General features: G+C 39.9%; 1 protein-coding gene and 2 long non-coding RNA genes across 10 annotated transcripts; 1 reads left to right on the plus strand and 2 right to left on the minus strand.

The window, feature by feature from the left end:
* IGF1 (insulin like growth factor 1) lies at positions 75,008-222,234 on the plus strand. 8 transcript variants are annotated; one of them, XM_005664197.3, is made up of 5 exons: positions 89,378-89,707; positions 94,244-94,400; positions 143,756-143,937; positions 145,630-145,681; positions 160,795-164,624. In XM_005664197.3, the coding sequence occupies exons 1-5, from the start codon at positions 89,645-89,647 to the stop codon at positions 160,818-160,820; spliced, it is 480 nt and encodes a 159-aa protein (XP_005664254.1). In that variant the 5' UTR covers positions 89,378-89,644; the 3' UTR covers positions 160,821-164,624.
* LOC110260785 lies at positions 110,871-122,199 on the minus strand. Its single transcript, XR_002344193.1, has 2 exons — positions 119,391-122,199; positions 110,871-114,403 (listed from the first exon to the last, which is right to left on the minus strand). It is a non-coding gene; the product is annotated as an uncharacterized LOC110260785 (long non-coding RNA).
* Positions 192,761-203,492, minus strand: LOC110260784. The gene is made up of 3 exons (XR_002344192.1): positions 201,331-203,492; positions 200,460-200,613; positions 192,761-197,149 (listed from the first exon to the last, which is right to left on the minus strand). It is a non-coding gene; the product is annotated as an uncharacterized LOC110260784 (long non-coding RNA).

The following is a 288,358-nucleotide window of genomic DNA, read 5'->3' on the forward strand; positions in this document are numbered from 1 at the left end:
GGTCAATTAATCTTTGACAAGGGAGGCAAGAACATCAAATGGGAAAAGGAAAGTCTATTCAGCAAGCATTGCTGGGAAACCTGGACAGCTGCATGCAAAGCAATGAAACTAGAACACACCCTCACACCATGCACAAAAATAAACTCCAAATGGCTGAAAGACTTAAATATACGACAGGACACCATCAAACTCCTAGAAGAAAACATAGGCAAAACACTCTCTGACATCAACATCATGAATATTTTCTCAGGTCAGTCTCCCAAAGCAATAGAAACTAGAGCAAAAATAAACCCATGGGACCTCATCAAACTGAAAAGCTTTTGCACAGCAAAGGAAACCCAAAAGAAAACAAAAAGACAACTTACAGAATGGGAGAAAATAGTTTCAAATGATGCAACTGACAAGGGCTTAATCTCTAGAATATACAAGCAACTTATACAACTCAACAGCAAAAAAACCAATCAATCAATGGAAAAATGGGCAAAAGACCTGAATAGACATTTCTCCAAGGAAGATATACAGATGGCCAACAAACACATGAAAAAATGCTCAACATCGCTGATTATAAGAGAAATGCAAATCAAAACTACCATGAGATACCACCTCACACCAGTCAGAATGGCCATCATTCATAAATCCACAAATAACAAGTGCTGGAGGGGCTGTGGAGAAAAGGGAACCCTCCTGCACTGCTGGTGGGAATGTAAACTGGTACAGCCACTATGGAGAACAGTTTGGAGATACCTTAGAAATCTATACATAGAACTTCCATATGACCCTGCAATCCCACTCTTGGGCATCTATCCGGACAAAGCTCTACTTAAAAGAGACACATGCACCCGCATGTTCATTGCAGCACTATTCACAATAGCCAGGACATGGAAACAATCCAAATGTCCATCGACAGAGGATTGGATTCGGAAGATGTGGTATATATACACGATGGAATACTACTCAGCCATAAAAAAGGATGACATCATGCCATTTGCAGCAACATGGATGGAACTAGAGAATCTCATACTGAGTGAAATGAGCCAGAAAGACAAAGACAAATACCATATGACATCACTTATAACTGGAATCTAATATCCAGCACAAATGAACATCTCCTCAGAAAAGAAAATCAATCATGGACTTGGAGAAGAGACTTGTGGTTGCCTGATGGGAGGGGGAGGGAGTGGGAGGGATTGGGAGCTTGGGCTTATCAGTCACAACGTAGAATAGATTTACAAGGAGATCCCGCTGAATAGCATTGAGAACTATGTCTAGATACTCATGTTGCAACAGAAGAAATGGTGGGGGAAAAACTGTAATTGTAATGTATACATGTAAGGATAACCTGACCCCCTTGCTGTACAGTGGGAAAATAAAATTAAAAAAAAAAAAAAAAAAAAAAAAAAAAAAAAAAAACATGAACGGAGTAACTCATAGGGTTGCCAAGAGGATTAAATGAGATATCTGTGAAGCCATTAGCACTATGCCTGGACCACAGTAAACCTTCCATAAATGGTACCTACATCCGTGAGCATCAACATTTCCAAAGAGGAAAAACAAGACAACATCTCCTTACGGCCAAGACTGGAGGATGCTGACTGTTTCTAGATGCAAAAAGAATTTGCTTCCATTACATGGAGAGTAACTTTCACACAAGGAAAAGGCGGCAAAAGTGAATCATTCATTCCACAAATATGCCAACTATGTGCCAGGCACTGGGGAATTCAAAGATGAACAAGAGAGAAATGGTCCCTGCCCTCCAGAAAATAACAGCCTAGAGGGCATGCAGACACAAAGCAGGCAATTACAGCGAGAGGTCTGGCCGGGGTTCTGTCTCTCTCACAGTGCCCTGGTGTTTTTCTCCACGCCAGCCCCACCAGAAACCACACCGGCCCGGGCTCACATGCCACCTCCTGCCAATCCAGAAAAAGGACTTCAGATCTTTGCCTCAGGCCTTCCTGGGCCGTAAGAGCTTCATAAGATGAGCAAACAACTTCCTCCCAATGACTGAGCCTTAGAACTTGACCGGTCCTAGGCTGCTGCTGTAAACTGAATTGTGTCCCCTCAAAATTCACATGTTGAAGTCACAACCCTCAGGACCTTAGAATGTGACTGTATTTGAAGATGGGGACTTTACACATATGGTCAAGTTAAAATGAGGCCCTAAGGCGGCCCCTAATCCAATCTGACTTATGCCCTTATAAGAAGAGGAAATTTGGAGACCAAAAAAAAAGAAAGAAAGAAACACCAGGGATGCAGGCACAAAAGGCCACGTGAGGACACAGCAAGAGAGTGGCTGTCTTCAGGCGCAGGAGAGTGGCCTCAGGAGAAACCAAACCTGCCAATACCTTGATAGCAAACATCCAGCCTTGAGAACTATGAGAAAATAAATGCCGAGTGTTTAAGCCACCCCATCCATGCCACTTTGTTATGGCAACCCTAACAAAGGAATAAAGTTGCTTTCCTAGATGAAGGAAGGGAGGCAGGAGAGAACAGGAACCTTTGTGCCCCAAGAAGGACAGAAGGGTATTGAGTAAATGACAAAGTGTTGATGCTGATTTCAAAAGCACACCATGTCCAGTGAGACGGGCTGTCTCTCTAAAAAGGTTTGCTTAATAAAGATAACACCCAACATCGCTTTTACCCACCCAAGCACCTGCTCACACATTATCTCAACTGTCAATTCAATGGGGCCAGTGAGCCCAACCGGGAGACTGCAACAGAACAGTGCCAAGCGTATAATACTCATGGCTTATATTTTCTTGAGTACATACTATGGGACAGCCCCTGCGCTAAGCACTGGGTTTTAACAAATTTAATCTTGACCACAACCTATGCTTTAGTTTCTTAGGGCTGCTATAAATAAATCACCACAAACTGGGTGACTCAAAGCAACAGACATTTATTCTTTCACTGTTCTAAAGTCCAGAGACTTGCCTATAGGCTGGAAATCCAAAATTAAGGTGTCAGTACAGCCACACTCCTGAAATCTGTAAGGGGGAATCCTTCCTTGCCTCTTCGTGGTTGCTGGCAATCCCGGTCCACTGGGCTTGCAGCTCCATCCCACAATTTCTGCCTCTACTGTCACTTGGTGCCCGCCCTCCCCCACCATGTGTTTATTTTCTTCTAAGGACACCAGTCACAGGATTAAGGCCCACTTTATTCCATCACGACCTCATCTTAATTCAACCAGTTACATCAGCAAAGACCCTACTTACAAATAAGACGATATTCTGAGGTTCTGGGTGAACATGAATATGGGGGGACACTACTCAAGCCAGTAGGAAAAGGTCCTTGTTATTATAGCAACTTAAGAGATGAGGAGACCTGGGTGCCGAGAGAAAGTAACTTTCCAGTTTGCCCAGATAATCAATGGCAGAGCCGGGATCCAGCTCTAAAGCCCATGTTCTTAACTGCAACACTCTGCTGCTTATCAAAAAAAATCTTTTCCAAATGAATGAATAAACTAGTCATAGTCAACCCCCAGGACGCTCCACTATGCGCCCTAAGTTCACTCCCCCTCATCCCTTTGTGAGGCCACTGCCTCAGCCTCACAATATCCCTGTTCTACTTTCTCAAGGCCACGTGACCACCAGAGGTGTCTTCAAACCCAGATCTGATCATCTTACTACTATTCTTAAAAACTCAAATTCCTAACTTAGCACAGCAGCCAACAGCCTTTGCCCTTTGGATGGAAAGCTCCACGTAGACAGGGATTGCACCCATTGTTGCTGCCCACTGCATCCTGCACAACAAACACGGATCCCTAGGAGCTAGCAGGCCCTCAAAAGTCATTGTTAAGTGAATGGAGAAATGAATGAATGAGTGAATGAATGATCTGGGCCAACCTACATTTCCAGTCTCAGCTCCGGACGCACCCAAGGCTTTTGCCAATGCTGTGCTCTCTCCAGGTGCGCTGTCACCATCCTTCGGGGCACAGCTCAAACCTCCCCTCCCCTTTAGGTGCATTTAGACCACACACAAACACACACACACACAGCGCAGCACACACATAAGTTGCTTTCACTCACAAGGGTACCACGGAACTTCGTGATGTCACCGATGATGTGAAATATTAGGTTTCTCCCTCAGTCCCCTCTTGAGAGGTCCTTGGGGCCTGGGCCTGTGTCTTCGGTTTTACAGGCTTACTAGAGAGTGGATACTCGGTAAATATTCACTGGATAAACGACTGAGTGAACAATCGAATGTCAGTGTGCCCCTAAGCACAGTAATTACTTCTATTTTGACTAGGGCTTGACTGCATATACAGAATCCAGTTCCCAAATGATGAGGCAACGTCGTGGCTTTCCAAATTACCCAAGCACAGATGTCACACCGCTAAGAGAAGCCTGAGTTTAAAGACAGACATTCTAGGGTCCAACTATCACAATGCCGTGCAGGCCCCCACCACTTCCTGAAATCCTATGTATCTGTGAGGTGGGTGAGTGAAGGGAAGAGATAAAGAAACTGACAGTGTGATTCCAGCCCTGAGGACTGCTTTTACTTAACTGGTATATAGCTTTAGAGCTTTGCTGTTTTTTGTTTTTTTTTAATCACATCTGGAGACCATTTCAAAGTTAATAAGCCCATTACTCACTTGCCACTTAACCTAATTCCGGAGACAGTGTGGCACAGAGATTGAGAGCATGGGTTTTGGATTCAGTGGAACCAAACATGCTCTAGTCACCCCTTCTGTAATGTTTCTGTGAGCAGGGAGATGCACAGATGTTCCTCCTCCTCTTCCCCTATTTTCATCATCTCCTGCACAGCAAGGCTCTCTAAAGAGATGCTAAGATAGAGTCATACACACGCCCCACTTCTCTTTACATTCTCTCGAGAACCCTAGTCAGGCTCTGTCCCCTCACAGTGAGGTCTCCCCACCAAGTTCAACCACATCCTCCCTGTCATCACCTCTGTCCTCACCTTCTCTGACCTTTCCGCACTGGTCCCCACCAAAGGACCACCTCCCTCCGTCTGAAGGGCCCCTCTCCCCTCTGAGCTACCGTTAACCCCGCTTTCTCCCAGGCTGTCCCTCTGACCTCAAAATCCTGGCCGTCCCAGGACGCAGGCCAAGCTTTCTTTGCCGGCCTGTCTCTCTAACACCGGGTCTTGTCCAGGGGTCTTAGTGCCATGTGTACGCTGATGACTCCGCCGGTCCTGGCCTTGTCTCTGTACTTGTCACTCATCTACCTCACAGTTCTCCGGCCAGAGAGTTAGTGTAGAGCTAAGACCCAGAACCCCTAGAGCCAGAGGGCCCGAGTTTGACTCCTTACTTGGCCCTCTTTTGGATTCAGAACATCGAGAATTTATAGAACTGGTTTCTTCATCTATGAAACATGGATAATGCCTCATTGGACTCTTTCGAAGGTTAAATCTTCTATCTTGAAGGAATGTGTACCAGTTCCAAGAACACCGCTGGCACTCATTGAGAGACAGCAATCAATGTCCCCAGTAGTGGCACCAGGAGCATCTTCTTTTAGAAATCAAAGAGGCACCTTAGAGTTATTGTCCCTAAAACAGAACCCTGGAGCCTCCTACTAAAACTCATTTCTAGGAGTTCCCTGGTGGCCTCGTGGTTAAGGATTCAGCATGGTCCCTGCTGTGGTGGGGGTTCAATCCCTGGCCCAGGAACTTCCACATGTCGTGGGCACAGCACCCCAAAAACCTCATTTCTATTCCCATCGTCTCACATCACTATCATATTAAGTTATCTTATTTTCTTTCTCTAACTTATTTCTATCTGAAATTTCTTTATATCTTCAACTGTTCATTCTGGCCCACCTCTGGCAAGGATTTAAATGTCACGGGGGCAGGGCCATGACTGTCTTGTTCACTGCTGTAACTCTATCACTTCGAAGGCTGACTCATATTAACACATAGTAGGTACTCAATACCCAGCTGCCAGATAAATGGATGGACAAATGAGTGACTGAACAATCTGACTTGGATTTGGCACCTATACCCAGCAGGCACTAGTTACAGAACATGAGGAGAATATTTAACTTTCATGAGCCTTGGTTTGTTCACTTGTTAAATGGGATAGCAAGGCTTCCTTATAGGGTTACTATGAAAGTTATCTGCAGCAACATGGATGGAACTAGAGACTCTCATCCTGAGTGAAGTCAGTCAGAAAGAGAAAGACAAATACCATATGATATCACTGATATCTGGAATCTAATATGTGGCACAAAGGAACCTTCCCACAGAAAAGAAAATCATGGACATGGAGAATGGACTTGTGGTTGCCAAAGGGGAGGGGGAGGGGGAGGGAGTGGGATGGATTGGGAGCCTGGGGTTAACAGATGCAGACTATTGCCTTTGGAATGGATCAGCAATGAGATCCTGCTGTGTAGCACTGGGAACTATGTCTAGTCACTTATGATGGAGCATGAGAATGTGAGAAAAAAGATTGTTTACTTGTATGCGTAACTGGATCACCTTTCTGTACAAGAGAAAACTGACAGAACAGTGTAAACCAGCTATAATGAAAAAAAATAAATATTAAAAAAATTAACCATAAGTAAATAAATAAATGCACTTAACACACTTAGCACAGTGCCTGGCCCAGAGCAAGGCTTCATGATGTGGTAATTAAAAAAAATGAAAATAAGGATTGCTGCGAACCACAGAATAGTCTTTAAGAGGAATTGGCATCTAAGGCGTGTAATTTAAGATACTGCCAGAAAATTTAAAGTGTGATGTACAGAATCACAGACTTATAGAACTGTAAGGAAACTCCAAGAAGAAACCTTTTAAGCTACTTCATCTAATAGATGTACAAACACATGCCTGGAAAACTAGAAGATTTGTCCAAGATTACAGACATAAACACAGAACTAGAACCCAAGACTCCCAACTCCAAGTTCATTAAACATGGCACATTCTCTACCTTTGCCCAATTACTCTGATTTGATAATTAATCTACATGCATATATCTCATACATGAACTTCAGGTTGAACTGCTTTTCATGAAAGGATATACTGTAACTCTGGAAAAGACAGATAATGTGAACATATACATACCCATTACGTTTCTCTCCATCATTTCTTCATTCCTTCCTTGACCATCTACTGTATGTTCAGTTTTGTGCTTGATGTGGAAGAAAACAAGTGGGAGACACAGTGCCAACGTTCAAAGAGTTTTGTGCACAAACCAGTGGGGAGGACATTGTCTCATGTTGGTTTCTCAACAAATACAGTTGGTTACCCAACAAACAGGTGTTGAGCGCCTACTCTGGGCCAGACACTCTGCCAGATTCTGGAAATGCAGTTGGTGAGTCAGAGTGAGTCTAGGTGACTGTAGCAAAGAGGACCAAAATAACTCAGTGGATTGAAGAAGGCTGAAGTGAATTCCTTTCTCTTGTAACAATGTGAGGTAAGGTTCAGGATGCTGGACTGTTCTGCTCCACTTGGTCAGCTGGAGACTCAAATTTCTTCCCTCCTCTTTGCCATCCTTTGAAGCTTTGCCATCCATCTCTGCATGGTGGACATTGGGTCACAGTGGCAAGAACAGGAAGGAGAGAGAAAAGTGATATCCATCATTGATGCCTGCATTCTATTTGTAGAAACTTAACCAGGTGATAACTGGTTGACAGAGGCAGCTGGGCAACCACGTGCCTGGCTGTAATCCTATCTCCGTGGAAAAGACAAGAGCTGGCTTGGGAAGAGAGCAAGTTGTCTTGGCCTCAGTGTCAAAGCCTTCACAGTATCCCACCACACATGCTCACAATCTAGGAGACAAAAAATAATCACATCCTTATGAACGACAGGAAACAACATGCAGAAAAAGTATACCGAAGGGGGCACTGATGCGATCAAGTCCAGAACATTCTGGAAGCAGGAACAGCCTGCAGAAATATCTGGCGGCAGATGGGAAGGGACAGTTTAGAAATTCAGACTCTGGAGCCAGACTTCTAGGTTTGAGTCCAGCTCTAGAACTTACTAGCTGTGTAATCTTCAATGAGTTATTTAATTACTTGTACCTTCGTTTCCTCACTTATAAAATAATAATGTTATTATTATCACATGATAGTAAATATTATCATCATCATTACTAGTATATCATAGGTCTCTCTCTCTCTTTTTTTTTTGTCTTTTTGGGACCGAACCCTCAGCATATGGAGATTCCCAGGCTAGGGGTCAAATTGGAGCTGCAGTCGCCGGTCCACGCCACAGCCACAGGAACACCAGGTCTGAGCCATGTCTGCAACCCATCCCATAGCTCACCACAATGCCAGATCCTTAACCCAATGAACAAGGCCAGGTATCGAACCTGCATCCTCATGGATGCTAGTTGGGTTCGCTAACTGCTGTGCCACGATGGGAACTCCTCATAGGTCTGTTTGTTATGAGGATTAATTTTAAGTGCTGTGGTATAGGCACCTACTAAATACAGTCAACATTACCTACAGGTTTGGGGAAACAGGCATCAGGAGTCTCGAAGTTTAGCAAGTAGTAATCTCGGTGAGTTACCTAGCGGTGGTCATTTAAGATTTTCTAGGCAAAAGCATAGGCATTTATGCTACGCCAAGTAATTCAAGAGTTTCTTTGTTTCTATCTTTCAGGGCCTGTGAAAAAGCCCAAGCTTTACAAAGTGTGCCCAAAACATCAGATGAAGAGAAATGTCTAATTATTAAATTTTTGAGCTGCTGCCAAGACATAAATAATGTTATTTGCACTCTATACATGCATAAGGGAAGTAGCAGGTAAGGGCCTGTTCAGGTAAGGGCCTTAACCTATGCACTCAGGTGGATATTCCTAGTCCCTTGATGCCTGTTTCTTCGTGTTTTAAAAATCAACTAGTCTCAGGAATTCCTCGGTGGATTTCTGGTTAAGGATTTGGTATTATCATTTGTTGGGCAAAAAAACCAAAAAAACAAAAAACAAAAAAAACCAAAACTAGTCTCAATTTTACACTAGTCTCATTACACTGTGCATTTGGGGTATCCACCCATGGTCATTTTGGGGTCTCCCCTCAAATGACCCTAGGTGGGTACCACAGTCTTAAGGAGCACCCTGAAAGGAGGAAGCCCCTTTATTCGACAGTCACTGTGGAGATAGGTCAGTTCTGACTGCGTTTCCTCTGTTCAGATGGTGCCCTCAGGTCACTGGCTCAGGACTGCCTCTGGAGAGCTCAGTGTGTGCTCTTGACCCTCCTTGGCTTATGTCCCCTCTGAGATCAGGCCACCTCCTTGGAGCACTGCCAGGAAGCGATGGAGAGGGAAGGGTACTCCCGCCTTCCTCCCGTCTGAGAATTATTATTTTTATTAGTCTGGAAGAATCTCCCCCTTCAACGTTTCCTCGGGGCCATCTCCTCTCTCCACAAACCTCTAGACTAGAATCCTAGAAAACTTCCCAAGGGCATGAAATTTTGAAAACAAAAGCCAGAAAACGTAGCTGTTGGCATTCTCTTGTTCCCTGCCACACACCTGCCTGAAATCTGGAAGCAAGATCCCACAGCCTGCTTCACTGGGGCCAGCAAAGAAACTCCAGAAGAAAGCAAAAGATTACCTTGCTCCAAAGACACCAGGGTTTCTCTCCAACCGAGAGCCACTTCCACCAGAACCTTCTATCAGAGGTGATCCTTTTCCTCTCTGCCCCAAGGCACCAGGACAAAGTGTTAAGACTCCAGCAGCAGCGGGCCAACACCGGAAAACACAAGAAGCTGGCGTGTGGCGCTTGTGCACGTGTGCGCGCATGCGTGTGCGTGCGTAGGGCTGCTTGTGCGCGAGTGAGCCTGCGTGTGGACGTGCGTGCATGCGTGCGTGCGTGTAGGTGTGAGCGTGTGCGAACTGCGAGCGTGCGTACGCGAACTGCGAGCGTGCGTACGTAGGCGTGTGTTTAATTTGCCTTAGTTTGTTCCTAGTAACAGGTGAAATTAAGTGGTAACTTGCCCAAGTTGTCAATGATTCAAATTCTGGAGTTTGGAGTTACCGTGGTGACTCAGTGGTTAGCGAATCCGACTAGGAACCATGAGGTTGCGGGTTAGATCACTGGCCTTACTCAGTGGGTTAAGGATCCGGCGTTGCTGATAACTGTCGTGTAGGTTGCAGATGCGGCTCGGATCCCGCGTTGCTGTGGCTCTGGCCTAGGCTGGCGGCTACAGCTCCTATTAGACCCCTAGCCTGGGAACCTCCATATGCTGCGGGAGCGGCCCAAGAAATGGCAAAAAGACCAAAAAAAAAAAAAAAAAAAGAACTCAAAAAATACTAAACCTGTATTCCCAAAAGGCCACAGGAGCTGAGCAGTGGCGCCCCTTTCATATGAAGCACATATCCTCTGGTTCCCCACAGAACACACCACCATCCTGATACATCCTAATAACGGCCTCATTTTTTATCTCTAGCGTTCAGAAGAAAATAACTGTTATGGGTGCATGTTCCATGTAAAGAAATTAAAAATAGACAGGAAAGCATCTTAGCCTTTAAATATAACCAGGCATCTGGGGTTTTGTTTGTTTGTTAAACTCAGCAACCCTACATAAGAAGCCATTAGAAAACAAATCTGTCTCACTCCTTTTCTTTACCTGCTGCCCACTTTCTGCTGCATTTATACAGGGAAAGGGATAGAAAAGCCCAGAAGAATCAGGGACTGTCTGAGACTATTTGGTAGTGTGCTGGAGAAAAAAAAAAACTTCCTTAAATGTAGATGGTGAAGGTTCTGTTTCAAACCTGGACATGGACATTGAACAAGTACAGATGAGGAGAAGGACCCTTCTTTTCAACAGAACTTGGCTCTAGAGAGAATAGGTTTTACATGAAAACATCAGAAACCATAAGAATATCAGACCCCATATCAGGATCAGCGGAAAGTGGACAACTAAAGGAAAAATACACCTGGACTGGACCAGAACAGAGACAATTCTCTAGAAACACCTGGTCAAGGGCTTTTAGCCAATTCTTAGTGAGAAGCAATTATAATTAATATCTGCAGTATGGTGTCCATGGTCACATATGATTAGGTTTCTCATTATATAAACTAGACACAGTCCTTACAAGAACATAGTAATTTATTATCCATTAAATCTGAATGAAAGAAACACTTTATAGGGACTGTTTTAGATAGATTTGGGGGCTGGGTGGAGCTGGGTTCGACTTGAATACTCCAGTTAAGACTTCCGTTCACAGGGTGATTTATATTTGGGAAATGGCTTTCCTAACCAAAGGCTGAATAAGAAGTTGCTTTCTGTCTTGCAGTGTGGAATGGGAATGGAAGATAAGAGGGACAGCCTCCCTGCCATCCTGTGACCTACCATTGATTGGGCAGAGGACATATGAATAAATTGCTGCAGCAGCGTGGTGAATCTGTGATAGATGCAGGTGTGGCTGCTCCAGGGAAAGGAAATCTGTCCAGATTTGAGATACGCCTGGAAGACATTCTTTAACACGTAATGCCTGAGCTGAATCTTTAAGAATAAATGGAAGGTCATCCCATGAGAAAAGTGGAAAAATGCATTCTAGGCAGGGAGGTCATTTCCAACAAACCCAGAGGCCAGGAGAGCCCTGATGTTGCCTAGAAGGCAATTGACTAATTGCCAAGCAAGGAGAGGTGAGAGATGAGACTGGAGAACAGGTAAGAGCAGGTCATTAGGACCTTATGTGGTCATGCTCAGAAGCTCAGATTTTCTTCTGAATCACTAGGAAGCCACTGAAGCATTTTAAGTAGAAGCGACAGGGTCCGATGTGATTTTTTATGTCGACTGTAAGGAAAGAGCAAACAGAGTAACTGCAGGAAGACTACTTACAAAATTATTGCAAAGGTCAAGGTGATGGTTTACCAGCGCTTGAGCTACAGCAGTGGGAGAGAAAGGGAAGGAGTGAGTGGATTTAATACATTATTCAGAGATAAAACCAATACAATGTGGCAATTGATTGAGTTGGGGATTATGAGTAGTCTTGGATGAGCTCAGGAAGCCAAGGGTGACTTCCAGCTTGGGTGACTCGGTGATGCCAACTAAAATAGGGAATTCCAGAGAGGGAAGAAGATTAATTTGGCCTTGGACATGCCAAGTTTTAGATGCCTGTGGAATATCCAGATGGAGATAATACAGGAAGTGGTGCTGTTTGTAAGTCCCAGGCACTCTTATTTCTAAAAGCCCCATCCCACATCATAGCAAATATATTAAAATTTACCCACATCATACATTAGATCTGACTCTTGCAATAAAAATGTGAGAGAATTTTTATAATTTTGATTTTTTGAAATTATTTGCAACTCAATTTTTGACGAGTTACAATTTTTTAGTTGTTTACAAATGAACTCTTTAAAGAAATACTTTTGGGAGTTCCCGTCGTGGCGCAGTGGTTAACGAATCCGACTAGGAACCATGAGGTTGCGGGTTCGGTCCCTGCCCTTGCTCAGTGGCTTAACGATCTGGCATTGCCGTGAGCTGTGGTGTAGGTTGCAGACGCGGCTCGGATCCCGCGTTGCTGTGGCTCTGGTGTAGGCCGGTGGCTACAGCTCCGATTGGACCCCTAGCCTGGGAACCTCCATATGCCGCAGGAGCGGCCCAAGACATAGCGAAAAGACAAAAAGACAAAAAAAAAAAAAAAAGAAAAAAAGAAATTGTAATGAAATTGACATAATGTTATGTTTTAAATAGCACATTAACTTAGCTTTTGTAGAGTTGTTTTCATATTTTGGAATTAATTGTTCATTTATTTAGGTCTCATAGGAGTAGTAGGCCCTTGAAAAGCTTGTAGACTATAGCGCCAAGCCCATCACACCTGATATAAAACTACCTTGTGGGCAGACAACTGAACATACAGATTTGCTGCTCAAGAAAGAGAGAGGCTTGGAGTTCCCGTCGTGGCGCAGTGGTTAGCGAATCCGACTAGGAACCATGAGGTTGCAGGTTCGGTCCCTGCCCTTGCTCAGTGGGTTAACGATCCGGCGTTGCCGTGAGCTGTGGTGTAGGTTGCAGACGCGGCTCGGATCCCGCGTTGCTGTGGCTCTGGCATAGGCCGGTGGCTACAGCTCCGGTTCAACCCCTAGCCTGGGAACCTCCATATGCCGTGGGAGCGGCCCAAGAAATAGCAACAACAACAAAAAAAGACAAAAAAAAAAAAAAAAAAAAAGACAAGAAAGAGAGAGGCTTATGAGGCAAAAAATAGTTAAGTTCTAGATAAAACCATAAGAGTGAATTTAATTCGCCCAAGAAAACATAGATTGAGAAAAGAACTACTGTAAAGAATACCAATATCTTAAAGAAGGTCAGAGAAACAGGGATTTTACAAAGGAGATGGTGAAAATGGTGAGAGAAGAAGAAAGAGAGTGAGACCAGAGAACCAAGAGAGCATTGAATATCAGAGAGATCGCAGCTGATCACTGAAGTAGCACCAAGTGAAGACGAGTGGTCCACGCAATAATAAAAGGGCTGAAGGTGTCTAGGAACATTGGGCTAATGGTGGTAGCTGCTATGAGGAGGCCTTCGTAGATTGTAGAGAAAACATCTCCAGGGACAGACAGTGGTAAAAACTGAGAGTTGGGGGTTGAGGAATGAACAGCAGATGAGAAAGTAGAAGTGATGAATGTTGAAATTGGATAAGACTGGATAAAGAAAGCCTAAAAGTTAGAGTGAGACATCACTTATATTGAGGTCATTGATCTTTGTTTAGAATAGAAAAGTTTTGAGTGTTCGTCTGAGCCAAGGAGCAATCTCCAAGACAGGAGAAGATATCAAAGTTAATAGAGAAAGATGAAATTGTAACAATGGCCCAGAAGAAAGGGGTGGAATGGAGCAAGAGCCCAAGGCCAGTATCTCCCTGGCTTGGGCAAAAGGATGTCTTGTCTTTTTGGGGACAATTGTTTGGACTTCAGCATATGCTCATTTGTACCATTATTTCTCAATTTCTGAATGTGTTCTGTCCCCCCATGGGACCATGAAGCCCAGAAAAGGACTATCTCTTAACCTAGCCCTTTATGTCACATGTAGTAGTAGAAAAGAGGCCTTAGTAGGGTTAAAGGACCTTCAAGATCATGTAGACAGTTTTTTTTTTTTAATCTTTTTTTTTTTTTGAAGAAGAAGAAATTTCAAAAAATATACATTGTCTTCTAAGAACATAATAGTGAAAGAGATTTTCCCAATTCCAGGAGCAAGAGTCTCTCTTTCCAGTAATTCACATAATTAGAAGAGGAAAAGAAAAGGAGAAAAAAAATGGAGGGTATATAACCTGAAAGAACTGGACTCTCCCTTCCTAGTCAGTGACATATCAATCATCTGTGAGTTTATCCAAAACTTGTTCGATGCTGTTTATTACAGTCATTCATTCAACAAATGTGTGCAGGCTTGGCATTGGTGCTCTAGGCTTCTATGGGGAGTGATGGATTCTGAGTGAATACAACTCGATACATAAGGCTGTCACCTTCCTTCCAACTTCGAAGGGTGCCTCACTGCTCAACAGTTCTAGAATTTGATGCGCAGTTCTCTGCTGACCCTTTCCCAAGCATTTCCTCTCCACCACGAAGCAGATACAAATACAGCTCGCTTTGAAGAGTCTCGGGTTGGCTCTGGGATGGGAGTGGGTTTGGATTGGTTGTATGGCGTGAGCTACAGAAGATGAGAAATGAGCACACTGATGTGATCCCATATTAGTCAGGAAAATTCTAAGAAACTGTTCCCAAAGAGAAGTGGTAAGAGGATTTTTTCTCCTCTATTAGACTTACATAACTCGTAAAATAACAGGCTGCCATTTTAGAATCGTTGGTGTTGGCATGCTGTTGTGAAAATTACATGAAACTATTCTTTTTAGAAAATATTACTTCAGGTTTTAGGTTAAAGCTTGATGCCAAACACAGATGAGTGGTTGGTTTACACAATTATCGCCTTTTTCTTAGAAGTAAGGGCAAAACCTCAAAACATGCCACAGCAGAAGAGCTATTTCTGTCACTGGCTAACAATTGAAGGACATCCATAAACCTTTGGAAATTAATATCCCCCAGGAAAATCTATTTGACGAAAGTCACAAGGAAGTTATTAACTAGAGTTAAGTCACTGACAAGAGATATTATTAATGATCTCATCAAAATTTCAAGTGCATTTAACTATCACATTGCAAGCCTGATTATTGACGACTCAGTGAATATTAAACTATTTTACAGTAGTTACTTGGCTAGAGATCAAATGAAAAAAGATGAAAAGCTTAAGTTCTAGGTAATTCCATAATTCTTTAGGCTTCACACAATTAAAAAGTTAAAGCCATTAGCCTTTCTGTCTCCTTCTCCCCTAAATCTACCAATTGCTCAGATAGTTGGTTTCTTTTCATTGTTAATTGTTCCTTGTTTCTCTTCCAGATGCTGACGCAGGCAGGACCAAAGTCAGAAAAATCCTCCAAGCCTTGGTTTTCCAAAAGCAGTTCAGGAAGCACAGTTTGTTTTCAGATTGGAAGAGACACTTTCAAGTGCACTGGGTCTTTAATCGCCATCCCTCAAGGAAGTTTTCCACGGGGGAAAGAGGCTTTCTCCTTCCCACTCAGTTCTCTCTCTCTCTGAGGTCATGACCCAACTCTCAGGTTGGCATTAGGTTAAACTCCATGCTGAGCCTTTGTTAACATCCTCCAATAAGTGCTAGAGCTTGATCGAGCACTGACGTGGGGTACCTAGATATAGTGTTTACAGACACAGACGGACTGGGTCAGTTTGTTGTACAGCAGAAATTGACACACCGTTGTAAACCAATTATATGCTAATGAAAAAATTTTTTAAATGAATGTAGTGTTTAAGCAAATAACAAACCCCTTTTCTAATTTCTTAAGTTGATCTGATTACCTAAGACAGTTTTGTCCTCACTTCAGAACCCCTAGTTCCACAAATATTTACTGAGTTTCTATTATTCATGTAGCACTGTGCTAGCAGCTGTAGAGCAAAGATTAATGTGAGATGGTTCCTAGCATTCAAGGAGATCCAGAAATAAAAACAAGCCATTCAGTGCTGTGATAAGAGGTATGCCAAAAAATCTAGGATGCAGAGAAGAGTGGCAGCCTAGCCCAATGAAGGGCAGTGCAAGGAAGGCCCCCTGAAGGTGGTGATGCCCGCTCTGAACTTTGAAGAATGCATAGAATTTTTTTTTTTTTTTTGCTTTTTTTAGGGTTGGACCTGTGGCATATGGAGGTTCCCAGGCTAATCGGAGCTGCAGCTACCAGTCTACACCCCAGCCACAGTAAGGTGGGATCCGAGCTACATCTGCAATCTATACCACAGCTCATGGCAACTCCTGATCCTTAATGCACTGAGCAAGGCCAGGGATTAAACCCGCATCCTCATGGATACTAGCTGGATTCGTTACTGATGAGCCACAATGGGAACTCCAAGAATGGGAAGAATTAAGGAGGAAGGAAACTTGCATTTGTTAGTGTCTGCAATGAACAGGTGCTCTACACATGGTTTTCCACGAAATCCTTCCAACAACCCTAGGGAAACATTATGATGTTCTCCTGTTTGTAGATGAGGAAACTGAGGCTGAAAGAGAGTATATAACTTAGTCAACTTGCAAGCAGCAGATGTGGGATTCCAAGCCTATGCTCAAAACGACTGAGAAACATATGTTGTGATGTGACTTTTCTGTGACCCTCAATTTCCCGGCTAAATCTCATCACACTAAATGCCCAGTGAGATCAGTGGTCTTCTTGTGAAGACTAGTGAAGAAGCAGCTTCTGTAAGCAGAAGACCAAGCAAAAGGGGTCCCAACAGATAAACTGTAATTCCCAAAGAGAGAGCCAAGAAGCAGACTGTGGTGGGTTTACAGAGGTGTGTGTTTTGATCCATCACAATGTTTTCTTGCTATAATGGTCATTGTTTTTAATCTGAATGAATTTGACAACATTGTAAAATTCAGCAGATCTCAGTTTTCAAAATTCAGACTTTCAGCATTTCTTGAAAACAGGTAAACGATGTGCCAACTCTGGATCCACATTTCCAGATTTGGCTAAGTTTTCCCTGTTAGATGAGACACACACTCTCCAATTTGCCACAGTCTCCACCACTCCCTTTTTCCCTGTTTAACTGAGTGAGCCTAACAATTTCCTTTGGTTACATTATTTATCTGGCTGTATAAGGCTGTCAAGTTGGTGACCCCTGCTGTAAAGCTAAGAAGCTATCACAGATCTCTTGGTGGTGGCAGTTGGGGCTGCAGGTAATTTCTTCTTAAAGACAAGGGTTGCACAGTTATGCCTTTATCTTCAGCTAGGGAAGGAGGTAAAGAACTGTCAATTGTTCGTTGTTAAGTATATAATTTAAATATATTGCATCTTCTCTTCTCACAAAAACCCTAGTAGGTAAATATCACAATTATCTAGCTTTTACAAGCAAAGAAATGAAGACTCAAAAAAAAAAAATTAAGCAACTTGGCCAAATCCAGTCTTCTGTAGATGAAAATTAGGATGTGAATCTGAGATGAGACCCCAAGGATTCCACTCCTTGCTCTGCCTTAGCCCTTCTCTGCACTGTAAGATCCACCATGTCTTTTGTGTTCTCCCACACTGCCCCCAACTAATTGCCCAGTTGGTAGACAGCGGTGATCTTTATTGAGGCAGCTGGTGGCAAGCTGTGCAGAATGCTCTGGCCATGTGAGTCCTTTTGGCTCTGAGCCAACTGGCATGGTATTGGAGAGTTGACAAGCCTTGGCACCTTCTTCAAGGGCTCTGTCCTTTTAGTCTATGACCCATGCCTCCATGTCACGTTTTTCCATGACATATCCTAGATTTGGAATCATGGTGGGGCAGAGGGAGGCTGAAGGGCTTAAATGAGCTTGGGGAGGTACAGCCAGAGGGACCAGCCTTTGAAAGTCATGTAGCTTTGAGATCAATAACTGAGGAATAATGGTTGGGCAATATGGACGAAAGAAAAAAGGAAGCAGAGAGAGAAGGGAACGAATACCTGATAAAAACAGAGACAGCGTAAAGAAGAGAGAGAAGCAGAAAATTTTTAAAAAGGCGGGGGGTGGGGGGGAGAAAACCAAGTATGTAGGAATCACTGAGGGAAACAATCACCCCCACAAAGAACACAAAACCTTCTACTGGAGAGATGAGAAAGGGAGAGCTTCTCCCTCGGTCTCAGACCATCTCTCCCCACAGCTTCACATCTCCACACAGGGCATCATAAACCCCCTCCTCACCTCATATACTGTTCCCAGCTTCCATCCTCTTTACAGCTTAGGACGGAGAAAGCTTCTCCTCTCTGGCCCTTTATCACAATAAACAAGCTTGAATTTTTAAAAAGAAACTTTACTAAGAACTAAGGGAAGACAGAAAGAAATATACTAAAACATGGCAAATGGTGAAATACACCACTATAATGGTCTAAGCTTAAAACAGATAAATACGATCTGCAAGTTGCTTGATCCAACCTGAGTTCTCTCTTTCTTTCATTCAAACAATATTTACTGAGTACTTATGATGTACCAAGTCTTTTTCTAGGTGCTGGATATAAACCAGGGGGCAAGACAGGAAAGTCTGTGCCCAGACTCCTCTCTCCTGTCATCTTTTATGCTTGTCTTGGTCTGTTTTGTTTTTCCTTTTTAGGGCTACATATGTGGCATAGGGAAGTTCCCAGGCTAGGGGTCGAATTGGAGCCGTAGCTGTTGGCCTACACCACAGCCACAGGAACACCCCATCCAAGCTGCATCTGTGACCTACACTGCAGCTTGTGGAGACACCTGATCCTTAACCCAATGAGCGAGGCCAGGGATCAAACTCACATCCTCACGAATACTAATTGAAATCTTAATGCTTCGGGCCACAATGGGAACTCCTCTCCTCTCATCTTTTAGTCACTGTATCTCCTTCTGCCTGTGCCAGCTTAGAATATTTTGTTTCCAAGTGACTGAAGCCCCTTTAAGCCAGCTCTAAGCAAAATTGGAAATTTATTGGCTCATATAACTAATATGTTGGCTTCAGGTATGGGTAGAACCAGCATTCCAATGATTTTCTTAAGAAGTTTTCCCCCTCTCTCTCTCTTTTTCAGTTCTGGACACCTCTTATTGGCTTCATTTTCAGATGGGCATTCTTCATATGGTGACAAGTTGTTTGCTGGCAGCTCTAAGCCTACTATGTCCTTGCAGTGCCTATTACCAAGAAAAACAGGAAGCATCTTTATTAATAATGGTGCTGAGAGTCCAGTGGAGACCTCTGATTAGCCTGGCTTGGGTTTGTGTCACCATCCCTGAATGAATGAAATCAGTTTCAGTCCCACATTGTCCTACCTTAAATAAACAGTGACAGTCACAAACATGAAGCCACAACAACCAGTGCACAACAGGTATCTTCCTCTACTCCCTTCTCTTCTCAATTAATTAGGATCTAAGAATCAGAACTTTTGAGTACCACAAATCAAAAGGAGAGGGAGTATTCCTAAGTAAGAGTGGGTTGAAGGACATATCCCGTGAAGGACAGGGTCACTGCCCAGCTCCAATCGCAGTTGATGTTAATGTGTCATCTTCATCCCTGCATCTCCTAAAGAGCACAACAGGGTAATCTGCCTACATCAGGAAATCCAGATACACTGTCTGAGCTGCAATATCTCCTGAATGCAGGAGAGAGGGGAGGAAAAGATGACAGGAGGAGAGAAGAGGAAGGCAGTAGGAAGAAGTGGGGAAAGGAGAAAGAAAGACAAGGAAGGAGAAAGGGAGTAAGGGAGACCAACACAGGGCTTCAGAGCCCCATACCCTGAAGTCAAACATCTCAGTGTTCAAATCCCACACTGCCATTGTCTTGACAACATGGACAAGACAGGAAATATTCTGAGTCTTTCTTGGTTTCATCATAGCATAATGAGCACAGCACTTCCTTCACCGGGACACTTACAAAAATTAAGTGCAGTGATGGTCAGTTCCCGGTACAAGACATTCATTTAATAGTAAATTCTAACATCATCCTTCTTTTATCCAGTGTTACTGTTGGGGGTGGGGTTACAGGAAGGAGCAAAGTCAGGCTTGTTAGGGCCTCAGATGCCTCTCAGAGGCCATGAACAGTTCTCTGAAGAGGCTCGAAATGTGTTCTGGAAAAAAAAAAAATCTGCAACCAAAAAACTCAGACCATTTCTAGAACCTAGTCCAAACCAAACCTTCCTGAAGGTCATAACGTGTTCTGAGGTTTCATTCCACTATTTTTCACTTATACGGTCCTCAGCCCTGCCAGGGCTGAGCTGGGATTTGAGCTCAGTACAGCCAAATACCACAAGGGGAAAAAAGTCCAAGCCCTTTGCCCTGAATGTATTTCCAGCCCAAGAGAGAACTGAAAGCCCTGGGCAGACCTGGGCAACCAGCGACCCCAGCAGCCACCCCATCAGAGTAGCTTCAGAGCATCACTCTGCACAGGTGCTGACTGCAGCCCCCAGCTTCCTCTGGTACCCCCAGGGCCACAGATGCAGAAAGGGCTCACAGCGGTCCTTCAGCTCTGGCTATCCAACCACAGGCTTGGTGAGAAAGGAGAGCTGCCAAAGTGGGATAACTCGACTGATTTTTCCAGAAAGTCTCTTCTCTCCAGCAAGGCCAATGTAGAACACAGTCACAGAGCTGATCTGTGCCCACTTTCTTTACGGAAAAGAAATCTTCGGTACTCAGTACAAACTGTATGCTCCCAAATTCACTTCCTGCAAAAGTAAATGAATGGAAGATGAGTTGTGATGGTTCCATGTAAGAAACTGGGTAGGACAACTGCTTAGAGAGTAGATGGGAAGGAGAGGAGAGAGAATGAATGAGGGAGGGAAGGACGAGAGAAAGGGAGAGAGAAAGAGAAGGGAACAATCTGTTGGGGTGCAACAGAGGACCCTGGGCTGTCTTACACCTGTGCTCTCCAGCGACACCTGGGGATTTTATTGGAAACAGGAAGAATACCTGGAGGAAGAATGGGTTCTAGGAAACAGCCTTTCTGCACTTAAGGTGACAGGAAGGAAAGATGAGCTGAGAGATAGGAATTTCCTACTAAGATGGGTAATAGCCATCAATTAGGGCAATATTTAAATCACTGATAAAATTGTGTGAGTAAAGTGAGAGAGTGACAGAGGGGAGAGAGAAAGAGCATTTTTTGAGGTAGAGAGGGAATGGAAAACTCCTTATATATTATGTAAGCACTATAACTTAGTGGTTTAAGAGTTAGAAATAAACAACTCTCAATTTGAATCCCAACATGACCACTGACTAGCTGTGTGACCTTGGGGAAGCTATTTAACCTCATCTTTCTCATCTGGAAAATGGGCACTGACCAGAACCAAGTGATAAGGATTGAATGTGATCACACATCCAGAGTACAGGTGGTGGGGGACATCAGAATCATTCAATAAATAACTCTGATAATAAAACTATTACTAACAATATTAATCTAGAACTCTGCACAGTTACATTCACTGATCTGAGTAGTCGCCAAGGCCAGTTCCAGTTTGAGCAGTCTGTGTACCTTCCCAGCCCAAGTTTCCCCCTGTACTCAGCTCAACGTACCTGAGGAGAGGGAGAAGATGCAAAGGACACCTTACTCCCCTCTCTGGTCTTCCTCTTTGCACCACTTCAACACCCACACACCCACATGCTCACCCTGACCAAGTCCAGTGATTTCAAGAAACATCTATTGCATGTCTGTGCTGAGCACTGGGATCCAAGCATGAGGGACGTCCCTGGATGAGGTGGGGTTGGGACAAGAGCATGACAGCTGTGGTCCATAGAAGTGGTTCTCAAACTTTAGTGAGCCACAAAGCCATCTGAGGGCCTGGGAACACACAGAACACAGGTCTGTATTAGAAAGCAAGGTCTGGAGCAGATGTGTGCACACCCACATTCACCGTGGCATTGTTCACAAGAGCCAAGGGGTAGAAACACCCTTGAGTGTCCATGGGCAGATGGACAGATAAACACAATGTGGTATACGTATTGGGGGGGATCTTAAATTTATAATGGTGGCTGGCAGGGGCTGGGGATAGAGGGGATGAGTAGTTTAATGGGTAAAGAATGTCAGTTTTCTAAGATGAAAAGAGTTCTGGAGGACTTCCCATCATGGCTCAGCAGAAACAAATCTGACTAGTATCCATGAGGAGGCAGGTTCAATCCCCAGCTTCATTCAGTGGGTTAAGGATCCAGCGTTACTGTGAGCTGTGGTGTAGGTTGCAGACACGGCTCGGATTCCAAGTGACTGTGGCTCTGGCGTAGGCCAGCAGCTACAGCTACGATTCACCCCCTGGCCTGGGAGCCTCCATATGCCGAGGATGCGGCCCTAAAAAGACCAAAAAAAAAGAGAAAAAGTTCTGGAGATTGTGACTATACTTATCACTACGGGGCTTGTACACTTAAAAATGGTTAAGATGGTATATTTTATGTTATGTGTATATTTTACCATACTTTTAAAAACAAGGAAAACCAAAACACAGACCACTGGTCCCCACTCTCAGAGCTCTGAGTAGGTCCTGAGCATTTGCCTTGCAAATGAGCTCCCAGGAGATACCAATGCTCCAGGTTGGAGACCACACTGAGAACCAATGGGCTAAGGACCAGGAGTGTCACCCCTGGCAACACCACAACCTCGGCTGGGGGCTGGCCTCTCAGAACCAGGAGCCTCCATAGTGCAAGTACAGTCAAAACCCTCTGAGAGTCTATTCCAGATGCTGGGCTGGTTCTCAGGCTCTTGAGAAATGGGGAAGGGAAGGTCAGAAACGGCCAGCGAACATTTCGAAGACAATGGCTTGTCGCAGCCTTTAGCCTGGAAGCCCCTCAAGACACGGACTGTCTTAAGCTTTCTGAGATCTCCCCTTGCTTCAGGCATCAGCTTTTGACACAGATGTTCATTAATATTCATCGATTCAATCTCAGGAGGCACCTACCTGCAAACTTGGATCATGAAAAATGAAAGTCAATCACTCAAGAAATATTTATGGAGCACCAACTTTGTATTGGCAATTTCAAAGGGATCTGACACCAGCTATTATTTATTGATTATCACCACTATTATTATGAATAAAGATCTAGCACGCTGCTTTGGCACATAATGAATTCTCCGTGCATGTAATTTTCCTTCTATCACGCTGTTTCCCAAACCTCCACTGTCTTACTCCAGGTTCCTAGCCCCCTTTTCCCCCTTGCTAATACTTCTTAGAGATTACTATGAAATTTCTCAATTTCCTACCCCACCCTCACAAGTCTATACTCATTTCTCTAAACATTCTTAGCTTCTTTGCTCTTGTTTTAAAGGCAAAAATGTCCTGAAGGGCTAAGCTTCCACCTGTCCTTTGTTTATCCCTGCCTTTGGTCCACTCAGGCACTTGTATCCATCAATAGTGCTTGAGCCTCTCTCTCTCTCATACCCTCACTTTAGAAAATAAACCCAGACTTTAAAAAAAAAAAAAAAAGCAAGCAAACAGGCCAACAAAATGCCCCCCCTCTACCCTGCATCTCCCTGAGCGCCTGCTCTCTGCCTAGCCAGCCCCTCCCAGGCAAGTTCTTGGAAATCTAGGCCACCCCTTGCTGATTTCATTTCCTCCTTTCCTCACCCACAGCAGGCTGGCTTCCAGCCACCTCTCCACTCACTCTGTTCTTGTCAAGGTCACGCTGACCTCTATATTTACAGATCCAATGGTAGCTCCACATGCCTCACCTTACTTGACCTTCCTCAGGCATTTGGCACCAGGGAGCACCCCCTCCCTGCAGCTCTCTCTTCCACGGACTCGATCCCCAAGTCCAACTCTCTCTCACACACCTCTGCTCTGTCGCCTTGTGAACGTTTCACAGTCAGGCTCAGAACCGAGCTCTTTGTTTCTCCCTCCAAACCAAACTCTCTTCTCCTAGTTCTTTTTATTTTTTAAGTGCTTTTAAATGTAAACTTTATTACCCATTCTATTGCTATTAAGTATTGAGCTGCAGAGAAAGCATTCACAATATGGTACAAATCTGTGTGATTTGAAGGAGAAAATGTGCCCACTGTGAGAGATGGGAAGAAGTCCTTGCAGATGGAGACAAGGGTTCTTTTCCTATAAAAGTTTGTAGGGTGAGATGCAGATCTATTCCTCTTCTGTTTCTTATTCTTAACAGTGGCACCGCTATCCATCGGCTCATCCAAACCAGAAACTTGGACGTCGTCCTCCAGTTTTCTTCTCTTAGTTTCCACAGTCAGTTGTTCACCAAATCCCATTAACTGTATTCCCTTAACAGCTTTGGAATTCATCTGTGTCACCTCTTTCCACTATCGCTGCCTTTTTTTCAGGAGAACATAACATCCAAATTATTTCAATGGTTTTCCAAGTGCTAGAAACATCTCTGCCACGCCTGACACCAAACTATCCGCCATCAAGTAAGTGGCAAGAGAGCATAGTGGTTATGGGGACAGACTGCCTCTGATCAAACTGAGGTTCGACCCTTTACAACCGTATGATATTGGGCAACCTATTCGTCATCTCAGTGTCTCAGTTTCCTCAACTGTAAAATGGGGGTGATCATAACAGTAACTTTCCTTTTAGGGTCCTTGTGATATCAAATGACTTTAAAATGTTTAGAATAGGAATTCCTATCGTGGGCACAGCAGAAACGAATCCGACTAGGAACCATGAGGTTGCGGGTTCGATCCCTGGCCTCGCTCAGTGGGTTGAGGATCCTGCGTTGCCATGAGTTGGGGTGTAGGTCACGGATGCGGCTCGGATCTGGCGTTGCTGTGGCTGTGGTGTTAGGCTGGTGGCTGTAGCTCCGATTGGACCCCTAGCCTGGGAACCTCCATATGCCACGGATGCGGCCCTAGAAAGACAAAAAGACAAAAATAAATAAATAAATAAATAAAATAACTAGAGTTATTTGTCACTTCCTCGCTTTAAAATACATCACTTCTACCACGTGGCTGACGAGGTCCTCCATGTTATGTTCCTGACACGCTGTTTCATCTCTGTCTCACACCCCACACAGATTCACACTCAGGTCTTACAGTGCAAACCATGCACTCTTAAATTCCTGAAACTCTGTACATCATTTCCCTGTGCCTGGTATGTTCTAACCCTGCTTGTAGCCCACACAGATTCCTATTCATCCCTCAAATGCCCTAGATTGTCTGTAAAATCTGGCTATTTTCTACCACCCCGAGGAAAAAAAAAAAAAAAAAGCTAATTTCTAATTAATACTTCTGTGCCTGACATAGGCATATGTGTAAATATATGCATGTATGTAAATATGTATGTGTGTGTGTGTGTGTACACATGCATAAATCATGTTGTGCTGCATGTGTATATCTCTCCTTTTAGAATGTGCTAAAGACACGACCTAACTTATTTATCTCAAGGTAGATGGACGCGACATACGATGTGTCCTTACATTCACACTTTACACTCCTGTGTGCCTCACCACTTCCAAGATCACCTTTGCAGCAGACAGTCTCTAAAGACAGCCACATCTTCCCTTGTTGCAGGCTACGCCAGCTCTCAAGAATTGGGAGTTTTTCTTCTCCTCTTGAATTCAGGATGGTTGTGTCTCTGTTTTGACCAAAAGAATATGGTGGAAGTCATGTTTTGGAACTTTCAAATTTAGGCCTTAGGGCAACTGACAGCTTCTTTCCCCCTTTAAAAAGCCAGCCACCATCTCAGAAGTCCAACTGCTCTGTGAGACCACCATGCTGCCAGGCAGCAAGGCCTATGGACCAGGGAAGGCTGGCTCCTCCCCATCTGTATCATCCCTGCCATCCAGGAGAAAAGCCCAGTCACATTTCAGAAACAGTCTTCTCCCTCCATTAGGCAGGTTGACCAACTGTCCTGATTTACCTGGGAATTTCACAACTTATCACTGAAAGTCCTATATCCCAGGAACTCCCTCAGTCCTAGGAAAATCAGGACAGTTAGTCACCCTGCCTTCTGAATTCCTACCACTGTTAATAAGTTCTCCTGGAACTCCGAGGTGAGCCAGTCAACTATTGCTCCCAGAAGACTCTAGGTTGGAAAAGGACATTTATTATCTCAAAGACCAGTTTCCCCATGGGCCAAAAAATCACTCTCTAGTCAGTTTCCCATCTCCAATCATGCCTAGCCACATGATCCAGTAGACTTGCCAGAGGTTATACAATGAACCCAACTAATACAATGAGGGCTATTCCAAAGTTATGTAACAGAAATTTCCTTTAATTATTCAATTCCCAGTGAAATAAAAGCCTAAAAGTTAAACCCCAAATGAAGTCCCTTTTTAAAGCTCAAAGTGCAAAAAGTTAAATACGTAAAATAAAACATCTTATCCTCTCCAATTTCTGTCTCTGCTCAGTCTCAGCCACATGGCATTTAGGTTCCTTCAGTATCTCCCTCATCTGCTGCATAGCACAGGGAACTCTACTCAAAATTTTGTGATAATCTATACAGCAAAAGAATATGCAACAGAATGGATTGTGATTTTCCTTCTTGTGGTGTCTACAAAAACAGATAATTACAGGTCAACATCGTTGATGAACATAGACACAAAAATCCTCAATAAAATATTAGCAAACCAAATCCAACAATATATTAAAAGTGTCAGGAGTTCTCACTGTGGCTCAGCAGGTTAAGAGCCTGACACAGTGTCTGTGAGGATGCAGGTTCAATCCTTGGTCTCGCACAGTGCGTCGATGATTTGGCATTGCTGCAAACTACAGTGTAGGTTGCAGATGTAGCTCAGATCCGGTGTTGCCATGGCTGTGGTATAGGCCTGCAGCTGTATAATCATCTCAAAAGATACAGCAAAAGTTTTTGACAAAATTTAACACTTTTTTATTTGACTTTTTAGAGTTGCATCCATTGCATATGGAAGTTCCCAGATTAGGGGCTGAATCAGAGCTGCAGCTTCCAGCCTACACCATAGCTCACGGCAACGCCAGATCCTCAATCCACTGAGCCAGGCTAGGGATCGAACTCACATCCTCATGGATAAGAGTTGGGTTTGTTACCACTGAGTCTCAAAGGAAAATCCCTCAACACCTATTTTTGATTAAAAAACAAAAAAGCAAAAAACAAAAAGCCTCTCCAGAGGAATTCCTGCTGTGACACAGTGGGTTAAGAATCCAACTGCCGAGGCTTGGGTCACCACAAAGGCACAGGTTTGATCCCAGCCCAGTGCAGTGGGTAAAAGGAACCAGCATTGCCACAGCTACAGCTTAGATTTAATCCTTGACCCAGAAACTTCCATATGCTGTGGGTCCAAAAAAAACAAACAAAAACGCTCCATGAAGTGGGCATAGAGGGAACCTACCTCAATATAATAAAGGCTATATGGAGAAACTAAATTAAAAAAAATAGACATGTGTATATGTACAATTGAATTACTTCATTGTACAGCAGAAATTATCACATTGTAAATCAACTACACTTCAATAAAACTTTTAAAAAAAATAATGCTCCTCTAACTCCAAAGATGAACAACTTTACCTCTGCCCCCACCCCCTCCAGGTAAAACCATCACAAGTAAGTCTAAATGCTGTATCTCTTACTTTTATGTTAAACGCGTATCATAGCACACAGTGTAGGTAATTTAGACCGACACTGTTGTTGTTGGCCGTAAACCACACAGAGACATGATATTATCTAGGAGGAAGGGGACTGAGAGAAAAAATAGACCAAGGTAGGAACTTGAAAGGTAGTTCTTCTCATCCAACCCAGTGAGAGATGGAAAGGATTATTCCAGGGGTCTTGCCTCGGTTTGTGACTCCATTTCCAACGTCCAGGTAAGATGATTTTACTCATTTCCTGTCTTTGGAGGCCCATCAATTTCTCCTTATATGTGAACTAGTTTCTGTGAATTTCTGTCCTCTGCAGCCAGACAACCTTGACTGAAACACAATTCTTAAGAAATTGCCTATTAGGGAAGGTATTTTTCCCTATACCAAAGAGCCCATCCATTTGGTGGCCTGAATTAGCATCTTACACAGACAGAAGAAGCTTTCAATAAAGCCCACATTAAATACAATGTGAAAATGAGTTCTGAGAACATAACTGGATAGATGAGAAGCACGAGCAGAGTTTCTTAAATTTTAATGACTAAATTGCATTTTTACTCATTTATCAACTTTTTAAAATATTAACGCTATGGGATCTCTCACATCATTTCTATTTTAGGGGGAAGCTTCCTCAGACATGTATCATAGTATGACTTAAGATTTATGGAATTTCAGAAGGCTTGGAAATCTATCTGCCCAGAAATATAGCCCTTATTATGGTTCACACACTGCAAACAGTTGAGGTAGATGAATATACAAAAGATGCATCCAAGGACATTAGATGCCTTTTTTATTATTATTAAAGCATAGCTGATGTACTGTGTTGTGTCCATTTCTGCTATACAGCAGAGTGACCTAGTCATACACACACACACATACACACACACGCACGCACAGTTCTTTTTCTCATACTATCTTCCATCATGGTCTATCCCAAGAGATTGACCTCGTTCCTTGTGCTGTACAGTAGGACCTCAGTATTTATCCAATCTAAAGGTAATAGTTTGCATCTAGTAGATGTCTTTTTTCAATAAAATAAAAGCATATACGATTTAAGGAAGAGATAATCTCCTTTTCTGAGTGGGAGTAGGGAAGCTGGATTTATAACCATGATGCTTGTATCCCCAGTTCACCATCTCTGTGAACATCTCTCTCTCTTTGGGAACAAGAGCCACTACTGTGATCCTCGAAGGTGGAAAGGGGCGTTTCTTCCCCATCTCTTTCTGGTCCAAGTGTAGACACATGAACCTTCCTTCATAGTCTGTATTGCAGCTTGAGACGGTGCTGGAATGTTTAAACAAGATTTTTCTGAAGGCTCAGGAATAACAAAAGGAAAGAAAATGCAGATGTAAGCTGAAGCTCTCCTTACCTCTTCGTTCTAGAATAAATTCCTTTAAACCATCTGCAACTCCCCCTCTGTCACCAATTTCCACAGCTTGGGAAAGTCCAGAAATTGTCAAGACCAAAATTGTTCAGGTTCCTTCTGCCCAGGTGTCCTGTTCAAAGACACCTTCTGCTTTTGCATTCCATCAAACCACACACAGAAATCTGCATCCACTTACATTCCCAGAAGAGAATGCACACTCACACATACACAATGCACACTCACACATACACACCACATGGCACCAAACCATCTAGACCACTAAAAGCCTATACAGGGTTCCAGGGGAAGTGAGGGCTTAGCTCACATATGTCAAACAAGTGGAAAATCCCTTCTTGAACATTTGTTATCCCCAAGTCCTTTACACACTCTGAAGCCAACAGGCATCTCTGCATCTTGCCCTTCTCCTTAGCAATGCCCAGTCTCCTCTGCTCATCTCTCATTCCCCCCTCCTTCCCTCAACCCTTAATTCCCCCAGGACCCACACAAGGTCCTTTCTTTGTCTCCTGCATAGCGGTTTAGTGACTCCCTTCTGCTGTTTAAACATACCCTTGGGATCTCACCCTCCACCCCTGGAAATGGATTGAAGAATTTCTTCCACATGGTACGGTGTATTGCTAAGAATAACTCTGCTGATCCCACTCCTGAGCATATAACCAGAGAAAACTCTAATACTAAAAGATATATGCACCCCTATGTTCATAGCAGCACTATTCATAATAGCCAAGACATGCAAGCAAACTAAATGTCCACTGAGAGGAATGGATAAAGATGTGGCATATATATATACATACACACACACACACACACACACACACACACACACACACATATATATATATATATATATACACACAATGGAATACTACTCAGCCATAAAAAAGAAATAGTGCTATTTGCAGCAACATGGATGGACCTAAAGATTATTATACTAAGTAAAGTCAATCAGACAGTGAGACAAACATTACATGATATCATCTATTGTGGAATCTAAGATATGACACAAATGAACTTATTTAAAAAACAGAAACATACTCACAGACATAGAAAACAAACTTATGGTTACCAAGGGGGAATGGAAGTGAGGGAGAAATAAATTAGGAGTTTAGGGTTAGCAGATACAAACTGTTACACATAAAATAAACAAAGAAGTCCTACTGTATAGCACAGGGACCTATATTCAATATCCTATAATAAACCCTAATAGAAAAAAATAATTCTGCTAAGTAACACTTTTCCTGTATCTGTACAGAAGTATACCCAGAAAATAATATGAAATTGAAGAATCTACTTTTCAAATATTACCCGCCTTCAGTGGTCATTGCCCATTGATCCGATCCAAGCTTCAGGCCTGCCTCTATCTGATGCACATCATGTGGGAACAACCACCACCCAGTGGCACAAGTTCCTTGAAGTCTAGACCCAGAGGACAACAATCAGGACAAAGAAGCTTAGGAGGCATCTTTTAGTATCTGGCTTTCCATCTGAGGATCCATCTATATTCATGTGATTGACAAAGGAAATCTCTCCTTTCTGATACAATCATGCCTTCTCCAATGGGCATGAATTTCCCTGGCATACTATCCATAGTCTCATGGCAGTGGCAGCATCAGGGCATGTGATCTGGGCAATCAAAAAGGCCCCTGTTCAGAAAGGCCTGCATGGTTTAAAGTTCCGCCATCACCATCTTCAATTTCTTAAGAGTCATGAACAAGGCATTGAATATTTTCATTTTGTGCTGGGCCCTACAACTCATGCAGCTGCTCCTGGCCAATATTTATATAAGAGGTACAGGCACTGAGAAGAGAGGGTGGGTTTTTTCCTTACAAGGGCCTTAGAAAGAGCAGCAGGAATGACCTTCGTAGTCATTACACACAGACAAATTACATTTCATCAGATGAGAAAATGGAACCCCAGAGATGGGGTAAATGGTCCCAATTCTCAGAGCCCAAAGGTGGGAGGAGCACTGCTTTGCACAACTCCAGGGGGCCTTGGCTTCATTCGCTTATAGCCGCAGAAGTCACCATCCACCTTAATTTCTCTGTGGAGAGCAGTCCCCAGAGATGTGTCGCAGAAGGACTCAGAACTGGGTCTCCGACCAGCTTGCTTTCCCCCTAGCATCACCCTAACTCTGGAACATACCCCACCTTCCAAAGTTTTTGTTCTCTTTCCTGTGTCCATGGGGAACTGCACTTGGGCTGAGCAAAGGCCATATTGGACATCTCCTGGAACAGGTACCGGGAGAACCAGGGAAGGACCACATGGTGACAGAAATCAGAAAATCATAAAGAAAAGGAGACTCAAGGAACACATTTTTTTTGTTGTTCTGAATTTCCTAATGCTGGCAGGAAGATGAAAACACTCGAAAGGCAAAGCCGGAGTGGGTAGCTGACAGCTGTAGGCAGCTGGAGTGGAGGGAAAGAATAAGAAGACCATTACTGTGCAGCAGTGGGAAAAGGACCTGGAAATAATGAACGTAAAACCCCACTGAGGAGCGAGGTGACACAATTAGAGACACATAATGGGCCAGCAACACAGTTATGTAGTGCCTTTATTCTCTGCTAAAGGAGTTTTCATTTGCTACTAAGAGTTCTGATGTGCTAACATGTGCTGCCCCAGGAAAAGAACGCGCTGTTCAAATCTCAGGGTCATTTGAACCGGGTTTTGAGGCTTCTCCAAATAGGGCATATCTGAGTCCACCTCTGGCAGGAGGCTTGATTGAGGCAAGACTTGCCCTGGGGAACAATCCTGTATTCATGTGCAGTCCCTGTCTAGTCCCTGTGGATGCCTCTGGTGTTTGGGAATTCTCTTTCTATTGGGAGAGTCAAAGACAAATTTTAAAACTTACAAACTACAACCCAGATGAAAGCTCAGCCCCAGGGGTAGTATCAGATGGGAAATATGAATTTAGTGAAAAAGCATCTGAACATTTGGAGTAAATTTGAAAACAGACCCATCTGTTGAATAATCGGATCCAGTAGACGCCACACTTTGTACCACCAGCTGCTGTCAAATAGGAGATTATGAAACCTTGTAATAAGCACTCCCCTAAGCCTGTTTTCTTGTTTCAGGGTTAACTTGGGGCAAAGCAGCAAGGCTGGAGGGATGACGTTCTAGAGTCTTGTTATGTCAGCATTTCTCCTAGGGGCATGTCTTTCAATTCAGTCACCCATTCTGGATGTAAAAGTGGCCCCAAGCCAGATATGGGAGGTTGGAAGAGGAGCCTAAGAAGCAAACCCACTGCACCTCTGCTCCCCCCGAGTGTATATTCTGACTCTGTCTCCTATCTGCTTGGTGTTTCCCCACCGTCTTCGATTCCCTGCTCCTTCATGACCCAGCATGATGGACCACTCTAGGAAATGACACGGGAAGAGAGACTGAAATGGATGTGAGGGCCAGTATTTCAGGGCTTCTTTCTTTACTTCTGGCTTGGCCCACAGATATGAAGGGGAATTGTTGGGGCACAGGAGGTGTCAGAAACCATCTCAGCGAAAAGACGAGAGAAAAAAACCCCGAAACTGTTCTTCCCGCTTCTACTCTGCAACTTCTCTCATTTCTTCAGACCATCTCTAGCTCCCCAAACCCTTGTTCTGAGTGGGTCTTGCTTCCATGGATGGCTGAACCACTCTGGGGGTGGACAGAGAAAAGGTTGACTGGAGTCTCACAAGACAACTCAGACTTAAAACAATGTATTTTGTGCAAGAGCTTCCTTATAGGCAATCAAAAGGCATCTTTCTCAGCTCTTTGTTTTCTCTCATTATCCACATCTAACCCATCAATGATTCCTTTGGCTTTAGTTCTCAAAGTGTATCCCCAACTTCTGTCCCACCCCCTCTGCACCTCTGGCCTTGTTGACCATCTCCTCACTGGTCTTGCCCTCCCCAAGCTTGCCCCACCTCCATCCATCTCCACCTACAGCAAGAGGGTCTTCAAGAAGTTAATTCAAGTGATGCCATCTCCTGCTGCAAATCCTTCAGCGGCTCCTTTGCACCTAGAATGAAGTCAAGCTCTACCATGTCCTATACGGTTTGGCCTATATGATAGGGTCACCCCAAGTCTCAGTTCTTATCACGCTTCCCCTCACCCACAGTATTTCAGAGACACCAGCCCTCTTGTTTCTTGGCTAGGGTATTCTGGTTCCTAGCTGTAAGGATATTTCCAGTGGTCATCTCTCTGTGCCCAGAATGTTCTTTTCCTGGTTCTTCCTACAACTTCCTCCTTCTTGCTCTGACCACCCACGTAAAGAAGCTGCCACTGCCCACTCTCCAAGTCACTCTCCTGTTGTCACCCTGTTTGTTTCCTGCATGGTAATTAACACTATCTGAAATTCCATGGCTTATTTATTTGATTATTTGCTGGTTTTTTGCGTGTCTTCCTGCCCTGGAATATAACCTCATTAAAGCCTGGAAATGTTTCTGAATTGTTCATTCCTGTGTCCCGGTTGGTGCTTTAAACAGCTCATGAAATGACTAAATTCCTGGCTGGTGAGCCCACCAAGAGATGTGGGACTAAGGACCCTGAATGCACCCTCTCTCTTTTTAAGGCTTCACATTCACATTTCAGAGCATCATTTGAAAATTCAAGCAAATAGAGAGCTTTTGTTTGACAATTTCATGATTTATCAATAAGGATAACATGCCTGGACAATACACACGCTGCATAGAGTTTGTTTCCCCACTGGCACATAGCTATGATCATAGCACCAAAAAACCATACGTATGTTCATTTTCAAAGTGCATTCTCCCAAAAACTTCCTTAGCCTTTCCCGGCAGCCCTCTAAGGGTGAAACTTCTATTTTCATTTCATCAGTGGGGAAACTGAGGTATGGTGACATTGTCTACCTTCACACAAGGGTTCAGAGACAGGAGAGAACTCCAGCCAAAACCTCCCGGCTTCCCACTCCCCCAGGCTGCCTGTAGTTATCTCATCTGATGTTCACAGTATCCCTGGGAGGTTGCAAGGGCAGGGTGGTAATCCCTGTGACATGCCAGTGAAATCTTCACATTACACATAGGCATGCCAACCCTGGCTGAGAACCCTGGTCTGTACAGATCAAACCAGGAAACAGGATTTCAAGGGGCTTTCTGAAAGCCACACATGTTGTAGGATGGGCCCTTCTAAGTTGCTGTTCTGTTGCAGCATAGACCAAAGGTGGTCCCCTTCTTTCTCCAGTACCACCCACGCCGGTGTCCAAATCACCACCTCCCTGATTGCTGTCTCTCCTTTACCACTGACCTCCCGCCCATTCAGTCTCCACACAGGGTCAGCTCTCCCTCCGACCATCATTCTCTCTCACTCCACTATTCAACCCTTAGCTGTAAGGCAGACTGCCAGGATCCATGCCCTGATCCCCCGTTACTAAGGAGTGTGTGACCTTGGCAAGTCATTTAACTTCTCTGTGCCCCAGTTTCCTAATCTGTGAAATGGAAGTAGTAAGTAGAACTGATTGATCTCACATGCTGTCAACATGTCAAGGGCACTCAGTGTAGGGCACAGCACAAGTGCCATAATCTGTGGGCTGTCATCATCATCATTAGGATTCTAGGTCCCTGTTAATATCCTCTGGATCCTTGTTTCAGTCTCCGAGCAGGACCCCTAACTTCCATCTCGCCTGCTCCCTCCACTCGCCAGAGAGCTTCTTAACATATAAAATGGGCCATGTTCCTCCTCGGTTTAGTACCTCGATGGTATTCCACTGGACTCTGGATGAAATTCAGTTGCCTTGCCCCAGCCCATGAGGTCATGGTCTGGCTACTTCCTTTTTCCACCTCACATTATGCCACCTCTGCTTTGGTCAAGTGGGCACAGCTTTACTGGCTTTCTGCCAAGTTCTAAAACACACTAAGCCTTCCCCCTTTTTTTTTAACGCCCCAGGCCCTTTGTGCAAGCTGTTGTTGTGTCTTAAATTCTCTCCGCCTTGTTCTTCATAACCTCTGGAGCCAGCACGGAGCATCCTTCCTGTCCACCTTATTTGAGGGCGGTCACCCACACCCATGAGTTTTTGCCTTGGTCTTCAATTTATTTCTTAACAGAATTTAACATACTTCCTAGTGATTGCATGTACTTGTCTCTTTGCTTATTTTATTGCTCTTTCTTCTCTTCACAAAATGAAAACATCATGAAGCCAATGACCATCTCTATCTTATCACAACAGTAGAACTTAAGAGTAATGCCCAGCACATAGTAGATGCTTCGCAAACGTTTGTGAATGAATGTTGAAACTTTGTGATCATGAACTAGGCAATACTTTCTGCCCACTTTCAGATAGATGGCTTCAAATGCCAGCATGAGAACAGCTATAAACATTCGAACCCACTGGCCTATAGATGTGACCTACAGAAATGACAGTATGTATAGAAATGACAATAAGTATAGAAATGACACTATTTCTAATCACTAGATTTTATTTCTCTTGCAGTTTTGGCCACAGCTTCTATTTTAGAAAAATAAATAGCAGGGGGAAAGGAAACCAGCCTTGAAAAAAAAATTATTTCTTGGTGCTACACACACACACACACACACACACACACACACACACACACTTTATATGCATAAAAATCAAAGCTTCCCAGAGGAGGAAACACAAAGAGAATAGTGATGGTTATAGACATATAAATGGGCCTGATTAATTGAAATGTCGCCCATGAGTTTCACTAAAGAAAATTAAAGGGAATTTCATTAAATTTCTCTAAGTTTTGATGCGCAGGGAAATGAGGTCTATTCAAATTGACTGTGTTACTCAAAGTTGAATCTGTGTGTGTGTGTTGGAAGGAGGGGAAGTAGAGAGACTATAAGGCCAGAAAAATCTCAGCAGACAGTGGTGCAGTCCTGCTGACTGGCACGTGCACTTTGATGAGTTCCTGTAAGTTTGTAACTACAGAAAAAGCCAACTAGTTGTATTCCTTCCTTCCCTCTCTTTCCCCCTTTATTTTTTCCCCAAATCTTGAGTGAGTTTCTGCTATATGCCAGTATTCTAGGCACTGTTAAATCAAAAGTGATAAAGACCTAGTCCCTGCACTCAGGAAATGCACAGATCTGTAGAGAAGGAAGGTACTTAAAAAAGCGACAAGCCCAAAACATCACAACTAAAAAAGCAGGTGTGAACTACAATAGCAGCAGGATGGATCTTACTTAGGAGCAGCTAGAGCACAGGGTTTATGGTTAGGAAGGCTTCTCAGTGGTGGTTTCAACTGCACTGGACTTTGCAGCTTCTGTGGGAATTGGTACATGACCAAGTGAGGCAGGCATATTAGACAGAGGAAAGAGCCAGGTGGAGATCCTGTACTGCCCTTCTGGAGCCTTCAGCTCCTTCCGTCTCTCACTTTCTCTTTGTCTCTCTCTGTCTCTCCAGCTCTGTCTCTGTCTCTTCCTCTCTCTCAGTTCTGCAAAATTGACCCACATCTCTGCAGTACAAGGAAAGCACGGAGTCTCCAAGTTCAAGACTTTGCTGCTTCCTGGCTGGGTGACTGGAATCAAGCTGCCTGACCTCTCAGAATCCCAGTTTCCTCCTTGGTAAAATGAGAGTGAGGATATTACCGATCCACTTTGTAAGACTGTGGAGCATAACAGAGTGAAGACAGTATTGTGTGTACTTGCACTTGATGGGACTTACAAAAAAATTCTGCACTCACAACTGCAAAGCAGCAACCAGGAGCAAGGGTCCATGCTGCCACAGGTGGATGACAAAGCCTGGGCTGTTTCATCCTCAAATGCTAGAAGGTTCAACATCCAGAGGGCCCTTCCAAAGGTGCTTTCCAAGCCCCTCAGCCCACGCATGCGCTTCACTCTGACACAGACTTGCCGTGGCCTGGTGGTCATGCTGCCCTGCCCTGGACATGCATCTGCCCAGGATCACAGAGATGTCAGGGGAAGCTGCTCTGACTCTGTCTCAGGCGCAACCTGACACTGGAGTTTTCTTTCACCAGCCAGTGAGGAAACATGTGGGATGAATTAAAGAAACCAACCAGGAAAATCGACAGCAGGCAGACCTCAGTCGGCTCCCCGACAGTGGAGCAGAGTGGGCCCACCTCCGCCCAGTGCTGTGGGGACCTCAGAGTACACCCAGCCTCCCCCCACCCCCAAGAGTTGCTCTTTGGTCACCCTCAGGCCCAGGGGTGTGGGATTTGAACCCAGGTGGTCTGGCTCCTGACTAAGCCATTGATGGCAGCGCAAGAGAGGGGGAAGAGTGAGCAAGACAGAGTCGTACCTCATGGGAAGAGCAGGCTCAGACCTCAGCTTCATGTTAGCAGGTCAGCAGTATGAGGGACCGGGCCAGGAGGACAAAGGAAGGCGGCAGTTCATCCTTACAGGCCTGGCAGAGCTGGGGCTGGGAGACCAGGCACAGTCAGCAAACAGAACACCTGTAGCTGTAAATGCTCCATTACACTCGAAAGTGTCTCTTTTTCCACCTGCCCTTGCCCGCAGGTAAGTCTTTGTCACCACAGGTTAAGCAGTAGCTTCCTTCCAGCCACACATTTCCCCAGGCAGGGGGACCAGAAACAAGCTCCAGATTAGCTACAGCTCCTTCCTCTTCCCATCAACCAACGTGTCCAGGATCTTCCATGCCAAACCCTCTCTTCCCTTGGCTTCCTTGATCCAAGGTGGGGTCTCCACAGAGATATTTTCTGCCTCGGCAGGTGACATTGGCTTGCAAGGTACAATCAGTGCTGACACAGTGGATTTTTAGACACGCCAGAACAGAACAGCCTCTCCTGTCAAGAGACCTGATGTAAGAGCCTGGGTAAGGAGAAAGAAGGATGATAAAGAGGATGCCTCCAACATAGTATTCGAAGTGAAGCCAGGAAAGATGCTGGTGTCTTTTTCTCCTAACTGAAGAGCGCTGTTTTAAACCAGCCTGGCAGACAGCCACAGCTCAGGTGTTTTGGTGACACCCTGCTGCTTTCTGTCAAGTGAAATGACTTTCTTCCTTGGAAGACAGTTTAATCTCAAACAGGCTTAAGAAGGGAAGGTGGAAGTTTAAAGAAGGCTAACTACAACTGGCATGGCAGTGGAGTCTTGGATAACTTTGGGAAAGCCCAGTGTGATAGTAACCTCTGCTCCCATCTGAGTTCCATACCCCTCTTTCTGCCAGAGCATCCTTCTAGCACTTTCCTGACTCCACTCCACCTGAAGGGCTGCTTCCTAGCAAGTCTGTCCTCTTATCCTTGTCTCAGTGACTGATGGCCACCATCATCCCAGGAGCTTCCGCCCCTGGGCACTCTTAATGAGGTTGTGAGATCGGAATAGGGGAAGGGACACAGGGTAATAGATGCTGTGAGAAGTGGACCACATTGTATAAAAGGTTCCAAAAGGCGGCAGCCACAGACTCAGGCGAGTTCTCCCAGATACAGTTTTCATAGGACTCCAGTTGCTGTGAATAGTGGATGTTTAGACACATAGGGCTTTCCTTCTTCCTTTTTTTTTTCTTCTAATTATGGTAAAATTTATATAACATGAAATTCACCATTTTAACCATTTTTAATAATATATAGCTCAATGGCATTAAATACATTCACACTGTTGTGCATTCACCACTACCATCCATCTCTAGAACTGCTATTCATCCCAAACGGCTATTTCATACCCATTAAAGATATCCATACTCTCTTGTCCCAGTCCCTGGCAAGCACCATGCTACTTGATGCAAGTCATCAATTTGATGACTCTTGGAACCTCATACAAGTGGAATCATACAGTATTCGTCCTTTGTGTGTCTGGCTTATTTCATTGATCATAATGTCTTCAAGTCTGATCTGTGGTGTACCATGTATCAGAATTTTCTTCTTTTTTTAGGGCTGGATAATATCCCAATATGTGTATATACCACATATTGTTTATTCACTTATCTTATGATAGGTACTTGGGTTGCTTCCTCATTTTGGCTATTGTGAATAATGCTGCCATGAGCAACAAATATCTCTTTGAGACCTTGTTTTCCATTCTTTTGGTTATATACTCAGCAGGAGAGTTGCTGGCTCATAGGGTAATTCTATGTTAAGTCTCTTGAGGAACCACCATATTGTTTTCCATAGGAGCTGCACCATTTTACATTCCCCCCAGCAGGGAGGGCACAAGTGTTTCTACTTCTGCACATTCTCACCAACACTTGTCATTTTCTGTTTTGTTATGTTTTATTGTGTTTTTCATAATAGGGCTTTCTTTCTTTTGGTTTTCCTTCCAAATGGGCAGTATGTTTTTTCCAAGGTGAAGAATTTCCAGTTTAACTTCTTTCATTCCCCGTGGCATGGCACTTAGCTCACCAATGATATTCTTCTAAATGGTGTGGATGCATCTTTTATGAATGCTACAGTCCCTGCAGGACTGAATTTGGGATTGAAGTGGAGAGCTTGTCCAGATTTCAGAATTTTTCAGGAAATGTGTTGTCTCTTTGTGGAAAATCCTGTAGGCAGTTGATCTTTCCATTTTTTGCTAAGGGAAGTTACTCCCTTTTAGGAGAAGGGAAATAAAATAAGGCATAGGGATGAATAATGTGGGGAAAAAGAAGGCCTACATGCTGTAGAGTTAGACCTCTGATAATGTCCCCTGCACACTTGCTACATAGCTGTGTGCCCTGGGCTTCAGTTTCCCTGTGTGAAAGTGAAGAGTCATGCTTGTATTCTAGGATCAATGTCATATTACATTAAAACTTCTTCTAACCTTCCTACACTGATGGCAAGAATGTAAATTGGTGGAGCCACTATGGGAAACAGCATGGAGGTTCCTTAAAAAACTAAAAATAGAACTATCATATGATCTAGCAATCCCACTCGTGGGCATATATCCAGAGATGAAAACTCTAATTCAAAAAGATACATGCACCCCAATGTTCACAGTAATACTATTTACAATAGCCAAGACATGGAAATAGCACGAGTGCCCATCAACAGATGACTGGTTTAAGAAGATGTGATTATATATATATATATAATATATAACTATAATTATATAATGGAATATTACTTAGCCATAAAAAAGAATATTACATGGATGAACCTAGAAGTTATCATACTAAAGTGGAATAAGCCAGACAAAGACAAACATCATATAATCACATATATGTGGAATCTAAAAAATAATACAAATGCTCCCAAGGCAACAGAAATAAAAGCAAAAATAAACCAATGGGACCTAATCAAACTGACAAGTTTTTGCACAGCAAAGGAAACCATAAGAAAAACAAAAAGACAACTTACAGAATGGGAGAAAATAGTTTCAAATGATGCAACTAACAAGGGCCTAATCTCTAAAATATACAAACAACTTATACAACTCAACAGCAAAAAAGCCAACAACCCAATTGAAAAATGGGCAAAAGACCTAAATAGACATTTCTCCAAACAAGATATACAGATGGCCAACAAGCACATGAAAAAAATGCTCAAAATCACAGATTATTAGAGAAATTAAAATCAAAACTACCATGAGATACCACCTCACACCAGTCGGAATGGCCATCATTAATAAGCCCACAAATAACAAATGCTGGAGAGGGTGTGGAGAAAAGGGAACCCTCCTGCACCATTGGTGGGACTGTAAATTGGTACAACCACTATGGAAAACAGTATGGAGGTACTTTAGAAAACTATACATAGAACTACCATATGACCCAGCAATCCTACTCTTGGGCATATATCTGGACAAAACTCTACTTGAAAAAGACACATGCACCCTGTATGTTCATTGAAGCACTATTCACAATAGCCAAGACATGGAAACGACCCAAACGTCCATTGACAGATGATTGGATTAATAAGATGTGGTATATGTTCACAATGGAATACTACTCAGCCATAAAAAAGAACGACATAATGCCATTTGCAGCAACATGGATGGAACTAGAGACACTCATACTATGTGAAGTAAGTCAGAAAGATAAAGACAAATACCATATGACATCCCTTATATCTGGAATCTAATATATGGCACAAACGAACCTTTCCACAGAAAAGAAAATCATGGCATGGAGAACAGAGTTGTGGTTGCCAAGGGGGAAGGAGACTGAGTGTGATGGATTAGGAATTTGGGGTTAATAGTTGCAAACTATTGCCTTTGGAATGGATAAGCAATAAGATCCTGCTGTATAGCACTGGGAACTATATCTAGTCACTTATGACGGAGCATGATAATGTGAGAAAAAGGACTGTACACGTGTATGTGTGACTGGGTCACCTTGCTGTACAGTAGAAAATTGACAGAACACTGTAAACCAGCTATAATGGAAAAAAATGAAAACCATTAAATAAAAATAATAATAAATGAATGTATATACAAAATAGAAACAGACTCACAGACTTAGAAAACAAATTTACCAAAGGAGAATGGGAGGAAGGGAAGAATAAATTAGGAGCAAGGGATTAATAGATACAAACTACTATGTATAAAACAAAGAAGCAACAAGATCCTACTATAGCACAAGGAACTATATTCAATATTGGGTAATAACCTATAATGGAAAATAATATGAAAAAATTTATGTATGTATAACTGAATCACTTTGCTATACTCCTGGAACTAACAAATTTTGTAAATCAATTATACTTTGATGAAAATTTCTTATCTGTGTACACCTACGACCACATGCTCACATACATATGGTTTTTTCCATAAAGACTTAAATGTGATCAATTCAGATATGCTGGGGTTTTTTTAAGAGCAAGCATCTTTTTAACTTTGCATCTCCCTTCCTCTTCTCTCCGGCCCTTGCATACATTACCCCCCTTAACTATGTAACCCCTGTGAATGATCTAGTATACGCCTTCCCATCATTTCCTCTACGCATATATAATCATATCAATAAATACATGTTCATATTGCATATGGAAAGTGGTGAAAGCCCTTATAAAAATAGGATGTTGTGCATGCTTTTTTTGCATTTTGGCTTTTCACTCAGAGTTTCCTCATGGAGTTCCCTCCAAATCAAGTGGCAAGCTCTAAGTCGATCTTTGTAATGGCTTAATCCGTGGTTTGACTGTGCTATAATTTATTCAACCACCCCCTCTTGGTAAGCATTCGGTTTTCCTGTGCTCCGCATGGGAGCCTAAATGCCACTCGCAGATTGTGACTCGGCTGCTGATCGCCCTCCAGAGGTGCCCTTTCTCACTCAGAAGGAGATCCAAAGGCCTCACAATGGGCTTTGAGGCCCTAAAAGATCTCTCCATCCTCACTTCCCCACCATCCTCTCTGTCCCAGTATCCTCTGCCGCACTCACTCTGCTCCAGCCACACTGGCTTCCTTGATGCTTCTCAAGCCTGACACACATGCTCCCAACACTGGGCTTTTGCATGTGTTATTCTCACTTTTACAGCTATTTGCACAGTTCACTTACCTTCTCCAAGGCACTCTCAAAACTCTATCTCTAGTTTCCCAGTCTAAGCAACTCCCCTTTCCCTGGCATTCTGTATCTCCCTTCCTTGCTTAATTTTTCTCTCTTGCAGTTATCACTCATTTATTTCTTTATTACCTGACTCTCCTCATTAGAATATAGACTCTAAGGGCGGGAATCAAACTGTTTTGCTCAATGCTATACCCTCAGTATATACAACAGTGCCTGGCATTTAGTAGGATTCAATAAATATTTATTAACTGGATTAATAAATACACAAATAAATGAACAAACTAAACTACATAGGTTAATGCGGGATGTGGGCCACTACTGGGCATGGAATCACATCTAATCAGAACCAGAACAGAGACAGTTTTCACAGCCCAATCAAATTAAAGTTTCAGCAAATTCCTAGCCAGGAAGCTTAGGAATTCTATGACTAAAGAATGATGAATTGTGTATTAGAGCACCAGCAGTCTTGGCTACCTAATTCATAAGAGAAATTGGATCAGGCCCACTTAGTCATGGTTTAGAACCACAGTCTCAGTTTATCAGTCATGGAGGAGAAATTTGGATCTTCTCTAGTCTGCCTCCTATGTGGCTCTCTCCATTGTTTCGAACTCAGCAGTGGAAGAAAGGATTTATTTATTCTAACCCAATACTTACAACCTAACATAGCAAATCAGTAGAGATGGTAAACTGAGCATATCTGCCTCAATTTTGTTCTGGAGGCAAGGTATCAATGGACCAGAGAAAATACCTTCCATTCCCTCTCCTAATGAGCACACTGAAATACATGCACCCCAATGTTCATAGCAGCACTATTTACAGCAGCCAAGACATGGAAGCAACCTAAATGTCTGTCAGCAGAGGAATAGATAAAGAAGATGTGGTGTGTACACAATAGAATACCACTCAGCCATAACAAAGAACAAAATGTCATTTGTAGCAACAGGGATGGACCTAGAGATTTTCATAACTAAGTAAAGTAATTCAGACAGAGAAAGACAAATAACATATGATATCACTTACTTGTGGAATCTAAAAAATGATACAAATGAATTTACTGAAAAAACAGAAATAGACTCACAGACATAGAAAATAAACTTATGGTTACCAAAGGGGATAGTAGGGGTAGGGGTGGTGCAGAGATGAATTAGGGGCTGGGGATTAACATATACGCACTGCTATACACAAAATAGGTAAACATCAAGGGCCTGCTATGTAGTGCAGGGAGCTGTACTCAGTATCTTGTAACAATCTGTAGTCGGAGGAATCTCAAAAAGAATGTATATGTATATGTGAATGGCTGAGTGGCTTTGCTATGCACTTGGGACTAGCACGACATTGTAAATTTAACTATGCTTCAATTAAAAATACCAGAAATAATTACAGATAACACGAGTACGAAAAATGAGGAACTTTTTTTTTGTATAAGACAAGTAGCTCTGGAGTTCCTGTCGTGGCTCAGTGGAAACAAATCTGACTAGAATCCATGAGGACGCAGGTTCAATCCCTGGCCTTGCTCAGTGGGTTAAGAATCCGGTGTTACCATGAGCTATGGTGTTAGGTCACAGACGTAGCTCGGATCTGGTGTTGCTGTGGCTGTGGTGTAGGCCAGCAGCTACAGCTTTGATTTGACCCATAATCTGGGAACATCTCTATGCCACCACTGTGGCCCTAAAAAGACCAAAAAAAAAAAAAAAAAAAAAAAAAAAAACAAAACAAAACCAAAAAAACAAAAAAAGACAAGTAGCTCTGAGAATAGCATTAGTATTAGTGTAATACTGAGAGATTTCTTTGGAAGAGGATAAATAGAAAATACAGTCTTCTTATTTCTATCCATCCAATTCTAAAGTGAAACAAAGATGCTAGCCACATATTCCCAAAGAACAAAGGGCTGACACATAAAAGCTTACCTAAGTGTCTTGCACCATTTTTTTAATTATCAAAGTGAGAACCAACTTAATACTGAATTACTACATTATTTTTACAAGGATTGTATCTATTTTATGTTAGATACATATGTTATTTTCCATATATGATACATAGTAGGTACATATGTGCTAGACACATATTTTATATTTGATAAAAAAAACCTATTACTTTCGACAAAACACATTGAATAAATAGATTCCTTCTCTTATTCACCATTCATTCCATGATTCATTTCATGTCACACACACTTCATTTTTGACTCATAAAGTACATTGCAACAGGCTTTGTGAGACTTATAATTATTGAGGCTATTTTTGTGCCGCTATTCACTGCCTTTTCCTAGCTTCTCTGCATTAATAACCAGTTTTTCCTCTTCATTATTCAGTATCCGACCAAAGAGAACTAGTGTCAGCCAATCACCATCTTGGGTGATGACTCATTTGCATTCAAAAGCTTAAAAATATTGGGTCCTTATCAACAAAAATGAAGCCTGCTGTTACACGCTAGGCTCTGAACTGGGTCAGGGGATATGGTGGAAAATAAGCTGTGTTCCTGCTCCAGAGCTCTTGAAATGTTATACAGGAGGGGCTTGTGTGTTAATACAAAATAATTATTGATGCTGACATCACAGCTAACAAGCTGCCTTCTCCAAGCTTTTCTGAGCTGCAGGCAACCTCAGGAGAGAAGTGTCTCTATGATTAACCCTATTTACAGACCAGGAAATGGAGCCAAAGGTATAAAACTAGCACCCACCTCTTCAACTCAAAACTTCTCCAGAAAGTCTGAATGAAAGAGTGTGGAGTACCTGACTTTCCAAGAGTGGTGCCTGACTTTCCAGCATCAGAATCATCTGGGCCACTTGTCTCCTGGCCAACTCCTGGGTGCCACTCCAGACTGAGTCAGAATCCCAAGATAGGTCCAGGGAAATGGCAGCTTGACAAACTCCCCAGGTGATTCTCCAGCCCTCAGCAGCTTGAGATCCACCAGAGTAGAAGACAGACACAAAGGAAAGATAGAACATTCCAGGCAGGGAGACGTGTGCAAACCAAAGTTTGGAGTTATGGACATTCATGGCACACTCAGAATCTGCAACAGACCAAAATTATACATTATGTCAATTACTAGATGATGTCATAGACTAACCACTGAGTTGAAAATATTAAAGAGAGGGGATGAAATGATTTCAAGCCCCTGATGCCCTGAGTTTCTGTGCCACCTTCAGCTTTTTCAATTGGATGCAGCCTGCAATAGCTTGGAGGTCAAACGTCTCTCTTGAAACCAGAGACACTTCATTTAATCCCAGACACAATCTGCTTCTTGTGCTTGATGCAGATATGTGCTTTCTTCCTCTGAGAGACTTTTTTCTTGCTGAGTTACATCCAGGTCCTAAACAAGCTGTGTACAATAACAATCAGAGTAAAGACTGGAAGCCAGGCCACTGGGGTTCAAATCCTGTCTTCACCACTCTACTCATTCTATCTCTGTGTTTGCAAGTCACAGAGATAGCTCCAGAACCACTTCCAAAATGGGTCTTGCTGGGGCCATCAATGGCCTCCATAGCACTAAATCCAAAGGACAATATTTGGGCCCTCATCTGCCATCTTCTCTCAACAGCATATGCCTCTGCTGATCAAGCCCTCCCTCTCAGAACATCCTCCCGTGGGTTAAGGAACACAGGTCTGCCCTGGAGTCCCTCCTACCCTGACTCAGGGACCTTTATCCCACCTGTAAGTGTCAGAGTCCCTCAAGGGGAGTTCTCATCTCATCCATGGCTCCAGTTATTAACTCCAACCCAGTATTCTCCCCTGAGCACCATGCTTGTGCATCTTTCTGCACACTTGCCATCTCAACTTGGAAACCTCACACAAGCCTCGAATTCAACACAGTGGAACCTTATGTTCCCTCTACAATCTGATCCTTCTCCACTGTTCCACTCCTCATGAGAGGTAATATCATCAACTGAAGTGGGCAAACCAGAAAGCTATGAGCCATCCTAGCATCTTCCTTCCCTCACCCCGTATCCACTCCAGCACCAGGTTCTACCTAGTTTAGCCCCTGAATAACCCTCACATATATCCATTTCCTTCTGCTTCCACCTCCAACACCCTAGCTGAAATGGCCATAATTTATCATCTGCTCAACTTCAATAACCGGTCCCACTCTTTCCCCTTTTTCCCCTCCCTTTTTTTCTGCAGAACCCAGCTAGAATCAACCTCTACTTAAAACCCTCTGGTAGCTTCCTGGTGCTTTAAGGATAAAAACTGAGATACTTAACATGTTCTATAAGATCCTGCCTCATCTCATTCCTGTCCTCCTCCCAGCCTCATCTCTATCCACACTGCTCCTTGTTCTTGGCACTGTGTGGGTAGAAATGAGGGATGCTGATAAACATTCTGCAATGCACAGGACATCCCTTGCAATAATTATCCCCGAATGTCAATGGAGCCAATATTGAAAAAGGTGGTCTAAGCTAATCATTTCTTCCCCCTTCCTAATGGTTGGTTTAAAATTCCTACAGCACGTGCCATTTGCCTGGCCACCATTACAGGTCTAAGAGTGAGCACATATATCTTGAATTGGTTCAATCTGACTGCAGAGGTGGACTTCTCTTTCATGACTAGAGGAGAGTGTTTCACTCTCTCCCCCTTTCTCCCTCACCTACTCCTTCTCATTGGTTGGAAACAAGAAAGCATGATGCCCCACCTGCCACAGACAGTGCCTTATGACCACATGAAGAAAGCAGTCCAAGAACACTACTCATACAATAACAGTAGTAGAGCAGAGAGAGAAGGAGAATGAACCTGAACTTTATGACTGAGCTACTGGATCAACCAAACCTGGAGTCCATCATCTTCCTGCCAAACTTATTACATGAGATAAATACATGGCCTCGTTGCATAATTAGTTTGAATCATGTTTTCTTTTACTTGATGCTTGAGGCTTTCTTTTTTATTTAATTTTATTGAACTATAGTTGAGTTACAATGTTGTGTTAATTTCTGCTGTACAGTGAAGGGATTCAGCCATTCTCATCCATTCCCACAGAGGTTATCACAGACCACTGAGTAGATTTCCCTATGCTATACAGCACAGCCCTGTTGACCATCATTCCATTAAAAACAGTGCTACTTGAGACTTTCAAATTTATCTGTATGGTCCCTTTAAGACCTTTATGAGTCAACGATTCTATGATTCTAGATATGGCTAAGATCCTTCCAGCCCTGAACATCATCAGAGGAAGGTAAATAATTCGAAGGAGTGCTGGTAGAAGATGGCAAAGAAGAGTACCTTTTCACCACATTACAGAAGACTTCTTGGAGTTGCTGTCTTGGCTCAGCAGTTAATGAACCCAACTAGAATCCACGAGGATGCGGGTTCTATCCCTGGCCTCATTCAGTGGGTTAAGGATCCAGCGTTGCCCTGAGCTGGGATGTAGGTCACAGATACAACTCGGATTGTGCATTGCTGTGGCTGTGGTGTAGGCCAGTGGCCACAGCTCTAATCAGACCCCTAGCCTGGGAACCTCCATATGCCATGGGTGCGGCCCTAAAAGAGACAAAAAAAAAAAAAAAAAAAAAAAAAAAAAAAAAGAAGAAGAAGACTTTTTTTTTGTTTACCAATTGGGCCTGACCTCAATTTCTATTCCTCTCCGGTCTACCTCAGAGATATTCAGGACACGACAAAAGGCAGACAATTTATTTTACCAAGATGATGGCAGGTGTGTTTGTGACCTCATCAACCTTGCCTTCTGCCAGTTCCTATGGCTCCAGTTCCAAACAGCTGCTTCCTCCCCAACTTGATGTGCTGGAAGTTCAGGAACCATCTATCCCCCATCATCATCATTATCAGCACTGTCACTGGCATGGTCCATCGTAGCCCCAGATACTATGGTAAGTTGCCACGACCATTAGGTACTGTCTTTAGGACAAAATAGCCTAGCTGAATTATGAATAAGATCAGTGATAGCTATGATGATTGACAGCTTGTGAAACCCAGGGCTCAGCACTTTACATACCTTCTAGTACTGAACCCTCTTAGCCTCTCTGTGATGCAGGCATTATTATTAACCCTATTTTCCAGATGAGGTACTGGGCCACCAAACAGTTAAATAAATTGCCCAAGTCTACACAGCTGGTAAATAAAGCTCTTTTTTTCCTGGATCATAGAAAATAAAGATAGAGTGGACAATGCCCCTATGATTTCATTTATTTTAATTAAATTAGTCTTTTCTAAAAAATGTTTGATTATAAAACTAGCAGATACACAAGATAACCTAACCAGACTGCTCGATGAGTAATAAAATGAAAGGCAGAAGTCTCCCTCGCCTGGTTGTCCCTTTCTAGATGTCCTGTCCAGCTCTGCAAGGCTAACAACTGCTAAACATTTTTGAAAAAAATTTTTGCAGAAATTCCTTCACATATGCAAAGAAGCAGTACTTCCCTTAAATTACCTTTTCCTACCTCCCTCCTTTCATAGCAGTACTGTCTTGACACAAACCATCCTTTGCCTTTTTCCTGTGTCTTTCCCCCCTCCCCATCCCAAGCACCACTCCCAGGCTTCTTTGCCCTTTCCCTGAGGGCAGGGACTGCCCATTGCCAATTTCAACACAGTCAGCTCAGGCATAGTTATAAATGAGAGGATGAGACCTTGGAGCCCAGAACCTTGTGAGGAAAGGAAGAAAAAAAGAAAGATAAAAAAATAAAAATAAAAAATCCTAAAGAGTACAAGTTTCCTGAAGAGGCTTCCTGCAGTCCTATTGAGCAGCTTTCTCTTTCTCCTGAGTTGGTGCCTAAATCCAGAGACTGCCTAGTGCTGAAATGTCAGGGTGAGCCTTCCACTGGACAGTTAGGTAAACACATGAGGTCACTGGCAAAGAAGGATGCTGCCGAGGATCTAAGCTCTCCTGAAGATCCCCAGTGAAACTGGGGGACTGCCCTTTCTGCTTTCTCCCTGAGCTGCCTACATTTTTGCTATTCTTTAAGGTCAAGTGCAGCTCTCAGAAAAGTTCTAGGAAGTAACCTTTCAAGCAGGGCCTTCTGAAGGCCCCCTCTTCCAAATGCCTGGCACACACCCTCACCCCCTGCTTATCTCAGCTCTCTTGCCACCTCTCCACTGCATTTCTCAATACCATCAGCCTAAATATTTGGAAGTAGTGGATATTTATTCCTTAGAAAGCCAAAAGGAAATTGGTCGGTGGCAGTGGGCCCAGTCAACGCTGCTCACACCTGAGAAAAATGCATAGCCATGGCTCAGGTAAGTGGAATAAGAGCTTCAGGCCCACAGCTGGAGTTCCATTCCCTGACACTGGTGACTAGATAGTGACTTTGACAGGTGCTCTGTCCATAAGGAAGAGGCTTGGACAGCTGGACCACACCAAACACAAGTTAAGCCGCCTCTTGATTATATACATGCTGTGAGCCCAGGATCCACCCTTTGATTTTGGATTAGGTAACTAAGGCAGCTCCTTCCAAGACAAGATATAAGATGTTAAGACATAATCTTGCTGTAGACCCAGCAGCTCTCTCTCTCTCTCTCTCTCTCAATGTCCATCACCTCCACCTTGGTGCCATTTACCTCCTTAGACTCCAGCCCACAGACGCCACCCACATCAACAGACAAGGCATCCAGTATTCTGCCTTTGTATCATACCTGGGCTGATATCCCCAGTTCCATCTCGTACGTTTCTAACCTCCAGATACCTCCCATTGATTGATAGTGTCTGACTGGTGTGTCTTGTCCAGATTCACGAGGAAACACTGATGTTTCTGTCATGGGTACATAAGTGGGTAGCTGGACTTGCAACCCTGGCAAATCCCTCTTCTATCAAATTAACCTGTTAATGAGCACCTCTCAGGAACTGTATTAGGCTCATGTATTCATTCATTCATTCAATCCATACATATTCATTGAGCACCTATTATATACCTGACACTATTTTTGGCATTTAAGGTATTTCAGTGAATGATACAAAGATCTTTGCCCTTATGCAGCTGACATTCTGTTGGGACATAAAGAGAGTTGGGGAAATGAAGGTGGTGACAGAATAAACAATAAACATGATAAATAAGTTAAATTATATAGTATGATTGATAAGTACTATAACAATGAAAAAATAATAAATCAGAATAAAAGAAATCAAAAGTGATGGGGGCCAAATTGCTATTAAAATAAAGGCTTTAGGGTAGGTCTCAGGGAGAGAGTGACCAAACAGGTGGCACAGAGTTCTTAAGACAGGTGGCCAGGACAGCTAAGTGGAATGAAATGGGGGTCAGAGGTAGGAGATGAGGTAATGAGATTTAGGGAGAGATGATATAGGATTTTCTCCTCTAAGGAAAATGGGGAGCCAGTGGACACAGACATCTGCTGCTTTGTTGCCTGCCCAATGTATTTCCCATCTTCCACCACACCTCAATTTTCCCACTCTTCCCCCACTCTTAGTCCGCATGACTTAAGTGGTGCTGATCAAACTTCATGACCCGTGTTTTGACATCCAGGTCTGGAAAATCATATCCTGGTCATAGTGATTGGTTCAGAGATGAGCACTGGACCCACATTAGGCCTAAAATTCAGTTCCCTGATTTTCACTGAACCAAAGAGAAAGAGGCATGCTCTTTCTGCTGGGTTGCCAAGTTGATAGAGTAAATTTGAAGTTTTCACGTGGCATCATGAATTAGCCCTTGCCTTAGAATGATGCCAGTATGGAGCCTAGGGATGGAGAAACACAAATTCCTGTTGATATCATTCAAGCACTGGATCCAACCCTGCCTGAAGCTAGTCTCCCCATACGTTTTAGTTATGTTAGTAACTTCATTCTTTTAACTTGAGCCAGTATAAGTTGGGTTTCTCCATCATGGACTTGGAGAACAGACTTGTTGTTGCCAAGGGGGAGGGAGAGGGAGTGGGATAGACTGGGAGCTTAGGGTTAATAGATGGAAACTATTGCCTTTGGAATGGATAAGCAATGAGATATTATTTGGCACTGGGAACTACATCTAGTCACTTATGATGGACCATGATGGAGGATAACGTGAGAAAAGGAATGTATATATGTATGTGTGACCAGTTCACCTTGGTGTACAGTGGAAAATTGATAGAACACTATAAACTGTCTATAATGGAAAAAACAAGAATCATTTTTAAAAAGTTGGGTTTCTCCTACTTGAATGGAAAAAGTACTAATTATAAATTAGTACTGATAGAAGCAAATTAAAATTGTGACTTTGGAATTCCCTTGTGGCTCAGTGGGTTAAGGATCCAATGTTGTCCCTGCAGCAGCTTGGGTCGGTACTATGGTGTGGGTTCAATTCCTGGCCCAGGAACTTCCAAATGTTGTGGACATTGTCAAAAATAAAAAATAAAAACAAAACTACATTTTATAGTGGCCTTAATGTCTTGCCTCTTCAACCAAAGGTGTGATTAATGGTAGGCAAGATGGCAAGGAATACGTGCAAGTCATGGATAAAATTTAAGAGAACTTTAAACCATACTCCTATCCTCTAACTTTCACAGCCATCAAATCCCCACCTCTGTTTATGAGAATTTTTCCAGGCAAACATGGAAGTGTTGAAGTCAAGGGCTCAAATTAGAATAAAACAGGCCATGCGTCTGGGCTCCTCTGACTCTTACAGCCCAGCTCTGCAATAACTGACCTTCTGCCGTCTCCTCTTCCTCCTCCTTATGTGTTTGAGATACCAGGGGCTTCACTTCCTTCTTCGAATCTCAGTTTCCTTGTGCCTGCCTGTAGTGGATAGAATTGTTAGCCCCATTCTTCACTCCTCCTGCATTCACAACCTTGCTATGATTTCTTCCTGGGTGTAATGTACTTCCATACCTTTGGACATTGAGTTTGGCCCTATGGCTTGCTTTGGTCAATGGCATGTAGGCAGAAATAACAGTGTGCTAGTTCCAAAGTTAGGCCTTAAGAGGACTCTCATGTTTCCATTTACCCTCTCCTGGCTTTGTTATCACCAGAAGTTATCCCATGGGTATCTCTGAGGGTGGAGCATTGAGAGAGTCTCCCCACTTGCAGTAGCCTGAAGCTGAGCTGCCCTAACCTAGCTTAGAGACAGAGCTCTAACCCTCACTTAGAGACAGAGCTGCTTACCCAAGAACAGCCCAGATGAAAAATTACAGCTCAGATGGAAAACTTATAGCCAACCTACATGAGCAATTATAAATATTTTAAGCGGCATAATTTTAGAGTGATTTGTTATGCAGCAATTCTCACTGATACACTGACTTCCTTATACTGCCTGCCAATATCCCCTTCCTGAGCCATATACTTGGACATTCACTCACTACCTGCACCTCCTAGACTACCTGCATCCTGAGCATCCTGAAATAAGATACTGAGATTCTGTTTAGCTAAGAAGACCCCTCTTTTCTTCCCTGTAAGAGTGCAGGATAAAATGCCACGCTAGATACACAGTTTAATTTGCATTTCAAATTAATAAGTTTTAAGTATAAGTATATGCCAAGCAATATTTGCATATATTTATTTGAACTCAAATTTAACTGGGCATTGTGCATTTTTATTTGCTAAATCTGGCAACCCTAACCCTCCATTACTCACTCTGGGGGGCTTTGACAAAAGAAAGACCCCCCCATCTACCCCCAATACACACACACACACACACACACACACACACACACACACACACACACAGAGTTAGGGCTCAGGATCACTTAGCCTATCATTTCCATGGAAGAGTTATCTGCAATGAAAGTTTAGAGAAATTTTTTTTTTTTTTTTTTTTTTTTTGTCTTTTGAGGGCCACACCCGGGCATGTGGAGGTTCCTAGGAGGCTAGGGATCTAATCGGAGCTGTAGCTGCCAGCCGACACCACAGCCACAGCAACGTGAGATCCGAGCTGCGTCTGCAACCTATACCACAGCTCATGGCATTTGCCGGATCCTTAACCCACTGAGAAAGGCCAGGGATCAAACTCAAGTCCCCATGGATGCTAGTCGGGTTCATTAACTGTTGAGCCACGATGGGAACTCCCAATTATTTATTTATTTATTTATGTATTATTTATTTATTTTTGATAAGACTGAAGTGATTGTCCTGTGAATTTTCTGTCTAAATTTCAAGACGCCGAGATGAGGGAAGGAAGGAGTTGTTTACTCTTCACATTCAGTTAACTGAATCAGTGGAAGGACTCCGTCTGTCTCTCCATAACTGTCTTAGTGAAAATCTGGCCATTCTCAACACATCAGAGGTGAGACATAGAGTTAAATACCAGCTGCCACGTATTGGGATTGCAAAGGGCTGCTTATCATTCCTCCAGTTCACAGAAGGACCCTATCTTTTATTGTCAATTTGATTAAAGGCTTCAGCTTCAAAATAAAATATGTGTCCAAGGGGCTTTCATTTTCCCTTTGATAAATGGACATAATTCACTTTTCTTTAATGTTATTCCAAAGACTGTTGTGTTACAATGGGGTTTTTGTGATGCCCCAAAAACATTTTTGAAACTGTTCTTATCTTTCCAGGCTCTTGCTAACAGCCACCACAGTGCTCTCTTGGGTATAAGTATGCCTGCTCTAGCAGAGGCTAGAGAAATAAGTTTATAGCCTCTGGAAGTTGGATCTCCTGGGCGGGAGGGAGAAAAGGTTGCATCTAAATTCATTTCCACAAAAGGCTTTATCAAATGACTGAAACCCAGCAGGCCAGGTAACTAGTTACAGATTCATCTTATGTCAGCATTTTGAGAGCACCAACTCAGTACCTAATGGTCCACAGACCAGTGGTTCTTCACCTTGACTGCACATTAGAATCACAGAGGGAGCATTTTTTAAAAAAACTATTCCCTGAGGCCCACCACTGGAGAGTCTAGCTCAACTGGTTTGGGATGGAGGCTCAGCATTAGTATTTTTTGTTTGTTTGTTTGTTTTAGGGCCACACCCGAGACATATGCGGGTTCCCAGTCTAGAGGTCAAACTGGAGCACAGCTGCTGGCCTACACCACAGCCACAGCAACACCAGATCCATCTGAGCCGCATCTGTGACCTACACCACAGCTCACGGCAATGTGGATACTTAACCCACTGAGCAAGGCCAGTAATCAAACCTTCAACGTCATGGTTCCTAGTCGGATTCATTTCCGCTGCACCACAATAGGAACTCCAGCATTAGTGTTTTTAAAGTCTCTTTAATGATTCTAAAGTGGAGGCAGCCGTAGGCAACACTGATCTATCAAATTGTGTTTATTCTCCTTGAGTATATGCATAACACTGGGGACTGCTCACTGTAAAGCAGCCTCTACCACCCCCTCCTCAAGCTTGGGCCTGTTTCATGCTCAATTTCATACCACGACAGGGCAGGACACCAGCAGGATGCAGGGGATTTTTGATTTTTATTGAGTTCTCTAAAAAGTGTACAATGCTGAGAACACTTCAGAAAATTAAACTCAACATCCCAAAACAATGATAGATATAATTTTAAAATCTTTGTTAAGTATTTAATGTATATAAAAGGAAAAGGAAAGCTAGACTAGTTCTGACTAGGAACTGTGATAAACTCTAGGCCCATACATGTTGCTGCAAATGGCATTATTTCATTCACTATTATGGCTGAGAAATATTCCATTGCATATATGTACCACATCTTTATCCATTCTGAGAACTTTTTTTCTGTAGCAAAATCCAATAACATTTCCATCCTTTTATAATATGATATTAATATGGTAAATTTCCTTTAATCTAACAGTGCCCTCTTACCCAAAGCCTAGCACATTTTTGTGTCTTTCTTTTGTTAGAAAAGAAACCAGTTTATTTGTCCTATAGAACTGCCTACATTCAAGTTGGCTGGTGGTATTCTTGTGTGCTGGGAAGCATTTAACATGCTCCTCCATCCTATTATTTCTTGAAAACTGGTGGGTAGATCGGGAAGCTTAACCAGTCTATTCTCCGTTTTTCTTTTTTCTTTTTTGGCAGGATGGCTTTATGGGGAGTGTATCAGACACCACCTTGCACCATCCAGGAGGCCTGAAATGTCTGAGTGCTCTATTTTAGTGATGTTAAGATCGCTCAGCTGATGTCACCCCAATCCTTCCATTCAACTTCTGCGTGACAGGATTTCAACACTGAGGGAAGCCACTCTGAGTTTATGATCCCTGCCTAGATTTTCTCATCTGTTCAAGGGAAGAAACAGGACCAAGGATGTTTAATGATTTGCTCAATATCATTTGTTTGTCAACAAATATTTATCAAGCCCTCCTCCCCCCCTGGAAGAATCCACTGCTCTTTCTATGTAAAATTTCATCACTGCTCCCCAGGTTTCCATGTGGCTCAGTTCTTAAAGAACTTGGTAACTATGAAAGCTGCCTGGAGCAGACCACAAGCCTCGGGAGGGTAGGGATCTCTATTTATTCTTCACAGAACTCCTGGACAGAGCATAGTTCCTGGCACAGAATAGGCAGCTGATAAAGGAAGAATGAATGAATGAAATGTTTGCTTAATTAATCTAATCAAAATATGCATGAACTTTTGGGGCACCTTTCCAAACATATGTTTCTCCATCTTCTTTACAAATATACCTCTTCACAAAAGAATTCCCAGATAGTTCTTATCAGGTTCTGTCCATGATTCCATCCCAATATGAATCTTAGATATTCGTAAAGATTGGTGTGATCTTTTGCCAAGTGCTTTTTCTGACAGATCTCACAAGGAGTCGAGGACTGGCTTTAATTTCCCCCAAAAGTTTTGAAGTATCTCACCTGGATGCTCTGTTGCCCTTCTCCAATTTCCAGAGAGCAGCCAGGGTGAAATTTTTCAAGTGCCATTCTGGTCATGCCATCCCACCACTGAAAAGCCTCCAATGTTCTTTCATGGTGCTTAGAACACAGCCCAGACTCCTGGCTGGGCCCCTCGAGTTCCTGCCCATCTTGCCTCATGGCCATCATCTCTCTCCAGCCTCATCTCTTAGCCTTCCTTAGCCCACACTGGCCTCCATTCATTCTGCTGAGCCCAGAACATGCAGCCCAGACCCACTCAAGGCCCTTGCACCTGCTTCTTCCTCTGCCTGGCCTGCTCCTTTGCAGCTCTTCCTGAGGACAGTTATCTTCCCCCTTTGGCTCTCTGATCCTACTTAGGATGGACCTCCTCTCCTTCCTGTCTATTCCATAACCCTGGGTATTTGCATCATAACACTGTCACTGGCTATACTGATCTTAGCTGTTTACTTTTCCCTCTTTATTATCCCCATTCTCCACTAGAATAGAATCTCCATGAAGACAATGCATTTATCATATTCACTACTCTAGTCTCAACAACCAGCACAGTGCTTGGAACAGAAAATGAGCTTGATAACTATTTATTGGGCAAATGAATCAAGGCAAACCATTAAAAGCCTGTGAATACAGAGTGCCTGAATCCTTGATCAGCCTGCCTGCTCCCCTCAACCTGGTCCTTACACCCCCGCACATAGCTAAGCCTTTTGACACACTATAGCTCAACTTGGCCACAGTCTCTGGGAAAGGTTGAAGTAGCCCTGATTTGCTTAGATCTCACATCAAATTCCCTTAATGTTAGGCCTTCTCCCACCTTGGACCCAAGATCTAACTCCCAAGATTGTTGTTTATTCTTGGACCTAAACATTCATATCATTTCTGAGGTCATACACAGACTCTGCCTTGTTTTCCCTGCTTCTCTGTCTGCCTCATCCCTCGTCACTCCCCTCCCACCCTACAAGTTAGAGCTGTGGTCCTTAGGCCAGGCCCTGTGCTGGAGCCATGCTGCTGCTGCTGACCTGGTGGGCCTCTTCTGGATGTGTCCCCATGTCTCCCATCAAAGTCTTTCCTATCCCCCTCCCCACAACCTTTGTCCAAAGCAGCCAACTGCCAGAAGATGGGCCAATGTTAAAGGCTGTCACACAGAGCAAGCAAATGTGGCCTGCCCCTCCTCCTCAGAACCGGGAAGGGTTCCCCAAGATCTTGAAAAGGAAGAGGAAGTGGTCTGTTGCTCTCATAAGCACTTCAAATGAAAAGAAATGTCAGCTATATCCTTTTTTTAGATTTCACATATGAGTGATATCATATGATGTTTGTCTCTCACTAACTTCATTTAGTATGATAATCTCTAGGTCCATCCCTGTTGTTTCAAATGGCATTATTTAATTCTTTTTTATGCTGAGTAATATTCCATTGTATGTATTACCATGTCTTATTATCCATTCCTCTGTCAATGGACATTTAGGTTGCTTCCACTTCTTGGCAACTGTAAATAGCACTGCTATGAACATTGGATGCATGTATCTTTTTGTATTATAGTTTTCTTTGAATACAGTTTTCTTTCTTTTCCCAGGATTGGGCTTGCTAGATCATGTAGTGAATTTATTTGCAGAACGGAAACAAACTTAGAGACTTTGAAAACAAACTTATGGTTACCAAAGGGGACAGGTAGGGGTGGGGGAATAAACGAGCAGTTTGGGATCAGCACATGCACACTGTGGTACATGGAATGACTGGCAACAGGGACCCGCTGTGTAGCACAGGGAACTATACCCAGTATTTTGTGATAATCTATGTGGGAGAAGAATCGGAAAAAGAAAGGAGGTGTATATATGTATCAATAAATCACTTTTTTTTGGAAGGAAGAAATGATCACAACATTGTAAATCAACTATGCTTCAGTAAAACGTTTTTAAAAGTTCAGAAAAAAGAGTAGTTCCTCAGTTACACGCACATACAAAAAGAACTGTCAGCATTTTAGATTCGAACTATTAAGTTGAACCACACGAAATCGCCAGTTTGCTACCTACCAAAAATAGAAGGTTTATATCACTCAGCCACAACATCTCTTGGCCTGCTTCTCCCACTCAGACATGGCACACAAAACTATTGTCAGCTGTCTTGGACTAATCTGGAGTGAAGAAAATATGGATCATAATTAAAGGGTGAAGTCCAGGTCCAAATTCTATGGAAGGGAAAGCCTTCCCAACCTGTGTGCTACTGCTTAGGATACTTGAAACCAAAGGATAAGGAGGGAATATTGGTTAATCACTCACTCCCTCAGCACAAGTGCATTCAGGCCCTACTGTATACTAGGCATTATGCCTTTAACCTAACATTCTCTTTACACTTTAAGTTTAGTCCCAGCCTTGCTCTTCCTTTTGAGGAAGGCCTTTGGGTTATGACAGAAATAGCACTGGTTTAGAGTCCAAAAAACCATGGTTCAGCTCCTAGGTGTGTTCTTAATTAGCCTGATAACCATGGGGGGAATTTCAGACCCTCTCTGAGTTTTCAGCTTCCTCATTGATAAATGGGTCTTAAAAAACCCCACACTGTACATTCAGGATGAAATAAGTTGATCCACATGGCAAATACACTTACTATGGGCAAGTTCCCTTCACTCCTCCTTTTTTCATAAACACTTGATTTGTTCTCAAGTTTCCTCAGAGAAGCTATGACCCCTGGTTTAAATAGGTTTGTTCAAGTTGGAGCAGACACATATTGGTTAATCACTCATATTAAGTGAGATAAAAGTCTGGGGCAAGGTTCATAGACACCAGGTTAAGAATTCCTGGTGGAAGTTTAGGCAATTCAATACTCAGAGGATGTGCCTGATCCCAAATGATCAATGTCTCTGTTTGCATTCTTGTTCTATTTTCAGATGTTTTATAAACACAGCAATATCAAAGAGCAATATCAGAGTTCTGCTGTCACACTGGACTTTGTCACTGCCCAGAGCCCTTGGCCAGTGTTTTCACTGATCATGACTAATTGTTGGCAAAGCTGCAAGGAGAAGTCATTCTCATATCCTGCTGGGGGAAGTGTAAATTGAGAACACCTTTTGGAAGACAATTTGACAGTCCAATTAAGAACCCAGAAATGTATATAAATTATATATTATAAGTTCACCATTAAGACTATCTTGTGAGAAAGTAATTCATCAGATGTTTGTTTATAAAATTTGGGGGGGGGATCCTCAATATCCAATCAGAGGCTTAATTAGATCAAGTACAGCTACCCATAAAATGGAATACAATTGGACCATCAGAAATATATGATAAAATGAGAAAGTGTCATCCATTGCTAAGTTAATAAATCTGATTATAAAGCATGGTAGTAATTTTTTTAACCAAATACACCAAAAGTTCAACAGTGGTTGTGTCTATGTGGAAAGATTATTGGTGAGTTTTGTCATCCTCTGTGTTTTCCATATTTTCCAAATTTTCTGCAATCTATGTGAAATACTTAAAATACTTTGAAAATTAGAGGATGGAGGAAAGGATGCATCTTTTTGTTTCTAAGTAGTTAATTCTAAGTAGTTAACAACTCTTTAAGTAGTACTTTACCAGATGGGAACAGAGCAGGGAGCAGGAAATTCTGAGGATGATGGAGACACGAATGGTCACTGTTATATCATGGTTATGAAAGATTTAGGGACCAACCTTGTTTCTATTTCCATGTTCTGTATTAGTACATGTTTAAAGGATGCTGATGTGAGTTCTCCAGGCTACATATAAAAAAATTGCCTTGGCCAGTTGCATTCAACTCAGGGAATAATACAATGGAATGTCAGGGCAGGCAGGAATCTTAGAAATCAATTCGTTTTACTCCATTTCTTAGATGAGGCCTCAGAGCTCAGAGGAGCCAAGTGATTCATCTTAGGCTGAAGAACTAGTCATGGCCTTATACATGGCACTATTTAGCAAGTATATTGGGGTTCATATGATGAATAGGGGAAGATTATCATAGATTAGAAAGACCCTTTACAAACCTATCCATTTGGAATAAGGTGGGATATAAAAAACAGGAACAAGACAAGAAGAAAAATGTGTTCGCCAGCATTCCACTTGAGGAGAGCACAGTGTTTGTTTCAAGGAATGTTATGATAAGCTTACTTGGACTAGAAACTGAGGCCTTGGGGCCATGAAATGGCTAGTGCCAAGGCTTCAGGAAGCCAGGCAGAACCCCTCTGCATAAGAGAGAACTGTATTTCTTCCTGAAAAAGGGAAGGATGGAGGGAGTTCCCATTGTGGCTCAGTGGGAACAAATCCGACAAGTATCCATGAGGATGTGGGTTTGATCCCTGGCCTCGCATCCGGCATTGCCATGAGCTGTGGTGTAGGTGGCAGATGAGGCTCAGATCCTATGTTTCTGTGACTATGGCATAGGTCGGCAGCCACAGCTCCAATTCAACTCCTAGCCTAGGAACTTCCATATGCCACAGGCGTGGCCCTAAAAAGAAAAAAAGGGGGGGGGGACGGGGGAAGGATGGAAAAAGAGGAAAGAGATGAGGAATACTGGTCATTAAATAATGGTGAATAGATGGTTTTATGTGAATTGTATGAAACATCTGATTTCTGTATCCAAGTTGGGGCAACCAATAGGCTGACTTCTCCCAACCAGTCCTAGTTTGCTTGAGGCATTCCCACTTTTATCAGTGATTGTCCAATATCCCAGGAACCGCTCAATGCTGAGTAAACCAGGGTAGGTGAACACCTTAGGGCAACATGTGCAATTATGGGAGCTTGAGACCTCATCTGACTTCTAGGTGCTAAAATACATTTTTACAAATCTAAGAGACTGTCAAACTTTAAAGAACATTGTCAAGTTTTGTAACAGGTTACATGAGCAAAATGAGAAAGAAAACATCTCTTCCCACATCCAGAGAATCTATAATTCTTCATAATCCACTTCCTAGGCTATAACATGCTTTAAATTACTTATGACTTATGAGAACCTAGAAAGAGTCTCTCTTGCTTGAAGACCAGGGATTAAATTCCTGCCCTGCCATTTGTGCAATTCACCAAATCTCTGTGAGAGATGCAGAAATCATATTTCCTGTAAATAAAACCTAACTTTCATATGTAAAATGGAGATAAATTCATACAACTTCAAAGTACTAAGGTTTAAATGAGCATTTCTTTTTCATTTTTAGATCCTACAAATGGGCTAATATTGAAAGTAGAAGAAAAGTAAAGAAAAAAACTCAACATCAAGGCTCTGGGCTAGAAACTGTCCCTAGCCCCATGGAAGCTGCCAGGTTTTCCTTTCCCAAGTTTTCTCTTTTCCAGAACAGATTATTTTTAGCAGGTACCTGTATATTTAACTACCTCCTCAGGTAATTTCAATGTATAGCCAAGGTCAAGAACCTTGAGTATAAAATATATGTGCTGCAATGGGTCTTAGACTGGATGGTTTGGGGCAAATGGAATGCAGACTACACTTTGGGAGAAGTTGCTATCATGGCAAAGAGCTCAGGTTTGGTTCTGAAATCAGGAAGACCTGGGTTGGAATTCCAGCTCTGCCTCTATGTAACTGGACAAATTACTTAACCTGATTCTCACTTTCCTTAGGCATAAATTGAGAATGAAAATAAAAACTTAGATGAGACGAGAAATGTTTAGAAGCCCAGAACATGGTACAGAGTTCATGAATAGTAAAAAATGGTCATTACCCTACTCCTTCTTTTTTGTCTTTTGTCTTTTCAGGGCCATACCCGCGGCATATGGAGGTTCCTAGGCTAGGAGTCTAATTGGATCTACAGCTGCCAGCCTACACCAGAGCCACAGCAATGCCAGATCCAAGCCACATCTGTGATCTACACCACAGCTCAAGCAACGCCGGATCCTTAACCCACTGAGCAAGGCCAGGGATCGAACCCACAACCTCATGGTTCCTAGTCAGATTTGTTTCCACTGAGCCACGACGGGAACTCCCCCCACTCCCCACTTCTTTTTAGTCACTTAATCCCCTGTGAGCCTCAACATCCTCAACCATAGAATGGAGTTCACTCAAGATCACCTCTAAGGTGCCTCTCAGTTCCAACTCTCTATGACTGAGTAGGATGTAAAGCAGGCATTGGCAAACTTTTTCTCTAATGGAACAAATAATGAAGGTTTTAGTCTTCGAAGGGCATACAGTTTCTATTGCATTAGACCCTGCTATTATAATGTGAAAGCAGCCATGGTTAATACCTAAATGGATGAGCATGGCATGGCTGTGTTTCAATAAAACTTTATCAACAAAAACAGGCAGTGGGCCAGATTTGACCCTGGGCTACAGTTTGTAGCACCCGTGGTGCAAAAGATAAAGTTTTTTCCACTCTGGTCATCAGAATGGCATCAGTGTCTCTTCTCTCAGGCACTACACTTTCAGAAAATACTAAGTCACAGGGTAGTTACCTAATATGCCTTAGGTGGGTTCTATTTCTCGAATTGGTGGTAATATCTCCTCCCATTATACTCACTGTTTGTACAATGAGACTTTGACACTCTTCTCATCAAGAGATGGGGACCATTTTTCCTAACTTTAGCTCTGGGAAAAATTATGACTGCAGCATGGTGACATTATGTGATTTTTGAGGAAAAAAAAAATTTTAAATGATACAGCTTCTACCTGGTTCTCCTAGGATACTTAACTTTGCAACCTAGACACTGTTTTGAGGAAGCCTGTGTCACCCTATGGAGAGGCCCACATGGAGAGAAACTGGCAGTCAGCACTGAATTACAAGTCATGTGAATAAAGCATCTTGGAAGTGGATCGTCCAACTCCAGACAAGCCAGCCCAACCAGGAGGCATATAGATGAAACATTCCTACTGAGCACTACCACAATGAAATAAATAATTGGTTTTACTTTAAGCCTTAATCTGGGATATGATATGTTATGGAACAAGAGACAAAGAAAATTTGATACTCAGAATGGAAATATAACTATATATATATATGGCATTGACTTTGGGATTGGACAGTGGGAAGAACTGAAGAGAATGTTAGTGAAAGTCGAAAGGTTCTCAGGAGATATTAGAAAGAAAAGTGAATAAAATGTGATCTTGAGGAGGAAGGAGTTTCCATATTACGTAGTGGCAGAAAATTTGACAAGTCAAGCACCTGGGTTAGCATGGCCAATAGGAAATGTACCTAGTGAATTTGATGATTTAGCTAAGGGGGCTTCCAAAAAGAATATTGGAAATCACCTTGCTTCTTCTCACCACCTGTGACAAAATGTGAGAGGAGAGAGATAAGCTAGAGAATAAACTGTTACATACAAATGAGCCAGGATTTGCAGGGTTTGAAAAATAAAACTGTTTCTCATTTCCAGCCTTTCCAAGATTTTCAGATCTACAAATAGTTTCAAAACAAAGATGGGTGAATACAAGGTGTGACTTTAAATGCCTTTGTTAAGACTTTAGAAATATTTAAGCTGATGCCTCAGAGACCCTTTCCAGTAAAAGAACTACTAAGATATAAGGGGTGCATATCACTAATCCTCTCCATTATATGATAGTGCTTCAAAGAATCTTAAGGACAATGTCCTTCAGAAGACTTATTGGGGGCCAAAGATTAGCAACATGTCTGAAATAGGTTTGTGAATGTCACTTTTGTCTAATTAGGACGTCACTAATTTTGTCTAATGTGGATGTCACTTTTGTCGAATCAATATGATTCATAGAAAACCCACAAGGTGTTTATGATCATTTTTCTGGTGGAAGCAACTATACAACAGGGACAGCAACTATACAAAATGAAAAGAGATCTTTGGACCAGAATATGGACTAAGAATGTTACTCAGCTACAAACATGGGCTACAGGTTATGGATGATAAAGGATAATTTGGAAGCTAGAACCAAGTGTCTGAGCTGTGGAGAACTATTCCAGGGAGTAGAATAAGCCCTCATCAAGGAACTCAGAATTTGTGTCTGGCTGGATTCCAGAATTATTATGGCCCCCAACAGTTTTATGTTTCTTATTTTCCTCTCTCTTTGAATGGAAATGCCCATGAGGTTATTTGTTGCCCATCCCAAATTATATGTTGGGTGTGAGAAGAGTAAATAAGTTGCTTTAGTCACTGGTCTTCAAAATGGTACTCAAATGGCTTTACCCAAGGCCAGCATAGGATGAGACTTGGATCCTGGGAAAGGGGTGTGACTGTATTTCGCATAAAGGATAAATGTGAATTATTGTGCCAAAGGGTAGATTATGGAAGACTGTATTTTCTAAAACTAGCCATAAGAATAGCTCCAGTCTCACATAGCATTGTTTGCTCTCTATCACAATGTGATCTGTGACTATTGAGGTTAGGTCGTAAAAGGCGATACAGTTTCTGCCTAGTTATCCCGAAATGTTCATATTTGGAATCCAGGCACCACGTTGTGAGGAAGTCCAAACTCCCTGGTGGAGAGGGCTATGCTGAAATGGCCAGCTGTGTCACTGAGCCATCTCAGAAGCTGATCTTCCCAACTGAGATGAGCCACTCCAACTAATACCATATAAAGCAGAGACGAACTGCCCCCACTGAACCCTGTCCACCTTACAGACTTGTGCTATAAATAAGTGACTGTTACTTTAAAGTCATTAAATTTGGGGGTGGTATGTCACATAGCAACAGATAATTGTAATGCTTAGCAAATGATGGACTCACATTTGAACACTGGCATGCTAGCTCCAGAGTCCACATTTGCACTTGGTACAAAGTGCTGCATTGCCCAGATTCCCCATTGGGACTAAATGGCATATTAATTCCCAATGTTGGGAAAGTTTTCTATCAATAGCTCTCAGGCTTCTACAGTAATTTCCCTTGGCTAACAAGAGCCACTTTCCTCAAGTCATGACTCCCTCCAGGACATCCTGCATCCAATGTCTGGTTGATGCGAAGATATAAAATCTCGACTTCCTTACACCAACTTGGGCCAAGTCTGAAGGGCCACCCCAGCTTCAGAACTTTCTATAGGGTCATATAAGGCCTTGTTGCTGCTACACCACACACCCCAACTTCTCTCTTTTCCCCATTCGCTTCTTTCACTTCCTCTCCAGGTGCTGATCCTGAGACCTTCCCCAAAACCTCCTGCACGCAAATTCCCATTTCAGAATCTTACTGGGGAACCCAACCTGCAACACCATTCTTAAACAGTAAGGGTAGAATGAGATGTCTACAGAGGTGGGAAGCTGGAGGCATTCGGGTAGAGACACTTGATGGGAATAGGGTAGAGGGAAGTTAGTCTGTGTGAACAACTTTTATTGAATGTCTGTTGCATGGAATATAAAGATAAGGGGCTGTCTTTACCTAGCAAACTTTACCACCTAATAAAGGATATAGCTAAGGCAATATGAAATTACGATACAGTGTAACAAGTACTATAATAGAGAAGGATTCTAACAGGGCAGTGGGAAGCCAAAGGGCCAGGAAAGGTGTCTCTGAGCATGGAAATATAGGAGAACAAGAGCAGCACATAAAGATCCATAGGCACTGCTAAAAATATAAATGGACGGGGAGTGGTAAGTGATGTAGTTGGAAATGTTGGCAAGGGCTGGACCATGAAAGACGTTGAGTACCCTGGTTAGTGGAATGTATTTTACTATATAGGGTTTCAAGAAATGGATCATCAGAGTTATGGCCACATTCTAGAAAGATCACCATAGCCACATCTTGGCAGATGATTTTAAAAGTAGCAAGACTGGACTGGAGACAGGGAGAGCATGAAGGATTTGCTGTTGCAATGATCCAGATGAGAAATCATGATATTTTCTATTATTATTCAATAGCACTAACTAAGAGAAATGGGAATTCTGTACCTCTCCCCCAGCTCTCCGCCAAAGATTAAACCCTCTAATCTGGGCAGTCTATACTAAATGTGGCTGCCTGTACTGATTAAATTGAGCAATTAGCTGATTAATCCTCTCATCCATGGAGAGGCTGAGAAAGCAGAATAAACATCAGCAGTTCACCAGTTTCATAAGGAAATTAGTTCCTCTATCCCCCAGCACTCCAAAAAAGCACCAGTTCCTCAAAATGAAGATCTATGCTAATTAGAAACTTCTGTGACACGCTACTGCCCAGCCAAATGTTGAGACATTCCAGGTGCCCCCAAGGATAGTCTTCCCTGCCCAAGAGCGTCATGACCACTCAATAGACTCTCCCCAAGGATGAGAACATTTCTGCTGGCAATATATTATCAGAAACATCTAGTCCAGCTTGTGCCAGAATTTATTTGTTTGTGTTTGTCTTCAAAACATTCACCAGCCATCATTTCTTTGGTTCACAGGAAAGCAGAGACCTCTGAAAAATGCAACAAAGAAAGGAACCTGGAGGAGGTCACTCTTTCATGATTTTCTTGGAGTGGACATATCCCAATATGAGGGCACCTAAGAGCTCCAAGAAATTGCTGGAATCCTTTGAAATGCAATTCCCTTGGGATTAGAAGGTGAGGATGGAGGTAGTGGAAGAAGCTTCTATTTTGTTTTATTAACTACAATCTACACACACACAACTACAATTGACTTAAAATTTTAATTTCTTAAAATTTGTTCTACATGAACATATCTAAAACTTAAACATTACTGCAGATTATAATTTTAAAAAATGTTTCCCTTTCACTTTATCTGCCCTTTCTCTCATCCCAAATTTCCATGCCAGCGGAATCACTGTTTCCAATTTATTCTGGATTTTTCCAGTGATATTCTATGTATACGTAAGTATATACACTGCATGAATCACATCGCAAATTCCTTGCCCTCAAATCTTTGTCTCAGGGTTGACGTCTCAGAAAATCAATTAAAAGTTACCTTCCACAAAGGTTGTGATAATTTGCACTTCCACCAAGAATGTCTATTTTCCTTTCCCACTTCAATTCCATTCCCACCCCAAGCCACCATCAGTTTTATTATTTATTCATTCATTTACTCATTAGTTCATTCATTCAAAAATACTTGTTAAGCATTTCCTGTGTCAGGCCAGCCCTGAGATATAAGACAGAGCCTTGGAGATCAGACATGCTATCTCTATCACCTTTCCTCACCTCCTGTAAACTGACATCTAAACTTCTTTTAAGAAAGGGAAGCCTTAAATATACGACAGGATACCATCAAACTCCTAGAAGAAAACATAGGCAAAACACTCTCTGACATCAACATCATGAATATTTTCTCAGGTCAGTCTCCCAAAGCAATAGAAATTAGAGCAAACATAAACCCATGGGACCTCATCAAACTGAAAAGCTTTTGCACAGCAAAGGAAACCAAAAAGAAAACAAAAAGACAACTTACAGAATGGGAGAAAATAGTTTCAAATGATGCAACTGACAAGGGCTTCATCTCTAGAATATATAAACAACTTATACAACCCAACAGCAAAAAAGCCAATCACCCAACGGAAAAATGGGCAAAAGACCTGAATAGACATTTCTCCAAAGAAGATATACAGATGGTCAACAAACACATGAAAAAATGCTCAACATCGCTGATTATAAGAGAAATGCAAATCAAAACTACCATGAGATACCACCTCACACCAGTCAGAATGGCCATCATTAATAAATCCACAAATAACAAGCATTGGAGGGGCTGTGGAGAAAAGGGAACCCTCCTGCACTGCTGGTGGGAATGTAAACTGGTACAGCCACTATGGAGAACAGTTTGGAGATACCTTAGATCGGGAGCTTGGAATTATCAGACACAACTTAGAATAGATTTACAAGGAGATCCTGCTGAATAGCATTGAGAACTTTGTCTAGATACTCATGCTGCAACAGAACAAAGGGTGGGGAAAAAAATGTAATTGTAATGTATACATGTAAGGATAACTTGATCCCCTTGCTGTACAGTGGGAAAATAAAAATAAATAAATAAATAAAAATTTAAAAAATTAATTAAAAAAAAGAAAAAAAAGAATAATTAATGAGTATAAGTAATTCAATAAAATACATATTGTAAACTCTTTAAAATTATAGGTTTTATTTTCAGTGTAATTAAGCTTTAAGTGTATTTCACCATGATTAATAAATTCTCATATTTTCTCATATAAAAAAAAAGAAATCTATACATAGAACTTCCATATGACCCTGCAAGCCCATTCTTGGGCATATATCCAGACAAAACTCTACTTAAAAGAGACACATGCCCCCGCATGTTCATTGCAGCACTATTCACAATAGCCAAGACATGGAAACAACCCAAATGTCCATCAACAGATGATTGGATTCGGAAGATGTGGTATATATACACAATGGAATACTACTCAGCCATAAAAAAGAATGACATCATGCCATTTGCAGCAACATGGATGGAACTAGAGAATCTCATACTGAGTGAAATGAGCCAGAAAGACAAATACCATATGATATCACTTATAACTGGAATCTAATATCCAGCACAAATGAACATCTCCTCAGAAAAGAAAATCATGGACTTGGAGAAGAGACTTGTGGCTTCCTGATGGGAGGGGGAGGGAGAGGGAGGGATGGGGAGCTTGGGCTTATCAGACACAATTTAGAATAGATTTACAAGGAGATCCTGCTGAATAGCATTGAGAACTTTGTCTAGATACTCATGTTGCAACAGAGCAAAGGGTGGGGGAAAAATGTAATTGTAATGTATACATGTAAGGATAACTTGATCCCCTTGCTGTACAGTGGGAAAAATAAAATAAAAAAAAAGAAAGGGAAGCCCAATATTTTTCTGCAGTTGGAGCCAAAGCATTTAAAATGAATAATCTCGACTAAAGAAACACACAGAATGAAGAAATCTGTACAACAATCTGTAATGGACAAGAAGAAGACTGGTGATCAAACCCTTCCCAGGTTTGCTAAGGGATGAGGTTGAAGAGAACAGGAGATGTTAGACCCTGCAAGTAGGTCAAGGGGACCTAGGACAGAAGATATTTTTCAGAGATTTTCACATGCTGATCTAGATGAGGGTCTGGTCCAGGACAAAATGAAGCTGCGTAAAGAGTAATTTTGTCATAAGGCTACAAATGTTTTGTTTTCATGATTTATGGACATGTTTTTGTTTTTCAGACTGCCTGTTTTCATAGTAAAGAGCTTTATTTCTGGAGCACAAATTAATGGAGGTATTACTGTTTTTAAAAGAACAAGAAGGAAAGTCACCCTTATCCTGGATGCCATGGTCTGCCTTCTCCGCTTCTAACCAGGGCTGGCAAGTCTTGCTGGGAAGTCCTTCCATTCTATAATCATGGATTCTGACCACAGCTGGGCCTTCCATGCTCTGGATAAAACTCATACTTGTCCACAGTCAATACTTCCCCATTCTTCTCAGCAGCTATTTCAAACTTCTCCCTTTCTCTTTAAACTCTCTGCTCTAATTTCTCCTCCTTGCTCTCAGCATATTAGCCTCTTTTCTCTTTTAAGGGAAAACCAGACAAGTCCACGGGCTCCTCTATCCGCAAACCTCTCCATATTGGCTTCCACCCTCTTTTCTCAGTTGCTGGCCTCTCCATCCGAGGACCTCAGCTATTTCATCTGGTCCCTTCCACTTCGTTACTTTTGGCCTCACCTCCAGTATCTTCATCTTCTCAAGGCTTTGCTCCAACCCTTTGTCTTAAGAAAATAAACATGCCCAGATTTCTCCCATCTTTACATACAAAGGCTTTCCCTGTTACTCCCTCTATCTGGCTCCTTCTCTCATTTCTTTGATAAATTAACACCTTGAAAGAATCATTTACCTCACTGCTTTCACTTCCTGAAATCATTTCCAACTCCTTGCATCTTCTTGCATCCATCCTAACGCAGACACAGATACTGTTCTCCTTTCCCTTCTTCAAATCTTGCCTTATTCAAAACGTCTATAGCTGTGTTGCTCAAAGGTAGTCCCTAGACCAATCAAAAAAAAAAAAAAAGAAAAGAAAGAAAAAAGAAGAAATAAAGCATCACCTGGGAACTTGTTAAAGACTTAAATTTGGGGGCCCCACCTAAGACTTGCCAAGTTAGAAACTCTGGGGTGGGGTTCAGCAATCTGGGTTTTAGCAAGCTCTCTAGGTGACTCTGATAGGCACTCTGAGTTTGAGTTCAGTACTGCTAACCTCTCCTCTTTCTTTTCAAAATTCTTTCCTTATTTGGTTTTTGTGAACTTGACATTGCTGGTTCTGCTTTTACATTTTAAGCTATTTCTTTTTAGTCTCTCCTTCTCCTGTGCATCCATACATATGGTTATTCCCGGTGCTCTATTCTCACACTATCTGTTCTGCCCATATGATGTCATCTATTTCCAACACTTCAGTTACAACCTGTATTCATCAGGACTCTGGGTTATAAATGGCAGAAAATGCAATTCCTCTTAAGGAAATCTGAAGAAAATTCAACAGAAGATAGAATTTATTGGCTCAATGTAACATGCGTGTCTTGATCCAGGCTCTTAAATAACATCATCAGGATTTGGCCTCATTCTTTTTGTCTCTCAGCTCTGCTTCCATCTGAGTTGGTTTTGTTTCCAGACCAGGTTCCTCCATGAGGCCCTTTGGAGCTCCAAAAAATCATGTTCATAGTTCTAGGGCCTCGGTGGTTTAGTGTCCATTCTGAATCAATCACTGTCACCAATAAAGTAGAATATGATGATTTTCCTTAAGCTTTTAGTCATATGACCACTCTTAAAGGTAAAAGTCAAGTCAATCTTATCAAGATTGATACTGATTTATTTAACATACATTGAGCACCTACTATGTGCCAAGTGCTGTTCTTAGTTCTGGGAATGCAACAGTGAGCAACATAGCTAAAGTCCTTAGACTCACAGAGTTTATATTCCAGGGGGAGATATAAGCAATAAACAAAGATAAGCATAGGAAGATAAAATCATGGAGAGTGATGAGGCTGCCTAGGCAGGACAGGGGTAACTTCTCAGGGAATATCAGGATGTTGTTAACAGAAGGATTAATGAATCCTAGGTGGGCAAAAACAAGAGATACAATCCCCAGGTCTACACTTTTACTGTTACATCCAATTGCCTATTGACCCTATCACTTAACTGGAAAATTGAAATGTCCCAAACTGAAATTAGCATAGTCCCCATTTTTAACTTCCTGTTCAGTTTTATTTGAATTGATTTGAATTGGTTTCTTCTCTCTTTCTTTCTTTCTTCCTTTCCTTCTTCCTTTCTTTCTTGTCTTTCTAGGGCCATGTCCCGCAGCATATGGAAGTTCCCAGGCTAGGGGTCAAATTAGAGCTGTAGCCATCAGCCTACACCACAGCCACAGCAACGTGGGATCAGAGCTGCATCTGCGACCTACACCACAGCTCACGGCAATGCTAGACCCTTAACCCACTGACCAAGACCAGGGATTGAACCTGTGTCCTCATGGATACAGGTCAGGTTCATTACCTCTGAGCCACAACAGGAACTCCTGAATTGATTTCTTTAAAGAAATAATTTTTTTAACTAACAGGGTTCAAGTCAATGTCTTCTCTCCACCCTTTCATATTGGAGATAATTAATAGCAAAGGGTAGTAGGATAGAAGCCACAAAAATAGGAGTAGAGAGAAGCTACAAAGACCGTTTTGAGAAGTTTGAGGTAGGAAGCTTGTAGAAAGACAGAGTAGAAAGAAATGACTTTCTTAAGAAGCCTCCTCCAACCCCCCCATGAAGCACTATGAGTAAAATTCTTAAATTTCTTTTTCGTATAGATATAGAATATTAATTTAGCCATTCTTAAAATTAAACGTTTAAATTTTAAATGGCTTCATTTGCCCATTGTCTCTAGCTTTCACCTGATGGTTCAGGATATGAGCAAAGCTCAGTTTCACTCACCAAGTCATGCTAATTTTGCCTCCTAAATGTTTCTGGAAAGTATCTCTGAACTACATGCTGGTGACCACTTCCTTAGTCCACAGGCCATCATTTTTTTCAAAATCTCTCATTCAAATTCTACCAAGTCTTGCTGCTTATAGTCTTATCCCTTCCCCAACATTATCCACTTTATTTCTGGAAATGTCATGGATTTCCAGGCAGTTATGAAATTTGACTTGATGTCTGGGGCCAAAGTCTAACATGTGGCTACTCACCTGATTATGTGTTTTCTTCAGGCACATTCAGCTGTCCATATGCAAAGATGAAGCTGACAGAGATTCAGAGATGGGATTTTGCTTGGTAAGTATGAGGGAAAGAAGGATGGACAAGGTATATGAACACAAGAGGATGTATTAAAGTGATGCATCATGGAACCTAAGTTGAGTAAGGAGGGAAGCAAGGATATGAGGAGATAACAGATAGGAAAACATGGTAGAATCAAAGGACTGGAGATCCCAATGGGGCAAAGAATGGTTAGAGTAACAGTTCTAAAATAAGTGAGCTGGAAAGATGGTTTGCTGGGATTGGGATACTTGGAATGAAGATTTTGCATATCATTCTTTTTTCCTTCCCTGAGAACATGTTTATCTAGCATATTCTGCAACCAATGGAAAATGAATTGAATTTGGTTTAAAGTGGAAGCACACTTCAGCACTGGGATTTTAATATGATCATATTTCATAATTTAAGTGGGACAAAACCCACAAATGGCTGCCAAATCAGACTTGAACCCTGGACCCTCCAATCAAAAGTCTAATTCTGTGGGCTGAGCTATCAAGGCCAGAAGAAATTCAGTTAACAATGACTAATGCATGAATATGGGGAGTGAGAGCCTAAACAGAATGGAAGAACAGATGATGGATTCAAGGAAATCAAGGAGTTCAGGGGCCATGTTGTCAAACAGACTGTCCATGTGGATGCTGAAATTCCCAAGAATGGTGCAAGAACAATGGTGTAAAGAAAGTCAATGATACAGACAATTAGCCTCCAACAAATAATAGGGAATTATCAGGAAGATCATGGAAAGTGAGAGAGAAGGTAGCATGTTCTGAAATTTTGTGCTTCCAAGGAGCTGGAAGTGGAGTCATTTAGAGAAGAGAGAGCAAAAATAATAAAACAGCCATAGAAACACCCATGCGTCACCTCCAGACCCTGTTGTACAGGAACTATGAGAAGGAAAAAGAAAACAGTCCCAAGAGAAGGCTTGGAAAAATCACTATCCTGGAGAAGCAGATGAGTTTCTGTTAGAGCAAAAAGGGGAAGCAAAAAAAAGATGAGGAAATGGGGGATTTTGTTGATGACATGTCATGAGTTTCAGAGGTTACAGCAGAAGAGTTTGCACAAGGGATATAATTGAGTTAGACACATTAAGGGATGTGCAGAGCAGTGTAGCGAGTCCCCATGATGACATGTGACCTCGAATGTAAAGAGGGAGCAAGAGCATAAAAGAAGTTAGTTCACGTGGTCTTTTAGAAGTAGGTTAGTAATGAGTTCTGGCTGTAGCCTCCTTTCTGAGACTAGACTCCAAAGTAGTTTTCAGTGATAACATGGGAAGTGTTGGAAAGCAATATGGTCTTGCTAAAAAAGTATGAGAACCCCCATTAGCCTTATTGTGACTAGCCAAATCAGTTTGAAACAGGTCACCTTGACCTGGACCCAACTTTTCTACAAAGGAGAGGTCATCAGACAACTCTGTATCCAGATAACACAAAATAGATTCCAAATTGGAGAATTTTACAGGCCAGTAGTTTATATTAAATATATACAAACACCCTCCTGCTAATAACATCTACTCAATAGCATGTTTTGTGTGCTCAATCCATGAGGTAGGTATTGATATCTCAATTTTATAGGAAAGGCATTTCCCAGAGAATGAACAATTTACTCCAGGTCACACATGCAGTCAGTGATTACTGTTGGGACTTCCATCTGAGTTTGTCTCAACCTGGGATTGTAGATAGAAAAGCTCAGGAAGAATGAGTTACTTGACCAAGGCCACAGAACTATTTAATGATACTCCTGGGATTTGAACCCAGGTCTTGTCTCAGCTTCTGTAACACTTATTTTGGGGGACAGTCATTTACTCTTCTAAACATGATGTTTTTTTTTAATCCCCCCACCTAGACCCTCTTGAAGCTTGGTCTATCCATCAAAAAAAATTGTTTCTAAACTTCCTTTCTTTTAGTGGTGCCTCTCTTTTCTGAGACACACGAATTTGGAAGAAATACTTCTCCCAGGCAGGTGCCCAGGTGTCCAAGAAGCCATTCTATTTACCACGTGCCTTTTCTACAACGTGAACATATGTAGCAAAAAATGCACAGTTCTTACGCCCTGTCCTCTTGCCCAGTTGAGATGACTGTACCTCGCTATTCTGTACATTGTCCCTTATCAGATCTCTCTTTCTCCATTTCAGTGAGATATCCAATGACTCAGAAAGATGGATCTGAATTGGCTTCTAGGTCTTTCCAATTCTAAAGTTCCATGGGTCTGTCAATTCTGTACTACTGATTCTTGTCTTGAAACATGGTACATTAAGCACTGGTAGCAGATAATGTGCTTTTGCTGCCCTTCCCCCAGTCCCCTAACCGCCCCCCAAAATGCATTATAATTATTTTAAATGTTGCATCTGCGTTTTTGTAGTTTCTGCCGTGATGTGAAGTAACAAGGTTAGAGCCTGAGGAGGGAAGATGGTCATGGTTTTCTGGTCTTGCCATCCAGAGTTCCAAGCACCCCACCATAAGATGAAAAGCTGACACTGATTGAACTTGCCTTTGAGGCTGAGGACAGACATGTACTTATCGAGAGGATCATGACTTTCATCTCGATGTCTACAGATCAACTGTCCTAGAAACCGTCTTGGCAATTTACCAGCTGAGCTTCGTCCATTACAGTTTCTGATTTTCCATGATTTTTCTCAAATAGCTATCCACATATATCTCACATAATTTTGGTACAGTCCTACAAGATAGATTAAATTATTTCCGGCAAATATACTAAAAAATTATCATAGTTATAATTCAGTTTTATAAATAGTGGTATCTAATTCACCAATGATTTGCATTCTCAATATTTATCAACTCCAAGAAATCTGATCTGCATGAAGAAACTGAGGCTTGAGGAACATAAATCCACTTGCTAGACTATTGGCTAAGAAGTCTCACTATGTTACATAAGTCCTTACTTTTATCCCTTTTTTTTTTAACTGTACCTGCTTTTAAGAGGTGCTTTCTCTTTTTCCTCAAGAAAATACTTTTTTTATCCAGCTGGAGTCAGACCTTCAGGAATCCTTAGCACTAATAAACTGTGATTTCCCCTGCTCTCCATAACAATAATTTTTTAAAAGTTAAGCGGGGAAAAGTTCAACAAAATAATGCTTGTGGTAAAAGGAAGGAGAAAAATGAGGTGGCAGCTAGATGGGGAAGTGGAACAAGATGAAAGAAGGGCCAGCACATTTATGTGTTGATGAGGAGGATGAAGGAGAGAGCTGAGAATATAGGAGAGAGGGGGAGAATTTCTGCAGTGAAGTCTTTGAACAGGAAAGAGCGGATGTAACCGGTAGCTGGCCTCAACCAGGAGCATGGACTGTTATGGCTACTAGTACGAAAGAAAACATTATGTGTGGTGATAAAAAAAAAAATGGGTGAGTAGGTGAGCATTATGGGAAGAATAATGCTTGCAGAATGTCTCTTACGATGGCTTATCTCTTTGGTGAAATGGGAAGTAAGGTCTTCAACGAAGAGTGAGAATGGTGGTAGAGAACTGAGGAAAGAAGAGAAGATCTGAAACAGCCATGGATTAGAGGACATGGGTGAACAGATAGGGAGATGGAGTATGATTGCCAGACAAGGTCTGCTCTCTGCCCACCATAGAGGGACACGCGTAACACATAATTTAAAAACTGATTATGTGCTGGACACTTCATGGTTATGTCATCTTTGATTTCTTTGTGTTTAGCATCTCTTAAACAAGATAGCAAGCTCCTCAAGGCTGTAGATCATGTCTTGTACTTATTTGCGTCCTTATAGTGACTACCTAGGGGGCTGGGGACATAGTAGAGCCCCCATGAATGCTCACTGCATTCACTTAGAACCACATCTGTTATCTGTGTAGAACCAGAAACTGACATGGTATGGTGGAGCTTAGAAGCCTGATGCCAACACAGAAAGACACTGTAGTTCAGGATGGTTGGTTTTGAGCTCCTCAACCTTTTCAACTTGGAGATTTTTTGCTTGGGGGCCCATAGGCTAGGAGAGCACCAACTGAGTTACAAATATCCACACCGGAGAGTCATCTGCTCCATGCAGACTTCAGACCACAGAGGTCGCTTTGGAAGCCTTACTTGTGTTTATTATAACGTTGCCAGGAAGGCATGATGAAACTTTATCTGTCCCCAGGCAAATAGAGTAAAATCTTTATCTGGAGCATTTAGATGAGTTAACTGAGATTTATTCTTAATCCATTTGCTTGCTCATTTTTCAGGAACATTTGGATATTTGTTTCCTACCTCTGTGCTTTCAATTTATAGAAACTACAATTTCAAATGAGGAGAACATTTGATTCAGCTTATAATACTGAGCTTATTCTGCCAGCTAAGAGGTTTGAAGCAACTTGAGATCTTAGTTTTTATTATTGCTTCTTTAAATCATGATTACTATAACAGGTAATTTTTACATGCTCAATTTTTTTTTTAAAGAATGACCTCTAGATTCTTATATTTCTCATCTTATTTCAACATTAAATTAACTACCATCTCTCAACCTGCATTAAAAAAAATTACTTTGGGCTCATGTTGTTTAGTTAAAGCCCACATAGTGCCCATAATACACTTACTCTTTGTATTTCTAGGATGCCTCTTTTCAAAATGGGTCAAGACATCAATCAATTAATGCAGGTACTAGGTAGAAGAACACAGGGAGAAGAAACAGTGGTTGTATTTCTAGTTCTTAGCATGTTGCCTCTTATGCTCAACAACTATTGTATGAATAAGGAATAAATATATGATTAAAAGTCTACATACATACATAAGTATAACAAGAGGCAAAGGCATGAACAAAGCGGTATGGGAATTGACAGATATGAATCACCACTTCTAGGTGGTGTAGGGGTGAGGTACAAGAGATGGCTGGAGAATTAAGGCGGGGACAGGTGGAAATGTGGAAATTTTCAACCCAAAGAGCTGGGGTTGAGGTGAGGGCAAAGATACTTCATCAGGAACTAAAGGGTCAAATGGGGCAAAGCATGTCTGGCGGGTAGTAAGTAGCCCCAACTGGGCCACGGGGAAGATGAAGTTACATGATGAGGTACATGTGTTTGCAAAGATTCGTTCAAGCTGGATTGTAAAGGGCTTGGGAATTGTACTGACTCCATAATAACTTCAACCAAAAAGCTGGTGAGATTCAATACATTGCCCTCCAGGATAAAGAACCCTGTGAAGCAGATATCCACTGTCTAAAAGTCTAAATCCTTTTTAAGAGGACTCAGTAGAGGTTGCTTAGAACTAATTCTTTTTGGAGGAGATTTTGAAATTTAAGCAAACTCCACAAATACAAGCATCTTTTTCTGATCGTGCAGGACACTGAACGGTCTGCTTTTACAAAGGTCAGTTACTCTGTGATACATTTGAGCTGATCTACATCTGCATTCACTTTCCGTGCACCTAGACCTTTCCAGCGAAGGCTGTTTGACAGCAGAAATGAGCATGGCGCTGTGAGGCTAAATGAGGAAAGATCTCATGTGAAAAGGTTCTATAGAATTGCTTTGGCTTGCTCTTTCTTTTCTTTTTCTCTTTCTTACTCCCCACTCTTTTTCACATGTTTGTTTTTGTTTTGCACACATACACTTACTTAACTGGAACTATGGGATTTAGCATTATAATTCCAAATATATCGGATTTCAAGTATGTCTCTGTCTCAATTACTAAAATCAGACTTCCTGGGCAAGGAGAAAGCCTCCACTTTGCTCCCAGCGAATGATTGGAACATAATGAACATCTGGAATGTATAGTCGGCTTCTTTACATGATTACTGATAGACCCAATCACGTTGTGTTCTTCCAGGACTATAAAAACGTGTTAACATGGTTACATCACACACTTCAGCTGGTTTGTATAAGGCATGATTTTGCCACATGCTATTTATTTAAGAAAGTAAATAATAGTCCCATTCAAAATGATGCTGTAGCTCAAGGCAGCCATGTCAATCCAGCCCTGGCATTTCCTGCCCATTTTCTGGACTTAACCAAATTGCTTGACACTGAGCTGTGTAAACTTATTCTCCAGGCAGCATAGTTTAGGAGTTCCAAGAAATGATTTTTTTTCTCTAGTTTGGGGTGACCCCAGCTTCAGTGTGGGTAGCTAGACTGCCCCGCCTGACAAGTTGTATCTTTCTGTCACATGTTTCAGAAATGGTTTCCCTTCACGAAGAAAATCCCTCTTGTGTAGGATAATATAGCCCGGGGTTTGGCATGCTTGGGACATGGTTGCCGCCGAAATTTTTCAAAAGGACTCGGTAAAGATCCTGTGGAATTGTTATTTTTTAAACTGTAAAAATGCAGATATATCACCACTGGTGCTAAATGCTGACGACTGCTATTGTCTGGTTATTCCTGACGGCACTTAGTGTCTGTTCTTGGTTCTTCTCTCCCACTGAAAACATGCCTTTCATTCCCCAGGAGTTTGGGGGTTTATGTTTTGTCTGTTTTGTGTTTGGGTCTTGAGACTTGGTTGGTTTGGATCACAAGAGTCCTTTGCCCCACTGAGGCTGTCCATGGGGGCAACACCTGGCAAACTGTCTGTGTTTGAAAACATTTGCTTTATCTGCAAAATCCACAAAAGTCAGTGGGTCGGAAAAGTCCGGATATTGGAAGAGTTGACCAAGATAGTCCCTTGGGAGAAACAGATGTCCTCATTTAGCAGCCCCAGCCTCTCTCCAAACTTTGCAAATGCTACAATTGCCTCTGGATGTCTCTCCAAAGCAGTGGAGTGAGTTGAACAAACTCAGAGCCTTGCAGAGAAGCTAGCCGGTCCAGGGTGTGGGATTGCTACCTTGATGGGAACCCAAGCTGGGAAGGAGCCTGCCAGTGGGATTGGCAGTGCTCTAGCCCCAGAAAGATCCAAATTTGAAGTCACCATTTTCCTTGTGAAGAATCAGCAATGTAAAGCCAGAAAGCAGTTGATTAAAAGGAACTAGTTCAGCTAGTATTCATTAGCCAGGGAAAGAAGGGAAAGGAGCTTAAAAAAAAAAAAAAAAAGAATAACAGAGCAAATGGCCAAAATACTAATCAGTCAGAATGCAATCTGGTTGAACCATTCTATCTTTAATTGTGGGAAAGTCAGGTCCCTGATCCATCATAAGCTCCTTCTGGGAACTGCCAGACAGGAAAGACAATAGCTTTCTGAGAACTCCCAAGTTGCACCAATTCTAAGGCAGGTTGAGAGGGATTTGCTATATTATCTATTTCACAATAACCTGTAGATTCTTCCCTAACTTTAGGAAACATAGACACCAAAGAGTTGAGTTTGCCCTAGCCTCTAGGACTCAAAAAAGTAGAGCATAAATTGTCATTGAGTGGGAAATGTTAAGGTCTTTATGTCTCATCAGAACAGAGTTTATCTAAATCAGAGTGAGATTCAGTTGACAGATGTTGTACAATGTGAGTTGCTTTCTGCAGTTGCCCACATCGAAAGCTCCAAGAAGATGATACCCCAGAAAATCTATCCTCTATTCTTACTGTAGTTGGAAGAGTAGAAGTAGAAGTGGCTTCCAGTATGAGGCAGCTTTGCCTGAACTTCTGGCTTGGGCTCTAGTAGCTCTTGTTTCTGGAGAGTAATTGTCTCTTTCTGAAGCTTTGGTTGCCTGTTTAATTTTATCAGAAGTAACACGGTATGCAGAAAAATCTGTAGGGACATGATTTCCTGTCTATGTATTCTGAGGAAGTAGCTAAGGCTAGAAGTGGTGGGAATCAGGACCAGTAAATACAATCTCTCCTTGTTAGTTTTCCCTAAAATGCTCTAAACATGACTGTAACCAGATTCCATCTTAAGAGCTCCTCTCTGAACTTTTCAGATTGGCTATTTTGGAAATGGCTATTACAAGGATTCCAAACTCATGTTTAGAATTAATTATCCCTTTACTGAGTACCAGTGAAAGTACAGCATTGTACTGTAGGGAAGGTAGAGGTCATACAACAAAATATTGTAAAAGATCATCCATCTATCAAAGATGTGCAAACCAGGTAGTAGTGTGTATTAGACCAACCTGGAGTTGAATCCTAGCTCTGTAATTTAGGAGCCATAGGACATTAGGCAAATCATGTAACTTCTCCTAAAGCAATTTTCAATTCATTCATCCAACAAATATTTTTGAGAATCTGATATGTTCCCCAAACAGCACCAGACACTTTGAAACAAAAATGGAAGTAGAGTATCTATTCCATTGAGGTATGTGAGAATTAAGTGAGATAACTAAAATATGAAATAAAGAATCAAATATAATATATCCTTAATAGGAGTTCCTGCCATGGCACAGCAGAAACAAATCTGACTAGTATCCATAAAGATGTAGGTTCAATCTCTGGCCTCACTCAGTGGGTTAAGGATCCAGCATCACTATGAGCTGTGGCGTAAGTCACAGACACGGCTCAGATCTTGTACTGCTGTGGCTATTGTGTAGGCTGGCAGCTGCAGCTCCAATTCGACCCCTAGCCTGAGAATTTCCATATGTTACAGGTGTAGCCCTAAAAATAAATAAATTAATTAATTAATTAAAAAAATTTTCAAAATGCCAGTGGTTATTTCCATTATTAATTAACAAATACTTATTGAGAACCTAGCAAAAATCACGCACTATGCTGGGGGGGGATATAAAGGTAAACAATAACAGGTTATGAAGAAGCCATCATGGGAGTTCCCTTGTGGTGCAGCGGGTTAAGGATCCAGTGTTGTCATTGTGGCTCAAGTCATTGCTGTGGCCTGGGTTTGGTCCCTGGCCTGGGAACTTCCAGATGCCATGGGTGCAGACAAAAAAACCCAAAAACAAACAAAAACTCACCAAAAATGAAGAAGCCATGATGGGAAGGCTGCTGAGGAAGGGAGTGTTCTGAATGGTAGAATGGACTTAGATGTGACCAAGGGATGCCCAGGAGGTGTAAAACACATGCACATGGCATTTGAAGAAGATGATTCCAGCAGTCAGAATTGGTGAGCTTGCCATCAGGCGGGTTTAGTTAGAAGTCTATTCGACAACCCAGGAACTCATCAATACAATCTATAATAACTCTGGGCAAGTTGAGAGGGAAAGGCTGACTTTCAAAGCTATGATAAAGGAAGGAGGAAGAAAGAAGGTGAAGAATGATGAATGAGCAAGTGCATACAGATGTCACATAAGCAAGCCAAGACCAAGAGAGTAAGCAGAGAGGCTTGAGTGTTAAAGATTAAAAGGGGACACTAAGTTGTTAAATACACAGCCACTCAAACATACATATATAGTTAGGCTACATTTTCAGTCAACACTAAGGATGGATAGCACTATGCAGTGATGTTTTTAATAACTGCTGACAGTAAAAGTAATATGAGGTATTACCTCACACCAGTTGGAATGGCCAACATCAAAAAGTCTACAAACAATAAATGCTAGAGAGTGTGTAGAGGAAAGGGAACCCTCCTACACTGTTGGTGGGAATGTAAGTTGGTACAATGACTATGGAGAACAACAGTATGGAGGTTCCTTAAAAAACTAACTATAGAACTACCATATGATCTAGCCATCCTACTCCTGGGCTTATATACAGAGAAAATCATAATTTGAAAAGATCCATGCACCCCAATGTTCATTGTAGCTCTATTTACAATAGCCAAGACATAGAAGCAACCAGAATGTCCATTAGTGGAGGAATGGATAAAGAAGTTGTGGCACATACATACAATGGAATATTACTTGGCCGTGAGAAAGCATGAAATAATGCTATTTGCAGCAACGTGATAGAGATTATCATACTAAGTGAATGAAGTCAGACAGAGGAAGACAAATATCATATAAGAACACTAATATATGGAATCTAATAAAAATGATACAGTATAACTTACAAAACAGAAAAGAATCAAAGATTTCAAAACCAAACTTAGGTTTACCAAAGGGGAAATGAACGTGGCAGTGGGGGGAGGGGAAGGATAAATTTGGAGGTTGATTGATATACACACACTATTATATATAAAATATGTGGGTAACGAGGACCTACTGTACAGCACAGAGAAATGTACTCAATATTTTGTGGTAACCTATATGGGAAGGAATCTGAAAAGGAATGGATATAACTGATTTACTTTGCTATACACCTGAAATTAACACAACTTTGTAAGTCAACTAGAGTCCAATAATTTTTTCTAAAAAGTATTACTTGCTGAATGTACATAATAATGGATAATTCGGAAAAGTATTTAAAAGTTAAAATCACTTGTCATCCTGATACCCAAAGGGTCACGGGACCCCCAGTAGGCCAGGCGTAGAGTCAGCCTCTGGGGACAGAGCATGTGGGAAACCTCTCTCTTTCTCTCCATTTTGACAAAGGGCAGGACATCACCCTACCCCCAAACACCAACTTATGCCTAAAACCTCTTTTGATTGATCAAAACTGCATTTGTTAAAATCAGGGAATGAACACACTTCCTATCTAGAGACCTTGAGCACAAATGTTTACATGTGCGACTCTATGCACGTGTTCGAGTGGTATGAGTGTGTGGGTCACATGCACACTTGTTCCCCTTAATGGTAAGAAAAAAACAAAACACTGTTTATTTTCTTGTCACTACGGAACAGAACCTTCGTAAAATATGAATGATACAGCCAAGGCAAGCGTGCTGTGACTTCCTTTTGGAAACTATCAAGGAACAGTAAGTGCAGGAGCCCAAATGCAAAGTATGGGAGGAAAAACTTAGAACTAGGAAATGTAATCCACTAACGTGAGTTTTCTTTTATGCAACTCAGAAAGGACTATCCTCACTGTTCAGTTTTCGTGAGGGAGGACCAGCAAGTGCACCTTTTGAAAACCACTGCTGGGATGGTTAATAATGTGTGTCAACCTGGCTAGGCCACAGTACCCAGATATGAGTACTCTAGATGTTTCTGTGGCAGTATCTCTTAGATGAGATTAGCATTCAAACCAGTAGACTTTGAGTAGAGCAGATGACCCTCTGTAAAGGGGTGGGCCTCACCCAATCAGTCAAGTGACTTTATAGAAAGAGAGTGGTCTCCCTGGAAGAAGAGGGAATTCTTCCAGCAGACCATCTTTGGGCTCAAACTACAATTCTTTCCTGAGTCTCCAGCCTGTGGGCCAACCTTGAAGATTTTGGACTTGCTAAATGGCCACAATCACATAAGCCAACTCCTTAAAATGTGCTGATTGAGAGAGACAGAGAGAGGGAAAGAGAGAGGGGTAACAAAGAGATAGATGATGGATAGATAGGCAGACAGGTCCTGTTTTTTCCATTTCTTTGGGGAACTCTCATTAATACAACTGGGTTTAAAGATTTATTCTGCTCTCTGAGGGAAACTGAGGTCTTTAGCAAGGAATTATCAAAAGGAGTAAAGTGTGTGCTTCCTTGGCACACCTTCATTCCACACTCAAGGGTCTATGCTAGGCTGAGAATGACTTACAGACTCCAAAGATCTATGCTTCCCCAGTGAACCATTAGCAAAGGCCCCGCTAGATTCTGTGTCTCCTCCTCAATCGATTACTCAAACTTCTGTTTATGCAGGGAACCCTCGCATGAGGCCACGAAGCCTCACATGAAGACAAGATTCTCAGCAGCCACCTTCAGGCTCTAGGCTCTGTGCCCTGCTCTCAAAGAGTGCAATAAAACCTCCTTAATTGACCCACATGAAGAGTGGGATGCTCTGATGAACCAGTTTTTCCAGGAAGGTCAGGCTCATCAGAAACAAGACCTTTTTGTCTCAACCCTTATTGCAGAAAGACTTTATCAAGTGTAATCACTTTGTTCTTCCATTGAAATCTACTTACCAAGGTATAAACACTACAATTAAATCTTTCAAAATGGAATCTCTGGAAAGCCATTGGGTGATCAATCTCCACCTCACTTCTTACCCAGCACTGCTCAGACTGACTTAGGTTATGATGTAACCCAGGTCTGCTGTTGCATATTTACCTTGAGGCACTGTGTCATTCCCAGAATTAATCACATACTTAGTTCCATACAAATCTTCGTTTACAAGAGAATCATGAGGGAATTAAGATTGTTTTCCAGTCTTTCAGCTCTGTAAAAGCTACTGATGGGGAGGAGAGGGGACTAAAGAGCCTCCACAGTACAGGAGTCTGAAAGCATGATTGTCACCCCAATACTGGGTACCTTCTCATTCCCATACAACTTTGCCTATGCTGTTTCCTCTGCCTGGAATAGCATATACTGTTGTTTTGGGGTTTTTTTTCCATCTTGAATGTGAACTCAGGCCTCAAGATTTAACTCAACTGCTATTCAATCTACCTAGCCTTTTCAACATCTCCCAAGCTCTATGAAAGACTGGAATGAAAAAGACTGTGAGCTTAAAGGGTATCTAAACGATCAGCAAACATTATTAATACATTCATATGGTGGCATTTTCTATATACAGGGTCTTTGCTACCTGCTTTTGTCCTTGTGGCTAGGTTGGGCTTTTCCCCTAAACACTGCGATGATGCCCAAATGTAAAATCTTCAAATGCCAATTACATTGTTTTTTTTGTCATAACTGTCTTACATCTGTAATAGAATTTAATTTAAAAATATTTTTTCTTAAGTTGATTTTTAAGACATAGAAATATATATTTTAAAACTAAGCTTTAAAATATCTACTTCAAAAACAGTATCACTTGCTCTAAGCAGAAAGTATTCTTCAAAAAAAACAAATAACTATAAAAACAAAAAAAGTGTTATTAAGTTCTAGATAAAACCATTTCATGGAATGACTTTGGGCTTAAGGTTCATTTTGTTTTTGTTTTTGTTTTTTTGTTTGTTTTGTTGTTGTTGTCATCCAAAAGGGAGATTAGCAAGTGTTAGAGAGGAACTGAAGACTGATTCGTACTAAACTGAGACTGTTTTCTCAGTAAATTTAGGCTAGAAGAAGAATTAAAAATGGAACCATTCCACACTTACGTGATTCTTTTTTTTTCCTTTCAAATCTTTTTTTCCCCTTTCTTTTTCCTTCTGAAAATTATAATTTTGTCTCAGTTAATGTTCTTTATATGTATATTTTGGTCATGCCTGCAGCATGTCGAAGTTCCCAGACAAGTTCGAATCCCAACAGCAGTGACAACACTGGATCCTTAACCCATTGCAGCCACCAGGGAATTCCTAGGTTTCTTGAATGCCGTGTCTTCGACCATCAGTGTTTGAGCCCACATTTGAACACTGATGTTGTATAAAGAGAGCAGAACAAACAGGGGGCTTGGATTTCAGCTCCATTTTCAAGCTCCTACATTTGTTACATTAAAACAAGTCACTTTTCTATCCACTGCTCCTCCACCCCTCTTTTCTTATTTATAAAAATGAAGAAATTGTTCATTTCATTCTCAAAGAGTTTATTATCCTTCTAGGTGAAATAGTTTACCTTTATCATCATTTATTTTCCAGACTCTGATTCAACCAACAAAATGTGTGGAGCCCCCACCAGGTGTAAGCACTGGGAGTGGGGCCCTGGAGACGTCATCCATGCTCTCATAACGTTTAGCATCTTTCTGTCTCCCTTTAGCACTTTCCCCTTTTTAAAAAGTAGAGCCAATTAAACACCTAGCTTATTTGTTTCAAAAGATGTGCTCAGTTTAAAGTATATTTGAATCTAGAGCTTTTCTATAACACCCTATGCCTCCCAAACTTCGCGCAGCAATGGTCAAGATTGCGGTGGCAGTTTCCCCGAAGCCCACTAGAGGGCGCGCACATTTTTCGATTCCAAAAGAAAGCACTCTTTGGGTACTTGCCCCTGAAATTTGGAATTGGTGTCTCCTTTCCTCACTTTTCTCTTCAACTAGGGGCAATTGCGGTGAGCCCTTAGGTTCTCTCACTCCACCAATCCACCCTCGCCCCATGCAGTGACTCCTCATCTGCCATTACGAAGAATTCTTTTGCTCCCAAAACCACAAAAGTTTTGCTTCTGACTGTTCTCAGCATTTGCCCTTTTGACATTTTAGAAGAAATAAGATCCAAGTTTGATGTTGAAAAGAAAGCATTGATTTCTTTAGTGGGAGGATTTCTTCTCCCTATTACTGTTTTCCCTAGCTGTGGGGGAAAAAGCTCCTCTGAGGATTTAAAGCAGTTCCTTTGAGCTAAAGATCTTTCTGAGGACTAACAGAGCTGCTTCTGAGAAGATCTTTTGGAGCTGACATTGGGTCCCTTGTTCAGCAGCATGTTGTATTTTTGAGGCCAGCCTTTTCCTCTGAGTTTTACGTTCTGAATTGACAAGCTCTTGATCTCAAACATTGGAGAATACACTCCCAGACCAACCCGCCTCCCAGTCTTGAGCCAAGAGACACGTCTAGTAGTTTACCCCAAGTTCTGTGCCTGGTGGGTGGCCCCTGGACCTTAAACTTCACCCTCTGTTTGGTTCCAGAGTCCTCTTACCTCCAAATACCCTTCGTGAGCTTTTCTTGAGAGTCAACAAAGACATTAATGAAATAAATTGTGGGTCTGCCCCATTGCACATGGGAATGAGATTAGCTCCTGCATGAGGAACTCTGCAGTTGTGGGGAAGACTGGGGACATGGCTCGAGCAAAAAGAGTGGGGCACAGGGCCTGGCCCACCCCTTTCAGTGACTCTCAATCAGCTTGCTCTTTCAGGAGATGAACAACTTTTTTTCTTTCTTTTTTTTTTTAAGAAAGGTGTCAGAAGTCTTCTGAGACTGCAGCTTTATGCAAATATGCTACTCAAGAAAAAGGCTTTAGGGGAGAGTTATTTATATCCCGCAGGCATTACACATGCAAAAGGTGAAACTGTGAATCTCTGCGTCTCCAGGAGTGGATGTTCTCATGATGAGCACATCCTTGCTATTTTGGTGGCACACAATTCCCATATCTAACTGTCAGATTGTTCCAGGCAGGAGACTACAGAATCATTCAGTAATTTTAGACTGACCCTGTACATTTCTCTCCAGTGGGGCTTCTTGACCTGAACTTTTCCTGGGGATTAGATTTACTACCGCCGTGGACCCTCCAGTAATAGGTGCCTTCATCTCTGTCTCCTAAACAGGTGCAGGACTCGGTCATTAAAAAGTCATCGTGTGGCACATTTATTGCCCTTTGGCTTTCATGTTGACTCCTGGAATTAGCAAAGAAAATGGCCATTTCCCTAGGAATTATTGCCCCGCTCTGTTGCTGGCTCGCTCTACCCAGAAATATAGACCATGCTCCACGTTGACGTATACAATAATCACTTCAGGAAATTGCTTTCCCTATTGGAAACGGAGAGCTCACCCTGGAATGTTTCCACAGCACAGCTGATGATAATTACGACTCACTGAAATTTTAGTTTTCTTTGATTGTGACATAAAAACTGGGACATAAATTAAAACCCAATTATCCTTTAAGGGTAATTGGGGTTATAAAACCAAGAGACAGCGAGTCAGTGTGTGGATATCGCGGGAGCAGAATGTCTGATGGAACAGTATGCGTTCCGTCTCCCAAGCAGCCTTTCAGTAGAACGCACGGGGGTAAGGTAATCTTTGCCCACAGTGTGCCAAGAGAGAACCTCGGACTGGGTGACAGCCTTGGAGACGTGCAGTGGGCTTCTAGGACATCTTGGAATGATTAAAATAAGCAAAAATGGCCATGAGAAACTTGTGGCCTTTACCTGCGAAGGTGCGGGGGCTGGAGTGAGGCACTCAGTGCCAAGACAGCCTGGACCGACTCTGCACACATGGACATGGCAGCTATTTCCACCTTCGAGATGGGTGCAGTTCTTCAGCTTCATGCTGTCTACATCATCAAAGTACACGCGGGGAGGTAGAGCTTTTTTTTTTTTTTTTTTCCCACAAACTGTGTGATCTGCAAAGCTGCAGAAAAAAAAAAAAAAAAAGATTTTGGTAAATCAAGTCTTAAGTCCAGTGCACTAAGGGGAGCTCACCGGAGGAAGTCTTGGATGAGTCTCTAAATACAGGAAATGCCCACACACCTGCAGATGCCTCCCGGTCTACCTCTCGAAGAGGCATATTTGCAGATGCTTCAGGTTAAATCACATCCCCTGAAACTTCCCACCTTTGTACCCCAAAGCCTCTCATGGCACACTCCACCCCCTCCATTCTGGATTTTCAATAGGGTTTCACTTCCTTATCTTTCTGGAGAAAGTGTACACTTTTCTTATTTTAAAAAGGGCATATAGCCACCACATGACAGTGACGTTTTCTTCTCTGTCTCTAGCACTTGCTGCAAGCCCCTATGGGGCCTTGACTGTGATATGCGTGGTTGGGCACGTAGTAGGTACACACTGACGGATGCTGAAGGCGGGGCACCATTGAAATGGCAAAACTCCGGACGCCTAACTTGTCTTTCTTGAAAGTAAACAGTGCCACAAGTGATTAACTACAGAAGACTTGAGCAAACTCAACACCCTTTCAAAACCAACTGGGTTTTCCTCCAAGGACACTCACCTCAGCAAACAGCTTTCTGGCCACAAGACAACATAAAGGCCCAGACGAGAGTTTCTAGCAGACCTCTGTTTTCAGTTGATGCATCAGTGTGTCTGGGTCCCCTGAGAATCAAGAGAGAGAGAAATACAAAGTCCAGGCTATTTCCACCATCCCTGAGAAATCATGCCTGGATAGACCTCCAGGGAGAGTGGTATGTCTGACCTGAGCTTTTGCAATCTTATTTCATAATCCACTTTCTTATCTCCTACTTCGCAAAACCAAAGAGAAACTGGTACAAACTGTATCGGCAAAAGATCAGGACTTGATTTTCAATGGTGAAGGCAAGTATACATTATTAATAGCAAAACAGCTGGCTTGGACCATGTTGCCGGCCACTCATCCAGTTGAGAGATTTGAATGACATCATAACCCTTGAGAGGGTATTGCTAGCCAGCTGGTGTTATTTAGAATACACAAAAATTGGAGAAAGAAAATGCACTCACGTGAACACACACACACACACACACACACACACACACACACAGGTTCAAGTTATGCAGAAAAATATGAACAATGGGAAAATCATTTGCCCCTCAAGTGCCCTTCCCCTGGGGTGGGGGGACGGGGGGAGATAAGCAGCCTAGTAGAGGAAGGAAGAAAAAGATTTTATTTTATTTTTTCAGTTGGCTTTACAGCTCAGCAGAATCTTTGCCCTGTCGTGGGCAAAAAGCATGAGACAGTGTCCTAAAGGGAGCCAATTGCAAAGCTGCCTGCCCTTTTCCAGTTTCTAGGAAATGAGATCATTCCCCTCGCTTGGCAACTAGGATGAGGGGGTCATCCCAGCACTGTCTTCCAATCTAGTTTATCCTGGTCATTTGAGGGTTAAAATTGTAGGGTATGCTTGAGATGGTCTTTTCTTCATTTTTTTTTTTCTCAATTTTGCGTTGGCTCTGGAATATAAAATTGCTCGCCCATCCTCCACGTATATTCTTTTCATACGGGTAAGGTGTATTAGCAGATGTGTGTGTCTTCCTGCCCAATAGAAAGTTAATCAGAGGACAGCATCAGTATTTTAATGTCTGCTCACCCTGTCACTAACACACATTCTTTTAAGGGAAAAAAATGCTTCTGTGCTCTAGTTTTAAAATGCAAAGGTATGATGTTATTTGTCACCATGCCCAAAAAAGTCCTTACTCGATAACTTTGCCAGAAGAGGGAGAGAGAGAGAAGGCAAGCGTTCCCCCAGCTGTTTCCTGTCTACAGTGTCTGTGTTTTGTAGATAAATGTGAGGATTTTCTCTAAATCCCTCTTCTGTTTGCTAAATCTCACTGTCACTGCTAAATTCAGAGCAGATAGAGCCTGCGCAATGGAATAAAGTCCTCAAAATTGAAATGTGACATTGCTCTCAACATCTCCCATCTCCCTGGATTTCTTTTTGCCTCATTATTCCTGCTAACCAATTCATTTCCAGACTTTGCACTTCAGAAGCAATGGGAAAAATCAGCAGTCTTCCAACCCAATTATTTAAGTGCTGCTTTTGTGATTTCTTGAAGGTAAATATTTCTTACTCTTTGAAGTCATTGGGGAATTTTCTTTAAATTGTGTACTGTTTGCTTCTGCCTAGAAATGTTCTTCACTTTAGAATTTTCATTGTTTCGGCACTGGGAGTTATTTATAAATTGCTGAATATGCAATTCTGTGGGATCTGAAAAAATAGCTCCGGGAGATAAATGCCTTTGCACAGATATCTGTGTGAGTAGAAACTATTGCAAGGTACTTATGCTAAATCCTCCACTTCTGCAGGGCTTGAGTGCTGTCATTATAGAAGATTCCTTTAAATCCTGTCTATGGTTAAGGGCTATAGAGCATGGATATGAACTTTTGGATTTTTTTTTTTTTTTTTTTTTTTTGCAGGTGCAGATGTTTTATTTTTAAGACCATGTTCGTGGGGGGGGGGGTGCTGTGTGTGTATGTATATGTGTGTGTGTGACTTGTCAGGACTTTTATTACAAGGCATGTCACAGAGTTACATTTTAAATGATATTAAAGCTTTTAAATATGATCTTTGGAGCTAAGGTCCCGGAACTCTCTGCACTTATGCCCAGAGAGCCAAAGTTAGAGCGAAGTTTAATTTGCTCTTCTGAAAAAGAACTCCTTAAGAACTCTTGCTGACCTTGCATATTCGTATAATTTAAACAAATGCATACTGTATATGGAAAGCGGAAACTTTCTAGCAACTGCTATTCCAAGTTTTTTTCTTTTGAAGAGGACTCTCACAGGCAAAGTTTGGACTTGGGGTTTCGTGTTGTTAAACTCTGATTTTATGCTCGGTGTTGTAAAGTCTCTTTAGGTAAATTTGGCCAGTGCTGTCAATGCACCGACTTCTCGTTTCCAATCACTGGCCCTAGTTCAAGTTTCCATTCTCAGCAAAATTATATCCTTCAAGACTTGTGTTTTTCCAATTTGCAAGCACTTTTAAGCCGCTGTCACTGGCTCCCCGATGCAATTGCCTCAGGGCTCAATTCATAAAACGTCCCTACCACTAGGTATGGTACTCATTTGCTGCTTTTAAATACTCCACCACTAGGACTTTTCTCAGGCAAGTAAGTGGCTCAGGAGTTAAGGATACGTCCTTGTCAGGCACCTGATTCCGCTGCCCTTGAGATGCCAAGGTGCACGCTGGGTACCTTGCTTTTAAAGAAATGAAGTCAATGTACACATACACCCTGAGGTCAGACAGCTGGGAGTTTTGTGTCCCTGGTTAGATGACCCTAAAAGAGGCTGTGGAGTGTGATCTCTGCATTAATTACAAGTTTGGAAAACTCCGAATGGACTTTCCATTGCCGTGTATGCTGAACTTTTCAGAAGCAAAGCTAGCCATAAGTTGTTGCTTTTTCCTGTACTTGGAGCAGGAAGTGGTTTGAGGGAGCTATGTGGTCTTTCAAATGTAATTCAATGAGTAAAGGTGTCTGCCAGGCAGAACTCACAAGCTGATTGTACTCTGAGTCTCAAGATTTATTTCCAAGTGTTTGAGTCAGAGGGAAGAGAGCAAGGGAGAGGACTGGAGCTGGGGTCACTGTTCAGGGTGGCTACAATAGGTGCACAATGGAAATTGGTGGCTTGATTGGGAGGAAAAGATTGACTCAAATCCCAGCTGTGCAATTTGTTCATTGTCTGAATGGACAAAAGGCAGTTTACCCAGGCTCATAGCATACCTGCCCGGGTGTCCCAATGTAACTAGATGCTTTCACAAACCCCACCCACAAAGCAGCACATGTTTTTAAATCCTCAGTATTCTATTCACATCAGTCTCTTAATACCCACCCTGACCTGCTGTAAAAGATCTGGAACAAACAAAAATGGTTACACCTACAGTGAGTATTTTCTTATGACTATTGCCCTCGAATTTTGCTGGGCATTTTTATTGTAGCCCAGACATTTGGAATCAATTGATATTCCAGTTATTTAAGATAAAAAGAAAGGTCTTTTAAATTTTGAATTTGTGAATGATTTTTGAGGAAAAAGTGCTCTGCATTTTTTTTTCCTTTTTTCTCTTTTCTTTCTGGTCCTTCTTTCCTTTCTCTCTCTCAGATTTTTCCTTTCTCTATCTTCATTTCTTTTGTGTTTGGCAAAATAAAAGGCCAAGTAAAGGATGAACATATGGGGCCACTTGTTTTGAACTTTTAACTCCCAAGCAAATTCCTTATTGTTTTCTTTTGGGGGAACATAATGTGATAAATTCTCTGGTTCTCTGTGGGTGTACTGGACTGTTCCCTGAACTAAAGAAAAATGCACTAGAGGTTCTATCTTGTCCTAGAACTGTAAGTGCTGATATTTATCTGAGAACATAACTCAGCAAAAAAAAAAAAAAAAAAAAAAAAGAAAGAAAGAAAAGAAAAAAAAGAATAACAATGAAAAGGAAAAGGAAAGGGAAACTATAAGAAATCAATCTTAAATTCTTAAATGCTAAAGATTTATCTGCATTGCTGGGTTTTAATGTGTTATATAAAAGAAATAACCATTAAAGTACAATTTTGACATCTGATGAAGTTCTTAGCTCACTAAGGTTGTGAGTTGACTAACTTACCCCCTGGATTTCATGAGAACTGAAGAACTTGAAGGCAACTATAGTTGCAGGTGCTTGGCCTTTAGCATCACTATAAACTCAAAGAAGGGAGGGATGGAGGAAATAGGGATTGGCAGAATAGCATACACTTGAGAACTGGCCCATTGTTGGAGTATGGGTCTGTTCAATTATGAGTTTTCTTTTTGAAAAGGGCAATGAAGTCCCATTGGGTTGGATTTTGAGAGTTCCACTGGAAATTCTGAAAGGGAAAACTCCCACCAATTATTTTATAACTAAGAAAACTGAGGACTGGATGATGACTTGTTTCTAGCAGTCCCAGTGGCTTTGGCTACGTGGGGGTGGAAAGGGTTTCCACACGGACGTCCTAGCAAGAAAATGGAAGAAATGTTCCATTGAGCTTTCACCTCTTCTATTTTATGTCCATTATTTATGATATTTGAAAATAGAGGATGCTTTTCATCTTCAACTGTTTTACAAGCATTAACTAAATATTTGCATTGTGTTAACAAGAGTCAGGGGTTTAGGTTTTTTTTTTTTTTTTTTTCCCCAATTGCTGAGCTGAAAGTCTGGCCACAAAAATGGAAATCTTAATTAAAATGATGGAGCAAACTCTGCCACTGATGTAGACAGCCATTAAGTTCAGAGTTCACGGAGGGCAAGGAAGGTGATCAGAAAATAAATGACTGAGTCTGTTTCTCCAAAAGTGATGGGGTTGAATGGACCTGCCACCACTGGGAGGTTCAGAAAAGCCTCTTTTCATAATGATAGCTTCAAACTTAACTCCATGACCTTTTGATAGGTTCCCTTGCTTAACCTTCTGTCACTGACTCTGCCAATGTGGCTGAAAGTGAATGCATCTGAGAGGATGAAGCTACTCACCTTGGGAGGCTTCCTGGAAGAAAGCACATCCTGGTGCCAAAATAGCAAGGTGGAAAAACTGAATGATTGCCTTCACATTGTTTCTACTGCTCAGAGTGAAGGTGGATTCTTGGGCCACAGGAATCCTGCTTCTGGCAGTGATGCCATTTGGCTGTCTAGCTTTGGCCAAGTCAAGCCAACCTGGGGTCCCTCCTATAAAATGGATACAGTGACACGTAAGTCCCTCCAAGAGATGAAGTCACAATTCCGGTGACAAAAAAAAAAAGGACTTTTGTAGGTTTGGAGCCCAGTGCCCTGTTCATGAAAGGCACTGTCTACACATGTTGATCTGCTATTGAACTTGACATAAGGGGCTTCAGAATGCAGAAGGAATGGTGTCCCCTTAGCATAAGCCAATTTCATTTCTAAATCCCCACATTTTTCCTCTTTCTGGTTTTCACTTCTATTTGTAGCTATTAACTTCTGATATCCCCAGGTAAGAAATCTTGCTCTCTGTCTTTCTCTGCCTCTACTTCTGTTTCTGTCTCTCTCAAGTGAAAAAAAATATATATGATATATAGTATCTTTACAAGTTCTTTTTCAGCTGCAGTAAATTCTCTTTAATCAGTAGCTGGGGAAAGACATTCTGGTTAATTTAATATTCTGGTCAATAATGACTGCACATGTCATCTGTGGATGGCCAATCTTTAGGGAATTTAAATTAATAAAACATATTTGGCCCCACATCTGGACTGAGCACAACTTAACCTCTGATCATTCCAAAGGCTTACCAGCATCTCTGAGTGGGGTGGGATCCCACTGCAATAACAGTATCACAAACTTGTAGTAAATGTTTCTAGATGTTTTATCTCATTGAATTGTAATAGGAACCCATAGGGAAGGGGTTCAGGGTTCCACAAGGTTCCACAGAAGCAAGAGGATTAAATTCGTGTTGCTTGATGCCATGATTGGCTCAGTACACACCGCCCTGCAGTCACAGACACACCCTGTTGCATTTCTGAGTAGGTAGTTTTGATTGACGGCAAGGATAGAAACCTGGGGGTAAAGGCACCCCTGCCTCAGCCTCCACTATCCTGGCAAGGACCCAGGAGGAAGCATGACCCTCCTTCTGCTTCTTCCACAGGTAAAGATGCACATCACATCCTCTTCGCATCTCTTCTACTTGGCCCTGTGCTTGCTCTCCTTCACCAGCTCTGCCACGGCTGGACCTGAGACCCTCTGTGGGGCTGAGCTGGTGGACGCTCTTCAGTTCGTGTGCGGAGACAGGGGCTTTTATTTCAGTAAGTAGCCCTCCCTCTCACTGCTCTGTGGATTTACAACCGCAGAGAGTGTGCAAAGAACTGAATGACTGCCCATGGCTGGCAGTCGTCCTCAGCCTCAGAGATTGCTCACCTTAAAGTGAGCCTAGTGTTTCAGTGGGGCTGTGGCACGTTTTGCAGATTTTGGATGGAATTTTCCTCCTTAGTAGTTTGTCTTTTAACTACTTTCCACTGAGCTTTCCCGCAACTGTTCTGTCCTGCCTTCAGACCCCATTTCTTCCAATGAAAAGATGGGACAAAATGGCCCTGGGGGATTGAAGTTTTGAGTTTTGAGATCTGTAGGTGCGTGTATCAAGATATGTGAACATGTGGGGCTGTTTCAAGTGCTAGGTAATTTGGAGGAAACCAGAAAGGTGGATTGGGAAAAGGATAGAGAGGCACATCCTAGATGTCTCCACACAATATGAAATCGCCATGAACAGACAGAAAGTGAACTTCCCTGAAAGGCATGTTTGCAAATACACAGACTTGTTCAATGCAAACTGACATGCCATAGTAATTTGTCCTCCCTGCAAACCGACCTTGAGTTTTTGTTATTGCCTTCCTTTGACATCACTCTTCTCTAGGGCTCTCCAGTGATGTCTCCATCTGGAAAAGGGTTTCTGACAAGTGCAAGGTCACTTATCCCATAAGTAGGTCTCAGGTGATTAAGAAGTCGACAGTCAATAAAAAATAGACAGCCAGGTCCACAGTTGCAAATGAATAATAAACACAAACAAGAGTCCATACTGCCTGAGGGAATGGATCACTTAAAGAACCTGCCTCAGAGGCACCTGTCTCATTTTATATTACAGGATACTGAAAGATGGAAAGCCAGATGCTCATGATGTATAATTCTTCAGAATTTTAGAGAGTTCCAGGAAACTGACCCTCAGGTTCAGAACTGTGAATCATTCTTAGAACTTCATATCATTGAAGTGTAGACAGCTTACCTCAGTTACCCACTAGGCTTTGTGTAGCTCCTGCAATGCCTCACACTTCCCGTCTCTCTCTCTTCTTCCCAGGAGGGTATGTGTGTGCTTGTCTGTGTAACTGGGGTGAGGGGTCTGTGTGTAGCAGTCTGGAATAGACAGAGAGCTTGGGAAGGAAGAGCCTAATAGGCAGGTTGATAATCTGTAGTCATTGTAGATTTGGCAACAAATAGCTTTTCAACAACTAGTGACAGAGAGAGAGAAGTGCTTTCTACTCTTTGAATGGGCAAATTTCCACTCTCTGTTTCCAGCCAGTGATTTAATTGAGTGAATTCATTTATTTTTCTGGCAATGGAGCAATTCTATCCAGTTCTCTGTTGCTGTGCAGATGACTGAGTTCACTGGGTGAGTGCTTTTCAAATAGCAGACTTATTTTACCTTCAGAATACCTTGCAGAAAGCAAATGTGTCACATCAACATCATCCAGCGATGGCTTGTCACTATTCATTACTTTTCTGCTACTGATCCACATCTTTAAAAATGGATAAGTGGTTCTCACTTATGATGCCCAAGAGGATTTTTTTTTTTTTGGCTTGATAATCCATTTGTGACATTTCCTTTTACCCAGTTCACTAGGTGATTGCCAAGCCCCCAAGTGTCTTCTGTTATATGCCAGGTTGAATTTTGATGTTCAGTATGACATGCTCCAGGATTTCCAAGTACAGGGCATGGAAACTGGATCTTTCTATGACTGTGATGTTTGCAAACGAGAATGGGAGGAAATAATTTGGTTCCAAGTAACCACATGATACTTATATATGTTCACACAGATAGTTAAAAGTATTAGACAACTGTGATGGAAACAAATTTCAACACACTGAAAAGTATACTCTAATGATCAAATTTTAGCACATGTGTTTTAATTCTATTTTAGTATCTTGAAAGGGAAAGGTTATATATGGCAAGTCTTGATGTTTAGAGTTTGACTTTGGATAGAAAGTGGTTTGACAAATTGTGTCTCCTCATTGTTATGGAGAATCTCAGTTTTGTTACATTCTACCTTATAGAACTCCGTGACTTAATGTAAATTCTTCGTCAGACATAAACCCTCCTGCACAAAAGTATTCTTGTTTATTTTCTAGTCAACTAGACTATACGTTTTGCTCAAGAGAAGTTAGCCACTTTAGACCCTTTAATTCAAAACATTGATGGAACATCTGCTATGTGTAAGACATCGTTGTAAGACACCACACTAGGCAGGACTGAGATACACAGAAATGAAGGAGAGGTTAACTTTGCCTCCAAGGAAGTCAAGGTCCAGCTAGAGGTTAAAAAAAATGCACATAAGCATTATCAAGTGTCATAAGAGAAAAATAATTATGGAAGAGTAGATTATGGTCCTTTATGCTTTTCCTGACTATGTTGTCCCATTTTTGAAATCATCTGACCAGGATCTCCTTGATACTGAAGGCCATATTTATTTACCGTTGAATCCCAGTATTGAGCTCACTGCCTGGCTGACAAAGCTGCAGCTCAAATTTGATTTTTGAACTGACAGGACTGAATTGAACCGAATCCAAATGAATGGAACGGCATGACTTGTTTGAGATCTTGGTCTTCAGAATCATAAAGAATTAGGTTTGTCAGGTACTTTGGACAATTCTTCTCACCTCATATTTACCCAGCTACTTGATAAAACTTTATCTTTTTTTCAACTGAGTACAACGTGTACTAACAATGACTTCGAGGCTGCATTTTGGTCTTCCCCAAGCTACACTGATGGTCTGTTTTGCGTCTGAGCCAATTATTCTTACAGGCATTAACTGTTGTCAACAAATTTTATTGGGTTTCCTTTTTGTCCCCTGAGATTTACTGTGTGTGGAGAAGTCAGCTCTAAGCATTTACAGCTTTTGAAATACTTTTTAGAGGAAAGAAGTCTTCCCCATCTCTATCCCTTGTCAATTGACTCATTATCATTTTTATCCTTATTTTTAAAGTTTTATTGTGGCTGTGTATTTTATTTTAAGCTGCTTCACATCCATTTTGAATGTATGGATTTTTTTTCAACAGTGGAAGAGGGCTTCTGATCTTAGTAGGAAATTCAAAAATCTAAACGAAAATTGCCTTCATATCTATCTTTTTGTCTGGGCCAGAATATTTAAAAAGGAACATTTTTAACGCTAGACAGAACTATTGTGAATATTTTTTGTAATGCTTATATTGTATAGATTTACCTAATATTGTAAATTAGTTCATATTTCTCTACAAGCCTAAGTTCCACTAGAGCACAGGGGAAGCCACCGTCTTGATTATCTGTTTTGTGAACATCTTCCAGCATAAGTGGAACCATTCCTCTGTAATTAATGCAGCTCCCCCAGACATTTGAGGAAAAGAAGACATTTACTTGCAAAGAAAAGCTAAGTACTGGTTCTTCCCTATGTACCATAGTAAGAGAGCGTACCAACCAGTCTCGTGTCTACATAGTCCTGTGAGAAAAATGGTGGCATAATGGAAGTGGCACATTGGAAAAGAGCTCTCTATTATCTTACCAGATTGATGGAACCCACATAAGGGCAGCTTGTTGTAACCTCACTTTGCATGGAAGAGAGCAAGAGCAAAAGAGCTTCAAGTGAAATAGGAGAAGTTAAGCTTGCCATAGATATAATTTCTGACAGCCATGGTGATTAACCATTTTAACATGCACTTTAGAGGCTTGTGGAATTTCTCTCCTTGGAGATACTTAAAAAATTGACAGGCAACCAACCACCTTGGATGGTTTCAATTAAGAGCAACCAAAAGAAAGCAAGTTTCTGGGGTCCTTTTTAGTTTTAAGAGCCTATAAACAGTCCCTTAAATAAACTGTATATGCTTTACCTCGGCGGTCTGGGGGAATGGAGAAGTAAATCAATTAGAAAGGAAAGTTGGATACCCTTTTGGCCATTCCAGATTTATAGCTTTTGTAAAACATACTTCCAATGCATAGTTATTAAGAACAGGTCTGAATAAATGAATGGCATTTTTCATGTGTTAAAATGTACTGTTTTATGGAGTTTAAGTGGAATTTCGCAATGAATTTCATTGTTATTGATTGCAACAACCTTCCTAGATCGAGGTTGTTATTATTATTAACTCAAGATTCTTTCATTTGAAATATAGTGCTCAGAAAACTGCTCCCAGACCTGTCATTCATTAGCTGTATGATTTTGTCAGGGATTTAAACTTCCTGGGCCAAAATGTCCTTGTCTATAAAACAAGGGGATTTTGTTAAAGAAAATGACCTCGTCTAACTTGAACAGACTCATAGTCTAGGTTGTAATTAACAAGGATTTGGTGCTATTCAAGAAAGGAGAACCTTGGATTTAAATAGTGACCAATGAACATTTAGACTCCTTTATCTTCTTTGCATAGTTTGTTCATTCCAAAAGATAGGAGATACCACCTACCTAGAGAAAGAGGAGATCCCACCTACTTAGAGAAAGAAGAGCCAGCTTCTTTCTTTTATTTTGTTTTAAGCTGGGTTCCAGCTCCTCAAGGATGGAATAGAAGCTCAGTCATGACCCCATACATGCAGGTCATCTGGCGAAAGGAGTGCACACCTCATGAAAACAGATTACCATTTTTCTTTGCAAGGAAGAATCAGCTGACAGCTATCTTTACCTTTCTCACTCTCTTGGATGTGAGGACAGTTAAGTAGGTCAGTTTTTAGCTGCTTTCGTTAAATTTGAGGGGACGAATTAGAATCTATAGGCTTTTAAACCTTGACAAAAAGCCTTTTCTCAGCCTATTGATGCTGTCCTTCCAATTAAAGAGGATAATGCACCATTGTGGGCATCCCAAGATACACTCACTCACCATTAGCATTGCTTTGAATGGGGCTGAATTTCAGCTGCACCATTTGCATCCTTGGCTTGGTATCCCTTAGACCTAGACCGCCAGCCACTCATTTGTATGACAGCTGGCCAAAGTCAGAGGTACAGTCACCGGCTGTGGAAAAGCTTTCCTCTTTGAAACTAATTGGCACAGGTGGGATTTGACCTTGGCCCTGGACTCATTAGAACCACTAAGCTAATAGGCCACAGATATTCTTAAAGAAACACAATGAGTTTTTATATTGACCCTAAGTGCTTGCTACTACTCTTTAAATACGCCCAAGAGGACTAGTCTGGGCAACCAAGGGAGCACTAAGAAAGTGATGATTTCTGTGCAAATTTAGAAAATAATTTGTATTTTCCTGACATTATAATGCTCTTTGAGACCATCTTTTCCCTGATGGATGATTACAAAAAAAGCAGGGGAGGTGTAGATCCAAAAGGTCTCTATTGCCAAGAATCTAGGGTTTGAACTGCAGCTCTGAAACTTGCTTGGTGGGTGGCATCAAGCAAGTAACTTGACCTCTTTGTTCCTCGGTTTCCTTATCTGTAAAATGGGGCCTAGCTCATAGAACTGGTTAATATATTAGAACATATTAAATTAGAATACTGCCTGGCACATAGTAAGCATCATAAACACCTTTAGCAATTACTCTTATTTACTTCCTTCCAGGGTCAGTTACAGAGTCTATTGCAAAGGTAGAGATATCTGAGCAAACCAATTCATTATACACTCATATCCCTCCCTAGGGGCAGCTGATGAGATCTGCTGCTGGTAGTGACAGTTATGCAGTAGTATCAGCAGCACAAAGAACATCTCATGGTAGAGTAGTACATTCACTTTTTCAAAATCCAGCTGTGTCAGCTCTCACTTTGTCTTTACCCCATGCAGAAAGCAAGGATTATTGCTTCATTGGACAAATGAGAAAGGAGAGACAATGAGATTTTGTGACTTACCTCACTGGGTGAATCCAGAACTAAAGTAAGGTCTTTTGTCTCCAAGAAGCGTATTCATCTGCCCATGCCCATTGTTTCCAGGCCCAAAGTGTTGTAGCCTGGGGAGATGCTTCCCCAAAGCCCAGGCCTCCTCCGAGAGATCAAGAGCAGGAACCTCCAAGTGACACAGCTGATGAACACTTCTTTGAAAGGAGGCAAGAGGGAGATGGCCCTATAATTACCCCACATTTTACCCTCTAGAAAAGCTTAAGAAATACTCATCTAATTTCCTTAGGGAGCACACACACAAAAAGCTTCTTTGATTAGAGGCTACTGCTGTTTGAGAGCCTTCACAGACCGGATGCTCCTCAGACAGAACATTGCAGCTCACCTGTGAGCACAAGGCTATGCTGTATGATCTGCGGGAGCCCCACCTCTGGCCAATTTCAAGTTTTCTTCTTCCTCTGCCTGAAAACCCCAAGTACTTTGTTTCTAGCAGCAATGAGTTCTGTTGGTTTTTCTCAAAGACCTACTAAAGCAGGGTTGTTTATTGGACCAAGGATCTTTCTATGCTATAAGAGTGGTGGTAAAGGGGAGGTGGTCACAAGGCACCAACCATAAGCTGAGAGTGAGCCAGGCAGGGAGAGTCTTCCCCAACTTGACCATGAAAGGAGCTGTGGGAGCAGCTAGGGGTGTGCATGCATGGCTCTTACCTTTGTAGGTTGTCTCTCAACCTGTTGCTTGAAGACCATCCGTATTGGAATGTTTCAGATCTTCGGTAGCTGGTAGGCTTATATCTCCATTATGGATCCAAAAGAGAGGGCTGGTGTTCTCCAAGCCCTCTGGGCCTCTGTATACCTAGCCCAGACATCATGTACCATGCCAGCATTCCTCAGAGCCTCTCTAAAGAACTGACCTCATCCCTCTAGCAGACTTTCTTATGATTTCTATGATCAAAGAATCGGACACACTGCAAACAGGCACAAGACCTCTCCCAAGGAGATTTTTCATTGTTCTCAGTAATGGGCTACAAAGCCTTTGCTCTTTTATGCCACCAGAGTCTTTGACAACCATGGTGGCAAAAAATCATTTTTTGCACTTAGCTGCTGCCCTGGCCAAGTTCCATCCTACACCTCTCTGTGAATCATCAGTAAGTTCTTACATCACAAAGAATTACTTTTGGTTGCCTGGAAAGTCCAAATCCCCAGGCCTTATTAGCTGTTAGACTAAGGAGATGACAACACAGCATTTCATTTGTCTTTATCTATATGCGAGATCATGTTTAAAACATAGCAAAGAGCTGTTATTTGACGTGTGATTCCTTAACTGCAGTAAGTTGTATGCCTATTTAATGCATTGTTTAGTCTCACATTGGCCAAAGCCACTTAAAGAAGCACTTGGCAAGCTCTGGCTTTTCATTCTTGGCATAGCTGCCCCTCTTACTTTTTCACTGAACCTTAAATACCAAGAAAAACCCTTCATTTGCTTTACATCTGGCATATTGCTTTATGCAGTTGGCCAGAACTTTTGCACATGGCCCTCTGCATTTGTCCTAAGGTAATTAATGGCTTTGCAATATTTGATCAGCAGCAGCATGGACACAAAGAGAAGTTGTGCAACCAACACAGACCACACAGTCTTTTAAATGAAAACCTTTTGCATTAAAACACTCAGGCGTTCTGCAAGGATAAGTGTTTCCATGCCACAAAGGAAAAAAGGGGGGGGCACACTGAAGCCCCTGGGAAGACACCCAAAACTTGATTCTTGATTAAGTCTATATCTCTCCAATAAAACTACCTAACTCTTCAAAGGAAGTAAAATGTGAGATTGCTGTAAGCTTGGAAGCCCTTGAAAAACAATCTAGAAGCCCTTGAAAAACAATCTAGTTAGGAGTTCCCACTGTGCCTCAGTGGTAACAAACCGGCTAGTATCCATGAGGACTTGGGTTCAATCCCTGGCCTCGCTCAGTGGGTTAAGGATCCAGTGTTGCCATGGGCTGTGGTGTAGGTTGCAGATGCGGCTTGGATCCTGTGTGGCTGTGGTGTAGGCTGGCAGTTACAGCACCGATTCGACCCCTAGCCTGGGAACTTTCATATGCTATGGGTGTGGCCCTAAAAAGACAAAAAAGAAAAGAAAAGAAAAACAATCTAGTCAGATACCAAGAGTGAAACTCAGAAGCGACATGACTAAGATCACACTGCTTATTAATGGCAGAAGTAGAAGAAAATACCCTTGATTCCAAGATACTGTTTCTTGATTCCAGTGTGGTGTTCCACCTTTAGCTGCAATGGCCCATGCCTATGTCTAAGGTACCTGGTACATTTGAATGACCAGGAGAGGCCTCCAACCAAGCTAACCCAAATGAACATAGATCTTGGTGGCCCTCTCATTCCAAAAAGGCCACCTGAGACTGAAGTTAACACTGTTGTTCCCTTACTGTAGAAATGTGCACAAACTAAAGGGATTCCTTGCCTGTCTCCTGTACTAGGCAAAAGGCTTTTCAAAGTGCTTCAGGCATTCCAAGTCCACTTTGGGTCATGATTTGGACTCATTGTATATTATATTATTCTGACTCTTCAGTCACTCTCTCCAATGTCAACTTGGGTAGAACTGCTTTGGAATGACTTAGCAAAGCTGTGCTCCTGGAAAATTTGAAACAGCCTGACGAGTTGTTGGATCAGCTTTTTTTTCTGGAGGTTTCTCGGACAGCCCTAAACCAAAAGAAATTTACACCTGATTTTTTTGCAGATTTGCAAGCAAATGCTCTATGTATCTCTTCAGATTTTCTTCTTTTGTCTGTGGTCTTGATGAGGTCCTAGAAAGTCTGTTGGAGGGGTCTTATAAACTTTGAGAATGTGTTAGTCATAGAGTCAGTTCTGTGAACATTGCTGGGAAGGTGGTACTACCTCTGTGCCATTTACCCTGATGAAATGGGTCTTTCATCAGAGGCAAGTGATGAGGCAAGTCTGTACTGGGCCAACCCACATTCAGCCAACTTCTGATTATCTATGAAATTGGGGAAAGGAGCACCAAGGGTTAGAATTCTGGATTCAGCTGATCTGGGACACAGCCTTCTCATTTCGCCTTCCTCCCTGCCCCCAGCCCCATTCCTTTTGTGAGACCAAGTGGCATGTTTTAAAATTCTACTTTATTCTCCTACTCTCCATAGACCTCCCCCAGCAGTGCCATTGGCAATGGGATTTCTCAACTTTGGCACTGTTGACATCTTAGGCCAGATAATTATTTTGTTGGTGGAGAGGGGCTCTCCCGTGCATTGTAGAAGGTCTAGCACCAGATTTGGCTTCAACCTTCTAGATGCCAGTAATCCCCTCCTCCCAGTTGTGACAATCAAAAATGTCTCCAGACATTGCCCAATGTCCCCTGTGGGGTGGGGGTGCAAAATTACCCCTCACAGAGAACTACTGGATTAGAGGTGACTCCAGAAGAAAAGCAACTAGAGAGATGGGAAAGCTATGAGTGACAGTGACACATCATCTGTCACTGGTTAATGGGGTCTATGGTCCATTGCCCAAAGTAAGCAATGAGAAGAGTTACCGGGGTTTTGAAAGTTTCTTCTTGAAAATAAAAAGCTCTTCCTACAGGCTATCCAAAAAGTATCTGCAGGCCCTCGCTTTTGTCTGATAGCTATGGAACTCATTTATTTTAGTAACAGCAGTAAGGGAAGGCAGAAATGATGTAGACAAAAGCTCTGTGCTCAGAAGTTTGGTTTTGACTACCTTAAGCAAATGGAAAAAAAAAAAAAGCTGGTTCTCTCTGACCTCAGTATTTGTGGCTGTTCTCTTCTTGGTCATATAATAAATAAGTTCTCAATTCCTCACAAGAGAAAAAGGCCTAGTTCAGAGATAGGAGCTACAATTTTTCTTCTCCCTTCTTTTACCTTTTCTGTCTGAATATCATCACAGTCATTTTATTGTCTATAAGCAGCCCTACCAGAAAGCAGAAAAAGTAGATCAATGAAGTATTAGTTTGGAAATCAGAGGTTCCACACTTGAGGCCCCCCAGCTCCCTTACCTAATAGCTCAACAACCTTGAAGAAGCCACTTAATTTCTTCGAGTATTACATTCCTCATTTGTAAAAAAGGAATAAAAATATTAGACAAAAAAAAAGGAGTTCCCGTCGCGGCGCAGTGGTTAACCAATCCGACTAGGAACCATGAGGTTGCGGGTTCAGTCCCTGCCCTTGCTCAGTGGGTTAACGATCCAGCGTTGCCGTGAGCTGTGGTGTAGGTTGCAGACGTGGCTCGGATCCCGCGTTGTTGTGGCTCTGGCGTAGGCTGGTGGCTCCAGCTCCGATTCGACCCCTAGCCTGGGAACCTCCATATGCCGCGGGAGTGGCCCAAGAAATAGCAACAACAACAACAACAAAAGACAAAAAGACAAAAAAAAAAAAAAAATTATACCTCAGAGATTTTTAAGGCTCAACTATAGAGGGTCTCTGGAAACTGAAAGGGCCACTCAAATAGGTCACACTATTAGTGGACTGAATTGAATACATTGCCTTGTCCTTCTAATCACCATCCACAAATTAGTTCAATGGCTTAGCTTCAACCTTTAGTGACATTGAAACATTAGTTCAATGGTTCTGTAATAATTATAATCTAGAAAGGTTAATTTGGCAGTGTATCTTCTCAGCCTTATTAATTTAAAAGATTAACTAATTCTTCTATTCACCGATAACTGCATTTACACCACCCAGGGGTCAATTAATGGATCTTCAGAATGCTTACTCAGTATTACTGTTTATGTCCTCATTGGAAGAAGCAGAAAAAGATGGGACCTATCACTTAACCCACTGAACTTACTTGAAAAATTTGTTTCCACACAAGTCTGGTTATGATAATGGTTAAGTAGTCACTAAGGTATAACATGTAAGCAAAAGATTTCCATTCTCCCAAGTCAGCTATTGGTGATTTTTGCTTAGCCTCAAAAAGCAGTGGTCAGCAGAGGGAATGTACTCACTAATCAGAAAGGTATCTTTATACTCTCAGGTTGCTCATCTAAACTGCTTCTTTATCGCAGCCTTAGGGGAACTGAATTTTTTTCTAAGAGCATGACTTTGATGAAATCAAAATTGTGAGTTCCATCACCATATGGACCAGTGACCATGTGGTTCTTCTATCCCAGAGGCTTCACATCCAACAGCTCCCAGAGACACAACATTTGACATAGAAAAGACAGCTTTGAACCCACAATTAAATGCTGGTTGCTGCTGTCATGAATTTTCATCCTCTCTCTTTTGAGCTCTTTCATAAAAACAAAGACCAGGTTTTAAAAGTTTTTTTTTTCCTGTCCTCCATAACATTCAGTATTAGGCACTTAATAAAACTCTTTGACTTGATGCTTAAAAAGCATTCCAAAAGCTATTTCCTTCTACTGCTCCCCAGGATATACCCGATGACTTTCCATTTTCTACTGCTGCCATTGTGGATCTGAGACTGAAGGTATGGAAGAAAAAAGTCTATTTGAGGTGTCACCTCTGGGAACCCCTTCACAGGGGAAACTTCTCCTAGATCAACAGTAAGCTACTTCTAGTCAATAGGGAGTTTTTAAGAGCTACCATAGGAGCCCATACAAAAAGATTCCACCAAGGAAAATGGTTTTGAGAATAGAACCTCCACTTAATTCCTCCCTCTCATTTCATCAGAGGCATTCACCCTAAAAGGAGAAGTAGTAGGCAAGGGAAGGTATGTAATAAATGGTATCGCTGATGCAGAAGCCCCAGCATAGGTATAACAACAACTGCACCAGCCCTCAGAGAACACAACAAGTATTTTCTATTTGTTGAAGTATAACTGAAGAATTATACTTTAGAGAGCTAGAAAGAACCACATAGAGCAATTTGGTCCAGTGTTCTCACTTCCCAGATGAAGGAAGCAAAGTCCAGAAAAAACATGATGTGCCTGAGGTCACAAAGCATGCTAGTGGGAAAGCCACCAGTTCAGTCACCTCACGCTTGGTCTCGGGCTTTTTGCATAGCTGGACACTTTAAACTTAACCTTGATAAACTCATGTGAAAGTAGCACTAGCAACCACAGTCCATAAACTCAAAGTAACTGGCTATGTCATATTCTTCTGGTGTCAAGCATCAAAATAGTCTTTGAAAATTTAGGCCCTTAACTATCTGTAAGAACTTTTTTCCCCCAATTTCTATCACCCATTGAATAATATCATTAAGTCTCTCTATCCCAAATCTGATCAACCTGATTGTAGGATTATGGATCTTCATAGACTTTAGTAGTTTAGTGGTCTGGGGGCTTAAAACAATACAAAACAAGAACAAAAAACAAATAAAGGAAAAAGCTAATTTCTTTTTAGAAGTTATTTTAATTTCAAGTTATGTCGGCTGGTGGACTGGCTGATGCATTTTGTATTGCTTGCTAACTCAGAAGCTACCCAAAACAAAAGGTATTATCAATGCATTATTTCTGTCTCTAAACATTCCTGATTTTCTAGTCTTCCATGAAGGTCTTCCATGAAGAAGCTTAAATTTTCCTACGTATTTTGAGTTTTATGTTTCTTTCCATTAAAGTTTCCAGCCGTTCATAGACATATTTAGTTTGGCAGAAGGTAGTGGTGACTCATGGAATGAAGAAATTTGAAAGCAAAGCTACTGAAAATGGATCTAATTTCTTTTTTGGGTAATTTGGGAGCGAGCGATTGATAATTTGTCTAATTTTTCCTGGTTTCATCAGCTGCCATACTGCCAAATATTTGTTCCATATGGATGCTTTGTTATTCCTGAAACATGTAACAAGTTTCAGCTGCAACTATATCTAATATGGTCAAAGGGTAAGACTATTGTTGGCTCATTTTCTCATTGTTTTTGGCTGGACACCCTCAATCAATGGCTATTGAGTGAAAAAACAGGATCATATTGAAACCATTTTCAGCATGTTCCTTCCTATGGATCCAGCCATTTCACTGTGACTTTGTCAAGCATAGCAAATGTTCCCTATTAAAGGGATGATTATGTTTTCGGCATAGACGCCACTGCCAGCTAATTGCATTCACGTTATAGTTCGACTCCCTCAATTTGGCTCTCCAAAGACTACTTCTTCTCTGATTCTTGCCTCTCACTATGGAGCAGATATTTGGGGATAGATTCTGAAAAGATCAATGACATACTCCTAGAGTAGGCATCATTTTAGGGTTACTTTAAGAGAGACAGTCTGTGGGCCCTGAGTCATATGAATCATAAGACTTGTAAAAGGTATTAATGCCACATATCTGGCTGGCATTTCTGTAGTTTACTAGCGTTTTGAATTCAGTTATAGAGATCTTCCTTACCAGAGATATGAGATGAGGATTCAGTAACATTGCACAAAAACACCATCATATGTAAGTTAGAGACATAGGAGGACTCACTTCTGGCTGGTTCTGAGGTAGGCACTGATCCCATCATGTCTTAAAGTCATTCAGTGGGTGATTGGTTTCAATTAATAAAAGTGATTTCAATGTTCCCCCATAAAAAAATAGCAATAATAAAGAACAGAAAGGCCTACCTCTTAAAAGAAGCCAGATTTTAGTTAAGGCCAGGGAAAGTGTTTTGTGGCAAGAAATAATCTCTTATTAATAAATGGAAAATTGATTTAATAAACATTAAAATGGGCACACATCAATGTCACACGGTAAAAATACAGTTTCGTATGTAAAGACAGATCTAGAGCCTTGCTATTCAAAGCAACCTGGAAGCTTGTTAGAAATGAAGGCTCAAGGGTTAGTCAACCAGCTGACTAATTAAAATAAAACCTGCACTTTAACCAGATATACAAGGCATCTGTATGCACCTGAGGGTTTGAGGAGCCCTGGTCTGGGGATTTGCAGGAAAGAGCTGGTACCTATTGGCTGGTGCCTCTCAACTGTCACAGGAGAGAACACAAAATTGTCAGAGCTGAACTTTCACTAAAGATTTGAAAAATGGTGTTGAGGCCAAACCTGCTTGTGGTCATTAACAATATATATGCTGATTCAACAATATCAAGTCCTGATTCTCTCAAGTTGGTGGAGCCTTTCCTCAGAGGAAGTATAGGACTGCTCTAAGCATAACCCCATGGCCTGACCTTCTGTGAACTGGAAATTGGAACTCCTAATTGCTGTGGCTGCAGTTTCCAAACCCATCACCGGGGCCAGGAACTGAGATCCAGGCCTTAAGATCTTTGCCAATTTCTTTTTCAATAGTTACATTTTTCAAGAACAGCCAAGTAAGAGTCCTTAAAAAAATATTTCTAATTGCATTGAATGGAGAAATGTGTGTTTTACTCATATCAAATTGCTTCCTTTGTCATCTTCAGCCAGGTTCTAATATTATTTCTTATAACTCTGAGTTGATTAGTTTCATTACATCTCCTATTGGGTTTTAAACTAAGAAAAAGTGAGTTTCTGTCACTTCCTGGAAGGCGAAGGGTAAAACTTTAAATCTCCTTTTCAAAGGGACAGCTGGTTACCCAGTTGATAGCCTTCCCCAGATCCATTCTGGAACTCAGCAAGTTCCCCGGGCTGAGCCCATTAATGAAGGTCTGGTCATCTAAAGGATATGGCTTCCCCAGAAAGACATTACCCCACAGCAGGGTCAGTAAAACTAAGAGAAGGCCATTTTGTACCTTTTCTTCCTTGAATGACACTAAAAAAAAAGGGGTGATTTGAATTGGGAGTTAGGGAATCTTGGATTTAGTCAGAGCTCTTCCACTAAATAACTTGGTAAATCTGGTGATTACTCCCATTGGTCCCCAAACCTCTGTCCACTGGAACAATGATGTTAAGAGGAACCAAGACATTCCACTTCTGATACAGAATTATTGTAATCTCTTTCCACAATTTTCTGGGGGTGGGGGAGGGGAATAAGACAGAAATAGTTTTCATATTTTTTCACATATATTTTTCCTAACTTTAAGTACCTGCCACCTCTTAGTTGTATTCAACTCTAAGATAAGGTGATATTGGACACAGCTCACAGTTACATATTGAATTTGTTTGGACTTAACCACAGCATTTTAATACAATGATATCTCTGACTCTTTGGCACTCTACCCTTTGAAAGAATGTTGACGAGATAATTTTTAAGACCTTTCCAGAACTTACTGTTGCTTTATATAAATCTATAAAATCCTTTAAGAAATCCAACTGGGTGTGGAGCTTAATGTATGTTTCTTTATTAGCATTCTTCTTTCATTAATTTTGCTCAGTGCTTTAGTAAAATGTATGAAAGTAAAAATTATGGCACTGACCAGTTTAGTTATAGCATCATTGGCTAGTCACGTGCTTTGTCCTAAGCAATACCCAAGGGAAGATGTCACCATGCCTTCAAAGAGGTTTTATAATAATGAATAAGGACATATTAGATATCAGTAAGACAACCCTATGCTTAACTCAGATTGGAATAATTCTCCCCTACTTTATTCCAGTCCACACCATTCCTTGAATGCCTTCTGGTTAGCAAAACACTAATGATGAAAGGAATGAGCCCCTACCTTCATGGAGTTAATACTCTAAAGCAGGTGTCATACAATGGTGCCAGATCCTATTTCCACCCCACCTGAATCTAGCCAACAAATGTGTTTTGTTTGGTTCACTCAATACATTTTTTTTAATTTTGAAATTTTAAAAATAAAGAGATTTTAAATAAAATATTAATAGCTTCTCTTGAAAAATTCGGTGATCTAACGTTGCTGACTGGCATTCCTTAGTGCCAGTTGTTGGCTGGAGAATATTAGGGGAGGTATGAGCCCCTCCAGCTCAACACAGCACCTGATAGGCTTGCTTTATTCACCCATATACCTATATGGCCTCAGAATACATTGGTCCGTGACACTCATGTTCCAGAGATGCAAGATCTCTTTGGATATTCATCATACACCCTCCTCTTTAACTCAATTCATCCCTCATTTATCGCCTTTGTACTACCACCCAGGCACTATGCTAGTCACTGCTGACACATATGAGTAAGATACAAAACTTATCTTTAAGGAACTCCATAGGTCTCCTCAAACATAGCAAGGGCCCAGTTCAGGTAGGATTTAACATATGATCAAGTCCTCCTGGTGAAGGAAGAATCCAAATATGAAAAACTGAACATTCAATAATTTAGAGATCATCAAAGAGATATTTCTTCAAGAGCAAGTGGAGGTTTTGGCCAGTGACCTTGTGAAGCAGGAAAGGCCAGGTTCCCAGCCAGAGCAATGGACAAATTACGCAATCACTCAGAGTGTTTAGGACAGTGGATACCATCAACCCCAACTCTTCAGACAAAGCGAGTTGTAGCATTGTAGTTTGTTTTGCACCAAGATCCAGAACAGCTGTTACCAATTCACTGGAAGATTACACATGTATCCCTCCTTCCATTCCCATCACTACTGAGATCCTCCTCATCACTCACCAAAACTATTGCAACAGCTTCCTCAATGATGGCTCTGTGTCCAACATTGCTTGACACCAGCCATCCCACCCATGAGATTAATCTTCCTAAAGCACAGTCCTAATCACTTCATCCCTCTTCTAAACAATTTCCAGTGACCATCCGTGGCTAAGTAAATTGAATCCAAACTCCCCAATTGGACAGTAAAGCATTTTATACAAAAGCTCTATCTTACTTTCCAATTGTATTTTTGTTTGTAATGTTTTGTTTCTAATGTCTAACTAATGTTTCCCCACAGCAGTGCTCACAAACTGGCAGTCTATAAGTGGCATCTAATCTTCAGAAGGTTTTTTTTTTTTTTTTTTTTTTTTGGCAAATACAGTGTTTTCATGAAACTCTGAATTATCTGTCAATATTTACTAGATGAATCTTCCCTCTAGATTGGCACATGCTTTCGACTTTACAAAAATCCCCACCATTCTCTGTTACCTTACTCTGGCTCACTTCACTCTTTTATATAAATTGATTAGCTCTGATAGGCATTTGAGTTTACAAATGCTCCCTACATATTCCAGCATCCAACCTAGATGACTTACTACCACATGTTTTATTTTCCTCGACTTTATTTCTGTTCTTCTCTCAAATGTCACCTCCTCTGTAAAATCTTTTACCAGATATCAACTTGCATTCCTCTGAATAGCAATAATATTCCTCTTACAATATTTATCATCTATCCTATATTGTGTTATTTTATTGAGTGTTTGTGCTTTTACCATCTGGTTAACTAGAAGCTCCTCAAAAGTGAGGGCTGCTTTATTAATCTCTGTAAGGTCCCACAGATTCCCTTGTCCACAGATGGTACAGTCTGTATTTGTGTGCAATTAAGTTCTCCATTTTTCTTTGGCCTTCCTGGCCTAGATTAACTGTGGGAACCCATAAGAAGGCAGTAGCACATTTGAAATGCAGACAGGGCTGAGTTGGAAGGCTCCCATGGACTTCTTCCCATTTTTCAAGTAGGGGGTGAGAAATACTGCATCTAAAGGAAACTACTGAGGGAATTTAGGTAAACAGAACATGATCCTTTTTGCAGGAAGCTGGTGGTGATCTTCAGATTAAATCACTACTGCATGTTTCACAAGGTGCATCAGCAATCCCTTTAAGTATGCTCGTCTTGTGTCAGAATTATAGGAGTCGATCCATTTCTGCGGGCCCAGCTGAAATAGTGAATTGAGCCAGTGTCAGGTAGGGCACAAATACCCTGGAGAAAAAAATGCAACAGAAAGAGCTCTGCACATTGCATTCAGAAATGTCTATTTCTAAAGTTACTGAATGCCCAGAAAGGAGCTCTCATTCCTGCTTGCCCTGGCACAAGAGCTGTCAAAAAGTTTCTAGGATATGGGGTCAAAATTCAGTGACTTCAGAAATGGATCCAACTTAATGGATTTTAATCAAAATGATTAGTTGGAAAATAGGGACTAAAAAGAAGAAAGCCACTCTTCTTAAATGTAATTTAATTTAGCAATGTTTCATGGACAACTGTGTACCTGGGCTAGTGCTGGAAATCAAGAGAAAACAGAAATAAGAAAGCCAGTGGAGACAACTAATATTAATGGGCACGAATCACATTCTCAAAGTGTGACATCAAACCTGCCTTAAGGTTACCTTCAATCTGGGTGCAAAGAATGCAACCATTACCCGTATGTAGGAATTGTTATCAAAGTAATCAGACAGCAGTAAAATAAACAATGATATATAAAAATGGCATTCTTTTTTCCTATTCTTCCTGGACATGGCAGATCTCAAAATATATTCACAAATGAAAACCAGGGATTTTCACTTTCCTCTCCCTATATCCATCTTGTGAGGTTTTCCACTGATGTTTAAAAGTAAGGTGAAATTTGTCACCTTCATGTACCTTCTGTCTGCCTGGGTCCTTGACTAGGTAGAGGTATGGATGGGCTCAGTTGCCAAAGAGAGGCCAGAAATACTGTATGAACAAGGTGCTTTGACTTTGACTTGATGGAAAGCTCATGAAAGAATACTTCCTTTTGTGAAGTTACCAGGCCAATCTTTCCAACTCAAGTTCAGTGATTATCCAATGACAATTCCAGTTCAGTGCAAATCCAACCTAGAATCCCAAGGCTCCCTTTCCACTGATCCTCTGTACCCTCCAGTCAAGACAAGATCTGATGCAAAGAACACGGGCAGCCTTGGTTCCTTTTCTTTCAGTACAAGAAAGCCTCAAAACAGAGATTTTTCTAAATTAAATAGAAATCCAAATATGAGTGTCTGGTATGTTTGAATAATACTTATTTTGTTACCAAGAGACATTAGGTATCAGAAGGAGCTCTGAATATGAGGTGAGGAGACCCAGCACCCTGACGAGACTTGGCTTTGCTGGCTATGAGCTGGGTTCTTTTAGGCAATTCTTTTGCTTGCAAAATGGGTATGATCAGTTTTTGGTGAGTATCAGGTGAGATAATACCTGTGGAGTCATCACAAAATCTCAGGGAATCAAGGCCAGCCACAAGTTTCTAGAGATAATTTGAATGAGGCATTGTTCGAATTGAAGGAGTGCCAGGCCAGGGTATATTCGCAAGTTGCAAATGGGTTAGCCAAGATGGCATTCAGTTCCTGCATCTTCCTCGAGAGCTTCCTCCAAAATCTTTCTTTTGTGGGTCATGTAATGCTTTCTGTGGCCTGAAATTACAAGGGCAAAAGTAGGAGAAGCTGTATTGTTGGTCAGTGCTTCCCACAATCCTGTGAGTAAGGGTAAGAGGTTAATTAAATACATCTCTCGGGCAACAGAAATGATCAAGGCTGTCCCTGGAACACAGTCGCTTCAAAAAGTAGGCTTTTGTTTCAGGGAAAATCTCCCACAGAGAAACATGGAACGCCAAAGAGAACTATAAATAGGACTATCATTTATGTCAATTATAAATAGATTTGTTCCCTTTTGATTAGAAGATTAATGCTAGCTGAAAGTCAGTTGTTGAACAGAAATGAGAGAAAAACTCCTGACAAAATATTATGACATGCTAACAGTTAGATTTGATACCTTTTCCTCCCTGTGGTCTTTTCTCTGATTTTTCCTAAAGGAAGACTTTCTTCTCATTTGAATTTAGAATTCAGTTGTTAGTCTTTGAAGTACATTTGTTCATACTTTATCAGTTCCTCAGGATCTCTCCTTACTTTCTAGATTAGAACACACACACACAGACACACACACACACACACACACACACCTTTTTTTAACAAGGAAAATTTGACTATCAGTGTTAGGAATTCAAAAGAGGCAGAACTTTCCTCTCAGATGCTCCCAAGATGGTCACCATGACCTACAAATGTTCTCCTTTTCACAAAGGAGACTCTTTTCCAAATTGCATGTGGATCCTCAGCAATTAACATATTAGCTGTGAGCATAATGACTCAAGAGATAAAGTGAAAGACTGGTACATGAAGGGCCACATGCCACGGGCCACATGCCACAGGCTATAGTTACTGAGCACGGGCTCAGATATGCAGCCATTTTCCTTTCATTCTGAAGGGAACATTATCCAGAGGGATCCCAGCTCTGTAGGTCTAGTGAGCCAATTCCTTGTCCTCCGCTCATGTTCATGACTCATCTCTTCCCAGGGCCAGGAAGAGAAATGGCAGCTTCCCATCCAAGCTGTCTGCTAGGTTCACCCTGGGACGAGGGTTTGTGGATAGAGTGGCAGGGTGCCCCTGTTCTGTACCAGGCTTGATGGAATGCAGTAGAATGTGTGTCTCTCGTCTGCTAGGATGAGGAAATGGAAATGCTTACCTGAGTCCACCCACCTTGCCTCATGCAGGGTCTTGATTCCAGCTATCTCAGACTCAGCACTAAGAAAGAGGCTAAAAAGTAGAGAAAATTGGGAGGAAAGGGAGATGCAATGAGCAGGTACCAGTCTGAGAAATTCCTCCCCCACTTCAAATGCCCAATTCTGGTTTCATTGTGGGATGTTTTAAAATGAACTTAGCTTGTCAACTGGAAATTCACTGCCTGACTCAAGATCCAGAGGGGAGATTTCTGGAAAAACACTAATCAGGGATTTTGAAAGCCTGAATCCCAACACATAAAGAAATATATTGAATATTTTTAAAGATATAAAATTCTTAGAACCGCTGGACAGGTTTCTGCGTGTGACCACTCTCTTCCAAGTGGCATTGCTCAACAGCCCAGCTCCCATCAGAAGGCTGACATCATACTGTTGTGCAATGCCCAGCCATCGCAATGTCACTTTGCTAACAGTGCTTGCTGTGCATTCACTACTGAGAAGCCAAGCGGCTTTAGGTTTTAAGTCAGAAGTTCTGAGTGGGCTCATTCCCGTGAAACCTGAGCCCGTGGTTCTTCTAAAAAGTCAAAATACATTTGGATCTTGCAAATCAAGAATGTCAGAGCCAATAATTTCTTCTTTAATCAAAACCCAGGAATGGCACAGTGGGTGGCTGGGGCCATTCTCTCTTCCTCTCATTCCCTTCCCCCCACGCTCCCAGCCAAGATTCTCCAGACTTGAGGGAGCTAAATAGGAAAGAAGTGCTCAGTCCTGAACCTCTCTGATGAGCACTGTATCGTGGTGGACTCTGATACAGTGGTATGTGGAAACATGAGCCTGAACATCAATTTGTTCCCAGACTGATAGGTAAACAGAAAATAGGAAAGGCTTCTTCCCATGTATCTTTGTATTCCCACTCAAATATTTGGGGTTCTGTCCAACAGCCCAACTCTCCATCTAAAGGTGACCTCTGACTCATTTGACCCCTTGATGGGGAATCTTTTAACTAGTGGATTATTTCTCTGGTTCAGTCTATGGAACAACTTTCAAAATTGAGGAGGTGAGACTTTTCTATTCTAAAACAGGCTGGCCCAGAATGCTCTTGGGAGCTTCATGAAGAGCTCTGAGTCCTGGCTTACTCACAAAGGTGGCAATGGCCTTCACATTGGGTTAAGGGAAACATTGGCACATGCAGGTGACCAGCTTTATCTTGTTCCTTCTATATGGCTGTCACCTTTCCAGGAAATCTAGAAATAGCAGAAGAACAAATCCACCTTTGCCCCAGTGCATGCATTCCCCTCTCAGGAGAAGGAAGAGAAAACCCTAACATTCCCCACACCCCAATACTCACTACAGAGGGTCAGTGGTAGCCTTGGTTAATAGTAAGTTACAGAATGGTGGGCTTCCGAAAATTGGCCAGGATGCCTGTAAAGGGTAATGAGGGCGCTCCCTTTGGCTGGAAATCATATCTGGTGTTTACCATAGACCTTGAATAGACTGGATTTTGATAGATGGAGAAATTCTGGGCAGAGAAACCAACTCAGTGGAAAAGTACATAGACAGCAGAGTACAGAGCATGTCTGCAGGTACAGGCACCATCCAGCCAGTTGTTGGGATAAATCTAGTGGAGAGTAGCACAAGATAAGCCTGAAAAGTTAGGTTAGAACACATTTGTATTAGGATAACAAGAGCTAGCACTCTGAGCTTTTATTAATGCACGATCCTGGTCTAGGCACCAGTATGTATTAACTCTTTTGATCTTCACAACAAACTTGTGAAGTGAGTTCTGTCATTATCCTCGCTTTACAAGTGAGACCACTGAGGCACAGAAAAGTACATAACATGCCCAAGGGCACATGGCTTTTGAATGGGACAAAACTGAAGTTTCCACTCAGGAGGCCAATTCCAGCGCCTCTACAGTGCCTTCACAGCCTGGTTCCCAGCTGCCTTTACAGCCTCCTGCCCGCAGCATGCCTTTATTCTTTGCTTTTTCTTCCATCCCCTCTTCCCTAGCCATGGAAATACTGGGTAATGTTACCTCCAAGGCCAAGTTCATATATTCCTTCCTTAGTGAGACCTCTTCCAACTTTGTCAGCAAGAATTTGTCTTTCACCACTCCTAACTACTCTCTTTCACCTACAGTAATTTTTCCAATCTTACCTATGTTAGAGCTCAGTGCATGCTTATTTGTGAACTTCAGGCCAGAAGTTATATTCCACCTTTTAGCCTCGGAACCTGGGACAGTGCTTTGCATGTATCAAGTGCTCAATGCACATTGCCTGAATTGAACTGAATATCAGAGTGCCCTGGTTAAGGCCCGAAATGTCCTCTAATCCCACCATATCTCTTCTAAGATCATCTTTCCAAATTAAAAAACAAAACAAAAACAAACACTTAGCATTCTTAGGCACCACAGGGAACTCTCCCACTTCTGAAAACCAACAACCCATGAAAAAAATAATTTGGAAAAGCACAATGTAGACAATCTCAGGCCACAGACCCAGAACACCATTCCAGGTTCGGCCCTGCTTGGCTGCAAAAGAAGGCTGTTGGTGACAGGGCTTCTAAGGGCAAAAACGTGGCCACACATGAATGAAGTGTCTCACCAGGGCTGTGGGGTTCCAGGATTTCTGAGAAGGCTCCCTCTATCCTAATAAAGTTCTCAGCTTCTCAATCCCCCAATTCCAGGAGAATCAAAAACACCCAATTTAATTAAAACAGTTTTTTTTTTTTTTCACATTGAAGTCACAAGTTTTCACAGTTTGCAACGTGTTGCTAACCAAGCAATTTCCAGACTAGACTGCTCAGCAAGGCAGGTGCTGTTTTCTTTTTAGGGCCCATGTCCTTAAATTGCTTTGCTGCTTAGATATCTCTGAGGGCCAAATTGCTCTGGCAGATTCTAGCCCAAGCTCTTCCTCCTTCACCCAAGGCTTTTCTGGCCTGAAAGATTTCTTTCTCCCATAGGCAAGATCAGCCAATCAGAAGCGAATGTCTTATCCTTTTTTTAAGAGTATATTTTAATATTTGTCCTTTGTTACCCTGAAACTCAGATAGTCAATAACAACAATAAGCACAGCCCTCCGCCTTCTAGAAGGATGTCAAACAAGCATGTGGCATGGCCTACAACTTTCTAATAGGGAAGACCATTACACAGATGGAGCATTATAGATCTGCAAAGTTGAGGGCTAAAATAAAATGTGATCGGCAGGTGCACAGGTATTTCCTGAGCATCTATTACATGCCAGGCTCTGTAGCAGGTGCTGGGGACATAGTGCTAAAGCAAACCGATAGGGCTTCTGCCTTTGGTGCTTAGAGTTTTGCCAGTAAGATACAGATGACCAGTGCTAAGGGGAACAAGGGTTGGTGAGACCCTTTGTACCCTGGACTTGTCTGGGAGGAGACTATACAGTACATTCTCCAAGTTTTCTTTCCTTCCCAAATGTGGGAATATCTTTCTACTCATTCCCTTCTTCTTTTCCCTTTTTCTTTTTCCTATTGCCCTCTACCGCATGCATTGCCGCACACCCACTGTCACCGTTTTATATTCCTTCTGGCAAGGAAGCCTCACTGTTAGGTTCATTTAATCTTTCCTCTTATCCCAGCCAACCAAGGGAGGCAACTTAAATTGTGTGATTTGTTGGTTTCCATCTGGAGTCAGACTCATTGGTCCTCTCTGTTTTCCTACGCATGTTGAGATATTCCAGGTACATTTTAGTCTCTTCTCCTGAAAAGGCCCACAATTGCTGAGGTGTTAAGAAAAGGAAATCATAAAAATGTCCATGGGCCTATATCTTGGCACCTTGCTCTCGAGCTTCTGGAAACACCAGCTTCCTAGAAATTTATTACCCACTCTGTGTAAACAAACAAAATGATAAAAAAAAAATTAGGAAGTTCTCCAATTACTTGTTTGAGAAATACACAAGTGCTCTGTAGAAGGGAAAGCAATGGTCTCTCTGATTCTTGAAAATCAAATCGGTGAGGCAGTCACAGGTTTTGACGCAACTTCACTGATGCACTTAAGCCCCTATCTCAGAGCCAATTGTTCTACCTGGGAATATACAAGCTAGACTATGTGTGGGGATCACCTGATCAAATTCCAGATATCAAACTGTGACTTGATATGACATTAGGATGTATATTTTGACAATTGCTTCTTTTATCACCAGTAATGTTTCTGACTTTCTAAAAATCCTTTTCCTTGCTCTCCTCTGACACTAGTGGAATAACTTCCTATAACAAGATCAACTGAAGCCTTTTTTAAAGCTAAACCTCTGTGGTTCTGTATCCCTAGATCCCAAATCCTGCCATTAAAAGGAGTTTAGGATAACTGGCCCAAGTCTTATTAGAATTGGAAAGAATGAAGCAAAATTAAATGCACAGATAGGAGAATATACTATTGACAAATAGCAGGTAGATCTCGAAAAAATGAAATTTAAAATAGCAAGAGAATTTAAGGGCACCGAATGAGTTTAAAAGAAAGAAAAGCGAATGTGTCCCTTATCTGTATTTGCCAACCTAGAGTAATGACCACAATCTCCAAATTAGATGGTGCATAGCCTTGGCCTTCAAATGAGAATTGAAAAGAGACTGAGAAGTCAAAACAAACAAACAAACAAACAGCATTTTATCAGGTCTAATTTAGTCCTAGAGCTATCGGGAGTCCATTTGTCTCCAAGCGGAGCACTGCCTGGTGGCTGTGTTCCCGTTCATGGCAGAAAGTTGCTGGGGCTATCAGAGCAACAGAGACTTCACAAAGAAAGTCAGAAAGCAGGGCCAAAGGCAAATAAGGTTTCTGTCATAGCCAAAATGGATCACTTAGCTCTTTGTGCTACTCTCTTACTCTTTGTAAGGGAGCAATTTCTAAGAGCGTTGTGTAAAAATAAGGAGATTTTTAGCTTTGAGCAGCAATTGAGTGAACTGGGCAGGAAAAGCATGAAATTTAGGGAGGGAAAGAAACAGTGATAGGAGAATAATGGAAAAGCCCCAGAAAGGAGTGCTTCCTCTTTATAGAATCTACTATGTGAAAATTCATACCTGTAAAACAGAGAGACTCTAGGTGGACTTACTCAGTTCAGGAGACTCCATCACTTGACCAAAACGCTTTTAAGTCTTCATCTCATGCGTGCTCATTCAGCGTGGTTGAACACTTCCTTTTGGATATTTCTCTCTGTCACCTCTACTGGAAAAGATGAAAAGAAGACTCATGAGGTAGGGTCCCTTGGAGGTCTCTGTGCCTGCCCATGTTTGCGCTTTGCTTCTGCCAAGTACATATAATATGACAAGACTCAGAAACCCTAGGTAGTCTTGAGGGTAAGAGCTTCTGTTAAGGACAGAAGTAGAAGAACCGTGAAATTATAGAGTTGGAAAAGAACTTTGAACTCATAAAATCTTTCTGCTGAAAAAGTAACACATTCTTCAATGTCCTGATGGAAGGCCTCTTCTGAAATCGCCCCAGTGGTGGGGACATCAGGGGTGGAACATCTCTACTTTCTGCCCTATTCCGCAAGCAGAAAGCCATAACAATGGGGCGTTACACCAATCCAATCCATGGGATGGTCATCTCTCTCCTGAGGGGAGGTCACCCCTCGGTGACTCAGCAGGGCTCCCTCTCTGAACCTTCATTGTGCTCCGTACCTTCTAAGGCATTTAACCTCCTTCTGCTTTGTATTACGGTTATTTATGGGCTTTCTTATCCCACCGGCTGGGACATAAATTCCTTGAAGGCCAGGGCTTTGCCTTACCCAATCATTTTCACATACCCTACAACACTTAGGACAGCACCTTAAATATGGTAGGTAATCAGCAGTTTTTCTTTGCTTTTTAAATGGGATTTCATGTTTGCTTTAAAGAAGATTATTTGGGCTAGAAATTATTTTATCACCTTAAGATTTACTTTTCCTTAGAATGTACAGAATGTATGCCTGACACGTAATACCCAATATATACATTTGTTGCATGAATTTATGAATAAATACGTCAAAGGACAACTGATTAGAGAGGGTGCTCACCTTTTCCTAAGGGAAGTTGAGGCTGTATTGGGAGAATGCTTTACTCGTCTGAACATAGTTCTTCTGTTTCGGTTCAGTATTACTGATACAAAGGTGTCATCATCACTGTTAATCCAATACTGATGTAACCTGAACTTTTGCACTTTTGTAATCACAGATATGGGTGAATTTCCTAGAAGAGAATAGGCCCTGAACTAAACTGTTAAGTAGACGAAATTCAGATTGGGCCTCTTCCATATCGTCAAGAGCAAGGAAGGCCCTAGCTGTGCTCTGTCCTTTCCTCCTGTCCATCTCAGCCCCCCACCCCTGCCCCAACAGCAGCACCCACCAAGGCCTTCCACAAAATTACAGGCACTTTAAGCTTGCCTATTTTGTGGCTCCTTGTGCTCCATTCATGCACTTTGAGTGATGTTACCTTCCTTCTCAGACACTCTATAAGAATATATCCTAATGCAATAGAACAAAGCTCTACGGGAGACATTCAAGCACCAGTAACCATCCAGTGTCCTTCAAGGAACTTTGTTCATTCAAGAAGTGGTTATCATTAAGATACTCTGCAAGTAACAGAATTCTAGGATTACATTGGCTTATTTCTCTCTCGTGTAGAAGTTCCACGATACGTAGATCGGAACTGCTGAACGATCTGCTGAACATCAGTTCTGTTCCAAAAAGTCCTCAAGGACCCAGGCTCCTTCTAGTTTTCTACTTCACCATCCTTACATTTGGGTCCTCATCTCTATGGCCAAAGATAGCTGCTGGAGCATCTTAGACCAACATTCCAGTAAGCAAGAACATTTTTTAAATGGTGAAGGAAATCTGTTGGCTGTCTTTTAAGGAAGGATCCTAGAAGCTGTCATGTAACACTTTCACTGATATTCCATTGTACAGGATTTCAGAAAATGGCTGCACATAGCTGTAAGAAAGGCTGAGAAATACAGTTAGATGAAAATTAGTGTTTCCAATTACGGAAAGAGGGAAAATGGATATTGAGCAATGAATAGGAATCCCTGCCACAGGACCAGTCTAGAATGTAAGTTAGGTGCTCACCTATGCACTAAAATGTCAAAGGTTGATCTCGAGTCAGCCAGATTGAGCCAGTCCTGGCAGGGTTGCTGGATGAGCCATGTGATCTCTGAACCATTTCCCATGCTATCAAAACCAGGAACAGTGCCTCCCATTTCGGTTCCTGTAAGATGATGAGAGTTGGCCAGTGGTGTCTAGCATAGTGCCTAGCACACAATAGATGCTCAGACAACAGCTGTTATTATTTTTATCATTATGCCTGGATATAGGACTGGCTGTTCTCCAGACTTCAAACAAACTTGGGCATAAAAACATGAACAAAGTCTTGGTGGCTGTGTTTCCTGAACTATTTCACGGCCTATGCCTTAACCAGCTGCATCAGAGCAAATGAATGGCTGCCCAAGTGAATGTCTTAATCCTCAGTTACACCTTCCTGTTTTTGTTGGATAGTATTGAATAAGGCAAAAGCGGGAGTTCCCATCATGGCTCAGCGGAAACAAATCTGACTGGTATCCATGAGGCTGAAGGTTCGATCCCTGGCCTCACTCAGTGGGTTAAGGATCTGGCATTGCTGTGAGCTATGGTGTAGGTTGCAGACAAGGCTCAGATCCTGTGTTGCTGTGGCTGTGGTGTAGACCAGCATCTATGCCGCCAATTCAACCCCCAGCCTGGGAACCTCCATATGCCATGGGTGCAGTCCTAAAAAGACAAAAAAAAGAAAGAAAAAAAAAAGGAATAAGGCAAAAGCAACTAATAAACTTCTCAGTACCTATAAGAGATGACAATTAGGACCAGCAGAACTTAAAAAGGAGCCTAAAATGATGGAGGGGGAAAGTAAAATTTTCAGAATTCAGAGATCATTTATTTTCACTTTACTTATCAGGCCAAGCAAACAAATGTGGGAAGTCACTCTGAAAAAGGGTAAAAAAAAAAAAGACACCTGTTTTGGTACTGTCCACTATGCCAAGTAAGTGGGTTAAGAAGTGTGCTAGGCTTTATTTTCTATTGTTTCATACTCAAGTCCTCTTTGAAGATACTCTAAGATGTACTAAGCTTTTCCCATTGGCTTCTATCTAGGCAGAAATTTTCTACTTAAGTCGGGAATTACTATAGTAGAATAATTTTGTGCTCAGGTTTAAATCCTGGCTTGTTCACTTAATAGGTGAATGATCTTGAGACAAATTAATAGGCTTTTCTAATGCTCAGTATTTTCAACTCTAAGGTGGGGATAATAGTGTCCATCTCGTAGAATTGTTGTAGAATTAAATGAGAAAGTATATGTATAAACCAGGTGTCCCCAAATTTTCCAGCCTACTCGGGCCACATTTTTACCAATGTATACACTAAATGTCTGTGACCCCTTTCCACATTCCATGGGAAATCCATGCATTGCCCAAAGGCTCTGAAGATTTTAGGCCCCATGATTCTCCCAAGTTAGTCCATTCCACAGTCTTCTCCCAACTATTTCCCAATCCCAGTTGTCACTCAGGAGTCCTGAAACTACCATCCTCTGTTACCTGCCTCCTTTGTTCTATCTATCTCATCTGAATAATGAATAAGGGTAGGAAAAAGCTGGCAGCAGAAGAGTCATGAGTGCCTGGAATTTTGCAGGAGCAGTGGGAATGGGCAGGAAGAGGGAGACCCAGCTGCTGTTATAAAGGAAGACTTGATGCAGTACATTGCCTGCCTGCATAAAGGGGAAAAGAAGAAGAAAGTAGTCGAAGATGATTGTAAGATTTTGAGTCTGCATAAGCAAGAGGGTGATGGTACAGACATGGGAAAGTCCAGAGGAGTATTTGACTTTGGTTGACTTTAGTCAATGGCAAAGACATTGACTTTGGTTTTAGAGATTGAAACATAATGGGGCGTTCAGAAGACAATGCCCAGGGCTCCCCACGGTGGAGGTCCAAAGCACAGAGAGAGGGTAGCTCGGAGGAATAGGTTTGGAAGTTTCTCTGTACAGATGATAGCTAAGGCATGGTCTTCCCCTACCTCAATATTAAAATTTTAAGTTATTTTTAAATAAAAAGAAATGAAAGAAAAATTGCCATTTTGGAATCTCAAAAAACTGAGTACCATTCAATCACATCACAAATATGCTCCCCAAAATTCATTCCTTTAGCCTAGCAACTGAGTTTATATTATTTTTGTAACAAAATCATAGCATATTGCAGTTGGAATAAGCCTCAAAATGTTTCTGGTGCAAATGTTTCACTTACATAGGGGAAAGTGACCTGCTAGAGAATACAGGTGACCTGTACATGTTCACTTAAGCTGAATGATGTTTCCAGGTATCCACAACCAACCAGAGGAATTTCTGCTCTCCCTTGCTCATTTTTTCATCTACATTTTAGCTACTGAAGATATGATTTTATTTATTTATTTTTATTTATTTACTTACTTTTGTCTTTTTAGGGCCACACCCGCGGCATATGGAGGTTCCCAGGCTAGGGAATTGGAGCTGCTACCGCCACCCACACCATAGCCACAGCCATGCCAGATCCGAGCCATGTCTGCAACCTACACCACAGCTCATGGCAACACTGTATCCTTAACCCACTGAGTGAAGCCAGGGATCGAACCTGCAACCTCAGGGTTCCTGGTCGGATTTGTTTCCACTGCGCCACAATGGGAACTCCTGAAGATATGATTTTAGACATTCTATCTGTATTGTAAATGTTCCTTCCAACTAAAGTGCAAACACAGGTAGTGGCGACACATTGCAGAATAAGGAGCCAGAAGGTGTGGATTTTAGTCCCAAGCAGAAAGAACTGTATTCAGAAAGAAGCTGAAGACAGTCACTAACTCTTTCAAGGTCTCAGTTTCCTCATCTGAGCAGCAAGGGATTGTCTAGATTAGCTCTGAAATGCCTTGTAGCTCTGATGTTCCTTGATGCTTGGAGGTATCAACTATCTCCAACTGGATCCACACCTTCCAATCCCACACAAGATGGAGAGCAGGCCCATCCCAGTATTTGGGGAGGCCCATCAGGACAAGAGCTGGCCTCTCTCTGTAGGGGCTGGAGAAGGGAAGCAGCTGAAGCAACACTATCAGTTTCCTTCCTATTCAGAAGAGAACAATCGAGCTCCTCCCAAGGGAAGCCTTTTGGATTTTGACCGTGTGGGGTCTGTCTTATGACAGGAACGGAGGATTAGTGTAGAATGGGGTGCTTAGCGGCTGGGATTCTGAACACAGAATCAAAGATGGAAGGAAAGCCAAGAGGTCCTTAGGTCCAGTCCCCTGTCTCTGTCTAAGCCTTCCAAGGCAGATGGTTGTCATCCTACATGTAAAGAGCTCCAGGGCAGCTTCCCACAGCGCCCTGGGTCGGCATGTTTCCCCCTTACAATCAAGAAATTCTTCCTGGTGCTTAAGTGGAAACACTTTCCCTGTACCACAAGTCTGTTTACCCTTGTCTAGTCCTCAGTGGAGATGAGAATGAATACTTTTTGTAATAATAGCCCTTATTATACCTGGTGGTAAAGATTAAGTCACCTCTTGGCTTTTTCATTTTGGGGCTAAATCTTCACTCTATTTTCCACCCAGTTAATCATTTTTTTTTTTTTTTTACTCCTCTCTGGATCATTTCCAGCTTCTCCAAATGAGTCTTAAAATAGGAGGATGAAATCTGAGTTCCCACTCTAATTAAAACCTCAGCAATGCCAAGTTTGGTGGAAAGATTACTCTCTAGGCTTTCATTTTATAATTCTCCACATACTCCCGCCTCATGTTACAATTTTGTTGCTGTACTTTCTCCCTCACTTGGGGCCCATGGCTATCTCGCTTTAGAACTTGTCTTTGCCAAGTGGGGCCCATTTTTGTCATTTTAAACACCTTCCTTTTTTTGATGACCACCTTCTAAACTGTTAAAGGTCACTTCAAATTCTAATCCTACTTCCTCATGACTGAAGCGCTTTTCTTGCCTTCATGAAATCTGAAAAATATTCCAGTCTATTATTTCAGTCACTGAGAATGGAATGTCAATTCATATCAAGTCTGCAAGAGTCTGAATATCATTCATTTCTCCCCAAAACCACAGGTGTGGTTTGAGCATGGAAAACAATGCATTCACTTATTCAACAAGCATCTTTTTTGAGCACTAACGATAGGCACTGGGGATAGAACAGTGAACAAATCACAATTTCTCTATCTATTCTGTACCATGTCCATTCAGTGCATACCCCACAAAAATGTATTCATTAAGCTCTTACCCTTTGCAGACCAGGGGTAGGTGTTGAGGCTACAGCAGTGAACAGGATCTCATGGACCCCACATTTCAATGGAGGTAGGAGAGGAGGGAGACAAGGTACAGGTCAGCCAATAAATAAATGGAACTGAGTTAAAGCTTGATAAATGTTTGAAAAGAAACAATGGAATGGCAGGGTGGTGGCTATCTTAGATGTGGTAGACTCCCCAAGGAGGGGCTCTGAGGACCTTACAGCTTAGCAGGGGGCTGCTATTCTGAACCAATCCCCTTGAGCAAACCAACCTTCCTTCTGGTCTATTCTCCCAGATCCAGCCCTAACTTTTCCTGGGATGTTAATGGCTGATAATGCACTGTTCCTTAGTAAATTATTTACATTTCCAAAGGACTCTTTCATGTACTTTAATCAAAAGAAGTGATAAAAACAGAAGGACTTTCAGGAAAGTGTTGCTTCAATTCCTTAGGAAGTTGATAGACATTTCCAGAAAAAAAGGAGTCCAGTGATCCATTAAATATGGGGAGAGTGGACTTTAGCACCATCAGATAGATTTCTTCACTGTAGAACTTATCACAAATGTGAATAGGTTGGTGAACTTTCAGACTCCAAAATGGGCTAACACGCACAGCTGTTTCCCAAGCTTTCTCCATGGAACCTCTTGAGGAACACTTTTTGGTGAATGCTGGGCTGAGGGGATATCTTCGATCTTTGGGTGTCTTTTGACATTGAATGTAGCATTTGGGATAAGATCCAAAATCACAAGCAGCCAATGTGCAGGCCAACTGGATGTTTGTGAAAGGTATCATAGAAACAAGACTAGCTTCTCTGCAAGCCTGGGCTTGTACTTCTCTAGTTTCCTCAGACTGTGGAACCTTTGAGTGTCTGAATTTCCTCTTTCCAGGAAAATCCACAGACACACAAAATTACACATCATGCAGAGGATTCTCAGGCCTCTTATCAAAACTCACCTGTAGACCAGAAGCTTTCTAAGGACCTGCTCAGTGCTATAGTTCTACTAAATGTCTGTTCTCAGGTTATGTTGACCTCTTGGTCCACATGTTTTTATTAGCTTATGGGTTTCCTGGGATCAGACTATGTGTTCTACCTCTTCCCAGACTCCTTCAGCCTTGCTGGAGTGCTCAGCACACGACGGATGCTAATAAGTGACAGCCAGAGAGGGTGGGGAGAGACCCCCTCAACACAGAAGTACCAGCCAACCCTGGGGATACCCAATTGGCTTCCCAATTAGGGAATGAGGTCATTTTCCCTCTGATGTTTTCCAGAAATAGATTTGTGAAGAAGGCGTGCACTGAAATGACCTAGCAAGGCAACGGGAAGGAAGTGACTAGAAAGGGAATCATTAAAAGCCCAACTTCTTCTTTAAAGGGAAATGGAAACAGGGACCTGGAGGAAGGTTATAATTGCCAAGCCAGCGGTGGCCCCTGCTTTCCTCCCCCTGCTCCCAGCATGGATTTCCTGCCTGCAGGGCACCATCTGATTTAAAGCTATGGGCGCCTCACAGACACACTCAGGAGAAGGGCTCGGCAAAGAAATAGAGCAATGTTTGCCCCCTTCCTGCCACTTCTGCGTGGAAGCAGTTGGATTAATTAACCCTGTTTCCTCAGCAGGATTGATCCTGACACTTGCTTGAGAAATTCTGATGCTTCTGTGTAGCCTAACAAATGACAAATTGCAATTTTCCTTTTTGCAAAATTGAATGTCCTCTGGTTCATACAACCACCTTGACTCTATAAGCAATCATCTGTGGTGTGTTTCTCTTTCACTCTCCTTTGCCAGGAGTTCTGAATGATCCCTGAAAGGATGTTTGGATGATGTGGTCTCTGAGGGTGTGCCCCACCTGTTTGGTTTTTCTTTGTTCGCCTGGGAGATCATTAAAGGGTGAGGGTATAAGAAAGGTAGATTTGGGTCCTTGGGAAGTCTGTGTTCTGGAACTAAGTTTTACAATTGAGCAGAAAGGCTTGAATACCCCCCTGACAATTTTGAAAGCCTAAAAATAAATTGAACCTGGTACTTAGAAAAGGCAACTTTCAATATCAGAGGATGTCCCTGGGTTTCTAGCTTTCCATTTGGCCAGGGAAGTTGTTAAGGCTCTAATTTCTCTCCCTGTGACCTGGCTTGTTGTCTTCAGGTGCTAGGTGCAAGTCAAAATGACACAGACTGTGCAAAAAAAAGGAAGGGAAGGGAAGAAGGTCCACGTGTGTTTTTTGTTTCAGTGTAGTTTCTTACCGGAGGGTTATGATTTTTTTTCCTTTTTGCAATAAAACTGGTCCTGCCACCAGAGTAACATATGGTTACCCTTATTAGGCAACTATCAAAATAGATAGGAAGTCTTTCTGGAGTTTTTAAAGTGCAAGGAGTCTTCGTGGATGCCAGTCCTCATGGGCCCTTTCCTCCTGGCCAGCACGCCACTGCTTAATCATATATCCGCATGTTGGGTGTCTATATCACACAGAGGCCAAAGACATAGGTATCATCTGAGAACTTGGAATTGCAAATTATCAGGCACCATCTCAGACTTACTGATACAGAAACTGAGGGTGGGGCCCAGCGATGTTGTTTTAACCCATCCTCTGGGTGATGCTGATACAGGTTTGAGTTTGAGAAGCATCGATGTGTTTCACCCCGTGGCATTTGGATCATCTTGGGCACTGGCTGCTTCAGGAGCCCCACAGATATATAAACAGAAGGAGGCAGGGACATGGGTGGAAAAGTTTTACCATTTGAAATCAAAGGAACATCCAGATTCAGAAGGTACATTAACTCTGTCTCCTCATCCACAGAATGGGAGTAACTGCATCTGCTTCACAGGGTTGTTGAAATGACTGAGAGACAGAATGTGTGCAAAAGTGACTTGTGACCCACCAGGCACTGCTGGAATCCGCTCTGGAGTTAGGTCTCTGGATCAATAAGGCCAGCCTGCATTGTGAGCTGCAGGCTTGCAGTTGGGGAAGGGGCAGGGGACAGGGACTGAGAGTCCCTCATCCTCATCTGTGTTCTGAACCCTGAGTCCAGGCACATAGTGGCCACTCTCTACTCTTTGCTCAATCACTGTAACTAACATTTGGGGAATGGTCACTCATGCAGTCATCACAAGTGCCCTGTGGTGAGGTGGACACTATTCACGCCCCCTTTTGAGGTCAGACCTGGGAGGTTAAATAACTTATCCACAGCCACCAAATTTGAAATTGAGCCAGCATCTAGACTCAGGCTCTGGAGCCTTTGTTCTCACATCTTCGCTGCACAGCCTCACAATTAATTCATCAATGGTGATGCTGAGGATGGTGTTTTGAGGTGACATTTCATGAATGCTTGTTCTATGCCACTCCTACTCCAAGCTCTCTGTGTGCCCAAACTCACCACAACCCCATAGAGGAAACTCTTCATTGGGTAACCACTGCTATCCCCCACCTCCTTTAACAAGAAAGGAAACAAAGACACAGAGAGATAGGCCCTGACTTGAAGTTTCTTCTTTTTGATGCAAAAGCTTTCTTCATACTGTGCCTCTCTGTGTACCCTTGGTGCACGTGACATCAATCCACTAATCAGTGAACATTTATGAAATGCCTGGTAAGTGCCCAGTACTGTGCTTCTAGACACAGAAATAGGAGACACAATTTCTGCTCTCAAAATGCTTCAAATCAAGTTTAGGAAACAGGCCAGTCCTCATAAAGCAGAAAATAAAGGCTGAAGTATAGTTACATGCTAGTTTGTGCTGCACTAAGTAATTGTTTTGTGCCTTCAGAGAGGTGAGTGGGAATGAAGTCCTCCGACGAGAATTCTCACAGGGGCCTGAGGGAAACTTCTCTTGCCAGATTCAGACTTCGATTACTCTTGGCAATTGTCATCGAACTATTGAGTTCAGCATCTCTGCACTACAGTTTCCTTTAAGATTGTCATAGGAATCAGGGTCGTGGAGCGGGTGGTGACCTGTTATCTCGCTTGTGTCTGTTTTGCTCACTTCTCATCCTCAGAACTGACAGCAGTGTCTAGAATATAGTAGGTGCTCAATAAACATGTGTGTTTAAATGATGGTAAGCAGGAGAGGAGTCAGGTGGTGAAAGGAGGGAAGATGTGGTTGGCCAGATTTGGGTTAGATGGGCAGGCAGATTATCAAGGATATGACTCCCTGAAAGAAGGCTGAGAGACCCCAGGTTGGGCAGGAGGCAATGATTCCAGAGAGAACTTGATTTCAGAAGGAGCACAGGAGCAGAGCCTTTGCTGTTCAGAACACAAACACCCCCACTCCCTTTGGGGGGTGTGACTCTGTCTTGGCAGCTATATTCTTGGAGATCACGTCTCCCTACCTTGGGGAAGAAACCTTGTAGGTACTTGGTGGTTTTGAAAGTTGAGAACCAGGGTCTCTTGTCATCAATTTCATTTTTCCTGGTTTTTCTTCTACTTAGCAAACTTTTAGGTGCCAAGTCCAATTCTTGGTTATATCCCATGTTCCCTTCAGAGGAAACTGCACTAGTAATTGAAAACAGAAATTGGTTCTTTTATTCTCATTCACGGAGTGCAGGTAAGATTCCTGTTTGTGCTCTACCTTCACTCTCTCTATTCTAATTCTATGAGAAAATATGGATATAATTCTCTGCTTTGGTCCTTATGAAAAATTGTGGGATTTATCCAAATAGGATGGTCTGATAATATTATTTGACTCTAGTAATTCCATTCCTGGGAATTTATTCTTACAAATGACCTAGAAGTAGAAAGTTATATGCACAAAAACACATTGCTATGTGAGTTAAAATAACAATGAAGCTGGAAATAGCCTGTCTAATAATAGGAAAATGGTTAAAAATAAGCAGTGGCAAAACTACTGAAATATTCTTCAGATCTAAAATTTCAATTATGAAGATTATATAGCAATATGGAAAATGCTTGCAATATAATGTTAATTGAAAAAATACTACCTTAAAGTTAGGCTATGACTGTACCTATGTGAAAATGATGCATGCATTTGGGTGAGAACTAGAAAAAGAAAAATGATATTATGGCTTGTTGGGATAGCAAGATTATGGGTAAAATTTCTTCTTTCATTTTTTGCTGAAGTTCTCATAACTTTGTACAATTCAAGGGGACTGAAAACGAGATGGTCTGGCTGCATGACAGAGCTGACTGTCCCTTTTGAAAGTGGAAAGAATCACAGTAATCACAGTGTACTGGGTGAGATGTGACCATCCAATACCCACCCGTGCCTTAAAACTGTAGGACTGCCCAGACTTTCCTCTCAAGGGCAAAAGCCACGCAGGACGTTCCTTCTGGCACTCTCTGGAATACCTCAGCTTGAACTCTGTCTTCTGCACGTGCTCAAACCCTGAGGCTGCTGGGCTGATTTAGATGGCCTTTCCCATATTCCTCATGGATATTAAGCATCATCTGCATTGAGAATCCCAGTAACAGTATCAACTTCAGAATTCTTCCTCACCTGAGAATTCTCCCCCATTCAAAACGTCCTCAGCTGCGGTGAACTGGCTTCGCAACTTACTACCTGTCTGATTTGGGTCAAGTTTCTTAACCTTGCTAAACCTCAATTTCTCATATGTAAAATGGACCTAAGCATAATGCCTACTGCATGCAGTTGCTGTAAGATGTAAATGAGATAAGACATGAAAAGTAACATTCACTATAGTAACTTAATGCAGAACTCAACCACGGAAAGCTATTGGTAGCATATATTGCAAAGGAAACCATTTTTCTAAATGTCAAAGAAATAAGTTTAAACCTTAAATGAACAGAAGAATGAAATGCCCCCCTTTTAACCTCTGGAGATACTTGTGGAAAAGTTTCAAAACTTATTTGATTATATCTTTAGGTCTTATTGTAGCTCCTTCTCTCTCACCAGCTAGTCAATATCCTCTAGGTTTGATTCTTCTCAAGTGTTCTTGTAGCATGGAGGTGTTGTCTGCACCACTGTGTTTAAATCAATGTTAGGGAGTTTAACTGAGCATCAGACCCAGTAGTATGGTCTGCATAGTAACTCTGATACTTGAAGGACTGCATCATTTCAGGCCAGACAGAAGGCAAGGAGAAAGAGCCCTGGTTGGTGATGCCACAGATGACTAACCCAGATGGGGGATATGAGAAGGCTGGAAAGCCAAGAGCCACAGCCAAGGACAAGAGAGGAATTTGGTTTAAAATGAGAGTGTTAAGACATCAACAGCCTGGAAGGAGAAGTCCAGGGTGATTTGTGGCCTGTTTGAGTACCAGGAAAAAAGATGTGGCAAAAGAAGGCACAGATGTTCTGAAGAATGCAAGGAATTTGTGACGGTTCATAGTCCTACTGCGGGAAATGCCTGCCGAGGGCAGATCTCAGCGGACCGTGGGAGCACTGGTTCAATGAGAGGATAGGGGAAGACTTCAGAAGTGGACTTTGCTAGAGTATCGTTCTGAACCAGAAGCAAAGGACGACGACGAGAAATTGCTTAAGAAGGAAAATAAATACATTAGCAAGTCTTTTGAAGTAGATGAAAATGTTTCTAAACCAACAGCCCCCTTTTCCTCTCATTCTTTTTTGTAAAAGTCGTTGTCAATGACTTGAACCCACAGTTCAGTAATGAAGATGTGTGTGGTTCTCTCCACATTCTGGAACCCCTACTACACAGAGTCAAAAAGCTTCACTTCTCTTACCATCTCTACTATACAGAAGCTGCTACAAGACATCGATGGTCATATCTTCTCATCAACCTAAAAGTTGATAGATGCAGTTTTTATGTAAATATGCATCTAACTGACAGAGTGGGGATTATGGAGACTATATGCATCAGTAGGTGAGTGGATTTGATATTATCCTCTCTCACAGGTGTGAGAGGCTAGATGTAGAATTACGAGGAAGCGGGTACTTGCTGGATGGGTGAAAAGAGAGAATGGAGGCTGCCCTGTTCAGCGACTGTACATCAGAAGAGACCAGTTAGCCCCTGAACGTGGGCCCTCACTTCCTGCTAGAATTAGGACAAAGTTAATTATGCCTAAGTATTAGCATCAGCAGTGCCTTCATGCAGGCTTCCCAAACCCAAGTCTGAGCCAAAGAGAGCAGACAGAAGGCAAGTGCTGAGGGACATAGAATGTCCCACAAGCAGTTATCCTGGCCCAACAACCTTGCACAAAGGAGCCTCCACAGCTGTAGGACACATCAGGCCTCACATTGCTTGCTTCTAATGAGGCCAACTAATTCTGCAACCAGGGACAGGTTTTGTGATAAACTGGAAAATGACTTCTGAGGCAACTGTCTCCAGTTCTCAGAAAGAAAATTCACAGAAGTGAGTGACTGGCTAAAAGGCCAAGAGGTTGTTGCCTCAGAGTGGGGTCCCAGAGCAGAGCGATGTGGTCATTCTCAGCGTGTTTGAGTATGTGAGAAAAAATCAAAATAAAGAAGAGTTTGGTTTCTCCAGCCAACATCACAAGCTGAAAATATTTTCTTTGCTGAATTTAGTAAAATAAATATGAGAATCAGAGATATTTCTTGACGGATAATAATACTTGCTAAAAAGCATTTAATGAGGTTTGGAGAGGTAGGCATGGTATCTGTCCCAGATGAAATGAAGATGAGAGCAGGCTTTAGCTTGGAGACGAGCTGCAACCTAGCCACACCTCTCCCTCTCCTTATTCATAGTCCACTTGCTCAGTTCAGAAAAACAGTATTTGAGGGTGGGGAGAAGTGGAGTGGCTAAAATTAATGGGCTCGATGATTGTTGAGAAACTGCTTCAGTTGACCCTGAATTTGCTATCAAGTCCAAAGATATATGAAATTCTAAAATACAATAATTTGAGGAAAGCCCTTAAAGTTTCTTAGTCATGTTTAAGCAACTAAATATTAAGGAGAAACGGAGAGGATTATAGTAGCAGAATTCTATAGAAAAACAAAACAAAAAAAAAAAAAAAAAAAAGAAAGGATGTTCGGATGAGTCCAGATTTTCACTAAATGTTTCTGAATATAATCACTCTCTAAATGAACCATTTAGCCCTAGTCTGCATACCTGTTTGATATTTTGATGAAGCATACTACCACTTGCTTGAGAACTGCTTGTACTTATTTTAAAACTTTAATAACCTTAACATTAGTTTATCCCCCCAAAAGGTGTAGCATTTGAAAAACCATGTGTATGACAGTCCTCTTCTAATTCTGTCCTCTGGGCAGATGTTAGGTACCAAAGGCAGAAACGATGGCCTGTCTGGAAGTCCATTAATATGATCAGAGATGGGATAACATGTAGCTGTAGCTGGAATTTTGGGGGGAAGGGATGCACCTGTCCCCCAGGAAGGAACTGAATACCACTCAGAGGATTCATGTACCATTGACAGACACCCAGGATGCCAATGATATCAGATGTTGCCCACATTGAATACTAAGAAGTTCAGCATTCTGATCAACAACATTAACAACCCTTCTAGGGCTTTTCACCTATCTTTTGGAGATGCCATGCTGTGAAGTGTGAAAGTAAAAGACCATGCCCAGAGATTTCTAGAAAGACTCTTCTCATACTCATTCTCATTTCCAGGCACCCACACAAGTGAGGGCCATCCCTCTTCCTCATTTCTCAGAGCCTTTAGGATCCCAGTTTTCAAAATGAAGTTGGATTCCTTCTACTGTTTCAACAGCTTCAGGAAATGATTCTCCTATCTTTCTTATCTTCACAATTCACACCTGTATCCTGCCTTGATTTGGCTTCTGCAGTCCCCATAGATGGTCTTGTCCCCTCCTCTTACTCAGACCCACCTCCGTAAGGGATATTTTTCCCTGTGTTCCTCCATCAAAGTCAATGCTGATCCCTGGTTTTCTTAAGTTCAGTCTTAAATATCAACCTTCTTTTCAATTAAAACTAAACCTGACAAGGAGGAAAGTCCTGGTTCTCTCATCACACGTCTCTTCATTATATTTTTCTCTACTATCAGGAAGAAGCACTGATATGCCATACATACACAGTGGATTAAGAAGTGGGTCACATCGCCATCTAAACAATCCTTAGAGTCATGTTGTTAGAAGGAGTGCTTGCTGTTGTCCAGTACTTTGTCTGTATGAGAATACTGCATCTCAGAGAGTTCGGGTGACTTGTGAGTTTGCACAAAGGATCCGGGCTGGAATCCAACGTTGTGTTCAGTATACCACACTGCCTTCTTTTTTATCTCCTTTCTGCATATGGCACTGTGCTAGGTGCTATAGAAACACTCCCCTGGACCTCCGAATTCAGGAACAGCACTGTTCACACACCGTCATGAAAGGGACATCACACACACAACCAAGGGGCGCTGAAGTGCACACCCCACAGTTATTCGTATCATGCAGTGCCCTAACCACCTTCTCCCTCCCCGACTTCTTCTCCTCCTGTGTTCAATCTGTCGCTGACTCTGGATATTGCTTCCCTGCAGTAATGGCCAAGGGCTGTCTCTGCTGCTGTGGAGGCTGCCTTCCAAGAGTTCACTCCCTGATTTAGGCCCGATGCCTCTCCTTACAGGGCCTCCACCTCCCGACATGCTCCCTTCAGACATGCCAGACTGCCCTGGCAGCCGTCACCCCTTCACCTGCCATCCTGACCATGTCACACCCACCCCTGGGAAAGTCTCCAGATGCACCCTGAGCAAAACACAGAGGCCTGAGTGAGGAGACTGACAGGGAGCAGGGCCCCTGGGAACACAGGGCAGGTGCCAAGTTGCAAAGAAAAGAGAAATGATAGACTTTAGAGTGAAACTAAAAATAAAGAGAATGTGTTTTAATACCCCTTTGGCTGATTCATCTTTCTGTGGCACCAGAAAGAGGGGCGTTACCCTCTATTCATGAATGCCTTATGTTTTGCCCACAAGGCCTCTCTTCCCACATCTGAAAGAGTAAGCGGACAATAACAGTGTAAGTATAGGAGATAATGCTGGGGGCATGGCTACAATCTCCACGTTGGTGCCGGACTCAGCTTACAATTTCCGTCACCATCTTTCTCAAAAAATGAGATAACTCAGGTCCACATACGCGATTCCTCAACATCCTTTCTTATTCTTTCTCTTGTTTTGTCTGTTTTCATCTCACTCAGGCGTGGGTCCAAGATGGAGTAGTGATTAAGTGGGCCTGGTGACACTGTATACTTGGTGGCTGCTTTTTTCCAGAATGTGGTTGGCAGGAAAGGGAGCCTTAGTTTTCAGTCATTCCAGAGAGGGAACTAAACTCTAATTCTTAGCCTACCATGAACTCTGTATAATATGAGCTCTTGCTCTAAAGTTCCTCAGTGAGTAAAAAGAATGTCAATAGCTGTCAATAGCAGATGAGAAGAAACAGAGAAGGAAGAGAAAAAAAAGAGGCAAGAAATACATATGCTGGCTGAAAGTGATTCGGAAATCACTTCTGACCATGTATTTTGCCCACACCCCTCCCATGCCTTGCAGCATTGTTTTGAAATAAGTGAATAGAAGAACCAATTATTTGAGCCAGTGGATTACTGGGGAGAAATAAAAGGTAAAAAGAGTTCAAGATAAGCCCATATAACTTGTGTGACTTGCCTGGAGCATCCATTCTCACAGAATGCCTATTCCAGATTAAAACTATTCAGGACAGTCTATACAACATAAGGTTTGGATATTCTTTCAAAGGAGCACATGTTCATTTATTTTAAAAGAGAACAGTCCTCCTTTCCTCCCTTATCTAGAAAGGCCATCTTTTCAACCAACCCTTGAAAAGGATAGGTTTTTAAGAGGAAGAGAGGAGGAGGATACCTGCCCCACTGGTCTTGTTAGCCAACTCACCCCCATAATCATTATAATTATAAGAGCTTACATTTATTTAGAGTTTACTGCATACCAGACATTGTGCAAAACACTGTACATACATCCTCACCTAATCTGCACAACAGTCTTGGGAGATACTCATATCAGGTCCACTTTATGTAAGGATCTGAGTCTTAGGAGACTGGCTGCCTTGCCCCAGGTGAAGAGTGAATATGTAGCAGATCTGAGATCTATCTGACTCCAAAACCTGTACTTTTAGCCACTGTACATCTTGCCTCCTTCGCTGGTATGACAGATGTCACAGGCAGATCATACTCCAATCCTGCAGTATGTTCTAAATATTCGAAACTATACAGCTTGAAAATGGTAGCTAACTTATACAGCAGGCCCGACAGAAATAATTCAAACATAAAAATGACCTCCTGGCATTTGATTATCTTTTACCTTAGACATTGATAAACCAAACCATTCCCTTAGGACAACATTTCTGTCCAGCAAAGCATTTCTCTTGCCAAAGTATAATTTTGTTGGCTACATCTATCTCCTCCAAGCCCTGGAATCAAACCTAAGCTAGTATATTGTGCTGACCCGGCAAGACGCTTGCCCTCCAGGGCATTGTATCAGGCTAAAGTAATACATCACGTTGCTTCCCACTCTGTCTGCCGATTTCTCCAAAGAGCCCTAAAACAGTAATGTTTCTTCTCTGAATCTCTAGTTTTCTTGCCTGTAGGCCTTGTGCTTTAGTTCCCTGGCCTTCGGGACAGAGGCAGATGGAAAAGCACTAGTTTTATACCTGCCCTTGAGCCAGGGCTTCTAAAAGAAAGACGGATTTGAAGAAAAGGGCAGCTCCACCGAGCTCTGCTTCATTCCTTTTAGACCCAGAGATACACAAACACTGACTTGACTGGGTAATGGAAAGACTTTGGTCTTTTGAGCTATGGGGATTTAGTAGCTCAGAAAGAGTTGTCGAGAGGTGGGGGTGGTAGCAGGTCAAATAGGGCCACGATTCCTAGAAAAGATGACCTCGTCCAATTGAGAAGTAGTGGGACCAGCAAACACTGGCAATTAAAATTTAACACAGGCCAAAGTAAAATCAATGCCCAAATTTGATAGGTTTTCAAGAAAAGTTTATGACATGCAGTTCATAGAAAAGAGGACATTTTCTCAGTGTTCATTTTTGCAGATGCCAAAGGCCAACCCTACTTGGAAAAACCTTCAGCAGAAAAGCAGAAATGTGCAGAGTCCACTAGCCACATATAAGGCCAGCAATAGGCATATATTTTGGGGGAAATTATTCAAAAAGAATCCTAATTTCAAACTGTTTCAACAATAGCTTTTGGCACCGATGGTCAGGTAATTAATTCCCCAATACGTGTTTTAGTCTGTATGTGTACATACCCTTCTTATTCTAAATACATAATGATGTGGGTGATCTTACAGTAGTGAAGGCATCTTTCTACACCTTTACTAAGCACATAACTCCATATATATCAGTACTTTTTTAAAAAATTTTTATTTATTTTATAATTACTCATTGAATTTTATAGTTGTATGCTGATCATCACAACCAATTCTATAGCATTTCCATCCCAAGCCCCCAGTGAACCCCCGCCCCCAGCCCCCAACCTGTCTCATTTGGAAAACATGTTTTTCAAAGTCTGTGAGTCAGTATAGGTTCTGCAAAGAAGTTCATCGTATCCTTTTTTTAGATTCCACATGTCAGTTACTTGTTTTAATTCAAGTGTGACTTCGACAGAATTTTTTTTAAGGCAAAATATTGCTTCATCAAATGGCTTTAAGTTAAATGCAAATCCAATAAATTAAGGAAATATCAACCATTCAAGGCACTACATTTGGAGTCTATGCAATCAATATTCCTATCATAACTTTCCTTATGTAAGGAATTCATGAAAGGCGTCCAGTTTTCCACATAAAGGAAAGACCGAGAATTGATTCTCACATTTCCAAAGATGAAATCAGCAGTTAAAATGCTAAAATAGAGACAAATTTAAGGCGACTCACATTTTATCCAACTTTCCTACTAGCATCCCACACAAAATTATGTCAACTGAATGAATTTTTATTAGATAAGGTGGTCCATGGAGCATTGTTGCCTAAGAAACAAATCATTCTGGGTTATTCTAAATTGTCAACATGTCTGGAGGTTTTGGATAGATAGTGTAGGAAACCAAACTGTCTGGCTTCTATAGATATTGACTGATACTTGATAGTGTGATGAATCCTTAATCAAAGATAAATGCAAATTCATTTTTTTGTTAATAATCCAGCTGTATTTTCTATCAGACACATAATCATGACTTTTTAAAAAATATCCCAGGAAATACAACTTGAACTGTCTTCTTTTTCCCTGCTTTCAAAACACAAGCAACTCCAGAACCTCCCTCTGTTAGCAATTTCTAGAGAATAGTTTTATTCCTTGGAACCCAAAGAGTAACAAATGTATGTCTTCAGAACTGGATATTTCTCTATTGGCAAATGCTTGCATTTTTCATTATTTAAATTCTAATTCTTCAAATCCATGTCTTCTCATTCTAACTATAGAGTTAAAATAATCAAGGAATGCTTTCTCAATAAGCAAGAGGGGATGTTTCAAAGGAAATTAAAGTTGAGTACAAAGTCCCAACTGCATTTCCAGAAATCTATAAGAAATACAAGCTTATGCAGCACCAGTGAAAGTAGTACCATTTTAACTGGTGATGAACAACAAGAGCTCTTTGCTCCAGAAGTGATGACCCCAGTTAAATCTCAATATTACACCTTCTCCTTCAGAGACGGAGGAAAGCAAGTTGCTTGCATCCATTGCAGATTGTGAGATTCAGCTAATTGGCATGGTTTTGATGATACCATGATTCTGCCCCAAACTCTTGTAACTAGCAAGTTTGCCCTGAAGATTATTGAATTACTCCACGGACCATGCATTATTTAAAGGGAAGTGCTATTATTATAGAAGCCAGCTGTTTAATCATTGGAATTCTGTCTGTTGGCCAACTTTCAAGATAGAGCAGTGCACTGGGACAGCACTTTATGTCTACTCTCGAGGACTCAAGGCTTAGGTTAGGTGGCAGCCAACTTATCTGCTAAGCTGTCTTTGGTTTACATGATCTGGAACAAACCTACTGAAAAATAAATACGTAAATATATCAATTTCCAATGTCAAGACTTTGTCAGCAAAGAAAATCCTGTGAATTCTCTCTCTCTCTCTCGCTCTTTTTTTTGTAGGGCTGCACCCGAAGCATATGGAGGTTCCCAGGCTAGGGGTCGAATCAGAGCTGCAGCTGCTGGCCTACACCACAGCCACAGCTCAGGATCTGAGCCACGTCTGCAACCTTTACCACAATTACCAGTGCATGGCAATGCCAGATCCTTGACCCACTGAGTGAGGCCAGGGATAGAACCCGAAACCTCTGGATTCTAGTCAGGTTTGTTTCCACTGAGCCACAATGGAAACTCTGAAAATTCTGTGAAATTCTATACATGCTTGATCACTATAACCATTGAGTGAGTATATGGATACTTCACAATGCTAGTATGGCAGAACTCTGGGAGCATACCCAATTTTAGAAAGGACTATCCCGGTCACCTGTCTTCTGTTATAATATTTTGTAAAGAAAAATGTTTTGAGCATCTTGGGGAACTCAAATGATAGAGAGAAAACAAATTTTAACCTTCTAAATTTGGACTTCTTTCTTGAATACAGTGTAAATGACTTCCAATCATACTGAATATTTGGTTGGGAGCTTTCTCCTCCACTTCTTTACTTAGTGCAGAATATTCGGAATAGGAAGACTATAGTAGTTAGACACTGTGCTCAATACAGGACTATGCTCTTAGGATCTCTGACAGGTGTTCATGCAGTCTTTCTTTAACTGCTTCCAGCAATGGGAAGTGCATTACCTTTATAAGCAGTCCCATTTTTAACACATTTGAGTTCAAATTGTTAGACGTATTTTTTCTTGTATATTAATCCAGCATTTATTTCACCTTCCAATTCTGGAGCTCACTGGAGCATAATTACTTAGTGCCTAATGAGGAGTTTTTTTTAAAGGCAAGGATGGAACAATTCATTCCATCTCATTTAAAAATTACTCATAATGACAAGAGTGGCAATTTAGACATCATTAAAATCTTTATTTTCCTCAAAATTGATACTGGAGCAAATAATGTTACTGCTTTCCTAGTAAACCACATTGTATTAGGCTCCTAGTTTTAGCCCACAGCAACAAATATCTTTATTTTGATTCAAGAAAAATAAGAAACACGAGGCATCGAAGATAAAGGGCAAAACTTTGACCCTCAACTCTGGCCTCTCAGTTGGTGAGAAATGATTTTTTAATTAAATATCTTAATGTAGAACCAGAAATCAAGTCTATAAGACACTTCAAAGGATCAATTAAACTTTAAAAGTCAAGATAAACACTTGTTATATTCATGTACTTTCAATGAAGTACAATTAGTCCATTGCAGACATTATAAATAGACAAAGAAAAACATCTCTCTAGGATTGTGGTAGCTACAGATTACTGGTAGTTACATTTATGGCAAAATCCAAGTCTGTAGTATTTCAACAATATTTTTTAAAAAACAGATATAGACATAAGGTAAACTTTCTTTATAGAGCATTACAGAAAAGTCCTAAATTTCTCTGATCCTAAATTCACTGATCTATGAACTTACAAAAGCACAGCTATTTTTTTAGACTGAGTTATATCAAACTCTGAGTGCATCTAAGAGGTGACAAAACAGATGCCTGGTGTGTGATATTATTTTTTGCTAGGTTGATGATTACTTTCTATCTCACAAGAGGAAACAGACCCATGGTGATTTTCATGGCTGTTGACTGTCACCAAGAAGGAAATATGCAATATATACAACGTTTAATACTATTCTGAGATGAATATTACTTTCTTCCTCCAGTAGCAGGCAAGGAGTTCCAGAAACGAGGGGTCTCAGAAGGAAGATTACTTTAGAGATGCTTGAAACGGAAACACTTTAGAGAGGCTGGAACCACAAAGCCTGTATCCTTCTCCATCTTCAACCCATAGGAATGAACTTGGAAATTAGTTGTTTCTAAATTAGCCAAGTTTGAAAGTTTCTGGAACCACTTCCTACCACCTTGCCTCCAAACTTCAAATTACTTATTCTATAGTCAACATATGGATCTCAGTTATGTCCCATTAAGAAACTTATCATTTCAGCAATGTACAATCATTACCTAACAGCGGATGATGGGGACAGTTACCTCAAAGTAGACTCAGTCCCGTTCCCCTCTCTCCCAACCCCAAGAGAAAACCAAAGTGTATCAGCTGGCTGACCTCTTTGACCTCTTGAACTAGCCACTTAGCAAAAAGTATGTAAAAGTCCTTTGTGGATTTGAGAGAACCATGTAAGCCCATTTGTGTCTCTAATTTATAGTTCCAGGAAAAGATTATAAAAACAAAAAAACAAAAAACATTGTTTACATTGCCCAAGGGACCAGATGAGTCCTGGCTTGCCAGGGCCTGGCTGACGGAGAAGAAACAGTCTTCTGCACTAATTGATCCTCCGACAGCAAGTGAAAGTACTGCTGAGGCTCCAACTGGGGCCAGCTGCCTGGTCCCTTCCAAACCCCTCAACCATGAGGCACCCACGGGGTTTGCTCTGAGCAAAAGCAATGCACCCCAGCCAAAGAGACCACACTTGAACCTTTCCTAAGTTTCTACCCCCAGCTGCCCTAAGAATGACAATAAACCTGCCTTACAGGGAGGAAGCATCCCCAGATCCCTGTGCCAAGCATCAGGAAAACATTTGGATTCCTAGAGGATGCCATGAATGTCTGGCCCCTTGATCCAAGAGGCAGCCAAACTAGTTTGGTTGCAGGCCATGACTGTGGGTCTCAACCAGGGAGCTCAAAGTATACACAGGGATTTTGACTTTCAAAACTCCATCCTGAAGTATATTGTCCTTATTACGCAAATGTTAAGATTTTTTATTTAAAATATAATGCTATCTTCTGTATCAGGAATTAAGACTGAATATATGTCACATTGGTTAACTGGATCCTTCTGGGCCAATGGTTCACAAATTTTCTTCCATGAAGCCTAGACAGCAGTGGAGAAAATTCAGGCCTTCCACCTACCTCCCAAGGGAGGAAAGGGAGACAGAGGAAGTCGAGATCTCATCCCCTGCCCTTTCCAGGCCCAGAGCAGTCTCCTTTTTTTTTTTTTTTTTTTTTTTTTTTGCTTTATGTATTGGTATATAAGCAAGATTTGGTCTAACAAAAGCTCTGTTATGACAAAAAGTTTACCAAGAATTCAGGTACATTTTAAGTTCCATGTAAACTTGTTGTGTCCCCTTTTAATTCTAGAGCCAGAAAAAGTATGTCCAAATCAAAACAAGACAAAATAGAATCAAACTAAAACCTACTTGCCAAGTAAAGAGGTCTGATTTGCAAATATCAGAAGAAATTTGACCCATGGTGTTTTCTCTGGGCAATGAAAATCAAATAGAAAGATGGACATTTAGTTCATTCTGTCTCAGTCTAGTGGTTATTCCCTGAGAAAACAGAACTGAACGGCTCTGGTCACTTTAGCGCAATAGAAGGAAACCCATCCCATTGGTATTGTCATCAGTTCCAAGTCCCAAAGCTTCTGGGTGCAGTCGATAATGTCAGTGTCTACTCACAGACCCAATATGATCCTGGAAAGGGATGCTCAGAGGAAGCAAACCAAATTTATTTAGGACCTACTGTGTGTCAGGTGATGCACTAAATACTTTTCATATAGTATGTCATGTAATCCTCAAGCGATCCTTACAAGAAAGATATTATTAACCACACTCTACAACTGGGTAAACTGAGACCCAGGAATCTCAACTGACTTGTCCAGAGTTGTACACCAGGTCTCCTGTGTTCTATGAAGCACTTGAGCTTTGCTAGGAAATCTGAATTGAATTCTGGCTCTACCTCTTACTACATGAATGACCTTGAAAGCGCTCTGATGCTCAGTCTGATGTTATAATGGAAGAAGTTAAGCCAAAGAGCAAACATTTGAGCCATCCCGTGCATAAAAACCATGCATATGTGCTAAAAAGATTAAGACAATGTAAAACATGATCTTTTAATTAATATACCTAGCAGCCTCCCAATTAGGATGATATATAAGGAAAGGCGAGGATTGGGCATAGACAAGATCCTTGACTACAGGTGATTAAGAACCTAAGGAGAATTAGCACAAATAAATGCATGATGAGTGAGGTCTGCCAACGAATGTGGCACTGACTGCAGGAGAAACAGTGGAACCCAGAAGGACCTACAGGGTCAGGAATTGTTGGAGAAGCTTCAAGAAGAGGTTGACTTACAACTGTGTGGGTTGACAAGAGGTGGGAAGAGGAGAGTCTGCAGGGGCCAGGTGGAACTGTGACGATAGTGTATTATTCCACTCTAAAGCCAGGCCCCTCTGCATTTGATTTGAACAGACAAGCCCACAGGGTACGGCTCCAGCAGTCGGAGGGCGCCACAGACGGGCATCGTGGATGAGTGCTGCTTCCGGAGCTGTGATCTGAGGAGGCTGGAGATGTACTGTGCACCCCTCAAGCCTGCCAAGTCGGCCCGCTCCGTCCGTGCCCAGCGCCACACGGACATGCCCAAGGCTCAGAAGGTAAGCCAGCCTGGGCGGGGTCAGCCATCCTCAAGAGACTTATCAGTGTGAGTGTGCCAAACAGTTATTGTACCCCTGGTTCTCTCCCTGAGAGGTCCAACTCTTCCATCACTCCACATTGCAAATCCTCCCTTCCACTGCTCTGGACCTCTGATCACCAAAAGATGGTGGAGAAGAGTGACTAAACCTGGGCTTTGGTATCAGACAAAACTGAAGGTTTACCTTCACCCATCACCAGCTGACAGCCCTTGGCCAAATAATGTATCCTTCCAAGCCTTAGTTTCATCAGTAAAGATGGGAAAATGGTACTATCTACATTATCAGATCATTAACGCACATGCAATGCTTTTCACGTGCCTGCACAAACTAAGTGTCAGACAACTGTTAACATCTGTCGTAATTGTATGTACAAAGTCTGTGACCTTTCAAACCCTGGTATTCTGCAAAGGTGTAAAGAAAAAAATATCTCTAAAATGGGAACTAATAGAAATTCACATTCAGTGGCAAACACAAGTAAAGAAACAGACATTTCTGTTTGACTCTAAGAACACCACAAATTTTCTAATGACCAAAATCTGCAGGTGTCTCTTACTAAGAGCTAGACTAAACAAGTCTTAGAGGTACTATTTATGCCATCGAAAATACATAAATTATCTAATGCACATTGATCACATGATAAATTTTTGTTGAATGAACGAGTGAACAAAAAAATATAAGTGATTACACTTTAGTCATTAAATTTAAAGAATTAGAGCTCAAGAGAAGGTAAAGAAAGCAAAGAAGGATGAGTAAGGAAAGTAAAAGGCTCTCAGGTCTCCTTGGGGACTTGGTTGAGAAAAAAAGGAAAAAAACAACAACATGTGGTTTTTTGGGTTTTTTTTGTTTTTTTTTGTTTTTGTCTTTTTGCCTTTTCTTGAGCCGCTCCTGCGGCATATGGAAATTCCCAGGCTAGGGGTCTAATTGGAGCTGTAGCCACCGGCCCACGCCAGAGCCACAGCAATTCGGGATCCGAGCCGCGTCTGCAACCCACACCACAGCTCATGGCAACGCCAGATCCTTAACCCACTACGCAAGGCCAGGGATCGAACCCACAACCTCATGGTTCTTAGTCGGATTCGTTAACCACTGCGCCACAACAGGAACTCCAGCAACATGTGGTTTTAATCTTTGGAGTTGAAACTAGCATCATGCAGAAGGCAAAGATGAGAGCACTGTTCACAATGACACCTTTGCTGCTTCCTGGTCCTAAACTGCATCTGAGGCTGGAGAAGGACCAGGGGGCTCAGCAGAGATGTGACCCCTGGGAGCCACCTTGAGGGATGGAAAGGGACTGGGCACAACTGTGTACACAGAAAACACAGTAGCACATGGATGAGTCAGGGAGCAAGCACCACAAAAGTAACTTTTAGGCGAATGTGGCTGGAAAGCGTGCTTGAGCTTAACTCTTTTTCTTTCCAGGTGGCCCAGTGCCTCTCAATTTCTAGTTGGGGAGGGGGTGTGTGGTGTCAGACATGAGTCCCAAAGTTCTGGAAGGTCAGGTCTAGTTACAGAGGTCTAGACACCTCTCCAGCACCAATGCTGCCTCCTGCATCTCATGGAGCCTAGACATTCTGGGCTGACTCAAAGGCTTTGTCTTCTGGGACACCAAGGGACCACCTGTTCTCAATGCAATTATTTTTGTGATGTTTACAGTATCAGCCCCCATCTACCAACAAGAAAACGAAGTCTCAGAGGCGAAGGAAAGGTGGGCCAAAGAAACACCCAGGAGGGGAACAGCAGGAGGGGACGGAAACAAATCAGCAGATGAAAGGAAAGAAGAAAGAGCAGAGGAGGGAAACTGGAGCTAGAAACTGAACGCAGGCAAGAAAGGAAAATGGAGGAGAGAAGGACTAAGACAGAGGCAAGGAGGATGAGAGAGAAGCAGACAGCGAGAAAGAAAAGTGGGATATGCTATAGAGGAAATGAAGAAAAGTAGGCCCGCTGGGGCTAGAGAATGCTTGTGACAAAAAGAGGAAAAGTAACCTGTTGTAGGAGGTGGCTAATGAACATGCAGAAATGGAAAAGAAAACTGTAATGCCCAAGAAAGTCCAAAGAAAGACAGTGGCAAGAATGAAAAAAGAACAAAATTATGAAAGAGGCAAATAAAACAATATCCCCCCCAACACAAAAACACAAAAACAAGTGAAAAAAATTAAAATAAAAATCAAGGCTTTTATATGCATTTTAAAATTTTGTGTGAATTGTAGAAGAATTCCCTGTCAATGCACATCCAAAGTTAATTAGCCCCAAATTCTCAGCAAGACTGAACCGTGTCATAAAATCCCCCAGATTTCCTTTCCTGCAGTGTCACTGGAGACTGCATTTCCTAGTCAAGTTCAGGCCAAAGGGCACCCAGTATTTGCTTAAAGGCCTGTGAGGCCTGAGAGCTTACCTACAAGGGGAGGTCACTGAACCTTTTTAGGGTTTTCTGCATTTTGGAATCAGATATAAAATATATATTAGTGTGCTAGGGCTGCCATAATAAAGTACCACAGACTAGGTGGCTTACACAACAGAAATTTATTTATTTTCACACATTTCTGGGGGATGGAAGTCCAAGATCAAGGTTTGGCAGGGTCCGTTCCTTCTGGGAGCTCTGAGGGAAGTACCTGTTTCAGTCCGTCTCCTTGACTTGTGCCCAAATTCCCTCTTCTTATAGGACACTTGTCATATTAGATTAGGACCCATCATAACGACCTTATTTTCACCAAAATATCTGTATATAGACCCTATTGTCTAATAAATAGTCATACTTTTAGGTACCAAGGTTTAGGACTTCAACATAAACTGGGGGTGGGGGTAGGGTGCAAATTAAGCTCAAAACCAAAGACTTCTGATGTCTGACTACTGCCTTGTGATTTTATCACCTATAAATCACCCTCTCTCTCTGTGTCTGTCTGTCTGTCTGCCTGTCTCACACACAAACACTCCCCTAGATTTTTAGCTCTGAAATCCTATGAGTTTCTATTCTATGGAAATACCAGGGCCTTGTTGTATTAGAGTTGTAAGAGTACTCAAATCATTTGCTTCAATCCCTTCATTTTAAAGATAACAGTGAGATCCAGGAATGGGTAAAGATGGTTTGGGTTCTAAGCCACCCTCCTTCTGGCCTGCAAAGAAGAGCATATAATCAACATGGACTAAGAAAGAAGGAAAAGATGGGGCAGAAATGGCCACATGAAGTCTCCCACTAATTTAATATTTTTTCACCAGAAGGCAGAGAGTAAATGAGAGCAAAGTCACTGAATTTCCCCAACGGCAAAGAAAAGATAAGTTGAATCACAGATTTGAGTCTTAGAGATTTTCTCCTTCAGCTTCCTTGATTTAAATGGTAGGGTTAGAGTCTTCACAATGAAAAAGGGAAAAAAACATCAGGATCATTCAAATTGTGAATTATAAGGGATGAGAGAGGGTGCAAGAGAGGAGAGCTCAGCCAAGCAAATAATGACACTTGGCATAAGAAGATGGCTAACCCAAGAAGTGAAACGTTTCATCCAAGTAGCTACTTTGAAGAAGTCATGGTATAGAGGAACATACTTTCTATCTGGTCTTTCATGCCCCAGTCATGCTTTCTACTTCAGGATCATCCTTCCTCCTTGGTTCACTGAAATCCCAGAATATATAATACATGAATATCCCCAAAGCTCAAGCCAGGTGGAAAAGGTCCAGTTACAAGTATGTGAATATGCCAAGTGGGAGCCAACGCACTGCTGCTGTGGTTACAAAGTGGCTGCAAAGAGTGTTCGATTTTCAGAACAGACAAAAGCAAGGCTGCTGCCTGAACCCATCTGGCCAGCCACCTTATTTGGAGATGCTCAGCTCTCCTGATGATACATCCATACTTTGGGACCTTCCTCAGGCATAAGCCAATATGTATTGTATCTACCATCTGAGAGTAATCTGCAAACAGAGATGGCTTTTCAAGGGACCACAGTTTGGCAGAAGAAGTAACAGTGTGTATCCTATGGAAATATTTCTTAGAGGATTATCTCTTACCTTTTTCATTCATGACTGATTCGATGTCAGTTATAACACAGAGCTTTGGATAAATTACAGTTATACCCAATGATGAACTTCCTTCAGGAAAAAAGGCAAAGACTTTAAAAAAAACTTACTTCCTTTTGCAATGGGCTTATCAACTCTGAAGAAATCATCTTGAATGCCTACATCTGATTTCTGAATAATATGAGTTAAGTAAACAGGAAGACTCTATTATTGTCTTTATATCGCCTCCTGTCTAGTATCAATACTAAGCACCTAGTAATATTTGGCATATAATGATGGATTAGAGGATGGATGGGCAACTTAATGATATAGGGAGGGAATAGTGGTAGAGAAATAGACCATAAACATAAGTACCACTGCTGAGATGAAATGATTCCTCTTGTTCTTGCCTAAGACAGTGAGGTAACTGCAAAGTGAAAAAGTGAAGGCACAGGAGCTATGCTTGTATGAGCCTTGCATGTTTGGAATTTCCTGTTCTAGCCAAAAGTGAAATTATTCAAGATCTACTACTAAAGGTGGCACCCGGCTGAGTACTTTATAGTGAATATTATGTACCTATGTGTACCCTCAATTCTTTCTTGAAGAAGGCAGAATATTAATCATCACTTAAAATTCCACTTTTTCAAGTCTTTCTTTTAGGGAGAATTGATGATTGTGGGTAAAACTAACAGGAATATGTAAAGTGTTGAAAACCTTTTTTTTAATTGAGCACCTATAATGTGCAAATCACTATACGAGGCATGAAGGAGAACTATAAAGACTGGAGAGGCAATAAAACACAGTGGTTAAGAGTACATAATCTAGAGTCAGACTACCTGGGTTCAAATCCTGGCTATCTCACTTAACAACTGAATGGCCTTGGTGAAATCATGTAATTCACCTGTGCCTCAGTTTCCTCATCTGTCAAATGAAGTAATAATTTAATATACCTAATAGAATTGTGAAGATTCATTGAGGTTATGTGTGGGTGCATACATATATATATATATATTTTAGTGTTTAAAATTGTGCCTGCATGAAAAAAAATGCTCAACATCATTGATAATTAGAGAAATGCAAATCAAAACTACAATGAGGTACCACCTCACATCAGTCAGAATGGCTATCATTAAAAAGTTTACAAGCAATAAATTCTGGAGAGGGTGTGGAGAAAAGGAAACCCTCCTACAAAATTGGTGGGAGGGTAAATTGGCACAACCATTATGGAAAATAGTATGGAGGTTCCTCAGAAAATTTAAGATAGAGTTACCATGTGATCCAGCAATCCCATTCCTGTGCATACATCCAGGAAAAAAAAACAAACTATAATTCAAAAAAGACATGCACCCCTATGTTCATAGAACAACTATGAACAATAGCCAAGATATGGAAGCAACCTAAATGTCCATCAACAGATGAATGGATAAAGAAGACGTGGTAAATATACACAATAGAATACTACTCAGCCATAAAAAAGAATGAATTTCACAGCAATGTGGATGCAATAGAGATTTTCATACTAAGTGAAGTAAGTCAGAAAGAGAAAGACAAATATCATATAATATCATTTACATGTGGAATCTAAAATATGACACAAATTAACCTATCTTTGAAACAGAAACAGACTCGCAGACATAAAGAACAGATTTGTGGTTGCCGAGGAGGAGAGGGTTGGAGGAGGGATGGAGTGGGAGGTTGAGGTTAGCAGATTTAAACTATTATACATAGAGGGGATAAACAACAAGATCCTGCTGTACAGCACAGAGATTATATTCAATATTCTATGATAAACCATAATGGAAAAGAATACATAAAAAGTCCATCTAGGGAGTTCCTGTCATGGATCAGCAGTAACAAACCTGACTAGTACCCATGAGGATGCGGGTTCAATCCCTGGCCTCATCAGTGGGTTAAGGATCCAGCATTGTGTGAGCTCTGGTGTAGGTTGCAGACATGGCTCAGATCCTGTGTTGCAGTGGCTGTGGCTGTGGTGTAGGCCAGCAGCTGTAGCTCCCATGAGACCCCTGGCCTGGTAACTTCCATATGCTGTGGGTACAGCTCTAAAAAAAAAAAAAAAAGAAAAAGAAAAAAGAAAAAAGAAAGAAAAGAGAGAAAGAAAAAGTGTATCTGTAACTGAATCAATCTGCTGTCCAGCAGAAATTAATACCACATCGTAAATCAAGTATAGTTCAATAAAAAAGTAAAAATAAAATAAAATGGTGGCTGGCATGCATGTAGTAAGCACTACTATTACAGTTTTAGTTGGTGTTATTTTTACTTAGTTCTTAAAATTAGAGCCATCTGAAAAAGAAATAGGTCTCCTCAAGTGGAAGTGAGTCTCCTATCACCAAAACTTTAAGCTCAAGCTTACCAATACTTTCCAGTCACGTGGTAGTGTTTCAAGCATATGAGAGGAAAAGAGAACTCGATAACCTAAGACTCCTTCCAACCTAGAGAACCCCAGTTCTGTGCATTATTCCAATTTCAATGGAAGCTCAGCTATCCATGTAAGGAACTGTTAGCTTTTATCTCAAGGTCATAGAATGAATTTTCAGAAAACCACCATTTTTCTGAACCAGTTAAAATCAAATGTAATATGTGTTTTCATTTCATGGTGCCTGAGGAAAATTTAATTGTAGCATGAACTCCAGCTCATACTAGTTTACAGTAAAATTGCCAAAATAAATAAAAATGTGGGATATTTCCGGGCTCACACAGCTTCCGGGACATTTCAGTTTCTAGGGCTGCCGATCCAGTGCCTTTCATAAGTATTTGATCTTCTTTCAAACATCTCTTGAAAACAAACAAAACCTCATACAGCTTCTAATGTGCATGCTGTTAGGATGTAAGGGTGGAAAAGGAGGCAAAGAAATGTGCTCCAAAGAGCCTCTCCTCTCCTCTCTTTTCTCTCTCCTGATCACCTCCTTCCTGATAATCACCAATAGGAAATCATGTTTTCTTAAGTCATAAATTTTACAATTTCTTGAGTCCACCTGCATCCACAGGGGAAGATGATGTCTATTGTCTCCACTTGCTTATGTGAAGAGAATAAGGATTTTGGCAATGTTTACTAGACAACAGGGAGCTGACTTTTCATCCAAGGGCAATGTTAATAGTCTGGAGTTAAAGTGAAAGCCTTTGGTAGCAATGAAAAGATAAATCGTTTTAGATGAAGCAGAATGCCCTTTATGAGGCTTAAAATATTCACTCTAGAATTCCTCAGGTTTTATGCTCATCTCAAAGATTAAAAGCCCAGCTACTGAATCCTTTGAAAATCATTGACAATATTTATTGACCTAGGCAAGTTCACTTTTAAGGAAAGAACAGGTAAGGTTAGAAAAGGTTCTTCAGCGGCCTCTAAACTTCCAGACCTGCAAGGCCAAAATCAGCTTCTTCATCCTTGGGGGGCCTAAGTGAAATCTGGGTACCTTTCCCTGATAGCCACGTATTTGGAGTTCTTCCTGAAAGGGACACCTTTGATGACTTTAGTGCTCCTTCATTTTTATCCATCAACCAAAAGAGAGTTTAGAAATATAGATTTACATTTAAACTGAAGTAGAGAGAAATGGAAATTGAGAACAGCAGGGAAATTATGAGAGATGTGGGTCTCTAAGTCCATGTCTGGTACTTCTAGAGAGCAGCGAAGAAACTTCCCACATGAGGAACTCAATTACAGCTCAATGGACTATTGCTAGATAAGTAACAAGAGCTAGAAAACATTTTCAAAAATTCCTATCTTTATTTTACTCACGAATGTGGTTATAGTTTTAAGACCCATTGGTTAGGAAACTAACTCTTGAAAAAGTCGAAGTTTGATGGAAGTAAGAATGCTAAAGGTCCTTCCAACTAGTTTTAATTCTAAATACCACTGGTGGCAATTTACAGTCTGTACTCAACTACAGCAGGTAGTTTTGAGGAGAAGGGGATTATTTTCTCTACTCTCTCTCTCTGTGTGCATGCACATGTGTGTGTGTCTATATTTTTGTGACCAGGCATTGTTGCATCCACTAGGGATTTGGGATGATTTGTTTTTTCTAAGATTATAGATAGTTTCCTGGCTTTTCTTTAAGTGTAGATAAATTTTTCTGTAAAAATTAATCATTATTCAGGAGAAAATACACGAATCCTTTCTCTTCTCAAAGGCTTATGTTCTAGTTCTAAACTAAATATTATTCAGGAAATAGAGGAAATATTCCTGAAGGGGTAGAAAGAAGTTAGATTTCTTTCTATTGCATCTTCTAAGGATCCAGGGACTTGAGCCACTTCCAATCAGAAACCAGTAACTTTTCACACAGAACCAGTTTGTAACTTTAGAAACTACTAGCTCTAGTCTTGACCAGTGCAATCAAGGACCAGCACACCCAGCTGCTCTTCCTTTCAGTATCCCCTGCCTCTGCTACGCTTAGGTACTAGGCTTACTGGCAAAAACTGCCAAGTGCCTTTTCCACCACTTTCCCCTTTTGTAACTATAAACCTTTAACTTCCTCTATTACTGCCGGCATACACTTTTTCCCATTGGATCAGATAAAGGAACATACATTTATTTGAGCAGGCACGTGTCATTGTCACTCTGGGAAAAAGATGATAGTGGTTTCCACTGTCCTTTTTGGCTCCTTGAACTGGCAGGATTAGCATTTCTATAGGCAGGTGTGATATAAAGAACAAGGTCTATGAAAGGCTAATCAACATATAGTTATATTACATAAACATATTGTAATGTAACTCTTCTCTCTGGTAAAATAGCTCCAATGCTCCCAATGAGAGACCAAGAAATTTTAAATCAAACCCGAACTAGCCAAATGGCCCAGGCCTCCATACTTGGATTCACATGCTGAATTTTTTTTTTTTTTTTTTTTTTTTGTCTTTTCTAGGGCTGCACCTGTGGCATACAGAGGTTCCCAGGCTAGGGGTCTAATGGGAGCTGTAGCCACTGGCCTATGCCAGAGCCACAGCAACTCAGGATCCGAGCCGCGTCTGCGACCCATACCACAATCCACAGCAATGCCAGATCCTTAACCCACTGAGTGAGGCCAGGGATTGAACCTGCAACCTCATGGTTCCTAGTTAGATTCGTTAACCACTGAGACATGACAGGAACTCCAAATTTTTTTAAAATTCTGTATAAAATATATAAACCTTCACTTAGGGCTTTTTATCTGGCCAACTCCATGAGATTGTGTAATCAAAGACCAACCAGCTCTGCCATCCATGCAAAGATGATGTGCTATTTACACAGTTGTAGATAACAAGTATGGCAACACAAAAATTCCAGATGATTAGGAGTAAGATCACGGCAGGTTGAGGGCTGGGTAAGGATTCCTAATCAATTGCTGACTGTAGACTTGGGAACATGCAATATTTATGCCATGGGGTGTAAGTGTGGCATGACCGAATAGTTCACAGACCATTGAAGGACTAGGAAAATGAAAAGTATAAAGGAATCAATAAATACTTAACATTATTATGTCAGTATTGATTTACCAAGGCCATTACTGGATGCTCTGGTTTGTTTCTATAAATAATGATATTTGTTTCCTTCTTCAAAGAGAACGAGGATGGAAGTAAAAGTACTTTTGGCACAATGCAATGATTCTGATTTTTAAAAAAAACTGTATACACGCATGAATTGTTGTTGTGCCATTTTCTGTCTTGGAAAAGCACTGGCTGGCACCAAGCATGTTTACTTTTATATGTCGAAGGCTCCCATCAACCTCAAACAGATGCAAATCACTTTAACTTGTCATAGTGTTATTTTGTTCATCCTAAAAGTTCAGAAGAGCCTTCCAAACTTTCAAAATTTCTCTCAATTCAGTGAGGAGGAAAATTTAGAACACAGCATTTGAATGTTCTGCCCAGATTTGTCACACACACAAAGAATGAGTGGAAGAGGGTAACACCCTTTCCTACTAAACCTCTGAACTCATCACTATTGCGCTGAAATGACACCAAAAGGTAACAACCCTGAGCCTCGCATCTCCCCAGAATATTGTAATATAAACTACTGCTTATGCTGTATGTCAGATGAAACAATGACATTTTAGAGGCTTAAGAGAAAAAAACAGACAAATCCAGCTTTTAGGTAAAAATGTGCTGAATCTTTAGCACATATCAGTGAAACTGCTAGAATCTGGTGTTCACTTTTTTAAATACCACATTTGAACCTTTCAGCAATTCCAAAATCAACTCCCTCTGGGAAAGATAGTGTGCTTAAAGTTTTTTTTTTTTTAATTTAAAAATGTAACACAAACAGCTAACTAAACAGGCTGCCCATAAAATCAACAGTCTAAGCAGCCCTGAACCCTGAAGTATTTTACAACATCCTTCAAGACTATTAAAGGCAACATAAATACTTCTTTCCAGCGAGGGAAAATGCCGCTTAACAGTTTTTTTTTTTTCCCCTTTCTTTTTTTTTTTCCTTTTTCAGGCTTTACAACCATTTTGGTAGTGATTTCTTACATCACAGACTGAAATAATTGGAATAGAGTCAGGTGGTGTCCTTTGACAAGTAAGAAAGTTGTCAAGACAGGATAATCTGTGAATAATGATGGTATAACGACATTCCTTAAACAGGGGGATTCCTAGTGACGTAGCAGTCACTAGAAAGAAGAGCTATATATCTGCCATCCCAGCACTTAAGGGAGGCCTGGCACCCAGTAAGTCACTACTCTTTCGCCAGCCAGAGAAAAGGCAGCACCCAAGCCTGGATGTGCTTTGACAACAGTAACTATTTTTAAAAGGCAATAATAATAGCTAGTACTTATTAGGCATATGCCCTGTGGTAAGGGCTACAGCGAATCACCTCATTTAATCTTCATGATTAACCTGTAGGGTAAATGCCATAATTACCCCCATTGTACAGATGCGGAGACTTGGGCTAGGGAAGCTAAACACCTTGCCAAGATTTTGTGCTAACAAGCAGCCAGACCATAACCCCAACTCAAGCTGGACTCCAGTGTTAACCCTGCACTGCGCTCTCTCTTCTGCATTTCTTCCTTGATATTTACTTACTCCAACCTGCCAATTTTAAGTTTGAGACAGGAGTGGCTCTGTGCACAGCAGGAAGTAGGAAGGCATGCAAAGCTCGCTATTGACCTGAACTCTACTCTGCCACTCCTGCAGGAAATTTCAACCTCTTTAATAAGCATTTCCTGCTTTGCCATTTTGCTCATAGCAACATACAAAGATGAAGGAAATATGCTACCTGCCCTCAAGGAACTTAATTTTTAGTGGGAAAGTTAACATTCACATAATGTTTAGAGCACAGCAATGCTCTAATGAAGGTGGACGCAGAGTGGATTCAGAAGCCAGAACAGACTGTTTAATGTTGCTGTCAAGTTCACCAAAAAAAGGGCCCTTGAAACAGTAGGCTCTCTTTCACACACCTCTGCCAGGTAAATGTGTAAGGGTGATCACATGCAACTATAACAACATTATGAGGTGGGAGCTTCTACCCCGCCCTTTCATTTTACAGAGCAGGAAACTGAGCAGAAAACAATGTAGTGATTATCAACGGGCACAGAATTCTGTGTGGGAAGCTGGAATCCAAGCTAGGTATTCAAACCCAGGTCCTCTGAGAAATAGAAGTGAGGCTGGATTTTAGGAGAAAGGATTTCATTAGGCGAAATACCTATGTGGAAAGAAATAGGAGAGGTTCAGGGAAGCTGGGGGAGGCCATCAGAATGCAATGCAACTCTGACCCCAATGAACCAGAGGGAGAGAGACATTTGGGTGGAAGCATCCTAGAATACAGTTTAAGGAAAGTTCAGCAAAGCCACTGAGAGACGATTCTTGAGCCAAAGCTGGCCAATAATGGAGTCTTTCATTTCCGAGGAATTGGGTCTGCCTTGGTATCCCCACCATTTGAGCTATGGGAGGGGCCTGTCAGGGGCCAATCCACTATGGCCAGAGGAATGGATCATACTGGAAAAAAATGGGCATTCTCACTATAACCATGTAAAAGATAGGATGAGGGAGTTGCTGGAAAAACTAAAGAGGCTAGGCAGACCAACACTGTGCCACTGTGCCCAGACTATACACCTCTCACCTTGTTAAAGAGGCAATGACTCCACCAGGAACATAAATCTCTTGAAAAGTATACCTTATCCTTTGGTTTTAAAAGTCACATCCAAAAGCACTGAGTTGATTGCATGATACTCTGCTTGGCTCCCAGAGATGAAAGACTGGCCTCTCACTCTCTTGGAACTTGAACTTGTGATTCCCCCAAAATAAAGAGATAATCAGAGTTGATACTGAGACATCTAAATCATCCTCCACAATTTCACGTCTCCAGGCCAAGCCAGCAAAATAGCTAGAGCACATCCTCCTCAACAGGTAAAGAGTTGACATCTGCTGGGCCTTCTCTTCAATCATCCACTGCTCTTTTTTTCTTTTTTCTTTTTTCCGTTTTGCACTTTTTAGGAGAAGGTCAATGCTGAGGTAGAACTTTATCCTGTACAATAGGCTAACATTCCACGATGGACAGTATTTTCCAAGCATTTTTAATAGAGTGCCAGGCTTTCCTTAGAGTTTATGTCATATAATACTTAAATTGTTTGTAGTGGGTGGAGCTGGAAACATGGTCTATTGAAAATATCACTGCTTCCTTCCTAAAATTTAAAAGGCCTATTATCCTTCTTTTAGATTCTGACTCTTAGGCAAAAATCTCATAAAGATAGGCCGGGGGACTATAAGGGCTTATAATACCCACAGGGTTAGCTTTTGCCAAATGAACACTGTGCTACTAGACCTCTATCAATAACCATACCAATAGGACTCAGCCCACATTGTGATAAGGGAGGGCACCCACTTCCCTGGTTTAGAGTCTTTCTTACCCTCTAAACCATCATTTAGAGCCATCTGGGATCATGGGAAGCTCATGACATTATCAGTTATTATTATTGGAAATAGATGGACTTTGAGGCACTAGATAATATTTTACCTCCTGGGAGGCAGTATGGCAGACTGGCTGACTGGTGAGCTCCAGAATCAGAAGGAATGGGTGCAAATTCCAATCATGGTCATATCTTCACCGTAAGAAACTAGGCAAGTTGTTTAGCCTTTATAGGCTTCATATTCCATAAAGGTAAGATGGGCAAGACACTGGTACCCATCTCCAAGAGAACTATGATAATTAAATAAGAAAATATATACAATTAGCATATTGTAATACGGTGCCTAGCACATAAATGTTTAAGTGATAGAACTGTTATTCTTTTATTAAGATAATAAATTGTTTTACTACTAGTTCCAGGTCTATCAGTTTGTTCCTATGTGACCTCAAGCAAGTCACTAAATCTTAGGGAGCCTCAGACTGTGAATGAGACTGATGCAAACATCCTCTCAGGAGGTTGTTAGGAAGATTCACTGAGATTACTGTGTAAACTGTAAAGTGTGTGCAAATTTTATTCAACTATTATTGCTGTTATTTGCACTCAGTGATCTTAATCAGAAAGTGTGCCAAGAGATATCAGTGGAATGTGACCCCTTCAGGGCACTTCCCAGCTTCCTAAATATCTGTGTGCAATAATAATGCGGATGACAAATTAACCCCTATCAAATCTATTTCCTCATGAATCCTTCAGAGGTAAATTTCCTCAACCAACCCCAGTGAGCTAGAGAACCAACGCTTTTTTGTAAATACGCTTACCTTCCCTGGTATCAATAGGAAACAGTATTTACTCACTACTGTTTTCCTTTCAAAAATCTGTCTAGTTGCATACTAGAAACAGTTTCAGCTGGTTTGTTTGTCTTGGACAAGCTGTTGAAGTGAAAAGTTTTTGCTTGGCTGAATGTGGGACAGTTTCATAACCCTTCAAGAAGTGCATCGAAGGTGGGTGCCAGCTCCGACGCCTGCTTCCAACATGCCTCCGCTTGCCACCCATTGTCAAGGGTGGCCGGCATCATTAAATTAAGACAATAAGCAAAGCAACAGATGCAACTGAGACTAAATCCCTGAGTGCTTTTGTTTTGTCACTGTCATTGTCTGCAACAAAGAAGTCACATGTGAGAGCCTGGGAAGAGAGCCAAATGCAAACCAGACGACATCCCAGCTGGTTTTGAATGGCCTCCACGGTACGCCTGTGTGCATGGGAACCATGCTATTTGGAGCAGTGTCAGCTTTATCAAGAGAGTTTCTGTCCATGACTTCGCTGTGATGCCGAGACAGACCCAGAAGAAATAGGCCAGAGGATCCCTCCACTCAGACTTTACACTCTACACCTCTGCTTTGAGAGAAAAGAAAGAATCTCTCTGCTGGGAAAAAGGATGAGCTCTATACAGTTGGCCAAGCTAATCTCAATCCTTTTTGCTACAGCTCTCATGAATTTGAAGAAGGAAGCACAGAAGATACCTGAATTTTTTTCTTCTGGAAATCTGGGATTAATTTGGCTTGAGAGGAAGGGTAGAAATTAAATACCTCACATGCTTTTTTTAAACTTGTTACTATTTCATCCTGAAGTATTTTTCTAGTTTGGGCTTTATCCAGATACTTACAAATTTTCTTTTTATAAACCAATATGCCTCAAACAGAAAAAAAAAAAAAAGAGATAAAACCCAAATTAGAGTATTTTTAGACCTTTTAGTTCATTTGGTTACCCAGTTTGTTAGAGTGGTAGAATCTTTAATCATAGCAACTGTGGAGTTTTGATGAGCCATATTGAGAGGTCTATTGAGAATTGAACAGAAATGTTTCAGGAGTTTGGGACAATAGTGGTTATATTCTGTGGCCCTCTATGTTTTTCTTACATTTTTCTGGAGAACTCCTTTACAGAAGCAGAATAAGATGTAAGATTAGGAATACAAATTTACTGGTAGCTTAACAGCAGATGCTTTGTACAACAATTGCATATTAAGCGAATTTGGTAAAAGTTGTGCAAGATTTTGGGATGAGGTGCCAGGGTATTTTTCCTTTTTGGGGCCGTACCTGTGGTACGTGGAAGTTCCCAGGCCAGGGATCGAACCCTCACCACAGCAGCAGCCCAAGCTGCTGCAGTGACAACACTGGATCCTTAACCTACTGTGCCACAGGAGAACTTCCAAAAGTGCTAGAATTTTAAACAGAAGGCATTTCAAGCTGTCTTATACAAATGCCCAGTTTCCTCTCACAAGTTTTTTTCCCCAATGGCCACTGAGCTAGATATTTTAATAAACATGTTTACACAATGATGTCATCTTCCTTCTATTCAGTTGGTACAGGATACTGACTATCAACTTACAAAGTGCTAACTGCTTTTATAAAAGACTTCATGGTAATTCTAATGTTCTAGATAAAGCTGAAAAATAAGGATAAGAAAAATTACCAAATCCCTATAAGGTCTTAGCCAATAGGTGTCCTTTCCAGGGACTGGAATGGATTCTGCCCCAGCTTCTTACCCTCTCTAGTTCTCAGGTCTGAGCAAGCTCCAAGGTCCCTTCCAGTGATCTCTGAACTTCTAACACTGACTGTGGCTGAGTGGTCATTTCCATAATCAGAAGAAAGAATGTGGAAATGCCAGTCACCATGATAAAAATTCTTGGTTTTCGTCTTGATGGAAAATGTTCCTGAGAAAAGGGACCCTGGATCCTTGAACCTCATTCTGTACCAATATTTATCCACTACATCCTCCTATGAGGGCCTCCTGACTATAAGTGAAATCAAGAGAAGCAGCACATGATGTTTATGCATGCAAATGTCATTTCCTTCTGGATTGTATTTTACATTTTATTTGTCTAAATAAATGCTGCTACTTAAGTATACTCAAGGATAAAATAGTAATTACTGAAAAAGCATAATGACTTGATTCTGCACATTATCAGAGGGTCCACTGTATTCACTCTTTCATTCATTTGTTCCATTCATTCTATAGCTATTTAATGAGTACCTGAATGTTCTAGGCATTGCTCTAGACATGAGGTTAAACAGTGAGTAGACAGACAAGTCCCTACGATCACAGGGCTTCTACTCTAAGCAAAACTCAAGATTCCTTGGATTATAGCATTGTTTGTTGGCAGGTAAATGGTGGCACCAAAGGAAGGAACTCAGAATTTTTAATCCAAGGATGGTTACTTTCCAATAAAGATGGAATAATAATCATAAAAGTGAAGGAGTAAATAACAATAGGTAATATTTAAATAGTGCTTACCATGTGCCAGACCTATTATAAGTGCTGTTATGTTCTAATTCTTTAGTCCTTAATCCCAGAAGGTAGAAACTATTATTATCCTAGTTAATGGATGAAACTGAGACATAAGAGACTGTCACTTGCACAACTTTACATAGCTAGGAAATGGAACAGCTAGGCTTTGAACACAGCTCAAAATATCTCTAATTTTACAGATTCTAAATCAACTACAAAACTTCCCAATCTTCTACTTCTAAAACTATGCCTCTCTCTAAAGGAGAAAAGAAAAAAAAATTAAAAGAAATATCTTCTTTTTACCAAAACTGAAACAGAACAAAATACAATAACAGAGGATGATACCAGAATGTGATTTTTTTTTCCTCACTAGGAAAGCATGTTCTAGGCCAGAAGACTGATTGTAAAGGATCTTCTTCCTGCCAATGAAGTATGATAGCAGCAGATGAATAAAAACACATCTTTGTGTGGTTACAAAGCAATCTGTGGTCCCCATGCCATCAAGGATAAATAGAAGTAGCCTGAATGAAGTTTAGACAAACTAGAAACTAAGGGCCCATCCACTTACATTGACTTTCTCAGAAAAACCAGGACCAAGCTGTCTATTAAATTGCCTGGTGAGGCATAAGATATGAAAGATTGAGATTCAGCGTTAGAAATAGATAGGTAGGATACATAACGCTTCATCAAATTAATGTCACTTTTTCTCCATTATTTTTAGGAAGTACATTTGAAGAACACAAGTAGAGGGAGTTCAGGAAACAAGAACTACAGAATGTAGGAAGACCTTCCTGAAGAGTGAAGAATGACATGCCACTGGCAGGATCCTTTGCTCTGCACGAGTTACCTGTTAAACACCAGAAGACCTACCAAAAAAATAAGTTTGAAAACATTTCAAAAGATGGGCATTCCCCCCAATGAAATACACAAGTAAACATTCCAACATTGTCTTTAGGAGTGATTGTTAAAAGCTTTGCACCTTGCAAAAATGGTCCTGGAGTTGGTAGATTGCTGTTGATCCTTTATCAATAATGTTCTATATAGAAAATATACATATATATATACATATACATATATGTATGTAGATATATATATATATATATATATATATATATATATATATATATATATATATCTTAGTCCCTGCCTCTCAAGAGCCACAAATGCATGGATGTTGTACAGATCCAGTTGCACTAAATTTGTCTCCGAATCTTGGCTGCTAGAGACATTCGTTCAGCAGCCTTGTATAAGTGGTTTATTAATTTTTTTATTTGCACTTCTTTCTACACAACACAGGCTGTTTGTTTTACAGTGTCTGATAATCTTGTTCATCCATCCCACCCATCTCCCTTCATCACCTTCATATTTGCCAAATCTGGCCTCCTCAATAGCAGCAGCAAGCAGTCAAGTAGCACACCAATTTTTAACCCACAAGATTCCATCTGTGGCATTTGTACCAAATATAAGTTGGATGCATTTATTTTAGACACAAAGCTTTATTTTTCCACATCTTGCTAAAGAAAAATGCAAGTAGTTACAACTTTGAGGCCAATCATTTTAGGCATATGTTTTAAGCATAGAAAGTCTCAAACTCTCAATGGTTCCTTCAAATGATGAGTTAGTGTGCGACCTGATTAGTAACTTCTCTCTTTTTATTTTTTCCATATAGAGCACTATGTAAATTTAGCATATCAATAATACAGGATATATCAAACAGTATGTAAAACTCTGTTTTTTAGTACAATGGTGCTATTTTGTAGTTTGTTACATGAAAGAGTCTGGCCAAAATGGTAAAAGGTGAAAGCAAAACAAAAGAGAAAGCCTGGAGCCAAAGGTGACGCAGAGGGGAAGGGTACTAAAAATCCAATTGTCTAGGAAAGAAAAGTTCCCCCAATAATGCCTTCCAAGAGAAATATGACACAAAGTCCACTGATGCAAATTTGGCAAGTCCAGAGAGGAGTAGAAAAAGCAGAAAGCTAGGAATTTAACAGTCCTGGTTTCTTATTCTCACTGAAAAAACAGGCATCTGCTGACTCTGCCATGGACTCACCACTGTATGACCTTAGGCAAGTCACTTCACCTCTCTGTGCCTCAGTTTCCTCATCTGCAAAGTGGGGGAAATATGTCATCTGCCTACCTCACAGGGGTGGTATGAGGATTAAAAAGATAAAGCTCCAAAGTTTTATCCTAAGTTGCTAAGAGGGCAACAAGATCAGAACCCTTAAGTTGCTAGGATGAAAGGAATTCTATTAAAAAAACCATTCACGGTGTAGCTAGAAAATTGATTATCTGAATGCTCCTGAAATGCCAGTTCTTGTCAGTGAACCTATTCAAGTAGCTATCCAACTAACTAGTTGTTAAAAGCTAACATATCAAGCTCTTTTAAAACATTGTTCAAAATAACTTAGAAACATTTGATTTTTGAATTCTGCATTAGGATTTACAAATACAAAGTGAAAAGAGGGAAGGGAAAAGAAAAAAGAAAAATAAAGATTTCTATCAGTAAAAGGATGATTACTCCACTTCTTAGCACTTACTGACTCCTCCAGGTAGTTACTAATAATCTAATAATATTTCTTTTAATATTATAAATGACACTCTATTCATTTTGAAAAACACAGTTATTCCTTCTCTTTCTTTAGACAATCTAAAGAAATGGCCCAAATTTCAAATACTGAACTAGTAAAAAGTCACAGATTTACTTTAATGAATTTTGTTCTCATCCTTGTACATAGATTTTTAAATTTCTTTGTTAAAATATGCTTGACTAGAGTTGCTAGTTGAGAGACAAAATTTCCTAGACAACTAGTAATTTCCCTTATGTCTGCTAAGGACAGTGGCCTCTAGTCTAGGGATGTGTCTTATCCATTCAATTGAAATTGGTCAATAAAATCCAATGATGAAGACAGGTCCATGATGACCTGGAAAATATTTCCCATCTATACATCAAGATTTTTTTTTATTAAAACATTGCATCATCCATCATTCAGATTTTTAAATCTGCTTTAGAACTTTCTGGTGAAAAACAACCAGGCTTGATTATTTCATACAAATTATATCTCTTTTATTCTTGGACATGTACATGGAAAACAAAAAATAGCATCTTAGTTTTCATCCCACTGATTTACCTCAAAGTTCAGAGGCCAGTAAAAGGGGGGGAAAAAAAAAGACTTCCTGGATCTTCAAACATATGCAAAAAGAAGGCCAATTTAACGAGCACCCCTGCTCAGCCAACTGGTATTTTAACCTCAGTCTACAGCGTTATTTGAATTCACTCCTCTGACATGCTGAGCTATGTTCTGATCACTGTAGACAGATGTAAAATAACCATAGGTCATTTTTGCTCTTCATCTGTTTTCTAGATGTATGGGTTCTGTGGAATGAGATGCTGGGCTCACTTTCCCAAAGTGGCACTTCTGGGTTTTATTTCTTATTCCTAATATGTACCATTTAAAATTATTAACTCCATTTAAAATTATTAACATATTTTTTTTTAAAGTATGAAAACAACCTTCTGCAGACCTATACATTTCCAGACATAGTTAGATGTGGTAATTCTAAGAGTGTCTGTGACTTACTTGATTCACTTAATAATTCTATTCAGAGCCAAAAATGCCCCAGTAAGGAAAGCTTAAATATGCAAAGCTGTATTACCTTTCTTAACTTTCCCGACACATAGTCCTCTCTAGCTGTATCATAAATTAGCTAATTAAAAATTAACTAATTATACTAACCCACTGTCTTATTTTCAAATGAATTAAAACCAGAACACAAATTTCTGTCAAGTCCACAATTCAGTTGATCACTATAACAGCAGAACAACCCAATATTGACAGACGGAAGCACATAAAATTATACAACTCAAAACTTTATAAGCTTTGCTTTAGAATTTTAAGATGAGGCAATATCAAGATGTTTATATAAGAGCTATAAACACTGGTAAGAATGAGCATTCAATTTATGGGTTGATTTCCAATTTAATTGACAATACTGAATACCTAGGTCAAATTTCTGTTCTCACTTCCCCCAGTAGCATAATTTTATTATTTGAACATTTTAAGATGAGGAAGATCCACTAAAAAAGTTAAAGCATCTTTTCATCAGAATCCACTCTTCTAGAGATAAAGAAAAACACTCAATACCCGCCCTATGCGTGCATGCTCACACACACACACAACTATATGCACACATGTTCACACACACACACACAAACATATGCACACACACTCAACCTGAGTCCAGCGGAATACAGAGAATAAATCACTTCCTTGAAAAATCTTATTTAAAAAAAAAAGCCTGACCTCCCTTGAGAATCCTTCCCCTCCCTGGAATGTCAATGTTTGTGTATATGAAACCATCTCATGCACTGTGGCTCCAGGGTTTCTGTTACTAGTTTATGCACTTGGGAGAAAACTTAAAATGGAAGATGTAGCACATTTTGCTTTCCCATTTATTGTTTGGCCAGCTATGCCAATGTGGTGCTATTGTTTCTTTAAGAAAGTACTTGACTAAAAAAAAAAAAAAAAGAAAAAAAAAGAAAAAAAAAGAAAGCATAGACATATTTTTTTAAAGTATGAAAAAAAAACAATTCTATAGATAGATGGCTTAATAAAATAGCATTAGGTCTAGTCACCACCACCTTTCAACATTTTATCACTGACAGGTAGTGTTCTGTTCACCAAATTGTGAGTTTGGGGGTGCAAGGGCAGAAGACGGAAATTTTTTTAAGTTAGAAGGCTCCATTATTTTGTTGGCTCTCGAACTCAACAAAATTAGCAATATATTATTCAATCTGAACACCTTGATTCAAGAGTATGGAGTATAAATAGGAAAGAAAATAAAAAGACTTTATAGGCAAATGGCAGAACTAAAAAAGATAAGTTACTTGTTGATTTGTGTGTGTGTGTGCGCGCGCGCTCTGCTCTAAAAATTCAGCAAGTGGAGAAAATAAAAATAAAAGAGAAAAATGCATAGATTCACCTGCTAAAATAGCTTCTGCCACATGCCCTTTAAGTAATTCTTTGGCATTTACTGGCTTATAGAAGATATACTCCCTTCATCTAAACATCTCAAAGAGCAGTAGCTCTCATAAAAAGCAATCACTGATCTCATTGGAGAGTGTTGGAAAGTATTTCCTTCTGAGATGGGGGTTATCTACTGATAAGGAAAGAGAAGAATTTATGAGAAATTGTTGAAAGAGATGGCTAACAATCTGTGAAGATTTTTTGTTTTTGTTTCTGTTTTGTTTTTTTACTTTATACAGTCTTTATGAATATCTTAATGTTCAAAAAATGACTTGGTTTTTTCCTTCTTTTTTTTTATATTGGAATGAGGGATGATAAGTTAAACCCACATAGACTCTTTAAAACTATAGGCTAGATAGGAATGTATGTTTGATTTGTTGAAGCTATAATCAGACTATTTAAAATGTTTTTGCTATTTTTAATCTTGAAAGATTGTACTAATTTATTAGAGACAGATCCTATTTGGCTCTCTTCATAAAGAAAGAGCATCCCTGCTCAAATCTCCTGGGCTTTCCCATCAATGTTTTCAAAAGATAAATCTGATTTATGCATCATTATGGTATTGCTTATTTTTAAGTTTTCAAATATACAAAGCATGATTCTTTATACCCTTGTCTTGCAGTGATCATAAAGTCTAGACTCTGAAGGGGCAAAAACAAGAGGAAATTTTTGTTGATTCTTTGTTTTTGGTTTGTTGTTTGTTTTCAATGCTAATGTTTAATCCTATAGTACATAGGTGCTTATTGCTATGTTAATATTCTAAAAGACTTTCCTGTTAGATATTAGAACCTGATCCATGGATATCTTTTTTGTGTGATTGCTATTTTAAAAAAAGAGATGAGAAGACTCTCTGAGCTTTAAGTGCATATAGTACAGGATAAAGATATAAACTTAAATAACCAAATCCTGTCTGGAACAATACTTTTTGTAGGAAGCTTCTCAGAGATGAGACAGAGGCCCAGGGAATTTTTGAAACTGTCTTTTTTCCTGTCAGTCCATATTCATTTAGTATCTGCCTCGAAATTTTAAAGAGGGCTGACAAAGCTGAAACCCTAGAATTAAAGGGACCTCTTTTAAATCATACATTTAACATGTTGCTTCTTAATTTATGATGCCACGCTGATCTTAAACATGGTCCCCTTTCTCCACATTCTTCAGTTGTCATTGATGAGATATTTCAAGAAAAAAAATTTAATTAAAAAAAATAAAATACAAAAATCCAAATGTTACTGCCCTGTTGAAATGTAAGATACAGTTTCTCCTATTTCAGCCCTGCTGAATCACCTGTCCCTTCAAAATCACCTTTCACAACCCTCAGAATCTGCCTTTTTTTAATTGCCCAGGCCTCTCTGTATCCTAGAGGTAAACATGACTCATTTTCTTTTACCTAAAATGCACTGATGTAAAAGTAGGAAAAAAGAAAACAGAACTCGAAAATCCCTTCCAAACCACCCACTGGTCCCACTCACCTACGCATAGCAGAGTCACTACTGTTAATCCCTTAATCTGATTTTGTTTGGATATTTATCTTGTACCTGCTGCTAAACACACTGCAGGAGGGACTCTGAAACCTCAAGCCACCTACTCACCTCTCTTATCTGTGTCTGTGTATTATTAAAATGTCTATTCAAATATCAAAAACTTTCTAACATCATGCAGCTTGTATTCAGTTTACCTAAAGGCCCCAAATACCATGTCAGATCTCTTCTGCTAAAAGAGCTAATGAACTATGAAAACGTGAATGACATCATGTGTTTTGCTTCATTTGTTTTTATCAAATTTATAGGCCAAGTGTGATTTTAAAAACTTACAGACACTGAATTAATCTTCCCTGCTACTTGGAAACCAGAAAATAATGACTGGTCATTCATTATATCTTTCTTAGTTCAAAAGCACATTTTTTTACCAAATTAAATCTGATTGTATTTGAAATGATTCAATTCATTTATGGCAGAGGAATATCAATCCTAATGACTTCTAAAAATGTAACTAACTGAATCATTACCTTACATTTATTGTTTAATAAGCATATTTTGAAAATGTATGGCTAGAGCGTCATAATAAAATGATATATCTTTCTTTAGTAATTACATTAAAATTAATCATGTTTGATTAATTAGTTCTTTTGGACAATGTTGGTGTAATGTGTCATTACTTAAGAATTCTGTTGTTATAGAGCATTTTTATTAATTAAGGTCATTGCAACAAATAAACATGAAAACTTACCCAGAAAATAATACTAATCATACAGCAGAATGGAGATATCTTATAGAATTTACAGATTATATTTAAAAATAAATGTTTCAAAGAACTTGTACAAACTATGTAAGAGATGTATGAATTGTACAATGTATGCATTAACAATAAAGCAGGTTTGAGTAACCAGTCCTACTCACTGTAACCCAACAGTGAGTTATAATCCATGACACAAACCGTTTGGGAAAAGATTTTGTATCACGTAGGGTACCTAATATACAACTAGCATTTAATACACTCACATATTGAGAGTTGTTATAAGAATGTGGCCTCTCGATATTGAGTTTTTATTTCTATGAGTCTTTCATATTCTTTACTGAATAGATACGTGAACATCAAACTCACAGTAGGATTTGTAGAAGCACAAGGTGGAAAATTAGTAATTTTCCTCTTATTGTTTGAAAGTGTCTCATTCTGTTTCCATTCTCTTAAACCTCCATGAGTTATCTGGAAAGTTACCTAAATGAAAAAGGGCTCACCAGCTTTGTACTTGATTTTAAGGAACTAGTAACATTACTGGAGTTTCCTGTATTATTTCCCACCTGGGCTCGCCACTACTCCCAACTTCACTCACCCAAAGCCTCCGTGGCTCTCCCTAGGACCACAGGAGGACTAATCTCCTCGTTCTGCTTGTGCTCAGCATAACACCTCCTATGGCCACGAGCTTCTAACTGCATTGCTTCTCTCTACCATCTCACTGGAAATACTTTTCTCCCTTCACACGTGTGTGCACGCATGTGCACACGCACATGTGCGTGCAGAGAAATGGCTAATCTGGACACAGCCTTTTCATTAAAGATGTCGTGGATGGTGAAGTGAGGGCAGAAAACAAACAGCTGCCCACGTCAAACATCACTGTTATCTAATAAGATCCCTTCCTCCCTTCTGCAAATTCTCCCCGGAATTACTAATTATCCAACCCTTCATCCTCTCCCTTAGAAAGAACTTGCAAGAAAATTCTACTACCACATTCTTATGCAGATCAATCTTCCTCCATCACAGCTTCACCCACAGTGGGGATGGAGGCAGGCCCACTCAACTTTTTTTCATTGATATGCCGAAAGTTGGTTTTTTTCCTAAATAAAAGAGCATTTCTGTCCCTAAGAGAAATTCTGCCTTCCTTCAAGATCATCTAGGTCGAAATACATCCTCTTTTAAAAAATTCAGTATGTTTTCTTTCCTGTAAGATCTGTGTAGGAGAGAATCACGAACACCTCAGCAATGGTTAACATTTGTAATATTAGTAATATTGACTTACGATATGTCAGTCATTATACCAAGGGGTTCATCTGTGTGATCTCATTAGTCATTATAAAAACCCTGTGAGTCAGGCAGTATCATTTTACAGATGAGGAAATGGAGGCTCAAAGATATTATTTAACTTACTGAAGTCAAGGCAAGCTTGAACCTGGGTCTGAAGACATCAAAACCTTTGTTTTCACCACATCACCATTCATGCTTCAATCCAGACATAAAGACAGTTGCATATACTGACTGATACATTCTTGCTCAGATTTGGTTGTACATGCTAGAGGCAGAAATAGAACTAATTGGACCTTCAAGTGATAAACTATTTTGGAAAATGATGTTATTAAGATAAATCAGCATCTCTGCTTAATAACTAATATATCTAACTGGGCTTTTAACCTTACCTACCACCATTCCTCTACTGTTCACATTGTAATGCTGGCTCATGACGGTCCTTCCCATTATGTATGTAATACCTAGTGGTAAACCAATCTCAGTGAAGAAGAGAATGTCTTGAGCCCTTATACAGTCCAAAAATAAACCATTTCTACATAAATAAAACTAGAAGCTGATCATAAAGAATCCTGCCAAGAGCTCTGGCAAATACACCTATTGTTCTCTTGACAGCTTGTCATAATCTGTGTGGTCTCAAGGGACAGGATTGAATAAGGGCTTCCACAGTCAAAAATGAGGACTCACAGAGTTCATGTTCCTATAACCCTGTCCTTCAAAAAGGCCCTAGTTATCCCACTCTAGTGATTCCCAGTGGGTACAGCTAGCCCTAGATGGCATCTTGGAAATGTGCAGGAACATTTGGGGTTGTCAATCACAATGATTGAAGGGGTCATTATGGGTATTTATTGGGCAGAGGTCAGGGTTCTAAACCCTTCATGTAGATGACAAACCTACTTATAATTAGCTAAGCCTAGAATATAGCTCCAACTTGCTTATGAACGCCAAGTACTTTTGCATGATTTTAATATAAGCTTAATTTTCCAAAATGCTACCATTGCCAATCAAGGGGAAGGTATTATGTTTTCTAATAGAATTGGGCCTTGGAATTTTTATCTTGTAGTGAATGTTATTTTACTATAAACTGTTTTCATTCTACTTTATATTATAGTTCAGGCATCATTTTTATTTTTATTGAAACTGTATATGTATTATCTGTGAATTTCACTTGGGGATATTAAAGGGTATATCACAAAATATCTGCTATAAAATGGGAAGCTTTGAGTCTGATAGGGCTGAACCACCAGGCTATGTAGAGCAGTTATGATCCTCCCTGAGTCATAGTGGTAGCTGGATGGCAGAGCCTTTGCCCTCTTCCCAGAGAGGCATTTAAATTATAAAGCTGAGCTGAAAGCTGGTGTCTTCCTCACCTGTTTATGGATAGAGATTAAACCTCTTTGGGATCCAATAAAGGATAATGGTTATGGTTAATAGAACATCTGGTTTCTAAATGTTCTTTCCTTCACCTTGTGATGTGATGAGACGATTTTGAAAAGAATAAAGCAATCACTAAAAACAGAAACAGATGTAAATTGGATTTGAGACAATAGCAACAGTGCATCATCAGAAGTAAAATCTGACCTTGGATTTAAAGTCAGGTCGGAAATGTGGCCTAGAAAGGAGGTTTCTCTTTTTAATGGTTACTACCAGGAAAGTTAAGGGTTGGGTAACTGTCCTATAACTTCCTAACTCCACCTTATTTACTGAACTCAGTTGCTCCTGCTTAGCCCCCAACCTCCTCCAGAGGAAGCAGTAGGGAGAGTCTCGCCAAATGGAAATCCGAGGGGTTCATAGTCTCTACTCATGGTAACTTCTCTATGTAAGTGCTGTGGCTGAATCTATCATTTCACCCTACAAACATGGAACTCTCCTTCTCAACCCCAAGTATCTAAAAGATGTGATAGAGAGACAGACAGACAGACAGAGATGGAGAAAGTGCTCCCCTAGAGAGGGAAGGAGACAGCAGTAATAGGGGCAGAAATGATACCTGGCATTGTACTCTCTCACTCTACTTGGCCCAGATCCTATAATTTAGCTACCCTTCTAGAACCTAAAATAATCAAAAATAGGGTTACCCCAAGACCAAACTTCCCTCTCTATTTTTTCTACCTCTCTCTCCCCTTTAAAGGTCTTTTGGAAATGGAAACATTTTCATCTCCTCCTATAGCCAACCAAATAAATTCGTAGACTGTTTATATTGAAAAGTCTTTTCTGGTATCTCTAGACTTCGCTGCTATAGTAAAAGATACAATGAAATAATTTAATACATATTTATGCTAGAAGGTACTGGATATTTGTTTGCTCTCATATCCATTTCCCAACATTCCCTTCATCTGCTCCATTTCATAAGGAACTACATTGACTAGCTTCTCTGTCCTCTGATTTTTATGTAGGCTTGGCTAATAGGAAGCACTAACAAAAATGGAAGGCAGGAGGAAGGAAGAGGCCAAGGTATTTTGCCCCCTTTCTTTTTGCTTCAAGTAGCATCTTCAGCAGTAATTACAGACCCTGCCCTGCCTCCACAGACCCTTGGAGCAGCACCCTGTTCCCCCAGTGGACCTAGATCCATCCAGAAGGCTTTTCTTAGTTGGGAAGACCTCTTCCTTTTGCGTCTCTCTAGTCCTAGGAATAGTAGTGACTTCCTGATGTAAATCTCTGCGTTGATGCCCTTCTCTTATTTGGCTGCTTATCTCTTCCCGCCCTTGTATTAAATCCCCTATGTGGAAAATATCTAGAAACATTTCTGCTGCCCTCTCTGAACCTTAACTAATACCCAGAGGAATAGCATTGTGGTAAGAAGTGCTGAAATCAGGCACATGTAGGTATGTCTGACACTTCTAGCTGGGTGTTTTAGACAGATTAAAACAAATTCTGTGAGGTTCAGTTTCCTCTTATGTAAAATGGTATTAATACCAATGACAACAACAATAATAATACTTAATGCATATTGGTATTTGAGGATTAAAGAGTATCATCAGTAATTTCTAAATTTCTAGATTTCTCAAAATTGTAAAAATTCCCAAAGATAAAAGTATTTTCAAGAAATTGAAATAGGTGGCAGAGTTTCCCTTGTGGCTCAGCAGTACTGAACCCAACTGGGATCCATGAGAATGCGGGTTTGATCTCTGGCCTCGCTCACTGGATTAAGGATCTGGCATTGCTAACAGCTGTGGTGTAGGTAGCAGACATGGCCTGGATCCTGCATTGCTGTGGCTGTGGTATAGGCTGGCAGCTGTGGGTCTGATTTTACTCCTAGCCTGGGAACTTCCACATGCCGTGGGTGCAGCCCTAAATAAAAAGTAAAAAAGCCAAAGAAGGAAAGAAAGAAAGAAAGAAAGGAAGGAAGGAGGGAAGGAATAGGTGGTAAAATCTTTATTGGACTAAAATAAGGACATCTTAAAAATCAAGCATTACCATCATGTCATTAAAAGTGAATATATTTTAATAACATGGCATGGATATAATCTCAGAATAAAGACAAGCTTTTATGAAAACTCGTAAGTTTTCCTTTTCATCTTTTTAGTTTCTCTATGGCTAGATAAAAACACTGGCACAGTCCAGCACCAGTCTGCTCCTCAGCTCTTGTTTGGTGTGGTTCCTGACATTTGTATGATTACTTTAGGTGTCACTACTTCTATTGATACTATTAGGAATGAGAGTGTTAATTAAGGATCTAAGATATCCAAGGTACAATTTTCTCCAGTGGCTTTGTCACACCCTTTTCTCCATACATTCTGATTCATGGTCCCAACTTTTCTGACCAAGTGACCACCTCTGCCCTTAACTTGATTTTGATTGAGCAAAATCAGGGGAAAGTATTATTTGAGCCTAAAAATCCCTGTACTACAAAAGAAAATATAAAAATTTGAATCTAGCATTTTCTTGCTGTATCCCTGTAATCCTTTCTCTTTCTTCACCCCAGTGCAACCCAGCCAACAGAGCTACACATTTTGCACATAATGATTTTTTAGCTACTTATATGATATTTTCAGGGTCTCCCTATATAGTATCAAAATAATTATTCTAATCAATTCAAAGAAACAACACAAATAAGTCAGTTGTCTTTCATTGTGTACCACCTGAGCACCAATTTTTCAACCAATTTCGTGGGCTTCCTCAGCACATAACTATGGTTAGTCTGCCTTTTACTTTAGTCATATTCATTCCACACAGTATTCTTCTTAATATCACTGTCATTCTTAGCAATCTATTAAATGATATTTGATGGTTTGGTCTCCTGTTGCTCAGTTTTTTAAATTTTCCATAATGTCAAATAATAGAAATATCCCTGATGATGCAAATACATCCCTGAAAGAAAAGTGAATCTATCTTCAAGTCCTTCCTAAACTGTGAGGATTTATTTGTAATCTTTCAATGTATGCATAACATTATTCCAAATCCTCTTTGGGGGTTGCTCCTGCATGACCCAGGGGTGTATCAGTCACTGGAAAAGCAATCTGAGAGCATCTAGGATTGATTTTTGAAAATGTGGTATCCACAGAAACAGACGTCAGATGCTAACCCAGCAAATGCCGGCAACTCTACACTTGTGTGGAAGATGTCTTCTGTGCATTTGTTTGTCCCAGGGCTGTTCTATAGAGATGGTCACTTTTTTTAAACACAGCACATTCTGTGCTATATCCTTGTTTGACCGTTGTAAGAATTCTGAGTGTAGACTTGTATTTCCCAGAAAGAGCATGCAGCAAGCTAAAAGCAGCCAGATAAGATAAGGAAAATCAGTGAGTAAAAGGTTTGCTTAGAGACTTTGAGGCATATTTGTGTTCTCCAGGGTTTATTTGTACAATATTAATGAGCCAATTCTAAAAGTCAAACAGATAATACTCCAAAACTTACAAGTAGACTCTTGCACCAAAGAATTATATACTCCTGGTTCGTCACACTACTTTTTACCTAAGTAAATGAATGTAGCAAACCAATATGGATGGCCATCAGCAGGACACTTCCATATGCATTTGGTCAGATATTGTCTCTGAAAGTGTGATTTCTGAGCTGAAGGAGGAAGGAGGACAACACTTCTTGAAGAAGCAACCCAGATAAACCAACTTGGAGCCATTCTTCCAGTAGTTTTAATCGATCACACATAACCACTCACACTTTCTCACCAGGCGCCTTGGGATCAATGCTACATAGTGTAGAGACAAATAGATAGGATTATGGGTAAAGCATGTGAAGCACAGAACATAATTTTTCTCTCCATGAAACTAACTGGCCCTTCTGGGGATCAAACCCATGACCTTGGGCTCATTAGCACTCTACTTCAATCATGCTCCAAACAAATACAGGTTTGAGGCCAGAGGAGCTTCAAATCACACATAAGAATGTAACCAACAGAGCCACAGGAAAACACATGAAGTAAACACTTTCTATATAGGCAAAAAGAACAGAAGATTTGGAAAGAGCCTACATTCTCTGAATCCCTTAGTCATCTGAAGGCTTACTGGAAATTTCCACTTGGACATCTTCCATCATTTTGATTTCAACCATTTCCTTCTCTCAGCCCCCACCCCTGAAAGGAATTTACCATTTGGAACTTTCAGTTTATGGAACCATCACTCAGTCAACCAAGTTCAGAAACTTGGAGTTGTTCTTAGCAACACATTTGACCATTCAATACAAATTTAGTCCAAAACAAAATTCACTGAAGCCTTTATTCAAACATCTCTCGTATCTCTCCTCTTGTCTATCCCCCAAAGCATCACCACAGTTCAAACCTCATCACCTTCTGGATATTACAATAACTGCCTACCAGCTTTCCTCTCTCCAATTCATTCCATATACTATTATTAAAATTCTGCTCTGCATGTTTTCTCAAAACTTCAGTGGCTATTGCTCTATCCTGATATCACACGTTTTTCCAAAATCTATTACAACTAAAGTATTCATATGCATCCCCACCTTTGCATAAGTCCTTCTTTTCCAAATATCCACAAGCTTTGCCACCATTTAAGACAGAGCTCATATTTCAACTGTCTTTCTAAGCGACTTCAAACCTTATGGATCTTTTTCTTTTGAAATTTTGGACCCCACATTGGCAATACTTTTCTTTGGAAATTAAATTCTCTAATAATCCATCATTAGTTTTTTTCCCTTTGTGTAACACTTGCCTATCAATCATATTGTAAATTCTCTGAAGGCAGAGATTTGGCTTTTATTCCACAGGTATTTACTGAGCCCTAATGTGTGAGCAACATTACTCTGGAAATAAAATCATGAACAAAACAGACTTACATTATAGTAAGAGGGAGATGGACAGGAGATAAATACATGAACAAAGTACTTGCAAATAGCAGAGAAAACAAGAGGGCACTATAATAAAATATGAAATGAAGCACTATTATTAATTCCCCTCTTTTCTGGGGCCAGGCAGTCCAAAGGGGAAGCTAAACCTTTCTAAAATGAATTGTTACCCCATTCTGCCTTGGATTCTCTTCTTCTCTAGCATTCTCTCCCTTAAAAATTCCATCCTGTCATCTGATGGGAGATGAGGCCAGACTGATCTCTCTCTTTGGAAATTCGGTCATTATAATCCACTGTCCGACAATCATCTCCCTCCACCTAGAACTGCACTGTCCAATACATCAGCCACTGGACACTTGAAATATGGCTGGTCCAAATTTGGATATGCTGTAAGTGTAAAACATGTACTGTATTTCAAAGACTTAACATAAAAAAATAATATAACATAATTGGTATTTTTATATGGCCTAGATGTCAACATAATATTTTGGCATTAAGTAAAGTGTATTATTAAAATTAGTTTCATCTGTTTCTTTTTACTTTTTTAAATGCGACTTCCAGAAAAATTTTAAAGTACACATGGCTTACATTGTGTCTCTCATTGGACAGTGAGACCCAGACAGTACTGATCTAGAAAATCTACCAACCAGTCAACAGATATTAAGCACTTACTGTATACTAGGTATGATTCTACTTGATGTCTTACTTCTAATATTGCCAGTACTTCAATTTAAACCGAAGGTGTCTTTTCTCCTCCCAAGGCTACCCTCTATTTTGGCTTTTCTACTTTTGTCAATGATTCTGTTCCAACTTTCCAGAGTTACGAATTCAGACATCTTTATCTTTGTTTCGCGATGCATCATTTGTCAAGCCTTGTCGAATTTCCTCCCTCCCTTCTATTCTTATACCACTATCCTTGAGTGGTATAAAGAACAATTGAGTAAAATCTCTGCTTCCATCTCTCCCCATTCCCATCTAATCTCTATGCTGCCACTATACCAGTCTTCCTAATTCAATACTTGATATCAGAATCAAAGAATACTACAAATGAGGGGCCACTGGGCATCCTTGAGGGATCCTTTCAAAATAATGAAATGAATAGATAAGATTTACAGAGGGAGTACTGCCTGTGTGCCACCGACTCTTAAGTACCTCACATATATAATCACATTTAATCATCCCAACAATCTTATGAGGGAGATACTATTAATATACCCACTTTGCAGATAGAGACCCCCCCCAGTCCAAGGATGTTAAGTAATGTGCCCCAACACCAGTTGTGAGCTCAGGTCTATCTGACCCCAGAGGCCTTGCTCTTAACTTCTACGCCATACTCTCAGAGTGAATGGAGAATGTGTTCATGATCCTAACCCTAAGAATTTTCTATTCTCTCCAGATCAGTAAATGATACCACTCTTTACCAAGGGGCTCAAGTAAAAAAGTCTTAGTCATTCTTGACGTCTGTCTTTCTCCCACACTCCAATCAAATCCATCAGCAAACCCCATTAACTCTCTATTACAAATATATCCCAAGTTTGACTTCCCACTCTCTGCGTATGTATATCCTCATCATAAGCCCTGGCATTGCTCACTTAAAAATTCTAATTTGGGTCCTTATTGCTGTGGTGGATTAAACTGTGTTCCTCAATTTAGATATGTTTCATTCCTAACCCCCTCAGTACCTATTAAATGTTTGGACTTTATTTGGAAACAGTCTTTGCAGATATGATTAGCTAAGGATCCACAATGAAATCATCCTAGATGTAAGGTGGGCCCTAAATCCAATGACTGACGTCTTTTTTTTTTTTTTTTTTTTTTTTTTTTTTTTTTAGTGTATATAAAGATTTTCTTTCACTATAGCTGGTCTACAGTGTTTTGTCAATTTTCTACTGTACAGCATGGTATCGAGTTACACATACATGTATACATTCTTTTTTCTCACATTATCATGCTCCATCATAAGTGACTAGATGCAGTTCCCAGAGCTACACAGCAGAATCTCATTGTTGATCCATTCCAAAGGCAATAGTCTGCATCTATTAACCCCAAGTTCCCAATCCATCCCACTCCCTCTCCCTCCCCCTTGGCAACCACAACTCTGTCTTCCAAGTCCATGAGTTTCTTTTCTGCAGAAAGGATCATTTGTGCCATATATTAGATTCCACATATAAGTGATATCATGGTATTTGTCTTTCTTTCTGACTTACTTCACTTAGTATGAGAGTCTCTAGTTCCATCCATGTTGCTGCAAATGGCATTATTTTGTTCTTTTTTATGGCTGAGTAGTATTCCATTGTACATATATACCACATCTTCCTAATCCAATCATCTGTTGATGGACATTTGGGTTGTTTCCATGTCTTGGCTATTGTGAATAGTGCTGCAATGAACATGCGGGTGCATGTGTCCTTTTCAAGGAAAGTTTTGTCCGGATATATGCCCAAGAGTGGGATTGCTGGCTCATATGGTAGCTCTATGTATAGTTTTCTAGGGTAACTCCATACTGTTTTCCATACTGACGTCTTTATAAGGAAAGGAGAAGGTGATCTAGACACAGAGTCACAGACGAGAGAAGGCCCTATGTGAGGATGAAGGCAGAGATTGCAGTTATGTTGTCACAAACTAGGAAACGCCAGGAACCACCAGAGCTAGACAAAGAAAGATTCTTCCCTAGAACCATCAGAGGGAGTCTGGTCCTATCAGCACCTTGATTTTGGACTTCGGGCCTCTAGAACTGTGAAAGAACAAAATATTTATTTTAAGCCATCTAATTGGTGGTAATTTGCTATTGTTGCCCTAATACACAAATATACTTCCCTTTCAACTTCTTTAGTCTATTCTTAACAACCAGAACCATTTATTTGACTGAAAATCATATCAAGGCACTCTCTGCTCACAATCTTCCCTCTGCAGTTTCTCATAACACTCAGAATAATATCCAAAGTCCTACCCACGACCTTCCAGCCAGATACGAACCTGTCTCCAGCTACTCTCAGACCTACTAATGTTAAGTCCACTTACTCTGCTCCGAACTCTCTGGACTCTCACTGTTTCTCAAAGGCAACAGTATATTCCCACGTGATAACCTCTGCACTTGTAGTTTTCTGTCCAGAAGCTCTTTCCCCAGCTATTCTCATGGATCTTCCTTGCTTCATACAGATTTCTGCTGAAAAGAAAGGCCCTCCCTGGCCACCCTACCTCAATTAGCATAACTTATCCTGGCCTTTTGATGCCCTTACCCTATCTCATACCACTTCCCTCCAGCTCAGTATTACACATACACTTTTGCATTGGTTTGTTTACTGTCAATCAACCTCACTGATGCACAGACCATGGTCTCTGATACATATAGGCTCTCAATAAAGATTCATGGAGTGTATGAATAAATGAACGAACACTTGAGTTGAGGTCTAAGGAAAATTTAGTAGGATTTCCTGATGGGCCAAGTATTTTAAGTCAGGGTAATAAAAATATAAAACAACATAAACAATAGCAGCAGTAACCATTTCCTGAGGGATTTCTATGCGCCAAGCACTGCATGAAGGATTTTAAATATCTTGTCCCAATTAATCCTCAAAACAATTCCATTAGTAATCATGATTATCTATTGAGTAAACTGAGCTTGGAAAGTTTAAGAAGCTTACTATACAAAATAGCAGAAACTATCCAGGATCTATATATAATTCCTACAAATCAGTATAAAAATACAAATAATCCAGTAGAAAAATGAGCAAAGATATGATCAGAGAACTCATGAGTGGAAATGAATATACAAATGGCTGGTAGACATTTGAAAAAAAGGTGCTCACTTTTATTTGTAATCAGAAAAAAAAAAAAAGACATGATACCATAAAACTTCTAGGAGGTAACATAAGCAAAACATTCCTTGATATATTGTACAAATGTTTTATTACAGCAGTTTCCCAAGGCAATAGAGATATAAACAAAAATAAACAAATGGGCTGGGAATTTGGGGTTAATAGATGCAAACTACTGCCTTTGGAATGGATAAGCAATGAGATCCTGCTGTATAGCACTGGGAACTATATCTAGTCACTTATGATGGAGCATGATAATGTGAGAAAAAAAATGTATATATGTATGTGTGACTGGGTCACCTTGCTGTACAATAGAAAATTGATAGAACATTGTAAACCAGCTATAATTGGAAAAAAATAAAAATCATTAAAAGAAAAAAAAAAGGCACCTAATTAAACTTACAAATTTTTGCATTGCAAAGGAAACCGTAAGAAAACAAAAAGACAACCTACGGAATTGGAGAAAATATTTGCAAATGATGCAACCAACAAGAGCTTAATCTCTGAAATATACAAACGACTCATACAACTCAAAAGCAAACAAAACCAACCCAATTAAAAAAATGGGCAGACAACTTAAATAGGTGTTTCTCCAAAGAAGACATATAGATGGCCAGTAGGCACATGAAAAGTTGTTCAACATCACTAATTATTAGAGAAATGCAAATCAAAACTATTATCACCTCATACTAGTCAGAATGGGCATCATTAAAAAGTTTAGAAATAACAAATGCCAGAAAAAAAGGGAGCCTCTTACACTGCTAGTGGTAATATAAGTTGGTGCAACCACTATGGTGACCAATATGGAGATCCTCAAAAAACTGAAAATAGAATTACCATAGGATCTAGTAATCCCACTCCTAGGCATGTATCTGGACAAAACTATAATTCAAAAAGACATGCACCCCTATGTTCATAGTAGCCAAGACACTATTCACAATAGCCTGGACCTGGAAACAACCTAAATGTCCATCAGCAGATGAATGAATTAAGAAGACATGGCATGTATATACAATGGAATACTAATCAGCTATTAAAATGAATGAAATAATGCCATTTGCAGCTACATGGGTACAATGAGTGATTATCATACTAGATGTAGTAAGTCAGAAAGAGAAAGACAAATACCATATATCACTTACATGTGGAATCTAAAATATGGCACAAATGAACCTACTTACAAAAGAGAAGCAGACTCAGAGAACAGACTTTTGGTTGCCAAGGGCTAGGGGGGAGGGAGAGGGATGAACTGGGAGTCTGGGGCTAGTAGATGCAAACTATTACATTTAGAAAGGATAAACAATAAGGTCCTTCTGTATAGCACAGGGAACTATATCTAATATCTTGAGATAAACCGTGATGAAAAAGAATATATAAAAGTGTGCGTGTGTGTGTGTATATACATATATATATATAACTGAGCCCCTGCTATATGGCAGAAATTAGCATGACATTGTAAATCAACACTACTTTAATTTTTTAATTAAAATATAATCAGAAAAATAAAAAGTTAAGTGAAGATGAAATAGAATTTTTTACCCATAATATTGGCAGTTTTTTAGTTTGGTAGTACAGAGTACTGACTAGAGTAAGGAAAAACCGGTATTCTCATATCCTGCTTATGGATGTATACTCTGGGTCACTGGAGGGCAAGCAAGCAGGAATAATTACAATTTTATTTATTTCTTTATTTATTTGCTTTTTAGGGCTGCACCCCCAGCATATGGAAATTCCCAGGCTAGGTGCTGAATCAGAGTTACAGCTGCCAGCCTACACCACAGCCACAGCAACATGGGATCTGAGCCACCTCTGTGACCTACACAAGAGCTCAGAGCAATGCTGGATCCTTAACCTACTGAGCAAGGCCAGGATCAAACCCACATCCTCATGGATACTAGTTAGGTTCATTACCACTGAGCCACAATGGTAAATCCAAAATTTTAAATACCCATATCCTGTGAATCATCCATTTTATTTCTACCCTAGATAAGCTCTCATACATATATACATGGAGGAAAGAACAAGGATATTCATTGCGGTATTGCCCGTAAGAGCAAAACCCTATAAATAACATTGGTGTCCTCAGTGGTTACATAAAGCAGTTACATAACAGTTAATGTTTTCATGGTAATGAACACTATGAAACAGTTAAGAATAATGGCGTAGAGCTCTATGAACTAAATGATCAGATTTCCCAAGCATAAAATGTTAAGTAAAAGAACAAAATTTAGAATGATATGTATAGTAACATACCATGTATGTTATTGGAAAACATTACATTTTCTATGGAAAAGATAGATGATACAGATAGCTAGATAGATGGAAGTGAGGCAAGATGGGAGGTAGGGAAGGAGGAAGAAAGGAAGATAAGTTAAAGCAAGGAGATGGATGATATTACCTAGGGAGAGAGTGTGGAAGGAAAAAAACGGAGGGTCCAAGACTAAGCCCGGAAGAACTCCGTTAGTCAGAGTCTGAGTAAAGGAAGTTTCTGAGGTGTCATAGTCACAAAGGCAAGTAGAGAACCAGAACACTGTGGTGCTACCGAGTCAGGATGACAAAATGTAGGAGACAGTCAATGTTCTACTACATTGTAAAGTGACAGAATGTTCAGTAAAATTGCTTTTGCAGCATAACATATACTAGTGGCTTTTCTTGAGTAGTTTTGGTGGGTTAGAGAGAGCAAACACCACACTGAGGCTGAAGTAAAGAATAAATGAGAGGTGAGGAAATGAAGAAAAGGTATAGAAAACTTTTGCCCAAAATAAGGTCAGAGACACGGGAATGTGGGTCCAAGAGTTTTTGTTGGTTGTTTCTTGTTTATTGTTTTTTTTGTTTTTGTCTGCACCTGTGGCATGCAGAAATACCCAAGCCAGGAATCAAATCCACACTATAGCAATGACAATGCTAGATCCTTAACTGTTAGGCCACCAGGGAACTTCCTCATGAGTTATTTTTATGGAAGATACCGGAGAAGGTATGTATACAAAGACTAAAGATGATAAGGAGAGGAAAATGAAAACTTGAAGAACAAAGCCCTTGGGAAGATGAGAAGGTCCAGACCCCAAAAGAAAAAAAATGGGGTGTCTTTGATTAGAGAAAGAGTACTTCTTTAGTAGTAATGATGGATGGAAGAAGAAAAAAAGAAGTGCAGCTGAGGGTGGGTTTATAAACTTGGTAGCAAAAAAAATTAGGGTATACCTATCTGATAAGGTTTACATTCTCCATGAAGTAGGATTCAAAGACATCATTAAAACTGAAGGCAGTGTGGGGTGGGGAGATGGGGGCAGAAGAGGTGGGAGTAAAAAGTATAAAATACATTCATTGTGGTGGGTAATTAGGGGACATGGACATCTATTTGTTGTGGTGGATAGAAGGACATATAGTAGAGAAATGTATGAGCAGGGAATGTCTATTTGAGGTTGAGGATTGCAAAATATATATATATAGTGATGACAGAATGACCATTTGTCTCTGTGGCTATAGGCTGCATATACTAGAGAGAAAGTCGTTTGTTAATAAACACAGCATTAAAATTTACTTTCTTTCAATCTCCAGTAAACTACTTACAGTCAATCAAAAAGTGTGCATTCTATCTGGTATTTATTTAATTTTTATTTTTATTTTTATTTTTAGGGCCACACCTGTGGCACATGGAAGTTCCCAGGTTAGGGGTCGAATCAGAGCTGTAGCTTTGGCCGGCCACAGCCACAGCAATGCTGGATCTGAGCCATGTCTGCAACCTATACAACAGCTCACAGCAACACTGGATCTCTGACCCAGGGTCGAACCCGCATCCTCACGGATACTAGTCAGATTCATTACCACTGAGCCACAACAGGAACTCTCTGACATTTATTTTTTGAGATCAAAGATGTTTCTCCAAAGAAAACATACAGGTGGCCAGCAGGCACATGAAAAAATGCTCAACATCACTAATTATTAGAAAAATGCAAGTCAAACTGCAATGAGGTACCACCTCATACCAGTTAAAATGGCCATCATTAACGAGTCAACCAACAACAAATGCTGGAGAGGATGTGGAGAAAAGGGAACCCTCCTGCACTGTTGGTGGCAATGTAAATTGGTACAACCACTATGGAAAACAGTATGGAAATACCTCAGGAAACTAAATATAGAAGTACCACATGCCCCAGCAATCCCACTCCTGGGCATATATCCAGACAAAACTTTCACTGAAAAAGATACATGCACTTGTACGTTCATCGCAGCACTATTCACAATAGCCAAGACATGGAAACAACCTAAATGCCCATCAACAGATGAATGGATTAGGAAGATGTGGTACATATATACAGTAGAATACTACTCAGCCATAAAAAAGGACAAAATAATGCCATTTGTAGCAACATGGATGCAACTAGAGACCCTCACACTGAGTAAAGTAAATCAGAAAGAGAAAGACACCATATGATATCGCTTATATGTGGAGTCTAAAATATGGCACAAACGATCTATCTACAAGACAGAAAAGATCATGGACATGTAGGACAGACTTGTGTTTGCCAGGGGGGGAGGAGGAGGGAGTGGGGTGGATTGGGAGTCTGGGGTTAGTGGATAAAAACTGTTGCATTTGGAGTGGATGGGCAATGAGATCCTGCTGTATAGCACAGGGAACTATATATCTAATTACTTGTGTTGGAACATAATGGAGGATAATATGAGAAAAAGAATACATACACATACACACACACACACACACACACACACACACACACACACACACCCCTATATATGGCTAGGTAACTTTGCTGTACAGCAGAAATTGACAGAACACTGTAAATTAATCCTAATAAAAAAATTTTTAAAGAGAAAAAAAAAAAAGAATTATCTGGAGAATAATGCTTGGTGTTTCTTCATTAAACCTGTTCGAGAACCTTCCCCATAACTTAAATGAGCAGTATTCCTCTTGTTTTTATAAATTAATTGAGATGCATAAAGGTGTTATCTTTGACTCTTCTCTCTCCTTCATTCTTTCTGCCACCTGAGCCATCAAGCTCTCGCATTTGTCCTTTAGGTCTGTTCTTCTTCAAAGTTTTCTCTTGTTCTATAACCACTGCTATCATTCTAGCCCTGCACAGTAGTGGGGCCAAAGCTAGCTTCATGTAAGAATCCTCAGAGCTCTACCTAAACTGATTCAAAACTTCTAGAAATTAGAACCCTAAAATTCCGTTTTTAATAAGGTCCTCAAGTGGTACTTTTTAAGCCAATCTCTGCCCACATTTGGAACACATTCTATCATATGCAAGGTGTATTTTGGTGCTTCCTGAGTTTGGAAAGAACCCCCCGCCCCCGCCACCGCCCCTGGACACACACACACACCATGTAACAGAGAAATCTAAGAGAGTGAAATGGTCTTTCCATTTCTGAACCAATAAATTATCCTCAGAGATGACTGCTTGAGACTAAAATATACAAAGCTGTATTGTGTGTAAGAATTAATGTTTTTGGGAGGAATAAATGAATGAATAACAATTGAGCCCTGGGAGGGGATGAGGAGAAGCTGAATTTAGTAGTAGTCTACAAGACTGGACAAGAACTTTACACATTCTGTGCTGAAGAACTGCCAGGGAGAAGAAATGCCAGGCCAAGGAAAAGTTGTGTAAGAGGAAAACTTAAAGAGGAGTATGGAAGCTTGGAAGGAGCCACATATGAAATAAAATGTCATTTATTCTTTTCTAATCACAACTCAGTTTAATGAGGAGATTTGGCAAGGAGGGGACCCTGGTTGGAATAAAGATGCTCTATTAACCAAAGAAGCCAGTGAAGGCTACATAGCCAAATAAACTGTACTGGCCTTCCCTAATTTACCAGCTGTTTCCTTTCTGTTGAATGGAAATAGAAAAATTAAACTTTCTAAACTCAATATGAAAGTAATTCCTTCAGACTCTAGAGAGCATGATCAGGTTCTTACAAGAGAAACTATTTAGCAGTGACTTAATAATACATCTCCAGAATACAAATTCAAGGGACCAGACATGGAATGTTCATCAGCCTTTCTAATGACATTCACAGAGTTATTTTTATGCTTAATCAAATGAGTCTCAGACAGCTTTTGAATATGGAAAGGATGATACACAAATGTTTGTGCCAATTTCTGGTTATGCACTTTGCTTAAAAATTGACTTGGACTAGCTGAAATTTTGGCTGAAGGCTTTTATTGGTGAGAACACAGTAAAATATGCAGGCATTTCATCCGAGTTGGGGAGGGTGCACTTCACCGTGGGTCTCAGTGTTGTAAAAGGTCAGTTAGGTGACAAAGTGACAAATTCTCTTTACACTATTTAATGAGATTTTATAGATTACATGTTGAAGTAGGCAATTTCCATTCCCATTTCCTGGATAGGGAATACACTGAAATCTTCTATTAAAAGGATAATAAATGACCTACAACATAAAAATTAAAGCATGTTCTCTTCATTTGCTTTTGCCTTAGAAATGCAAATTCATAATCTAATATAATTTGGAACTAAAAGAGCATCTAACTCAAAACATTTCTGTTACAAATGAAGAGAAGTTGTCAGATTTAGTTCAAAATCAGAGCACCTAAGAGCTGATTGGATTTATGATAGTATTGCCAACTTAGAACTTGGTATGACTGAAAACTCTGCTTCAATCTTCCATATGCATACTGGAAATAAGACCAGGGATTCCCAAATAATATCCCATGAATGGACAGTCCTCAAAGTCCTTGCCTTTGTATCTTTCCCACAATGTGCTGATTTCTAGGAAAGAGCTGTTAGAATGAAGTAAAAAGAGGAAGGGAGACCCCAGAAAAATCTTACCAAAACTACTAATTCATGTGAAGAGAGAAAAAAATCCTTTTTTTCCCTGGCTAAAGTAATTTGGTTTGGCTTTCCACATGACCCAAATTCACCAGATAATTACCAGTTCTCTGTTTCTCTTCGTGACGTTCTGGTCTGGCCTTTGAATCCTGAGTGTACCCACAGTCCAAAGGATTAACTGAAAATTTCCCCTGACATTATTAAACCCATATACCATGCATTTTATGGCCTGCTGCAGGACCCCAGACTGCCAGCACTAGGAAATGCACTCAGGACAGTGGCCCAGACCCCCAGATCAGAAGAAGGGAAGGGGGTTATTGGAAGAGAATAGCTGGGGTGGCAAACCACAAGAGGACAGGGATATGTCTGTTTTGTACGTCATTTTATCTTCAGCACCTTGTGCAGTGCCTGGAGAACATATAGAAGGGATCCAATAAATATTTCTTGAAAGCATTTACAAATGAATGAATAAAAAAAAAATCAAGTGAAAAACCCCAGAAAGCAAATTCTCTCTTGGCTATTGTAAAAAAACAGAGTTGGTCAGCTCTATACCACACACACACACACACACACACACACACGTCTTGGTGTGGCTGAACACAAACAGTAAGAATAACTGTAAGTGACAATTATTGAACCCTACTATGTATAAGGCATTGTTCTCAGCAAGTCCTATATGTATATTAATTCATTTCTATTCATACTGCAAACCTATGTGCTAGATACTGTGATTATGGCCCCTGGCAGATGAGGAAGTCAAGAGTTTCGTATACTCCCTCAAAGCTTCCAAGCTAATCAGGAGATAGAACCAGGATACAAGGCAGTGAGTGGCCTGGCTCCAGAGACTACTCTAGGCTCTATCAATTTGCTAAAACTGAAATTAAATCAAAGTAATGAAGACGGTTGGATACGAGTGCTAGGGGCTTCCCCTCCACATTCCCACCCATCATCTGGAGACTGTGCCTGTGTTTCACACATTTATTAGTGTCCTTGGCCATTAAAAAGAGAAATATCCAAATAGGTAGCTCAAATGGAGGTTAGCAAAATCTTGAGGCACTATGGCTGTCACTTCTGATGAAAATCCATGGGTGACATGCAGGCAGCTGTTTACAGAGGGTCTTCAACAGAAAAGGCTGAGAGAAACAGCCCACGTGGCTCTCCCCTAAATGGCAATGCAGAGTCTGCAGGACACCCCATCCCTCTATGCTTGCCAGCACCCCACCTCTGATCTCCTTCCATCTGGCCTGCTCATCCAACCCTCAGCCTACCACTTCTCCTCTCCCTCTTCTATTTAGGTGACCACGCACCACTGGTCCAGAGAGCGGGCTCAGGTGCCTGGTTCTTTCCCTATTCCCTTTGCCACCTAATTTTATGTCATAGATTCCATAGCCTGCTTTCTTAAGAATCTTCCTTTGGGATTCTCAAGGGCTCTCTCCTCTCTCAAAACCTGGCTCTTCCAAATCTAAAGCTCTGGCACTGGAAGCCATGCTTCTGTTGTGAGCTGAAAGAACCTCTTTTATTAGTTTCTTCCTTTTCGCTTTCCTGATCTAACAATCCTAACTCTCCTCAAAGCAATACAGATGCCTTTGGCTGAACAGGGAAGAAATGCTGAAACATAGAGATTAGGATTTCAAAAACAAAACCAAAAACCTCTCTTTCAAGCTAGTCAACTACAGGCCAGTCAGTTTTTAAAAAATCACCAAAGCTTAATAATTCACCTCATTGAAGTGCCATGTTTCATTTTGTTTTGTTTTGTTTTGTCTCCTCCCCAAACCTGCAGAAGGAATTCTTGGACATGGCCCCCTTTGCTCCAGAGTGTTAAAGAGCTCTGGGCCTTAGCTTTTGTCCTGAGTCTGCTGTTAACTTACTGAAAAACTTGGGCTGGCCACTTCCCTGCCCTGGCTGACTGTCCCAGTTGTACCGTCTACAGAAAGATCATTTCACCCACTGTTTATGAGGCAATTACCGTGGGCCACATCTCTCCAGGAAGGTATCCACGTATTGCTTCTCTTGATTTCACAAGAATCCTGGGAGCGAGGAAGGTATTTTTATCCTCATTTTACAGATAAGATGGCTGAGGCTTATCATCTAGGTGCAGTGATAAATCCAGGATTCAAACCCAGGTTTTCTGGACTCTGAAACCCTTTCCCTCTACAACTATAGTATTTAGATTAGGAGTGTGTGTGTGTGTGTGTGTGTGCACGTGTTTGTGTGTTTTACTACAGAGCTGCTCAGTCTATCATAGGGGAAACATTAATGGGCAAATACAAAGTCTGAAACACATCTATGCACAAGACTGGAAAGGGAATACCAAGAGTTAGTGACTCCAGTCAAGGGGCAGAGCCACAGGATATCCTGGTCCAAGAAGATACCGGCAGCAAATGTGAGTGAACAAGCAAATTCCCTTTGGTTGACCAATCTGGGTTGATTACGTTGTTGGGACAATTTCTCACCCTGCTAAGGCAAGACCAGAGTTGCAAAATCTTTTAAAAGGGCAAGGCAGAGACCACAAGCATTCTGGCAAAATTCTGCTTTGCCGTGGCCTCTCATGCTGACTTATTTCTGTTGAAATGATAAGGATCCCAGGCAGGCTCTCTGGGCAGAAAACTCCAGTGCTTAGGGAGGGAGCCTAATTGGGAAATGGACAACGAACCATATGCAGACTCTTGTAGCCCTGACACAGCAAAACACTGTCTTTGCTCTGGATGGCTAAGTTGTTTTCCCACTGTGCGCGTGGGAGAGAGATGACGCATACTGTGACAGTAACTGCGAACAGGTGGGGGGAAAAACAAGGGTCACTTCCAAGAGGTCTGTTAAAACTTTCCCTTTTCAAAGTCTGAGGAAATAATAATGTGACTGCCCAAGTGAAAATCTATCTGTTGCTATGCGTTCAGCGTACACCTTGCTTATCCACTCAAAAGTCTCAATTAAAATCACAGCTGTTATTTGTGTATTGGGTTCAGACAGTCTCCCATGGCCATGGCAAAGGAACAAAGGAAAATACCCTTGTTGGTCATTACACCTGCAGCTGGGATGAATGGTGGTTGATGTCAGCTGCATTCATATTGTATCTGGAATAATAATAATGCCTTTCATTTGCAGAAAGCTTTACAGTTTATGAAGACTTTCATGTGGATTTCGTGCATTCATTAAAATTAAACATGGTGCCTCCCTCACAGAAGACAATATAGGAGGATGCTTTTTTGAAAATCAGCTCCTGCAGCATGTAGATGACCAAATGTTTCTGAGCGCTTCAATATATTCTTTACATAATCATAGCACCCGCAGATTTCCCTTAACAAATTTCTTCTCTATTGTAACAACTGTAATACACACACACACACACACACACACACACAGCCTATCTCCTGTTCTTAGTTGAGTCGTCTTTTTGTCTTATTTGCCTATTGATTGCTAGGAGTCCCTTATACATTCCTGATACGAGTTCTTTGTCAGATATGAGATTGTGACTCTCTTCCAATTGCTTATAGAGACTGTGATTAGTAATCTGTTGAACATTAAACTTGGAAAAACTGCTTTAGTCCAACCTCTTCATCCACAAATGAGAAAAACTGGCCCAGAGAAAAAGAAGTTCACGTAGTTACTTAGCAGTAAAATTAAGATTCGAACACAAGTCTTCTGACTTTTTCTACTGGGCTGTAGGAGAAATACAGAAATATTTCTGCACTGGTGAATTCTTAAGTTGTGGTAGCCATACAAGGTGATACACTTACACAATTCACACCTAGCAATTAAAAAGAAAACCATCTACTGGAATATAAAATAATATTGATAAATCTCAGATATAATGTTAAGTGAAAAAGTCAGACATAATAGGCTATACACTGTGTGATTCCATTCACATAAAGTTCAAAACTAGGCAAGAACAACCTATGGTGTAAGAAATTAGACCTCTATTCCTTGAGAGAGGATAGTGACCGGAAGAGGCTACGGGGGAGCTCTTCTGGTGTTGAAATATTCTATATCTTGATGCAGGAGGTAGCTGTATGGATGGATACATACATAAAAATTCATTAAGCTGTACATTTAAGGTCTGCATATTTTGCTATAAGTTATACATTAGTAGAAAACAAGGAAGAAAACCAAAGCAGAGACTTAACTATTTCCCATTAACTTGATGGATATTGAGCAAAAGAGAATAACTCTGGCCCTCAGATGATTTTCAATCTGAATTATTCCTTTTGGCTGACTTTCACTATTACACAAACCACAAAGTTGCCAAATGTCTACTTCTTTGAATAGTCTGGCTCTGCCTTGAACAAGCCGTGGGTTGGGCTAACTGACTTTCCAAATCACTCCTAGATTCAAATTTCTGGGATTTTTTGAAAAAGAGATGCCAAAATATATATAATCTCTGACTGGGAAGAAACATCAGAGGTTGTCTGTTATTTTGCAGGTGAAAAGAATGAGCTTAGAGAAGGGAAATGACTTGCCTAAGGCTGCCCTGATATAGTTTAGCACAGCTCTGCTGATTTCATCTCAACTCAGGTCAACAAATGCTCCCTGAGTGCCTTGCCATGTGCCAGGCACTGAGTCAGACACCGCGTTGAGCTCCCAGGTTCCATCAAGCCACCGCTAAAGGTGCCATTGTATTGCTTTGTGAAGGAAGCAAAGGGCTCTTTTCCCACAACCTAGTGTGAGACCACCAGTAGACAAGGCCAGAAGACTTAAAAAGGAAGCAAGACAAAGGTCCAAGCACCAAAGTAATGGAAACACATAATATCCTTTCCTACACTCAACCACAGAGCCATCAAAGTCTCTCCTTGTTCTGAGACTCTAAATCATGATAGTGGTACATCATAATTCTGGAATCCACCATAGGAAAATTTTGACCATATGGCCTACCACCATCTGAACCTGAAATTTCCCATTTTGTAAATTTCTACTTCCTCTCTGAAGCAACTTGCATCTTCAAGCAAAGTTCTATTCTCCTCCAGCTGACTTAGCAAACATGAGGAAATAATTGCTATAGCCTTCTTACAAAGTAGCTGTAGGAACCAAGCAGGATGAATGTGAAACTTACCACTCAAAGCATTCAGAACATAAGAATTCACCCTTGTGTTAACAGCTTAGTAAAGCAGACCCAGCTCAGAGAGAAAGCCAGAGACATAGACTGTCATGAGTCTACCATCGACCTGCTACATTATCCCCACTCTGGGCAGTCCCTTCTCCTCTCTAAGCCTCTATTTTGTAATGAAGTGTTTGAACCTACAGGACTATTTCTTCATTTACAAATTGAAGGGGTTGTAACAAAGAACTGCCCACACTTTTCTCAGCTCTGAGATTCAATAAAGTCTACGAATTATGGGATCATGAAAAAAAACTGGAGTCTTGTGGGGTTTTCTGGTTGTCCCCAGGAATTGGTAGTAAAGATGCGGAGGGTTAAAGAAGAGAAAAAAGGGGGAAGAAGTAAAAAGAGTTTGGGAAGGGGAGAAAGTTTACTAGAGGGAGAGAATTTTATTGAGGGTCTGCAGGGCCTTTGCTAGGTAGGCCTTTCAAGTGACTCCAGCACAGGACTTCTGACCCCCTTTCCTTTTCCTTCACACTTATACTCACAAAGTATAAGTGTGATGCTACCTTGATCAAATGGCCCATTAAGTTACCCAGCCCTCAGCCTGTGGTGATGATTGGTTGTTTTCCTATACTTCCTCCTTCAATTTCCACCTCTCCCTCTTCTATGCAATTGTGATTCATCCCAAAACTTTTCTGGACTCCATAGGCACCATAACCCACACTACATATTTCTTTCTATTCATGAAATGCAGGGACTTAATTGAGGTATATAGCTCCAACATTTCAGTCTAACAGAGACTATACGAATGTGTAACCCCTATCACCAATCTCCCTGCAGTCTTGCTTCCTCAAACTTGGCATGGCTCAGAACTCATCTGGGGCACATATGAGGATTTGTCAACAGTGGGCATAAGATAGGTGCCCAATGCATCACTGACGAAAGTGACAGGAATACGCAGTGCCCAGATATCATGAAAGAACAGTTAACCTGAGGGCATAGCTAAGACACTTTACAGGGACAATCATCCAGCAGAGCATCCCTTCCCCAGCGTAAGGAGGGTACAAACCAAATTGGGCCTTATTTCCTAAAACCACCATTTAATAAGAGCTAAATAGAAGTGGGAGTTTGCAGGAGCCATCTCTCCCATTCTCACTCCATCTCCTACAAAATCAAAACCAAACTCCCTGATCTGGCATGGAAAGCCTTTAATGAACCTCTTACACCTTCATCATTATTTGCAACAGTTCTCCCTGTGCCTGCTTCACCTTTTAGAACTGATGTTCTCAGGCTGAGTGCAGTGGTTCTCTGCATTAGAATTACAGAGAACTTTATTTTTTTTAATTATTTTTATTTTTTCCATCATAGTTGGCTTACAGTGTTCTGTCAATTTTCTACTGTACAGCAAAGTGACCCAGTCACACATACACATATACATTCTTTTTCTCACATTATCCTCCATCATGCTCCATCACAAGTGACTAGATACAGTTCCCAATGTTATACAGCAGCATCTCCCTGTTTATCCATTCCAAATGCAATAGTTTGCATCTAATAACCCCAGATCTCCCTCCCCCTCTCCCTTAGCAAGTCTGTCCCCCACAGGTCTGTTCTCCAAATCCATGAGTTTCTTTTCTGTTGAAAGGTTTATTTGTGCCATATATTCTATTCCATATGTAAGTGATATCACATGGTGTTTGTCTTTCTCTTTCTGGTTTACTTCACTTAGTATGAGAGTCTCTAGTTCCATCCATGTTGCTACAAATGGCATTATTTTTTTCTTTTTATGGCTGAGTAGTATTCCATTATGTATATATACCACATCTTCATCCATTTGCTCATTGCAGCACTATCCACAATAGACAGAGAACTTTAAAGATTCAGGTGCCCAGGCCCTACCCTAGACACAGGAAATGAGAATCTCTGAAGGTGAGACTCAAGCCTTAGTTTTGTTTGTTTGTTTTTTGCTTTTTAGGGCTGCACCCACAGCATGTGGAAGTTCCCAGGCTAGGGGGCGAATTGGAGCTGCAGCTGCTGCCCTATACCACAGCCATAGCAAAGCAGGATCTGAGCCATGTCTGCAACATCACAGCTTACAGCAGCACTGGATCCTTAATCCACTGAGCGGGGCCAGGGATCAAACCCATATCCTCATAGATACTAGTCAGATTTGTAACCCACTGAGCCAAAATGGGAACACCCAGGCCTCAGTATTTTTTAAAGCCCCCTGGTAATTAGAGTGTAGAGAACCACTGCTTTATTGATTTAAGCATTATCTAGGGGGGGTTCTTAAGAATTAAGACTGCTTAGCCCCCACCCCTGAGATTCTAAATCAGTAGGTATGAGATGGGGGCCTTGAAATATGCATTTTTAATAGGCTCCTAGGGGAACTACAGTGCAGATGGCCTGAGAACCACACTTGGAAAAAACACTGCTCTTGGTCTATCAGACCACTCAGTCCAAGCTGCTTGAGTAGAGCAAGCACTCTCTCTCTCCTTGGCTTTGCTTCTGCTTTGGTCCCTGCCTGGAAGGACCCTGCCTTCCCCTGACCTCTGAGAGAACTTCTGGTCACCTCCCAAATGTAAACTCTTCTCCGTGACTTTTCCTGACCCTTCCCAGGAGGAATTAATTACTCCTCCATCCGAGTTTCCATAGCACTTTGTACACGCTTCTGCTAAACCATTTATCACACAATAGTATGGCTTTTTCTTTAAGTGTCTGTTATACCCTTTAAACCATGAGTATTTTCCTTTTTTCATCTCGCCGGCACCTAGCACAGTGCCTGGGACATAACTCAAGTCAGTAAATGTTTATTGAATTAAATGAACTTGTTTGTGGAGTTGGTCATCATATTAGATATCCATCTATCCATGTGTGGCAAGACTACAGACGTTGGGATAGGGCACAGGAAAGATCCTGGTGCCAGAGGGGAGAGCCAGCCATAACAAGGCCAGGTAGCAAAAATGCCAGCCCCAGGACCAGGACTAGGGCGTGACTCCTCCAGCACAAAAGATATACAAACAGGTTCACATTTGCTTCCTGATATCAGCAGGGACAAGGAAAATGCTTAGGATAGTACTTGAAAGTTAGACGTAGATATGAAGCTGGAGACCAGTCTCATGGAAAAGGGTGGTGATCATAAGAATGGCTGGGGTACTTAGCATTTAAATGAAAAATAACACAAACACCTAAACCAAAGCCCAGACCTATAATCAAAATCTCTATGAGACATGCTGAGAACCTAAAAGTTTAACAAGAGCCCCAAGTGATCCTTAGGATCACTCAGGTTTATGAAACTCCTGGCTAAGCAACTTCAGGAAGTTCTTAGAATGCGTAGAAAAAGTTTTTAATGCCAAAGAAAGCCAGCATCCCTGGACTCCTAATGACCTACTGTGGTGGCACTAAGTCCATATGCGATGGGGAGCAAGGGAAGTGGAGTTTGGAAAAGAGTGGTCAAGGGTCATCCCTGGGTCCCAAGAGGCCAGAGACCTTTAGAGAACCTTAATGTGACAGCTGAGTGGCAGCTCCTCCTGTCTGTCCTACCTCGCAAAAGCCCTGGAGCTGGGCAAGGCTGAGTACAAGGTGAGGAATGTTATGAAGAGAGGAACCAGAAGCTGAGAAAGGCTGTAGAAATGAAGCCAGCAGAGTAGGCGGAAAAATAAATCAGAACACAAGCAAAGGTCAGCCCTGTCTCTCTCAAACTACAATAATGTAACATTATGATTTCAGTTATGCTTCAAACTCTGAAGAAGGAGAAGGATGAGGGGTGTCTTTACCAGAGCGAGCCAGACTTCAGCCTCAGGGCACAGTCTCCCAGATGGCCCTCGCTTCTGACACCAACTGCTAGTTTGGGGGATTCCCCAAACCACCCCAGTTTCAAGCAGTCACTAGAAAGATGCACATAATCTTTAAAGCTATTATATACATCATCATGATTTATTACAGGAAAGGGGTTAGAGGCAACAAAAGGAAAACTCACAAAGGGCAGAGTTCAGGAGGGTTCCAAATGCAAAGCTTCTGTTATCCTCAGGACACATTACCCTCCCAGCATCCATGTGTGACAAATAGAGTATTGCCAACTTGGGAAATTCAACTTCAATGTCTAGAGTTTTTAATTGGGGCTCCATTAAATTGATTGATTGATTGATTGGTTGCCCACATTTTTGAACTCAGTCTCTAGTGGACATTAGAACTAGTATGGCTTTAGTAAAAGTTTGGAATAGAAGTAAAGATATTAAAAAAATAGACACATATTAACTCACTTAAATTTCAGTAAAGCCAATTAGGTACCAACCAAAAATCTACCCATCAATTGCTTTTTGGTAAAAAGTATACTTACTATGTATCCAACACTATCCCAGATGTTAAGCTGACTATTTGGAGGAATACAATAGAATCATGAGATATAATCAAGGGTCCCAAAAGTTACAACCTAGTTGAGAAGATAAGTCAGACTAATGAAACAGAGGTCTTTAAATAGAATACAGTGGGGCAAGTCAAAGTTGCGATACCGATGATCCCTGACAGGAGAGAGATGTTGATGATGGGAACATGTAAGCTAACAATTATGTGGAAGCAGAAACAAGTTTGAAACTCTGCTGGAATCGAATGTTTCACAGTATATTATTAAGGGCCTAAATGTTAGAGTTAGAAACTCTATATGTGCAATTAGCTCAAAGGGAAAACCAGTGAGGCCTGGAAGAGCAGCAGGAGTTTCTGGACAAATCTTGAAGCGGCAGATGCTTTGGACAGAACAGGTAGAAAAAGAAGCCCACTTTCACTGGCCTGATAGACAGTAAAGAGCTAGCTGAATGCTACATCCCTTTCACCTGGGCTAGCCATGTGAGTAGCAGTGGGTACATTCTGATAATCAAAGTATCAAGCAAAAGCTTCAGAATATCTTCAAAAACTGATACACAGTAGCAAAGAGCACATTAGTCAGGGTGTCAGACCATAACAAAGATATCAGGCCCTTTCCCACCATCTTCATGAAGTAGCTGCTGGATAATCCAGATATACCACTTGGAGAAGAAAAAGGTTTTAAAACATAGAATTCAGTAATTTGCTGGGAAATGAAGATACTCAAAAGGAGGTTTTGGGGTAGTTACTTAAGAGTAGAGATCGATGTAAAAGCATTCTCAGGAATACGTGACTGGTATGATTCTGAACATCTGAAGGACTGTTATGATTCTGAACATCTAAAACTCTAAAACATTTTCTGTTCTATGCCTTATTATGCTATCTGAACTTTGAGAGGTCCAAACATTTCATATGATTTCCAAAGCTTTCCATTTCCTGCTAATAAATCTTATCTCTGTCATTAAGTGACTAATTAAATCATGTATTTAACAAATATTTGAGGATCTCCACTGTTCTAGGTTCTGTGGATACAATAATAAACAAACAAAAAGATACAATAATAAACAAACAAAAAGTCTCTGTCCTCGTAGAGATTATATTGCATTGGAGAGGGACAGATGATAAACACATATATGTCTAATATCTACTATGCAATATAGTTCCTAGTTCTATGGAAACTAAAGCATGTTTAAGGAGAGGGAGAGAGAGAATGGGGTACTAGGGTAGTACTGTTTATATAAGGTGGACAGGAAAAGTTTCACTGATAAGGAGCACTGGAGCAGAGATCCAAATGAAGTGAGGGATTAAGTCATGTAAATATCTAGGGGAAAAGCATTCCAGGTGGGGAAATAACTAGTACAAATCCTGGGGGCTAAACTTCACCTACAGACGTTAATACAGTGGGCACTAGAATGAGGAAAATGAAAGAAAGTGGGAGAGGCAGGCAGCTGCCCACTTACATAGGCTTTTGTAAAACAGAATCAACTTTGGGTTTTACTTTGTTTGAAAAAGAAAAGCTTTGGAGGGTTTCCTTTATGTTCTTGCAAGTGTAGATATTTCCTACTCTTTTCTTGTCTACTCTCAAACCATGACTTCCCTGGTAAGAAAGCTGGAGTGAACATTTATTATTTCCACCCTCCACTACTCATCCTGTTTCCTTTATCTTCTCTTCAGATGGCCAATGTTCCTGCTATGGAGGGACCTAAAACTTTATTTCAGGGGTTCTTGATTATAGAGAATTGCTATACTCTTCCTTGAATTTATGACTAGACAGGGAAGTTCTAGGAGGTTCCTCTGGATTTAAGTCATATTCCTCTCTGCACCAGAAACCTTCTATAACCAGGATCATCCATAACCTATATTTTGCTGCTTAGTGCTAAAAGGAACCTGGAGTATCAGGGTAGCAGTCTCTATTATTTCCTCTGGTGGAAGCATTTCTTCTCCAAGTACTAAAATTCCAATACAAGTATTGTCCAAAGTCATAGATAAAATATGAAACGGAAATGTGAGAAGTGGCATTCCCATTTCTCACCTTGGTCCCTGGATCTATGTTTTCTGCAAGGGCCTGCACCATATATCAAACACAGGTAGATATGTCTTACCTCTGTGATGGCACCCCAGCCTTTCAAGACGTTGAGTTTCAGTTGGCACCATAACTGATTCTTACTTGCATAGTTCCACTGTTTTATAAAGCCAGCTGCATTCCGGACAGAGTTTATGATAAGACCATGATTTTTCGTGGGCATCAGCACACTGTCTTCCTCTCCTAAAATGTGAGTTTTTTGGTAAGAAGCAACACTGCAATAGTGAACAAGGCATTCAGAATATCTACAGAAGCACTGAGGGATGAGAAGCAAACCCAAATCCAAATGCTATCTATTGTATTGTTTTCTGTTGAATTCTTTAAAAAAATTAATTGGAATAGAGTTGATTTACATTGTTGTATTAGCTTCATGTGCACAGCAAAGTGAATCAGTTATATATATACATATATCCATTCTTTTTTCCCATGTAGGTTATTATAGAACACTGAGTAGACCTCCCTGTGCTATACAGTAGGTAAACTATACCTATTTTAGTAAAGACATATTTCTTCTCCCTCCACAAAGGAAGGAATAAAATACTGTGAACTTGCCATCATGTGAATGATTTGTCTCCTTGGAGTGCTATCAGTTGGGAAGATAAGGGTTGGTCACTAGAGCTGGTGTGTTAGTGATGCTGGGAAAGCTTGGTGAAGGCAAGTCCACATAATTGAGCCAGTATGTCAGTTCCTACCTCCATGGCCAGTTAAGTAATGAGCCCACAGAGCACAGCTAAGAATAAGGAGCTACTGGCATTCAAGGGGCAGATCATATTGATCACCTAAGTATTACAGGCCCTTTTTGTGAATATTTAGATGGATCCATGGATATTACGGACCCATTTTGAAAGCATATTAGACTGTACTTTAGCACATCTGAATATATGGTTTTGTGGATCAGAAAACACTATGCATGGTTCCAATTTTCATATCTATTATTGATTTATAAGCATCAGAAACTAATTTTTAATAATTTATGGAAAAATGATATTGGATAGCTCATAAAAACCCTAGGAAAGTCAGTGAACCAAGCTACATATTCAGGGGTCATGCTCAAAATCATGCTAAAGAGGGAATTCCCTTGGGGTACAGAGGGTTAAAGATCCAGTGTTGTCACTGCAGCAGCTCAGGTTGCTGCTGTGGCACTGGTTTGATCCCGGGCCCAGGAATATGCCTCAGGCACAGCTAAAAAAAAAAAAAAAAAAAAAAAAAAATTCATGCCACAGAACCCAGTTGATAAAGACACCACCAAGATAGGAGATGACCCACAGTATCTCCATCACTGGACATTGCTGACAGCCCTGCAGTATCACTGCCCCAAGAAATTGGATGTAGCTGCTGATCACTTTAATGGATCTGTGTGGTCCTTGATGCTCTCTGGCTTGTTTTTGTGTTTGTGTTTATTTGTTTCCTTTAAAGTCTTGTCTCCAACAGCAAAGGCTAGAGGGCTAACTAGAGTTTATAATGTAAACCAAAGAAAAGGGGAAACTAGATGATGAGCTAAGAGCAGTTTTTAGACTGCAAAAGAAATGAGTTTAACCAATGTGTGGGAGGATGAAGACAATTTGAAGCAGCTTGACTGGTGTTTACATGAAGTAGTTCACTGAAAAATGACAAGTACCCTGTTTCCCTTATAGGGTCAAAAGCCCACAGAGGTAACTGTAATCCAGGATATGTTCAGAGTAACTTGCGAGCTGAAGGAACCATTGACCAGTGTCTCAGTGGACGGCCCAGGAGATGATGAACCTCACTTAGAGACTTAGGTCCAACATGATGGTAAAGCAGCACTGATGGAAGGAGGTGTAGCAATGAGAGGCTCGTCAGGAAAACAGAGGAACTTAATACAGGGAATTGGTTACACAGGTAATGAAAGAGCTAAAAGGACAAATGAGAGATGGTGACGCAACTCAGATATTAGCAAGAGCAGAAAGCTACCACCACCTCTAAGGCTGAAGTGACACAGGGAGGATATGGAATCAGAGCCAGAACCTGAAGCTCTTGAGTAAGGAGGCTGCCCCACAGCACCTGGCAACTCAGAGGGTGGGCTTGACCAACAGGACCCAAAATTGCATAAACAAACAAGCACACAAAAGCAGCCAGTGGTGGAAGCCTCACTGATGCAAAAAAAAGAGGAGGAACAGTCTGGTTCATCCTGCCTTCCAGTCTTCCACCAGTACCACCCCTTAGCCAAACCTACTTGAAAACCAGTTGGCAAGGGAGCCTGGGAAAGGCGGTTTCCTGCAGTGCAGATGACATGAGCTCCTCCAGGAGCCCACCAGATGGTACTGGAGTCCACGCAATGCAAACTGCTAGCGCCACCCTCTGATAGCACCCATACTGCAGGCCTGGCATGGTCACAATCAGACAGAGGTGCTCATTCTTTCCCAGGCCTTATGGCTGGAAGGTGAGTCATCATTACAGATGCGCTTGTGGGACTCCTAATGATTTTTTTTTTTTTTTTATAACTTGTGGCTAAAACAGCAATGCAATGCTGGTGCAACCATGAGGTGACCACACTGAGTTCTGGGATGATGTGGAGGGTCAGGGAGGTACCTAAATAAGTCTTTTGTTAGGATTTGTGGATTCCCAAGAAGCCATGCTAGGCAAATGCCCCTATTTGACAGCATCCCTAGGCTTGCTGAGACTTATTACCTTTAAGTTGACCTCAGTAAAGGAGAACTCACAGAAAATGTATCTGTACTCATGCTCACTTTCACCAGTTCTCATACCCAGCCCTCTGATGGACTAATGGAGGGATTAGTGGCTTAACCCTTCAGGCACCGGAGTTCCAAGAAAAGGTCTGCAGCTAGAGGGTTAAAGCAACAGTGTATTGTCTGTTGTTCATGCCCATTTGTCTATTTAAGAGAAAGCTTGTGTTTTTGAAGCAGTCTTTGTGACTACTACACAAATTTGGCTTGCTTTTTTTCTGGGGCAAATTCCCCCAAGATTATTGGCACGAAGAAGACATACTAGATGCCTAGCATTTTGAGAGAAAAAGGAAAACATCTATCGGAAGACTTCCTATACCATATCCAGCCTTGGCACTTTTCAAATGTGCCATGTCATTGGTTCATGCAAGTCCCTCTATGTGGTAGTGGTGGTATTCCAATTTATAGATGAGGAAACTGAAGCTCAGGTAAGTGAGGCGAATTCCTAGGGATTTATAACTAATGAGTGGAGAACCAGAGGTTAAGGCCATAGCCCCAAGGCCATCCTCCCAGAAAACATTTGAGAAAGCCCCCTCAGAAGGAGCTCTGGAATTCATAAAGATTGTAAGGGAAAAACAGGTAGGGATTCATGACACTGAATTGACAGAAGATCCTGGAACCTTGTCTAACATTGGTTGTTTTCAAAACTTTCCCTGTATCTGCTTTGGATTATCAGTGACCTCCTAACATAGACTAAACAATTTAAAAGCTAAGTGAATTACACAACGTCATCACAGGCAAGCAATCTACTTAGTGTGATGGATTTACCAGGGTTCCCTATTACTCACCTGATCTGAGAGATGCAAGGAAGAGGGAATTGCCCCATTTGCACTTGCTTTCCAGCGCAGGATAGGGATACTTCTTCTGCCCCTTCTTTCTAGCCCCACGCACATCTGACCCAGCTTCTGGAGTTGTCTCCCTCACAGGGAAAAGGCACTCTACCTGAGGAGGGAATTTCAGGATCTCAGCTTCTAGAGTTGAGATTGAATGTCATGCTGCTGGCAAGCTCAGCTCAAGTTCAATGCTTCCCCCTTCATGTGAGCACGTATTCGATAAAAGAATGCTTTTAAAGTATGAGACAAGCCTTTCCTGGCATGGCCTGTCACTACAGGCTCCATTAGTATGCTGGCCTTCCTGCCAGGCCTCATTGGCAGTCGCCTGCTTTGGGGACTCAGTTCTGTCTCTTTTTTAGACCATTTGTCTCATTCCTACCTTCCAGGCACAGGTTAAGCTATTATCTGATGAGAAGGGTTAGGACAGGGATAAAGTGGGGCGGAGGCAGGGGCAGGGAATGAGGGACAGGCCTTGCTCTTTGGGTCCCTAGAGAAGCCAGGCTCTTTCCTGTTATCTATCTTCTCCCTCCAGCCCGTAACCTAGGTCCTTTGAGAGGATGTCCTTTTTCCTGTCTCTGGACTAAACAAACTGGGATTCTCTCTGGCTTTTGGTTCTGAGGGCTTTGTCTGCTGCCCTGCCTTTATTCTGTATCCTCTCTGATCCTGTCTCTCTTCCTGCCTCCGTTTTTTTTCCTCCCCTCCCCCACCCCCTGGCTCACTTTTCCTGCCCTCTACTCTTTCCAGTCCCTGATCTCTCAGGCTAGCATCCTAGGAACTTATCCATACTCCCCATCTTCATCTTTCCTACAAATAACCTTGCCATTACCTGCTCACATATGACACAGGTCTTGGCCTTTTTCTCCATCGTGGACAATGCCATTTTCCTTGCACAGTTCTGTTCACAGCTTCACAATCCACATCTGCATTTAAAAGCAATAGTCATTGATCCCAACCACACTAACAAAATACTTAAGATTACACTTTTATACTGGACAAAATAGTTTTAGCCAATAATGATACTTTTTCAGGGGACAATATACCCTTTTCTAGAGAAAACAATGGTAAATAAACATAATAAATCAGAAATACTCCGCATATATGTACGTACAAAATGTTTGGGTATAATGTGAACAAGTTTTTCTCCTCTCCCTTCTTCAGTGCCTCTAGCATATCTTAATATACTTACCACTAAAAACCTGCCTAATCTCTTGGGGAAATTTCACTGATCTAGTCCTGCTCTTATTTACTGTATACATGAACAAGTCCATTAAAGGAAAAATTTATGTTGTTCAGTGTCAACAGCCAAAAAGGAAAATATATTCCAGAATGAGAAAGATGCAAGACACTACAAAGTCAAACAGGATTGTAGAAGAATTTCCAAGGAAGAGAAAGTTGAAGCAGTATAAATCAAAATTTTTTTTGGTGTATAGATTTCTTCCTAAGCCAGAGAAACTCTGCTAACATCAGTCCCAAAATAACCACAAAATTCAAACCACAATTAAAACTACCCTGAGGAAATGTAGGGACCAGAAAGCAGGGTAGAGTTTTAGAGCTGGAAGGAACTTTAATGATCAGTTATCAGAACAATTAGACTGAAAAAGATAGGTTCCACAAAGTTGGAAGTCCCAAATACACTGGATAATAATAGGATGATCCCTAAGGTGTGTTGTTTAATTATTATTGTAGAAGGAACACTTAATGTGAGGCCTACCCTCTTAACAAATGTTTAAGTGTACAATATGTTATTAGGTGCAATGCTGTACAGCAGATCCTAAAGCACATTCACCTTGCTTGGCTGAAGCTTCATGCCTGCTGATTAGTAACTCTCCATTCCCCCCAACAGGACCTTACCATTATTATCCTCTTTGCTAAGTATTTTTTCTACATTATTTTATTTCACCTCACAATAGTCCTTTAAGGTACGTTATTACAATTACCCTCATTTTCCAAAGGAAGAAGTTGACACTCAGAAAGATTAAGTAACTCATTCAAATCTTTACAGGTAGAAAGCAGCTTGGCCAGTATTTAAACAGAAGCAGCCTAACTGCACAGACCTCCCAACCTCTACACTATCTGATCATCACAAGAGTCAATTCAAACCTCTGGTTAAAACTATGGAGATAATGAAAGAAGATACATTTAGGAAGGACATTTGGGGTTTCTAATTTCTGGATGAATGGTGCCTACATTAGTTAGAATAATCTAGGTTGTGCTACAGTACCAAACAATCCCCAAATCTCAATGTCTTATAGCAAGTCAATTTTAGTTCTGACTCATGCTATATTAAGTTAGTAATGAATGTGACTTCACATTTTCCTTGCTTAGGACTCAGGCTGGCAGTACTGGCCTTACAGGCTTTTACCTGAAAGTGGTACTCATCAATTCTGCTCACATTTCATTGGCCAAAGCAGGTTATCTGGCCACACATAATTTTAAAGATGTGGGGAAATACAGTCTAACTAAGAGGACTGCTTGCTCATATGTTTTATGGCACAAAATCATTGCCTGGAAGTATTGAAGAATAGTCCCACTGGCTACCATAGTACCAAATTCATGAAACTGCCCTTTGAACTTACTTCATTCTGGTTGTGTTAACTAATTTAATGTATTAATGTACTTTGTACTTATTTGCATACATCATAAACAAGTTTAATCCCAAATCATTTACTGCCACTGTTGTTCTTTTAGAGCACTAAATATACTTTCCCTCAAACACAAAACTACATAGGTAACATTTCAGATCAAATGAATAAAAACAAGATTTCATTAAAACTAAATAAAACCTATATTCTAATCATGGTCACCCTCCATATCTGTAGGTTCCATATCCATGGATTAAACCAAAATATTATCCCTGAAAAAAAAAAAATCCGGAAAGTTCCAAAAAGCAAAATTTGAATTTGCCGCAGATAGGCAACTATTTATGTAGCATTTAAATTGAATTTACAATTATTTACTAGTATCACATTGTATTAGGTATAAGTAATCTAGAGATGATTTAAAGTACATAGGAGGATGTGCAAAGGTTATATGTAAATACTATGTCATTTTATACAAGGGACTTGAGCATCTACAGATTTTGGTATCACTAGGGAAGGTGGAGGTCCTCCAAGCAGTCCCCCACAGATACCAAAGGATGGCAATAATAAACAGAAAAATTGAGATTTTATGACATAATATATGCAAAAATTCTCAGCATATTGCCTGGCACAAAGTAAGCACTCAATAACTGTTAGCTTCCTTGAACATATCAGACGTCAATTAATTTCTCTTCAAGAGACACATCTATTTCAATATCTACCAAAGCCTTTTGGCTCTAACGCTCATTACCAGACATTGGACATACTAATATATTAAAAGATATAAATGAATGATCTTGAGAGATGTTGTCCCAAAGCTCTTCCCCAGAGAGAAAATGTTGAAGAGGAGTTAGTTCTCTAGGCAAGTTATTTTCACATGAGCTAAACCTCTTAAACCATTGCTTTTTCTAATTAACCCGAACAGTTTTCAAACATTTCTGACATATGCTGATCATCATCACCACCCTCTCTGACATGCAATTACGTATTAGTGCAGGACACTAGAGGTAAAAGCAAGGGGAAGACAATAGAGGTTGTTTTCACAGGAAAAAAAGAGCAAATGCACAACTGGCACAATGGAATTTTCCTATTAACTGCTGGAAAGAGAAATATGGGTGTCCAAAGGCAAAACACAGAAAACGCCATGCAAAACTGAACATGGAAATCAGAATTGTAGATCTGGAGGGAAACCCATGGTATGAGAGCAATTCTTTTTGAGAATTTAGAAAACAAACAAGGGCAGTGCCAATCGCATAATTCCACTCATCCCTTTTCTGATTAAAACCAGGGTCAAAGGAATGCCAGTCTACTGGGGGAAAAAAAGAGTGGATTTTTTTTTTTACTAGTCTCACACATAATGAAGACATTTTGTTGATGGAAGATCTCCCCAACTTTACTCTACCTTACTTGACCTCAGATATGAATACCTCCAACTGAAACCTTGCTTCTTCATTTTGCAATATGAAGAAATGCTTGCTGGGGGAACTTTCTAGCCGGATACCCTTGAATGCACTTCCTGATGAAGTGGGAGATGTGCCAGCTGCCACTACAGATGCTGAAAGAACTGGGAACAAGTGAAGCTGATTGTAATAATATGTTGCACCAGGCTGAAGGAGCTATGGTGGTGGAGAGCCCGAGTTCAGTGGTAGACACCTTCCAGCTAAACAAAGGCCAAGGAAAATTTGGCCCATTATTCTAGCAAAACTATTAAGATCTCTTGCTAATATGTTATGTGGTGCAGGAGGGCTGTAGAATATCTCTTAAAAAAAAAAAAAGAAATAGTAGCATAAGGGAAACAAAGTTTCTTGTTCCTAGAGATTATGACTGGCAATATAAGTCAGCTGTATAGCTGTGATTTCAGAAAGATGGAGAAGGCTTTTAGCCAAGAAATCTATCACTTTACTACTTGAAAATGCTTTAATTTCCATTATTACAGATGTATTTCCTTGATCTATCTTGTTCTGTTTTTAAAACAAAAATTGAGGCTGTAGTAAATCATCATCAAATCATTTACACCTTCTTATGAATTAATTTACATATTAGAATCTTATCCCAGAGATTTGTTAGCACCTCCTAGTAATAAAATGGGGGAGAAAGAAAAACAAAAGGGTGCTCATTGTCTGAGAGAAATTTTATAGCATATAGGAACAGATCACTTTAGACTTAAAAATCAGAGATGGAGAAGTAGGTTTCTGGAAATATGATAGGAAGAAGAAGGCAGATGAGGAAGGCAAAGGCAAAGTTCCATTTTATTCCTTCATTTGAATGTTTTGCTTTGTTTCGATAAATTAATTGATCCATTTACATAAATGGGATTTTTGATGGCTAAAATATACTAATCCTTCAGACCAAAGATGAGGTCCTAAAAGCTGGCATTGTCTTATTCTTTTTATTGTTTATAATTGCCTTTTTACTCCCTAGAAAACTATCTGGAACATGGCAGATAATCTTGTTTTTCATGAATGAATGAATAAAACTAAAATTTCAAATCTAAATAAATACTATTTCCTTCAAAGTTATCACATGAGAGGTTGTGTACCTATTCTAATCATCACCTATTGTTCCAAACATATCCAGACACAGTTCTGAGAATTGCCAAAGCAAATGACAAAGTCACTTTAAAATCATCAACGGTGTCAAGTCATCTCCCTCTGGTGAAATATTTAGTTTTTTTTTTTTTTTTAATTGTTGTAAGTCCAACAGCAAATGAATTCTCAAGCTAACTTTGTCATAACATTATTTTTTAATTTAAAATGAGATATAATTTTATGAAAAGGGATGACTTTCTTGTGCAGCAAAAGCAAATCTAAAAGGGAGCCTAGATCACTCTAAGAAAATTCTCAGCAATGGTAGCACTGTTGGTCCAAATAGGCTACCCTTCCCACATGGCTCCTTTGAAAGATAAAACTTTTTTGAACATCTAAATTTTGGTCTATTTGCTATTAAGCAAACAAATTAGCCAAAAAAAACCCCACAAAACTATATTAAAGCCACACCCTGTATTACATTTTACTATTCATTATGCACACCATAAAAAATAACATTAAAAAATCTCTTTTAGCGTAGGGCAATGATGTAGACTCACTCTACATCACCTCATCTCCCCATTTGCCCAAGATCCAACTTAGGCAATAAATATTACACGTGTACAGTAAGGACTTTTACATAGACATCTCCAACTTATTTTGTTGTTTGTTTATTGTCAGTTTCCCTAAATCTAGAATGTCAGGGCCATTAGGATAGGAACTTTGCTGTTTACTGTGAGAGTTTAGAAGAGCACTTGGCACACAGTAGGTATACTATGAGTGAATAAATGAATGAATGTTCAATAAACCATACAAATTGCATGGCAGTTCTAAGAGAGATTTCTGATCAGATGGCACTCTCCCGAAGGTAAAGAACTGCTAATGGAGCAAGTGGCCGTCAGTTATGTAAACAAACGATTTAGAACTAAGGCACCCACACAGACTTGCCTAGGTCACTAGCTATATAGTCTCTATTAAGCTATATAGTCTCTATTAAGTATCAGCTGGCAAACAAAGTATCTATCATTTCACACTATCTTCAGAATCTTTGAGTACTGGATAAAAAGCTTCCTTGGGCAGGTGGAAGATGACCTGAAAGAAATCTGTATATATATAATCGTGGCAAGCCCAGACAAGGGGCAGAAAATGACCAAAGCTGGCATTGACTGGCTGTCCTTCTTTGCTCTTTCTCCTTTTAAAGTGGAGCCTGTTGGAAAAGAAACATTATATGAATTCAAAGCATTATCTTATCCAAATTCCCATTATTATTTTAACTATGTGGCATATTCTGTGTACAGCCAGTGATTAAGTTGTGCCACAATTAAAAATTATCATGAAACTAATTGCAAAGAACTAGACAGACTGTGCTATCTTTCTGCTTGGTGTCCGAATGTTACACAGAAGAATGTAATTCTACTCTGCAGACACCATCAAAATCTTCCAACATATTTTTAAATCCCTGGCTGTCTGAAGGGCGGGTGGGGTCAAGGAAGAACGGGTAATGACAAAGACTGGGAAAGAATCCTGAATGAAGTTTGGGCTCTTAGATAAGCCTCTCATCAGGAGAGGAGAAAACGGTTTAAATGAGTCGTAGGAAAATATCTTTTTCTCTTTGTAAAAACTGTCTAATCAGAAAGCCAGATAGTTTGGCTGGACTACAGGAGCTATCTAGAAGTCAGAAAGACCCGACTGATATAACCCCATTTAGAATGAACCTGCAATTATTTTCCTAGTCAGAGCAGGTAAGGGAAAGAAGCAAGAATCCACAGGCTAATGTTAAATTCATCATTTCACATAGTTGTTCACACAAGGCCAGTGGCATGAGTAAAATACATGTGTTCATTCCTCTGTTAACAAAAGGTTTATGTGTTGCTTTCTTTCATATTATTTTTATTCCTGACTAATGGTAGGAGATGCAGCCCATAATTACATGGGTTAAATAGCAAAAGGGAGATATCCAACATGAAAAATCTGCCTAGTCACTAACAAACGGCTACAAAATAATTTAAACAATTTTTTTTTAACCCCAGTTCAAGTCTACCCTGACAAAATGATAGAAATAGAATCACTCTGTGGGGTTACATAAGAGAATAGGAGAATAAGGTTTGGTAGAAAAAAAGTATCAGGGCATACCTTAGATCAGCTGTCCTGGACCAGCAGCATCTGCGTTGTTTGGGAACTTGTTAGAAATACAACTTCCAAAATCCTAACCCAAACCTACTGACACAGGAACTCTGGAGGTGGGGCCCAGAAATCTGTGCCTTAATAAGGCCTCCTGGTGAGTCTCATACCTGCTCAAGCTTGGAAGCCACTGCCTTTTTGTTGTTATTGTTGCTACGTTCTTTTTTTCCCCTTTATTGAAATAAAATTGCCATATGATATTGTGTAAGTTGAAGGTGAACCATGTGATAGTTCTCCATCACTTTTGCTATAGGATTATAAGGATCCAAACATACCATCCCCTGGGTGCTCCAGGACACTCTTCCTGCTCTAAACCTGATCTTCCTGGAGTTCCCTGGTGGTCAAGTAGTTAAGGACCTGGAGTTGTCACTGCTGTGGCCCAGGTCACTACTTGAACCCTGGCCTGGGAACTTCCACATGCCACAAATGCAGCCAAAATAAATAAATAAACTTGACCTTCTCATATGCTAGATGTGTGAAGGACAATATAAATAAAGTGCCAGTTAAATTCCACTCTACAAAACCCACCTACAAAACCAAATCAGAGGAGAACTAAAATTTCATGTCCTTTCTCTAGATAGACCTATGCTATTAGGAAAAAATAATTTAGGATAAGATTATACATTGGATCTCAGAAGTAAATGGTAAGCTCTTTGATTTCTAGTCATCTTGAATGTTCTTTAGTATTCAGCACTAATACTTTGGCCCTGTTGGGAACCTATACATATTTGGTCAAATGAATGAAGTAAAATTTTTTTTTCTTTTTTTCTTTTTAGGGCCACACCTGCAAGCATATGGAAGTTCCCAAGCTAGGGGTCAAACAGGAGCTACAGCTGCGGGCCTACACCACAGCCACAGCAACACAGGATCCGAGCCATGTCTGCAACCTACACCACAGCTCACATTAATGCTGGATCCTTAACCCACTGAGTGAGGCCAGGGATCGAACCCTCAACCTCACGGTTCCTAGTCTGATTTGTTTCTGCTGCACCACAACAGGAACTCTGAATTAAGTAATATTTTTAACAGACTCCAGTTGCCCTATCAAGAGAGGCAGTTATCTTCACTTCTGTTTTCTTTCCAGTTTTGCACAGCACTGTCTTACCTAGTCATGTATATTATCCTGAAAATAGAAAAAGGAGGGGGGGGGGCATTACCAGGCCTCCTTACTTAAAAAACAGACCTTATCAGAAAGGCATGAACTCCATTCATTCATACTTCTGTTCATTCAACAAATGTTAACCATGCTTCTGTCACATGTTAGGCACTGGGCTAGAGAATAGAGAAACACACTTAGGTATGACCATACTACACCTGAGAGCACACAGTTTAGTAGAAGGCAACACATATAAATAATTAAGCCTAAAAGGAGATGCTACTTGCTATGATGAAAGTGAGCACAGTATATGACACAAGACAAGAGGATATATTCAAGTCTACTTCCAAGAGTCTGACCAAGTGTCTGGTAGCATTGTGCCTAAATATACTCTGCATACCCTTCTAACCCAGCAACCCAAACTAGTCAACTCTGCAGGGATTAAAAACTTATTCTGAGATCTGAGAGTGGGAACAACCAGTATTAGTTGGTTTAGAATTGGTCAAGGATTTGAAAAAAATAAAACCTTTCCTTAGACAGAATTGTCTGGATATTCTTACTGAAAACTACTTTTCTGGACTGTATACCGAGTCTGTGTGTCCGTTCACTTGTGCCTCCTTGACGACTGAGGTCAAGGCTTAATGCTTGGCAAAAATAATTTGAGCAGCATGCCACCCACTCTACTCTCTGCTGCCACAGTGATTCTAGACCTTGTGCAAATCTACCCCAAGCAACTAGGGACTATAACTAGGGAAACTGATTTCCTTAAAAAGCAAAGGGAATGGAGTTGCCAAAAGAGTTTCTAGGAGGATATGCCTGGAATTTGGGATTTTTGATTTGTGTTTCTACAAACCCTAGGCAAACTGCCCTACTAAAATTACCATTAAGTTGAATTTATGACCAAGTAATGGTACATTTCTCTCATTAAAGACAGATATTCTCTATCTGTCTGGGCTCAGGCATGACCTGCGTGGGAAAACAATAAATCACCAGCCCTGCACTGCTCTTTTGTGTGCCTGGGGAGTGGAGGGGAGATGCCAAAGCGGTTAAGGTCAGCTTTGTGATTTGTGTCCCAGGAGGGCAGAAAAATCAGTTTGAGGATTTGCTAAAGGATCAACAATATAATTGATAACCAGTGCACTGGCATGATTCTGTGGTTGGAATGCCTTTGAAACCATTCCCAAATGGCACCAGGGATTAGGGAAGATTCTTGAACAGAGAATGAGTTATGTGACCTGGGGCATACTTTAACTCTGCCTCAATCTGGGTGTCGTTGTGAAGAACACTTAACCTTGGTGACCTCCTCGTCTGTCAAGGAGGTAGAATAACGGCTGCAGCCCAGATGGAGCACACAAAGCGCCAAGAGACACCCTCCAAAAGTGGTCAGTTATTTCTAGGGGCTTCCTCAAGTTTTATTATTAAAGTCAGAGAAACAATAACAGATGAAAATACAACCCAATTTCAATCATCAATCTCAAATCATAGGATACCAACAAGTGGTATTCTTTGCTTGAATTTTCCAGTGCTTCTTCACTTTCAGATTTCTGCCTAGAAGAAACAATAATGATAATTGTAATATTTACTGAAAACTTGGACCAGCCACTGGACTAAAACCTTTGACTGCATTTCATGTCATCTTCACCGCAGCCCCATGAGGTGGGGATTGCTGGCTTCAGTTTACAGATGAGAACCCTGGGGTTTATGGAAGCCAGCCCAGTCAAAATGCTAGGACTCCAACCAAACTGAGCTGTTTCTAAAGTCCATGCTCTTAAGCATGGACTAATGAGTCCTAAAAGAAGAAATAAACAATGAAGGAAGTCCTGTTCTTAAATTTCTAGATTAAATTTTTCAAATGTTAGATAAAAAGTTTAATATTATGAAGCTTAATAATTGGTTGCTTGGGAGTTCCCACTGTGGCTCAGTGGTTAACGAATCCGACTAGGAACCATGAGGTTGTGGGTTCGATCCCTGGCCTTGCTCAGTGGGTTAAGGATCCGGCATTGCTGTGAGCTGTGGTGTAGGTCACAGAGGAGGCTCAGATCCCGAGTTGCTGTGGCTCTGGTGTAGGCCAGTGGCTACAGCTCCGATTCGACCCCTAGCCTGGGAACCTCCATGTGCTGCAGGAGCGGCCCAAGAAATGGCAAAAAGACAAAAAAAAAAAATATTGGTTGCTTGAGACTAACCCTTTTCAGTTATTGTCACCATCCATTCAATGTCCACTTGAAATTCATTCAATAGCTATTCCTTTCTCACCTAAAATTAATCGTATCTTTCTATTCTGTACTTTAGAGCAAAAGCACTTTCAAGATAAACTCTCTACCTTAACTCCACTCAGATCTCTGGCTCCATTCTTTTATAAGTCTTATACTTTTTATAGTCTCAAATTATATCATAGTACAGATTCTTTTATATTATCAAGGATTTAATTATATGTTCCTTAAAACTTTATTCCCTTGGAGAACTTATATTTTATTTCAACTGTTTCTGAAATAAATTATTATAAACTTTTGATGACTCAGGGTCCTCTGGAGAATTCATTCTTTTATGCTTTCTGTAGCTATACAAAATAAATCCAGACTTCTGTGCATTGTAGTTTTTGGATCTGTATTTTATCTCTCTCTCCTCCCACCATTGTAAACTGTTATTCCACATGCTGTCAGCATGACCTCGCTGCTTATAATCTATCTTACTTTATAAATAATTGTCTGGATAAAGTCCTGAAGAAAGATCCATATTTTTACTGTGGAGAAAAGTGACATGTATTTTTATATTATCATTTAGCTTACCTCTAAGTTTACAACTGTCTCTGCAATGGTTATGTCTGACCAAAGATGTAAGCTGAATGTGAACCCAAGTTGGATTGTTTTTTGTAAGTCATACATACATATATGGAAATATAAGTAGATTTAGATGTAGATGAGGACATAGGTATAGATATATAGATAGTATGCATGGGTGTTTTAGCTTAGACTGCCTGCAGACCAGACATGATAACAGTAAGAATCATGAGAGTAAGTGTTTTCTTTAAACTGGAGACTTTTTTTAAAGTTTGCTTTGGGCCCAGAATTCAAGTTTAAACATTACTTACCACCATGCTTATTGATACTACAATGCTTTATACAGAAAAGTAACTCAAGAAGTGCTAACTAAAGAAAATCATATAAAAAAGCATTCAATGCCAAACCACTAACTTGTGCGAAAATACTTATTCTTCCCAGATTCACCTACATGCTCTAAGCTTAAAAGAGTTTATTTTAATAACTCATGGGTTAAAACTCTCTTTCTCTTTAAGAACATGCTAAATATCAAGGAATGAAAATATAAGCCACAGAGTGAGAAAAATATTCACAAATTATATAATAAATAAAAAACTGTTATTAAGAATGCATATAGATATATATGAATGAATATATGTGTGTGTGTGTGTGTGTGTTTAAAAGAACGATCATACAAAATGCTGGTGAGGATAGGGAGGAAAGGGAACTCTCATAGACTACTGGAGGGAACGTAAAATGGTGCAACCACTTTGAAAAACAGTTCCTTGAAACATTAAACATGTAATTACCATATGATTCAGCCATTCTACTCCTAGGCACTTACTCAAGAAAAATGAAATCATATGTCCATACAAGGATTCATAGATGAATGTTCATAGCATATTTATTCATAATAGCCCCAAACTAGAAACAAGCCAAGTGTCCATCAACAGGTGAATGAATAAACAGATTGTGGTATATCTACATGATACTGCAGGAGCAACTAAAAGAAATAAACAACTGATACATACAAACACATGACTGTATCTCAAAATAATTATGTTCAGTGAAAGAAGCCAGAAAAATAAGAATCCATACCCTATGATTGCATTTATGTAAAATTATGGAAAACGCAAACTCATCTATAGTAACAGAAAGCAGCTAGCTCAATAATTGCCTGGCAACTGGGGGGAGTAAGGATGAAAGGGAAGGAAATCTTACCAAAGACAACAAGGAAATTTGTAGGGATTAGGGATATGATTACTATGCACTAATGAAATTTGTGCAATTTGTGATTTGTCAATTATACATCAGTAAAGCTACAGCAACAGGCAAAAAAAGAACACAGCAAACAAAAGAAAGGGAATACAAGCAGTTTCAGAATCAAAAGTTTAAATTTGGAGTTCCCACTGTGGCTCATCAGGTTAAGAACCTGACATAGTGTCCTGGAGGAGTGTCCGTAGTAGGTGTCGGGCATGCAGTTTTAATATAAATGCTGACTATTCTAATGGAAAATAGAGAGTTTAACCATTAAACTATCGTGTGGCCTAGAAGACCTTTTAAAATATTGACTAATTTCTGAGTCTTTGAATTCACTTGTAAGACTTCTAGAGGGATTATAAGAAAAATGAGGAGTTCCCATTGTGGCTGAGGGTTAAGAACCTAATGTAGTATGAATGAGAATGTGGGTTCAATCCCTGGCCTCACTCAGTGGGTAAAAGATCTGGCATTGCTGAGCTGCAGTGTAGGTCACAGATGTGACTCAGATCTGGTGTTGCCATGGCTGTGGCATAGGCTGGCAGCTGTAGCTCCAATTGGACCCCTAACCTGGGAACGTCTGTGTGCCGCAGGTGCAACCGTTAAAAAAAAAAAAAAGTTTACATCTGAAAGAAATTTAACAAATCAACCCATCTACTTATTCATTTTGTGAGTGAGGCATTTGAGATCTACACAATGGTTACCCAATAGATAGACTAATCAGAGATACCAAAAGAACAAAAATGCTCAGGGCTTCTAGGCATCTTAATCCTTCCATAGACTCAGAAATGTCAAATGACTTGACTGTTCTCATAGAAGGTGGCAGAGCAACAACTCGTGTCTTTAAACTCTCATCTCAGGGCTTTATTTCTTAGAATAGGTTCACAGGGCTGGAAAAGAAATCCATACCAGAAGAATTAGCAGTCACATGACTTGATAACCCAAAATCAGAAAGCAAAAGGAATTTTGCAAGTCAACATATTTGCATCACACTTGCTAAAAGCACCCCTGCACAAACTACAGGTCAAGCAAAATTCCACTGGTGTTAAAGGTGCCACATCCATTCCCAATTTCCAAAGTCATATTTTACGAAACTAGGACAACAATACTTCTGCCATATTCTATTGGCCAATCAATCATAATCCACGAGGATTCAAAGGGAAGAGACACAGACCTCCAGCCTTTAAAAGGAAGGAGTATCAGAAATTCAGAGGCTGTATTATAAAACCTTTACACCAAGGTGTCACATAATCACTACAGTTAGAATTACCTGAACACTTTTGTCAGTTTCTCTGATAAGAGAGTGAAGGGATTAGTGTCTTCACTTTGACCACAACCTCCGTATTATGAACAGGACCATTTTCTGCTGGCGTGGGTGAACTTGGTATCCAGATTGTTTTCCCATGTTACAAATAGAAATGATAATATTCCATTTTTAAATAACTGGACACAAGCAACCTAAAAGCAGGTGACATAGACTTGATACAATAGGGAGTCACAGAACAAAATTCTAGACCTAGTGCATATTCTGAAGATGTTAGGCCCTTCAGTTTTGTTCCTTCCAGGACACTTTCAGCCAGATGTATACCTTGCACACGCCCTTCACTTACCCCACACATTATGTCTAATAGCCCTTATAGTCATCAGTGAACTCTCTGGTGCAGATTTAAATAGCAACATATAAAGTGCTTTGGGTCTGCATACTGAGCAGAGAAGTGTAGGGGTCGTAGTATTGTAAAAAAAGTTGGCTTGTACTGGCTGTGAGCCTACTGTGTATATCTCTTCCCAACTCTGCATTCTGCGACCTCACACTGGTAGCTTGAAACTGGTCATGGTGGGAATATTTACACAACAGAAATTAACAGACACTACATCAGGACTTTGCTCCTCTCCAGCACATGACTATAACTGACCACTCCTATGGTATGAATTAGTTAACTTACATCACACTATTTATATAGGAGTATTTGAAAGTAACTTAGTAATAACATGATAATCAAATATTAGTTTCTTAAATAAATTTTTTCATACAGTTCTTATATACAAATAAATGTGTATGTGTGTGTGTGAGAGAGAGAGTGTGTGTGTTTGTGTGTGCGTGTTTGAATGATGAGTTTTTTGTACAATCTTACCAGCTCATTATAATGTGACATTTTCGGTGATATCATTGAGCAGAATATAAAAATGGAGTAGAATAGTAATTGATCAGCAGGGCTAAATTAGATGATTATATAAGAGCTTTTCTAAGATTATCCACTTATATTTAAGACTGATATAAAATAAAATGACAGGTATTAATCTAATTTAATTTTATTTTCATTGAAAATTCTGATCTCCTAATCTGAGGCATGACCCTTTTTTTTTTTTTGTCTTTTGTCTTTTTTTTGGGGGGGGGGGCGAACCTGTGGCATATGGAGTTTCCCAGGCTAGGGGTCTTATTGGAGCTAGAGATGCTGGCCTACACCACAGCCACAGCCACGCCAGATCCGAGCCGTGTCTGTGACCTACATCACAGCTCGTGGCAACGCCAGATCCTTAACCCACTGAGCAAGGCCAGGGATCGAACCCACAACCTCATGGTTCCTAGTCAGATTCATTTCCACTGTACCACGACAGGAACTCCCCATAGCCCCAAATTTTATGTCCAATATGATAGGAAAGACCAGAGTTGAAGTCTCAACTTAGCACATATCAGCTGTGTGACATCAGACAAATCATTTCTGAGTTTTTCTTTCCTCATCTGTAAAACTGGGGTGATAAAAATGAGACTGTACATGTGAAAGCGTCTGCAATTGGCAAAAAGCTACAAAATACTGGCAGTCATTACTCAAGTGCCTCACAAAGAACTAGCCGCTATGGAGTTCCCATCGTGCCTCAGTGGTTAAAGAATCCGACTAGGAACCATGAGGTTGCGGGTTCTATCCCTGGCCTCGATCAGTGGGTTAAGGATCTGGTGTGGCCGTGAGCTGTGGTGTAGGTCACAGATGCAGCTCAGATCCCGTGCTGCTGTGGCCCTGGCGTAGGCCGGTGGCTACAGCTCCAGTTCAACCCCTAGCCTGGAAACCTCCATATGCTGCGGGTGTGGCCCTAGAAAAGATAAAAAAAAATAAATAAATAAAGGGGGGAACTAGCTGCTTAAAAGTTAGGGTTTAGCTAGGAATACACTGTTCTTTCCTTAATGAGAAATAATAAATAAAGCAATTAAATATCTTTAAAATAATTTATATGTCAAAAAACCAAGCCTACTAAAATTAGCTTCTCCAGGTTCTCAGAGATTACAAACAAAGCCTGATCACAAAACTGTCACCAGGCACATTCACTTGGATACACTGAACATCATTATTTTCTTGGGTACACATGGGGTCCTCTAGCTGAGCCTCACTGCCTGCAGAACTGGCTCAGGCCGCACAGTCCATTACCTGCCACCAGTCTAGGATTGTAGTGTATCTGCAGTGAACTTCATCTTCACATTTTTCTTCCCTTTCACTTCTTTATTATAAAACCTCTTGCCCACCTCATCCCCCTAGTCCCACAGACACATATATTGAGGGGAAAAAAAGACCCTGAAATATCTGTGCTTAATTCAGTCTTCATTTTTCACTAAACGCTCCTTCACCCCATCATTTCTAATAGGTGCTGGGACTTTATATGTATTATCACATTTAACCCTCTTCCAAATATTCCCCTTTTAAAGGTTAAAAAAAAAAAAGACAACTAATTGAACTTCAGAAAGTTTAGAGATTTGCCCAAGATTCACAAAGCTCAGAGGTAGCACTGCCAGGTTTTTAATCCAGATCTGTCGGGTTTCAAAGACCATTCTCATTTTTTTCTTCTAAAAATCCCTCTAGAAGTCTTACAAGGGAATTCAAAGACTCAGAAATCAGACAATATTTTAAAAGTTCTTCTAGGCCATACAATAGTTTGATAGTTAAACTCTCTATTTTCCATTGGAATAGTCAGCATTTGGATTAAAACTGCATACCTGATACCTAACTAATATGGACCCTTGCTAAGAGCATGCCTTTCAACTTTGAACTCCTAGTGAGTATCTCAGTGCCTGGCAAAGGAGGTGTTTAATAAATATTTGTTTTTTAATGAAAGAATGGTTCCAAGCGGCTGAACACCTGTGCCCAAATGAACACCTCCAGTGACCGGGAAGTCAGTGTTGCCACGGGAATTCACCGCCTTCAAGATCCCCTCATGTCAAATTACTTGCGTGAAGTACTAAAAAGAAAAGAAAGGAAAACATAAAACATGAAGGAGAGGTTCCCAGGAATCAATTTAACTACATGAAATAGACTACTTCTTAAGGAGATGCAGTGGCCAGGAAACTGAGCAAAGACAGACATCTTGCCTTCTTCACAGTTACCCCAAGCAAAGCATATTGCCCCCTATAACAAAGGGACATCTTATCAATGAGTTTAAAAAGCGCTTCAGAAGAATCCACCATCATTAGTAAAAGTAGTGCTTTGATTCAACAGTCTGCTTACCAAAAACAAATCAAAGTTAACCAAGAAAAACACAAGGTAGATTTGGAAGCAATGAAACGATAATGTTTATATGCCATAAAACAACAAGGATAACGCTTGGATTTCTGGCTTGACTAACTAGGTAGACAGTGGTACCATTTACTGAGATGGGTGTAGGGTAAAACAGGAAGAGGCTGGAGAAACCCAAAAGTTCCATTACGAATATGTCAAGTTTGAGACGTCAGTTAGTCTTCCAGGTGTATATCTGTTAATATTTGTTAAATCAGTAAGTGCAGTTCTGCTTCCAAAAGACTGTCACTGTCATCCAAACAAAAAAAGTTGATAATTTATACTTGTTTTTTTAAGTCCAAATACCCATAATATTTGAATTTCAGGTACTCTGACAGACTGACAGGGAGATTTCTTCAGGTAGAGTATAACCCGAACAGTTCTAGGTTTCCTGAGTCTAAAAGCTCTTTCTTACTAAATTTCAGTTTGAAGTTAACGTGGTTTGCAAAAAAGAACACACTCTACTCTTTTATATTTGTTTAAAAAAAAAACAAAACAAAACTCTGAGTGTGTGTATGTGTGTGTGTGTGTAAAACTTATTATAATGGCTTCATTTAACAAAATCCTTACTGAGGACCTACTATGTGCTGCTCCCTCAGTCCAAGCTACCGTAATTTCTCACATACACCACAGCAGTGGTTTCTCTACTTATATGCCTATGCCCTTCTAGTTCATTCTCCTCACCTCACAAACACTAGGTGGTCTTTTTAAATTCCAAGATTATCATGATTTGGACACACTTGCTTCACGTGTTTGCCTCACTCACCTAACCCTCAAACTTTGGAGTGTTTTTGCTTTTTGCTTTTTGTTTTTTTGTTTCTGTCTTTTTGCCTTTTCTAGGGCCGCTCTCTACAGCATATGGAGGTTCCCGGGTTAGGGGTTGAATCGGAGCTGTAGCCAACGGCCTACACCAGAGCCACAGCAACATGGGATCCAAGCAGCGTCTGCAACCTACACCACAGCTCAAGGCAACACTGAATCATTAACCCACTGAGCAAGGCCAGGGACCGAACCCACAACTTCATGGTTCCTAGTCGGATTCGTTAACCACTGCGCCATGACGGGAACTCCTAGAGTGTTTTAATACAAATTCCAGACATCATTATTTCACACCTGTACATTTAATTATGCATTTCTTAAAAACTGCATGGAGTTTTAAACATAATTACAATGCTATTATTCTTTCTTCCCAATTAACAATAATTCCACGGCATCTTCTAGTACCTAGCCCCTATTCAAATTTTGCCACTTGTTTAAGCGATGTCTGGTTACCACCGGCTTGTTTGAATCAAGGGACAGACAAGGTCTGCAAATTACCCTGTGTTGTATCTCTTAGGTCTCTTAACTGTTGAATACTCTTTTTAATTTATTTTTCCATACTACTGACTTATTGCAGGAACTGGGTCAACTGACCTACAGAATGTCTTAGGAACAATGCAGTTTTGTGAATTTGCCTGTTTGCTTCCAATAACCTAGGCTCTTAAATGATCTATACTGCCTTAGAAAAGGACAGATACTCTACAAAATAATCATTTTCGAGTTCACCAGTGAGCCAAGGTGACGAGGTAATCACAGAAACTGAATCCAAAGGGTAAAGGGCTGCTCAAAGGAAACATAGGACACTCGATGTTCCGCCTTGGAGGAAGGATAGGAGAAGGAGAAGGAGGCAGCCACAGGAATGGGTAAGAAGACTACAACTGAAATTTTAACACACTCTTAAAGCACACAGTGGACTCGTGTGTAGGTGTTGAATCCCTGGAAGCCACAGGCACCAGGAAGTCTATACCACTCACCAGTTACTCTCCACAGCCTTCACTGGATATTCACAAGAAAGACTAGGAGCAGGTAAGAAACTGGAAAACTTCTCTTGGTGGCACAGGTGTGCAGGGTCTGCTAAAGTCTGAAAGTAGAACAGGAGCAACTATAGAATCTAATCTCACGCTGGGTTCTGCATGAGTACAGGATGGTGAGCAGCTGCCACTGCCCACAGCCCAGAATCTTCTTGATAGGAAGCAAAAATCTGTCTGCTGCTGGGGTAGTCAAAAGAACCCACTCATATCCTAGATATGACTGTGCCCTTACATGATGTAAAATGCATCGCATCCTAAGGAAGAGTCAGGAAAGACTGCCATGTCCCTATTCCCAGGCAAAAGTCAGCTGCTTCTGAATGAAAGGTAGGAGACTTGCTTATGCCCAAGCCTCTACACTGATACAAAGCAGAGTTCTGCTACTGTTCAAGGAGGAGTAGGAAACTCATTAAAAGGCAAAGTTTACCTGCACAGGGAGAGGTGGGAGGGAGAAGTGCAAGAAAGCTACCTAAACTGAAGAGGAGGCAAAGATGGCTGGCTTGTCACAGAAGAGGAATAGGAGTGATCAAAAAGCCTGGCATGTGAGGCTCTGGAGTACAACATCTACCTAAGACTGAGGCTAGAGCACAAGAAATGAAAACCTGCAGTCCCAGCAATAGCCTTGCACAGAGTAATAAGCAACAGAGGCCCAAGGCTAGGAGAATAATGAGGTGAGAAATACCCTCTGTGGCAAAAGCACTTAGGGATTGCTAAAAACTGAAGATGGAGAAGAAACATCGAGAAAATCCCTCTAATACTCCAGGCCTCACACTGAGAACAAGGTAGCAGTAGTTTACCACTGGAGGAATTTGATGCCTAGAGTTCACCAAAGTTAACCACAACAAAGCAACAAGAGCAAATCCCCAGCTCATTTATTGATTGGATGGCTTCAACTCTCCAAAGAATCATGAGGTAATAGAAAAAAAAAAAAAGCATGCCTAGTTCTGGGCATAAACATTATTTAGCCTAGTGTCCAATGTTCTTTTATACACATTATCTGGCATGTAAACAAAATTATGATAAACATAAAAAGTAAGGACAAAACAACTCATTGTCAAGAGATAAAACAGACTCGGGATTTGGCCTAGATGTTAAAACTCACAAGGACTTTAAAATAACCATAATAAGTTAAAAGATTCAGTGGAAAAAGTGTAATACATGAACGAAGCGATGGAGAACATAAACAAAAAGATGTGTGTATTTCCTAGGGGTTCCTTAACAAATTGCCACAAATTGGGTGGCTTAAAACAAGATAAAATGATTCTTTCACAGTTCTGGAGGCCTAAAAGCTGAAATCAAAGTAGCAACAGGGGCACACTACCTCTGGAGGCTCTAGGGAAGAAATTTGCTCTGCTGCTTCTGTCTCCTGGTGGCCATCAGCATTCCTTGGCTTCCTTGGCTTGTAACCACGTAACTCTAACCTCTGCCTCCATCTTCACACTGTATTTTCCTCTATGTGTCTGTCTTATGTTTCTTAATAAGATACTCATAGCTGGATTTAGGGCCCACTCGAGTATTCCAGGATCTCATCTCAAGACTCTTAATTACATCTGCAAATAAGATTTTCTGAAATAAGATAACATTCACAGGCTCTAGGGATTTGGACATTGACGTATCATGGGTGTCTGGGGGAGGGGTGGGGTTGCACCATTTGACCCACTAAAGATAAAAATCATAAAAGAGAGTAAAGTTGTATAGTCAGCAAAATAATGAATTCCCCCTCCGCGCTGCCCCAAGATGTCCACTTCCTAATAACCTGAACCTGTGACTATGTTCCCTTACCTAGAGACGTCACAGGACATAATAAATTAAGGATAGTGAGATGGGGCTATGTGATACTGGATTATCCAGATGGGCCCAATGTAATCACAAGTCGTCTTCTAAGTCAAAGAGAAAAGTAAGAGGTTAGAGAGATTTGAAGATGCTATGCTGCTAGTTTTGAAGATTCAGGAAGGGACCACAAGTCAAGGAATGAAGGCAGTTTCTAGCTGGAAAAAGCAAGGGAATGGATTCTCCTCCACAGCCTTCAGAAAGAAAACAGCCTACTGACACCTTGATTTTAGCAAAGTGAGACCATTTTGGACTTCTGACCTCCAGAACTTTAATATAATAAAGTTTGTAGTTGTAAGCCACAGTTTATGATAATTTGGTACAGCACAAATAGGAAATTAATACAGATGGAAATACTAAACATACCTTTTTTCCTTTGACAGGTTTATATGCAGACTGGACAGAGCAGAGGAAATAATCAATGAACCCGAAGATAGAAACTATCCAAAATGTTATATTTGGAATGGATGGGCAATAGGGCCCCACTGTACAGCACAGGGAACCATGTGTGATTGGGTCATTTTGTTGCACAAAAGAAACTGAAGAAATGCTGTAAATCAATCATACGTTAATTAAAAAAAATAAAAGAATAAGAAACTATCCAAAATGAAAGACAAGGGAGAAAATGAGAGAACAAGAATAGATTACTTAAAAAAATTATCTAAACATTTGGTTTGGAAGAAACCAAACAGTTTAACATAGATGGAACTGTATTCCTAGAATAAGAAGAGAGAACAGAAGAAACATGTGAGGAGGTAATGGTCAAGAATTCTCTGAAATTAATAAAAGGCAAAAACAAAATGAAAAAAAAAAATAAAGAATCCCAGGAAACCCTAAACAAGAGAAATAGAATTTTTTTAAAAACCCAAAGCTATAAAAAAATTTGTAGTCAAAGTGTTGAAATTCAAAGATAAAGAGAAAAATCTTGAAGCAGAGAAAAAGAAAAGAATCATTACTTTCAGAGGAAGAATTACAGCAGCACAATTTCTGTTTATATAATCCAGGGGATAATAAGACACCTTTAAAGTAATGAAAGCAACAAAATTGTCAAGTTACAATTATATACTCAGCAAAAATATATCTCCAAAATAAAGGTGAAATAAAGAATTTCTCAAACAAAAGCTGAGAGAATTCATTGCTTTCAGACTTGCATTACAAGAAATATTAAAAGACGCTTTTCAGGCAGAAGAAATATGATACTAAAAGACAGAAAATTGAATCCTTATAAAAGAATAAAGAGCACCAAAAATGGTAAAAATTAGTAATATAAAAGACATTTTTCTTATTTTGAAATTCTTTAAAATATAATTGGCTCCCTAAAGCTATGATAGTATTAATACATTTATGGGGCTGATAATATATGCAAAAGGAAAAAGCTCTAAGAAAAGTACAAAGATCAAAAGAAAGAAAATGAAAGTGTATTTGGTAAGGTCTGTACTCCATACGTGAAGTGATATTTTGGAAGTAGACTGTGGTAAGTCAAAGATGTTCATTTTAAATCCTAGCACAACCACTAAATAAGCTGATTGTGAAAATAAATGAAATAATAAAAAATATTCAATTCAAAGTAGACACTAAAGAGGAATCCAGGAACAATGAGTCAATGAAACAAGTAGAAGACATGTAGCAGTTGGTATATTTAAACTCAACCATGTCAAGAATTACATTACATATAATTGAAATTAACAGTCCAATTAAAAGACTGATACTGTAGGGTTGGATTAGAAAGTGAGACCCAACTATATGTTTTCCACAATAAATTTGCTTTAAATATAAAGACATAGATACATAAAAATTAAAAGGATAGAAAAATCATACCATTAATCAAAGAAGACTGGAGTGTGTATATTTATATCAGATAAGGTAGATCTTGGAATAAGCTATACCAACACACTAAAGATGCCACATAATGATAAAAGGATCAACGCATCAAAAGGAAAGAATAATTCTACATGTATATGTACCTTACAATATACCTTCAAAATACATAAAGCAAAAACTTTATAATTAAAATGAAAAATTGAGATATACGCAATATAGTTGCAAACGTCAACACTTCGCTCCCAGTAACTGACAGAGCAAGTAGACACAAAAATCACTTAATCATATAGAAGCCCTGAGTAGCACTATAAACTAAAATGACTTGAAAATTATAGAGCATTTCATCTAACAAAAGCAGAATACATATACTCTGTATATATATGAAACATTCACCAAGATATACTGTATTCTGAGACACAGAACAAAATAAAATGATTAGAGAATGAATGTTCTCTAAACACTAAAAATGAAACTAGAAATTAATAAAAGAAAGGGATCTGAACATCCTCAAATTTGGAAATTAAACAACACACTTCTAAATAATCTACAAGTCAAAAAGAAAGTAAAATAATAGATTAGAAAATATTTTGAACTAAATAAAAAAGAAAATACAACATATTAAAATTTGGGGAACATGATGCTCAGATGAACTCTCAAATCTCAAAAATAAGAAAATAACATCTATACACATAATTTAAAAATAGGCAAGTCAGGAGTTCCCGTCGTGGCGCAGTGGTTAACGAATCCGACTAGGAACCATGAGGTTGCGGGTTCGGTCCCTGCCCTTGCTCAGTGGGTTAAGGATCCGGCGTTGCCGTGAGCTGTGGTGTAGGTTGCAGACGCGGCTCGGATCCCGCGTTGCTGTGGCTCTGGCGTAGGCCAGTGGCTACAGCTCCGACTGGACCCCTAGCCGGGGAATCTCCATATGCCGCAGGAGCGGCCCAAGAAATAGCAAAAAGACAAATAAATAAATAAATAAGTAAATAAATAAATAAATAAAAATAGGCAAGTCATGGAGTTCCCATCATGGCGCAGTGGAAACGAATCTGACTAGGAACCATGAAGTTGTGGGTTCGATCCCTGGCCTGGCTCAGTGGGTTAAGGATCCAGCATTGCCGTGAGCTGTGATGTAGGCTGCAGACCCGGCTTGGATCCTGCATTGCTGTGGCTGTGGCACAGGCAGGCGGCTACAGCTCCAATTAGACCCCTAGCCTGGGAACCTCCATATGCCGTGGGTGTAGCCCTAAAAAAAAAAAAAAAAAAAAAAAAAAAAAAAAAAAAAAAGGCAAGTCAAAAAATTTGCACCAAAGAAGAAATTTCAGTGAAAAATAATCACTTGACAATTTTTTTCAATATTATCAGTCATTCGGAAAATACAAATTAGATCTACAATGAGATATCATTTATATCTATAAATATGGCTAAAATTTTTTTAATGAATAAACAGATAAATAATTGGGGTGATAGAAATATTTTATATCTTGATTGTGGTGTGGAAACATAACTGCATTGTTTTTCAAAATTCATAGAACTGTACACCTAAAAGGTGAAATTTAGTGTATGTACCTCAAAAAAACCTGACTTAAAAAATAAAAAGCATTGTGCTAAGTGAAAAAGCTAGACTGAAAAGAATTCATACTATATGAGTCCATTATATGATATTCTAAAAAAGTCGAACTATGGAGACAGAAGACAGATCAGTTGTTGTCAGGGGCTTGGTGTGAAGAGATTAGCTGCAAAGGACCATGAAAGAACTTCCTGTAGTGATGGAACTATTCTATATTTTCACTGTGGTTGAGGTTACATGATTGCATATATTTGACAAAACACATCAAATGTACACTCAACAAGGCTGAATTTTAATTTATATAAATTACACCTCCACAACGAGTGAAGGGGTGAATGCCACACAACTCATTTTATTGATTCAATAATCATCTTTAACATCTTAGGATGTGCAAAAACACTGTGCTAGGGATATAGAGAATCATAGGGAATAAGGAAGATTTACCTGCAGAAGTGTCTACTGGGAAGTGCTCCTGAGAGTACACCCTGTGAAGGAGCAAAGGAAACAAGATTGGTCAGAGGGCCATATAGTTCCAAAAAAGGCCTCTGCCAATCCCAAGGGGAGTTCTGGGGTGGACCTGCAGAGTGGTTCCAATTGAAGCAAAGGTGTTGGGCCTCTGTACCCCTGCACAAGCAAGTCTTTAAATGGAAGCTGCCCCAAGGAGAAGGCGTGGTCCTGGGTGAGGGCAGTTTCCAAGGAGGAAAATAGCAGCTATGAGCTATCAATAGCCCATATTCCCACCATCTAGGGATATAAACGTGTTGATTCTGAAGTGGGGGTTGAATCTCTGGATAGTACAACAAAAGCATTTTGTATAAGATGTGACACTCTAACGGGCATATACAAAACCAGTTAGACTCTGAAGAAGAATGAGATCAGGAATATTGTAATAGAAATAAAGATTGTGTTCTGGGAGTGTGTGAGTTAAACTAACAGCTTGGTTCAAGCCAGGGGTAAAGGGATCCAATGGAATGTCCCTGGGACAACTTTATTACATCAGTAATGTAAATTAGCATGAAAGGTAGTCTGGGGGAGCAACCTCAAGGCTGATCTCTAACGAATTCATCATCTGGGCTCCCTTGTATATGGGCTGCCATTGATTTGGCCAGTGTCAGAGGGGGAAGGAAGCTGAGTTTGGGGGTATTCACTCTCTGTTCCCTCCCCACCTCTCCGTAGTTCATGGTTTTGGACAGCTACTGTTTCTGAATAGCTGCCTGTCCTTCACAGTCCCAGCTCTCCCTGGGCTGCGTTAACACCATTTCCTTCCCTTGCCCTCTCAGACCCCAAAATAGTAATTCTTTCTCCTACTCATCCTCCACAACTTACTATAATGCAATTCTTCTACAGAGCCTGACCTGACCTGTCCCTCCAACCATCAGCAGATTTAAATTCTTTCTCCTCTTTGCTGCCATAGCTCACTGCAGATTCCTGTATCATAACACTTATCACATTGCTCCAAGACAGTTCACACATAGTTCTCTCCACTAGACTATACATTCCCTCAAGACTGTATCCTGTTCACTTTTGTATCCCTAGCATCTAACACATGGCTGGTACATATTAGTTGCTCAATAAGTTTATGATGACAGAATTAGAGAAGGAAACTAGATTCTTCTCTAACAGTTCTAACTATAGTCTAGGTACATGGTGAATTTAAAGCCACCATTAATCAATAATCCATGGGTTGTCAGGGTTATGTGCCAGAAAAAGCCTTTCTAATCCCACTTGGAAATGTACATCTCCAGCTTTCCATTTTCATTGGCTCATTCAAACTCTTTAACACTAGCTTGCCTAATACAGGACCACAGAAACCCAAGTTTTACACAGCTGAAGTCCAAGAATCTCCTATACACATATGGACATGGTCATACCCCCTCGCTCAGGCAGAATTGGAGAAAAGCAAGGGGAGGCATTCTTTTTTCCAGCTTTTCCAAACTGAAAACATAAGCAAAGGCAGTGAAATTGTATACCTCGTACAATTTGACCTGGCTCAACCTTTTTCCATAAACTAACTCTGGAATCTTAAGGTTTCAAGATAGATCTTGAAAATTAGACACCTCTATGAGGATGCTATTCAAAAGAATTTTCCAAGGTTACCCTCTGGGAGGCTTAAGTTTATGTACTTTCAGCTTCCACCAAAACCTAAGTCAATCTGCTGTTTTCTACTCCATATGGTCTGGCAAGTAACTCCCTACTTCTTCACTGCAGGGAGTTAACCCCACAGCAGAAACAGTGAGTCACAGGACAAGAACCAAATGATGTAGACGACCCTATCATAACCACTCAAGCTGGTATAAACATTCTAACATGGCATGGGGATTGGACTCAGTACACTGCTCCTTCTTCCTAGACCTGAGTCACCTTCCTCTAGGGATCAAATGCAATAACAGTAAGTTTTCCATTCAGAGCAATGGCATTTATTTTCCCCATTGCTTACTGTGAAGTTTATGTCGAGGAAGATATCGATGTAATTGCAGGGGGGGAAAAGTATGCTGTCTTATCTCTATTTTTTTTTTTTTTTTTGTCTTTTTGCTATTTCTTTGGGCCACTCCCACGGCATATGGAGGTTCCCAGGCTAGGGGTCTAATTGGAGCTGTAGCCACCAGCCTATGCCAGAGCCACAGCAACGTGGGATCCAAGCCGCGTCTGCAACCTACACCACAGCTCAAGGCAACGCCAGATTGTTAACCCACTAAGCAAGGGCAGGGACCGAACCTGCAACCTCATAGTTCCTAGTCAGATTCGTTAACCACTGTGCCACAATGGGAACTCCTTTCTTATCTCTAACTACTCCCTGTTAGCTTATTATGCTCCAGTCATCCTGCAATAGTTAGTGATGAGTTGTTTAAAGTTCTTGAATGTCACATTGCTCTCCTTTCACACTGAGATGGCTTATGCTAAGAAAATTCTCCTAAATCAGAAGATGTCTAGAAATTGGTCTAGAGAAGTGCAAAGTCAATATTAAATTATCTATAAGGAGGAGTGAGAGATTTCTTTACAGTATAATGGCACTGGGATTAAGCTGAACTCAAGGAACTGAGTGAAGAAGGATGAAAAAGTACAAGAAACCCTACTTAGTACCTTCCTTTTATTTTCTCACCAAGTTTGAAGTATAATTGATTTACAAGGGTGTGATAATTTCTGCTGTACAACAAATTGAGTCAGTCATACATATAAACATATCCATTTTCATTCAGATTCTTTTCCCACATTGAGTATCACAGAATACTGGGTAGATTTCTCTATGCTATACAGCATGTTCCTGCTGGCCAATCATTCCATATACCTCAGTGTAGCACCTTCCTTTTAGTAGAGTATCTCATTTAACCCTTACAGCATCCATGACTGGTAGATATGATTAACTCCATTTTACAAATAAACTGAAGCTCAGAGACTAAGTAAGGAACTGAAGCTTACTCTATTTCAACTCAATGAACTCTTCAGCTAATAGGATTAGTGGTGGGGTTGGGGAGGTTTCTGCTCCAAACAAACGTACTCACTGCTATTGCATTCTGCCCCAACTAAACTTGTCAGTGTACTTTTTCATCTCACCACCTCTGCTGCTTCTTTTCCTGAAAACTCCCTCCTCACTGCTGTCTCTGCTAATGCAGACTTCAAGTCTCAACTCCCATTCCATTTCTTCTAAGAAGACTTCTCAGATCATGCTGTCCAAAAGGACTGCACCCTTGCTGAATTCCTATAGCTTTGTTTCTCTCTGCTTTGCTTATATGTTACTGGTCATATTCTGTCAGGTATTGGTAGCTATTTTCCCAAGTGTATATCTTTTATTTCCCACTAACTTGTAAGCTAGCCCAAGATCAGGGCTTGATCTTAACATTCCCCACCATTCTTAAAAATAATTCTGAGCACTCAGTTGAATATTAATATATTAAAAGCGTCTAGGTTTAAAGAGATAAATAAATATAAAAGAAATATTTTAAAACATATCCTGTGTATGTCTTACCACTACTCATTTATTGCCTGCTCTTTCCACATTTCCACTGTAACACAATCATAATTCTCATTTGCCATAGAAAAAGTAAATAAATCCATTAACTAAAGTAAGAAAATAACAAAATTCTTCTATAAAATTTCTCAAGAGCAACAGCTGAAATAAACAAAAAGTATAAACCACCATGACCTGAGTTAATCAAGTTGGCCTGCACAGGTTTCATTTTTCCTTGCAAGAAAATTTACCTTTCTAAAAAGGAGTCGTGAAGCAAAGGGCATTTGCCAGGGTCCCCACAAGTTCCTTGGATGGCCCTGTATTCAGACCGCAAGCCCTAGAAAGAGTGATAGTGTTAGGGAAGGTAGTTAGAAACACTCAAAGTCTTAATTGGGTCAAAGTGAGGAAAACAATAACTCAGAGAAAATCTAAGCTGAACAAACAGCTTCACTGAATGATCCACCCCTTCAAGGAAATTGCCCATTCTTGGGAACTGTGAATCCTTTCTTTTCTTTGTCATGCAACATGATTAAGTCCTCTAGCTAATGAGAAAAACATTTGACTTACTTATGTTCAATAAATTCCCATGAAAAAGATGGAAATTGGAAACATTTTCAACCTAAGAAGCATGTTTTTTAAAAAAAGTTCAAAAACATCCATCAAGCCACTCTGCACCAAATAGAGGCATTTAACACCATCCTGGCAACCTGAGCCATATGCCCTGCCCTGTCTACCCAGCAAGAATCGTCTAAGAAACCACAGGAAGCTCATCCCAAGCTCCTCCAGCAACATTCCTCATTTTCGGATTAGGCCCAACCCAGGCTGGGATGGAGCCTTAGAACCAGCAGATGTTCCAGACACAGAAATACTTATTTTCATCATTAAATTATTTAATTAATTTTTACTATTAAAGTATCTTTAAGAAAAACAGGACAAAAAATGGGGTGGGTGCAAAAACAATCATCTCTAATTATACCTTCTTAAGTGAGCAAATATTAACAGAACCCTTTACTTTCTCCCTCAAAATCTTATTCTATCTCCTAACAGTCTCATCTCATTGAATGGCATTTCTATCCACCAATCAGGTTAGATAGGCCACAAATCTAGTGATCCACGTTTATTTCTCTCTATACTCAACCAACGTTTTCCTAATAGCTTCCATATTTATACTTATGAAATTTCAGCTTAATTAAAATTTTAATGGGTGTAATATTTTATAAATTAAGCCAATGTTCTCTTGTTTGCTCTTTCCCATTACTCTTGTTTCCTAACAGTCATTTAACTGTTATAACCCTAGAAAGTCCCCCTATAGCAAAGAGAAGATTGTGACTTAGAGGAAGTGCCAACAAGATAGGAAGACAAAGAAAACCTCCTTCTCCAGCTCCTAGTGGTTTGCAAAGAACGGATAGAGGCAGGTAAGGCATGTAGTATACATAAGGGAAAAAAAAAAACCTCTGAGACTGTAAACCATCAAGATTTGGGAATACTTTGTTACAGCAGCATTATCTAGCCTACCCTGACTGATAAAAGCAAAGTACAAATGTAACTTATTCAAAGTAAACTAAGCAAACAATCTTTAGAAGAAATTATTTAAAAAAATAAACATTTAGTGGGGCTTACTATGTGTCATGCTTTTAAGTCTTGTAACAACTCCGTGAGATAGATACCAAACCCATTTTACAGACTGCAGAAAGGAGGCACAGAGAGGGTTAGGTACGTTGCTCAAAGTTACAGAGATGGTAACTGGCAAAGCTAGGATTCAACCCAGGGAATCTATTTCAGAGTCTGTGCTCTTAGTCATTAAGCTATGATACCACTCAAGTAGGAGATACTGAATGTAATTTTCAGGTCGAATAAAAATTTCTGGAAACCTTCTAAGAATCTTAAGATCCAGGGGGACTTTTAGGGCCACCTCTTAATATCTGGCCAGAAGACATCTAATCTATCTTATAACACCACACCAATGGGAAAACAAACCACTACTTTTCAAGGCAATTCACTGAACAAATCTAATTGTTAGAAAATTCTTGGTTCTCTTAAGACAAAAATCTATTTCCTTGTAGCATCCACCTATTGATTTTGATTCTATGTTTTGTCATATGTAGTATTAATCTAAGCCCTCATTCTCACGCCTGCCTTTAAAATATAGGAAAATATATTTCCAAGTGGATAGTTTTCTTCTCCAATTTTGCTCTTATCAAATCCTTATTCAATTAGTCCCACATGTGACAGAGTTTCAAAAATCATCACCAGCCTTGTCACTGTTACATGAACATACTCTAATTGATCTGTATCACTTTACACAGAACTGAACAAAGCACAGTATAATCAGTTAGATAGAGAAATACCCTCAATTTCCTCAATTCCAGACTTTTTATAATGCCATGTACAAGAGTAATCCATATCACAGCATCAATTCATATCGAACTTACTGCCACTTTTATTTGATAATAAAATATGGCATAGTTCCAAAAGAGTATAGAAAACATATGTACAGTTTTAAAAACCAGAATAAAAAGGAGCATCTGTGTATCCACCACCCAACTTTAGAACTATGGCATTAAAAGTGGCTTAAAGCTTCCATACACATCTCCAAAATTGCAACCCTCTTCCTTTTACCCCAAACTAACCTCTAGCTTGTATATTATGTTCATCATTCCCATGCTTTTTCCACTAAGCTTTTACCAATGATGTGTCCCTAAGCAATATTGTTTATTTTTGTTTTTAAAATACTTTACAAATGGAGCCATAATGTGTGTGTCCTTTCTTCACTCAACATTATGTTATTGAGGTTCATCCATTTAAATTTATTTTATACTTTTTACTGTCAAGCTGAGTATCCCCAAACTTTTCCCATATAGTCTTTTTAGGTTAAAAAATAAAAGAATTTTATATTCATCTCTGTTACATAGACTTGACTCAATCTCTTTCATCTCAGAAAACATTTCTTACTAAATAAGAAGATTGAATTGATGTAGAGATATTATCCATACTGCAATCTCTGAATTAGCCTCTAGGATTCCTTTAAACATAGAAGCCCCAAATTTTGAAGGAATTTCTAAGAAACAACTATGCTTCTATGATTTACATGCTGAAAAGAATGATCTCTTTTACATGCTGAAAAGAATGATCTCTTAATATAAATTTAATAATAAAGTTAAATCTTATTTTGTTTGTTTGTTTGTTTTTGCTTTTTAGGGCCACACCTGTGGCATATGGAAGTTCCCAGGCTAAGGTCAAATTGGAGCTACAGCTGCCAGCCCTACACCACAGCCATAGCAAGGCAGGATCCAAGCTGCGTCTGCAACCTACACCACAGGTCACAGCAACACCAGATCCTCAACCCACTGAGTGAGGCCAGGGATTGAACCCACATTCTCATGGATACTAGTCAGATTTGTTTCCTCTACACCACAACGGGAACTCCAATTTCAATCTTATTTTAGGTTCAAAGGCAGACAATACATTGTATTTTGTTTGCTGCAAGTGTAAAGCATTCAGTTTAATTTTACTTAGCAAAGGGATTTCTTTAGTTGCGAGTACCTTCAAGTAATCTTTTGTTAAATTAGCACAGGAAGTCATTATGCCACTTGAAAATAAGGATTTTGTTGTTGTTGCTATTCTAGAGAATATTTTCAGTTAGTAAAGGACCACAATTATTGGACTATGTAGAGGTAACCCCAAATTTCTAGAATCAGAGAATGTGGATACCTATTAAAATCCATTTTTAACTCCCAATCTCTCTTTCCCTCCTCCAGCTCTCCTTCCCTCCCTTTCTCCCTCCCTCCTGTCCTTCTCTCTCTTCCTCCTTCCCTCCTTCTCTCTTTCTCTCTCACACACACACTTCTGAAACTCATAAATACATGAAACAATACCCTGAACACCCTTTTAAAATCAGAGCTATTAGTATTTTGATAAGAGTTTCATTTCTTTTTTTTCCCCCTTCCAATTTCTGAAAGGTTGAGGTGCTAATAAGAATAAACACCAAAGGACAAATGAAAAAAACGGAGGGAAGAGTAAAGACTTTGGTTAATACCTGTGATTATTTGTACAATCTCTCACAACACAAGGACTAAACATGATATGGAGATGTCAATAAGTAACAACCATTGGACAGTAAAGTAAAGGGAATCATTCAAACATTTCAAGTAGAATATCCATATCAATTTAAATCAAGAGGTCCCTCTTATACTGCAGAGTACATGCTGATAAGTATACATCATGATTGTATTTGTTTAAAAGCAAGGCTAGTAACTATGAAAGAATTTATTTTGAATGATAAAAAAAAATGTGGATAACTGGATCTCATCATTCACCAGTAATTATATATGGCTATATGTGTATATCTTTGGTAATATAATTAATTTTAAAGTGAGAGCCATATAAATGCAGCAATTTTACATTTTTATATATTGCTCAATGCACTTTTAGGATATTTAAAAATGTTAAATCATTCCTTCCAACTAAATTTATTTTTTATTTTGGAGTTCCCATCATGGCACAGCGGAAATGAATCCAACTAGGAACCATGAGGTTACGTGTTCAGTCCCTGGTCTTGCTTAGTGGGTTAAGGATCTGGCGTTGTTGTGAGCTGTGGTGTAGGTTGCAGACTCGGCTTGGATCTGGCATTGCTGCAGCTGTGGTGTAGGCTGGTAGCTGTAGCTCCAATTAGACCCCTAGCCTGGGAACCTCCATATGTGGCGAGTGTGGCCCTAAAAAAGCAAAAAAAAAAAAAAAAAGAAAAAAAAGAATTTTTATTTTGCTTTATCTTTTGTAAGCAATGCTAAATTTTGTTTTATGTGGTGGATGTAAATAAAAATACTATCAAAAACTGTAATTGCAATGTATACATGTAAGGATAACCTGACCCCCTTGCTGTACAGTGGGAAAATAAAAAAAAAAAAAGAAAAAAAAAGAAAAAAAATACTATCACCACATCTGTACCTGCAAAAAACTTACTTCTGTTTTAAAAATAAATAAATAGGGAGTTCCCATTGTGGCTCAGTGGTTAATGAATCCGAATAGGAACCATGAGGTTGCGGGTTCGATCCCTGGCCTTGCTCAGTGGGTTAAGGATCCGGCGTTGCCATGAGCTGTGATGTAGGTTGCAGACGCGGCTCAGACCCCACTGTGTCTTTTATTAATTAATTAATAAAAGCAAGGCTAGTATACAGCAAAGGACATGTTCAAACACCAATACACTTTCCTATTAAATATAACCTCTCTATCATTTCTATACATTATATGATTCAACCCAAATGTAAGACTATTGGGAAGTTTGGGGGAACATTACCATCTCTTCCATAAAAGAGTATGCAAATCTAAACCTTATAATTATGGTAGAAAGCTAGCAATTTTTATTTTTCACCTTAGAAACACTAATTAAAATCCATTGAGTAGTGTAGTTTCAATTGCCCTGGAAACAGTGTTCAACTATGACCTGAATCCTATTAAGGAAAAAAAAAAAAGCCCATCAGCTAAATGGCAGATAATACCCATACACAATTTGCTGAGGCATATGAAAAAAAAATGTTAGAACAAATACATCTATCCAGTACAGATTTTTACCTCTAAAGTTTGACTTGCCTGGCCTTGGTTAATTCAGACTCCATGTCTAAGGAAGCCTTGGATGTTTCACTTCCTTCCCAATGAGGCAGTGCTACCATTCTCTGTAGCATAATTAAATTGGGAACACAGATAGATGGAAAGAGCTCTAGGGGCGGACATTTCTGAACTCCATACCTCTTAATGATATAAGCTAGTGGGACAAGGAAATCCATTATAAGGCAATCAGAATCCATATGAAATGAAAGAGTGGAATATATTAGAAAACAGGTAAATAGCTAAGCATATCAACAAGTCTTCCAAATTAGGATATGAGAATTCTAGAAGCATGCAGGTGGGAAGTTATGGAAATCAATGAGAATCAGCAATATTTTATAACTGGTATTGTCCTGCCAAGTTTGAGATGTGAACAATAACCTATTAGTAATTATTAAAAGAGAGGTACTTATTGGAGGAGGAAGTTAGGACAGTCTTGATCACTTTTAAAAGAAGCTTCAATGTAACACTAAGATCTGTTTATGCATATTAGCAAAAAAGGTTGGTACCTGTCCTCTGGAGATTCCACTTCCTGAGACAAGCACTACCTAGCATGCTAACTCAGTTTATAAACAACTCTCACCTACTCTACTTTTACTCTGATGCCAGAAATTATATGCGTCTCCTTAAAGCTGGAAGATCTGCCACCTTTTCTGAAATGTGGTTGAGAGATGAGACCCAGGCCCCACTCATGGAATCGAGGTTCTACCTTGGTGCCACTGAGAATATTGGGGACCCCAGTTGCTCTTTCCCTGGCTCATGATATGGAGAAAAGAGAAGCCACAGAGACATGGGCCTGCTGCTTCCTCTCCATCAAGAGCTCAGCTCCTAAGGTGGAAGTGCCACTTAGAGAGCTATGCCATTATCCCTGCCCCAGAACCAGAGCTGAGTGGTGCTGATGTGGCTGGGTGATGATGCTGTGGCCCAGAGATTTTGCCCAGAGAGAGAAGCAAGCTATAAAATAGAGGACTCAGAACCTCTTCCCAAAGGAACTGACTCCATTTCCAATAAAGCCTGGAGAAGTTCAAGGTTAAAGGCACTCTCAAAGACAGTCAAAGTGTGGTGGGAAGCAATTGGAAGGAAACTGATAGATTCATTGGAGATACAGACTAAACTGTAAGCTGGATGGTGGAGAGAAATAGGAAAAGGGACAGCTAGGAGGAACCTTCCCGGGGTCAGAACATATCTTAAATACTGACATTAGGAACTATCCTTTCAAAGGAGCCCAAATTTTACTGCACAGTTTACAGTTTGTGGAGCAATCTGTGTCCCAAGACACTGTTGAATAGAACAATCTGTCAGCAATTGGTAGAGCTTAACAGCTGGGTATGATCAAAGAAAGATATAGACAGAAAAAGCACTGCCAAATCCACTGTCTTCCCAGGGCAACTGCGGGCAAACCCAAGTTGTATCCCTTTAGGGACGACAATATAGGCTCCATATTGCATAGGAAGAAACAGATTTCACTAAAAGAGTATAGTCATTCAATAAACAAGTAAACAAGAAAATAATAGTAAGTTCTGAAAGATGGGGACCAGAATTGTTACAGTGATTATCTAAAATGTCCAGTTTCCATCAACAAAAAAATTATGAGACAAGCAAAGAAACAGGGACGAATGACTCACACACTGAAAAAAAAAAGTAGGCAATAGAAACTGCCTGTGAGAAAATCCAGAAGTCGGATTTAACAGAAAAAGTTTTCCAAGTAGCCATTATAAATATTTTAAAATAACTATAAATAAAAAGTAAAGGAAGGTATGATGACAATGTCATATCAAAGAGAAAATACCAATAAGGAGATAGAAATTATCTTTTCAAAAAGAACTAAACGGAAATTCTGGGCTTGAAAAACACAACTGAAAAGAAAAATTCACCAGAGGGGCTCAATAGTAAATTTGGAAGAAGAGAGAATTAATAAATTCAAAGATATATTGATAGTAATTATGAAATCCAAAAGGAGTTCCAATCGCGGCTCAGCAGAGAGGAGTCTGACTGGCATCCATGGGGACGCAGGTTCATTCCCTGGCCTTGCTCGGTGGGTTAAGGATCCAGCATTGCTGTGAGCTGTGGTGTAGGCTGTGGATGTGGCTCCAATCTGGTGTTGCTATGGCTATGGTGTAGGCTGGTGGCTAAGCTCTGATTTGACCCCTTGCCTGGGAATCTTCATATGCCATGAGTGCAGCCCTAAAAAGACCAAAAAGAAAAAAGAAAAGGAAGAAAAAAGAAATCCAGAGACATAAAGGAGGATGGAGAAGAGATGAACAGATCCTCAGAGAAGTATGAGAACCAGAAGGAGAGAAGAGAGAGAAAAGCAGAAAAAAATATTCCAAAAATAGTGGCTATAAAGGTCTCAAGTTTATTGACAGTGTTAATCTACACATTAAGGAAGGTCGATAAACTCCAAGTGGGATAAATGCAAAGAGATCCGCAAACATATACATGATGGTAAAAATGCTGAAAGCCAAAGGTTAGGAGAACATCTTGACTGCAGCAAGAGAATAATAATTCATCACTTACAAGAGAACTGCAAAAAGATTAACAGCTACCTTTTCTGCAGAATCATTTGAGGCCAAAAAAGCAATGGGATAATATATTCAGAGTGCAGAAAGGGGAAAAAAAAATATCAACCAAGAATTCTAAATCCAACATATAAAAGGCAAAATTAAGACATTTACCAATAAACAGAAACAGAATTTGCTGCTACAAAACCCACTTTATAAGAAATAGTAAAAGAGGTTCAGGCTGCAAACCATTGGTCTCTGACAGTAATCCAAACCTATATTGAAACAGAGTACTAATAAAGTAACTATGTAATTACAAAAAAACTGCACATTTCTTCTCCTCTTAACTGATTTTAAAAGTAATTGTATGAAACAATATATACAATCTATTGTTGAACCTATAACATAATGGAAATAAAATATATTTGCCAATAACAGAATAAAAGAGATGAGTGGGAGCAAAGTTGTATTGGGCTAAGGAAATGGCCCCAAATGTAAATCACATCCACAGAAATAAATGATGGGAACCGGAAATGATAAATAAGAAGGCTAATAAAACCAAGTGTATACATACATCTACACACACACCTACTTTCATTTCTTTCTTCTCTCAGCTTCTTTAAAATACATAAAAGTATACAAAGTAATAATTTTAAAAATGTATTATGGGGATTTCAATATTTAAAGATATAATATGCATAATAATAATAATGCCACAAAAGGGAGTATAGAATATATAGAAGTAAAATTTGTATATTTTACTAAAATTAGGTTAGAACAAATCTCAAGCTGATTCTGATATATTACAATGTATATGGTAACCATTGGAGCAATCAATAAGGAAATAAAATATTCAAAACACTAAAAAATAGTGAAAATGTAATAAAGAAATTAAAATGTGAAATATAAATTAAATTAAAAATATTCAGTTAATCCAAAGGAAAGCAGAAAAAGAGAAAAGAACAAAAAAGTCATGAGACATATAAAAAACAAAAAGAAAAATGGCAGGCATAATTTCAGCTATATCAATAATAACATTACATGTGAATAGTTTAAATAATCCAATCAAATGGCAGAAATTGTCAGACTGAATGAAAAATAAGATCCAATATATGCTGTCTACAGAACACACACTTTAAATTTAAAAAACAAATGAATTGAAAGTAAAAAAATTACGGAAATCATTAAATAAGCAAGCACAAGAAAGCTGAAGTACGTATATAAATATCGGACAAAATAGACTTTAAAATGAAATAGACTTTATGACTTTGAAAAACTTATGGTTTCCAAATGAGACAGGCTGGGGAATGGGAGGATGCACTGAGGGTTTGGGGAGGAAATGCTATAAAATTTGGTTGTGATGACTGTTGTACAACTTTAAATACAATAAAATTCATTGAGTAATTTAAAAATAAAAATACTTTCTCCCATTCTGAAAGTTGTCTTTTTGTTTTCTTTTCGGTTTCCTTTGCTGTGCAAAAGCTTTTCAGTTTGATGAGGTCCCATGGGTTTATTTTTGCTCTAATTTCTATTGCTTTGGGAGACTGACCTGAGAAAATATTCATAATGTTGATGTCAGAGAGTGTTTTGCCTATGTTTTCTTCTAGGAGTTTGATGGTGTCCTGTCGTATATTTAAGTCTTTCAGCCATTTGGAGTTTATTTTTGTGCATGGTGTGAGGGTGTGTTCTAGTTTCATTGCTTTGCATGCAGCTGTCCAGGTTTCCCAGCAATGCTTGCTGAATAGACTTTCTTTTTCCCATTTTATGTTCTTGCCTCCCTTGTCAAAGATTAATTGACCATAAGTGTCAGAGTTTATTTCCGGGTTCTCTATTCTGTTTCATTGGTCTGTCTGTCTGTCTTGATACCAGTACCACACTGTTTTGATGACTGTGGCTTTGAGATATTTCTTGAAGTCTGGGAGAGTTATGCCTCCTGCTTGGTTTTTGTTTCTCAGGATTGCTTTGGTGATTCTGGGTCTTTTGTTGTTCCATATAAATGTTTGGATTGTTTGTTCTAGTTCTGTGAAAAATGTCATGGGTAATTTGATAGGGATTGCATTGAATCTGTAGATTGCTTTGGGTAGTATGGCCATTTTTACAATATTGATTTTCCCAATCCAGGAACATGGAATATCTTTCCATTTCTTTACATCTTCTTTGATTTCTTTGATTAAAGTTTTATAGTTCTCGGCATATAGGTCCTTTACCTCCTTGGTCAGGTGTATTCCGAGGTATTTGATTTTGTGAGGTGCAATTTTAAAAGGTATCGTATTTTTGTATTCCTTTTCTAATGTTTCATTGCTGGTATACAGAAATGCAACTGACTTCTGAATGTTAATCTTATATCCTGCTACTTTGCTGAATTTATTAATCAGTTCAAGTAGTTTTTGGGTGGAGTCCTTAGGGTTTTCTATGTATAGTATCATGTCATCTGCATACAGTGACAGTTTAATCTCTTCTCTTCCTATATGGATGCCTTTTATTTCTTTTGTTTCTCTAATTGCTGTGGCTAGGACTTCCAAAACTATATTAAAGAGCAGTGGTAAGAGTGGGAATCCCTGTCTTAACGGGAGAAAATAGTTTCAAATGATGCAACGGACAAGGGCTTAATCTCTGGAATATATAAACAACTTATACAACTCAACAGCAAAAAAACCAATCAATCAATGGAAAAATGGGCAAAAGACCTGAATAGACATTTCTCCAAGGAAGATATACAGATGGCCAGAAAACACATGAAAAAATGCTCAACATCGTTGATTATAAGAGAAATGCAAATCAAAACTACCATGAGATACCACCTCACACCAGTCAGAATAGCCATCAGTAATAAATCCACATATAACAAGTGCTGGAGGGGCTGTGGAGAAAAGGGAACCCTCCTGCACTGCTGGTGGGAATGTAAGATGGTACAGCCACTATAGAGAACAGTATGGGGGTACCTTAGAAATCTATACATAGAACTTCCATATGACCCCACAATCCCACTCTTGGGCATATATCCGGACAAAACTCTACTTAAAAGAGACACATGCACCCGCATGTTCATTGCAGCACTATTCACAATAGCCAAGACATGGAAACAACCCCAATGTCCATCAACAGATGATTGGATTCGGAAATGTGGTACATATACACAACGGAATACTACTCAGCCATAAAAAGAATGACATAATGCCATTTGCAGCAACATGGATGGAACTAGAGACTCTCATACTGAGTGAAATGAGCCAGAAAGACAAAGACAAATACCATATGATATCATTTATAACTGGAATCTAATATCCAGCACAAATGAACATCTCCTCAGAAAAGAAAATCATGGACTTGGAGAAAAGACTTGTGGCTGCCTGATGGGAGAGGGAGGGAGTGGGAGGGATCAGAGCTTGGGCTTATCAGGCACAACTTAGAATAGATTTACAAGGAGATCCTGCTGAGTAGCATTGAGAACTTTGTCTAGATACTCATGTTGCAACAGAACAAAGGATGGGGGAAAAAATGTAATTGTAATGTATCCATGTAAGGATAACTTGATCCCCTTGCTGTACAGTGGGAAAATAAAATAAAATAATAAAAAATAAAATAGATTTTTAAGACAAAAACCCCTTCCTCACACCACATGCAATAATTAAATTAAATAGATTAAGAGCTAAAAGTACAAAACTCTTAGAAGGAAATTTAGGGGTAAATTTTCATGTCCTCAGATTTGGAAAAGAATATGTCACCAAAAGCATGAGCAAGAAAAGGGAAAAAAAGTAAAAAAATTGGACTTTATCAAGAGCACACGACCAAAAAATGAAACATCAACTCACAGAATTTGAGAAGATACTTGCAAATCATATATCTTCTAAGGGTCTAGTATCCAGAATGCATAAAAAGTACTTACAACTCAACAATAAAAAGACAAATAACCTAATCTAATATGGGCTAAAAAAACAAATTAATGTTTCTCCAAAGAAAATATACAAATGGCCAATAAACATGTGAAAAGATGCACAACATTCCTGGTCATTACATTAGTGTGCTAGTACCACCATAACACCATACCATAAATGGATGGATTAAACAACAGAAATCTATTTTCTCACAGTTCTGGAGGCTAGAAGTCCAAGATTAAAGGGTAAGCAAGTTTGGGTTCTTCTGAGGTCCCTTTCCTTGGTTTGAAAATAATTGCCTTCTCACTGTATGTTCTCACATAGTCTTTTCTTCTATACACGCACATTTCTTTGTGTTGTAATCTCTTGTTATAAGGACACCAGTCGGAATGGATTAGGGATCACCCTAATGGCCTCATTTTAACTAAGGCCCTATCTCCAAATACAATTTCATTATGAGGTACTAATGGTTAAGAACTCAGTATATGAATTTGAGAGGGACCTAATTCATCCCATAACAGTCATCATGGAAATGCAAATTAAAACTATAATGAGATACCACTTCACTAGGACAGATAAAATCAAAAAGTCATATAATAAAATTGGAAAGGATATAGAGAAATCAGAACCCTCATGTACCACTGGCTGGAATGTAAAGAGGTACAGCCACTTTGGAAATCAGTTTTGAAGTTCCATAAAGAATTATAGCATTATCATATGACTCAGTAACTCCACTCCTTGGTATATCCCCAAGATAAACAAATCATATGTTCCCACAAAAATGTGTGCACTAATGTTTATAGCAGCATTGTTCATAATAGTTAATGCAAATGTCCATCAACCAACTGATGGATAAAAAAAAATGTGGTATATCTATATGATGGAGTAATATTCACCCTTAAAAAGGAATTAATACTGATAGGCACTACAACATGGATGAACCTTAAAGATATTTTGCTAAGTGAAAGCTGATCACAAAAAAAAAAAAACCATATTGTGTGATTCTGTTTACATGAAATGGCCAATATAAGAGAATCTGTATAGACAGGAAGTGGATTAGAAGTTGTTTAGGACCATAGGGGATTAGAAAGTTGATAGCTAAAGTATACAGATATCTTCTGCTGGCTATGAAAATATTCTAAAATTGACTGCAGTGATGGTTGTGCACATCTGTGAATATACTAAAAACCATTGGATTTTACATTTAAATGGATGATTTTTACAAGAGTGAATTATATCTCAATAAAGCTGTTAAATCTTTATATACAACATCACACTGATGTATTAGGTGCCTATGGTTGCTATAACAAATCACCACAAATTTGATGGCTTAAAACAACACACTTATTTTCTCACAGATATTGAGGCCAGAAGTCAGGAATTAGTTTCATAAGGTTAAAGAAAAGGTGTGGGCAAGGCCTTGTTCTCTCTGGAGGCCTTAAAAGAGAATCTTTTTCCTTCCCTTTGCCAGCTTCCAGAGGTTACATATATCCCATTGTCTGTGGCCACTTTCTCCATCTTCAAAAGTGCATTGTTCCAATCTCTGTTTCTATCATATAACTTTCTCTTTCATGAGGACCCATAGGATTATACTAGACCCACCTACATAATCCAGGATAATCTCCCCATCTCAAGATCCTGAACTTAATCACATCTTCAAAGTGCTTTTTGCCATATTAGATAACATTCATAGGTTCCAGGAATTAAGATATGGGACATCTTTGGGAAAGTCATTATTCAGTTTACTACAACTGGAAAACTGGAAATGAATGGACATTGTAAATGTTGGACCTAGAAGTTGAATAAGAAAAACAGTTTTCTCTACTACACATAATACTTCTAACACCTCTGTGACCAAATGTTTAGGTTTTTCTCCCATAACAATTCAGTTCAGTTCTCTGATGGACACTGGGTACTCTGTAATTTAACTTAATTCTGACACTATCTGGAGATAGCATCAGAGCCCACAGGTTAAGCCTGTCTCACAAGACTGCCCCCCACTTTACATACCAGTCTCAAGTAATAGGTCCCCAGGTTATGCATACTTCTGGCAGACTTGACTATCAATCAGGAGTTCCCATGACCCCCTCCTTCTATAATTTACTATGACAACTCACATAACTCAGCAAAACTCATACCCATCATTTGTCAGTTTACTGTAAAGGGTATGATAAAGGATACAGATGACTAGCCAGATGAAGAAGTAAGTACATAGGGCAAGGCATATGAGAAGGGGTATGGAGTTTCTGTACCTTCTTTGGACACACCAACATCCCAAGCACCTCTATGTGTTCTTGTTCATCAAACTAGAAGTCCTCCAAACTGTACTTCAGGGATTTTCACAGGGGCTTTATCACATATGCATGACCAATTATTAATTCAGTCTCTAGCTCCATTTCCCTTCCCAGAGGATGAGGGGTGAGACTAAAAGTTCCAAACTTCTAATCATGGCTTGGTCTATCTGGTGACCAGCCCCAATCCAGGAGCCTTTAAGAGTTGCCTTATAAGGAACCCTCCTGCACTGTTGGTGGGAATGTAAGATGGTATAGCCACTATGGAGAACAGTATGGGGGTACCTTAGAAATCTATACATAGAACTACCATATGACCCAGCAGTCCCACTCTTGGGCATATATCCAGACAAAACTCTCCTTAAAAAAGATACATGCACCCACATGTTCATTGCAGCACTATTCACAATAGCCAAGACATGGAAACAACCCAAATGTCCATCGACAGATGATTGGATTCGGAAGATGTGGTATATATACACAATGGAATACTACTCAGCCATAAAAAGAACGACATAATGCCATTTGCAGCAACATGGATGGAACTAGAGACTCTCATACTGAGTGAAATAAGTCAGAAAGAGAAAGACAAATACCATATGATATCACATATCTGGCATCTAATATATGGCACAAAGGAACCTTTCCACAGAAAAGAAAATGATGGACTTGGAGAATAGACTTGTGGCTGCCCATGGGGAGGGGAAGGAGTGGGAGGGATCGGGAGCTTGGGGTTAATGGATGTAAACTATTGCTCTTGGAATGGATTTACAATGAGATCCTGCTCTGCAGCATTGAGAACTATGTCTAGATACTTACATCGTGACACAACAATGGGAGGAAAAAGTATGTATACATGTATGTGTAACTTGGTCCCCATGCTGTACAGTGGAAAAAAATAAATTAAAAAAAAGAGTTCCCGTATTAGAACAAAATATGACCTTATCATCAAGGAAGTTACAATGGATTTAGGAGTTTGTGTCAGAAATTAATTGGGTTAAAGACAAAATATTAGAACAAAATATGCTCCTAACACTCCTAGCACTATGGAAATTACAAAGACTTTTAGGGGCTCTGAGTCAGAAATCAAGGGTGAAGACTAAATATAAAATTCAGAATGTCACAGAAGTGGAAAACCTTAATAGATCAGTAATCACTGAAGAGATTGAAATTGAAGAATTATCTCCTTCAAACTCTGTGAGTCTAGGTGGTTCTACTAGGATGTCAACTAATGTGAGCATTTTTTAGAGATTTCTTTTGCATGCATTGCCAAACGACCTTCTAAAACTCTTTACCACCAACTCTTATCAGGTGTCGTCAACTTCCTTTGTATGTTTCCTACAGGACCTCTCCACTCTACTAAGATACCTCACACACACCTCAAACAACAAACCAAAGCTAAACTCATCATCTTTCACCTCAAATAGCTACTTCATGTGTGGTTTCTTATCTTTATCGGTTTTTTAATATATATTTTAAAAATCCAACCCCTCTGGCTTAAGCCGAATGATAACTTTTCAGTGCCCATATGAAAAAGTCCAAGGGATAGGATCGCTTCAGGAATGGCTGGATTCAGTACTTAAAGGACATCATCAAGATTCTGCTTGTCTGTCTCTGGGATCTGCCTTCCATTCTGTTGGCTCCATTCTCAGACAAACATTCCCTTGGTAGGTTCAAGATAAATACAGTATCTCTACCAATTTCCATGTCCATGTTTTTTTTTAATAGCTCAAAGATAGTTTGCTTTTTTTATAATGATTTTTATTTTTTTCCATTATAGCTGGCTTACAGTGTTTTGTCAATTTTCTACTGTACAGCAAACTGACCCAGTCACACATACATGTATACATTCTTTTTTCTCACATTATCATGCTCCATCATAAGCACTGCAGCACTATTCATGATAGCCAAGACACGGAAACAACCTAAATGTCCATCGACAGATGAATGGATTAAGAAGATGTGGTATACATACACAATGGAATACTACCCAACCATAAAAAAGAACAAAATAGCGCCATTTGCAGCAACATGGATGGAACGAGATACTCTCATACTAAGTGAAGTAAGTCAGAAAGAGAAAGACAAATTCCATATGATATCCATGTCTTTTTCAATAAGTCTTGCAAAAGCTGACTGTGTCAGGTGCATTGCTGTAACCTAGCTTGAAATGTGTCTAGAAGAATGGGGTACACTGAATGGCTCTGCCTGGAGCAAAAGCCCCACTCCTGGAACTGGAGGTAGAGTCAATTCCATCTAGGAACACAAGGACTAAGACTGAGGAGGGGGCAACTTCTGATAGAAAAGAAGGCCATAAGTACCAAGAATACATGCTGAGTGACAACAATGATCACTGTCCCTTCAATGCAGTGTTTCCCGCCTTAGTGAATGGTACCATTCACACACTCAAGCCAGAAACCTGGGAGTCCACCTTTAGGTCTCCTTTCTCCCACTCACTCCATATCCAGCACCATACTATTACCACATTGTTCTGATTCTCTCCCCATAAATGTTTCTCAGATCACTCAAGTTCTCTTTATTTTCACTGTTACTACTCTAGTTCCAAGCCTCCAACATCTCTCTCCTGGATGCTGCACTAGCATTTTAACTGGCCTACCTGTATCCACTTTTAATTCACTCTGATACATGATCTACACTGGAATTACAGGGATCTATAAAAAGCTAAAATCTGAACATGACATGCTCATCTTCTGTCTCTTCAGTGACCCCCTATTCTTCTCAAAACAAAGTGGCCATGGAGTTCTCTTGTGGCATAACAGGTTACACATCCGGTGTTGTCACTGCAGTGGCTTGAGTCACTGCTGTGGCGCAGGTTCAGACCCTGGCTGGGGAACTTCCACATGCTGTGGGTACAGCCAAAAAACAACAACAAAAAAAGAATAAAGTGGCCTCGTGTACCACCTCCTGCACTCTACCCTGAACTATATAATACATTTGACTAAGCCTCCTTAATTCCTTAAATGTGCCATGTTCTCTCTCTCCCATATAGGAATTTCTCATAATGGGTCCTCTGGCTACCCTATCTGCTTGAAACTCTATTCCTCCACCCTGTCCACTAGCACATAGCAAAGTCACATCCATCTTTTAGATCTTGACTTCGACATTGCTTAGTCCAGAAAAACTTTTCTGTTCTCCTTAGTCTGGGTAAAGTGTTCCCTACTAGGCAGTTGTGGGACCCTACACTACCCTATTATAGGGTCTTTTGCACTGTATTATAATGACCATGTATTTGTCTAAATCTTTCAATAAACTGTAAATGCTATAAGAGGGGTAAATATGCCTACCTTGTTCACTGTGGCATCCCAGCATTTCTATCACAGTATTGGTATAATAGGTGCTTGATAAATACTTGCTAAAATTAGGTAACATTTGCTAAGAATTTTCTATATGCCAGCCACTATTTTAAGTGATTTACATGTGTTAATTCATTCAATCAATGAACATTTAACGCAACTTCTAGTTTTACAGACAAGAAAACTGAGCACCACAGGTTTGAGTGAACTGTAAAGGTCATAGAGCTAAAGGTTACAGAACGAGACTTGAACTCAGGCAGTCTGACTGCAGAATCCAAGTTTTTAACCACAATGCTATATTCTTTTGTATATGCAAGCATGCAAAAATGCTGTCCTACATATTTTGAGGAAGACAAAAATGAGAAGGGGAATGGAATAAGAAAGTACACAGATACATAAAATACCCAACAGAGTATTATGTAATAAAGGCTTTCTTGCTTTTAAAAACACACAAACAGTAACAAAATCTTTCTGTTTGGTGAAACAGGATTTGTTCACAGAGAAATATTTCAGTATAAAAATTCCTGAATTCAAATGTGTTTGTGACTCAATTACACAGTGGCAGTTGATATTTATGTTAAAAAATGAAAAACAAAACCAATGAGTTATTCTGGGCACTAAACCATGTTTAAAACTGCTGCATTTATATTTTTCAAATATTTCTCTATAACTACTAACCTTTCCAAGAGGACTAGCTCTTTGACATTTCTTAAGAATTTCCATGCAAGGCCTATGTTTTTCTGCTTTAAAAGGAACAAAGAGATACTATGACTGTCTGGTACTCGGGTCTACAACTTAGTAAAATAAAGGAGATTTCACTCAACATCCCCCTCAAATAAGTTAAATATTAGGAGAAATATTTTATAATTGCATTTAATAACAAAAATATTACTTAGCATTACTGTCTGCTTCAAATGAATTACTTCTCTATTATAAGGACACAATGATATTCAATTTCATTATAACACTTTACAAGGCAGTTAGTCAAACATATAGAGAATAAAAATGCACTTTACATATTTAACTGAATGAAATGCAACAGGTAGTATAATTTGTGGGTCTCTGAGCCCAGCTTAATGAGCTATGGTTACAATAATACACTTTTCAGTGACCAGGAACATCTTCCAAGAGGAACAATGGCCACTTGCTGATGACAATCCAAAATGTTCTTGGTCCTTTCAAGTCTATAGAAGTTTTTTAACGAGTGTAAAAAAAAAAAAAAAAAAAATCTATCTGCTTACAATGGTGGAAAATATTAAGTGAAGAGCCTCTATGCATATTCATGAGAAATATAATGTGAGCAAGTTTGATTTCCCCTATGAAAACTGGAGAGGTGAACAGATTTAATGATACTTACTATTTTTAGGATAGTAAATGTTAAAATAGTCTGAAGAGGAAATATATATAATCTCATTCTCAAGTACTTCAAATCGGTCCAACCACTCAAGAGCGAAAAAAGGCTTACCTTTGGGATTGAATTGGATGACCACTTGTGACTCTGTAATGACTAAAGAAAATGATTAAAAACTTATTTACTAGAGTAAATTTCCAATTTGGGCTTATTTACAGAAAAATTAATTTGAAAAAGATACAAGGTCGACTTTAGGATAATTTGAAAAAAGTGCTCGTATTTTGAAGAAATTTTTAGTAATTTCAAAGAATATATTTTAAAAAATTTTAGTGAGTAGACATTCTTAGAATCAAGATTTAATATAGAATGTAGCAAGAACCCACAATTTGCTTTTCCATTTCAGTCAAGAGCTTATTTCCAAGTTTAAAGTGCCCTCTATATTTTTGTTTCAATAACTATTCCTTAGGAAACCCTTTGTTCATATGTAGCCCAAAGTTGAACTTTCATTCTATCTCATATAAACGGTTATAAACTTTTAATTAATAGAATTTCTATGCATTACAAAATTACCATGTGACCATTTTAACATATATGAAGGTAATATCTGCAAAATCACTAATTACTGTGACTGGTTCCAAATTGATCAAGAGCATTACTCTCTAAACCAAAACTACAAATTTTCTGTAAAATTAATTTTTTCCCTAAGGAAAGGAATAATGGCTAAAAGAGAAAAAAATGATCAGGAGTAACAAAAACAACAAAAACAAAATTAAATGTTCCTGTCTATGAGGGTTAAACTTGGATAATTTAGCCATTAACGGTGTTAGCTGAAGAGAAAGTAATTTTGAGTAGTTACTGTAAAAGGTCAGATGGAAAACAAATTTCGTCTGTGTCAATAGGTTAACAAAATGTTATGCTTGCTGACTCTGTATAAAGAGGGCAACTCAGAGAACACTTGACCTGATTAGCTCATCAGCAGCCCATTAGGAGGTTTTTCTTGGAATGGAAATGGAGAACCCATTTGCACCATTTTTATTACCTTCCAGATTTTTGTATGCTATTGTGAGGCAGATGCTTAGCTACTAGTGGGCACGAGATGTGCAACTACGGCAATATCTGAGTTTTGTTTTAAAGTTTCAGGAACATTGATGGTTTCTAGGTTCAATAGGAAACTAAAAGGGCAAAATATTTCACATAATTGTTACCTTTGTTACCAACTCCCTTGTGTATATACAGATGATTCATTTTCCTCTGTACATCCCAAGATATGATATACACAGATAAATTGTATATATACAAATATATATCATATATAATTTGTACAAATCACTTTAGATACACTGATGAGAAGGAGGAGAGAGAGAATACACATTGTAAGTATTTATTCAATGTTTGTGTTTATCAGCCCCCAAAAAGACTCTGAACTTCTCAAGAAAAACTTTGTACCCCCTAAAAAAACTTTGCACCCCAAGTTCTAACACAGTGCCCGACACGTCATAATTTCAATAAATGTTTTCTGAATGTGTTTTTCTATTGACTGGATATTCACAAATTCCTTTCAGAAGGAATTTATTCTTCTTAACATGGTATCAATAGGCACATCCACATGGGGTTGTCTCTATCTTGCTTCAATCTTGCTTATTTATACCCATTTCTCTACTTCATCTAATGAATAAGAATTAGAAGAGCAGAAAACATCTAAACATCCACATTCCTAAGGCTTGCTTTAGGAATTTTCACTTTTGACTTCTTTTTTGACCCAAATGACTTCTCATGTTATATACACTGTTTAAAATGCTTGTATACAAATAAAGGGCTAAGGCTTAAGTATCTTCTTCCTGGTGTTTAGTTTAAAAAAAATTGTTTGCATGTTTGAATGCTTCAGTTCAAATTCTTTACCTTTTATTGTATTGTATTGTTAGTAGATGCTTACATTTCATTTCCTTGGCTAATTCTTTTCAGTGGAATTAACTATTTAAATGTTTTTGTTGGAGTTCCCGTCACGGCTCAGCGGAAACGAATCTGACTAGCATCCAGGAGGACTCAGGACTGATCCCTGGCCTCACTCAGTGGGTTAAGCATCTGGCATTGCCATGAGCTGCATTGCCATGAGCTGTATTGCCATGAGCTGTGGTGTAGGTCGAAGATGTGACTCGGATCCTGAGTTGCTGTGGTTGTGGCATAGGCCAGCAGCTGTAGCTCCAATTAGACCTCTGGCCTGGGAACTTCCATATGCCATGGGTGCAGCCCTAATAAGACCAAAAAAAAAAAGAACAAAAAAAAGATAAATATTTTTGTTATCTTAGATTTTTAAATGAGTATTAGAATTTGGGGAAATAAATATATAAAATGACAGTGGACCAATACAAAAATTCTGTAAGCAAAGAAAGATATAAGTATAGTGATTAATAATAGTTAAAATCATTTTCATAAAAAATTTATTCCAAGAAGTAATATCCAACAAAACTACAAAAATCATAGATTCTATATGCATATGAAGAAACATGACTTGAAAACAACTAACTACTCAGCCAAAAGAAAAGTGAAAAAACAAAGAAAGGCTATAATAAAGTAAATACTGTTATGTAAATACCTTATACATTACTAGAAGTAAACACTAAAATATCAAAAACATCCAAGAGAAAAAAAATCACTTATGACGTGGACAAGCTTGAGAACTCTCTTGTGATATAAAGTAAAAGAATCCAAAACATGAAAATGAGAGATATGAAGGACTGTTTCTAAAGAATTGATTGGAAGAAATGGAACAGAAGTGAAAAATAAAGAAATAATAAAATGAAAATTTTATTTAGCTGGTGGGAAAAAATCCTGAAATAAGTAGACCAAAAGGACTTACTGCATAACAGGAAAAAATAATTTTAAAAATTTGTCACTTCAAAATATCCTGGTGATATTTTTTAATTTCAGGAAAAAATATTTGGAGATAAATTTTTGGCCATGCCCATGGCATGTTCCCAGGCCAGGGATTGAACTCACACCACAGCAGCTACCTGAGCTGCTGCAGTGACAATGCTGGATCCTTAACCCTCTGTGCCACAAGGGAACTCTAAGATTCAGATAAATTTTAAAGATTTCCCAAAACCTATAAATTCCAGAAATGGCAGGTTGGGTATTTCATACCAACTCTGATTGCTAACATCATTGTCTTATGAGCATCAAAAACCTCAAAAGATAATGAGGATGAAATAACAAGAAAAACTCTAGAATAAAGTAAATATCTAGAAAGATAAACAGCTACAAAGTTGATTTTTCCCTGAGGACATCTGCTGATCCAGGTGAGATGGAATTGCAATTTAGATGACATCAAGGGGCATGGAGTATATATGTTAAAGTTCAGACTCCTCCTGACCTGAGAAAACAAATAGAAAACAAGCACATTAAACTGAAACTATGAAGTAATGCACCTTCCTAATGATAATCCACACACAGGGAACTTAAGGAGGGTGGGATTTCAGACTGAGAAAATTGTGGAGAGAAAAAGAGAATAAGAAAAATCTATCTCTTACAAATGGTAACCACAAATGAGCTGTTACATAGACTTTGAGCCCTAACTCATATCAATAGGGTGGTCCAGAAAATCCCAAGTTGTAAATTTAGTAGTAGTTTAAAGTGATTCTGAACTGTTTATGCCTCTGGTAAACAAATGCAAATCCTGACTAGAGGAGACAGCTTCACCCTAAGCCCTAGGGAATCCCCACAAATAATTTTTCAAGGACAATTGATAATCAGTAAAAAACAACCAAGCCCATCAAGAAACATGATACCATGATGAGAACAGGAACATACACAGCCAGCACAAAGACATCCACAAAAATACCACATATTTGAATAACTGGGCAAAAATTATATAACAAATAAGCTTATAAGGTTTGAAGAAATAAAGTCAAGATTAAAAATATCTGAAGGGAAGTAGAATCTATAAAATGTGACCCACAAGATTAAAAAAAATGAAAATATATTATCTAATTTTAAAAATTCAGTTGGATGTATCTAGCAACAGACTGAATAAAGCAAGAGAGAATTATTGAATTGGAAAACAAATCTTAAGAAGTTACTCAAGGAGTTCCCGTCGTGGCGCAGCGGTTAACGAATCCGACTAGGAAACATGAGGTTGTGGGTTCGATCCCTGCCCCTGCTCAGTGGGATAACGATCCGGCGTTGCCGTGAGCTGTGGTGTAGGTTGCAGACGCGGCTCGGATCCCGCGTTGCTGTGGCTCTGGCGTAGGCCAGCGGCTACAGCTCCGATTAGACCCCTAGCCTGGGAACCCCCATATGCCACGGAAGTGGCCCAAAAAAATAGCAAAAAGACAAAAAAAAAAAAAAAAAGAAGTTACTCAAAATGCAGCAAAGCAAGAAAGAGAAACATAGAAATTGGAAAGACAAGCAGAGAGACAAAAAAGAGAAAGAGGGAAAAAATTAATTTGGAAAAGGAGAAAAGAGATATATAGCAAAGATAATATTTGAAGAAATAGATGACTGATTATTTTCCATAGATGAAGAAGGATACCAATCTACATATTTTAAAAACTATAATAAAACCAGATAAATCAGTTGAAGCAAATCATGTAAAAGGGATTAATATCTAGAAAAATGAAGAATTCTAACAATCCTATAAGACACTGAAAATTGAGATTGAAAAGGAGTCCAGAAGAAAAATGAGCAAAGCATACGAACAGGCAACTCACAGAAAAAGAAATGTGAATGACCACTATACATATAAAAAGATAATAAACTGAATAGTAATCAGCAAGATGCAAATTAAAATAATAAGATACTAGCCCATACTCACCAAATTCGCAATAATTTTAAAAGTCTGACAAAATCAAATGTAAAAAGATTATAGTGAAGTCAATTATCCTCATACACTGCTGATGGAAGCATGAATTAGTATAGTCACTTCAGAGGAGAATGACAGTATCCATTCAAAGTCAAAATGCTCATACCCTATAGCCCCAAAATTCCTATTTGAGGATTCTCTCCTAAGAAAATATCATCACTGGTGCATAAGAAGACGTTTATTAGCATATTAATTATAATGTTATAATAATGAAAAATTAAAAGAAAACGATGTGTCTACTGATAGAGGAATATGATCGTGTATACATGTATTTGACAGAATACCATAAAACAGTTGAAAGAAACTAATAAGATCGAAATGTTTCAGCCTCAATAGATCTGAAAATACTGTTCAGTGAAGAAGTGATTAAGTCTCAAAAACATGAGCACCAAACTCATAACAGTCTGAGGTTGGGGTTGAAAGAGAGGAAAACAGGTGAAGGAGTAGAGGCAAAATGATTTTAGCTTTGTCTTTTATCTTTCTTGTTTCCAAAAGTGAATGTATTCATATTTTGTTGTATAAATAAAAACTAAAATTTTTAATGTTTAAGAATGATCAAAATTAGTAGGCAGGACAATAGGAAGTATTCTTGCAACAGAGTTTTCATCAATTGTTAAATTTAAATTCAAAGTGCCATCTTTTGCAAGGTCATATAGCCTAAGTTCATTACTTGTTATCAGTTAAAATACATTATTCTGTGCCCAAGGTCTTTGATTCAGCCTTAATTGAAAAAATATTTGTAGTGATAGTAATGCTTTCAATGTTATTTAATGAGAAACTTTGAACTGTTAACACAGTGCTTTTAAAAATGCAAAGTACTGAGCCAGCCATTACCCTTTGTTTTAGCTAGGTAATGAAAGAGTTTAAAAAATATCTATATACCAGTTACCATAAAATTTAAATTAAAGCTATACTTATTCTGTATCATGTTATCTTAAAGTGGAATTTCAGCCTAAGTTTACAGAACAAGACAGTTTTCCTATAATATTCAAAGGTTTGTTTTAATAATTTCAAGGACTGTTGATTTGTAGAATGTTGAGAATATAAATTCTTGTTATAGGAAACTACATTTTTTAGAATGTTGGCCCTAGATAATTGTCTTTGTTCACATAAAATTATAAACCATGTTTGTCATAGTTTGCATTTGCTCACTAAATTTAAACACTCCCTCTGACCTTCTCCCAACTCCAATCTTGTTATAATTAACTCAACCAGACTGGATGGTTTCTTTTGGAGGATGAAAAAATATATTGAAGATTCTCTTCCTTGAAGAAATTATTTTTGCAATTAAATTAAACAATTCAAACATTATTTTGAAGTTACAAAGCAGAATCTTATCCAATCGCACATTATTCATCAGGAAAACAATTTAACGTAACCATTATAAATGGAATATCATAGGATGGCAATTAACAGTCTGCTTTCCTCTTTACAACAAGAAAGATTAAAACATAAAATAAAAACAGAAAAAAATACTGAAGCATGAGGTTTAGAAAGAAAATCTCTTGAGTACAGAAGATCTGACTAAAACCATAAAAGGAAAGATTGATGAGTTAACTACATATGAATAAAAAGTCTAAACCGTCTAAAGAAATAAACCAAGTCAAAGCTAAAACAATAAATTGAAAGGAAACATTCACAATATAAATTACAAGGGGCTAATTTCATAAAATGTATAAAGATCACATAAAAGTCAACAAGAGTGAGCAAAGTCATAAAACAACAGAAAAAGAAAATGCAAATTAATCTTTTAATGAAAGCTACAGTAAGATACTTATTTTCATTTATAAAATGAGAAAAAAATCATGTTTGATAATAAGAGGAAATAGGCACTCATAAATTGAAATGGTAATTTCACTTGGTATAATCCATCTGAGGGCCACTAAGCAATGTCAAAATTTTAAATACACATAACTGTCATTCCTATATTTTCTTCTATAATTACTATTCAGGTATGCTCAAATACATGTGCAAAGGAAATATGCAAGAACATTTCATTGTAGCATCACTGATAACAAAAATATGAAAACAACCTAAATTCCTATCAGTAGAAATTGCTTAAACAAATCATGCAGCTTCTCTAGAAGAGAATGTCAAATTCAACTCTGGAATAATATCCAAGTCATCTTGTTACACAAACAAGGCAAGTTACAGAGCCACGTGTAAAATATAACTGTGGGTCTGTTTTTATATTTTATATATATATGAGAACATGTACACATGGTATCATAGGAAAACAAGAAACTGATAGCAGTGGTAGGACTAAGGGACAAGGATAGGAGGAAGATTCATTTTTCATTCTATACTAGATGAAAACTTGTAAATTTTTTCCAAAGTGTATATTCCTTGCTTTTAAAATTAGAGGGACAGGGAAAGAATATATAAGTACATGTAAATGCTCAATAAAATGGACAGTTTGGGTACAATATAATTTTCTAGAAGGATTAACTAAAGAATAGACAAAAAATCAAAAACTTTTAAGGACTAAGCATTATAGTAACTATGGGACTTAAAGTGTACATCTGATAAATAGGAATACATAAATACATCCGGATAGGAGTATAATTTTATAAATCCAAAATTGCAGCTTACTTCTCTTCTTTTTAGTCGTATTTAAGTTCTGGGGTATTTACAAAGTACCAAGATATTGGTTTGGGGGAGGAACTAGAGAAGATCTAATACTGAGATCACCTCTCTACACAGATACCCACTGAGACATCCACTAGCTCAACTGATATTCAGCCATCCCCACACAGCTTAGTAAGAAGTTGTCCTCATTTCTATCTAAATGGCCACTTCAGGATCTGCAGATGTCCCTGCTTTTTCCATTCCATGGTGAGAATGCCATGGGTTTCTTTTTCCTCCAGCTTTCTTGACATGTCAAGGAATAGGACTCTCTGTGAGGCTGCCATAGCTCTATGTTCTTGGGTACCAAGGGCACAATATCGAAGCACCTCAGCCATCCTGTTCCCAAGCAACTCAACCGTCAGCCTGGAGGACAGGAAGAAGGCACCTTTTATCTGGGGCCTACTGGATGCTCTGCTTTCATGAACTCCTCTCCATATAGCTCTCTCCTCTCAGCTTTGGGGAATCCTTCTCTTGTCTGACTAGCATCCATGAGGATGCAGGTTCGATCCCTGGCCTTGCTCAGTGGGTTAAGGATCTGGTGTTGCCATGAGCTATGGTGTAAGTCACAGACATGGCTCAGATCTGGTGTTGCTGTGGCTGTGGTATAGGCCAGGGGCTACAGCTCCGATTCCACCCCTAGCCCGGGAACCTCCATATGCTGCAGGTACAGCCCTAAAAAGACAAAAAGAAGAAGAAGGTACTACAAGAAGAAGCCATGCTCTTTCTCATTGTTTCTCAGAAACATTTTGTCTATACCCTGAATCTTCTAACTTCACCTAAGGCTTATTAGCCTTTTAGCATGCATGTGTTTTTCTACCATGTTATGTCACTTACCTGTGGAAAGGATCTCAGGGTCAATTCTCCTCTTGGAAGTAGAGATTCTAAGAAGAGAAAAATAACAATGGTTACTAAGTTCAATACTGAGCATTAATCCACCCCCAAAACAATGAAACATTTAAAGTGGTTAGGATGGGGATTTTAACCAAAGCTGTCTGGCTCCGTTTTTAGGGTTGCACCTTCCACATATGGAAGTTCCCAGGATAGGGGTCAAATCTGAGCTGCAAATGCCAGCCTATGCCACAGCCACAGCAACGCCAGACCCGAACCGTGTCTGCAACCTATACCATAGCTCACAGCAATGCCAGATCCTTAACCCACTCAGCAAGGCCAGAGATCAAACACACATCCTCATGGATACTAATCAGCTTTATTGCTGCTGAGCCACAATGGGAACTCCACGCATATTCTTTATACTATGCCTTTTTTAAGTGGCAATAGCCTTTCAAAGCCCCACTGCCTTTAGCGTCTCATTAATCCATGAAATCTAAATGTGTATTAAGTTCTCATGACCATTTCAGTTTCTGCTCCTTCTTTCTACAGGGAGACAGTAAAACACAGTGTTTACCCTGTGGACCCTGGAATCCAATATGTACATTCAAATTCTGACCTTCCACTTTTTGGCTATGTGACGATGGACCTCTCTATGTATCAGTTTCCTCATTAGTAAAATGGAAATAATACCAGCACACACTTCATAGAATTGTTGTAAGTATCTCACAGATTCCTGCTATATAGTATGAGTTCAACAAATGTTAGCCACTATTGTTATTGGTAGTAACAGCAATGTTGTTATAAATAAATAACCATTATTATTATAGTCTGTACATGTCTACTCAGAAAATATCACTGGTTGTCCACTGCACCTGCTTATAGTGTATTATAGAAAATGTTTCTCTCCAAATGGAGTTAGAGGTATTATTTGATGGATAATAGGAATATCAGGGAGTTGGAGATAAAGACAATTTCATAGGTGGTTTTAGAGAATAGATACAGAAGACAGTGTGCAAAAGACACTCTCTTACTTCTATCAACTGGTCAGTGAAAATTCCATCTCCAAGGTAGATGACATGGTAGGAATAGGTAGAAATATGCTACCATTTACGAGCTTAATCCCACATTCCTCCTCAAGGCTCTTTCTACAATTTGATTATTGCAAATTGCTCCTGGTATAGGCCAGATCTTCAACCAGTATGTCTGGGCTCTTGTGCTACTATAATTTCATATTTCTTCTACTCTTCAGTAATATTCTAAAGGGGAATTAGGAGATTATTTCTCCATACCCCTCGGCTAGAGAGGAGCAATAGCTAAAACCTGAAAATTTTCACTAATGAACAAGACACCTATGAAATTAGTCACCACTCAACATTTCTTCCCACATGCCATGCTAACATCTGTCGTCACAGAAATTCAGCCTCCTCAACATTTGACAACATGAAGAAAATAAACTAAAAAGGAAAACTTAGGTCTTACAAAATGAAAATGGAAAAACAGGCACCTCAAAGAAAATAATTTGAATATAAAATATGAAACATGACTATTGGGAAAAGTGTTAAAGCCCTTGAAAATGTTTGCAAAAAAAAAAAAAAACTCGATATGATCACACTAAGAAAAATAAAAAATGTGAAGATAAGTATGTCATATCCTACCAACATATTTGTCACAAAATGTATGCCAAAATACCAACACTTGATCATCCCTTATTTTAAATCAGTGCATAGTTACAAGCTAAATTTTGTAATGTGAAATAAAATTAACTAGTTTCAATGATTTAATTTCTTTTTTAAGCTTATACCCTAATTAGATCCATTTTCACCATCTTAAAATTTTTGTCACTATTTAAAATGGACTCCTCTTAAAAGTAGGCTTTTTCTAGTACCAATTTTGTGATCATGGAGACTTACTGCATAACAAAAGTAGAACCCAAGGGCTTTCAAACTCAAACCGTTAACTCCCTATTCCTTGTTCTCATTTGAGAATCCCACACAAAATGAAAGTCTTCACTATTTTTCCAAACCTCAGAAAACATTGCACATGGAGAATTAGGTACAATGTGTTCAACTTTTGAACAATGTGTTCAATTTTAAATTATAAGGATGGCCTCAAAGCCATAATATTTGGAAGAAATACTAGACCAAACGTTGTAAAGCTACTTTCCATTAAAATGATTGTTACTATACATAGCTCAATTATACATATATGAAATGTATATGTTTAGAAAACTCAACATAGATTACAGGATTAGGGTTCACTACAGCTTTCTGACTGGATCTAAGCCTATAGCAGAAATAAAGTTTCTTTTTTCTCTACACACTATCTCCATTAACATGAGAAAAGAAACTAAACAATTCCAGACTAGTTGCTTTGATTAAAACCATAAATTCAGAGTGTGCTTTGCAGGCTAGCTCTCTTGGGCTAACTATACCTCTGGGGGCCAGACATCATACCACGTGCCTCTGATTCAGATCTTTCCTTGTGGTTGACAAGGAAAAAGGTTCAACATGGAAACAAAAATGGGCTCAACCTTTCTCAAGTCCTGAAGAAAAGCAGGGCAAGTTTGTTCTTAACAGCAAGTCACTTTTTAGATGTGAAAACAACCAGACTCCATGGTTTCTGGCCTAGTTCACTCTCCTCAGATTTCACCAACTAGAATAAAACATCTTCTTCAAGATTCAATACCAATTAAACAAAAGCAATATAGCAGAGAAGGAACTGAGATTGGTTCCATTGTTATTGTCTAAAACTCCATGATTAATATGGTAGAGGGTCATGAATGAGACTAGAATAAAGAATCTAAGACAAACAAGCTCAACCTGAGGTACAGAGATAGAATTTGAGAGGTTCATGATCATGAGTGGGAGAAAAATAATTATATCTTTTCTTTTTCACTAGACTCTAACTTGACATTTCCCTCAAGGATAAATACAGGTAATAAATCAAAGCCATATTAGCTCTATCTATAAATTTGTTACCAATAGAAATTACAAATATTTGTATTTCTCACTACATAAAGTTATTATAGATATCTGAAAGTATCATTTATACTTAAAACGACTTCAAAACTATGATAGTAGCTAACTTGCTACTAGAATTGCAGATAATTACTCTCTTCCTGCTCACAGATGCTCAGCATGAGATATGGGTAACTGACAATTGAGCGACTCTGCAGTTCATAGTCATTCAGTCACCAAATTTTCCAAATGTTTTCCCATGAAAGTCACATGTTCTCACAAAGGGGACCCAGATCCACGTTTCTTTCCAGTATTCCCTATATATAATTCCTGGCCAGTCATTGAAAGAGATGAGTCAGATGCCATGCCAGAGTTTAAGGTTCTCATTTAAGCTGAGCAACAAAAGCCTTTATGCTAATATTGTCTTTAGTGAATAAAATTAACTTTAACTTAGCTATGGTTTAAGTGTGTTGTCTTGTAATTTAATATGTTATTGATGTACATATATGTCTATGCCATGAATTTAATATTTTGATAACTATATAATGTTCTCTTTGTAATTCTGTACATCTTATTTTATTCATTTAAGCTTCACCAGATGGCACTAAAAAGGTCAAGAGATGTTGACTAAGAGATCAAGGCTAAATCTGCTTTTCTCAAGGAAATTTGGGTGAATCAAATAGTCATTTCATATGATTCAGGTCAAAAATATTTTTATTGAAATTTTATATATAATCATCCTCCCCTATACTTTAGGTATAAGCACTAAACTTTTAAATCTGATATTAATTGCCAATAAGCTTTTTCTTCTTTAGTTATCACTGTAAGCACCACAACCCAAGGCTGGAATCTTAGTGGATATCTCATTTAAACCCCTTCTCTAACCACCTCCCAACATATTTATAGAAATGCGGACACCAAATTATTTTATCAATACAGAAATATACAAAATCCCTGTCCATTCATCCTCAGTCATGCTCAATACCATATAGTTTCATTCAATGCTGCCCAAACCACTAGGTCTCATGTTAAATCATGGTTCTTAAAAGAGATAATAAATAGCAAGAAGAATTTTGAGGCTCAATTTAGAACGACATGATTCAAAGAATTCATTGGTATTCTCTTTACAGGACTGTTTTCCTATCTAATGTCATTTACTGATTTCTTCCCCACAATGCAATACACACGTTCTTTTCATTCAGTAAAAGCCTTTCCCTCATTGGCTTCTGATAAGTGCTCTTAACTCCTATCATGCTTCTTCCTGCCCTATCTCTCTATAAGCCTTCAATTGGGACTTAGAATGTTGTCATTTTACTGTAACAGATTTTCCCATTTTCATGAATTTTTTTCTTCATTTCTCCTTTGGGCTTCTTCATCTAATTAGTAACCTCTCTAAACCACACTATTTCACTTGCTCATTCCACTACCTATATTAACCTGCATAAAATGTGCCTCGAGGGATTTGTAGTTAGGGGAGAAATACAAAACAAAACTCACTTGGCAAAACACTATGATGAGTGCTATAGCATAGGATTATTTAAAGAGTTATGTAAATTTAGAGAATGTAAAGGTTGGCTCTGCTGGGGAAGGTCAAGTGTGGCTCATAGCGAAGGTAATCCCAGAGATAGATCCTAAGAAAATGGCTTTAAAAAAAAAAGAACATACACTTTAACCAATGATATAATACGAGAAACATTTTCTGTACTAAGAAAGATCTTCTAAAGTTGAAAGGGATCTGAAATTAAATAGAGAAACGTAGTCCTAAATAAGAATAAAACTCAAGGTAGTCAAATTACAGTTAAACTGAAAAAATAGAACTTAAACTTGACTCTCTTCCTGAAACCTCACTAAAATGGCATTAAAGAAGTTAGATAAAAACTCACTGGTATAGAGAAGAGTAGAAGAGAGGAAAGCTACACAAATAGAAACAAGAAAGCAGATGGACAAGGAGAACTGACTAACAAACCAGAGAAAGCTGAAATCAAACTGGGCCATAGGGGCCAGAACTAAACTGATTTGGGCTGCAGAATCCAAGAAAGTCTCAGTAATTGGACTCCTCAAGTATTCCAGAAAGTGAATGTACAGATGGAGCTTTGGGAGAACTGATCAAAAAGGCTGAATAAGAAACAGTGGAATTCCTGGGCCACCAGCTTCCTCCACCAACTGAATGACTATGTTTCCCCAACCTTGGCGGAAGGTTGAAGGCTTTCTTCTCTTATACACTGAAATAGACCCTGGATTTAGGAACACCAGGATCAGTGAGAACTGGGGGAAGGTGTGTTACTAAAAGAAAACAATGGGAAAATAAGGGGAGGGACATACTGAGTGGTGACATGTGGGAACCCCTATTCTTAACTTTGTTCCCAGAATACTGGTAGCCAAGATTTTGCAACAGTCAAGCGGTGAATTAAGGAACTTTGCTCTGGAAGTTCCCACTGTGGTGCAGTGTGTTAATGATCCAACTTGTCTCTGGGTGGCACCAGCTCGATCCCCAGCCCAGCAAAAAGGGTTAAGGAACCAGCATTGCTGCAGCTGTGACTGATGCCACAGCTGCAGCTCAGATTCTATCCCTGGCTCAGGAATTTCAATAAGCTGCAAGTACAGCCAAAAAAGAAAAGGAAAAAAGAATTTTCTCTGGAGAAACTGACCCACTTGGGGGGGAAATCACATATATGTGTATATACATGATCTCTCAGATGTGATCTTCCAAAGAAATTGCCTTTTCTATTACCCAGTCATGAAGCGTGTCATTTAAAAACCTGCACATGCAGAATCTCTTAGCTATTAAATATGAATGTGATGGGGCCACCAAGATCGACTGACATTTGAAGAAAGACTATACCACTTAAGAGAAAAACAAAAGCAAACCAAAAGGCAGATTGAGTAATTTGGAGGAATATGTTCAATGCTGGAAGCAGAAGAAAACTTCAAAAATAGATTAATATCTTCCATAAGGCAAGATGTATCCATAAACACAAATAAGATGATAGAAAAAATTTCTCAGATATTAAAAGTAAGATTGGACAAATGAAAAATTTAGTAGGAGGGTTAGAAAATAAACTTGGAATCTCCTAGGAAGCATGCCACAAAGTTTTCTGCAGTGTTTTCAATTTGGTCTTTCAAGCACAAGCAGCCCTTTTTAATGTAAAGGGTCCTATTCCATCTCTTGTGTACATCTTGTATCAATACCTTAAAAGACAGTTCTAGAGCCATACTTCTTGTATATCACATAGTTTGTTTCTGACAAAGGAGTGATGAAAGTGGACCACCATATTTCTACTTTCAGGAGGATTTATATTATACTATAATTACTGTATTTTCACACGAATGAAGGGTGTAAACAAAACTTTATATATTGTGATTCCTTCTGACCATTTCTTGACTGGGTTGTTTGGTTTTTTTAATATTGAGCTGCAAGGGGGTGTTTGTATATTTTGGAGATTAATCCCTTGTCAAGTCTTTTAATTTGCAAATATTTTCTCCCATTATATGGATTGTCTTTTTGTTTTGCTTAGGGTTTCTGCTGCTATGCAAAAACTTTTAAGTTTAATTAGTTTCTATTTCTTTATTTCTGTTTTTACTGTCATTAGTCTAGGAGGTGGATCTAAGTAGAAAATTGCCTTGGTTTATGTCAGAGAGTGTTCAACCTATCTTTTCCTATAAGAGGTTTTTGGTCTTACATTTAGGTCTTAAATCCATTTTGAGTTTATTGTTATGTATAATGTTAGAGAATGTTCTAATTTCATTCTTTTGCATATAGCCATCCAGTTTTCCCAGCACCACTTATTGAAAAGACTCTTTTCTCCATTGTATATTCTTGTCTCCTTTATCATAGATTAATCGACCATAGGTGCTTGGGTTTATTTCTGGGCTTTCTATCCTGTTCCATTGATCTATATTTATTTTTGTGCCAGGACCATACTTTTTTGACAACTGTAGTTTTGTAATATAGTCTGAAGCCACGGAGCTTGATTCTCCCAGCTCCATTTTTCTTTCTCAGGATTGCTGTGGCTATTCAGGGGTCTTTTGTGTTTCCAAAAAAACTTTAAAATATTTGGTCCTAGGAGTTCCCAATATGGCACAGCAGAAACGAATCTCGCTAGGAACCATGAGGCTGCAGGTTTGGTCCCTGGCCTCACTCAGTAGGTTAGGGATGTGGTATTGCTGTGAGCTGTGGTATGGGTTGCAGACGTGGCTTGGATCTGGCATTCCTGTGGCTGTGGTCTAGGCCAGCAGCTGTAGCTCTGATTCGACCCCTAGCCTGGGAACCTCCATATGCTGTGGGTACAGCCCTAAAAAGCAAAAACAAAACAAAACAAAACAAAAACAAAACAAAAAAACTGGTTCTAGTTCTGTGAAACATGCCATTGGTAATCTGATAGGGATTACATTGAATCTGTAGATTACCTTTGGTAGTATAGTCATTTTGAAAATATTGAATCTGTAGATTGCCTTTGGTAGTATAGTCATTTCTACAATCCAAGAGCATGGTATATCTTTCCATCTGTTTATATTATCTTTGATTTCTTTTATCAGTGTCTTATAGTTTTCAGAGTACAGGCCTTTTGTCTCTTTAGGTAGGTTTATTCCTAGGTATTTTATTCTTTCTGATATGATGGTAAATGGGATTGTTTCCCTAACTTCTCTTTCTGATTTTTCATTGTTAGCATACAGAAATGCAGTCAATTTTTGTGTATCCTGCAACTTAACCAAATTCACTGATGAGCTCCCACAGTTTTCTGGTAGGGTCTTTAAGATTTTTTAGGTATAGTGTCATGCCATCTTCAAACAGTGATAGTTTTACTTCTTCCTTTCCAATTTGGATTTCTTTTATTTCTTCTCTGATTGCCACGCCTAGGACTTCCAAAACTATGTTGAATAGAAGTGGTGAGAGCAGATATCCTTGTCTTGATCCTGATCTTAGCACTATTGAGAATGTTGTTAGCTGTGGGTTTGTCATATGTGGCCTTTATTATGCTGAGGTAGGTTCCCTCTATGTCTACCGTCTGGAGGGTTTTCATCAGAAACAGGTGTTGGATTTTGTCAAAAGTTTTTTCCTATATCAGTTTAAAGTATTATATAGTTTTTATTCTTGAATTTGTTGATTCTTCCTCATCTCCCTGATATTTTAAAGTTTCCAAAAGGTTCTGTCCTTACAGTTCCTCTCAATCTATACCAACTCTTTAGGAGAGCTCATTCACTTCAAATCTTTATATATATTATATATGCAAATGAATATACCAAATTTATGTCCCCAGCATGGACCTCATCCTTGAACTCCAATTTCATGTATTAAACAACCTTCCACATGGTTTTGCTATCTAGTTACCTAATAGACATCTCAAATTTGACATGTTTAGACATATAGTCTTGCTATGGCAAAGTAATGGGTATCACATTTACCCTCCAACAATAAACAACTCAAAAATTGAACAAAAATAATTTTGCAATGTATACAAATACTGAATCATTATTCTGTACAGCTGAAATTGACATAATATGTCAATTATGCCTCAATAAAAATTGAACAAAAACAAATGAAGAATCTGCTTTAGGCACTAGACAAAACAATACAGGTATTATTCTTGAGAAAGTAAAAAGGCATGAGGGGAACTTCATATTTCTCTGGCTTTCTGCCTAGGAGCATTTTACAAATAGCAGCACAGACAGTGGATCACCTACAGAGAGCAGAAATCTTGACAAGTAGAGAAAGCAAAGTGACATTTGTGAGCAAAGGTATCAAGAGAGAGCTATATAGAAGAGTCCCATATACCTGCATAGATATCCCCTTTAATCTCTGGATGAATACTAAGTTGTACATAAACAGAGCAAGATTCCAAGGGTTTTTTAGGGAACAACTATTTCAGGGCCATGAGAATAATGCAGATTCCAGGCTCTCACAATACTTAGAGATGTTCACGTTTTGACAAGCCAAATGAGAAAACTTGGCTGAATAGCCCAGGCATTTAGTTGGGACCCTAGAATGGACACTATTTGGTAAAGACTTATCCTACCATTGGATTAAGGACTAGTCCAGACTCTTTCAAAGAAAGCTTAAAAATCAAGTAGGGGAGTTCCCTTCACGGCTCAGGGGTTAATGAACCTGACTAGGACCCACGAGGATATGAGTTCAATCCCTGGCCTCACTCAGTGGGTTAAGGATCCAGCATTGCAGTGAGCTTTGTTGTAGGTCACAAACAGGGCTTGAATCCCCCATTGCTTTGGCTGTGGCATAGGCCAGCAGTTTTAGCTTCGATCTGACCCCTAGCCTAGGAACTTATATATGCCACAGGTGTAGCCTTAAAAAGAAAAAAAAAAAAAAGTAGGATCTAGCTGATTGTGTAAATTTCCTGTAAAAAAACCCCAACACTGTTTAATGGAAGACATAATCTCAGACACACTCCCATCAGATTTTCAACAAAACAGCATCATGAATGTCTAGCATACAATAAAAAATTACTAAACTGATGAAGAAGCACTTATTAAAACCCAAAACCAGAAGAAAAAGTCAGTAGAAACCCAGACTGCACCAATATTGGAATTAACTTATAAGTACTTTAAGATAATTATAGTTTAAAAACCCCTGAACAGCAGGGGCTTCAACTGCATGAGTGCACTTATACATAAACTTTTCAATAAATATACAGTTGGCCCTTCATATCCGTGTGTCCCCCCATCCACAGACTCAACAAACCATGAATCACGTACTATGTTTATAATCTGCAATTGGTTGAATCTGGATACAAAATGTGCAGATACAGAGGGCTGACTAAAGGACATGAGCATCCATGGAGTTTAGAATCCTGGAACCAACCCCTCATGTAGACCAAGGGGATACTCTATTATAAGTACATGATGAGTGAATAGAGAAAGAATTTTAAAATAGAAATTAAAATTAGGGAGAAAATGGAATGGAAATTCTAGAACACAAAAAAACTATATGAAATGAAAATTTCATTGCATAGGCTTAACCATAGATTATACATTGTATATGAAAAGATTAGTTTTGTAAATTGGACAAAAGAAACTATCTAAACCAAAGAATACAAAAAAGAAATTAAGACTGAAAAAAAATGAATATAGCCACAGTAGCCTGTAGAACAATATCAAATTATCTAATAAATATGTAATTGGAATTCTAGAAGGAGAGGGAAAAGGTACTGATGGAAGAAAATTAAAGAAACAATGGCCATAAATTCTTCAAGAAGATCAACTAACTCTAGCCAGATAAACCTAAGAAAAACCACACCTAGGCATAATCACAGTTATATTGCTGGAAACTAAAAAGTAAGAGAAAATATTAAAAGGGACTAGAGAAAAAAGGTTTGTGACATAGAGCTGAATAAGAATGACTGCTCACTTCTCATTAGAAATAGTGGAAGCCAGATGACAATGAAATGACACTTTTAAAGCACTGAAAGAAAAACATCATCAATCTAGAGTGCTCCATCTGGAAAAATCTGCTTTGAAATTTGAGACAAAATATAGTCAGATAAAATCTGAGAGAATTCATAAATAGTACTCCCATACCTCAGGCCTGAGGAAAATATTATACAGAAATTTAGATCTGCATGGAATGAAGTGTGCAAAAAACATACATGGATAGATATAAATGACTTTCTAATTTCTCAATTTTTCTAAAACTTTGACTATTTAAAGCAAAGATAATAGTGTTCTGTGGAGTTTATAAGATATGGGGGGGAAAAAGATACGTATAACAATTCTTCAAGAAGACATAGCAACTTAAAATATGAATGCAGCCAATGGATAGAACATGGCAGAAGTAAGCTGAATGACTTCCAATTCTACGTCAAACAAGGCAGTATAGCTTCAACCTGGCTTTCTCCCTCTCTGATAACTTGAAACTTGGGTGATATAAACCAACAGCTTCCCTGTGCCACCATGCTGCAGAGACTGCATAATGAGAACACATTAAAATATAAACACTTGAGGAGCTTTAGATGATATCAACTTCCACCTTCCAAAGCAGACCCAACTAGCTGATGATGAGTGGAGCCTACCTTTGAGATATTCAAGCTGATGCTGGGTGGAGCATAGTAAAGTGTTCCCACTAAGCCTTGCTTAAATAGCAGAATTTGAGCCAAATAAACATTGTTGTATTAAGCCACTACATTTGGGGGACATTTGTTACATAGACATAGATAACTGAAACATCATTAAAACCAACATGGTCTAATTAACATTTATAGAACACCATACCCAAATAACTACAGAATCTTTTAAGAACCTACAATTCATCAATGTAGATTATATGCTGGGCATAAACAAATATGAATGAGTTTAGAAGGATTAAGTCATACTAAATTAGAAATTAGTAAAGATGGAGTTCCCGTCATGGCGCAGTGATTAACGTATCCGACTGGGAACCATGAGGTTTCGGGTTCGATCCCTGGCCTTGCTGAGTGGGTTAATGATCTGGCGTTGCCATGAGCTGTGGTGTAGGTCGCAGACATGGCTCGGATCCCACATTGCTGTGGCTCTGGTGTAGGCCAACAGCTACAGCTCCGATTACACCCCTAGCCTGGGAACCTCCATATGCTGTGGGAGCAGCCCAAGAAATGGCAAAAAGACAAAAAAAAAAAAAGAAAAGAAAAGAAATTAGTAAAGAAATTAATTAAAAATTAGAGATAAACAGATACCTGAAAAAAAATCCCCAAATATCTAGAAACTTAAAACCTTAGCACTAAAAAAAAACTGACAGAGAAGAAATCACAAAGAAATTTCAAAAATATTTTGAAATAAATGATGAGAACAAACATCAAAAATTATGAGGTATCTAAAGTAATGCTTAGAAGAAAATTTATACTTTACTAGCTTGTTTTTTAAAAAAAGGCTGAAAATTAATTTTCTAAGCTTATACCTTAAAACTCTAGAAGAGTCAATGAAACTGAAAATATAGGAAATTAATAAATATAATAGCAGAAATCAAAAGATACATACACCCCTATGTTCACCACATCACTATTCACAATAGCCAAGACATGAAAACAACTTAAATGTCCATCGACAGATGAATGGATTAAGAAGATGTGGTTCAGGAGAGAGGACAAGATGGCGGAGGAGTAGGGGGACACGCTCGCCCTCTCCCACAAACACAACAAAAAAAGCACATCTACAGAATAAATGACTCGCACAGAACAGCAACCAATCGCTGGCAGAGGAAACTAAACTCCAATAACGGCAAGAAGTTCGTGACATTATTGGGCAGAACGGGAGAAAAGAGGAGAGTGAGAGAAGGTGAATCCGAGCGGGACGGGTACTCCCGAAAGGGAACTGCGGAGGAGAAAGGGATCCCGCACCCTGGAAAGTCACCTACCGGGGGAAAGATCAAACAAACCGGAGGAATCTCCAGATGCAGAGAAGAGTGTAGCAGTAAGTTGGAGTACGGAAAAGCCGATCAAGAACCCAACGGACCATCTGAACTACGGGCACAGTCACAAAAAATTGAGATGCCTGGGTGGGGGCTGGGCACCGAATCCTCGGCTCCAGAGGTTAGTCCCCGAGAAAGGGCTGGGCGACGCCTGGGTGGGGGCTGGGCACCAAGACCTCGGCTCCAGAGGTTAGTCCCCGGGCTGGGGGGGCAGGGCAGAGCGGAAACTGCTTGGGAGGTCTAGAAACCATTTGACGGGGCAGAGACTGCCTGGGAGACTAGAAAACAAAGCTGTCGCAGAGGAAGGGAACAATACTCTAGGGGCGGGGAAGTGGAAAGCTGAATCAGAGGGAACCTGGGAGAAGAGCCTGGTCTGCGCCCGTGCTGGGGAGGGGAGAGAAGAAGGGGTGGGTCCCCATAGAATACTCCCCACGCCACAGCAAGCTTACAGGCCTGCTAGCTAGCTGAAAGCTGTGCCTCCCAGTGCATCCCCTCCCCCCACCCCCACCACCCCCTACGCTCTTGCCGGACCTGGGGCTGCCTGCCATTCAGGAGGGCTGGCCTCAACAATTGCCTGAAGCCTACCACCGCAGGGGCAGTCCCTGCACAGGCCTGCTTGCCCTTTGGAGGGGCTACACTTCTGCAGAGCAGCACCAAACACCACCACCAGCCCCTGAGAAAAGGCCTGCAACCCAGAAAAGCTAGAACAAGCCTAGCCAGGCCATGAAAAGATCTGCCTAATTCTCGGACGGTCTTTCTGAGTTGGGCTGCCCTGGGGAGGAGCCTCTTGGGTTTTCAGTGGCCCTGCTAGCCACCCAAGCCCCCAGGGGATGCTCTAGTGGATCAGCTGCATAGGACTGCCAGCTCCAGGCAGGACTCCCTGCAGCCCAGAAAAGCTGCAACAAGCCTGGCCGAGTCGGGAAAAGATCTCAGACGGTTTTTCTGAGTCGGGCTGCCCCGGGGAGGAGCCTCTTGGGTTTCCAACGGCCCTGCTACCCTCCCAAGCCCCCAGGGGGTGCCCCACTTCCACGAAATAACGGCTCAGCACCACCAGCCCCCTGGAAGAGCCCCTGCAGCCCAGAAAAGCTGCAACAAGCTTGGCCGGACTGTGAAAAGATCCGCCTACATTCTCAGGCTGTCCTTCTGAGTTGGGCTGCCCTAGGGAAGAGCATCTTAGGTTCTTAGTGACCCAGATAGCTGCTCCAGCCCCCAAGGGGTGATGCACTCCTGAGGAACAGCTGCCCAACACCGCCAAACCCCTGCAAGAACCCCACAGCCTAAAAACACCAGATCAAGCTCTGCATGACCAAGTGAAATCTGCTACCATCGTGGTGTGGACCTCCCAGTCCTGTCTGCCCTCAGGAAGTCCTCCTTTGCTTCAAAGAAACACTGTTAGCCCCATCAACACTCCAGAAAAGCCGCACTGCCTCAAAAAAGATTGACCAACAACGCCAGCCCTCAGGAAATATTCCACGGCAGTGACAAGGCAAACACTGCCCGATAACGGAGAGTACAACTCCCTCAGGAGAAAGAAAACAACAAGCAAGATGAAGAAGCTGAGAAACACCCCCAGTCAAACCAACAGGAGAACTCACCTAAAACAGTCAACAATGAAACAGATCTCTGCAGTCAGACAGACCTGGAGTTCAAAAGAGAAATAGTGAAAATACTGAAGGAATTAAGAGAAGATATGAACAGTAATGCAGATACCCTCAGAAAGGAACTAGAAAATATAAGGAGGATCCAAGAAAAACTAGAACATTCATTTGCAGAGATGCAAACTGAACTAGGGGCAGTAAAAACCAGAATGAATAATGCAGAAGAACAAATCAGTGATATGGAAGATAGAATAATGGAAATCACTCAATCTGGTCAATAGACAGAAAACCGAATCAAAAAACTGGAAAGCAATATAAGAGACCTATGGGATAATATAAAGCAGGCCAATCTATGCATAATAGGAATTCCAGAAGGAGTAGAAAAAGATAAGGGGATGGAAAATATATTTGAAGAAATTATCACTGGAAACTTCCCAAATCTAAAGGATACTGGATTCAAGATACAAGAAGCACAGAGGGCCCCAAACAAACTGAACCCAAACAGACCCACACCAAGACACATCATAATAAAAATGGCAAAAGTTAGTGATAAAGAGAGGATCCTAAAGGCAGCAAGAGAAAAACAGAATGTTACCTACAAGGGAACCCCCATAATAATATCAGCTGATTTCTCTACAGAAACACTACAGGCCAGGAGGGAATGGCAAGAGATATTTAAAGTGCTCAAAGGAAAAAATATGCAACCTAGAATACTCTATCCAGCAAGAATATCATTTAAAATAGAAGGGGAAATAATAATTTTTCCCAACAAAAACTTAAAGAATACAGCAACACAAAACCCAGGTTAAAGGAAATATTGAAAGGGCTTCTCTAAACCAAAAAGAAAGGAAGGAAAGGGAAGAAAAAAGAAAAGAAAAAAAAAAAGAAGAAGAAGAGGAAGAACTAGGACTGAGGAAACCGCAATCAGAGAGCAGTCACTCAAATAAGCCAGCATACAGATTTAATCATGAACATGCTTCAAACAAAATAAAATTAAAAAGAAAAAAAGAAAAAAGAGTCATCAAAACCATAAAATGTGCGTAAGGGATGTTAGGAAGTAAATAACCCTTTTGGTTTGTTTGTTTGTCTCTCTTCTTAATTTTAATATAGTAATGAAGTGTTTGAACGTACAGGACCATCAGGCTAAAACACACAATTATGGGAAGGGGTTAGCATACTTAAAAAACAGGGCAACCACAAGCCAAAATCAAATATTGCATTTGCAAAAAATGAAAAAAAAACAAAACACTCAAGCAGATAATAACAGGAGACCATCCAACCAAAAAAAAAAGAAAGGAAGAATGGAGAACCATAGAATCAACTGGAACACGAGGTTCAAAATGGCAATAAATAATCATCTATCAATTATCACCTTAAATGTCAATGGGCTGAATGCCCCAAAGACACAGAGTGGCTGAGTGGATAAAAAGGCAAAAACCTTCAATATGCTGCCTACAAGAAACTCACCTTAGGACAAAAGATACATATAGATTGAAAGTGAAAGGGTGGGGAAAAATATTTCACGCCAATAGACATGACAGGAAAGCAGGAGTCACAACGCTCATATCAGACAAAATAGACTTTAAAACAAAAGACATAAAGAAAGACAAAGAAGGACACTATTTAATGATTAAGGGATCCATCCAAGGAGAGGATGTTACTGTCATCAACATATATGCCCCAAATATAGGAGCACCCAGATACATACAACAAATATTAACAGACATAAAGGGAGATACTGATGAGAATACAATCATACTAGGAGACCTAAATACCCCCCTCACATCAATGGACAGATCCTCTAGACAGAAAACCAATAAAGCAACAGAGATCCTAAAGGAAACAACAGAAAAGTTAGACTTAATTGATATCTTCAGGACACTACATCCAAAAAAAGCAGAATACACATTCTTCTCAAATGCTCATGGAACATTCTCAAGAATCGACCACATATTGGGACACAAAGCGAATCTCAATAAATTTAGGAGCATAGAAATTATCTCAAGTATCTTCTCTGACCACAATGCCATGAAATTAGAAATCAACCATGGGAAAAGCAAAGAGAAAAAACCTACTACATGGAGACTAAACAACATGCTACTAAAAAACCAATGGGTCAATGAGGAAATCAAGAAGGAAATTAAAAACTACCTTGAAACAAATGATAATGAAGACACAACCTCTCAAAATCTATGGGATGCTGTGAAAGCAGTGCTCAGAGGGAAATTTATAGCAATCCAGGCCTTTCTCAAAAAAGAAGAAAGATCCCAAATGGACAACTTAACCGTCCACCTAAACGAATTAGAAAAAGAAGAACAAAAAAGTCCTAAAGTCAGCAGAAGGAAGGAAATTATAAAGATCAAAGAAGAAATCAATAAAATAGAGACTCAAAAAACAATAGAGAAAATTAATAAAACCAAGAGCTGGTTCGTTGAAAAGGTGAACAAAATTGACAAACCCCTGGCCAGACTCACTAAAAAGAGGAGAGAAAGAACCCAAATCACCAAAATTATAAATGAAAAAGGAGAAATCACAACGGATACAGCAGAAATACAAAAAACCATAAGAGAATACTATGAACAACTATATGGCAACAAGTTTGACAATCTGGAAGAAATGGACAATTTTCTAGAATCTTACAGCCTGCCAAAACTGAATCAAGCAGAAACAGACCAACTAAACAGACCGATCACTAGAAATGAAATTGAAGAGGTCATAAAATCACTCCCTACAAATAAAAGTCCAGGACCAGATGGCTTCACAGGTGAATTCTATCAAACATATAAAGAGGAACTGGTGCCCATCCTCCTTAAACTCTTTCAAAAGGTTGAAGAAAAAGGAATACTCCCAAAGACATTCTATGATGCCACCATCACCCTCATTCCAAAACCAGGCAGAGATACCACCAAAAAAGAAAACTATCGGCCAATATCATTGATGAATATAGATGCAAAAATTCTCAACAAAATCTTAGCCAACCGAATCCAACAACATACCAAAAAAATTATACACCATGACCAGGTTGGGTTCATCCCAGGTTCACAAGGATGGTTCAACATACGCAAATCAATCAGCATCATACACCACATTAACAAAAAAAAAAGTCAAAAATCATATGATCATCTCAATAGACGCAGAAAACGCATTTGACAAAGTCCAACATCCATTCATGATCAAGACCCTCGCCAAAGTGGGTATAGAGGGAACATTCCTGAATATAATCAAAGCCATTTATGATAAACCCACAGCAAATATAACACTCAATGGGGAAAAACTGAAAGCCTTCTCACTCAAATCTGGAACAAGACAGGGATGCCCACTCTCACCACTGCTCTTCAACATAGTTTTGGAAGTCCTAGCCACAGCAATTAGACAAACAAAATAAAAGGCATCCATATAGGAAGAGAAGAGATTAAACTGTCACTGTATGCAGATGACATGATACTATACATAGGAAACCCTAAGTACTCCACCCAAAAACTACTTGAACTGATTAATAAATTCAGCAAAGTAGCAGGATATAAGATTAACATTCAGAAGTCAGTTGCATTTCTGTATACCAGCAATGAAATATTAGAAAAGGAATACAAAAATACGATACCTTTTAAAATTGCACCTCACAAAATCAAATACCTCGGAATACACCTGACCAAGGAGGTAAAGGACCTATATGCCGAGAACTATAAAACTTTAATCAAAGAAATCAAAGAAGATGTAAAGAAATGGAAAGATATTCCATGTTCCTGGATTGGGAAAATCAATATTGTAAAAATGGCCATACTACCCAAAGCAATCTACAGATTCAATGCAATCCCTATCAAATTACCCATGACATTTTTCACAGAACTAGAACAAACAATCCAAACATTTATATGGAACAACAAAAGACCCAGAATCGCCAAAGCAATCCTGAGAAACAAAAACCAAGCAGGAGGCATAACTCTCCCAGACTTCAAGAAATATCTCAAAGCCACAGTCATCAAAACAGTGTGGTACTGGTATCAAGACAGACAGACAGACCAATGAAACAGAATAGAGAACCCGGAAATAAACTCTGACACTTATGGTCAATTAATCTTTGACAAGGGAGGCAAGAACATAAAATGGGAAAAAGAAAGTCTATTCAGCAAGCATTGCTGGGAAACCTGGACAGCTGCATGCAAAGCAATGAAACTAGAACACACCCTCACACCATGCACAAAAATAAACTCCAAATGGCTGAAAGACTTAAATATACGACAGGACACCATCAAACTCCTAGAAGAAAACATAGGCAAAACACTCTCTGACATCAACATCATGAATATTTTCTCAGGTCAGTCTCCCAAAGCCACAGAAATAAGACCAAAAATAAACCCATGGGACCTCATCAAACTGAAAAGCTTTTGCACAGCAAAGGAAAACAAAAAGACAACTTACAGAATGGGAGAAAATAGTTTCAAATGATGCAACGGACAAGGGCTTAATCTCTAGAATATATAAGCAACTTATACAACTCAACAGCAAAAAAACCAATCAATCAATGGAAAAATGGGCAAAAGACCTGAATAGACATTTCTCCAAAGAAGATATACAGATGGCCAGCAAACACATGAAAAAATGCTCAACTTCACTGATTATAAGAGAAATGCAAATCAAAACTACCATGAGATACCACCTCACACCAGTCAGAATGGCCATCATTAATAAATCCACAAATAACAAGTGCTGGATGGGCTGTGGAGAAAAGGGAACCCTCCTGCACTGCTGGTGGGAATGGAAACTGGTACAGCCATTATGGAGAACAGTTTGGAGATACCTTAGAAATCTATACATAGAACTTCCATATGACCCCACAATCCCACTCTTGGGCATATATCCGGACAAAACTCTACTTAAAAGAGACACATGCACCCGCATGTTCCTTGCAGCACTATTCACAATAGCCAGGACATGGAAACAACCCCAATGTCCATCGACAGAAGATTGGATTCGGAAGATGTGGTGTAAATATACACAATGGAATACTACTCAGCCATAAAAAAGAATGACATAATGCCACTTGCAGCAACATGGATGGAACTAGAGAATCTCATCCTGAGTGAAATGAGCCAGAAAGACAAAGACAAATACCATATGATATCACTTATAACTGGAATCTAATATCCAGCACAAATGAACATCTCCTCAGAAAAGAAAATCATGGACTTGGAGAAGAGACTTGTGGCTGCCTGATGGGAGGGGGAGGGAGTGGGAGGGATCGGGAGCTTGGGCTTATCAGACACAACTTAGAATAGATTTACAAGGAGATCCTGCTGAATAGCATTGAGAACTATGTCTAGATACTCATGTTGCAACAGAAGAAAGGGTGGGGAAAAACTGTAATTGTAATGTATACATGTAAGGATAATCTGACCCCCTTGCTGTACAGTGGGAAAATAAAAAATAAAAAAAAAAGAAGTTGTGGTTCATATATACAACGGAACACTACTCAGCCATAAAAAAGAATGAAATTATGTCATTTGCAACAACATGGATGCAACTAGAGATTCTCATGCTAAGTGAAGTAAGTCAGAAAGAGAAAGACAAATACCACATGCTATCACTTACATGTGGAATGTAAAACATGGCACAAATGAATCTCTTTACAAAACAGAAACAGACTCACGGACATAGACAACAGACTTGTGGTTACCAAAGGGGAATGGGGAAGGGAGTGGAATGGATGAGCAGTTGGGGTTAGTAGAGGCAAACTATTATATTTAGAATGGATAAGCAATGAGGTCCTACAGGGAACTATAGTCTCTTGAGACAGATCATGATGAAAGATAGTATAAAAAAGGGAATATATATATATATATATATATATATATATATATGTATGACTGGGTCAGTTTGCTGTATATCAGAAATTGGCACAACATTGTAAATCAAGCACACTTTAATTAAAAATATGTAAAATTGAAATAAAATTACATATCCTTCCTGAACATAGTCTCAAAACTCTTTAATGAAATATTAACACATCAATATGAATATATATATATATAAACTATTGCTGAGCATTTATTTAAGCTACTTATGTTATTGCTACCTTGGCATTCATTTTATTTGACCAACTGGCCTACAGTGGCCTTAGATTGAAACTAGTCCCTACGCGCAAGTGCATGCCCTAGAAAACAGCCCATAGAACCACAAACAAGAGTAAATTCTTCATTTGATTTCCCCAACAGTCCCTGTGATAACAGCCTCCTCCACCTGCAGAGCTTTCTCCGGTGTGCCCTTTAGATAAGACCCTTGTGGAGCTTACCAAACCCCCAAAATTACAAATATTGGAAAAGAGTAAGAAGAACTAAAATTATTTATAGATGGCATCACTGTGTGGGTATAAAATTCAACAAAATAATCTGAAAAGCAACTAGAATTCATTTTCTTTTTTTTTTTTTTTTAAATGAGCATTGCAACATCTATTTCAGGTTCTCCTTGAGGTTTTTTGTTTGGTTGGTTTTTGGTTTGGGGGGGGGTGTATTTTTTTTTCTTTTTTTCCACACAGGTAGTATGTGGGAATTCCTGGTCCAGGGATTGAACCTATGCTACACAGCAGCACCCAGAGGCACAGCAGTGAGAACACAGGACCCTCAACCTGCTAGGCCATCAGAAATCTCCTGCAACTAAAATTTATAAGAAAGGTTAGTAGAGTAGTAATACAAAATAAATAAAACTCAGTATTTTCCTACACTCCAGAAACAATAAATTAGACAATAAGTTGTAGTCCTAATAGCAAAATACATATCAGCTAAGAGTTAAACTCATACAAAATATGCAGAATCTTTGTGAATAAAAACCACAATATTGTTATTGAAGAACACAAAAGAAAACTTGTCTAAATGAAGAACTCTACCACGTTACTGGCTCAAAAGACTTAATATTATCAAGATGTCAATTCCTCCCAAATAAATAAATAAACTCAGTGCAATCCCAGTGGGTTGAGAATTTATTTTTGGAAATGCACAAATGATTCTGAAGTTCATCTGGAGGAATAATACATGAAACTAAGTGGGAGATTTTGAAAATTATAGTAATGATAGGTCTTTGTCCTGCTAGAAAATAAAATATATAAAATAATAATTAAAATGTTGTAGTATTTTCATAAGAACAAGTAAGCAGTGGAAGAAAATTTACGGTTTAGAATCATTTCTTCAAAAGCATAAGATTAGTTTGTTAATGGTGTCATCTTAAATCAGTGAGAAAAATAAATTAGTCTGTAAATGGTGACGGAATATAAATTATAGAGAAAATAACCTAGATTAATATTCACACTCACTTCAAAACAAATCCCAGATTAGAGATTTAAATAGAAAAACAAGATCTACACAACTAAAGAAATATATATGTGAATATATAATCTTGGTATGGTAAAGCAAATAATAACCAAACTATATGAGAAAATATTAAACTTGCCTTACATTTATTTTTAAAATATATTTTATTTGGTAAAATAGTACACTGAAAATAAAGCTAATATAGGCAAATGACGGAGAAAAATATAGCTTTAAGAAGAAGCTCAGATTAATCCATAGAAAGTTAACAATGGCACCAAAGGAAAACAACAAATCACTAATAGACAATAATAGAAAATTGTCAAAAGAAGATGAAGTTATTTGCCACCTAATAATTAAAGGTGCAACTTAAGGGACATATCATGTTAAAATATCAAATAGGCAAAGTACTATATATGTATTAGTAAAGGCATGGGAAAACAGACTATACTGGAAGAGTATAGATTTGCAGAACTTTTCTGAAAAACAGAGTGGAATTCTTAAAATTTTGTAAATATACCACCCAGAGGAGGTAATCCTAACAAAAGAATAATGGATTCCTCCAAAAGGATATTCACAGTACTTCATTATAAAATGCCAGAAAATAATGGCTCTACCCAGTTTTTTCCTTAGAAATCAAATGACAGGAGTTCCTATCATGGCTCAGGGGAAACAAATCTGACTAGTAATCACGAGGACGCAGGTTCAATCCCTGGTCTTGCTCGGTGGGTTAAGGATCCAGTGTTGCCCTGAGCTGTGGTGTAGGTCAAAGACACGGCTTGGATCCCAAGTTGCTACAGCTGTGGCTAGGCCGGCAGCTACAGCTCTGATTCGACTCCTAGCCTGGGAACCACTATATGCGACGAGCGCAACCCTAAAAAGACAAAAAAATAAAAAGAAGAAGAAAGAAATCAAACCACAGCAATAGTAAGAGAGAGAGGGTGGGGTGGGAAATGATCTTTGCTAAATCTAAGAGATATCTGTAACTCTGAATTATAATATTTGAGAAAGAGCTACCAAATGCACGGAAAGTGAAAGAGGGACACAGGGAAATGCGTATAGACCTCTGTGGGGAAAGATCTCAAACAAATGAGGCAGAGCACAGTGATCAAAGAATGGCGGGGGGCAACATGAGGGGCAAAACTACAAATCTTGTCTGGGACAACGGGAACAAAATGCCTAGGTCTTTAGAGAAAGCCTCCCCAAACTCCACAGAATAGGCCAAGGAGACGTGAATGAACAGGGAAACACACTTTTTGAGAGAAGCAATGTGTCACTGAGGAAGGGTGAAGGAAAGAGATTTTGAATTATGAGCAGTTCAGAAACTGCTGATTTCTTTCCACTGGGGAGAAATGAAGGTTAGAACAGCTCACTCTCGCGCTTGCTCTCTCTCTCTCTCTCTCTCACACACACACACACACACACACACACCACACTGCTGAGCCATAAAGAGCTTTGCTGTGAACCAAAGAAAGTTACTGCTTGTCTGGAACACTGCTCTAGTCTCTTCTCTGAAGGAACCTCTCAAAAATAATTGGAATAATTCACCTCATTCACAAAGAAGCAAGAAAGAACCAGCCAAGTATGTATACAAAGTTATTTCAGGAAAAGGAAGAAAAATGTGGGAAAAAAACAAGTGGCAGGTGATGAATACACACCAGAAAATTATGGCCACTACTCAGATAAAAATCATGGTCATAAATATAAAGCACCTAATGAATCAAAGAGCTCAAGGCAAAGAACTGGAGGAGATGAAACACAACCTGGCAGACTTAAGAAATAAATAGAAGGGAAAAAATCCATCCAAGAAATCAAGGCTCCATTAAGGAATACACAGAGCCATCACTGAAATCATACTAAAGGAGAGAAGAACAAGATTGAGAAAAGCAAGAAAAGTGATAGTTGTGAACTGTAGACAAAAACAAAATCAACACAAAATGAAAAGAAGGAAAAAATAAGACATAATTTTGAAAAACTTAAAAGACTTAAATCTTTAACTTGTACTAGCAATCCATAACCCCCTCCCTACCTAAAAACAAACAACCTCATGCAATATGATCCGCACTCAAATATATCTTAGGTGATAGCACTGGACTTTTAAAGATGAAAAAAACAAAACAAACAAAAAATTTTGGACACATAGCGAAATGATTAAGTAGCCTACCAGACTGAAGTACATTCCTACTTGTTACCCCTAAACTTCATCTTATTTCTGGCTGTACCACCCAGCTAGACACTGCATCTCCTGACTTCCTTTGCAGTTAGGGTGGCCATATGAGTATGTTCTGGACAATTGCATACATGCTAAAATAATGTGAAATTTAAAGAAAAGCTGCTTTCTCTTAATTCTGCCACTTTGCTTCTTTTGCAAGCTGGAATGTAGATGTGACATTTAATCTTGGGCATGAGAATAATGCCCCAGGGGATGGTGGAGCAATAAGACAGAATACATTTCTCTCTAGATGATTTTTTTTTAACCCTTTTTTGTTTTCAGGGCCTCACCCAAGGCATATGGAAGTTCCCAGGCTAGGGGTCAAATCCAAGCTACAGCTGCCAATCTACAACACAGTGACAGCAACACAGGATCCCAGTCCCGTCTGCGACCCACATCACAGATCACAGCAATGCTGGATACCCAACCCCCTGACTGAGCCCAGGGATTGAACCCGCATCCTCATGGATACTACTCGGATTTGTTTCCACTGCACCACAACAGGAACTCCTCTCTGGATGATTTTATGCAGCAGTTGCTCTGATAACTTAGACCAGTCAGATGGATATATGAGAGAGATATTAAAGTTCAATCTTTAAATCTTTAAGTTAAATCTTTAAATCATTGTATCTTATACTTTGTTACAGTATCCAATTCTTTCTCATACCTAATACAAAGAGAAAAAATTACACTGGTCTCACACTTCACAAAAAATATTCAATGCTAGAAGACTGAGGCTTGATATTTACTATTTTAGTTAGGGCTGCTATAATAGAATACTATATACTGGGTGGCTTATGAACAACAGAAATTTATCTCCACCGTTCTGCAGGCTGGAAGGTCTAAGATCAAGGTGCTGGCAGATTTGGTGTCTAGTAGGGGCCTGCCTCCTGCTTCATAGATGGCCTTTCTGTCCCTGTGTCTCCTTATAGCAGAACAGGTGAGGGAGCTCCGTGGGTGCTCTTTTACTACAGCAGTAATTTCATTTGTGAGTGCTCCACCCTCATGACATAATCAACTCCCCAAATCCCTACCTTCAAATACCATCACATGAGGAAGTAGGTTTCAATATATGAATTTTGGAAGGACACAAAAAGGTCCAATCAAAAAGCTATTACAGACAATAAGAAAATTTAATAAAATGCCTAGATTCAAAATTAATATAAATATTAATTTTTATAATATAAAATATATAAATTATTTATATAACTTTTTATAAAATTTTAAAAATTATCATATAAAAATATAAAATTTAATATAAAATATAAAAATTTTTCAGTTACTGTTTTGATAGACTTGCTTATATTAAACCAAACCTCCCTATAAAAACAAACAAAACAAACAAAAATCCTAGAAAAGCTGGATTAAAAAAATCTGTTTGAAAGCATGAGAAACTATCAAGGCAGCTAGGACTTGAGAGGTGAAGCTATCCAAGAAATAGGAAGTATATTGAGAAAAGCCCTGAATTCTGGTCCACTCTTTCTCTGAATGCCTTTGCTGATTCACAAGAAGTGTAGAGTCTAGCATCTGCAAATTGAACAGAAAGGGGTGCCTAAGAGGCTAGAAGCTGAACAAAACTTGTGTGGCCTCATAGGACTGAAGGAAAAAACCTTGAATTCAACAAGATAACTAGGATTTGAGAATCCAAGATCTTCAGAGGGAATGGACATGTATTAAGATGAAACCGATATTCAGGAATGGAATTAACCTCTTGGAATTTGCTCATTTGTAAATAATATGGAGCTGAGAACATAAAAAGCCAAGCAAAAGTTGCACCCAGGGTCCCATCTCAGTTTTCTAGGGCTCCCATAATAAAGTACCTCGGGCTGGGTGGCTTAAACAATAGAAACTTATTTTCTCACAGTTCTGGAGATTGGAGTCCAAGATCAATGTATTGGCAGAACTGGTTTCTCCTGAGGCCTTTCTCTTTCTCTGGTAGATGTCACTGTCTACCTGTGCTTTTCACTCGGTCTTCCCTCTGTGCATGGTGATGTCCTAATCTCCTCTTCTTATAAGGACACCAGTCATATTGGACTAGGGCTTCATGTAATGATCTCATTTTAACTTAATTACCACTTTAAAAATCCTTATCTCCAAATACACTGACATTCTGAGCTACTGGAGATTAGGACTTCAACACATGAATTTAGGAAAGATACAGTGTATCCCATACAGGTCCCAAGAACTAATGCAAAACTTTAGGCAGTTTATTGATGTTAGAGAGACAAAAATTGGATCTCAAGGCCCATCAAAAAGAAGGAACACTAGTAAACATGCCAGACATTTAGTTAGGTCCCCTGAGAGATTTTATCTTGTGGACAAATTGAAAATAGATTAGCCTTCACATACAGTGGAATCCATCTTTGAACCAGCTCAACCTCAGACTGGATTGAAATGAACTGCCTGTCAGAAGCAATTGCAAATCTTCTCTGAAGGGATGGTATTCAGACCCTCAAATTATTTCTAAACATTTTTCATGTGCAATTTTTATCATTCAATAAAAATTACAAAATATATCAGGAAATAGAAAAAACAACTGAAAACCAAAAGGAAAAGAAACAAAAGAAATAATGAAGATCCAGAGTTATTATTCTAAATGCACTATCCCAGTTTTCAAAAGGGCCGCAAAGATATTGGATGTATGTGCAAGTAAATTAATCACTTGTTGAAACAAAGCCAAACAATTCCTTAAAGAAGATAATGAAAGAAAGACACTCAACAATGTAAATCAGACAGTGAGCAGTATTTAATACAAAATTACTGGGCATGCCAAGAAGGAGAAAAATATGACTTGTAAACAAAAGAGAAAGTGTTTAAAAAAGAACACATTCAGAAACGATAGAGATGATGGAAATAACAAACAGAAGTGTTAAAATAGCTATTGTAACTACATTTAAGTATTTAGTGAAACACACACATAGCGAGAGAAGAAATTTTATGAGGTCTAGAGGTGATTTCAAAGATAGGAACAAGCTGATAAACTACAAAAAAATCAATGATGAAGAAAAAATATTAAAAGCATCCAAAAACCATCAAAAAATGGGCAGAAGATCTAAACAGACAATTCTCCAAAGAAGACATACAGATGGCCGAGAAACACATGAAAAGATGTTCAGCGTCACTCATTATTAGAGAAATGCAAATCAAAACCACGATGAGGTACCACCTTATACCAGCCAGAATGGCCATCATCCAAAAGTCTACAAACAATAAGTACTGCAGAGGGTGTGGAGAAAAAGGAACACTAGTACACTGTTGGTGGGATTGTAAATTAGTGCAACCACTGTGGAAAGCAGTATGGAAATTCCTCAGAAAACTAAACATAGAACTACCATTTGATCCAGCAATCCCACTCCTGGGCATCTATCCAGAGAAAACTACTACTCGCAAAGACACATGTACTCCAATGTTCATTGCAGCACTATTTACAATAGCCAAGACATGGAAACAACCTCAATGTCCATCGACAGAGGAGTGGATCCAGAAGTTGTGGTACATATACACAATGGAATATTACTCAGCCAACAAAAAGAATGAAATACCAGCATTTTTGCAAAATGGATGGACCTAGAAACTATCATGCTAAGTGAAGTCAGCCGTACAATGAGACACCAACATCAAATGCTTTCACTGACATGTGGAATCTGAAAAAAGGACAGACGGAACTTCTTTGCAGAACAGATGCTGACTCACAGACATTGAAAAACTTATGGTCTCCGGAGGAGACAATTTTGGGGGGTTGGGAGATGTGCTTGGGCTGTGGGATGGAAATCCTGTGAAATCAGATTGTTATGATCATTATACAACTACAGATGTGATAAATTCATTTGAGTAATAAAAAAAATGAAAAAAAATAATAAAAAAATAAACAAATAAAAGCATCCAAAAAAAAGACTGTGATGAACAAAAGAACAAAAATAAAAATAACTAAAGACATATTATCATAAACTATGCAAACTAGAAAACAATGAAACAACATCTTTAAACTACTAAAAGAAAACAAGAAAACCTGTCAATATAGAATTCTACATTCAGTAAAAATATCCTTCAAATTAAAGATGAAATAAACATAATTAAAGACATACAAGTGTTGAAAGGATTTATCACCAGGATATCTTATTAAAAGAAATGTTAAAGCATTTCAGTCAGAAGAAAAATAATACCAGATGGAAGCTGGATCTACACAAAAGAGCAAAGAGTACATAAATGATAAAGATATGGATAAATATAAAACTTTATGTCATTTAGAAACTTTCTTTAAAAGATGTCTTTTTGGAGTTCCCATCATGGCTCAGCAGAAACAAATCCAACTAGGAACCATGAGGTTGCGGGTTCCATCCCTGGCCACACTCAGTGGGTTAAGAATTTGGTATTGCTGTGATCTGTGACGTATGTTGTAGACACAGCTTGGATCTGGCATTGCTGTGGCTCTGGCGTAGGCCTGTAGCTGTAGCTCTGACTGGACTCCTATCCTGGGAACCTCCATGTGCCGCAGGTGCAGCCTAAAAAAAAAAAAAAAAAAAATGATGTCCATTTAAGGCAATAATTATAATGTATTATGGAATCTATAACATGTAGAAGTAAAGTGATTGACAATAACACAAAAATGTTCAGGTGAATGGAAGTATACTGTTGTTTCCTACATTTGAAGTTGTATAATATTTTTTGAAAGTAGAGTATTAGAAATTAAAGATGCATGTTTCAAACCTGGAGCACCTTCTAAGGAAATAAAGAGTCAGGAATAAGTCAATAATGGAGATATAATGAAATTCAAAAAATATTCAATCCAAAAGAAGGTGGGAATGAGAAAAAAATGAACAGAGAGAACAGATGGTACAAATACAAAAACAAACAGGATGGTACATTCAAATGCGATCGTTTCAACATTATATTTAAGTTTGCTAAACATCTAGCAAAGATGAAAATTTCCAGACTAAATAAACATGAACATACCTTAAACCTCATTTACATTTTTTTTTGTCTTTTTGTCTTTTTTGTTGTTGTTGTTGTTGTTGCTATTTCTTGGGCCGCTCCCGCGGCATATGGAGGTTCCCAGGCTAGGGGTTGAATCGGTGCTGTAGCCACCGGCCTACGCCAGAGCCACAGCAACGCAGGATCCGAGCCGTGTCTGCAACCTACACCACAGCCCACGGCAACGCCGGATCGTTAACCCACTGAGCAAGGGCAGGGACCGAACCCACAACCTCATGGTTCCTAGTCGCATTCGTTAACCACTGCGCCACGACGGGAACTCCTCATTTACATTTTTAATTACAAATTTGAGCTGCAACGAGAAGTAATTTTTCCTTTTTTCAGATTTGCAGAGAAAAAATAAGTCTGCTAACACCATCATCAGCTAACACTATCATCACACAGATATGGGGAAACAACCACTCTCATATATTGTTAGTAGGCAGGTAAACTGGTACCTTATGAAGATCAATTAGCAACATTTATAAGAATTAAAGATGCACATAATATTTGGCTGAAATGTTACCTATAGATATTTATGCTACAGGTAGCTTGCTCATCCATGAAATGATACATATGCAAAAATATTAATTGCAGAATTGGTTATAATTTTTAAGAAATGATTGGAAGCAATTTAAATGATCAAGAGGAGAAAAGCTAGATAGAAGTAAAATTACGAACAAACATAAAAATAGAGCACTGTTATGACCATCAGCAACAACGAGGTTGTTCTACTCAAGTAACTCCACAGAATGTCTCCCTAAGTTAATATGTTCCTGACAAAACACCTCTTGGGTTCTAATAATCAAACTTCATATATGTGTGAATTTCCCAATACAGTATTTATAGCCAGATAGGAACATTTAACTTTTTTTTCATAAAGCACATTATATTTTTACCAAAACAATGAATAGGAAAAGCCTCCAGCATTGTGAGACAGTAAATTTCTGTTAAGTCACTTAGTTTGTGGTATTGTTATATCAACCCTAAAGTAACAAACTAACACAGCAAGGTATTACAAGAAAGAGAGGATCTCAGAAAAGAACTGACCGATGCACAAGTAGGAATAAAAATGAGTAAGGTCCAGGAATTTGAAAATATACAGGGTCAGAGAAAGCAACTGCTTTTTGATCCCAAATGGCCAAATGTACGACTGGGCAACAAGTGCTGGTTAAAACTCAGCCTTGAGGCAAGGATCAAACCAAGAGTATGGCCATCACACCCATCATTAAATTTGTGCGTAGATTGATGTGTTCCAGAGCAAGATTAAGATACGCAATCAGTCTCCTCAGTGATAGGAAATGGCTTACAGAAAAAGGGATTCAAGACATGAACTCTCTCATCTGAAAAGTGGCAAGACAGCTCCAAGAATGCTCAACTCTTCTCACATCCATAACCCAAACTCAAAGAACAGGCATTGAAACCTTCAACAAATGGGTTATTTGGTAAATAATAGCAACAAGAAAGAGAAGGGGTGGAATTTTTATAGGCAGCATACACTTCAAAGGAAATATTTTTATCCAGGGAGTTAAAATGATTACAAAATAAGTTCATGATGAGGGCTCTGTTTTGTCTGCAGTTCCATTCCCATTATCTAGACTAAGAGCGGCTCAACCAATATTTGATGACTGTAAGAATAAGTGATAAAAGAGAAGCCAGAAGAATAATGGCCTTTTCTCTGCTTGCTCCTCCCAGTCCCATGATGAGGTGGGAGGGGGAGAATGCGAATCCCACTTGAGCAGTGTTCTCAAAAAGAATTGAATTCAATAACAGCAAACAGGTGGAAGAAGGGTGGGAATAACATACACACACTACCATCTAAAATAGATGATTAACAGGAAAATCTAATCAATAGTTTGTAATAACCAATATGGGAAAAAAGAATGGATATGTTTATATGTATGACTGATTCACTTTGCTGTAAACTGAAACTAATACAACATTTGCAAATCAACTATACTCTAGTCAAATTAAATTTAATTTTTCTAATTATGAGAAAATGGGAAAAAAATGGAGGGAGCTTTATTTGAAAAGTTTGTATAAGACTAGGTAGAGGTTCTTTGACCTTAACCACTCATAGGCAGTCTTGCCATTGATTTATCATTACCTCTCTAGTTTACTTCTAAAACTAGTCCAGACCTCTTGTGAACACCACAAACTTCTATTATCCCAACTCTTATTATTCAGCAGATGGTGCTGATTCACTTCGTTACTGAGAGGACTGACATTATTCAACATAAGTGTCCTCATCAAATCCTGTTGTCATCTCAGCTGTCACATTGTGAAGAAGACTGGGACTCTAATATACATACCACAGGTAAGGACATGGCCTCATCTTTAAGGCAGCATACCTGCGCTGATATTTCTCTGCAAAGAGGACACATTGAAAATAAATGCTTTGGTTCTGTTGCCCTGTGCTTTGCACCCCGGCCCCCCATCCTCTCTCTATCAGACTAAGAAAACTTTCTCAAGATTGTAAAGTAAATATTTCCAAATTTGGAAAATTCCCCTTTTGGCCCTGACTGTTAGATTAAAAGCATATGAACTACCATTACATTTTGCATAGGAAAGAGAATAAAGGCAGTAGAACTTAGTTAAAATAATTCTACAACCTGGGCCGAATCTGGAACTGTATTTCAAGGTTTTTAATCCTTCATCTACTCTGTTTGCAAGCATCTTTGTTCACATTCACTTTCTTGATGTGCATCTTTCTTATAACATCTATAATCATATCTTAGTTCTTCTAAAGCCATGAGAGTATTTCGAAAATAGTATTTTTCATAATATCTTCAGGCAACATCATGTATTCACCCAGATGTCACCTGATCACATTCATCCCATGGATAGTGAGGTGAAATGAGTTTAAGCCTCCAATTCCAGTCTGCAGAAATCCAAACTTCTCCCAAGATTTCTGCAAATTACCAAGAGTTCTTAATCTGCTCTCTTCTGCTCAGTTCTATATTATGTCAATTCAGAAGTAAAACTCAGCCTCTTCATTAATTCCCATAGGAAAGCTTCCATTCACATAAAACACAGGTTTTACTGACTATATCGGGACCACAGAGAAGAATCACAGCCTGCTCTACAGAGCAAACATCTTCATATCAACCATTCCTCTTCTTCAGCGTCCTTTCTAGCAATCACACCACTAGGGATTCCCCTGTTGGCTCTTAATATAATCAGTACCTAATTTCATACCTTTCTACAAATTCTTCTCTATTCTTACTCTTCTCCCTCTCCAGAAAACTCAGATCCTGGAAGTTTCACGTTCTACCTCCAAGGTGTTTTTCCAGACAAATACTGTCTCTTCCACAAGAGGAATTCTGATGTAAGATGTTAAATTTAGATTAGAACCTATGTTAATTTCTGGAGGTAATTTAATAATTAATTCTAGTCCTGTTTTCCTTTGTTCTTTGAATTAGGAAACTGAAGCCTTAGCTCTCAGAAGAGACCCCTTGATTCAGAAACACATGGGTGGCTTTATTTTTTAATGGTAAATTTGGGGCTGCACCAAACCAGGATGTACTGAAAAAATTCCCCAAATAATTGTTCCCCAATAAACACAAAATTACTGCCTAATACAGACTAGGAAAAAATACTAAAACTGTTACACATTTAATAAAATCCAAGCTATAAGAATGACAGCTTGTTTTCATGTAGCACCTGAACACTTTAGCCAATTATGACACAGGACAAAGTAAATATTAGTGTTGTTTTGGTGGAAAGAACACCAGACTAGGAGTCAAGGCTAATGTGTGACCTTGAGCAAGTTACTTAACATCTCTGAACCTCAGGCTCCTAGGGGAAAACACTGCTTTTCCTACTTAACTCCAAGGACTATTTGAAGGATAAAATGAGATCATGTATGTGAAAACACTTGCGGGAGGAGGGGAGAATAAATAGCTCTCCACAACTGCTAGGTATTTTTTCAAAGTCCTGCTTGGGCCTGGAAAATATCAATCTTCTGCATGTTACCAGTGTGCTAGTAAGGCAGCCTGTGGAGTTTCTCAAGAAGCCTGTAGAATCCAAGTTAGGCAGCTCATTGCTCAGGCCGAGTAGCCAGAGAGGGGAATTCTTGATTCAGAGCAGCATCTGTTAGTGATTAAGGTTTCAGAGGCATGTGCCTGAACTTAAGGCAATGCTACAGAATTGGTCATAGCAGCAATCCCAATTGTAAAACAGATTCCATCCTTAAAGTGGATATGAAAGGTAAACATAAAAGCACTATTCCACA

This window comes from Sus scrofa, chromosome 5 (genome assembly GCF_000003025.6).
Source record: "Sus scrofa isolate TJ Tabasco breed Duroc chromosome 5, Sscrofa11.1, whole genome shotgun sequence".
Classification (NCBI taxonomy): Eukaryota; Metazoa; Chordata; class Mammalia; order Artiodactyla; family Suidae; genus Sus; species Sus scrofa.

What these genes read in the sequence shown, in the direction of transcription:
- IGF1 (XM_005664195.3), top strand. Translation starts at nt 89,645, where the DNA reads ATGGGAAAAATCAGCAGTCTTCCAACCCAATTATTTAAGTGCTGCTTT. An exon ending in GCTTTTGTGATTTCTTGAAG is followed by an intron (nt 89,708 to 94,243) that starts GTAAATATTTCT and finishes CTTCTTCCACAG; the next exon opens with GTAAAGATGCACATCACATC. An exon ending in ACATGCCCAAGGCTCAGAAG is followed by an intron (nt 143,938 to 145,629) that starts GTAAGCCAGCCT and finishes TGATGTTTACAG; the next exon opens with TATCAGCCCCCATCTACCAA.